Source organism: Ostrinia furnacalis, unplaced genomic scaffold (assembly GCF_004193835.3).
Source record: "Ostrinia furnacalis isolate ACB-3 unplaced genomic scaffold, ASM419383v2 OfSCF2039, whole genome shotgun sequence".
In the NCBI taxonomy this organism is placed as follows: Eukaryota; Metazoa; Arthropoda; class Insecta; order Lepidoptera; family Crambidae; genus Ostrinia; species Ostrinia furnacalis.
Window position 1 is genome coordinate 635,360 of NW_021132278.1, and position 288,358 is coordinate 923,717.

The 288,358-nt window shown below is 38.9% G+C and overlaps 20 protein-coding genes and 1 long non-coding RNA gene across 33 annotated transcripts in view; 11 read left to right on the forward strand and 10 right to left on the reverse strand.

The window, feature by feature from the left end:
• LOC114354289 (multidrug resistance-associated protein 4) overlaps window positions 1–926 on the reverse strand; it is a 39,884-nt gene extending 38,958 nt beyond the window's left edge. The window contains exon 1 of the mRNA XM_028306588.1: window positions 517–926. Coding sequence (XP_028162389.1) covers window positions 517–737 — 221 coding nt within the window. The 5' untranslated portion in view covers window positions 738–926. The remainder of the gene's footprint in view (window positions 1–516) is intronic.
• A 5,570-nt stretch (window positions 927–6,496) lies between these two features.
• On the forward strand, window positions 6,497–21,940 carry LOC114354309 (uncharacterized). Its single transcript, XM_028306621.1, has 11 exons — window positions 6,497–6,605; window positions 7,587–7,709; window positions 10,115–10,257; window positions 11,250–11,532; window positions 12,198–12,410; window positions 13,468–13,704; window positions 14,632–14,826; window positions 19,838–20,080; window positions 20,427–20,681; window positions 20,976–21,195; window positions 21,786–21,940. Exons 1-11 carry the CDS (start codon window positions 6,597–6,599, stop codon window positions 21,938–21,940), a joined length of 2,076 nt encoding a protein of 691 aa, XP_028162422.1. The 5' UTR covers window positions 6,497–6,596.
• A 13,797-nt stretch (window positions 21,941–35,737) lies between these two features.
• Window positions 35,738–42,723, forward strand: eIF2alpha (eukaryotic translation initiation factor 2 subunit alpha). The gene is made up of 7 exons (XM_028306642.1): window positions 35,738–35,869; window positions 35,959–36,196; window positions 36,596–36,824; window positions 37,124–37,356; window positions 37,857–37,972; window positions 38,942–39,053; window positions 42,590–42,723. The coding sequence occupies exons 2-7, from the start codon at window positions 35,959–35,961 to the stop codon at window positions 42,655–42,657; spliced, it is 996 nt and encodes a 331-aa protein (XP_028162443.1). The 5' UTR covers window positions 35,738–35,869; the 3' UTR covers window positions 42,658–42,723.
• A 583-nt stretch (window positions 42,724–43,306) lies between these two features.
• Window positions 43,307–48,780, reverse strand: EndoG (endonuclease G, mitochondrial). The gene is made up of 6 exons (XM_028306626.1): window positions 48,222–48,780; window positions 47,415–47,617; window positions 46,304–46,427; window positions 45,708–45,820; window positions 44,450–44,630; window positions 43,307–43,740 (listed from the first exon to the last, which is right to left on the reverse strand). Exons 1-6 carry the CDS (start codon window positions 48,426–48,428, stop codon window positions 43,645–43,647), a joined length of 924 nt encoding a protein of 307 aa, XP_028162427.1. The 5' UTR covers window positions 48,429–48,780; the 3' UTR covers window positions 43,307–43,644.
• LOC114354315 (uncharacterized) lies at window positions 46,467–47,408 on the forward strand. Its single transcript, XM_028306627.1, has one exon. The coding sequence runs from the start codon at window positions 46,738–46,740 to the stop codon at window positions 47,374–47,376; it is 639 nt and encodes a 212-aa protein (XP_028162428.1). The 5' UTR covers window positions 46,467–46,737; the 3' UTR covers window positions 47,377–47,408.
• A 90-nt stretch (window positions 48,781–48,870) lies between the features above and the next one.
• Window positions 48,871–50,729, forward strand: PheRS-m (Phenylalanyl-tRNA synthetase, mitochondrial). The gene is made up of 3 exons (XM_028306625.1): window positions 48,871–49,538; window positions 49,632–50,276; window positions 50,530–50,729. The coding sequence occupies exons 1-3, from the start codon at window positions 49,026–49,028 to the stop codon at window positions 50,695–50,697; spliced, it is 1,326 nt and encodes a 441-aa protein (XP_028162426.1). The 5' UTR covers window positions 48,871–49,025; the 3' UTR covers window positions 50,698–50,729.
• Window positions 50,730–52,784: 2,055 nt separating this feature from the next.
• On the forward strand, window positions 52,785–53,631 carry LOC114354297 (uncharacterized). The gene is made up of 2 exons (XR_003656013.1): window positions 52,785–53,177; window positions 53,454–53,631. It is a non-coding gene; the product is annotated as an uncharacterized LOC114354297 (long non-coding RNA).
• Window positions 53,365–69,396, reverse strand: LOC114354296 (uncharacterized). 2 transcript variants are annotated; one of them, XM_028306600.1, is made up of 9 exons: window positions 69,253–69,396; window positions 63,747–63,892; window positions 63,095–63,251; window positions 62,453–62,580; window positions 61,748–61,915; window positions 60,624–60,705; window positions 60,245–60,290; window positions 58,505–59,626; window positions 53,365–58,386 (listed from the first exon to the last, which is right to left on the reverse strand). In XM_028306600.1, the coding sequence occupies exons 2-9, from the start codon at window positions 63,878–63,880 to the stop codon at window positions 53,831–53,833; spliced, it is 6,393 nt and encodes a 2,130-aa protein (XP_028162401.1). In that variant the 5' UTR covers window positions 63,881–63,892; window positions 69,253–69,396; the 3' UTR covers window positions 53,365–53,830. The 2 variants fall into 2 exon arrangements, with proteins under 2 accessions (XP_028162401.1, XP_028162400.1); XM_028306599.1 differs by having other exon boundaries at window positions 53,365–58,389.
• Window positions 69,397–71,310: 1,914 nt separating this feature from the next.
• LOC114354299 (uncharacterized) lies at window positions 71,311–79,043 on the reverse strand. The gene is made up of 3 exons (XM_028306601.1): window positions 78,704–79,043; window positions 76,443–76,575; window positions 71,311–76,185 (listed from the first exon to the last, which is right to left on the reverse strand). The coding sequence occupies exons 2-3, from the start codon at window positions 76,564–76,566 to the stop codon at window positions 72,398–72,400; spliced, it is 3,912 nt and encodes a 1,303-aa protein (XP_028162402.1). The 5' UTR covers window positions 76,567–76,575; window positions 78,704–79,043; the 3' UTR covers window positions 71,311–72,397.
• Window positions 79,044–79,498: 455 nt separating this feature from the next.
• On the forward strand, window positions 79,499–104,007 carry iav (transient receptor potential cation channel subfamily V iav). Its single transcript, XM_028306649.1, has 26 exons — window positions 79,499–80,339; window positions 82,251–82,387; window positions 82,988–83,142; window positions 83,564–83,704; window positions 83,996–84,077; window positions 84,152–84,247; window positions 84,337–84,554; window positions 84,808–85,033; window positions 85,133–85,248; window positions 85,320–85,568; window positions 86,876–87,027; window positions 88,525–88,655; window positions 88,952–89,037; window positions 89,162–89,167; window positions 89,643–89,804; window positions 90,360–90,548; window positions 92,594–92,709; window positions 93,124–93,275; window positions 93,342–93,836; window positions 94,433–94,578; window positions 95,465–95,600; window positions 99,477–99,573; window positions 99,730–99,813; window positions 100,072–100,181; window positions 100,350–100,449; window positions 100,807–104,007. The coding sequence occupies exons 1-26, from the start codon at window positions 80,329–80,331 to the stop codon at window positions 100,952–100,954; spliced, it is 3,741 nt and encodes a 1,246-aa protein (XP_028162450.1). The 5' UTR covers window positions 79,499–80,328; the 3' UTR covers window positions 100,955–104,007.
• On the reverse strand, window positions 103,849–124,905 carry Psi (P-element somatic inhibitor). 8 transcript variants are annotated; one of them, XM_028306655.1, is made up of 17 exons: window positions 124,510–124,765; window positions 124,098–124,216; window positions 123,042–123,196; window positions 121,817–121,955; window positions 121,296–121,443; window positions 120,047–120,178; window positions 119,557–119,724; window positions 119,017–119,147; window positions 117,706–117,781; window positions 116,859–117,018; window positions 115,957–116,117; window positions 114,949–115,104; window positions 113,712–113,844; window positions 111,922–112,088; window positions 109,620–109,694; window positions 106,924–107,099; window positions 103,849–104,948 (listed from the first exon to the last, which is right to left on the reverse strand). In XM_028306655.1, coding segments are annotated over exons 1-17 (2,181 nt in total). In that variant the 5' UTR covers window positions 124,594–124,765; the 3' UTR covers window positions 103,849–104,947. The 8 variants fall into 8 exon arrangements, with proteins under 8 accessions (XP_028162456.1, XP_028162458.1, XP_028162459.1 ...); XM_028306658.1 differs by lacking the exons at window positions 103,849–104,948; window positions 106,924–107,099; window positions 124,510–124,765 and adding exons at window positions 108,523–108,648; window positions 109,070–109,159; window positions 124,811–124,905; XM_028306653.1 differs by lacking the exons at window positions 103,849–104,948; window positions 106,924–107,099 and adding exons at window positions 108,523–108,648; window positions 109,070–109,159 and having other exon boundaries at window positions 119,557–119,721; window positions 124,510–124,770.
• A 3,933-nt stretch (window positions 124,906–128,838) lies between these two features.
• On the forward strand, window positions 128,839–155,534 carry LOC114354301 (protein Dek). Of its 4 annotated transcripts, none has more exons than XM_028306603.1 (18): window positions 128,839–128,966; window positions 130,379–130,532; window positions 137,076–137,173; window positions 137,894–137,995; window positions 139,150–139,241; window positions 140,984–141,119; window positions 143,267–143,395; window positions 144,406–144,568; window positions 145,064–145,225; window positions 146,756–146,841; window positions 146,981–146,995; window positions 147,841–148,005; window positions 148,415–148,525; window positions 149,372–149,492; window positions 149,907–150,088; window positions 151,251–151,403; window positions 152,562–152,728; window positions 152,970–155,534. In XM_028306603.1, the coding sequence occupies exons 1-17, from the start codon at window positions 128,925–128,927 to the stop codon at window positions 152,568–152,570; spliced, it is 1,920 nt and encodes a 639-aa protein (XP_028162404.1). In that variant the 5' UTR covers window positions 128,839–128,924; the 3' UTR covers window positions 152,571–152,728; window positions 152,970–155,534. The 4 variants fall into 4 exon arrangements, with proteins under 4 accessions (XP_028162404.1, XP_028162406.1, XP_028162407.1 ...); XM_028306606.1 differs by lacking the exon at window positions 146,981–146,995 and adding an exon at window positions 150,152–150,229 and having other exon boundaries at window positions 128,840–128,966; window positions 149,907–150,010; XM_028306605.1 differs by lacking the exon at window positions 146,981–146,995 and having other exon boundaries at window positions 146,756–146,847.
• A 2,061-nt stretch (window positions 155,535–157,595) lies between these two features.
• On the reverse strand, window positions 157,596–175,464 carry LOC114354300 (uncharacterized). The gene is made up of 15 exons (XM_028306602.1): window positions 175,240–175,464; window positions 172,589–172,838; window positions 171,915–172,089; window positions 168,471–168,614; window positions 167,838–167,983; window positions 166,860–166,950; window positions 164,481–164,644; window positions 162,155–162,303; window positions 161,540–161,628; window positions 161,377–161,452; window positions 161,185–161,293; window positions 159,751–160,724; window positions 159,191–159,293; window positions 158,738–158,840; window positions 157,596–158,293 (listed from the first exon to the last, which is right to left on the reverse strand). The coding sequence occupies exons 2-15, from the start codon at window positions 172,760–172,762 to the stop codon at window positions 158,121–158,123; spliced, it is 2,670 nt and encodes an 889-aa protein (XP_028162403.1). The 5' UTR covers window positions 172,763–172,838; window positions 175,240–175,464; the 3' UTR covers window positions 157,596–158,120.
• LOC114354303 (protein SREK1IP1) lies at window positions 173,091–174,627 on the forward strand. The gene is made up of 3 exons (XM_028306609.1): window positions 173,091–173,313; window positions 173,482–173,648; window positions 173,915–174,627. Exons 1-3 carry the CDS (start codon window positions 173,200–173,202, stop codon window positions 174,081–174,083), a joined length of 450 nt encoding a protein of 149 aa, XP_028162410.1. The 5' UTR covers window positions 173,091–173,199; the 3' UTR covers window positions 174,084–174,627.
• LOC114354302 (uncharacterized) lies at window positions 175,344–180,552 on the reverse strand. Its single transcript, XM_028306608.1, has 6 exons — window positions 180,335–180,552; window positions 177,761–177,975; window positions 176,996–177,199; window positions 176,560–176,721; window positions 175,883–176,022; window positions 175,344–175,727 (listed from the first exon to the last, which is right to left on the reverse strand). Exons 2-6 carry the CDS (start codon window positions 177,788–177,790, stop codon window positions 175,607–175,609), a joined length of 657 nt encoding a protein of 218 aa, XP_028162409.1. The 5' UTR covers window positions 177,791–177,975; window positions 180,335–180,552; the 3' UTR covers window positions 175,344–175,606.
• Window positions 175,959–180,052, forward strand: LOC114354304 (coiled-coil domain-containing protein 103). Its single transcript, XM_028306610.1, has 3 exons — window positions 175,959–176,024; window positions 179,415–179,587; window positions 179,876–180,052. Exons 2-3 carry the CDS (start codon window positions 179,445–179,447, stop codon window positions 179,985–179,987), a joined length of 255 nt encoding a protein of 84 aa, XP_028162411.1. The 5' UTR covers window positions 175,959–176,024; window positions 179,415–179,444; the 3' UTR covers window positions 179,988–180,052.
• Window positions 180,553–180,666: 114 nt separating the features above from the next.
• LOC114354324 (protein FAM183A-like) lies at window positions 180,667–186,370 on the reverse strand. The gene is made up of 4 exons (XM_028306643.1): window positions 186,296–186,370; window positions 182,359–182,496; window positions 181,606–181,765; window positions 180,667–180,980 (listed from the first exon to the last, which is right to left on the reverse strand). Exons 2-4 carry the CDS (start codon window positions 182,483–182,485, stop codon window positions 180,848–180,850), a joined length of 420 nt encoding a protein of 139 aa, XP_028162444.1. The 5' UTR covers window positions 182,486–182,496; window positions 186,296–186,370; the 3' UTR covers window positions 180,667–180,847.
• A 28,000-nt stretch (window positions 186,371–214,370) lies between these two features.
• LOC114354310 (sodium-dependent noradrenaline transporter) lies at window positions 214,371–235,195 on the forward strand. The gene is made up of 20 exons (XM_028306622.1): window positions 214,371–214,450; window positions 218,097–218,158; window positions 218,763–218,861; window positions 219,869–220,031; window positions 224,052–224,099; window positions 224,187–224,270; window positions 226,721–226,843; window positions 227,703–227,834; window positions 228,112–228,174; window positions 229,101–229,278; window positions 229,846–229,979; window positions 230,654–230,793; window positions 231,013–231,116; window positions 231,220–231,344; window positions 231,435–231,547; window positions 231,816–231,953; window positions 232,317–232,416; window positions 232,567–232,667; window positions 233,022–233,189; window positions 233,677–235,195. Exons 1-20 carry the CDS (start codon window positions 214,387–214,389, stop codon window positions 233,773–233,775), a joined length of 2,238 nt encoding a protein of 745 aa, XP_028162423.1. The 5' UTR covers window positions 214,371–214,386; the 3' UTR covers window positions 233,776–235,195.
• Window positions 235,196–237,627: 2,432 nt separating this feature from the next.
• Window positions 237,628–278,054, forward strand: LOC114354316 (dystrobrevin alpha). 2 transcript variants are annotated; one of them, XM_028306628.1, is made up of 20 exons: window positions 237,628–237,914; window positions 239,838–240,020; window positions 240,568–240,784; window positions 241,414–241,499; window positions 241,573–241,724; window positions 242,397–242,505; window positions 243,558–243,724; window positions 244,405–244,532; window positions 248,546–248,741; window positions 249,319–249,357; window positions 249,434–249,546; window positions 250,092–250,275; window positions 265,590–265,690; window positions 266,866–266,954; window positions 267,922–267,981; window positions 268,363–268,458; window positions 269,900–269,950; window positions 273,365–273,447; window positions 274,877–274,932; window positions 277,966–278,054. In XM_028306628.1, exons 2-19 carry the CDS (start codon window positions 239,846–239,848, stop codon window positions 274,907–274,909), a joined length of 2,079 nt encoding a protein of 692 aa, XP_028162429.1. In that variant the 5' UTR covers window positions 237,628–237,914; window positions 239,838–239,845; the 3' UTR covers window positions 274,910–274,932; window positions 277,966–278,054. The 2 variants fall into 2 exon arrangements, with proteins under 2 accessions (XP_028162429.1, XP_028162431.1); XM_028306630.1 differs by lacking the exons at window positions 265,590–265,690; window positions 266,866–266,954; window positions 267,922–267,981; ... (3 more) ...; window positions 274,877–274,932; window positions 277,966–278,054 and adding an exon at window positions 250,302–250,986 and having other exon boundaries at window positions 250,092–250,188.
• On the reverse strand, window positions 261,817–263,812 carry LOC114354317 (uncharacterized). Its single transcript, XM_028306631.1, has 3 exons — window positions 263,743–263,812; window positions 263,144–263,358; window positions 261,817–262,084 (listed from the first exon to the last, which is right to left on the reverse strand). The coding sequence occupies exons 2-3, from the start codon at window positions 263,349–263,351 to the stop codon at window positions 261,885–261,887; spliced, it is 408 nt and encodes a 135-aa protein (XP_028162432.1). The 5' UTR covers window positions 263,352–263,358; window positions 263,743–263,812; the 3' UTR covers window positions 261,817–261,884.
• A 6,336-nt stretch (window positions 278,055–284,390) lies between the features above and the next one.
• LOC114354325 (facilitated trehalose transporter Tret1) overlaps window positions 284,391–288,358 on the reverse strand; it is an 18,335-nt gene continuing 14,367 nt past the window's right edge. The window contains exons 5-7 of the mRNA XM_028306644.1: window positions 286,516–286,742; window positions 285,800–285,985; window positions 284,391–285,408 (exon numbers count right to left, since the gene is read on the reverse strand). Of these exons, the coding sequence (XP_028162445.1) occupies window positions 285,139–285,408; window positions 285,800–285,985; window positions 286,516–286,742 (683 nt within the window). The 3' untranslated portion in view covers window positions 284,391–285,138. The remainder of the gene's footprint in view (window positions 285,409–285,799; window positions 285,986–286,515; window positions 286,743–288,358) is intronic.

Below are 288,358 nucleotides of genomic sequence, written 5' to 3' on the forward strand. Positions count from 1 at the left end.
TTAACGTGACTCACACTGTATATTGGCGGATATTATACCTAATTGTATGCTGGAAATTAACTGCTGGTTGCATTTAACCGGTTCTGCAAGTTTTAAAATTATACGACTGATTACCCACCCTCGAAAATATTTATCTTTATTGTAGAAGGATTCTTTCAGTGAAGGGATATGCGAAATTGTTTGGAAAATTCTAAGATAGTTGTGTGAGAATATTATGCCTTCAGGCAGTGTCTCAGGTATTCTACATCCATAATAAGCAAACTTACTGTTCAAGTTGTCATTTTATTTGCGCATACTGCCTTGAAAAGTTAAAGGTCAGTCAAAATGATGTAGTATCTTCCCAATTAAATTCTTGTATTTAGTAAAATTAATTTTAAAATATGCGAAAACGTATTACAGTTATTTTAAAATTATTTAATTTTACATTAAAATTATTATTCAATTTCAGAGAAGATTCTTTCAAAAATGTCTCTATCATGAACATTTATTGCGTTATTTACAAAAAGCTTCACTTACTTTTCCAGGCGATCTCCTAGTTTGTCAGAGAGGTGGTTGTCTTTAGGCTTGGTGAGGTCAGCATCGTACAGGTCTCGCTTGAACCCTCTCCAGAACGTCGGCATCATCCACACGAACCATGACCGCGACAGAAAATTCGCGCGCATGTAGTTGTTGGTTTTCTTTTCCCGCTCCTTCGGCGGAATCTTTTTCAGGTCGCTGGGATCCTTTCCACTAACCATTTTGTCAGTTTTTTTTTAATTACAAACAATAAACTATTAACAAAACTGTAACTGTCTATTTTAAACACTCAAATTAATTTAACAGATCAACATTTTTATTGTAATACTGTAACCACTGTCGAGGCGCAGTCGCCGTGCGGTGTTCGCGCGTGCGCTCACGAGCTATGTGCGAAGCAAACGCAAACTGTCGTCCTACTGAGTGCCGCGTGCTGCTGTTAGTTTATATGAAGCGACTAACAACACTGTGATGGTACTGTGGTCTTCTTCTCCGCTGCGTCTCATACCCCTTACAGCCTTGTTAATTAGACCATCTCTGCTAGTTCGGGTATTCACTAGTAGTAAATACCTATTACTAATCAATACTTCATATGCTATTGGCGTTAGTCATTTTGATAATGTTTTCGGCAGAGTACTAATTGACAAGTGACATGGAAGATTATCTAATTAAAAATCGATTACCACGATCGATTTTAGGTAGGTGGATTTAGATGGAGCGAAAGTTGAGTAGTTAAAGAAAAAATCAGAGAAAGAAATGGGTTAGTAATAAAAAGTAAACAATGAAATATTGATTCCTGTAAGATCCAATGAAATGCATTTAATCTTCATTAATAACTTTATCTCATTAAATAAATTAAAATGTATTTCTATTGTGTATCTACACTGGTGAACAATTGAAGGAAGCTCTCAGCTGTTACAATACCTTTACCTTTTTTGCTGAACAGGTTTGTTTGTTTTATTTTGGTTGATTTGTATCTAGGTATTTCTGTGTTATCTGACAAATTTAAAAACCTCTTCGCCATTATCGCATGTTTTTTCCTGTAGGTATATTAAAGCATATTAAATTGTTGTTAATTTCATGATTTTATGCAACTTTGGCCGCAACTTTAATTTTTTTCATGAACGGATCTACATTATGGAGGGTTAATTCGTCCAAGTTATGGAGGGATTACGCTCCCGGGAAATGCTCAGGTTAAAGTCTACTATAGGAATCCTAGTTATAAAGGCATTTTAGTTCCTTGTAACATAGATATTGCCCTAGAACTTGCCAACCTACACATTTTTACAGACCAAAGAGGGGAGCAAGCGGCCTTGTGGGTTACCTGGTGGTTAGCAATGTAGTAACCATCGCTTATTGACATCTAAAACACCAGAAGAATCGCCCATCCGTTTCTGTCCTTTCTTAGAAAGTTTGCAAAGAAATCACTTTGAACAATTGAATCAACCGAATTGTCCAAAAATAATTATGATTTTCGTCTTTAGAAAGCACGTTGGTCCATTTATACTAAGTCGTCAGATGCCAATGGCGCCAAAGTTGACATCAGGACTTATCAGGCGCCTAAAGAAGCAGTCAGAACATCAGAACTTATAAGTTACAACAACCCATACGATTGATGAAAAGGTAACCTGGCTCAGTCCGAGATAAGAAAGATACTGTCAAAGACCACTAATTTTTAGTCGTTATACAATTTAATTGGGCAGTACAAAGTTTAATATTATGTTCAACGCCGTATTTTTGAAGAATTTGGTTGTACAGTTGTTTTCCTTGAACTCTTTTGCAGTGAACGCGATCACGTGACCGCAAATATAACGAATAAAGTAAATAAAATCTTGAAGTGTCAATGTAGCTCAGCTAAAAACTTGTGTCAAGACTGGCCAGGACTGACAAAAACTTAAAATGGTCATTTACTTGAGAAATTGAGAATACTTAACTATAAACTTACTTTTTTATGAAACATCATAAGAATATTTTAAAATTATTGCAGGGACAACAATTGACCATTATTTGTGGTTAACATTTAGTTACCTACTTTACCACGAGTGTAATAAGTAGGATGAAGTCCTGATAATGTATTTTCAAGACGTTTCCAGATCCATATGAAGATGTAGCCCGCTACATTGTATGTCGGAGGATGATTGACGATGTAATAGGACGGTAGTACTTGCATTTTCCGGTGGCGTGTGATCTTGTGTGGTCATTGTAGTGTGCGGCGGGCGGAGGGGCCATCAGTCTGGTGCCACAATGCCGCACAATACCAACCAATACCAATTCTATATGTCTATTGACAGCCGCATGATGTCCGATCGTTTTGTAACGCGTCCCTCACTTCCTTCGACAGCTACCAACTTGTACTACAGTCTACGGCGTATCGGGGCACATATTTTTGCTGCAAAATGGATTCTATTAAAACCGTATGAGATGTCACAGTGCTTAGCTAGAAGTACGTCGTCACTATTTACTAAAATGTTTAATTTTTGCCTTTACACAATTTGGTTGGTGATTCAGATATTCACGATTGTAAATTGTTCTAAATTATGGCGATATCTCGTAACGGCTAAGATTGATAGAGTCATAATGATACAAATGGATTTAAAGGATAACTGGTAAATAATTATTGATGCAATTAGTTAACTCCTTCATCCAGACTAATTTAAAAGGTAAAATAAGTACGAGTAAAATACGATACGACCACAGCAGGGCAGGCACCTCACCCTCAATGAGTAATGACGCTTCTAAAAATAAATAAACCGGTTAAAAAGAAAAAAGTTGCAACAAAAGAGCCGATAACTGCAAAACATGTTAACCACCTAAACGATGTAATAAAAATGTTAATGATTCATAAATCATGTTAGTTCAGCCAAATGTGTGGTTGGTCATAACTCGCACTTAGAGGTAAACAAGATCGTCCGCGGGCCTTCGCGAATTGTTTGTTTGAGCAAGTGGGCGCTTTCTGTGCCCCCACGAGTGCTCTCGCGCGCTCCTCGGCCGCATTGACACAATCAATCCAACTGGAAAAAACCAGAGGCATCGTATACCTACTATCCTCAAATAACGGATCTTTGATTAACATCGCCCTCGATATACCTACTATCTGAATTATATTTGCAATTCAGTTGTTTTTGTTTTGTTTGTTACAGATTGATTGACACAAACTTCGCCCTCTGCGGGACATCAGCGCGAAACAAGTCTGGAAAGTTCGAGAAGGTCTGTGTTTATGATATTCATCAATATCCATGAACTCGGTCTTTGATAGGTAGGTATTTGTAGAATTAAATTGAGCAATGTACTACTTATTACGTTTTATAAATAACTTCGTTGACGTCAGCGTTAGCTTAAGTGGATTCCTAGAAATAAGAATCGTAAAGCTTTAGTTAGGGCTCAATAATAACTATTAAAGTTTCCATTTTATATTCATAATGTATTGCCATCTATGGAAATATTTCATACATCACCATATTATCTGTCGAATTTTTATCAAAATCTTCCTTTTTTGCTCTTCTAATCTGTTCTTAATGTGTTTGTGTTATTTCAATAATAACGTAAAAAAGAGAGGTTGGCGCCATTATAATTATCATTGCTATGGTAAGTAGCTATGGAGTAATTGGTTCAAGTGTTACTGCATCCTTCATGAGCTTTAATGTGATGTTTGCCAAGGTTGGCGTCGCAGATAAGGCACATTTTAATTTTAGCACGTTGGCATGGTGATTAGGAGAACTCAAATACTCGTACTACCTAAAGGGGCAAAGGTTATAATTATGATTAATATTTCTTTATTTTTCTCAAAATAACCAATCCTCCAGTAGAAATAGAAATTGGTCAAAATAATAATTATGGTTTTCCATCACAAAAAGGTATCACATACCCCAAGCACATACCTTATAAAAATTGGAATAAGTAACTTCTTTCTTCGAGTTCAAATCGTTCTCTACCTATCATAATAAACGCAGTAAGTTTATTTTCTAGGAAAATATTTTTCATATTTTGGACTATCAGAGTTAAAGGTCACCTTTTCCTGAGAAAATTGGTAACAGATTTAAATATATATTTCATGATTAACGACTAATTATTGCACACAGCTAGTGTACAGAACAGTTTAAAACGATATATCAAAGGCTTATTTCTGTTAAAGGTTCAAGCCACGATCTACAATAGCAGCAAAAAAGAAACGGACGCATGAATAGCTAGCTATTCCTCATTTCTATAAAAATAACCACAAGTAAGTAGTAGAGTCTACTCGTATGCCCATATAGTGCTAATCTACGGGGAGAGTAGTTTAAAATAGACCCTAGAGGTAAAATTATACTTATAAGCTCCAGAAAAGCTTGATATTAAAAGCTCTCGGTATCCTTAAGTATTTTAATCAGTACCTATTAACTGAATTCAAAGAACGAGAAGATGAGGCTACTTTTTAGGTCATGATTATTTTTAAATTATTTGACCTTAGTAAAGACTTCCACCTTTTTTCGAAGTTGGTGATAAAGCCACAAATGAAATGCGAAGATCAGTGGTCGAAAAACTATAAAATATTTAGGAAGAGATAGTAATTACTTTTATTTATAATATATACTATGTATCATAATATAGTGTGATAGATAAAATTTAAAATCCTTCAACTCTTAACGGGGATCGTTTTGCGCGCGGTTCCCCTAGCTAGTGTAGAGTAGATATTAATAGGTTGCTTTTTATCCCATGCCAGCGCGTTTTATGCGTGGATGCCATAAAAGTTCTTAGACTGGCTCCTCGGAGCCTGATTTAATAATAGCATCGTCTCCTACAATGGCTAAACTTGTAAGGTCCGGACCGTTAGCGGCGGCGGGCACCGGCGCCGGCGCAGCGCCCGCGGCTGTTATCTCTTTCACTTTTTATCTTCAGTTCATTGCATCTAGGTGCGTTTGCATTGCGACGGACCTCACTCGATGTACGCAGGTACTCGTGTGTACGCAGTTGATGTGTGCGTGAAGCGCGTGACCGGTGACATACATGTTTTTAGACCAATCAATTTGTTTGTGTGGGATTTGTTTTTGTACTAGCTGCTAAAACCTACTATCGCATTCGTTAAAAAATAGTTTAATATTAAGGTTAAATAATAATATAAGAAAGTTTTTGAGAACATGTTTTAAACAAAGAGCGGAGTTTCAGAGTGGATGGTTGCAACACCGTTTTTAAACGACTTAAAAAATGAGGAGGTTCTCATTTCGTTTGTATGTTTTTGTGTGATGAAAATGCAAGCGGAGCCGCGGCTTAAGATTAACTTTTCTCCGGATATTTTTGGATCTAGATAGAGAATGTAAGCTGTACCTATATAGCGTATCAAGTTTCCAATCTGGTGTGATGATGATTATTGAACACAGGTTTTACATGCGGATTGCAAAAATAAATGTCTAGCCAAACGATGTTGAAATTTGGCACGATTGCTGCGATTAAAATTGCAATCATTACTCAGCTAGTTACTCGTATCTCAGGAAACACTGGGCATGTACACTATTATATAAATTACCCAAACATAAAGATATACCCGTAGAAGTGGTGGTATAACTTTATAAATAGCTTTACCTCTAGCTAACCGGTGGAACGAGCTTGGCTCATGATGTGATATTCTTCGGTCTAGTTGTGCAACTTTCTTTAAATTCTGGAATGAACCCTAATTACAGCTCTACCGCGTTTTTCGAAATACTCGAGTCTAGAACTTATCCTTATTATTTTACATTTAATCCCTACTTTGCGCTTTGTCATTTCCAATTTTGGAGCTCTATATAAATTAAAAATTAGGAGACTGAAGTTTGGTATGTCGAAGAATTTAATACCGACTCCTTTTCACCTACAGTCTCCACTCTTCGTATTGTTTATGAAATAATGAATGGCAGTTCTACAAATTCTTGCAAGCCTGCAAGATCATTTTAAAAAGTCTTTTACGTCATTGTCAAAAAAATTGGAAAAAAATGCTTGTAAAATTTCAATGATTTGTATGTTCAATATTTTACACGATATTAAATTATTGTAATTTACAAGATTATGTTCTACTTTACTCTTTCGGGGAAAATTATATAAAAAGTGGTTCCGTGGGCACTTGAGCACTTATTATGGATCAGGTAAAATAATGTTATGTATTATTAAAATAATGTTGATCTAGCCCATAATCTCTTTATCCTACTGCACAATGACTAAGGGTTCGGTTATGTAACGGTTTTATCGTTCTAGGGTCGATGCCTAGATAGATGTATAGTAAAATAATATTCTGCATAAATAATGGGTTGTGTAGTAATAAACATTGAAGGCTTGAATTGTTTGAAAACAATACGATTCTTTGCTTCAGAAGGCTGAAGTCCAATAGAGTTTCGGCTTTAGGCCGTAACCGTTAATAAAGTAACTCAGCTCAATTTGTCATTTATCTATTGGTATTGGGTGCCTGGTAGTAACTCACACGAGGAAGAAGGCAAGAATGCTTATACGAATATACCACTGAGAAAGCAGAGGAAAATAAACCTTCAGGGCTTAGCCTGCTTCCAGCTGAGGTGGATAGGTTATACGTTACCATATTATATATTCATTCTGGATTAATTGACTGGTGGCAGTTAACTAAACGCCAATTTGACCGTATTTGAACCCTATTGTAAAAAAAGGCTCCTAAGCTAATGAATTCAGAAATGCCGCTTTAAACTGCACATAAATGAGAGTAGATACTTGCTAGTAAATCAAATCAAAACCTATTGGGTAGATACTTCCCGTTAACCTAGAAGCTTGAAATTTGGCAAGTCACAAGATCTCGCAGCAAAGACAAAGGAATTTTTTGGATGTAGTAGAGATAGAGTGAGGATACAGAACCATGAGCTGGCGAATCCGACTAGCTTACTTTATTGATTGATAATATTTAATCTATGTCCATATTATTATTTTCGTGTTCAATACTCATTTATTTCTTTTCTTTTTGCTTTAAATATTGTCAACTTTACTACACTATCAATAGTGGCTAGTTTTGCTTAACTTCACCGCTTGCATAACTGGTCTATAATCCCGCCTGGAGGTTAGATTTTATTGTATGACTGTGATTAATTTATGCCATTGTTTTATAGATTCATAAACAAACTCTGAACGATGCTACTTCGTCTGGGGTCAGACAGCAGACGTCTATGGGCACTCTTATAATGTGGAATATAACGAAAGCTGTCGAAGCGAATCCTAACATTGATTTAAAGGTTGGTGTATGATATCATTTTTATTCGTACAGAAGATTTTATAGAGTCATGATGATAGATAAATAAATTAGGTCTCATGACCATGACCATAACATTAATAAATAGTCTAAGGAAAGTTTATAAGATAGGCCATACGTACATACTCGTAGTAATTCTGATAAACGCTGCAAAATTGATTTAAAACAAGCAAATATGACGTCAATGAACGTCATTTTTGAATTATATTAATAAACCTACATATTTTTCCAATAATGCACGACAGTTAACCGCAATTGCTGCATTTATAGAGTTCCTATATCAAACGATGGATCTTAAATAATGAAATGACGGGGTTATTTATCGCTGTAACGATTCATTTGTGCGGCATAGTTTTACAATACCTAGGTATTATCGATGTATATCTGCACGCGAGTAGCGCTTGCAATCAGGACTTATTGTTTTATATTGATTTTAATAGTTGTACAACGATGGTTTTTCATTTTATTTGTTACAATCGAGTTTAATGGTCGAACAAAAATACCTATGTGTGTCATTGTCGTTTTAGCACGAGAACCGTTTACTTTTAACAGCTGTATTTCAGAGGTATTCTTCAAAACGTTTTTAATATTGGTTTTTGCCGTTTCTTTCTCAAAACGATAACCAGATGGCTTGCTTTATCAGGTACTAGCTGACCCGGCGAACTTTGTTCCGCCTTAATGGCAATAAATAAGCACACTTTTTTTAATTTCGAACGGGATAAAAAGTATCCTATGTCCTTCTCCTGGCTCTAAACTACCTCCCGGACAATTTTCAGCTAAATCGGTTCAGCCGTTCTTGAGTTATAAGCGAAGTAACTAACACGACTTTCTTTTATATACAGGGTGTTACTTTGCATTCTTGCCATATTTACAGAGGTTACTATATTACTGATACTGAACACAAATCCGTAAAAAAATAATGACCGAAAAAATTTTTTTTTAATCTTGAGTATTTTATTTTATCGACAATCTGTTAAACACACCACTAATTATCGTAACGCATGCACATCACTTGTTGGCGATGGCGATGGAGACTTTTTTACTTTTTATTGTATTTTTAAATATCTATTGCAATTATTGTCTTTAAAATGTCTTGTAAAAAACTGAGAAATCCATCAAACACAAATCACGTTATAAATAATACAAAAATGACTGAAGTCTATTCAAACAACGAATAATTTAATCAAAATGGTGCTTGGAGTGTCTGCAAGACGTCTTAGACGAAATGCTTGATGACGTACCCTTAGCGTTACACCAAATGCTCTACTACCAGCAGGATGGTGCTCCCCCACAATAAGGACGTCAAGTGCGCGAATAATACGTTTGGTGAACAGTGGATTGGACGAGGGGTCCAGTAGCTTGGCCACCACGATCCTCGGACCTGACACCAATGGATTTTTGGAGTGACTTGAAACGACTGGTATGCGCAGAAGAGATAAACAGTGTAAACGCGTTACATGAAAGGATTGTTTTAGTGAAACTGTGATACAAAACGTTTATGTGTTGCGAAAACTAAAGCGAAAAACCTACGCTTCGCCGTGCTAGACTGTGCCTTCATCAGAACGGAGGACACTTTGAACACTTGCTTCGCAGTACGTAAACTTTGTAAGTAGGAACTTATGAATAAATAATTAATTGTGAATAAGGTGATTTCATTTCATACTTAATTTATTAATTTGTAAAAATAGGGTACAATGTTGTAAATTAATTGAAACCCTATTAATTATTACGTATTTTTGACGGTCCTAAGCCCGTAAAGTAGAAAGGAAAATCTGAAATCAACTGAAGAGTATTTTAAAATAGTTATTATGACTGGATAAAAAGGCTGGTACCCAAAGCCATAAAATTAAGAACTAGGCCACGCCCACTAGGTTTATTCCACTTGCACCTGTAGAACGTGCGAGACAAAATTGGTTTATTCCAATTTGTACTGAAAAACCAAATTTACTAAAATCTTAGTGTACTTTCTTTATGGGAGTCTCTTGTTTATCTTAAATAATAGGTATTGTTACCTACTTTTATCTCTGTGAATATGGCAAGAATGCAAAGTAACACGGTGTATATAGATGGTGTGAAATAGACGATTTGGACAGTGGGCTTCCTATACTGATCCCCCGGAAACCAAATAGAGTCATGACATAGTCTTACACAAATATTAATCAAGTTTTGAGAATATTATTGGAGGAAACTTTTAAACTAAGAACCCTGAAAATAGCTTTTATATTTTTCACGTCACAAAATTACGACAGTGATTTTCTGTAGGAAAATTCCACCACTTTCTTACTAATAAAACTTGAAATTAACTGTGGGAATATTCACTACTTTACATTCTGTAAATCCTGTAACTCTATGTCTTATTCCTGTGTGTATCATCCCTAATAAACGCAGACGGCGATAAAAGCAACGCAGGAGCGTCTGGCCCACGACGCGGGGAACGCACTTTCGGCCCAGAGCTCGGAGCAGCAGTACCTGGCGTGCGCGCTGCTGGCATGGCAACAGCTCGGCCACAGCGACGTCGACAGCTTGTATCAGTACGTCCATCTTTGGAACACTTTTTATGAGCAATCCTGTCTGTACTCAGCATAATCTATGTATCATTAGCTCTAGGGTCAATTAAGTAGGTACATGTATAGTTTAAATATATTCAATGGTATGGTATTATACTAATAACAATAATAGATTAGCAACATAGATTAAATCTTTTGAGGATCTTCGTAATAATTAGTATTGTGATTTGAAAAACTCGTAGAAGTAAAGTCCGAAAAATCCATAGAAGTAAAGTCCGTAAAATTTTTAAAGGCTCCGTGCTAAATTTTTTTTTTAAATTATAAAGCTATCTTGTTTCCGATTACCTACCTGTATCTAGTTTATTGCCAATTTTCGACGACCCTTATTTATGTTTTTTTTCAACCTTTTAAGGCATTCTCCAAAAATTTCCACTTCGATACTAGATCGAGGCTTTTGGCCAAAGGAATTCCTTTACTATGATTATTTCTATTTGAATACATATAGCAATAATGAAAGTTTGAAACGGTACATCTTTTAATATTTTTATACTTATTTACTTATAGATGACGATAACTTTGTGAAATCACGTGTTTGTACGATGCGGTAAATTACAGCTCATCTCTGGTATGAATTAAATATTGTTTTAACAAGTAATTGTTTTTTTTTCTCTCTCGTGGTTTATATTGCGCCTGTGACAAGTTTGTAGCGAGGCTATAAAACGGTAATAATTGCCTATTAAACGGACTTGATAAACTGAATCACTTGTGTACGACCTGCGCACTGAATGGCGATGTAATCGGAAGTATGTTGAATACTCGATTCTAATAATTTCATTTGCGGTAATGCAGGTCTAATGCTATAATTACATGCAAATATCCTCAACACTCGTATATGCGGGTCCAGTGTTCAAAGTTTCTAATTAACTTGAAAAGTGAGGACAGGAATTATTAGACTTTTCTAATTATACCTAGCATTCATATTAATGATGATTGATGTGTGTCAATGTCATTTTCAGGTTCGTGGAATCGAAGCGCAAGGAATCTCCTGAAAAGATGTGCGTGGAGAAAATGAATCAGACACGAAAGCCAGAGCTCTGTCCGGGGAGTTTTATTAGTTATGAGGATTCTAAGTTCTCGAAGGGAGTTGGTTCGAGTAGTTTCGAGTCGGCATCGCTCATGGGACCCGTGGTGAAGCTGCCGGTGGAAACGAAGATCGTGATGCGCCTGGACAACAATGCTTGCTCGCGTCCCGCGCGTAGGAAACCACCTGACAAGGATTTAAAGAACAAAATCGATGCTGTGAGTACCTAGAGTTATGTTCATATTAAGGGTTTTAGAGAAAATATTTTCCATTGTTGTGAGCCTTACCTAATTCATATGTATAAAGTTCTAAACTTAAGAGCAACAATTCTGGTATCGCTACCGAAAGGGTACTAACGTATTATTATCATTTATCTTACCTAAGGGATTCTGGAAAACTAATTATCTCCATCATAGTAATGGAAAATTTCTCAGATCGATATTCATTGTTTTACAATAGAAATGTGTGTATTACCTAATTATGCCCACTGTGTGCGGGAAACTGTCTGTATAAATTAATCTCAAAGGTCATTCATTCACTCCCTGTCTAAACTCGAAATCTCGAAAAGTACTTGACCTATGAAGTTTGGCAGTGAGGTACTTACTTAGTTAATAGTTAAGAATCAAAAGACGTAGGTAATCAAAATAAGAACGGGTTTTGCGACAGGACAGAGAGGAGGATCTAAAGGCTATCATCAGTTTGTACGAAAGTTGAGATCTAGAGATTGTGATTAAAACATACTTGTTTGTCTCCTATAGTTTAGAAATCATATCTGTTGCTGAGAGCAGAATGATCGAAACGAAGCCTACAAAAACGAAGTGGCCATTTTCCTAACTCTTTGATACAACCCACATTTAACTATTTCAATCCCCATTGTCTCCAGGCTTGCTGCATGGAATCAGCGTGCATGGAGAAGCTAACTCAGCTCGACAAAGCGACGACGGAGCTGCGTCTACGTGCCGAACGCCTGGCCAGGCGGGAAGCCGAGAGGGTCGAGCTGCTGGAGCGAGCAGAGGCTGCCTGGAAGGACCTGGAGCTTGGCTACCAGCGGCGGCTGGCCCTCGCTGAGGAGAAGGAGGAGGACATGACTAAACATGTTAGCGTTTGATTTCCTATTAATAACTAACCTGGCCCAGCGGGAAGTCGAGAGGGTTGAGTTGCTGGAGCGTGCAGAAGCGGCTTAGAAGGACCTGGAGGTTAGCTACCAGCGTCGGCTGGGCCTCACTGAAGAGAAGGAAGAGGACATAACCAAACATGTAAGCGTTTGATTTCCTATTAATAACTAACCTGGTCTGGAGGGAAGCCGAGAGGGTCGAGTTACTGGAGCGAGCGGAGGCGGCTTGGAAGGCTTTTATCAATTTACTATGGATGGACTAATCCGATCCAAAACAACCGAAAATAAAATAAAAAGTGCACGAAGTGTTCACGAAGGCATAGAGACCCATGCGACACCAAGAGGAAAATGTCATAGTCGGGTGACTATGACATTTTCCTCTTGGTGTCGCATGCTTGGACAGTGTAAGCCCAAAAACTTACATAATTTTTCATTTCATAATGAAGCGAAACTCATCGATGCACAAAATGTATTTAGATTAGATACCTACATTGTTGGGAGATTAATTCATGAACATAAATGAACGACAAGTTATTTTTACTGACGCATAATTTAGTAGTTAATTTCGAGAATGTGGTTATGTTTGTGTGTAAAGCCTGGTCCGTGAGCACGTAGAATTTTGTCCAATGACCCCAAGCTACCCATCCTTATCGCTTGCGCGTAATTATATTGCTGTCGCGACTGTGCGACGCGCGCCCGCAGTGAGTGTGCGAGCGCGACAGCAACATAATTATGCGCGAGCGATAAGGTTGGGTAGCTTGGGGTCATTGGACAAAATTCTACGTGCTCACGGACCAGGCTTTAGTTTTTTTATTTAACCGTGACATTGCAACTCAATAGTTTGACCCTATTCAATTCATTGTTTAAGCGATTGTTTAAAGAGTAATAATAATCACGTTAAAACTGGTAATACCTAAAATTCAATAATGGTTATGCATATTGTCAGGAATGTATGAACTATTATTTTCACGCATTAAAAAAATATAATTATAGATTTCAGCCAATAAACTAGCAATCGAATAGTTTTAAAATTTTACAGATGAAGAAGCTAATTGAAGAACGAAACGGATACAAGAACGCTTGCACATCACTAGCGCAACAGTTGCGTGAGCGCGGCGAGATCGCAGAGAAAGAGCGCGCGCGGCTCACAGAAGTTGAGAAGGAGCTGTGCGAGAACGCCTGCATGCGGCTGCGCGTCAGCGAGGAGGCTGCCAGGCTGGACGCGGCGCTAGCTGAGCAACAGTGCAAGGCGGCGCAGGTGGATAGGGATTATCAGGTGGGTAGATGTACATTACTAGCGCAACAGTTGCGCGAGCGCGGCGAGATCGCCGAGAAGGAGTGCGCGCGGCTCACAGAAGTTGAGAAGGAGTTGTGCGAGAACGCCTGCATGCGGCTGCGCGTCAGCGAGGAGGCTGCCAGCCTGGATGCGGCGCTAGCTGAGCAACAGTGCAAGGCGGCGCAAGTGGATAGGGATTATCAGGTGGGTAGATGCATATCACTAGCACAACAGTTGCTCAAGCAGTACGAGATCACTGAAAAGGAGCGCGCGCGGCTCACAGAAGTTGAGAAGGAGTTGTGCGAGAACGCCTGCATGCGGCTGCGCGTCAGCGAGGAGGCTGCCAGGCTGGACGCGGCGCTAGCTGAGCAACAGTGCAAGGCGGCGCAGGTGGATAGGGATTATCAGGTGGGTAGATGTACATCATTAACGCAACAGTTGCGCGAGCGAGGCGAGATCGCTGAGAACGAGATGTCTACAAGGCTTGATGCGGATCGAGGGATTATCAGGTGAGGAAAATGATATTTGGATAGTGAGAACCTTTTTTTACTGCTATTTGCATTCCCGTGCGGAATAATATCGTGCCACGGAGACATAGATAGTTCTAATCAGATTTACGGCCACTGAATTTGTTAAAGAAAGATCCAGACTAGGAGCAATAAAGAAGGCTTCATAGATGTGTAGGGACTATCAGATTAGGCAAATATTATTTGGGTCGGCGAACCTTTATTGACTGGAAGACGTGCCCAAACATTTATGAGCAAGACAGTTACATGTGATTAACTGAACCGTTTGTTTGCTTTAACCAACATCACGAAATTTTGACTCAAAGCTTATCTTTAAAAGCTCGACGCTATAAAAACAAAATTAACTGGTTGAAGTAATAGCAAGAGTAATGAAATTTTTAAATGAATAACTTCACTTTAGTTCAAAGAAGAGCAAACTCGCCGCAAAGTGCAGGCGATGGAAAGCGAGCTGGAGTCAGTTCGCGCGCTCACGTGCGAAGCCGAGCGCGCGATGCACGCGGAGCTCAGTGCCCTACGGCAACAGGTCACAAAGGTCTCCCACCAGCTTCTGGAAGAAGACGCCGAAATTGGGCAGATCAAAGAAGAAGTGAGTAAAGTTCCATTTTTATTTTTACATATCCGTTATGTTTTTTTTTTATTTTTTTTTATGCATAACAAGGCAGGTATTTGGCCACAATCGCACCTGTTGTTAAGTGGGATGCAGTCTAGGATGGTACATATCTGCCCTGTAAGTGCTTATTCACTCTCGCCTTCACACTCTCCGAAGTGTAGCCTGTAGAAAACCGATAGGGATGCTACCTTACGGCGATGGTCAAGTTCCTGGAGCGCCGCTTCAACAAGGGTAGGGCTGTCGATAAGTCTTCTGGCTCGCCTTTCCACCGAATCCAAAGCAGCCAAATGTTTCTTGGCAGAGCCGTCCCAGAGGTGGCAGCAGTATTCCATGCAAGGTCGGATCTGTTCTTTATAAAGCTGCAGCCTTTGCTTCTTGGAGAAGTTATTGTTGTTAAATATCCGTTTTAAAATGACGATGAATGTTCTACATCTTTAGATAAAATAATTCGTGCTACTAAGTACATAAATGCTATAATTAAATTACAGTACATAATATAAGAAGTAGTCTGGCCGTAATTTTGAATTTCCTTGTCAGGAACAAAGATAATTCAAATTCAAATTTTTAACTAGTGTTACCAAGCGCGGATCTCCGTATGACCGACCACAGTATAATAATGTACCACTTAATTGAAGGCCGAAACACACGCAGCTGGTTTTGCTACTAAAAATCACACAGGGTTTTTGTGTTACTTTTTTTACGAGAGTTATAAATAAATAATTTTACAATATTTGCGCAGTAATTTTAACGGAGTCAGTAGGTATGTATTCTGTAATTTTGTGTCGGTTTTTTGTCTCTTAATCATTATTTGGATTACAAAATCATGTTTTATTTATCATACACTTTACTATAACGTTCCTACTAAGCATTACTTGTATTAAAGTAGTGAATAGTTGTAAAACGTTACATCATCCTAGCGTACCTATAATTATCCTTATTTTGTTTTCATTTAGTATGTAAAATCTTCCTGAAAAATAAAAAATGTAGCGCCTTAAATTGTTTACTGTTGCATACCCAGATCCTAGGCGTTAAAAAATTTTAAGTTGTCTTCTTTTCACAAATAAGGGCTCTTTTTATGCGTTTTCACATCTCTGTGTACAGATGAAATAATAATATTTATTAAACGACAATTCAAGACGAATCGTATTATGCGTTAAAATATGCATAAAGAAAACGTGCTTCTTTTTGTTAGGATTGACGTAAAATGGCAAGGGATGACGAATCGTATTTTTCATCAAAATATGTATGTTAACATGCCTCACGTTGGGCACGGATTTAAAATAGCACAGGATGACCAATCGTATTAAGCTTTAAAATATGTATATGGAAAATGCCTTAAATTAGAAAAGTATGAAGCAGTTCTTACAGGCTTATGTGTGCAATCGCACCAGGCTCAGCTTTAATTGTGTAAATAACAGCAGTATTGTAAGCAATAATCAAGTCAATCAAGATGTTAATCATTGTTTCATTACAATATTATATTTTAATTAGTTATTTATTTCAACCTTTATTATGGCGTAGTAGCACGGTTATTAGTATGAGCATTACATGCCCACAAAACAATATTTTTAAAATTCTTTTCTGTCCGAATGTTCTGGTGGTCACCCTATTTTGTCACTCTATATTATCTATATCTACTAATACTAGCTGACCCGGCGCACTCTGTTCCGCCTTAAAGGCAATAAATAAGCCATCGCAATTTTTCCTTATTTGCTCACCGTTTACCTACCCTGGACTACAACAAACATTTTATAACCAAAATCAGCTCAATCGGTCCAGCCGTTCTCGAGTTTTAATCAGACTAACGAACAGCAATTCATTTTATTTTTATCTATACAGGGTGTTACTTTGCATTCTTGCCATATTTACAGATGTAACTATATTACTGATACTGAACACAAATCCGTTAAAAAATAATGCCCGAAAATTTAGATTTTTAATTTTGAATATTTTATTTTATCGACAATCTGTTAAACACATCACTAACTATCGTAACGCATGCACATCACTTGTTAGCGACGGCGATGGAGACTTTTTTACTTTTTATTGTATTTTTAAATAGGTCTATTGCAATTTATTTGTCTTTAAAATGTCTTTTTGACACTTTTGTAAAAAACTGAGAAATCTATCAATCACAAATCACGTTATAAATAATACAAAAATGACTGAAGTGTATTCAAACAACGAATAATTTAATCAAAATGGTGCTTGGAGTGTCTGCAAGACGTCTTAAACGAAATGCTTGATGACGTACCCTTAGCGTTACACTCAGAATACAGAACAAACCAGAAGGAGTGTTCGATAACATTTCTACGCGGCAACTTGTGTCCAAAATACTTCCCCTCCCACGCCCCTCTACCCCCTTTAGTGTTACTAGCGCCCTGTGACACCCCCATTTTTGGGGTAAAATTATGTAATTTTTTAAAGAGATGTTAAACAAGTAAAAAATAAGTAAGTTAAATAAGTACACACGGCCAGTGTTAACTATCCATTTCCGTTTTTGCTCTCGATCTTATCAAATGGTGATTCTTTGCGATAGAACGAGACGACATGACTGGCCTATGGCTATATAGATAGTACCTACCTATGAATTTAATTTTTACTCCGAAGTAACTAAGTGTAGATGATTATTTATTTCTATTAAATAGTGTAATATACTACATGTAGGTATAATAATATGTTATTTAAAAGTCAATTACAAAAGACGAATATAAATTTTAGAATGCCAAGTAAAACAAAAAGGAAACTTAAGGTTCTTTATTATGTAAACATATCGACAACAAAACATTTGTTTACGGCGCAGTAGTGCTTTTAGTTTAACTTTTCTTGGAGTCAAAAACAGAATCCAAATCAAAAAAATCACCAATACTTGCGTTTGAATTTGATTGCGAGGCAACTCTGGCTGTGTATCCTGAAAGATAATCAAAGTATGTAAGCAATAATTAATTACTTAAAATTATTATTAAATATACAAATATTGCTGCTGCTGATCTGTTGATACCAATGCCTTACTTTTAAATAAATGGGAAAGTATGAAATTCACGATAGTAGTTTATTATCTCCTCATTATTAGGGAGTAATATTATAAATTAATTCAATATATTGAAATCAAATCAAAATCAAAAATATTTACTCAGTTTAGACCACAAGTGGCACTTATAATTTAAATAATCAGGTTGTCATGTCATGGATGAAATTACACAAAACTAATTAAAACAAAAAGGATGGGGAAAATATTCCATTATTCTGTGGTAACGCTAACAAAATTAACGCGTGAATTTTTTTATAGACAAATGTAATTCAATATAAAAAAGTAGGGTAAAATATTCCGTTGACCTGCGGCAACACTTACAAAATACAACCATGATTTTTTTTGAAAATTATTATTTTATTAAAATGAATAGGAAATGTGCTACTTACGGATAAAACATGATCCCATGCACTTTCTTCGTAATTCCAGTAGCATTCTTACATGTTGGAACGGCACAAGACGGCATAATTTAATTATAAAGTGTCAATCTGACGGATATGTAAAAAAGAGCTTCCTCGTTGTGGATAAAAAAAAAAAAAAATGCGCGCGCCGGCCATTGACTAATTGCTCGAAAGGCAAATTAGTGCGATTTGGAGTAATTTATATGAATACACATTTACGGTTTCTGGTTTGTTCCGTATTCTGAGGCGTTACACCAAATGCTCTACTACCAGCAGGATGGTGCTCCCCCACAATAAGGACGTCAAGTGCGCAAATAATACGTTTGGTGAACAGTGGATTGGACGAGGGGGTCCAGTAGCTTGGCCACCACGATCCTCGGACCTAACACCAATGGACTATTATTTTTGGAGTGACTTGAAACGACCTGGTATGCGCAGAAGAGATAAAAAGTGTTAACGTGTTACGTGAACGGATTGTTTCAGCGAAACTGTGAGACAAAACGTTTATGTGTTGCGAAAACTAAAGCGATATACCTACGCTTCGCCGTGCTAGACTTTGCCTTCATCAGAACGGAGGACACTTCGAACACTTGCTTCGCAGTACGTAAACTTTGTAAGTAGGAACTCATAAATAAATAATTAATTGTGAATAAGGTGATTTCATTTCATAAGTATGAAATTTATTAATTTGTAAAAATAGGGAACAATGTTATAAATTAATTAAAAGCCTAATAACTATTACGTATTTTTGACGGTCCTAAGCCCGTAAAGTAGAAACTGAGAGTAGAAAGGAAAATCTAAAATCAACTGAAGAGTATTTTAAAATAATTATTATGACTGGATAAAAAGGCTGGTACCCAGAGCCATAAAACGTCACAGATTAATAAGAACTAGGCCACGCCCACTAGGTTTATTCCACTTGCACCTGTAGAAAGTGCGAGACAAAATTGGTTTATTCCAATTTGTACTGCAAAATCAAATTTACTAAAAACTCAGTGTACTTTCTTTATGGGAGTCTCTTGTTTATCTTAAATAATAGGTATTGTTCCCTACTTTTATCTCTGTGAATATGGCAAGAATGCAAAGTAACACGGTGTAAAAGTGTAACATATATAAAAGAAAGTCGTGTTAGTTACTCCACTTATAACTCAAGAACGGCTGAACCGATTTAGCTGAAAATTGTCAGGGAGGTAGTTTAGAGCCAGGAGAAGGACATAGGATACTTTTTATCCCGTTCGAAATTAAAAAAAAATCTGCTTATTGCCATTAAGGCGGAACAAAGTTCGCCGGGTCAGCTAGTAGATTATAAATGCGAAAGTAACTATGTCTGTTTGTCTGTCTGTCTCGCTTTCACGCCTAAACCACTGAACCGATTTTGATGAAAGTTGGCATAGATGTAGTTTGAGTTCCGAGAAAGGACATAGGATAGTCTTTATCCCGGTTTTTGAAACAGGGACGCCGCGATAAAGTTTTTCTGTGACAGACAAAATTCCACGCGGGCGAAGCCGCGGGCGGAAAGCTAGTAATTAATATAGTATACGTATAATTAATACTTAATCTATAGATGGATCTACTACGGCAAGAAAAGCTAGAAATGGTGGAAGACCTAGACGGCTGCAAAGTCCTGTGCGATGGCAAAATCCAGGGGAAAATGGACGACCTGAAGAAGAAGAGAGACCAGCTGAATGAACTTAAGGACCAAGTGATGGAGTGCCAGTGCAAAATGCCAGTAGACGCCTCAGTGGAGGCAAAGAGAACCCCCTCCCTGGCGGCATTGTGCAAATGCAGTCCTGAAGATAAGTTCTTGGTATGTTGTTGGATTTGGAAAATGAATTTAGTAAATTCGTTTAAAAATTCTCTAATAATGTAAGCGTTGAATAGTTGTTGAACTGCATAACCCCGTTTAAAACGGACCGCTTAAATGTACCATTAAACTAAAATATAGTTAGTGGTCTTCGTGACTACAATACGAACTGTCTGAAAGTCTATGCAGGTCCTTAATCCATACGGGACATTCCATCTCTCTTTCTTACCACTGCAACTTCTACTTGTATAGTCAGGAAATCTATAGTTTGGCTGCCAATGAAATTCCCCTTCAATTTTAGGAAGACTTCGAAGTATGTATTATCAAATTCTCTACCCTTCATTTTCAGGATTCATGTTCATGCACGTCCCTGCGCACCACTCTCCTGTCGAACTTGTTGGCGGACTTGTTCGGCGGCCTGCAGTCCGAACTAGGAGGCTGCACGTCGGAGATGCCGTGCCAGCTGCTAAAGTGTCTGGAAGACAGGCACAACTGGGACAAATCTTCAATCATCAAGACTAACCTCCGGAATTATTTCTCTCAGCTGCTGATCGGAGAGTTGGATATTGCTATTGCTACGTCTATCGAGAAATACCACGCAAGGGTAAGTGGCAAGAAGGAAAAAGTAGAGAAAAGATAGTGGAAGCAAGGTCTAGTTTTGCATCGTTTATAGCAAAAAGAGTTAATAGTACTATAAAAAAAGTAGATACATATCTTTTGACTCTGCATCTTTTTTACCCGATTACGCCAGAATGAGGTTTATACCTATCTGAAAAGTTTATTGCCTTTTTTGTTGTTATTTATTGGGAGGGAAGTTACAAGACATGGTAAATAGAATATGTCTAGTAATAAACATTTTCTTCGTTCGTTTTCTACATTGGTGTCTTTTAAACCGCAGTGGGTAGGAGCATCTTGTGCGGACGCAGCACGAATCATACCAGACCGAGGTGGTCCAGAAACTGAAGGCTGGCAAGAGCGAGCTCTCGAACGGCGAGCTCAAAAGCTCGCGTGCAAGCTCGCCGAGCAACTGTTCCAGGAGCGAGCAGAGCAACTCACGGCTAAAGCAAAGGAGATTGTTCGGACCGGTCCACCGCCCTGCGAATGTAGACCACGACCAGGTAAATTTGATTTTAGCCTGGAATATATTTGCAAACTAATGGAGTAACTTTCTATGGTGTGTTTTGTATTGTACCAACTTTTAAAAAAACGCTTGGGTGGTCTCCCACGAGATCTTAAAATAACGTTTATTTAGCGAGTTGAATAATATATTCCTTCATTTTAATATTCCTTAGTTGCTATTTTGTTTAAGACAAAGAGTGCTTGAAAGTATTAAACCTAAGAATGAATAAAGAAGTAGAATAAGACAGGTACCAAACATCTATTTTTATAAATACTCAATCTGATAAACAACATGCAATTATTCTGTAAATATACCGGAAGTCGGAACTGTCACTGAAAAGATAATTATTTTCTGGTGTGCACACGCAAATATTGTTGAGCTAATTGTACTGGAAAATAAAGTTGGTTTATAAAAAATAGAGTAGGAAATGTTACAGGAATTACTTAAACCTTGTGTATTGTCTTATGCGGCGTGCTGAAGTGGTAAAAATTCCTTGGTTTTCTACAGTATCTTCTGATTCCGACTATGAAGTTCAAATCGGGGTCTATCTAACCACAAAGTTTAAAGTAACGCATCTTTTCTCCGTAGCTGCGGTGTACCCTTGTCTGGTGAAGTCTCCAACTATCAATCCTGCGCCGACTGCGAACAGTGGGGCTGCGTCACCCGGGTACTGGCGCCGCACGCATCAGGACGTCACACAGCTCAAGATCCAGCTCGAAGATCTTAAAAAGGTTACAAAATAATTCCTAGAGTAAGGCGCACTGCACACTGGTAATGGAATAGAACGCATAAATCCTCACATGTATTTTAGACTAAGAGCTAGTGAACGCCAGACCTACGTCATTTTATAAAAGCTGAAAGTTTGTCAGCGTATGCTCCCAATATCCCAACTAATATTATAAATGCGAAAGTAACTCTGTCTGTCTGTCTGTCTGTTACGCTTTCCCGCTTAAACCTCGCAACCGATTTTGATGAAATTTGGCATAGAGATAGTTTGAGTCCCGGGAAAGAACATAGGATAGTTTTTATCCCGGTTTTTGAAACAGGGACGCGCGCGATAAAGTTTTTCTGTGACAGACAAAATTCCACGCGGGCGAAGCCGCGGGCGGAAAGCTAGTAGGATATAATGTTGGTGAATTATGAAGTTTGGGTCGTGGTGGCTTTGGGAGCTACCCTAAAAAAACTGTCTGGCAAGGAGTTGGAACTGTCAAAACTGTCTGGCTGTTGGGGAAAATACTTCTAATTATTGTCCAAATATTATACATAAAAATCAGATTTAATGGTATAACGTTAGTAGAATTACAGTCTATTGAATATACAGAAAAATCCACCGTAAAAGTTACACTTACGTNAGCTCGATAAATAAACTATCCAACACAAAAGGTTTTTTTTTAATCGGACCATTAGTTCCTGAGATTAATGCGTATATTCAGTAGGTCTGAGAATAGGACGTTAACAATTTCCACCCCTGCAAAAAAACATTTGCTGGGTCAGCTAGTAATTCTAATAAATTGGTAAGAGATAAGGATGCTGTCATCATAATAGTAGGCCAAATAAGGGGTTATATCCCTGTCACTCTGTGCCGGACAATAGAATTATGCCCGCGGCATCTCCCAACTGACCTAAGTCAAATAAGTGAAGATCGCTTTCAGAATGAACTCAACCCGAAATTTAGCCCGTCAAAAATAATTGAATGCTGGGTTGCACCATCTTACTTTAACTTTGACAAACGTCAAAAATCTGACTAACTCCGTACAAAATGCACCGGTTATCGTCATAGTTACCGTTAAAGTTAGATGTTGCAACTCAGCCTAAGCTATTAAATTACAGATCAAGCCTTTAAGTGTGTTATTTTGATGTAAGTACTCGTATAAATAGTAATACTGTAAGGTTTCCGTTCAGTAGTTTTTGCATTCACATCCATACATCCTTACACGCAATATAATGTTAGTAGGATTCCCTCAAGGAACGGGCTAGCAAAGAGTTAATACACATGCTTAAAAATGACATGCTTATTAGCATGCTTAAAACAGGCGTGCTCGAACAAGTCGAAATGTGCATGCTTCGTTTCAGCCAAATGACGTCCACTGCTGGACAAAGGCCTCCCCCAAGGTTTTCCACAATGAACGGTCCTGCGCTGCCCGCATCCAGGCTCTTCCCGCGACCTTTACCAGATCGTCGGTCCACCTAGTAGGAGGCCTGCCCACGCTACGTTTTCCAGCCCGTGGTCGCCACTCGAGAACTTTCCTGCCCCAACGGCCATCGTCTCTACGAGCTATGTGCCCCGCCCACTGCCACTTGATTTTAGCAATTCTGCGAGCTATGTCGGTTACTTTGGTTCTCCTACGGATCTCCTCATTTCTGATTCGATCACGCAGGGAAACTCCGAGCATAGCCCGCTCCATCGCCCTTTGGGTGACCTTGAGCCTTCTTATGAGGCCCATAGTAAGCGACCACGTTTCGGATCCATATGTCAACACTGGCAACACACACTGCTCGAAGACTTTCGTCTTGAGACACTGCGGTATTTCGGACATGAGTATATGGCGAAGCTTCCCGAACGCTGCCCATCCGAGTTGGATTCGACGATTGACCTCTTTCTCGAAGTTGGACCTACCTAACTGGACTGTTTGTCCCAGGTATACATAATTGTCGACAACTTCGAGTGTAGAGTCTCCAACCTTCAGAGGAGTGGGTGCAACACGGACATTAGACATGATTTTTGTCTTGTCCATGTTCATTCTGAGGCCCACTTGTTGAGAGGCTCTACTGAGGCCATCGAGCATTGTGCCTAGATCCTCCAAGGTCTCAGCCATGACTACGATATCGTCCGCGAATCGAAGGTGGGTGATGTACTCGCCGTTGATATTTATGCCAAATCCGTTCCAGTCCAGAAGCTTGAAGACATCTTCCAGGGCGGTGGTAAACAGTTTTGGAGATATGACGTCTCCCTGTCTTACCCCTCGCTGCAACTGGATAGGTTTCGAATCCCGATCCTGGAGGCGGACCGACATTGTGGCGTTTTTGTACAAATCCCTCAACACTTCGATATATCGATAGTCAATTTGGCACCTTTGGAGAGACTGTAGCACTGCCCAGGTCTCGACCGAATCGAAGGCTTTCTCATAATCCACAAACGCCAGGCAAAGTGGTTGATTATACTCCTCGGTCTTCTGTATAATCTGCCTTAGCGTATGTATGTGGTCTATGGTACTAAAGCCTTTTCGGAAACCGGCTTGTTCGGGAGGCTGGAAGTCGTCGAGCCTGCGAGCGAGACGATTCGTAATGACTCTTGAAAACAGCTTGTAGACATGGCTCAGAAGTGAGATGGGTCTATAATTCTTCAATAAGGTTTTGTCACCTTTTTTGAAGAAGAGTACCACCACACTTCTGTGCCATGTCGTAGGCGTTTTCCCTTCGAGGATGACGGAATTGAACAGCTTCTGAAGAGCCCTCAGTACCGGCGTTCCGCCTGCCTTCAAAAGCTCAGCCGTGATTCCATCATCACCCGGTGCCTTGTTGTTCTTCAGCTGTTTGAGAGCCATTCTAATCTCGTACAGACTGACGTCCGGGATATCTTCGGTATAGTGTCGGGTCAGTCTAGCTCTTGGGTCTTCGGCTAGATTTGTGACAGGTGCACGTACACTCGTGTATAATTGTCCGTAGAACTTCTCGACCTCTTCCAATATCTCCGGCCCCGACGAAATGGCTCTGCCATCCTCTGTCTTCAGCTTGGTCAGTTGACTTTGGCCAACAGACAGATCTCTTGCGAACACTTTAGAGCCCTTGTTTCGCTCAATCGCCTCTTTAATACGGTCTGTATTAAATTGGCGTAGGTCGCGAGTCAAAGACTTGGAGATCTGTCTGTTAAGGCGCCGATACTGAGCAGCATCTTCAGAGGACTGCAGAACCAAGTTCCGTCTCTCTTCCATGAGTTGATTGGTGAGGTCAGAGATCTTTTTGGTTCCTTTTGAACGACGGGTTTTAAAGAACTTAGACCCAGTCGTTTGGACAATTTCCACGAACCTGTCATTGTATTTGTCCACATTTTCGCAGTCTCCTAGGCATTCGAAACGATTTTGCAACTCGAGCTGAAAGCTTTCGGGGTTTTGCATGCTTATTTATTAGCAATGTTTCGACATACATGCTACTAAGTAGCAATTGCTCAATAGTGACATGCTTTCGTGCTAGTAGTAATGAGCATGTGTATCTGTGCTTTTTAAACATTTGAACGCTGTCGGGTCAGATAATAGGTATAGTAAGTAAATACAAAATATGTTGATTGTAACCAACGTATTAGGGCTATATTTCAACGGGACACCATGGCGGCGCAACCAGTCGCCGGCTACCAATAAAATGTATGCAGCTTTGCGCAACTAAACGGACACCAGGTGAGTAGGTATTTCTCTATAGAGCTGTATACGTTTTGTTGGTAGCCGGCGACTGGTTGCGCCGCCATGGTGTCCCGGTGAAATATAGCCCTTAATGTGAAGGTTAAATACTACCAAAACTGTGTTTTACCACAACTGTAATAACCAGTTTAAACGTGTATAATATCGAAGGCTGTTGCATTGATTATGGATAAATAAATAAAACCGTTTCTCAAAGAAAAGAGAATAATGTGGAAAACTGAGGACAGCAATGCGGTGCAACGGCCTATTTTTATACTCAGCCGATTTTATACGAACATCGTGAAAAACGTATTCTATTGTGATTTTTTTAATATCTTAAGTAAACTATGTGTGATTTCATTTCACCAATCCAATTATTAATTCAAAAATGCGTGCTAGTAGTTAAAATTTACAGAACCTATTACACTTTAATGTAACCAAAACAAAAAGCAAACGGATAGTGTCATCATTAAACAATACGAACCATATATTGTTGTCGGCTTTGATTGTATCTCTGACATATAGAAGTATGTAAAATCGATCAAAAAGTAAATGGCCACAGTGGCCAAGCCACATAGAAAGCCGGTTATAAATGAAAATCATTATTTTAATTTATAGCCGGATTTCACCTTCGAATTGATTAGGTCTGCAGTAAAAACTGGAATAGTTAACAATCACATAAAAGCCAAGAAAGGAATTTAACAAACATACCTAATTAAAAAGTTTTTCCAGCTTAGCATTATGTGCGCCAGTAAAAGATTAAAGGAAAGCAATAACGTAAAACTATGGCGATTTAGTGGAACTAGTTCGCATCTTTTCATTCATTATGCCCAAAAGGGACATAAAAGATATCATGCGTGTAAGTAATTTTGACAAAAATGGAGACAAAGACGCTAACATTAAGAGTCATGGAGCTATAAAGAGCGAGGTCGCGTGATAAGAGTTCTGATTAATGTTGGCAGTACACATTAAAAGTAATCTTTAGTTCCATTTTGTGACTTTGTAAAGTCGCCCGTAAAATATTTGGGTAATGGTTATTGCCTTGACTTATTTTATTATTTACCTGGGAGCGCTTTAATTTCGAGCACGTTACGCGACGGCGGTAAAATTTGAAACTTTTAAATGCCGTTCGCTGTTGTCGAAAAATTCGCACTGAGTCTTGTAGAACTTTTTGGTGGTTAAAACACTTTGTTTGTGTGGCACTTGATCCCTTTGCACTGAGTTTTGATTTAAAAAAAATGTGTTTACATGTCGTTCGGTGCGTGTTGCGCGAAGCCGCGATGGAGCGCAGCGCGCGTGGATTCCGTACGCGGACTGGAGTGGTACTTAGCCGGGCGCTCATGGCGCGGCGGCGTACATGCGCACTTACCATCTTTCCTTTGAAGCCATTGTGAACGCGCCCGTAAATGCTGCTCTCCCGCATTAGTCGAAGATAAACCTTTTCGGGACAGTGTGTAGATGCTTTTATTGTTTTCGTTACTCGAGGAGAGAAATGTCTTAGCTTTAAGTGTGCACAGTAAATCTCAGCTTCTTTAATTGAAAAGTTTTATTTTCAAGAAATACTCTATTTTTTTAAATTGTTAACAGGACTGAGGACAGTGAGCATACAAATTAAATAAACATAACTCGTTTAAATATTAAAAAAAATCGTTAAATTATTTGTCTTTATAGTATTAGTACGATACCAGTTCATAAAAAAAGCATTTATTAATATTTGTCAATATGGTTAAAAGATTTTTTTTCACTTCCCATTGATATTTATTATATTATCAGTCATTGAATTATTTTTCCCAGTCAAATTACACAAAGGAAAATACGGTGACATGAAAGGTATACTTTTTTCCAAGAATTTTTCGTAACCTACATTGTCAGTTTGTCGCATACAACTCGTGGCTAACGACAGCGATGAATTGTTTATTTTAAAAGAGGCTAACCGTTTGTAAATCAATAAACAAGATTTTTTTCTCTGGCAACTTTTTCACGAAAACTCAATCATAATTGCCAACCCTCGTTCAAAACACCGTTTTTCTATTGTCCCGCGGCATTCCGCCGTGATAACTTGTTCCCGCTCTTTCCATTGGAACGAGATTAGCTGTTTGTTCCCCAACGTGACTGACACTGCCAGTAATACCGGTACATTTGCGGCGAATCGCTCTTTCCCATTTTTGTTGCTACCCGCTGCCCCGACGGGTAACCTCGCAAAAAGGAACAAAAGTGTTCACGCTCCTGTTTTTCTTGCGGTAATAGCAATAAAACAATCGACTGTCATTCTTTTCCCGGGGCTTCGTAGGTATTTGTGGAGTTTTGAGAATGCATAGAAGAATTCGATTCAAACTTGAGCATGGATTCAAGCAATGCTCCATTATCATCATCATTTCAGTTCACCCAATATTTGAGCAATCATTTCAAAATTTTTTATCGCAAACTCATATAAGTAGGTATTCTAGACTAAAAATTCTTTATTGTAGCATTTAATATGCAATAAAGAATTTTTGTTATATGCCATCTACAATTTCAGATCTCACAGTTTTACATTCAACATTATGTTACCTCATTAATGTTTGGTACGTATTTTGAGACGAGTTATAAATTAATTTTGGCAGGTTACAATTGGCATAAACAGGTAGCTTTTAGTCCATTGTCTGACAGGTTAAGGTAATAAAATAAACAAAACAAAAGAAGCCTGTTGAAGTTAAAAAAGTTTTTATTCCAGTAGCCTTTGAGTATAGTGCCAATAAAGGTAGCCTGTAAAAGCATTCCCGAAATAACTTTACACGTGCTCTTTTTATGACGAACTTAACCGAAATTGACCGTGAAACTTAATAACCCAACCAAATTATATAAAGTCAAGTTTTAAAATGTTTGGTACAATATCTCAATTATCGTTAGCCCGTCTTTTTCTTTTCCAGTAAAATAATATTTGGTTTCTTCAAAAATAATAGAGTGTTATTTTATCAATAACTACGTTGCTGGTTGGCGTAATTTTACATAAATAATTGTACATAACGAGCTATAAATATTTAGGCTGAGTTGAACCACCTAACTTTGACCGTAACTATAACGATAACCGGTGTATTTTGTATGGATTTTGACAGATTTTTGACGTTTGTCAAAGTTAAACTAAAATGGTGCAACCCAGCCTTAAAGTATTAAATTTCTATCAGATTACAAGGATTCGATGTTGAGAAACAGGGTAATTCTACTATTTTTACAACATTTATCTTTACTGCTCCGCCCCTATTGGTTGTTATATAACCTAAAACCATCCTTGATAATGGGCTATCCATAACAAAAAAAAAATTCAAATCGGACCAGTAGTTCCTGAGATTAGCGCGTAAACTACTAAAATTTTTTAAACAGTTATAACTTTTTACTGACAGCTTATTTTTTTTTTCGTCCCATACTGAAAGTTAATCTCTATTTGATGGACTATAAGCCAATATAGGTCTCATTAGTGGTGGACATTTGGACCACTTTTGGTCATTGTCCTTTAATGAATGGTGCCCAAATTGTAATAACTACAGTGACTCTTGACAGCCTCTTGACCAAATCCAATAACGCCGTTCCATTGATAGCGTAATCAAATGCTTCCTGAGGCAAAACTGTAATTATTTAATTAATATCTGGTATATTGAGTTCGAGGAGCGTACTTGTAATAACCCGACGTAATACCAGGTAGGCTGGTTACGTAACGTGATATCCCGTAAACAGATTAATGCCTCCCTCGCAGGTTGACTTAATGCCTTAATGAAAATAGCAACCGCCCCGCTCGTTTACTGTCGCTACAATTTTATTGCTTGATAACGCATTATTAAGGAGCTTAGGAAAAATTTAGTTCCAATTTCGAGGACAAACTTATAAAATATTTAACGTTTTGATAAAAAAATATTTTATTCCATTTCAAAGTTAAAATCCTTAATCTAATTCATAAATTGTTAATGCAACCAAAAGTGAAATTACATGTAACTAAATCTAAGCTGTTTTCCAACATAATTCAAAGTACGTCTTAAACTCTACCTCCACACATCTGCGTAGACTTTAAGGCATTTATGCCTAGTTCTAAAACTTGTATGGTGTTAATTTAGTAAGCAATAAAAACTTCGAACCAGATTTTAAGGTAATCTAGTTCTTAACTCGTACTAAATTAGAGCACCACTGATTAAGCAAAGGAACTTCAACACTGCTTTGGCATTCAATTTGCTCTAGCTACATACTCCTTTTAAAATTAAATGCATTGTTGAGCTGCTACAAAGTGCTACGTACGCACGTAGTAAGTTCTCTCGTAGCTACGAGTACAATTGCATACTACGTGCCGCTACGAAGACGTACTCGTAGCACTTAGTTTGTAAAGCGTTCTGTAGCTTCATTTGTAGGCCAGTAGAATTAAACACAAAAATTGATTAAATCGGAAATAATTCCTACAAAAGATTTTTTTGCTTTAATGGCTTCATTGGTTGCCCATTAAGACTCTCCTAAGTTTTCGACTTCGACGGAGTTGTGCTTAAGTGGTGGGGGCCCCCGAAAGGGGCGTTTTTTCGGTTTTCCGGTTATACCGCGTAAAGGACTTACCCTATCGAAAAGTGGTCTTCATGACGGTTAAAGGGCACTTAATCCTGCATTGAATAAGACCAAATTCATATGTTTTGGACAAACCGTTCTCGCGCTAAAGTTCGGCAAAGTAGAAAATATCCGTATAATTAATTGGAAGCCTGTGGGTAACAAACCATTGGACGTGGAGAGGGTCATTAATTATACGTATATTTTCTACTTTGCCGAACTTTAGCGCGAGAACGGTTTGTCCAAAACATATGAATTTGGTCTTATTCAATGCAAGATTAAGTGCCCTTCAACCGTCATGAAGACCACTTTTTGATAGGTTAAGTCCTTTACGCGGTATAACCGGAAAACCGAAAAAATGCCTCTTTCGGGGGCCCCCACCACTTAAGCACAACTCCGTCGAAGTCGAAAACTTAGGAGAGTCTTAATGGGCAACCAAAGAAGCCATTAAAACAATAAAATCTTTTGTAGGAATTATTTCCGATTTAAAAGCTAATTCTACTGGACTATTGGTAATCTGTTTAATGTGTATGTAATCTTGAAGCGAAATTACAATTTTATAACGATGGACACCAAAGTTTGTAAGCTTAAATCGTATGTAAGATAATTATGTATTTCATCATCAACATCATTTCAGCCATAGGATGTCCACTGCTGAACATAGGCCTCCCCCAATGAGTTACATGATGAACTGTTGGCAGCGGCCTACATCCAGCGCCTTCCTGCTACCTTTCCGCCGGTCAACCTTATGGGTGGACGTCTTATGCTGCGGTAAGTGGTCTCCACTCCAGAACCTAGCTATCCCATTGGCCGTTAGTTCTGCGTACTGTTTATTTGTTTGTTTTTATTGGTAAATGACTTTTTTAAGCTGTGTGGTTTTGTAATAAAGTTTCTAGTCTTGTGTTTTTGTTTAACGTTATTCGCCGCTTATATTTTGCAATACTCGTTAAATACAAGCGATAGACGTTCTCTCGCTCGCCGCCTCCTCAGAGCACTATAACTTTAATATTATTATGTTGCCGCTTAATATTGGAGATGAAAAGATAGCAGCGAAATGATACTTTTTTTTGTATCACTTATGAGACCGTTACGCACATGTGATATTAAAGTTGCTTGTTTATGATGGATTTGCTCGCGACTATAAGTTATTTTAGTTTCAAACCGAAACTTAAATGCGAAAATGGGAGTTATTTTCAATATTTCCAATATGTTAGGTTGTTGCCTTCGCCGAAAGAAATGAAGAAAGTAAGTATAAATTGAGAAATTGAAACAATACGAGAGCTCTATAAATCAGCACAAAAAATAGATTATTGATTTTCATGAAACATAAAAGTTCCGCGAAGATACGCCACAAGCTCATTTTGATTTTGATTCAGATGTCGAATGTCAAGAACTCATAAATCAAACGCACATCTTCCTCGAAAAGACAAAATTACGTATCAAAGAGCGACTTCGCTTTAAACCATCAATTACTTACGCATTTTTGGCAAAAAATACATTGACTTGAACGTTCTTTTGTGCTACATATAAAATCTAATTTCAATAGTGGGTAATCAGTATTGTTTATTTATTTTTTATTGTTAAAGTTTTACCAATCATCGTTACATTATTAGAAAGCTAGAATCTAAAAGATTGTTCATTAACATTATCTTATATTTATTAAACTACTTAACTACTAGCACACTATTTCTATTATTTCTGTGTCGTAAATTCCATATATGTTACAGAAGTCTACACTCTACGCTATTATGTCACACCATCTCTCTCGTCCACCATGACCGAAAGGAAGAAGATTGACGCATTGGAGATGTGGTGCTGGAGACGGATGCTGGGAATATCGTGGACCGAGTTTCGTACCAATGACTCCATATTAAAAGAACTCGGCATCAGACAGCGCCTATCAACCACGGTTCAGTCACGCATTTTAACCTTCTTCGGCCATGTATCTCGGCGCAGTAATGACTCCATAGAGCGTCTCGTAGTGCAGGGAAAAGTTGAGGGCACCAGACCACGTGGTAGATCACCAATGAGATGGACGGACCAGATCAAGGCCGCAACTAAGTGCTCGGTTAGCGAAAGTACCCGGAAAGCTGCAGTCCACGAGGAATGGCGCCGTATTACGAGGAACATCACTCTGAATCGTGATTCAAAATGATGACCACGACCACTCTGACAAGAGTGTACCGACTGAGAAGAAGAAGAATCTCTCTCGTCACGGGTTTCGTTGCCTAAACATGTGACGTCATTCGTATGCAAGGCTGCATCTATGCTGATGCCGAGTGACTCAAGAAGTGCCAGACTTGATATGGCAATACATCCAAGAGCGGATTAAACTTAGCCTCCTCGTATGCTAATTATAATGCACTTAACTCGCTCAGAATAACGTTTCGACAATAACATACTGAATATTTAATATCAGAGCAGTAATATTAACTATGTTAGCAGCTGACATCGCCGGAAGCCTAAAGTCCATGCTGTGAATAAATACGCGTATTTACAGCGGAGAACTATATTTAAGCTACTTTTACTGATATGTTTATGTTTGGATGTGTGGTGTGCATTTAGATTATTTTAAAAAACAAGCGCAGGCGTACATTATACCAAAATTATTATTATGTTTATAGTGCTTGACTATAAAAATAAAGGTAGCAGGAAGGCGCTGGATGCAGGGCGCTACCAACCGGGCGATATGGAAATCATTGAGAGAGGCCTATGTTCAGCAGTGGACGTCATGTGGCTGAAATGATGATGATGAACTAAAAACATACAATAGATTTTCATCTGAAATTATATTGCCGATTGTTTTTATAGCTGTCAAATATTTACTGGTTATAATATTCTATTTCACCTTTTATTTTATACCGGTTTATTATTTTCCTGATTCATTCAAACATTTACTTAACAAATACATTCATGGACTCAAATTAAATTGTACGATAAACATCTTTTTAATGACCCCCAACTTCAAACCCTGTGATTCATAACGTTTTTTTAATCAACTAGAGAACACATTTGGAACAATAAAAGCTTTTAATTATATTAAATCCTATCCATTAATATAAACGGGGCCTTGACACGATCGACCATGGTGGAATTATTTTAATTAGTAACAGGGGTACTGACATCGGTCAAAACGGGTTAAGCTGGCGCCTAATTGATAAATACAAAATTAAGGAGTGTTCAGTCCTTGTAAAAATATTGGCGGGTATTCTCACATTTGCTTCGCCAACTTTATTTTCCTACCATCGTCCAATGGTCGGAGCAAGCCCCACTTGCCCGGCGACGCTCATCGCGCACACCCGTGTGTCGCGCACGCTTAGCGAGTCTACGAGTGACGTTCACTCCCTGAAAAGACCGTGTCTTTTGCTATAATTCGCGTGTAGCCGTGCTCCGCGTACCATCATCATCATCAGCATCAGCTCCGAGCATACTCTGGCAGTGCTCCACCGCCCAGAACGCCGTGCGTCTGCAGGTTGGCTTCCGTCCGTGGCGAGGGTCGATTTTAAGGTTGGTGAAGCTCAGATTACCTGTCTCTGTGTTGCGAGGACTGATCTACCTTTCATCAATTTTCTATTATAAAAAACCTATACAGTCCACTTTCAAATCAAATTCCCTGAACCAGCGTAATAAACGCAATTTTCAGTGCGACATACGCACAATCGAACCCAAGTTCGATGCGATTCCGCCGTTTCGTTTAAGAGTTCCTATGGTCACCTCTTGACTCCATCATCAACCCAGCTAAATGGTCGGCGGTATAGCCAACAACCTGTTTAGAACTATTTTAAGGATTTCTCCACAATTACCCCCATTCTCATACAATGAAATCGGATCCGCTGGGTGAACTTGATGGGCGAGTTTGAAGATGTTGCGCCCTACCCAGTTTCAGTTGGGAGCTCAATTCTCGAGATTGTTGACAAGTATGTCTACCTTGGACAAACGATTCAGGTGGGTAGGTCCAATTTCGAGAAAGAGGTCAATCGTCGAATCCAACTCGGCTGGGCAGCGTTTGGGAAACGACGCAACATCTTTTCGTCCAAAATACCTCAGTGCCTGAAGACTAAGGTCTACAACCAATGTGTGTTACCAGTGATGACTTATGGTTCGGAAACGTGGCCTCTCACTGTAGGCCTTATACAGAAGCTCATGGAGAGGGCTATGCTCGGTGTTTCTTTACGAGATCGAACCAGAAATGAGGAGATCCGTAAACGAACTAAAGTCGCTGACATACTAGCCCGACGGATACAAGCTGAAGTGGCAATGGGCAGGGCACATAGTACGCAGAACTGACGGCCGATGGGGCAGCAAGGTTCTGGAGTGACATGCAATAAATAATTTGAATTTGGAGTGGAGGCCGGGTACCGGAAAACGCAGCGTGGGACGTCCACCCACAAGGTGGACCAACCAGGCAACATGGAAAGCATTGGGGGGGCCTATGTTCAGCAGTGGACGTCCTATGGCTGAGATGATGATGATGATGATGACTTACACTTGCAAGGGATATTTGCCGATTTAGCTGCTCTTTAAAACTCAGCGATATGGTGTTTCAGAATCAGCGTCTCTTTGCCGAACTTTAGCGCGAGAACGGTTTGTCCAAAACATATGAATTTGGTCTTATTCAATGCAGGATTAAGTGCCCTTTAACCGTCATGAAGACCACTTTTCGATAGGGTAAGTCCTTTACGCGGTATAACCGGAAAACCGAAAAAACGCCCCTTTCGGGGGCCCCCACCACTTAAGCACAACTCCGTCGAAGTCGAAAACTTAGGAGAGTCTTAATGGGCAACCAATGAAGCCATTAAAGCAAAAAAATCTTTTGTAGGAATTATTTCCGATTTAATCAATTTTTGTGTTTAATTCTACTGGCCTAAACATCTCTTTGATGATCGTCGTTGTGTTGTCAACTTTTTAGCCACTTTGGGTGTCACGAGCTATTTGAAGCTGACTGTATTTCTCATGCGCCACTTCGCATTGTCAAGGGCGCCCTATCTGGGCCGAGTTCCCCGAACCTCCTCACTATTCATGTCGGGAATGCGATGCAAATGGTCGGCAAGTGCATGATGGTCATCGCTAATGATATTAATTATTAGTTCAAGCGCCGCTTGTGATCTGAAGTGGCTACTCAGAAATGTGTTACCTATTAGCAGTTTATAGAGTTGAATACCTACTTACTCTACTCTCCGAAGATATTATGTAGGTAGCCTAGCTAATGCACTCTTACTAAAGTACTTAAAGTGCGACAATGGAATTAAAAACAAAGCGTTTTTACACATTTTTTTGCAATATGAATAGAGTAGGATAAGTCGATAGATTTTTTAAATATTTTTTTCACATTTCCGAAGTATATTAGATGAGTACCTTACCTATTATCATATCTGCTAAATAAAAACGTAAAACCCATACTCCAGAGGACCCCGTGTAGGCCTTGACTCTATTTTTAAAAGGTTTCTTCATTTTTGTTGAAAACCGAAAATCGCAACGCAATCTGCGTGTAAAGAGACATTTTTTTATAATGGCAGCACTGAGAACGTTCCGTTCTACGCGAGCTACTGTGAAATCTCTGTATTTGACATTTTAAGCGGTATTTTTTCTGCAAATTCTGTTGTCAAATTGAAACGGAACGTAATAGTTGTCGTCGGTGGTCAACGTGAACAAAATCCCGATTTCATCATTTTTTTAGGCGTTACTGTGTTTATTTAACTAAAAAGACACGTTAAATCAGTCAAGGTATTTTATTGATCTATTGCTCTCGTTTTTAATCGTTAATTTGGTTGAATTCCAAAAAGTATAGGTTATGATGGTGATTTTTCTTGCAGATGCCTTTATCCTGTCGATTTTACCAAGAAAAATATCCAGAAGTGGAGGATGTAGTGATGGTTAACGTGCGGTCAATAGCAGAGATGGGTGCATACGTGCACCTGCTCGAATATAACAACATTGAGGGCATGATCTTGCTTTCCGAATTGTCGAGGAGACGTATCAGGTCTATCAACAAATTGATTAGGGTGGGCAAAACTGAGCCCGTGGTGGTTATAAGAGTGGACAAAGAAAAAGGTTAGCTATAAAACCATGTATTTTACACAGTAGTTGAGTAATTATTTTTAAATTTTTGTGAAAAAAAGGTTGATGCAACAATTTTGGGGGTATTGTAAACAAAACCGTGATCAATTAAGCAGTATTCATTCAAATAATTTAACATCAACAAATTAAGAGACTAGATTTTACTAAATAGGGTGTCATTTCATTCATTAGTGGTTCAATGTACCACCATGTATTCATGTGGGAAGTGGGAGTTCTGGTTTTTGAATAAAACTGGATGAATTTTCCAACTGTGTATATTTATCGTCTAATAATATACAAGTTTATACAGCTTTACTACAACCTTATAACAACTCGACCATCTTACGACTATAGTCTTACACAACACTAATTAATCCTACATTCATGTTACAGGTTACATTGATTTGTCAAAACGTAGAGTCTCAGCAGAGGACATAGAAAAATGTACAGAACGGTATGCAAAAGCCAAGGCGGTCAACTCAATCCTGCGTCACGTAGCCGAGCTGCTCCACTATGAAAGCTCCGAACAGCTAGAGGAGTTATACAAGAAGACAGCTTGGCACTTTGAAGAGAAATATAAGAAAAAGGCGTCTGCTTACGACTTCTTCAAACAAGCTGCTGTGTAAGTTAATTTAATATTTTTAATTAGAGTACTTGCTCCAAGAAACTTCATACTTATTGTACAGATGACAGCATATCAACCTAAGCACGCTAGAATCTTATCTCATTGTAATACAGAATACTTTACAATAAAAACATATAGTCTAAGGCCTGTACAATCTGTGTTTATTTTTTGACAATGTTGATATTTGATTTAAATATTGGCTTTTGCCTAGATTAGATGCCATGTAATACTAATAACTAAAAGGCTTTATTTTTGCATAATGATATTTATTAATGTGTAAAAATATGTATTTACAGAGATCCCTCTGTTTTAAACGAATGCGGTCTCGATGAGAAAACAAAAGACGTTCTTCTTGCCAACATTAAGAGGAAGCTGACATCACAAGCGGTGAAGATCCGTGCGGATATCGAGTGTGCATGCTACGGATACGAAGGCATTGACGCTGTCAGGGCTGCGTTGAAGGCTGGCCTTACGCTGTCCACTGCGGATATGCCAATCAAAATCAACTTAATTGCCCCACCTTTATATGGTAAATAGCCTGTATATTATTTAAATTATCATAGCTTAAATACCCGAGTAACTTATGAAATATTGTCCAAAATTATCCATCAGCCCATAGCTTCTCACGTTACTTGAAATAATTAAAAAAGTAACTGGTGAAAAAGACTTCTCCAATGTTTTACTTCTTAATAATATTGTGAAAATATTTAGCAATTTATTGTGTATTTATTATTAACTAGCTTTCCGCCCGCGGCTTCGCCCGCGTGGAAAACATATTTTTTTCCAAAATAAAATGTAGCCTATGTTACTCGTGGATAATATAGCTTTCGAATGGTGAAAGAATTTTTAAAAACGGTCCAGTAGTTTTTGAGCCTATTCATTACAACCAAACAAAGTTTTCCTCTTTATAATAATATTAGTGTAGAAGTGTAGATAATTTAGTGTAGATTTATCTTTACTTTATACAAGATGCTTTTTGTAGAGTTAAGTGTAATATATTTATAAACAGGTGTATCTTTTTGATTTCAGTAATGACTACATCAACGCCCGAAAAAGCGGACGGTCTCAAAATCCTGCAGGACGCAATCGACAAAATCAAAGAGAACATCATGGGCGCCGGCGGAGTTTTCAATGTACAGATGGCGGTAAGTAGACATTTCCATCAACATAATATGAAAAGTATGAAGAAACTATGGAAGAAATATCGTGGGTCGAATCGCTGAAAGGCGTAACTAATAAAATGGCGATATTGAGTTAAACACACCATGTTATTTAAAATCATTCATTTTATAACCTCACAAAAGATCGTAGCTGAATTCTTTGTCAGAAAGCCAGTATTAACAGTTAAATAGGGCAGAAATGCACATTTTGTACACTTCAATTTTTCTTTAAATGTCGCTCCTGTACAAATAGATAAAAATCAGTTACGTATTTTCGAAATTCGACCCACGATAATGCAAACGTCTGGCCTCCTCAAACTGTTTGGTCTGAGTGAAGGCCAAATTCTCCATTTATTTCTGGTAAATTAAGAGTTATGTTCCTGCAATGGAAACTTAATGACCTGAAAATGAGGCTAACAAAAGTGATTTCATAGCACTGGTCCACATTATTGTCCGAGAGCCGTGATAGTTCAACAAACTGGCTGATCCCTTCACTATTGTCGTGGAATGTGGAGCCAAATTGTTAAAATAGTAATAATAAATCTTTATTGAATAACTTAGGACTGATTTTTCAATCGTCAGATATCTTTTAACTGAAGAATAAGCTTATCATTTTGACATATTTCCCATACTGAAACTGTCAAAGTGCACAAAGTTATAGACTAAGAGCTGGTTAACGCCAGACCTACGTCATTTTATAAAGGCTGAAAGTTCAGCGTATGCTCCCAATATAGGATATAATGTTGGTGAATCATGAAGTTTGGGTCATCGTGGCTTTGGCAGCTATCCTAAAAAACTGCAAGGAGTTGGAACTGTAAAAACTGTCTGACTGAAGAGGAAACTACTTCTAATTATTCTTCAATAAGAGTTATCCAACGATTAAAAAATCAGCCCTTATTAGTGTTTGATCGAAAGAAATGACTTTTATGACTGACCATGATGATAATATTCTAGCCTAAAGTGGTGACCGCGACGGACGAAGCAGAACTGGCCAGGCAGATGGAGCGCGCGGAGGCCGAGAACGCGGAAGTGGCCGGCGACTCCGCCGAGGAGGACGAGGACCAAGGTAACCATGGCTATCATTTACTGACCCCATAGACAAGTTGCTAAATGTGACACTTTCAAAGGCCTTTTTTTACAATGAGGGCTATCGTTTTTATTCTTAACAGTTGGCACCCCTGGCGATTGACAGGACCTTACTCTACAGTGGCGCCATCTTGATAAGTGCAAATGCGATAGTCCTCCTACCACTTTAGCGCTCACCAGTTGGTGCCACTGTCTTCGCTACTAGCAAGTGACAGGACCTTACTCTACAGTGGCGCTAACTGGCGAGCGCTAAAACGGTAGCCCTCATTACAACGGATTCGATCAAAAAGTACCACTTGTCTAGACCCACTGGGCAGCCGGGCTACGATGCACGCCGTGATATAATATTAACGATGATTTTAGACGACAAATGTATAGATTTGTCGTTCGAAATCGATAAAATTTTATCGATTTTCACATTAAGGCTGGGTTGCACCAAACTTTTAACAAACGTCAAAAATTGTCAAACTCCATACAAAAAGCACCGGTTATCATTATAGTTACCGTTAAAATTAGGTGGTGCAACTCAGCCTAAATTATTTTAGTTTATTAGTTTATCGTTGCGCGTATGGCCTATAACTGAGCCCCGATTACGGTAACTTTTAACGTCTACAATCCAGACGCGTTTCTGATTCTGCGATACGATTGGTCAAAACAGCTGACGTACGCTGTTGAACGACCAATCGTATCGCAGAATCGAGAAGCGTGTCTGGATTGTTGACGTTAAAAATTACCGTAATCGGGGCTCTGGTCTCACAAATTAATTTCAAATTATACACAAAATAATAATTGTTGTGGACCTTAACATCTCTTTCTATTATTGTTGATAAGTTTTAATAAGACTATTATTAGTATAAAAGTTTGTTTACTGCTTGCTTTGTGTTTTTACTGTTCTACCATCTACGAAATTGTTAATTTGCTTAATCCTCGTGTCGTCAAATTCCTTTTTACCTTTGGATTTTTATAACAATTCCTAAAACATCTATAATATTTTGAATGAATCTAATATAATGTTCCCTTGGTACATTTACACTTACGTCAATACGTACGTAATAATAACAAAACGTGCCAATACTGGGATTTGAAGATTTTTCTATCCGATGAGCATGCATAATAATGCTCAAATAATAAATAAATAAAAAATAAAAACTTAAAAAATCCATACATCGTACGTTGTTTCACCTTCTGCATGTAGAACTCTATAAACGTTCTTGTAGCTTAAATTGCACTTCACTAAAATTTCTTAAAATCTGCGCTCAAAAATTGCTTAGCTTGGCACTTAATTAATTATCAGTTGAAACTTCATTTCATCAGTGATCATCACCTAGCCTTTTGGTAAGCATGTATTCATTGTACACTAATGCCTAATTTAAAAAAAAATACCGCACATTATACCACTATTCGCGCCGCCTCTAACATTTTCATACGAAAACTTTGCATGTGACCGATCTTCTATCCAATTTATTGAATGTTTTAACCCCTCGAGATCAGAGCCCCGATTACGGTAACTTTTAACGTTTCCAATCCAGACACGCTTCTCGATTCTGCGATACGACTGGTCGTTCAACAGCGTACGTCAGCTGTTTTGACCAATCGTATTGCAGAATCAGAAACGCGTCTGGATTGTAGACGTTAAAAATTACCGTAATCGGGGCTCTGATTTTGCGGAATCTCAATACGCTTTTGTGGCGACGGGCGACTAGTGATCTGAAGTGCGACGGCACTTTTTAGTTGTAGACCGTTAGCAGTCCATCCACTGGTAAAACTTATTGGCATTTTTAGTTATTAGACACATTTTACGTTGTTTTATTCGCTTTGTCTGCCTTCTTTGCATGTATTTTTCATTTTACTGTTACCTAATGACGATGTAAAGTACGGCCAACTAGCAGCGATACAAAAGGTCGATACGACTGTCAAGTTGACAATATATTCTGTCTCTTCCCATCTTGTGTATTTGTCGTAATGTCTCGTTCTCCCGCCAAAATATGTCAAAGTCAGACGGGTTCACCCATGACATTGGGTTTGTTTACATTTGGTATCGCTTTTCGTTGGCCGTACTTTAATAGAATTTTATTATTCATCTATCTCATAATTTAAGCCGGAACAGAAACTGTTATCACGAAATCTAACCATGGTCGAAATGTTAATAAGCTTTATCTACTTCAATTTAATAGTGGATGGGCTGCTAGGTTTTTTGCATAGTCTAGAATTGCTAGATCTGAAAATAGATTGAATCCCTGCTCCCAAACCACCTGCAAGGTTAAGGGATAATTCAGTCCTGCCATGACTTACATAATTCTTTGCCATAAAAAAAAAGCTTTAAAAACAGTAGGGTCAGGGAGGCAACAGTGACTCACTTTTTTTTCGAAGCTTAATAAAAATAGATATCGCTTTAATATTGGCCTAAAATTTGCTCACATTTTAGATACACTATTGAACTGTAACTGAGCACTCATGATTCTACATTATTTACTACTTATGTCAAAGTAGGAACCTAAAACAAAAAAATGATAATTGAGCCACTGTGGACTACTAGGTGTACACACTGACTCACTACCGTGGTACACAGTATTAACGTGGTAAGGCAGTATTTATATGAAAAGAAAATGCCCATTCCGCGTAGTTTTTTATTAGAAATAATAACAAAACTGCACAAGCTATTCTTATTATAATCAACAATTCAACACGACTCTTAGTACTTTTATTGCAACCTATAAGATCTTAAGTCATCTCAATCTCTTCGTTATTTATTTCTTCCCTATTTTTCTGTCAGTTTTTTTCCGTGGCATTCTGTAAAAAAAAAAACAAAATTCGATTTACAGTTATAAAATATTGAATTCGTATAAAGTATTAAAATTGAGTCACTGTGTACTTCTACGCCATTTTGTAAATATTTGATCAAAAAAACCAAGATGTAAAACAAATTAGTCAAAATTCGGATTAAAGACAATTGATACAAGACCTACTATCCGATAAATATAACGGCTATTACCTATAGCAACAAACAAAGATATGAAAACAATCGAAACTCACCTTAGAATGTAATTTAGAGGGCGCGAAAACAAAAAACATTCCCTCACCCTTCCGCACGGCACTTGACCGGCGAGCAAACTGGTTTAAACGTGTTCGGGTACAAAGACCTTTGAATCGGTAAAAGAGACAAATATATATTCCTATGCCTTCAGGTCGAAACATGACTGAGCCACTGTAGCCGACCGAGTCACTGTTGCCTCCTTGACCCTACTAGATTTCCGCCCGCGGCTTCGTCCGCGTGGAATTTAGTCTGTGAAAGAAAAACTTTATCGCGCGCTTTTTCAAAAACCGGGGTAAAAACTATTCTATGTCCTTTTCAAACTATTTCTATCAAAATCGGTTCATTGGTTTAGTTGTGAAAGCGACACAGACAGAGTTACTTTCGCATTTATAATTTGTAGTAGATTACTATAATCCTAGACTATGCAAGCGAAGTTTTAAAACCTTTCCCGCCAATTTTACTAATTTATCTTCAATTTGTAGGCATGGGCGACGCAGGAGTCGACGAACCGCAGCAGAACGGCGCCTCCGACGAAGACGACGACAACTGAACTGTATCATACTGTCATGATAGCCTCATGTTAATAATACTATAATATACACACGTTTTATACAAACGACGCGTTTTATTTCACGAAAATTCGTAAACGATTGTTTTGGGGTTAGGCCCTTTTACACTGCGTGCGACTTTTTGCAGAAATATTCAGGTGGATAAAAAAAGCTTCAACCACACCAACGCGTGCAGATCGCTAGGCCAATAAAGCTAAGCGTCCACATGTCGGTATCGTACGCATCGGACGTATCGCACGCAACGGATCGTAGTATTATTTATATGCAAACTCATATAAGTGCGCCTACCTGTCCGCATCGTACGCATCGCACATCCGATACGATGTGTTTCGTACGATGCGTCCGTTGGGTACGATACCGACAAGTGGACGCTTAGCTTTACAGGTCGCGCAGGCTATGGCGATCAGCACGCGTTGGTGTAGTTGAAGCAAAAGGGACAACGTATTATCACAGATAATACCAGGTATTATTATATCTTACTACAATCTTATTAATAGACAATAGTAAACTGAAGACTTACAATATTATTTACCGCTACATTTTGTTGTGTTTTGACCAGCTAGGGATGTAATTAAAAACCAAAGTTACGTATACGATTTCATTTATTTACAACACATAATTTCTATAACAATAACAATTCACAGCACACAGCAAGTCGCCATTTAATATTGCATTAAATTAAAATCTAAACTATTCAGTTCACCATCAAAATAAGGTGCAGATCCTCAACATAATTTTATTCAACTACCCGTATTTAAATCGTTCTCTAGTCAACCAAGACCTCTGATTTGTATGGGAACACATCTAATAAAGGTCTTTTTATATAACAAACAATGTATAATTGAAATAAAAATCAGTTTTGTAGAAAAAAAATACAATATTGGGCTTCACAGGTCCAAAATCCGATTCTTCCTTTTCTTTGTCAATTCAGATAAAATAAAAAAACAATTCTAATCATTAACTATACTTTAAACTTTTTTACCGTTGATAGTGTGTAGTTTACTTCTATGTATTTTGTCAAAGAAGAGCAGACCCGCTGCCCGCTCTATCGTTTCAGGAGGTACCTGAAATAAATAATACATATTAATTAGAATTGCGAAGTAATCAGAGAAATTTGTCAGTCTTAAATATTACATTTCTCGACATATTCGTAAAAAAAACAACGTCTTCAAAATCAAAATTATCTTTATTTGTTTAGACTAATTAAATTAATTAGTACTTGCAAATCGTCAAATGCTCTTAAGGAGCCTATACATGTCTCATTATTTTTTTGCCCTACCAGCGCTTCGAGACAAACATTTGGCAAGTGCTGCTCTTCCTATACAAGGTGGAAATGATACGTGATCTCACTCGATTATTTCTAAACTATACAAGATGTCGAAAAACTGATTACTGATCCTGAAAGTGCTTCACAAGCTCTTTCAAACGATATCAATAATAGGTTACAGAATAAACTGGTTCTATCCGAAAATGCAATGTTTCCAGCTTCTAAAGTTGGACGCCGAGCATGTAGGATTTCGTCCAATGACCCCAAGCTACCCATCTTATCGCTCGCGCGTAATTATATTGTTGTCGCGTCTGTGCAACGGGCGGCCGCAGTGAGTGTGCGAGCGCGACAGCAATATAATTACGCGCAAGCGATCAGGATGGGTAGCTTGGGGTCATTGGACGAAATTCGACGTGCTCGGCGACCGGACTTTAGCTAGGGGAGGGCGTCAAAAACTAGCGAAAATAGTCTTACGTAACAAATGAATGGCCCCTAGTCGGACTTACCATAAACGCAGACACGGGCGTCTCGTCCGGTATCCGCTGGTTGGGCATGACGTAGGCCTCCATGTCTAGGGCTCCGCTGGGCGCCTCGCACACCACCACCTTGTAGAAGTGCGTCGGCACAGCTACCGTGTTGGCGCCAATTACTTGGTATCTGACGTACGATTTGCCGTCGGCTTCACGCCTGGAAATAAGATATTTTTTTTCTAAAAACTTATAGTACTAAAGTCCGGTCGCCGAGCACGTAGAATTTCGTCCAATGACCCCGAGCTACCCATCCTTATCGCTCGCGCGTAATTATATTGCTGTCGCGACTGTGTGACGTGCGGCCGCAGTGAGTGTGCGATAGTTGATTTGATGTTATAGGTTAGCGGTCTAACGCATAATTCAGTCAATGCCCCTGAGGTATGGAAGAGGTACGAGGTTTTTGTAACGTCAAATGTCAGCGGAACTTCAGATCTTCAGATTTCTTGTTCTGTCATATCACAAATAATGTCAATGTCACCCCTCCCGTTCCGCTCCCATATCTCAGGCCCTGAGTTAAGCACTAGACCTTTGATGCTATTGATGTATGCGTTATGAAGTTATGGCAAATGCATTATCAGTTTATAGCGAAAAACTTTTTTCGTTTCATTAAGTATTATAACATGAGCAGTCATCCCCAATATCTACGCCATTCTCCCATGGATATCTGACCTTGTGCCCAACGTCTGCACAAAGGGACACTAGGCAGGGGCGATTGAGGTGTCACAGTTTCCTTCAGTGTCAATATAGTGCCTTAAATCGTTGACTGCCCAGACACTATAGTCTGGTCCGTGAGCACGTAGAATTTTGTCCAATGACCCCTAGCTACCCATCCTTATTGCTCGCGCGTAATTATGTTGCTGTCGCGCTCGCACACCCACTGCGGGTGCCAGTCGCACAGTCGCGACAGCAATATAATTACGCGCGAGCGATAAGGATGGGTAGCTAGGGGTCATTGGACAAAATTCTACGTGCTCACGGACCAGGCTTTACTTAGTATGATTTTTTTTAAGAATTATTTAAAACTTGTATCAAATATGTAGGACTTTCACGGAGGAATAGATACGAATACGACACTCGAGTATTTTACATTAAATTATTATTTTTAATTGGTTAGCGTTTAGCTCTCCAAAGGTAAAAATCTCGCTCACGGACCGGGCTTTAGACACAATACAAATTTTTCGAGGCTCACCGGTGAGTCGCGTGGCGTCCACGTATTATGCGAAAAATGGATTACCTTGGAAGGTACAACGGGCCTGTGCAGCAGTACACATTATCGTACACCTTCGTCAGCTTCCGAACATGTTTCTCCAGCTTATTCCACGCGTGTCTGTTGAAACCTTCGCCTACCTAATAGAGAAAAGAAAATTGATTAACATTCTCATTGTATGAAAGAAGTGCAGAAAAATAAAAAATGCTAGTTGTTCTTTTTAAGGACATTCTGTCCACGCCGCGGCTTTTCTGGAGGATTTGACATTTAGTACAGACGAAAGCACATCAGATTACACATTTTCGATGCACAATAACACCTTATTACAACTACATAAGAACTACAGTGCTTAGCTTGACGTGCTGCCGTCTTATCACAACATCGCGCGGTCCCCAATCTAAAACACTATAAATGCTTCAACCACACCAAACGCGTGCAGAGCGCCCATCGCCGGCGCGATTATGCCAATGACAGGTCGCGCGGACTGTCATGGGTCGCGCGGACTGTCATGAGTCGCGCGGACTGTCATGGGTCGCGCGACCTGTCATTGACCTGCCATTGTCATGATCGCGACGGCGATGGCGATCTGTACGCGTTGTTGTGGTTGAGGCTTTATTTGTTACCTGTGGCGCCATATTGGTGAGGTAGAAAGTTTGTTCGACATGTCTCTGTGCGATGCGGTGGTTACCCGCAGCGGCCATGTGGCCTCTATCGAAACCGGAGCCCTTGTAGTCGCTGTTCTGTGATCTGTAATTTAATTAAAACAACTTTTAGCCATTTTTGCCATTAAAATGAGACATAAGAGTAAGACCTTCTGTCCGTCTGTTTAAACTGACGAATAAACGACGATAAAGCCAGTATAGGCCTTACCGTGACGACTAGTTTTCTTAAATGCTCCATATTCTCTTGACGTCATTTTAAGCATTGCCAGTTAGTTGTGTTATTTCTTAATATTGTTGCAGTGGAGGAAGGTCTCTCTCTTGAAGAATATAAACAGCAGAGAAGAGAAAGGCTAGCGGCGACCAGTGCCAGGGTTCACGACCCGAGCGAGCTAAAGATGGTAATCATGCCCGAATCTGGCGCAAACCTCGAACGAGACCAGTTCAAATCGGCAATGTATACCCTTCATCATCTTTTGATTGATCAAATTCTCAAACCAGTTGATAAATTCGTTCCGAAGTTTAAAGGCAAACCACTTCATATTAGGGGATCAATCCGCCTATGGTGTGAGAATGAAGAAACGGTCACGTGGCTTGAACGCACAGTTGGCCAAATGCGAGAGACTTGGCCAGGTCCCACTCTGAAGGTGGTCAGAGAATGTGACATGCCAAATCTGATCAGATGCAGTCTTGTTATCCCTCATAAAGTCACCACACTTGACAATATTCGGAATATGCTGGCCAAACAAAACCAATGGGCCGAATGCCATTCGTGGAAACACTATCATACAAGAATCTTTAGAAACCAAACTGATATAATGTTTGGCATTCCAGAGCCTATTGTGAGGAAGATATTGGAGAAAGAACGAAGACTCTCTTATATGTTTGGGTCTGTGTACATAAAGTTTTTTAATTCTGACAACACACTATCCGACTATCCCCCTGATCATAATAAGCCTGCAAACTCTAACTCTACTACCACATCGAAGACTGAAGAAGCATCAAGGGACAAAGCAGAAATAAACAATAATTCCTAAAATGTGTTACGTCAAAATATTATATTGTAAGTACATACCTGAAGAATGGATGTATACTTTCATCAGGAGTGAAATCACATTTACTTCTGTCCACTTGGTCGTTTCTAGCGACATGAGCCTTCGTTAGATGCTCAAAAACCCAATTAGGCACTCTGTTCCGCCTGTCATAAGACAATACAAAGTCGTCATAGGACCGCACATTGTCCAAGCTTGGAAAACCATATTTCATTATTTGTGATACCTAAAAAAAAATAGTTAAAAAATTAAGTATAATTTACTTAAAAACAAATAAATAAAATCAATATAAAAATGTTTGGTGTTTTCTTCACAATAAATATGATAATATTTGATAAAGCAAGGCCAAAATACTTGGAACTGAGACAAAGAGTAAATGGTTGCCACTTCTAGGGGGCCTATCACAGATTAGGATAGGGCTAATCCAAATCTGTAGGGCCTAGAGAACAGGCGCGGATCCACCGTTGTGGGCACTATGGGCATGCCCACAACCCTAATTTGCTTGTTTTAATTATGATCTATTGATAAGATCGATAGGCGGATGATAAAAACGGCTGACTGGTGAGCCTTTAAAAAATCGAGCGTGAGTGAGTTCGTAGGTAATCCAATCCAACTCTCACTTTGATAATTTTTGGTGGCTGCTGTGCCCACAACCTTTTTTGAGGGCTGGATCCGCGCCTGCTAGAGAAAAAGTTCTTTGCAGGATTCTTATTAAAAAAACCTTAAGTACCTATACTAGCACGACGGAAATGACACGGATTTTGCTTTCATACAAGAGACAACCTAGCTTGGTACTTAGGGAACTTATTACTACAAACTTTGAAACTTACCCGATCTTTAGTAGACCCACTATCAGTGTACGGAGTGGCTGCCGAGACCGTCCCGAAAATGGGCAGCCCTGGCATGTTCCTGACTGCCTTACCATCGATAAGTATTGTGTCGTTCTTGTCACTTTTAGCTCTAAATTGCCCCGCATAGTACCCGGCTAATCCGACCGAACTTAACTGAGCGAATTGAAAAAGTTTTTTGCGGAACATTGGCGTTTGTTGTTGTGAATTGATTGAAAGTTTAATTTAAAAGTTAATTTGTCCGCTTCAAAAATTAAACAACGATTCACTGAATTTTATGTTACGAAATTTTAAAATATTTTTAGGTTAAGTTCACTGCTCTTCCTGTCACTTTCTATACATCGCGCATGTCAAAAACAGCTGATTGTCAAATACATAAAATTCCGATAATGTGGTATTATTGTATGATTTATAAAACGGCAAGAAATGGGTCAATTTTGAACATCCTATCCTAATATAATTTACTTCTTATTACAAATTAATATTAATCTTTAGTAAAAAACAATTTACTTACGTATTAAATACAATTTTACAAGAGTAAAAACATTACGAGTAAAAACATTCCAACCCACTTTCAGACACTGATTGATTCGGACAAGTGTCATCTTTACAATTTTCGATAAAAATTTTTTGGCAGTATGAAGATGACAGAAGATGAGATGAAGAAAAAATAGAATTTCTTCAATCAGTTCCTGAAATGTAATGTATTTTATTTATTGAATTAAGAAATCCCGTTTGTTAAATTAAAGTGTAAACAAAAGATCATCTACATTTACTAGTTCCACTATGACCATAATATTTAGACGACAGTATTCATTTTCTGCTATTCTTCACCGGTGCAAATACAGCACAGCCCCAAAATCTGTGTCTACAGTACGTATAAACGAAAAGGAATTTGTGTCTGATGACTACACCAATGTTACTCCTAAAATCATATCATATTTGGGACGCAACTTGCACTTGCAGAAAAATAACCCTCTATCAATAGTCCGGCAACGGATAGTGAACTATTTCTACAAATCATTTACACAGAGAGGTAACCCAACGTTCAGTGTGTACGATAACCTGTCACCAATAGTTACAACGAAGCAGAACTTTGATGATCTCCTGATACCGTTGGACCATCCGAGCAGAGCCAAATCTGATTGCTATTATGTGAATAAAAATGTTCTATTCCGTGCTCACATGACTGCGCACCAGAGCGAGCTGCTGAGATCCGGTTTGGATAACTTTTTGATGATAGGCGATGTGTACAGACGAGATGAGATTGATTCTACACATTTTCCTGTATTTCATCAAGTAAGTAATTACATTTTATGAAATAATGTGACTAAGTTAACATAGTTATGTCATTTTTTGATCTATAATAACAAAACAATTTCTTCATTTCAGGTGGACGCAGTAAGATCTCAACGTAAAGAAGAACTGTTCAGGGAGCACCCAGATTTGGAAATATTTGAACCAGCTTTTGATCCAGAGAATCCTCATAATTTCACAAACACTATCACAGACCCAAACAAGCAAAGTTGCCATACACTAGAAGCTACAAAGCTAATGGAGGCCCAGTTGAAGAATCACCTTATTGGACTAGTTCATGCTTTATTTGGAAAAGACGTGAAACACCGATGGGTCGAAGCTTATTTCCCATTCACACACCCCTCTTGGGAACTGGAAATATTCTATGAAAACAAATGGATGGAAGTTCTGGGCTGTGGTATAGTTCGGAATGAAATACTAATTTCTGCTGGACCCAATAACAGTATCGCTTATGCTTTTGGGCTAGGTTTAGAACGACTTGCGATGGCATTGTACAAGATACCGGACATCAGGCTAATGTGGAGTACTGACTCTGGATTCTTGAGCCAGTTTCAGGATAAAGATATTGATGCGAAGATTACGTATAAGCCTGTATCGTCATACCCACAGTGTACGAATGATATATCGTTCTGGCTGCCCCCAACTTTGACAATTGATTCTTTTATGAGCAATGATTTCTACGATCTTGTGAGAGATATTGGTGGTGATATCATAGAACAGGTTAGTAGACATGATTCCATAGCAAAAGACAATACCATACCATCTGCATAGATTGAGGCTTAAAAGCATAAAATCTCAATATACAGACCAGTAGTATCAGGACATAATCTGACTTGAGATTGAATCGATTTTTAAGCATTATTTAGAAATCCATAGAATTTAACTCTTATAATTTACAATTTTTATTTTTATCGTAAGAAATGCATACTTATCATGATATGCATATTGAAATATTTTCTTTTTCACATTCCAGGTGACGCTGAAAGACAAATTTGTGCATCCAAAGTCAAAGAAACATAGCCTCTGCTATAGCATCGTGTACAGGCACCTTGAACGGACCCTTACCCAGGCAGAAGTCAATGAAGTGCATAAGGCCATAGAACTCGCAGCAGTAGAAGCATTTAATGTTGTTATTAGATAGGCTGCTTTGTTAATACAATCTATTATTGTTAATACTGTGTATTTTCTTAGTCAGTGGGTGTAAAATTAGATACTAGTGGGTGTAAAATGGTGACATTGTGTTTTTAAACTGGCTCATAATATTATTTATTTATTAGATAGGTACGTTTATTTTTATAAACTGTTTATTTAATAGTGTCTTAAATCCTAAATTCAATCGGATCGGATTGTAGATAAAGTGTAGTATACTAACACTAGTTATACTGTGTTTTTACCGACCTAAAATAAATAATACCAAAATAAACTTATGAACCAGATAAGAACACCAAATCGTCATTTCGACCCACAACGCCATCTACAGGGTGTTAGGTAAATGGGTATATGAGCCGACAATAGCCCATGTTACCATGCGCATATAAATGGTATGGTGAAGTCAGAAATTTGATATCATTTTAATTTTTTTAATTTTCATAAAAAATAAATTTTATAAAATCCGATTTGTATAAAAATTAAAATAATTAAAATGAAGATATCAATTTTCTGACTTCACCATACCATTTATATGCCCATGTTAACATGGGCTAGTGTCAGCTCATATACCCATTTGCCTAACACCCTGTATAGACGACTCATAAACCTGTTGATTTTTATTTAATTAATTTAAGTACGTATGTGGTTTAAACCCAAAATATAGTTAAATTTTACATTATTTTAAACATGATTGATGAGTTTGACGATCCCATGGCGTAGTAGCGCAATCGCAATGGGTTACAACAGGTTCAAAATAAAAAAACATTTTATTTTTAAACTGTTGACTTACCTACTTTATTATAGATTGTTACGATATGGTAAGAGAATATATAAAATGAATAAAAGAGAAGTGAATAGGCGAATAAAAGTTTTATTCATTATCACAACAACTAAAAACAGTCATAATTTCTACTCAATATTCATAAAACTTAAATGTTTTACGGTCACATAAATACACAGTGTTTTTAAAATGCAAATACCTAAATACACTCCGTACATATCCACATTCCTGTAGCACAAAATCACAAGATATAAGCGACAGCAATGCCTTTGAGCTCTTTATTAATTTGTAAATAAAGTATATTAGATCAATTTTAGTATAGATATTGAGCTTGATTGAATTGAGTGACTGTAAGTTTCCTTATATCAATCTTACAGTTTGTGACTTCGTGCTGCATTCACAGATTAAGAATTCACCAAACCGTCGTCGTTTACAAAATACAAGTCATTAAATTAAGAATCAAACGAAATCTTCACAATAAAGTACATGTTTACCGTCCAGCAGCTTTCAAAATTAAGGTACTACCTACTTATCTTATACTCAACAATTTTAATAAACCCTATGATCGAAAGATGTTCTTTCATATCCGCTTTGTTACATTTAAATAAAACAGAAATGCATGATTAATAAATGAAAATCAATATTAACTAAGCATCATTTACACTTGTGATGTAGGTAGGTATTAAATCTCTAGTCAACTTATAATCGCAAACTCGGGAATAGTAGCATTCTAGAGGATTCTCTCGAATAACTCATCTTTTAGTATTTTTTACATTACAATTCTTCTGTGTTAAATACTCTTTATTAATTAACAAATAGTTTAATTATAGGTAACTAGCGGCCGCCCGCGACTTCGTACGCGTGGATCCCGTTTTACCCCCTTTTCCCGAATTTTCTTTGCTATAAACCTCACGGAGCCCGAGACCTTTCCAACGAATGCAAAACCGTGGAAATCGGTTCGTGCGTTCTGGAGTTATAGCGTCAGGGAGGAAAACCCGACTTATTTTTATATAGTAGATTTGTTGTTACCCGTAATCCTTCATTCATTCTTTACAACTATCTATTTGTCTTTTTATGTTAATTAATTAATATACAGGGTGTTAAGTAAATCGGTATATGAGCCGACACTAGCCCATGTTAACATGAGCATTTAATGGTATGGTGAAGTCAGAAATTTGATATCATCATTATTATTTTTTTAATTTTCATACAAAATAAATTTTATAAAATCCGATTTGTATGAAAATTTAAATAGTTAAAATGAAGATATCAATTTTCTGACTTCAAAATACCATTTATATGCCCAATGTTAACATGGGCTAGTGTCGGCTCATATACCCATTTACCTAACACCATGTACCTACCTATAACATAACTTTTGACTTGCAATTTTTTCATAATACACTGTTGTAATATACTTAGACAGAAACTATACAACATACAACGACACTGAGATTAATGCACTTATTGGAAAATGTTTTTGAATATTATTTCTAATTGCTAATAGGTAACTTATTACAAACACTTTAAAGTGGACAATTAAATATATCACAGTCCCATCATTTAGGGATAATTTAGCAAGTTATGAACAAATAAAGTAAATTAAAAGAAACTACGAATAGGTCTGTACATAAGTTATAAATATAGGCATAAACATAAATGGACAATAGTGACTGTATACAGGGTGTTAGGTAAATGGGTATATGAGCCGACACTAGCCCATGTTAACATGGTCATATAAATGGTATGGTGAAGTCAGAAAATTGATATCTTCATTTTAATTATTTTATTTTTCATACAAATCGGATATTATAAAATTAATTTTGTATGAAAATTAAAAAAATTAAAATGATGATATCAAATTTCTGATTTCACCATACCATTTATATGACCATGTTAACATGGGCTAGTGTCGGCTCATATACCCATTTACCTAACACCCTGTATAGGATTTACAATAGTGTCAGTTTCTTATGTTAATAAAATAAGAATGAGACTAAAAAAAGGGTAAGTAAGTACATACCTGCTATAAAATATCTTGGCTTGGCCATAAGAAGTTAAAAAAATAATACATATCCATAATAGACAGATGTATTAACACCTTGTTTACGTTTGAATATGTATATTTTGGGCATTCTAATACAAGACTTACATTAAGACATATTTACATAACACTACACATTTATTTATTTACAAAGTTTCTCTTCCTTCTGTCCAATATCAAATTGTAATATGATGCTATAAACGTGTTTTGTACGTCCCATTTCTTCATTTGAAGCAAATATAGTTTCAATAATTTCAAAAATCATCTGTTCGCTGTTCATCAAATTACGAGTGATGGGAATTAAACTCCAAGAATGCAGTTATCGTCGTCCTCGCCTTCGTCCATTCGCTCCATCATTTCTGACTGCATGCCTCCCGCAATAGGCACCTCTTCGACTCCCGCAATATCTGCATCTTCAGGGACCTCTTCATCTTCCTCCAATCTTTCCTCCACCATTTTCTCGTCCTCCATTTGATCATTAACAACCTCCATTTCAACCTCGTTCTGTGCATTCGTATCTTTCGAAACTTCTACCTCTTTAGGCCTTTCAATCGCAGGGTTTTGATCTTGATCCATTTGTGCCTCCCCAACGTTACTCTCTTCCTGATCCTCGTCACACCTCATTCGCTTAGCCTTCTTAGCCAATGGTTCATCATCGGACGAATCGCTCTCACTGCCTGATGAGTCTTTCCATATGTATTGATTGAGTTCTTCTGAATCGAGACTGCTTTCGTCCAATTCTCGAGATGTTAATCCGTCGTCTACCGACTCTTGGCCCGTTTCCTGATTATTTTCACTTTGTGATTCATGCCTTAAGCTAGATTCGTTCAATTCCTGCTTCCTGGTTTGTTTTGTTTGAACATTATTAGTTGCGTTACTTGATGAAGGTTTACTTATGAGTGGTTTGAGATGAGATTCTTGTTTATTCTTTTTTAAGATACGAATAGCTCTGAAAAGTTTTAACGGTGTGACGGCTTCCGGCTGCCCGGAAGTCGGTCGGTCCTTAGGGTCCTTCAATAGAGACTTGTTAGTTCGTATCACGGTCTTTGGCAGCGTATCTTCGTCAACTGACTCCAGTGGCACCTCCTGCACGTCTTCTGGGTCGTCCGTCAGATCGATCACAGATTTCGGCAGTATTTTCAAGGGCTGTTTCCGAGGAGGATTTTTCTTTAAACATACCGATATCCTCGAGAGCGTTCCAAGTTTCAAGTCCAATTTGAAGAATGTGCCGTTACGTTCGCATGCGTACTTTAGTTGGCTAAATGACATGATCGGAGACAGCTCGGCGCAGTTTGGCGTAAGGGGCGGAGGAACTGGGCCGTCGATTACAACGTCTGGATCCACCGGCGCTGGCAGCAAAGCCTCCGGCTGGGCGGGAGCTGTCATCATAACGTCTGCCTCCGCAGGAGCTGTAAGCATAACTGGCTGCGTCTGAACAACCTGATTCACCACGGGAACACTTGTTTGAATGTCTTCCTCAGATATCCCCGACATTTCCATTAGATCAGATAATAGCGTTTTTCTGTTGGAATTGCTCGACGTCGTAGCTTCTGGCTTTTCGGAACTATTTTCCAGTACATCTGAGGGTTCAGCAGGCCCTGCTGAATCACCAGTTCCTTGATCAACTTTATTATCATCGGACATTTCTATTGGAGTGGTAGTTTCATTGTCAGGCACTGTGATTTTATCATTGGTTTCCGTTAATGAATTTTCTTGCTCAGTCTGGTTTGATGGCACTTCACTAATATTTTCAGTACTAGCAGCATTATTATTATCCCGTTCAGCTTCTGAAGTATCTGTCATTTGAATGTTTTCTGGGCTAGTATTCATAACGTTCACTATTTTAGCGGAATCATTATCTGTTTTGTTTTCGATTTGGTTTTGGTTTTCACTGTCGTTCTCCGTTGAATCTGTTTTATTTTCGGTATTACTCGAAACTGCAGCAGATTCTTGTGTTTCGGGTTCGAGTGGCACACTCGCCTCGGGATTAGTCGTCACATCTGAACATGCAGGAGCATCATCAGTGTTTTCATCGGTAAGGTCAACAGGCTCCTGGGAATTTGCGTCAGCAACTACACCAGGAGTGTCCGGTTGACCAGTAGTGCTCGCTGCACCAGCAGAGCTTGCTACACCGGCGATTGCTGCGTTAATAACATCCAGTTGGCCAGCCGCATTCAGTCCAGCGTTATTTGTGCTGTTGAGCTGTTTTCGCACGGCTTCTATTATGATCGGAATCGCTACGAGGTCCTGCTCGGTAAGTTCGACGCCTGACTCGACGGAGTAGGTCAGCTGTCCATCGGGCAGCAGGACAATGTGCACGCCGGCAGGCAGCTGCGGCGGCGGCGCTTCCGCGGTGGTGGGTATCGTCACCGGCACTGTGTTGACGGGAGGTAACATGCTCTGTACGGTCCCGACAGAATCATTACGCGGAAATCGGATGTCAGTCAACAAAATTTTATTCTGACCCAGAAATATTGGTGAGGCTCCTTCGGCCTGCTTTTTACTGTTGAGGTATAGGATCTTCTCCATCATGCCCGGTGCGTCGCGGTAGGTCGCTGTCTGGCTGTGGATTTTCAATTCCTTTCGGCTGGCGTCTATGGTGATGTGGCCCTGATGCTTGACGCGCGGTCGATACGGCGTCGGGAATACAAAGGTGTCTTTCCGGATAAGCTGTGACATGCCGGCGTAAGGGTACATTCTTTTATTAGGGGGTTTTATTTTCGGAAGTGGAGGAGTAACGTCGTCACTGTCATTTATAGTTATTACTTCCGACTGGTTAAGTTTTTTGGGAGCAATTGTGGATGGAGGCGGCTGGATTACCGGAGTCGGGATGGCCGTAGCGGGGACGACCGGAGCAGGATCGACCGGGTCGGGAATGACTGGACTAACACCCGGTTCGTCAATGACGGAAGTGGTAACGGGCGAAGCGGACACGTCTGCAGTGGGGACCGAACTAAGCGAACCGCTCACGGCAGGAGTTGAGACAGCCATCGCGGGGTCTGTAGAATCGAGGTCGGTTGATGTGGAAACAGTAGAAGTGGAGACGGTTCTAGCGTCCATCGCAGCCGGTACATGAACTATATGCCTCCTGGGCTTCTTTTTAGACAGCACTAGTGGTGGCGGTAGTAATTCTTCAGCTGGCTTGACTGTCAACCTTGGAGCCGATTGCACGACAGTTTCTATACTTTCACTCACTTTTTTTAATTTTGGAGTTTCGTCTTCGTCAGAAATGTCTATTGTTGGAGGTTTTTTGTGTCTCTCAACGAATTGTTGCGCCAACTGATCTCGGCAGCAGCAGCGGCACACCCGCGGGCATCGATGAGCTCGCAGCGCCTTGCCGCCGCCGGTCACGATTTTGTTGCGAGCCCAACAACAGTACGGAGCGTATGGTTCTTGTCCTTCGACGACGTTTATTTTCGGCGTGATAACTACCAAGGGCGGCGGCACATCCATAGCTTTTTCTTTACGCTTCTTTTCTTTTTCTTTCGCGGCTTCCTTGGCCTTATCCTCCTCGGTGATGTCGAAGGATTCGCGGGTTTCGTCTTCGACGTTATTTTCATATTGATAGAGTCGCTTCATTAATTCCATTTTTTGTCTGAAAAGCGGCTTGTGGCCTTTAATTTTCAACACCGTTTCGTTCTCGTTGAACAGATGTAACATTTTGCTGAGAGCGTCCAGAGTCAACAGGAACTCGTCTTCGGCGCACGGTTTGCTCGGCTTTTTGTACACGTTCCAGCTGACGAACGCTCTCGGTTGTTTCGTATGTTGTTTCCTGGTTTTCTCCCCGGGGGCGGCCGTCGACGGGCCCGAAACCGCTTCCGGGGCTGCGGTTTCGGGGTCGGGTTCGGGAGCGTTCGTTACATTCTCGGGGCGCGTTTCGACCCGCTTAGGGTTTTCGGGGACGAACGGGGTTGCTTTCGGCGGCGAGACTATATGGACGGGGGGGTCGTATTTGTTGGCGTCGCCGGCCTGGATCCGCATGGGGGTGACCTCCGCCGTGAGGAGGTTCTGGTTGATGCGGCGGATGTTGTTGATGTCGGGGAGGGTGACGGTCTTCTGTCGCTCCGGGAGAGGGGTGGGGTGGTTCCGCGAGGGCGGGGGCAGCAGGTCGCGCAGCGCGGCCGTGCAGGTGGAATCGATGAGCATCTGCGCGGGCATAGCCGACGGAAGCACGGCGCTGCTGGCCTGGGAGCTCGTCTCCTCCTCCTTCTCGCGTTTGATCCTGGGCCCGTCCGAGTCCGGCTTCAGATATATCGTCCCGTCTATCAGCTTGCTCTCGAACGCTTTACTCAGATCGACGGTCATCGGCTTCAGGTATTTCAGCAGCAGCCTGTTCCTGTTCGAGCTCAGGAAGCCCACTGTGAGCCTCTTCAGTCGCGTGTTGAAGTCGGGGTTCTTGCACAGCTGGATCGGGTTGTAGCTTCGGCTCTTCGGCTTTTGGAGCATGTAGCTGGTTAGTTTCACCCTTCTGTTCTCGGGCACCTCGTCTTCGTCGCTGGAATTCTCGTCGCTGCTGTGTTTTGTGTCCTCTTCCGGCTCCTGTTTTATTATTTCGTTCGGGTCCTCGTTTATCATGTTCTCCGGCTCTTCTTTTATTATTATCTCCGGTTTCTCTTTTATTATGTCCTCCAAGTCCTCTTTTATTATGTCCTGCAGTTCCTCTTTTAAATCATTGATCGATTCCTTTTTGATATGCATTTTACTCTCGATTAGAGCAGCTTCTATTGTGAGCACGTCTTTCACTTCGTGTATGTCTTTATTTTTGAAAACGTACATGTCTTCTAATTTTATTGTGTACACGCAAGGATGCATCAATAGTTTCAGATCGAATTTTGCGGGTTCATTATCTTCTGATGCTTCTGAAATAGAAAATAATAAATAAGTAATTGGCAACTAATGAAAGAAGATTAGAACCAATAATGACCATCTTACTTCGAAGGAGTTTGCTTTTAATTATTATTTTATTATACTTACCAGGTTCAACCGATTCTGCCCCATAATCATCGTCATCTTCAATTGCTATTCCATCGTCTACCAACTCGATTCCATCGTCTTCAAATGTCACTTCTGTTGAAATATCCATCATAGAATCATCAGTCGGTTTTTCACCTCCATGTATACTTGATATCAATGGAACTGTCATATTTTCTTCTACACTTTTTGGAGATTTTCCAACACTTTTAATATCTACTAGTTTAACTTCATCATCTTCGTCTGATTCAGCATTAACTTCACGCTTTACGCAGTCGTCTATTGAATTGACTTTATCAACATCATCAATCTCTTCTCCAGTATCTTGTTCGACGTCATCTGCAGTAATATCTATTGCTGAGCATTCTTTTATAAGTTCTTTCGCAGTTTCATCTACTTCCATTAATTTGGAATGAGTAGCTGGCGTATCAATTTTAGATTTATGCGATTGCACTTTCCCTTGTATTGCAGATTCAAGAATATTGTCAATTTCAGTCATAACCTCACTTTGGTTGCCTTCTACGTTATCTTTTACCGATTCGTCGATAACCATTAACTCATCTGTGTCCTCTTCTATCGTTTCTGTCACTAATTTGGCACTTTGTGGTTTATCAGGGCTAATAACTACTACAGTGCTGGTTTCATCTGGTATTGGTGACTTTGGTTCACTTTTTACGTTTGGTTTGGTTGCTGCTGACGTCAGTATGCTATTTATTTCATCCATCACTTCATTGGCGGTTTCTTTCGAGGAATTCGTGACAGAGTCTTCGCTGAAATTTCCTGCTACGCTGCATATCATTGGCATTGTATTTGTGTCGTCATCAGTAGTCATCGTAGAGTCACCTACGTCATCGGTAATCGCTCCAACAGCTGTCAATGTTTCATCGTCTATGTGGCTGGTTTCTTCAGCATTCTCGTTCACATCATCTACGTCTATTTCGAAGTCGTCAACCGGTTCTTTTTTAAGTAAAGCCGCGATGGTCGGAAATTGAGCCATCGTGTTTGGTTCAGGCGTGTTCCTGTTTGAATTGGATTCATTCTTGTCTTCCTTGTCTCCTTCTGGGTCAGATTCAACATCGATGGTTTCAATTTGAGGCTCCACAAGAACGATGTCCGGTTCATTTGCTAAAACAAAGGATAAAATAATATCAATTCAAATCAAAACTTTTTTTGTACTTCCAACTTAAAACTATGTATAAACTCATGCTGTTTGTTTCCTTAATAAAGAAAAATAAAAAATAAAACTTACTCGGGTTGGTCGGTACCTGAAGCCTGGTCCGTCAGCACGTAGAATTTTGTCCAATGAACCCAAGCTACCCATCCTTATCGCTCGCGCGTAATTATGTTGCTGTCGCGCTCGCACACTCACTGCGGGCGCCCGTCGCACAGTCGCGACAGCAATATAATTACGCGCGAGCGAAAAGGATGGGTAGCTTGGGGTCATTGGACAAAATTCTACGTGCTCACGGACCAGGCTTTACTTAGTATGATTTTTTTAAAGAATTATTTAAAACTTGTATCAAATATAGGGCTTTCACGGAGGAATAGATACGAATACGACACTCGAGTATTTTACATTAAATTATTATTTTTAATTGGTTAGCGATTAGCTCTCAAAAGGTAAAAAATCTGACAGCTTTTTTTAGATATTCATAAAGTGTACCTTATACCACCTAAATACAAAATTAGCCCTAACAGACTCTACTTAATGTTCCTTATGATGATAAGTAAGTTTTAACTTACCTGCTGGCTTAGATTTCTTGGTATATTTCTTTTTTATTTTTGCCTCCTGAAATTAGAAAAATATAAAGTTCAAGTTAGTACTAATATTATTGGTGTAGCTAGTTGTAAGTAAGATCAATCCAAAAAGATACTGATAGATATAATCTAATTATTTTCTATGTTAAGCGGTAGTGAAGTGGTGCCAAAATATTGGTCTAAACTGAATAAAATATTTTTGATTTTTTGGTGCGGGTGTGACGTGTGACGTAACAGAGCTATCACGTTGGTAGCGGCCTGCATCCAGCGCCTTCCTGCTACCTTTATGAGGTCGTCGGTCCACCGTGTGCATGGACGTCCTACGGCAAATGTGTTATAAATTATAGTAATCGTATATACTCACAAATTCTTCGGGTAGTATGACGTATTTCTCCTTGATCATCTGGTCCCACTCCATGAAGGGCTTCGTCACGATGTGCGGGAATCTGAAATGACACAACAGACCAGCTATTATTATAAAAAATACTTATTCTGATTTCAGTTACTAATGACTAATTTCATGATTAGGGGCATAAGCTTCTCCTGCTTTTTAACCGACATCAAAATCCCCTATTTCATGTTTTCTTAGCTGTCATTGGACCCGCACCGAAATTAATCAGAATAACGTATGACGAGTTCGAAATTAAAGATCGACTTCTCTCCAGTACAAAGCGAAAGACAGTAAGTAAGTTGGTTGGTCGCGCATTTTTGTCCTTTGAATATTTTTTTAAAGATTATTAGTAATTTGTTATTACACAAATTACCAATAGTCCCGTTAACCCCTCGTACTAAGCTAAATATGCTTGTGTCACGAGTGAGCTCACCACAATAGTCCAGCGGCAACGAGGACCGAACCCGCGTTCCCCGAATCACGAGTCAGCCAGTCCGACCCCTTCACCATTCGGCTATCGTAGCTTTTTTTAATTAAATTGCAATTTAGTTTCTTACAGTTTTAGCTAGGAAATAACGGAATTTATGCAAGTAGTAAGTATGAGGTTTTTTGAAGCCTGTTTTATCTTACTTACTTACCGTTTGGTGTAGTGGTTCGAAACGGACTACTATTCCGGTAGTTGCGGGTTCGATTCCCGCACAGTACAAATATTTGTGTGCATGTACATATTTGTTTGTATTGGACTTGGTGTTTTCTATGTATAATATGTATGTATTTACAAAAAGAAGTATTTAAGTATGTTTATATCCGTTGTCTAGTACCCATAGTACAAAAAGCTAGCTTTGCTTAGTTTGGGACTAGAAGCGCAGTGTAAAATGTCCAAGGATATTTTTTTTTTATGCACCTGGTGTTTTAAGTGAGATGCAGTCTAGGATGGTACATATCTGCCCTGTAAGTGCCTATTCACTCTCGCCTTGAAAACGCCCGGATTATAGTGTTCAGGAAATACAGCAGCAGGCAGCGAATTCCAGTCCCTAGCTGTTCGCATTATAAAGGAGTCGTCGAAACGCTTAGTGCGAGCTGGTGGTATTTATTACCTTTGAGCAACCGCGGACTGGAGAGGTGTTGGTTGGAATGCCTTAGCGGCGCTCACAAGCCGCGCATTCCCGCGGTACTCGAACCAGAACTTGTAGAAATTCTTCCTGGTGTTCTTCTTTATCTGGTACCACCGCCGCTGCAGCAGCATTGGCGAGCATTGGCGCCCGCTGAAATAAATACAAAGGTTTTTAAACAATTACTCTTAGAAAGACTTTTTCTGTAAATTCAAAATGATCCTCCCTCTCCCTATTTGTCCCATCGCTTTTTCGTTCGTTCGTTTCAGCCGAAAGACGTCCACAGCTGGACAAAGGCCTCCCCCATGGATTTCAACAAGGACCGGTCCTACGCTGCCCGCATTCAGGCACCTTCCGCGACCTTCACCTTACTATGGGCCTCATAAGAAGGCTCAAGGTCACCCAAAGGGCGATGGAGCGTTGTATGCTCGGAGTTTCAGTGCGTGATCGCACCAGAAATGAAGAGATCCGCAGGAGATCCAAAGTGAGTGACATAGCCCGTAGAATCGCTAAAATCAAGTGACAGGCGGGGCACATAGCTCGCAGAGCTGATGGCCGCTGGGGCAGAAAAGTTTTCGAGTGGCGACCACGATCCGAGAGACGTAGTAGCCCCCCACTAGGTGGACCGACGATCTGGTGAAATGATTGAGTATTTAGTAAATAAATGAGTAAGTACAGTTTTATGCTTACAAGCTGTTGTAGTAAAACGTGGCAGCGGTCCAGGCGGTGGTTAGGGCTTCGCCCTGCTTGCCCTCGATCTGGAATCGCTTCACGACGTTGAACAGGTCCATCAAGATGCCCGGCTCTGTTTTTAAGTCCTGCAAATAAAGTATTGTAACTAACAGGTTTGTAGAAGAAAATTATAACGTATATTAAGTAAGTGCAAAAAAGTCAAGAAATCGCTACTCAGATACAGGCCTGCACAAAATATTTGTAAAACCCTAAATAAAATATCTCTACGTTATTGAATTGACACCGTTAGCGAATGGTAACAAGAGTTAAACTGAGCAGTGCCACCCATTCACCAACAAGATGCCCACTGCAACGGGACCCCACTCAGCATATGCCGTGGCCCACGGTGACGAAGGCCACGGCGATTCTTGAATCGGTGCTTTTAATCGAGTTTAGAGCACAGTTTCACCAAATTCACTAGCCTAAAATAGAATCAGGCGCGCTTTTTACTACAACGAAGAGAGGAGTATTTGATTTCGTTATTTTCTCTACCTTTTCTCCGTTCAGCTCCGGTTCGGAAATCTGTTGTTTTTTCAGTTTCCTGTTGACCTGTTGTTTCAGTCAAAAAGATAAGACAGCTGGAAATAGTGATGTACTTACCTGTCCAATAACATCGATCTCTTCATGCACGAGTACCAAGTCGAATAGCAGCCAGTCTGTGAGCGTCATTTGAGCCACCGCCGCTATGTTGTTGAGGCGGTCTTCAGCCAGCACCAGTCGCTTCATCTTCTTCAGAGTGAGGGCTCGCATCCGCTGCCTGCGTGTAAATTGGGAGCCGGTTGTAGACCAAGTCGTGGTCAAAGTAATAAATATATATTTTAAAATAAGCAGTAAACTAACTCATCATCATCATTATCTATCTACAGGTAACTCGGCAAATAAAGGTTTTGGACTAGGTACTAGGTACACTCCCCACGCTGACCTCAACCTCATCACATCAACCGGGTCACAAAAAAGCTGGGCTTAATTTTTGAGCCCCTAAAATTAACCTAAGCCCAAGATATGTCAAATAATATCGGTTTGTATGAGGCATAAGTAAGTATCCACGTCGTATTTGAGCTCTACGTGGCTCTACTTACTTAGTCGGTTTTCTTGTACCTACCTACCTACATCTTTTTAAATCATGGATTAGAGTCGCTTGTAGGTACGCAAATGTCGAAATCCTGCCTAACCTACAGCTGTCTATGAATTACCCAGTTTTTTTTATTTAATCACTAAATAGTAGGTATTTTGATGATGAGTAGGTACTTACCACAGCAGCTTGCAGTCACACCCGGCCTCGTTCCTCAGAGCCTTCCACATGGCCTCTCCAGGCGTCTTGTCCTGGCGAAGATGGCGGGCCACGGCCCTGATCACCCGCCTCTTGAACTTGTCCACTTCGGCCATCTCCACGCCTCACTGAACGAAAATTGAACTCTATGACGAGGAAGAACTATGTATGTTCTTCTGTCTGATTAATTTCGTTGCAGGTCCAATGACAGTTTAACTTTCCCTCGGGACAAACTTGACCTGTTCCTCAAAGTAGATTACAAAGTAGATCCTGGTTACACAGAAGTTGCAGCGGTGGGAATAGTCCCGTGCCAGGGAAAATTGAACTCTATGACGAGGAAGAAGTTGCGCATTTGGTACAGACAAAACTACAGATGGAAACAAGTCACTGTTTATTAAAATTTTCTAGCGTAGAGTCGCATTTCAAACTAAATTTTAAATAACCAAAAAAAGCGGAAGGCCGTGGGTTCGATTCCCACCTTAGGAAATTCGGCCATTTTCACGCCTCACTGCCAGGGAAAATTGAACTCTATGACGAGGAAGAAGTTGCGCATTTGGTGCAGATGAAGGCAAGTCTCTGATTAATATATGAGAATTGAATCGCATTTAAAACTATTTTTTGCTTGAAAAATAAAAAAATATAAAACAAGGACTACTCCCACTCCCACCTCTCGTTCCCAACGCTGCAACTCCTGTGTAGCCAAGATCTACAGCTTGACCGCCAATAATAACCCAACCAGTGAAGGTAAAGTTTGTTCCGGGGGAAAGTTAACTGCAGGGCCGGATCTACCTATGGGCTGATTGGGCTCCCGCTATAAAGTAGGCCATAATTTGAAAAAAAAAAAAATTGTTGTCGTGACAACGTCATAAGAAGTTTCAGCCCAGGGCCCCACAAATTCACGATCCGGCCCTGGTTAACTGTCATTGGACCAGCAACGAAATTAATCAGAGGAACAGGATGACTTCGAAGTTAAAAATAAAGCCGAAAGTCGTGGATACGATTCCCACCTTAGGCAATTACCTAGTATTCTAAAATCTTAAAATTGTTGATAAATGTCTATCGTGGACCTAGGCGTACCTACGAAAGGTTATTTTTGAGTCTTAGTAGTAATCTACTGCAGAATGAGGATCCTCTAATTTGCCACGGGTAAAAGGCAGGATTTGGCTAAATTAAAATATTGACCTAACAAAATAGTGACATCTTAAAAGCGCTTGCAAAGAAAGTTGGGTGACGAGTGTAAACTTTTGAGAATCACTGGCTAGTGCCAACTAGGGTTGCCAACTGTTAGTAACTTACTAATATCCGAACTTCTTTGTTAGTCAAATACTAAGAATAAGAATAAGAAATTTATTCATAATGTTCATTACATGAGTAAGAGAACAAGATTTTTTTCACCATGCGACGTTCACACAGCTCGCTCGTTTGTGTTCATTTTAGTTTAAGTTTTTTGTAAACAAGAGTAAAAAGTACCTATAATTTTAAGAAGTTTATTTGTCTGTAATAAAATATGGCAGCCCTGATTGCAATGCAAGTTGTTCGCGATGTTCTTCGATTATTTAGTAGACGTAGCCTGATTTTATTACGCCGATATTGCGCAACTTGCGCAAGCAAGTTTAACCCTTAAAGCTCAAGAAACTAGGTCAATTATTATTTTAAACATTCATTAGATCTCAGCGTTTGTACAAAACTCCTATATTTTTTGGCCAAAGCAAAACGAACCTTATTTCTCAAAAGTAACGCGAATGTTTGCAAATGCTCCATCTACTATACTAATATTATTAATGCGAAAGTAACTCTGTGTCTGTCTGTCTCTCTTTCACGCCTAAACCCCTGAACCGATTTTGATGAAATTTGGCATAGAGATAGTTTGAGTCCCGGGAAAGGACCTAGGATAGTTTTTATCCCGGTTTTTGAAACAGGGACGCGCGTGATAAAGTTTTTCTGTGACAGACAAAATTCCACGCGGGCGAAGCCGCGGGCGCGCCGGGCGGAAAGCTAGTAGGTATTACCATAAATTTTAGATCAATAATGTAGAGCTAATAATTATTTTTTATTCCTTTTGAATCATGTTGCTATTTTGTTTCTTAGTTAGTGACCCGCGGGCCGCGTGGTACTTTTTAGATTGATTAAAATTTTCTTATCAAGAGTACCGACAGTAGCGAGAATAAAATCAACTGTGCTACTGTACAGACTGACTTTACTCCCACCCAGCATTGCAAGACGTCCCGATTTTGGCGGAATGTCCCGATTTTTAAAATCAAAATCAAAATTAATGTTCCGCGCGGGCTGGACAGGCCCAGTCCTGCTTTTCGGGAATAACTCGACCGAATCTTTTTTATTTCTTTTTTTTTCGGAAGACGAACAAGACAACTATTGGGTCAATCTGATTCAAAATATATTTTTGTAAAAAAAATCTATGGAGGCTATTTTTGCTGTCTATTGTCACGTAAACGTACCTAATTCGAATTAAAATAAAAAGAACTACACACAACTTCTGATTATATTCTTTTTGACGAAAGAATCCCGCTTTTATTCACACAAAAAGTTCTAAAATCCCGACTTGCCAAAAAAAAACTCTGGCATAGCTGCTCCCACCCTTTACCTTTATCTTTTTGTCTGTAGTACAGACAGTACAGCAGCTGTAAATCAGCTTTAATTAAGAGAGCCGTTTTCAGTGTCCATCATGCCTACAACTCGATGTTTTTCTCTGTTTATAACGTAAATACCTACCTAACTATCATTGGTCATTCGAACCGAATTACGAAGTAGGTCAAATTAAACTTTCCTACCTGTTACATTACCTACGCAAACATTATGAATAACTAAATTACGATACACGACCCTCGCTTCATTAACATTCGAGTAGGTAGGTACTAATCTGTCAAAATAATGTCATGCATAATACACTTTTTTATCGAATCGTCACGACAATAACACCAATATAATCAATCAACATAGGGTAAACCAGAGAGTGATTGCCCACTGGTAGTGATTGCCCGCTTTAAGAATAATATTGTCAGGTGCTGACTTTTAATCACTCAAGTTAGATTTGAATTTACTAAGTAGATGGCTCCGAGATTAATGTACAGTAGATTTAAAATTTACAATAGGAAACACTAAAAAAAAAACAGTTATGGCGGATTTTGTCAAGACGGGTGAAAATGTTACTCAAACAGGTAAAGACTTTAACAATTTTACTAAGGAATTACTTGCTTAGAGGTTAATTTTTTTTTGCAAGTTATTTAATATTCAACTAATGGTGTATAGTCATGATGAAATTATAAGTGTTTTCTCCATTATCAATGAAAATAACTGATAAAATTTGATTTCTAACGGTCATTTTAATGGTGGGTAATCACTGCACGTAAATCTGTATATTTTTAGTTATTGCCCACCGTCATTTCAGTTATTGCCATATGTTAATGTATAGTTATTGCCCAGGGCAATTATTATTAGAGTGTTGCCACCATGTAGAAGCAGTGTTTAAGTTGCTCATTGCTAGACTTGTTTTGCAATTTACAGGCATAAATATTGAAATGGCTTTTAATGTTTCATTTTCAGTATGCCAAAGACTCCAAAGTTCAATATAGCATAGAAAATTTGCAAAAAGCGATCGAAGCTGTACAAGATGTATCCAACAATTTATCTACTAGATTTAAATTGCTAAAAAATATGGTTTGGCTTGAAAAAATTGATAAAAATTCAAACGAAAATACAAAAAATGAAAATCCTACGTTAAATCTACTAGTGAAGATGTTAATTGTAAGGAAATAGATACAATTTTAGGGAAGAATAACCAACAGCTAATTGAACATTCTGAGCAACCACTTGAACTGATATCAAAGAAAATAAAAAAATAAATACATATAAAATTCAAATTTTTGCGTCATCTATGTTTTGAAGTAGATGATTCTGTCTCTACCGATTCTGACTCATCAATATCAGCTCAAGAAATATTTGANATACTGGGCAATTACTGTGCTTTGATGTGGGCAATTAGTGTAAGTAATGGGCAATGACTGTGCTTTTTGGAGGATTTTAAATTTATTTCAATATTTTCTAAGTTACGTAAGTTTTAACTAAAAACTGTTAATATTCTGTTTAACAGTTTATTGAGTTATAAGAAAAAAGTCATAAATGGTCGATAATTAAAATACTTTCTTTAATTTTTCATCTCAATGAGTTTGAAATCTTTAAGTGGGCAATAGCTATACGGTTTACCCTACTTTTTTTCAGTCAAAGCACGATTCTCCCTATTTCTTTATGGCAAGGGAAGTAAGTATGGCTAAAGTTCGGGATGAGTTCCCGACTATTTTTTTTACTAACAATAAGTACCTACCTATAATTTTATTACAAGACAATTAACTCGGTTTTCAGAGCCAGTACAATGTGTTTATTTTAAATGTTGCGTCTTATTAACTAAAGTTAATGGTGTCAGTCCACTACCTACCCAATCTGCCTGTTCGTAAGGTTCTGAATCGGCTGACAAGACGACTGAGCGAGGATTAGCGGATATTTTTTTTTACAAAAAAGATGATCGTCCAAATCGCGTCCAACGCAATTTTATTGAATTTTCAATTTATTCAATATGATAGGTACTATCCAATAGCATGCCATACCTACTTTAAAAAGTTCATTGATTCAATTTTAAAATCGGTCAAAAATAGGACTTTTTCTCAATCGGGTTCGGGTGCTTATCATGTCAAAAAAAACCTTGTAACTCGTAAAAAGTTGACTAAAAACTTTTAAAATTACTTACTTCCTAAAATTAATTAGGTACCTACCTACCTACTTTACTTTTTTAAATTAATTACTTAATTCCGGGATAAAAAAAATCCCGCGCGCTCTTCGCATAGTCTTCACTAGTCAAGTCCTAATTCGTAAATGAGACCGAAAGATATTTGTTTCCCCCCTACTAACTTTGACCTACAATAAAATTGTTAAAGAAAAAATATTTTTCGTTTTCAGTTTCAGTTCGTTTCATAAAATTATTTCAAGCACATTAATTTGTATTAAATAAGTATAAATTTATTTTGTTCTTTCATCTGCCTACCTACCTATAATCCAAGTGCCATTAATTTACGAAATCGAAAATGATAAAAGTTTGAGAATCTTTGCCTTGTTTATCAGAAAAGTCTATTTTTAATTTCAAACAATTACAAGATGGCAACTCCGACAGTCGCGCTACGCACCCACCCATCCCATTTCCCACCTACTTCTTCACAAATGATCCGACAGCGTTTGCGAGCGCACGTCCCTATGCGAAAACAAATTCAAGGCGGAACGCAAAGTACCGCCACTAGTTCGTTGCATTATTATTAGTTTGCAATACCACGTGGAGCGGACGTGTAAAATAACACGCTGCGATTAGGCTCAAAAGTACAAATCTACGCGTGGAAATAAAATAGTTAACAGCTGGCGACTTTCGAACGCGTCAAGCGCAGACGTTGCGCCAACTTGAAATGAATAAATCACGTTTTCTCATTACCTTTCGACGCAGCGATAATCCAAACCAGTCTTTTAGTTCTCTATCATCACAAGCAATATTATTTTAACACCCGAATCACTATTCAACTAGTGTACACTGTCACAGAAAGCATTTTTTACCGTAGCGGTTACCACGTTGACGTATCACAACAAAATGGCGAAAAGCGGCATTGCTGGGCGCGAAGAATCGACATCGCTCGGCTGTGAGCGCGTTCTATAAGTGCGAGAGGGACAGCAGATCATGCTCTGTTTCACGGGTGGGGATCGTTGCTTGTATCCAGGGAAATCGTTGCGTGAACGAGACAAAAAATATTTTGTCGGACTCCGCTGCATCGATTCATTTGAGCAACAGACGTTGACGCGGGTGGGTGTCTGCTCCGCAAGTAAACATATCGAATGAATTTGATTACTACTGTTACAGACATGGTATGGACGTGCTACAATTTGGTAGTGTTTTTAAGAATATTCTTTACTGCTTGTTAAAATAATGTGATAAAAATATTCTACACAATGTAATGTCAGGGCTCTCATGGACGTGTATAAAAATAAGTCATAGTAAATATCGATTATTTTCGTTTCTTTTCTATATCGGCTAGTGTAACAATTTACCTTCGAACTTAGATTAATAAAACTAATCTAAGCCTTCGAATGATATTTTACAAAAGTGTGACCTAATCAGTCGTTGTATGTGTATGTAGGCTTAAAACCCCTACTAGGTACGATGATTGAGAAATAGCAAAATTAGCTCAATGTCTTCTTCATTACTTACCTACATATTTAACTCACTTCAATAAACTCGCATTTAACTCATAAATAAATGAATATTCTTAATATAACAGAAAATGGTAGGAAATATTTTTCGTTCACATTTCATAGAAAACATTTCGTTCCAGAAGGTAAAATTACTTAAGTAAATTGAATTTACTTACTTACGTACAACTTTCTTCGGTTTACTCTACCACCTACATTTGAGCATAAAAAGTTGCAGTCTTGTAGTGATCGTTATTCTCGATAATAAAGCGAGCGAGTGAGTTCCATTCGAGTAACATTAGATTGGGGACTCGAGGTAGGGGCATTGTGGCCGTGACGTCACTCGACACCGCGTCGTTTCGAGGTCGTGTGCCCCTTGTTGTTGTGTATGTGTTCGAAATCAACGACGGGTTTTACATGTCTGCGCGGGAGAGGAATTTACACAATAATTATTTAAAATATTAAAAAAAAAACAAAATTCATTTATTTCCAAAAATACTTGTAGGTAACTAGGTATACAGAGTTATTACCGAGTCCTCCCGGTAAGTAGTCAGAGACACTTGTATTGGGAACAACTCGCTATATTATAGTAATAATGTATTTTACTTGCATAAAAGGTATTCCGATAATTATTTTTGAGTAATTAAGGTACATACCTACCTACATGGTAGCAATTCCGTAAATAATACTTAATAATTATTATTTTGAGATTTGCTACCTACCTATGTAGCGTGTATTTAAATGCTACTTTGTTGACCATGATTCTGCTGTCACTAAAACTAGCTTTGGTCACAATCAGGTACCTACCTAACTAGGTAAGAAAGTAAAACAAAGCATTTTTGGGTTAGTCCCAACGACCCCGGTGGATCTGCCCCGTCAACGGGGTGGATGGGAAAAGGTGTTTCAACGACCCCGGTAGTCATAGCTATAGAGTATAGCTAAGACTATGACTACCGGGGTCGTTGAAACACTTTTTCCCATCCACCCCGTTGACGGGGCAGATCCACCGGGGCCGTTGGGACTAACCCGCATTTTTGGGGTAGGTAAATAAAGTAGACACAAATAAATGAAACATTTCTTATTTATTTGTTCTTAATATTAATAATCACATGAATGTTTCCAGATACATAGGTATGTAGGTACCTATAAAAAATCAACTCTTAATATTTTAATAACAGTAGAAATTAGATATTATTTGACAAAGTAAGCAAGCTATAAGTAATGGTCCATATTATGAAAAAACTACTTTTTGACTTGGACTTTAAAGAATCAAATAATTTAGTAGTGAAGTTTATAAATTTGATAAATCAAATGTAGGATGGAACATGAACCCATAAAAAAACTTTTTTTTTATAGATCCATGGATGGAATGGAAGGCAGATTTTAACTATAAAACCTATGATAACAATTTAATTTAATCTTACATAGGCATAGGGCCATTTTTTTATTAAATATGTGGATTATTCAAATTTAAATTTTACAATTACATTTGACAAATAATTCAATCATGGGCGTACCCAGCACACTTTGGCTCAAAGGGCAACCTTGTGTCATGTCAACTGTTTCTAAAATCCCAAATCCCAACGTTGGGGTTTAGGGTTTTAACTAAGAGAGAAGTCAGACAGATTTTTTAAACCATAAAAATAATTATAAAAAACTATCTCTTTATCTTCGAATTAAGGCGCTGCATTTGTGATAGGTAACTTAGACTATAATAAAATTGCAGCATCTAAATTTAAAAGTCATGGAAAACAAATAACTTATTAATTAAATACTATAATAATCATTTTCTCATTTTACATAGGTAATCTTAAACTTAACACAATTAAAAACATAAGACTTGAAATAATATAATTTATTTTCTAAACAATTTTGGTATATTGATCACCAATTTAAAATTATTTTACTTTTATAATCGGTAGGTACTTTGGCTGACACAGTAAAGGGCATTTTCCTACGCGACAAAAAAAACTCCACATTACATATTAAGCAAACATTGTTATTTTTTACACCAAATATTCGAAAAGGTGGCGATGGTGATTGGTAGGTCCCTAATTTGTAAGTTGCACACAAAACAATACGGGACGTTTAGCGGAAGGTTAGACAAACTTCGTGGGTGTACCTATAGTTTTGGTCATTTACCTTACTGTTACACCCACGAAGTTTGTCTAACCTTCCGCCAAACACCCTCTATAATGAATGAGCAATAATAATTTAATCACATTTAATTCAATTCCAACTCTCACTATAAATCACTTTCATTCCAGCAAATCACATTAGAACAAAATAGATAAAATAAATTACACAGATATTTCTTTTACATTTCGCGGATTGAAAGCAATTTGGTTAAGACAAAGTTCAGTCTGGGTAGTGACAAGTGACTGGCAAGTGACTAATTAAAATCCTAGAATACAATCGTCGTCAGCAATCGTAGTATCGGTAGCCGTAATCGGATCGTTCTGGACATCCGGTATCAGTTCTACATCTGTAGCATCTATTGGGACATCTGGTACACTGGGTATTGGTATGGTGGACATTGACATCCCGGGCATTGGCATTCTGGGAATTGGCATCCCGGGCATTGGCATTCTGGGAATTGGCATCCCGGGCATTGGCATTCTGGGAATTGGCATCCCGGGCACTGGCATACTTGGTACCACGACAGGTACAGGTGCATACATCAGATTTGGATGTGTGTTAGGTGCTCCAGGGGGTACTTCAGGTTTACTGAGCAAATTCGATAATATTGGCGCCTTTCGACCTGGTGGTACGATTTCGCACGGAGGCGGTAAGACTACCGCGGTATTCAACGGATCATCATCATCTAAATCTATTGTAAGAACATGATCTGAACTTACATGATCTGAAACAGTAGGTTTCAAAATATTGATTTTTCTGGAAATTTTACGCCTTTTAGTTGGAGGTCCAGAAATATTTTTATTAGACTTAACGTTTTCTTTAGCATTTTTTCTTTTGACTTGCCCTTCAGTACTCGATGTATTAGCTTCCGCAACTTTAGATGTTTTACTGGGTCTTGCATTATTATTTTTCGATCGTTTATTTGTCGTATTAATAATAGTTTTAGCTTCTGCAACTGTAGATTTTTTACTAAGCTTTGCATTATTAGTTTTCGATTGTTCATTTGACGTATTAATTATAGGGTGATTGACATTCGTTTTAGCTTTATCATTATTCACTTTTGTTTGATCACAAGGATTTTTTGAAAACACATGCTTGATTTTGGGCATTTGATTTAAATTACCCAGTAAAGATTTGCAAGATGCTAAGTATTCCTTCATTTTTAAAGCACTTATATTGGTATAGCACTGAAAAGCATCTTGTCGTGTTTGGCGGTCAGGCACTATGGGTCTTTTATAATATGTCTTTTTATTCAAGCTAGGGGCAGCTACTTTTGTTCTTGATACATTATTTGTTTTTGTTGTATGTTCTGTCACACTTGCTTTTGACTTAGTTTTGTCTGGAGTTGTTGCTGGTGCTGTGTTATCGCTAAGATTTGCAAGATTCATCGGCCCGATGGGATTTATTTGAGTGTTCGCTTCGGGATTCCAATGTCCTTTTGCTTTTAGTTGTGCTACTTGTTGTTTGGCGCGATTAAGTATACTAGACAGAATTTGTAGTTCCATTGTTGATAACGTGTGAACTGGTGTATTTAGTTCCGCAGTAACATTACCATCAGGGGTAATAGTTAAGCGGACATCACTGAACCTTTGTAAAATGCTGTTCACCAATAAGTTAACTGTTGAGTCAGATGTGTTATTATCTAGAGACACACTTGGGTTATTAGTTGGATCTAATCTTTTATTCATTTTGGGCATATTCGGCTTAGTTGTTGCAACCGTATAAGTAATTTGAGGCAGATTCGTAGTAATTGTTGCACCCGTATTGTTGATTTGAGGCAGATTCTGATTAATTGTTGCACCCGTATTGTTGATTTGAGGCAGATTCGGATAAATAGTTGCAGCCGTATTATTGATTTGAGGCAGGTTCGGATAAATTGTTGCAGCCGTATTATTGATTTGAGGCAGATTCGGATAAATAGTTGCAGCCGTATTATTGTTTCGAGGCATATTGAGAGCAGATTGAGTAGGTTCCTTTGATTGTAAAGGAGTTTTTGGACTTGATAGTGTTTGCTTTGGTCTGTGCTGTGATACCAGTTGTGGTAATATTATGCTCTCGTAATCGTATAGATTATTTTCTTGTAATTTTTGGTTCGGCTTCGATTCTTCACGTTTGGCAAGAAATTTGCAACGTTTCTTAATCATACTCGTGTAGTTAGTAGCATGATTTGAAGCAGGTTTTAAGGGTTCCTCTTTGTGGACGGGCTGAGGTAAATTCGGCTTACAACAGCAGATGCAATTATCTGGAGGACAAGGATGGCGTGTCCTGACAAATTGCCTTACTGTAGGTATGCGCTTTAAATCAAAAGACCGAATCAACTCATCACACTTGTGCCAGCAACATAAAACTATATCGCTTCGAGTACATTCTTTAATATCATTTCTAAAGCTATTATTTTTTACATTTCGTACAAGTGAATCCATTTGAATATATTTGACATTTTTGCCATTTAATGTAAATTTATAAAACTCGACCATTTCACTGTAGTCCTTGAGAACTTTAATTCCTAAACGGTCGTCTACGTCCGGTAAGTCTGTTATTTCTTTATCATTCGAAGAGTCATTGTAACTTTTGGGAGTGTAACTTAAAGCTTTATGGATATAGTCAAAGTCTTTCGGTAATATTGCTTCCAAGTCATTTTTTTCTGGCTGGTTCATAGTATTATTAGGTTTATTAGCATTCAGGTGACCAGTTCCATTTTTTCTTTTCGTCTCAACAAACTTATACAATGTCAGCCCAAAACCACCTGAAGAACTTGAAGATGTTGGTGTAATTTTTTCTGGATAATTGGCTATAGGTTTGCAACAACACTTGCATCGATCCTTTGGACAACGATGCGGGATTCGCAAGAGATCTGGTGTCATGTTACTAGGACAAATCAAACTTTTAATAACGTTTTCCCTATTATTATAACAACATTCATCTACATTCAACCCAAGAGCTACTATATGATCATATTCTCTATGAACCAATGCTTTTTTTTCGAATTTGTACACTTGTGATTTATTCTTTTTGAAATTTCTGAATGATATGTATGTAAAATCAACGCCCGCGGTGTATCTTAATCCTTTTATGAATGCCTTCTTGGTGCAACCGTATATAAGAAAGGGCTTTCCATTAATATAACTAACGTTACGATTTGCTAACAACGGTACGCAGCATGTTTTACATAATTTGAAAAGCTCATTTGTATCTTTTTTAACATGTTTATCTATCACTGTCAGGTCAACATATTCCGTCTTTATTGAAGACAGTACCTTTAAAGGCATGTCCTCTTCTGAATCATCAGAATGCACAGACTTTACAACATTTACAGAATCCACATCATCAACTAAATCTATAGTATTTTCAGACGGGGCTATATTTAATGTAACCAAATTATTTGACTTTAAGCTTTTGTCTTTTAATTTGAAACACTGAAGTTCATTGAGGGTAGGTTTACGATCAGGCACAGACTCTACAACATTTAGAGAATCCACATCATCAACTAAATCTAGTACAGTATTTTCAGACGGGGCTATATTTAATGTAGCCAATTTATTTGACTTTAAGCTTTTGTCTTCTAATTTAAAACACTGAAGTTCATTGAGGGTAGGTTTACGTTCAGTCACAGACTCTACAACATTTACAGAATCTACATCATCAACTAAATCTAGTACAGTATTTTCAGACGGGGCTACATTTAATATAGCCAGTTCATTTAATTTTAATATTTTGTTTTCTAATTTAGAAAACTGACGTTCATTGATCGTAGGTTTTCGTTCAGGTAGAAAATTAAATGTCTTTTTAAGATTTGGTTTACTTTCACGTATCACTTTTTGCACAATATTACTAAAAGATTCATTTTTAATTTTTTTCTTGAAAATTGTCATATCATCCAGTCTTTTTGTATAGACGATCGGGATCCCGGGATCGAGGCATTCTAAGCTATGACTCAAACTGTTTGTATTCATAATACCCTCTTCTCCAATTTCAAATTCTTCTTTAATAATTACATCTTCAGTTTCATATTCTTCATCTTCAGCAATGATTGAATTACCACCATCTGCAAAAAAGTAAAGTTTATCTTAATCAATACAGCTTTCCACATGAATAGTCTAATAGATATAAAAAAACACACGATTGAATAAACTATACAAATAAAATGTTTCTCAAATAATAAGCCTGAGGTGAAAGTATAGTAACTTTTTTTTTATTTTTATTCAATTTTATACAATTTATTTAATCTTATTATACCTACCTACTTACTGCAAAAATATTAAGTAGAGCGGAATCTCAAAAAACAATGGTACGATATCTTACCTTCATAGTTGTTACTAAGGTTATTGTTATCAGTAAGCTGCTGTGTAAGAGAAATTTCCATGTCACAATCTGCATAGCATAGAGCCATCTCATGGTCCAATGTGTCCATATTCGAGTCCGCCATTGATAAAACCTGTAAAAATCACAAGTTAGTAAAAATTGATATGGCCAATATTTAGAGGAACATAAAATAGAATAACCACGAATAACTATAGCATTTGAACAGAAGCAGAGGACCTAGTGTGAGTTAAAAAAGAGCGCGTTTAAAAAAATGAAAATTTTAGTTCTTGTAATTTTCCGCTAGGGGCGCTGTACAATCCGTCATACATTTAATGTAATTTTTTACGCGCTCACTAGTGATGTAACCTCACACTCAGCCTTCAGAGCACAGCTGCATTCGATTTTTAAAATAAATTGTTCCTATCAGAATTGACCCCGTATCTTCCAATATTTTTTTATTTGTCTTTAATTTAAAATTCAAAGATTTTTCATATTATGTCACACACAAGATTTGTCAAAAGAGAGACATCCTACTAATCCTAATAATATTAAAAATTTGGATGTCTGGATGTTTGTTACTCTTTCACGTAAAAACTACTGTACGGATTTTGTTGAAACTTTACAGTATTGTTGTTTATAACCCAGAATAACATATAGGCTATAATTTATGACGATATGTGACAAACTAAATTTCACGTGGGTGAAGCCGCGGGCAAAAGCTAGTTATTTAATAAATATTTCTTCACCAATCAAATTGATTTTGTTGGGGAGATCGACAATATTGATTGAATATAAAAAAATAATTCAATAACTAATTATAATTGACTATATTATAACCTTATTATCTACTTCTGTCGTCGGCCGATCGTTGAAATGGCCACTTCATGATGTGCCCGGGCAAATCGTGAATCGACGACATTTCATGATTTGGCCGGCCAAATCGCGATGTGCCCAGTATAAAGTCGGACGGATCGACAAGGTAAATCGTGAATCGCCGACATTTCATGATTTGGCCGGCCAAATCGCAATGTGCCCAATACATATAAAGTCGGACGGATCGTCGAGAACAACGCAACTAATCAATGGGCGGATCATGAAGATCGCGAACAAAGATGGCGGCGTCACAAATAGCTGATTATTGTGTTGAAAATAACAGTGAAAGATAATCAAGACAGAGAAAAAAATAATGTTGCAAATGCTAAAAAAGCTATAGAAATAATATAATTTTCCATAAGTGATGAATGTAAAATGAAAGTTTTATTTACTAAAACCTTTTTGGAAACCCGTAAGAAACTATATGTCCAAATATCGCTGGCCAAATGGTCGGCGGCTTAGTAGTCGATTCGCACGAAACTCGCATGAATGTGCGAAACGTCCCCTCTCAATAATAATATTGTTTTAGTAGTTGTTTCGCCCGGATGTATGAGATTACTAGTTCTCGAAGGAGTCGATAGCACGCGATTTTAATACATCCGTCATTCGTGCGAACGAGTTTCGTGCGAATCGACTACTACTTGAATGACATGGCTGGTGTAAGATAGATCATGAAGTGTCGGCGTATTACGATATGCCCGGGCGGGCACATCACGACGTGGCCAATCAAATGATCGGCCCACGACATAATAATTATCAATTAACGATTAATCGGTAGCATCAAATTAAAAGTATTTGGTTCAAACGTGCAGTTGCATTCGATATTACAAATGAATTGTTCCTATCAGAATCGACCCCATAAGAAAAAGCAACGTAATACGTAGCCTAAATTTTTAATTTGCCAGTCAAATACCAATCAAATCTATTTTTACAAACTTCGCATTATCACATAGAAGTATAATAATAATGTATAATGCATAATCATCAGTTTATCATCATACATAACTCTCCGCCTCGAGGAAAAAAATAGATGTTACAACTTTAAATATGAAATAATGAATTGACCATTTATTTATGTTAGAAAGAATGATATTTTTGTAAAATCACGGTAGACAAAAACCGAATCGAGTTACGTTCGAGAAATCAGTGAGAAGGTTTCACACGGTACCGCATCGTAGGTGCGTTGACAGTCGACAGATTTTGTAGAAAACGTAAAGAAACAGAGGTTAGGCTTAGATTAAAAACACTTTATCCTTTTTATGTGTTTTCTTTTAACATCTAATTGTTGCCTGCATTGTTTTTAAACAAATAATTACCTCTACTTGAACCTACTACATGTCGGATGTGCTAAGCTCGAGAGTAAAATAAAATGGATATGCAATGTTTACCTTTTCTGTTCCACCAGGTTACCACAGGTACATTCACTCACAAAATTTTTCACCCAAGTTCATTATTTTGTAATTAAAGCCAATCACTAAAATAATAATTGACACATTGTTGTTTTAAGTACACATGATGACATGAGTCACTATCACTAAACACAAGAGTGCCGCTCAGTATGCGGGGTCTGCCTGCGGGGCGAGGGGATCTCGCCAGTTGCCTTGCCCGCCGCGCCTTGCTTGTCGCTTTCCGTTAGCCGCGCGCGCTTGCAAAGCGGTTGTACAGCTGCCGCGGAATGAAGCGCGGGGAGAGTCGATCGTTCGTTCGTGTTCCACTTCGGCCCCCCCTACTCTCACCCCCGCTTACCGCGCGGCCGCGTGATGTCCCCTCCCGCTCCTTCTTGTACCCCCGCAAACACCCGGAGTGTAGGCGCGCGGCAAAAATGTCTGTCGGCAAACGTAATGGCGGCGTTCAACGATTTTTACCTACTTCTTCGTTATACATTTCGTTTTATTACAGCACAGACATGTACATTTTTGTAGCAAAATAGCACTTATGACAGCTACGTAATAAGCGGTAGCGGTAGGTCTACCTATTACCACAACTATTACTGTTTGGCAAGAATCAGAATACAGGGTGCTATCGTCCGACATTTATGCTAAACGATGAGTCATCTAATGTAAAATAGGCTAATGCCCGCGGCTTCGCTCGCTTTGTTTGTCACAGAAAAACTTCAGCGAGCGTCCGTTTCAAAAAACAAATAAGAAATTTCATCAAAATCGGTTCAGTGGTTTAAGCGTGAAAGCGTAGCAGACAGACAGAGTTACATTCGCATTTTGATAACAGAAGCCATTCTCCCCCTCCCCCCCTCCGCAGTCAACCTCTAGGTCACCTTCAAATTATGGTACTGACAGATTATCTGCACATCTGTGATTTGAAATCACCATGAAAGGTAGGCTAAACTGGGATAGTTATGTAACGGTCAATGAACTTACGGTCAATAACCTTGACAGACGCGAACCACAATAACGCGAACTGTGCGCGAAATGTGTTCTGTGACTGTACCCGAAGCACAATATACGATTCCGAGAGTTTAGTGCTCAGGGTACTGTACTTATTATTATCGAAAGATCTCGTTGCCATGGCGAAGACAGTTGTTTATCTACCGCGTAGAGTTAACAGTTTGTTTTGCAGTTAATCTTTTGTTTTTATCAAACAATAAGCGAATACAACAGTGATTTCAGTTAATTAGTAAAATTAGAGAGTTCAAGCCTTATTTGTGATAGTTAAAATTATGTTATTCCTTAAAACAATTAGTGTTACAGTTGCTGGGACTTTTACTTTTACCATCAGTTAATTACAGACTAATTTAATTAGTGAAATGAATGGTGTCATCTTCGGTATCACTGACCTACCTAAGTAATTCACTTAAGCTGGAACAATCTTTTTTGATGCGTCATTGATAAAAAAAAGACCTAAATTAGTTTTACATCATGTAAGACGTACCTATTGACCTAGTTTTGGTAACCTTTAGTGGTTTTTTGTACCGTGATGAATTTCCGGACAGAGCGTGAAGTGTGGAAGAGAAGTTTAATCATCACACAGACAGAGTTCTGGTAAATCAGACTCTGATATGAAGCTTCCGTAAGTATAAATAATTATAGAGATTTACCTAAGTATCTGATTAGACTATTAACTGGTTTTATTATAGTCAGAGCCGTGCGTAATGAAATTAAACCAACCAAAGCTTAAAAACAAGTATTGTACTGAAATAATATAGTCCAGTCAATAAAGCATTATAGATGGAAAACTGTAGAACACAGTTTCTGACTTCAGGACTTTATTTAGACTAGTTAGGAGGTGAACATAGCAAAAGTCCCCGTCCTTAGCCCTTGAGCCGGCGGGGAGAGGGGGGTTTAAAGGTGCCACTTTTCGGTTTTTCGCTTAATCCTCGGAAACTATGCGTCCTAGTGACATGACTACTATGAACCAAAAAAAGTTTATTCAATTTGCTACAGGCGAGACCGTCAAGTTTTTCTATATCTAGTATAGTTTTTGCGGCATTTACTCTAGAAGGTCTGTAAAATTGGAAATTTAATTTTTGTCTTACATGTTCCCATCAGGAGAAAATCGACTAAATCAACATTGAGCAAACACTATAGACATGCGGGAGCATGTTAAGCCTAGTTCCATGGAGGGGACTGCACCGTGCGTATATTTAGACGAACCAATTAGAGCCACTTTTGACTCCTCATCATTCAAAAACTACTGTGCATTAACACTTCAAATTTGGCTCATGTGTTGAGACTTGCAAGATATACATCAGCTTCAAATTTCATAAATATGCCTCAAACGGTTCTTTAGGTATTGACGTCCAAAAATCTACATGTCTGACCTATAGACCAAATTCTAACCACTTCCAGATGACCTCGAAGGTTCAAATTTGGCATCCAGAAATGTAGTTATGTAAATACAAAGGAACAAATAAAAAACCAGAAAATTTTAACATTTCACAGGTGATAGATAGATTTTAGTGTTCTAAATGTCGATTTTTGAACGTCAATACCTAAATAACCGTTTGAGGTATATTTATGAAATTTAAAGCTGATGTATATCTTGCAAGTCTCAATACATGAGCCAAATTTGAAGAGTTAATGCACAGTAGTTTTTGAATGATGAGGAGTCAAAAGTGGCTCCAATTGGTTCGTCTAAATATACGCACGGTGCAGTCTCCTCCCTGGAACTAGGCTTAACATGCTCCCGCATGTCTATAGTTTTTGCTTAATGTTGATTTAGTCGATTTTCTCTTGATAGGAACATGTAAGACAAAAATTAAATTTCCAATTTTACAGACCTTCTAGAGTAAATGCCGCAAAAACTATACTAGATATAGAAAAACTTGACGGTCTCGCCTGTAGCAAATTGAATAAACTTTTTTTGGTTCATAGTAGTCATGTCACTAGGACGCATAGTTTCCGAGGATTAAGCGAAAAACCGAAAAGTGGTACCTTTAAACCCCCCTCTCCCTGCCGGCTCAAGGGCTAAGGGCGGGGACTTTTGCTATGTTCACCACCTAACTAGGCTAAATAAAGTCCCGAGGTCAGAAATTGTGTTCCACGGATTTCTCTCTACACCGTCGTTAAGGCATTCATTGACTGGACTAATACAGTAAAATTGTGGATATGACCCAGAGATGGAAGCACATCGCTAGGAGAGCTACCTTCGGAAATGACATCGTCGAACACCCCCACCGTGTAGGTATCCTCGTCAGCGCAACCATAACCAAGTGCCCGACTAAGAAGAGAAGAGAAGGTTGTGGATTGGGCGATGTGGCAGTAGTTAGGTAGATAGGTAGGGTGGCCATATGAGTAAAAAAACCCGGAATTCTTTAATCACGTGCTGTGATGACGCTGCACTATTGCTGTTTCATTACGGCAATATTATCGTCTGGTGATTTTTCTAATGGGTGGCTGTTGCATTAAATTCCTGAATCCTGAACAAACAATCACCTCAAAATTCGATTATCGAGCATCAGCTGGCGACGTGTTTTTTCAGAAAAATGGGCGGCGTCCTTAGCAAATTGTTCTCTGCGGGAGACGTGCAGGCCGCGGGTTCGGTGCTCGATCGGGTCATATCACAACCGAATACAGAGGAACACACTGTATTGTATAAACTTGCGGATTATAAAAAGGGTGAGTTTGGCACGTTTTTACATTCCAGGCTAAAGTTCCCAATCTTTTTTGCTGGTGAACTTAATTTTTCATAGGAGGTTTACTTAATTACTCTAATGTTTTCTGACTTTCCCTTATCAGCAACAGCTGGTTTGTTATTGTTATTATGGAATTAATTATGCCGCAATGTTTAGTAGACAAACAATCAAATATGACGACATCTTGTCTTTTCGGTTTTGTCCCACCCATACAGTTAAAATTAAAGATGCCTAAGTAGCCAAGGAAGCTACTGGAGATTTGTGGATTTGGAGAGTAGAGACTGTAGGATGACCATGAAGCGTGCAGATGAAGTTTCCGCGTTTATTTATTTAGGTTTGGAAATAAGAACATTATGATTGAACTCCATGTTCATCAGTTGGGCTTATTGATCGAAACGTACGCTCATGGCGGTTAGCGGCAGAGGAGTAGTTTACCCATGAATTGGTCACTTAATTCGCTGCATAATGTTAGTCACAGTCACAGAGCACGGTGATTGATTCAATGCTCTGTGATATTATAGTACCTATACGCAGGCGAAAGTCATTGCTAGAGGAATATATGACTTAACTCCTTGTGATTCAGGTGGGTTATTGCTCGAAACGTACGCTCGCGGCGGCATGGTGGCAGCGGAGAAGCTGATTCGTGAGGAGTTCGCCGCGTACATGTATGCGGGAGGACGCGGCCGCGTCATCAACCGCGCCGAGTACCTTCGCTGGAAGTTCCGAGACCAGGAGCAGGTAAAGATTGCAGATGGATGGAGCTGGGAGTGACGTATTTTTTAAAAACCACCTTTTAATGACCATGCGAACTCGTATTAAACTCCACCTACCTATAATAAGCTATAGTGAGGCAGGGCTAGGGCACCGACGAGATGGTCAGATGCGGTGAGGAGGATGGTGGGCGGAAATCTGCATCGAGCAGTCCACACAGCTCATGACCTCAGTCTGTGGAGGAATACTATACATACGTGGTCGCGATCCTCAGCAGTGAGGGGCCGAGAAAGAAGATACGAGTAATGTGCTCGCGTTTTAAAGCTCCTTTTCTTTGAAACAGATAGGTAGTAAGCAATTAACATTTTATTAAATAACCCATTAGTTAAATAAACGAGACACCTGGACACAAAAAGTCTTATTTCTGTAAACTGATGATATTTTACAGGTGGTCCTACCAATAGAAGCGTCTCTCTCCCCCCACGATCCCCTGGCCAAATGGGAAGACCACATGGCCTGCTGGCAGATGTGCTACCGCGGAGCTCTAGGGGAGTCTCTGTTGCACGTACTCATCATTTGCGATACCAAGGTATGGCAAGAGTATGAAGTAGGTATGGCTTCGACGAGATATAGGAGAATCCATCATGAAGGTCCATTCAATTAAATATCATCATACCATGTCGGTGTCCACAGCTAGATCAGCTAGGTAGACTATGTCTGTGGTAATCATATGAACTAGTTTCTTATTCTTCGTTTCTATTGTTATTAAATCTTATTTTCGATTGTAACCTGATCTCAGTCGTGGTATATTGTTGGTCAGTTCAGTAGCCAGATATTACGTATGTACCGTAATTTTTTTTTATATAAATTGTTATTTCAGATTCACACCAGACTTGCCAGGACTCTGGTGAAATGTTTTCCAAAACTGTCTTCAGATGTTGTGGAAGGAGAGGAATATCTAGGTAAACAACTATCTGGTAAATTAATCATGTTTTACGTCTAAGAATTGCTATAATTTTCCTTAACATCGGAACAGGTGCTAGCTCCCTACACCTGGCAATAGCGTACAGCAACAACGAATTGGCCCAAGACTTGGTGGAGGCTGGAGCAGATGTGATGCAGAGAGCCATCGGTAATTACTTTTTGGCAACTTTGGTCTCGGTTATTTATTAGAATTGAACATTCTGGAAAAGACCCTGAAGATTTTGTGTATGGTTTTAGGTAGTTTTTTCCTTCCACGCGATCAGCAACGAGTACCTCCTACTAGACAAACGAACTACGAAGGTTTGGCGTACCTTGGGGAATATCCACTTGCATGGGCAGCTTGCTGCGCCAACGAAGCAGTGTATAATCTGCTGCTGGACTCTGGGGCAGATCCTGACGCCCAAGACTCTTTTGGGAACATGATTTTACACATGGTCGTAGTTTGCGACAAACTGGTAAGATAGAAAGAAGAAAGTTCACGATCTATAACTTGTGAGTTAACACAAATCAAAGTCAAAGGCTTCACCCAAAACTTAAAAGTTATATTTTTAGTGACTCTAACTTAAACCGTGCTTAAACACTGTCCTGTCCAGTATGAAAGGACTATAATATTATTATTATGATACCAAATAATAGCTGATACCTAGATTGTTTTGTGTGGTGTGGAGGAGTTACGAGTACCTTATTTTGAACTTCCTTGCAATCCAGGATATGTTCGGATATGCTCTACGTCACCCGAAGGTGCCTGCAAGTAATGGGCGTATGAACAAAGCCGGGTTCACACCCCTCACCCTGGCTTGCCAGCTTGGCCGTGCTTCTGTATTCAGGGAGATGCTGGAGCTATCAGCCAGGGAGTTTTGGCGGTATTCTAACATCACCTGCTCTGCTTATCCTTTAAATGCTTTAGACACCTTACTGCCAGATGGGAAAACCAGTAAGTAACTAAGTACTTTAAAGACTTTATCAATTATATGGCCTGGCCTGGTTATCTAATCATCAGGAAAGTCCACATGTTTTTTGTTTCTGGTTTCAGACTGGAATTCAGCTTTGTTCATCATTCTCAACGGTACAAAACAAGAGCATCTAAACATGTTAGATGGAGGCATCATCCAAAGACTGCTTGAAGAAAAGTGGAAGACGTTTGCAAGGGTATGTATCACTTTTACCATTCGCTTTTAAATTCCATGACCAGGTGATTTAATGTGCTCCCTTTCCAACAGAAAAAGTTCCTCAAGCGTCTCATGATCCTGATGCTGCACCTGCTTCTCCTCTCCGTCTCCGTGTACCTTCGACACAGCAGCGGGGAAGCAGACGCCCACCCCAACTGGGGTCTGGAGGTGACGGATGCCAGGAGTGGGATCCGCCTGGCTTGCGAACTGGGCACCATTTGCAGCACCCTGTGTTACATTATACTGCAGCAAGGAGACGAGATCAAGAACCAGGGGATGGTTGCTTACTTTAAGACATTGGTAAGGCCTTTTATAATAATAATTATGTAGAATTGGAGTTCAGCTTAACTAGAAAGTTACTAAGTGGTTAGGTAGGTAGAGGTATCAGTTATTGCCGACTAATGATGTCAAGGTAGCAGGAAGGCGCTGGACGCAGGCCGCTACCAACCGGACAACATGGAGACCTAAGTTCAGCAGTGGATGTCCTGTACGTTAATTTTATATACCCGATGTACGTAATTATATTGATATACGTTATGTTCAGGTATATTACTGTTAAGTCCACAAAACGTACGTCAGAAGGTTGGAACAGTAAAACATGTGATTTCTTTAAAGGTGTATTTGCGACTAAAATAAAACTGGCGGGCTCAGCCGCCGACACATACAAGGAACAGTATAACTATTATGCGTATTATTAATTAGCTATTAGTTTATTAATTTAATATTGTATTTTTATGTACTTACTTTATACATGGTTTCATGATTTTTTACTTTACTCTTTATTAAAATTGATTTATTGTATTTTGTTTGGCAAAACATTTTTGTTATTTTGTTTCTGAGATGTTTATTGATGTTTAGTAATTTGTATTTGACATTTTTATATTATATAATAAAACACATACAACTTTCTTATGTTTTTACTGTTTACTTAAACTTGTGCATTGCTTGTAATTTCGCAATGGACCAAGTGCACAATTTGATTGAGCGTATTGTCTCTAGATATTTTTAATTGACATAGAATTTTGTTTTATAATGTTGTTTCAAATATTCATTATTTTGTTATTTACTCAATCAAGTGTTATTGTGTTTTATTTTTTGTATAAGGAGGGGGATGATGTAGGTACACATTAATCAGAGTAATAAATTAACTCCATGAATGAACAGAGCGTATGAGCCCGCCAGTTTTATTTTAGTCGCAAATACACCTTTAAAGAAATCACATGTTTTACTGTTCCAACCTTCTGACGTACGTTTTGTGGACTTAACAGTAATATACCTGAACATAACGTATATCAATATAATTACGTACATCGGGTATATAAAATTAACGTACATTGGTGACCCCGACGTGATCATTACGTATACAGTGTATGAATACGCCCGACGTGATCATTAGGTATACAGTGTATAAATACGTACATCGGGTATATAAAAATAACGTACATGTCCTATGGCTGAGATGATGATGATGATAAATGAAGTCATTAAAGTATTTTAGTACCTTCTTCCAGCTCCTCACAACTTTCTTTCATGTCTGCCTACTCGCAAAAGATACATAAGTACTTCTCTTCTAAATGTGGTTAGGCAGGTATATTTCTTGTCCTCAGATCCACGAGCCAGCACAGTTCATTTTCCTGGCCTCGAACCTGCTTCTCCTGGCCTGCATCCCGGCGAGGCTCTCCCAGCAAACCAACACTGAAGAGGCCATCCTCATCTTCCTACTGCCAGGCTCATGGTTCCTTCTTATGTTCTTTGCTGGGTAAATAATTTCAGCTTGTCATTAAGGTTTTGTTTGATATATGGGTCAGTAGCGTAACTATAGGATGGCAGGGCTGGCTAATTGCAACGGGCCCAAAGACCCTAATCGTGGTTTCGGGCCCCCTGAAAAATACCTAGATAAAAAAACCCTTGTTATGCGCCAAGGGCCCCGAGCACAGAATTTTCCACGGGCCTCGGTATGTACCTACGCCACTAATAAATGGGTGTTTCTTATTCTGTACTAAAAGATAAGATAAACACTATATAAACACTTTGCATATTATGACGTAACTTGATAATTTGATATTGTGACACTCAGTGATTAAATTTTTAGCGTTTAGAGTCGCATCTCAAACTAATTTGAAAATTATAAATAACTTGAACGAACGCTGGCTGTAACAGCGTATTACACTTGAAAATTTCGACGCGTTCATCCAGTGTCTAAGTAGCTCAGTTGGAAGAGCAGTCGCCCGGCAAGCGGAAGGTGGTGGGTTCAATTCCCGCCTTAGGCAGTTCGATTTTTTCAAGTTATTTATAATTTTCAAATTGTGACACTCGTCACTCACCTTTGCATGCATAATAAATAACAACTGGAGACGTGACTGACGTGTTGGTGACGTCATCACTGGTAATAAAAAGTAGCGCTCATAATCGTACCTGCTACACTTTACGACAAACATTTATGAAATAAAAGTGACTTAACAGTTTAAAACTCCACGTAAAATGGAAATGAAAAACATAACCCTCTTTCTGGCACAGTCTGGTAAAAATAATAATTTTACATAATAATTATGACTCAAGATCAAGAAGAACAAGTGTTGAACAGTGAATGGGTTGACTAGGATGACCATGCACAATAGAGACTAAAATACCATAATATTTTTGAAAGAAAACTTGTTTTTCAATATGAGAGAGTCACACTTCTTGGAGTTTCACTTACCTACTTGTATAAAGGTCAACAATACACTCTTAGTTCCTATTCATCATGATAATTTAAAGAATGAAATGTAGGTCAGGTAAGTAGCTGTTTTCTCTTCCAGTTATTTATGTTATCTAATCTAGCGTCTATCTACTTATGTTAATATCAGTGGCTTAGTAACTACTTTAGTCTATAGGTAGGTACCATCAGAGACCCGTGGCAAATTCATTGAGGGGAGAGGGGGGGCCGTGGCCTGCTGACTTGCCATGATTGATACGGAGCGATAGCTCATGAATGGAGTAGGTAAATGAGTACTACCAATTATCATAAATCCAGCTAAGCCTTTAAAAGGCAGTGGAAATATTAAACTCAACCATATTTTGAGCCTTATTCGGTTGTTTTAAAGTTCAAAAACAATGAAAAATTTGATTATGTTATGATTGTTAAAAGGTTAAACCCTCGGCTCGGGGGCCCGTGGCATTTTGCCAGTTCTGCCATGCCATGGGGCACCCTGTAGCTAGTTAGGTACGCAACCGCACGCCACTGGTTAATAATATCTTACTTTTAATTTTCCATTAGTGCCGTGCGCCTGACCGGGCCCTTCGTGACGATGATCTATAGCATGATCACCGGAGACATGTTCACCTTCGGCATCATCTACTGCATCGTGCTCTTCGGCTTCTCACAGTCGTTCTACTTCTTGTACAAAGGTTTCTAAATCTCTTACTACTAATACCAAAGTTGTTCGTTTCAGCCAAATGACGTCTACCTACTTACTTTATACTGCTGGACTTTTCCACAACAACCGGTCCTGTCACTTGAACAATATTTACATAGGTAGGGGTAGGTGATTGTCGTGCAAGATGAAATTCATTCTTCGTCTCTTCTTGCATGTATTTTTTTAATTATTACAAACCAGATAAAACTGTGTCGTTTCGTACCTACTAAAAAAATAAATACTAAAATCTTGTAAATGATATTAGGTAAAATGTATTGTTTTCTACAGGCTTCCCTAATGTGCAGTCGACGTTATACTCAAGCTACCCCAGCACTTGGATGGCTCTCTTTCAAATTACCTTAGGAGATTACAGTGTAAGTCTATTGCTAAAACTTCAAATCTTAATTTAGACTCTAATCTTAAATCCGGTTTATTTTAACCTACTTTATATTATTTATTTTTATTTCAGTTCAGTTCAATTATCCATTAATTTTGCAGGGAATGGTAGGTTCAAAATTGTACTTTCGAGAGCGACTCATGTAGAGTCAAGTCTACAGGATCTAGAGGTGATACCTACCTATGGTGTCGGGTTATGTGTGGCTTTCGCTCTATGTGATGTTTTAAAATTGTTTCTCTGTCCCAGTACTCCCAGTGTTTTGTCATTAGTTTACTAAGTACTTTTGCGTGGTGATTTTGTGAACTGTATTCATGCCGTTAACCGTACCTACAATATGGTGGAAGATATTCTGAAATAAAAAGTTGTGGATGTTTCGTGTTGTTTGTGCTCAAAGTCGCTTCTTTTGTTTTTCTATGTCAAAAACGTAAACTATCCTCTTACCTTTTTTAATTTATGCTGTCTGCGACTTTCTTTGTGTTGTCGGTGAAGGGGGTCGACTCTACATCGACAGCTCTACTATTGTGGTAATCCCATGTAACACAAGCATTTCGGGACTATTCTTTAAAATAAACTCTCCTACAGTACACGGAGCTGGGCCAGACCACATACCCGAACCTGACGAAGACGGTGTTCGCGGTGTTCATGGTGTTCGTGCCCATCCTACTGCTCAACATGTTGATCGCCATGATGGGCAACACGTACGCGCACGTCATAGAGCAGTCGGAGAAGGAGTGGGTGAAGCAGGTAGATATTTGGAGAAAATTGGATACCTTTTGTATTTTACTGTTTGGCCCAATAATTGGCTGTTTGTATGTATGTAAAGTACGGCATTATGTTCGCCACTTGTAGTACAGTTAGCGTCAAATACTTCGTGACACCCAAAGTAGCCACCACTTCCCTGGAGTAAATTGGAGTTAAAGAGTCTGAAGGACTTTCAGTGTTGGTTTTCCACACGCGTTCAGAAGCTCCGAGGTTATTTTTGGGTGCTCAGATCATATCAATGATCTGAGTTTGGGTGGCACGAACTATTTGACGCTAACTGTACCTACTGTTGAACGTAGATCTATCCCGAAGTAGGTACAGTACTTACGGCATGCGTCTTCCCGGGAACTGTTATTTTGTCATTGTTCCCCACGTCCCACTGAAAGTGTCAACTGTCGTCCTCGGTCCTCAGCTATAAATGTTTGATATTACTTAAGTGTTTGATTGTAAGTTACAGTCAATCACAACACCTCAAGCTTCGACACCGCCTCGTGGTTGCACCTCCTTTCAAGAAGTAATTTATTCCCAATTTTCCAGTGGGCGAAAATAGTGGTCTCCCTAGAACGGTCCGTGGGCCAAGAGGACGCGCACCGCTTCCTGCAAGAGTATTCCATCGGGCTTGGGCCTTCTGATGACCCCCGCTATGAGCAGCGCGCCGTCATGGTCATCAAGTCCAAGGCCAAAACCCGGGCCAAGCAGCGGAAAGGCGCGCTTACTAATTGGAAGGTAGATTTCTCATCATTTCAGCCACAGGACTTCACTGCTGCACATAGGGCAACGGTTCGTGGGCCAAAAGGACGCACACCGTTTCCTGCAGGAGTAACTCCAACGGGCTCCGAGATACGAGCTAAGATGTTTTTATGTCATTGGATACGAGTTTCCTCCAGGAGAACTTATCTCTATCAGGCTCCGAGATACGAGTTTCCTCCAGGAGTACATCTCTATCAGGCTCCGAGATACGAGTTTCCTCCAGGAGTACATCTCTATCGGGCTCCGAATTTCGAGTTTCCTCCAGGAGTACTTATCTCCATCGGGCTCGAAGTTGCGAGCAGCGCGCCGTCATGGTCATCAAGTCCAAGGCCAAGACCCGGGCCAAGCAGCGGAAAGGAAAGTAGATCATCATCATTTCAGCCGCATGACGTCCACTGATGAACATAGGCGTCCCCCAAAGATTTCCAGATTTGCCGATTGATAGCGCTATCCGTAGCAAGGTTTTTGCTATAGCTGAGTTGTTATTTTCTAAATTAATATTTAACCTTTAACCGACGACGTGTGGTCTCACAGACCGCTCCGGTTTTTGAAATTTCTGGATTGCAATGTTCTACTTACTCCCGTGTCCCGAGCATCTCAGTACCTTCGAGTTTAGTTGCCCAAACGCCATTACAGGTAGTGGTTACATTGATGAGGGCAGTTTTAATAAGATAATTCGATTTAAAGTTCAACAGCGGTCTGTGGGACCGCACGTCGCAGACTACGTGACTTTTTTGTACCATACTAAGACTTGCGTTTTTGTTTTAGACGACTCATTTTTCGTAAAAATGATGGATCCTGGGCCACCAAAACCTAGGAAAAGACATTTCCTAATGTTATATTGATATTAGGACATATAATTTTGTAAAAGATGGTATTCTGTAAAAAAATACCACGAAACGGGTGGTAAAGCAAACAGTGACCTGTATTCTAGGCTCTGATATGCCAAATCAGCCTGATTTCATTGCACCAGCTGCAAAAAAGACGCACATTTTAGTCCACCTAAATTGAAAACGAAATTATCTTACAGGTGTTACCTATGCATACCGAAAATGCTTGACATGCGGTAAAAAAAATGTCCTGATTTTGCCTAATGTTTACCCTACGTCAAAATTTTTTTTGTGCATGTAATGTACGTGTCATTTATTTTTATTTTATTCATTACGTTCACTAAATTTAGGAAGGAGTATAGTTTTTCTTCTTTTGATTAAAATTTACAAGTTATATAGGTATTATTGAACTCTAGTGTAATTTCAATGAAAATAAGGGTCAAAAAAGTTTTAGCCATATTTAAATAAATAATATACATTGATTCTTCACAAATTATACGTATCTTTATTTGTAATATAATGTTCTCAAAAAATATAAAATAAACGAGTAAACGGTATAGCGGTCCCACAGAACGCACGTCGCAGACGGCGTGACAAAAAAATCACGTCGTCGGTTAAAGGTTAAGTAATTTGTTGTAATTAAGTAGGAAATAGTATACTGATTTTAGTCATGATCATTCTACAAATATAATGTAAGCGCGGCTGTCTTTTGACTCCGTTTCTAAATAATTTATTGTCAAACAAACGCCGAGCCGCTAGCCGGCGGATACGCGCGGTTCCTTTGACTAAACTTGACAGAGGCCGACAAGCGACCGGCGTCGCACGGCTTACAAAAGCGCTCGGGCGGCGCGTGCCAAAAGAGCCTGCTATGTCTCGGATACCGGCTCGCGGTGCCTTTGAAGCTAAGGGCCCATGCACATAGCGTTTTTTCCTATAAAGCCCGGTTTCCACTAAAGCGGAGAGAAGATGGTGTTTGAAAAACTGCTTCGGTTCGGAAATTTGATTGGTTAGGTATTCTATTTAAACACATCTCTCTTCTCCACTTTGGTGAAAACCGGGCCGAGCCTAACTCGCATTAACCTATGTAAAAGGGGCACTCAATTTTTCAAGTAAGTAAAGGGGCGACAGTCCACATACGGTAGGAACTTCTGGTCTAAACAAAAATAGTAGTTAATGAGGAATGTTTTCCAGCGCGTTGGCAAAGTGACGATAGCGGAGTTACGGAGACGCGGCATTAGCGGAGAGGAGCTGCGGCGGCTGATGTGGGGCCGCGTGTCCATCTCCACGCCCACTAAGGCGCCCCTGAAGTAAGCTCTATTTTGAAGCTATTTAAGCAAGAGTCCTCCAAAAAATTACATAAATGTTCAGTATGACCCATTAGCTGCCACAGTTTAATAAGAGTTAACTAAGTAAAAAAAAGTAAAAAAGTATTTACTTAGTTACTACCTAAGTAGGTATTTCAAAGATGTCACATTGTACAATTTATTCTGGCGGTCTCTGCACTAAGCAAGAAGCTTGCATCGCAGCGGCAGCGGCCTTACCTTGGTTATGGGATCCGCCACCAAGGATGCTGTTCTAACTTCTATGGATGTACCTATACCAGTTTTTGAGTTTTCAGAGCACTCACGGCAAATCTCTAAAGACTAGATTAGTCTACGAGTACCTACATCATCTAGGTAGGATTAACTTATAATACTGTTTCATCATTCTTTTCCACCTAGTCGTCGCGGTGCCGCGCCGCCGCCTGACTGTGTGGTGTCGGGAGACGTAGGCCTGGCCACTGAGGTCGGTACGGGAGTCGCACCCGCCTTGTCATCGGCCCTGAACGTCATGGCCTTTACGGAGCTGGAACTTAGCACTACTGGAACAATAGGTATGATTCCAACAACAAAAAGAAGTCAGAAATCGCTTGGAACTCACAGATAACCAACAATTTCAGTTTCAGACCCAAATCAGAAGCAGCCAACGCCAGATCTTCTCGTCAACGGCAAAGGTTCCAAGCCTTTAACCGTTCCTGGTCAGCCACAAGTGACGTCATCGTCCAATCTACTCGGCGTTCACACACCCACAGTGAAGACGTCAGGAATTTCAACACCTACTGCTCCTAAGACTCCAATAGTAACAAGTCCCCAACCTGGTCAAACTCCTGGGTTCGTGCCAGCCAAAACTCCAGGAGCACCAGGCTTAGCGACACCTCAACCTGGTCAAACTGGTTTCGTGCCAGTCAAAACTCCTGTAGCACCAGGCGTAGCGATACCTCAACCTGGTCAAACTGGTTTTGTGCCAGCCAAAACTCCTGGAGCGCCCGGTGAAATGTTGGGCGTGTCAGGATTGACTATGCACAAGACTCCATCGACACCAGCTGCCCAAATGCAAGGGATCAACCAAGGATTGGCTCAGAACGTGCAACCGATTCCTATAGTGCAGCCCCCACGTGAGTTTCACGAATGGTTTCACGGTTGTTTTTGCACAACTGTGTAGATAGGTTCCAGAGGGGCTACTCCGAAACACTGTTTCCGTAGTTTCGGGTCTATCTGTTACCGTCGCTCATGCTGGCATCTCGCTATGCGTGAGAGGGGTGGCAGCATTCGAAACTTCGGATCACTTTTTTCGGAGTAGCCCCCCTGAGGTGGTGAAGCGGTGTGTTTTTGTTACGTTATGTCACATCTCTCGAGCAGCTCCTACTGCCGCAGAAACCTGTTCATTTATGCACTAATTGCGCTTGCTATGCCTGCTAGTTAAGTATGTAGTACTTGTACGGTTAGGGTTACCAAACACTTCACACACTCACAAAACGTTTTGTGTGTGTGAAATGTTTGGTCGTTTTGATCTAGAAGTGTTTGGTAACCCTTAGCTGCATCTTGTTTTGCCTTTCATCATGTTTTGTGTTGTTCTTCCCTACATTCCCCGGTCTTTTTGTTTCTTAGAATCTTAATTCGTTATTGAGCTACATAAGTATTTTTAAGTAGAGACCAAAGTGACAAAGCTAAGACCATTCCTATTTTACATTAGTTTTACTTACCTTTGTAGCGCCGCCAGTGGAAGTGTTCAGGGACTACCTGTTCGAGCTGGTCACGATGGCCGCTATCACAGAGCCGACTGATCCAGCGTTGAGGAGCCTCGCCGAGAAGGCTGCGGACCTTGGGCATGTGCCTGAGATTGACATCAGCATCACTGTAAGTAGCAGTAGCGAGTTAGCAACCTACTGTTAGAAAGTTGATTTCTAACGGTATGTCACCAGGGGGTGTAGTGTGAGTTTACGTCAAGTGCATTCGATGTCGACTGCGTAAAAAAGTCACATTAAATGTATGACGGATTATACAGCGCCACTAGCGGAAACTTTCAAGAACTAAAATCTTCATATTATATTTTTAACGCGCTCGCTAGTGACGACGTTTGATGTAAACTCACACTAAGCCCTCTGAAATGTACAGACGCGACGACATCACGCACGGTCACGGTCAAGGTAAACGTTCGTTCGTTTCAACCGAAAGACGTCCACTGCTGGACAAATGCCTCCCCCAAGGATTTCCACAAAGACCGGTCTTGCCGCGCCGCTCGCATCCAGGCAAGGTAAACACCGTAATGTAGTTTTTCACGGGTGAATTTACTACAAAAAAAAAGGTACGAGTATAAGTGTGATGTGCTATAGTCTGTAGATGGTCTTTTATTTTATCATCTTTTTCAAGTTCCTCAATATCAATAGTGTTTCTTGTAGTGTAGACCCTAACTGCAAGTAGGTACCCAGTTAACCTGTTCGATGACTAAAATAAGATAAATACTCATAAGTAAACCCCAGCATCAGGGATTTCAATGAAATTGCGGACAAGTCGAGTCGGGCGGGGAAGACCAGTTAAGTATTTTGAAATAAAATAACTTACCTACGCCCGTATTGACAAACATTACTATGAGGTCTCACGGTGCGCGCGCGTGGAAATACAGGGTGATACACGAACCAATCACAGAGCTCTATTCAACGCTGTGCGTTCAATTTGCAAGCATCGTTTGTGAATACGAGCGTTAGTCCTAGTAGCTACCTAAGACGTTCTTTTGTTTTCCCAGACCGCAGCGAAGTCAGCCCGCAAAATGGTGGCGGGCGCAGTGTCGGGTCTCTTCGGAGTGGCCGCCGACGCGCCCACCGCCGACTCGGGCTGGCGCCGGGAGCGGCAAGACCTCAGCGACAGCGACCCCATATCAGGTAGAAAAAGTCTTTCGCCCAAAAATAAGTGGACTACCAAAGAATACTTCAATATGAAGCTACGATAGCCGAACGGTGAAGGGGTCGAACAGTGCCCCGATTACGCTAATGCTGACGCTGTTTTGACCAATCCGTATCGCAGAATCGAAAAAAGAAGCGCGTCTGTATTGGAGACGTTAAAAATTAGCGTAATCAGGGCTCTGGCCGACTCGTGGGTTCGCCGCCGCCGCCGCTGACTATTGTGGTGAGTGAGGTTACTCGTGCGTCGTGACACAAGCATATTTAAGTAGCTTATTACGAAGGCCTAACGGGAGGGAGTAAAAAAAATAGATCCTTGCTGGCTGTTCTCTACTTACTTAGTAGTTAAATAGATACAATACCTACTGGCACCGGGAGCGGCTGCTGGCGACAGCGGCTGCTGGCGACAGCGACCCCATATCAGGTAGAAAGGTCGTTCATCCGCTAGGACTTGTAAACTGTGGGCCTGTGGGTAAATAAGCGATCCTATAAAAGGCTTTTCTGTACCTACCTACATAGTTATTAGTAGTTAACCCTAGGTACAAGTATACCTACTGGCACGGAACCTGAAGCGACAGGACCTCAGACCTCATTCATTCGCTGGGACCGGACGTGTAAACTGCCGAAGAATACTTAAGTAGGCCCTTTCTGTTAACGACCTTTGACGACTATACTGTTCCCTTGCCTTAATACTTACTTAGTAGTTATTGTGGTGGTATTTTATCTATCAAGTATCAATGAACCTAATAATATCAGGTTAGGTATTAAGGTCGTTCGAAAAATTGCCCAACTGATCCAGTTAGATAAAATTATACAGGTTGTGGTTTTGTAAAACAACACTCATCTCAGTTGTGTACCTACGTCACTGATGATGCCAAAAAAGCCTTAAATTTTCATGGAATAAAATTTTATAAAAAAAAATAAAACCGACTCCAAAAAACCTACACTAAAACGTAGAAAAATAATTACTAATTACCTACTTATTTATTAGGACGAATTATTAATATTTATGTAGGTATACCATGATTGATACTTCTGGAGTCGATGCCAAGATTATGAAACATGTAAAGTTTGCCTGCACTGTCGGTTTTATTTTTTTTTATAAAATTTTACTTATTTCTTGCTTTTTAGTTAACTAATTATAACTAATTATTACCTTGATGTTACCACTGAAGGTAGGCAGTACACTGAGACCAAAAAAAATTGGTTCATAATCGGCGGAGATATTGCGTATAAAAAAGTTCATCCCCAATTTTCCACCCTTGGGGGTGAAATATTTTCTTCAAATTCGCATGAAACCACCCTTTTGATAATACCTATTCAACAAAAAAATAATCGTTCAAATTGGTTTATAATCGGCGGAGATATTGCGTATAAAAAAGTTCATCCCCAATTTTCCACCCTTGGGGGTTGTTTTTTTTATTATTAAATTTAAATGGGACCACCCTTGAGGTATTACCTATACGCCGAAAAAAGATTTGTTCAAATCGGTTCATAATTGGCGGAGTTATCGCGTAACAAACAAAGAAAAAAAAAAAAAACATACGGGTCGAATTGAGAACCTCCTCCTTTTTTGAAGTCGGTTGAAAATGGTATTATACGCGGGCGAGCTATCGGTCATTCCCCCCGCTCTCTCGGGCGCCCGGGCGGGGCGGCCGGCGCGGCGGCGGCTGCATGTACTCAGTCACATTGTGACCTTAGTAGTGTAGCGGGGTATGCGGGGGTGGGGGGGGCGCTAACAGGCGCGCCGCGTCTCGAAAGTTTTAGGATATGTTTGAACAAGGCTTTATAGGTACTAATGAGGATCAGTACTGTTGTAGAAAATTCAATAAAACTAGTATCTACGTTAATCTTTAAGACATAAGAAAGATATATCTTTTTGAATTATCCAAATCGGACCATTACTTACGAAGATATTAAGTAATAAACATAGGCCGTTTTTGCCGCTAAAAGTCAACGTACGCAAGGCCGCGTGACGTCATTATATCCGAATCGAGCGCAGCCGGCGTACTAATGGGATGGAATTTTTTTTTTTCCGGCTAAACTATCAGTTTAAGAAAAAAACTTTTAATAACATTTATTCTTCAAAATAAAGTAACCTATCGACCAGTAATTTTTAAAAATAAAAATTGTGAAAAATAAGTATTGCTATGTCCAAAAACCACATTTTCATAGGATTCGATGCAATGCGGAGACGCGGTTGGGGTGAGTGTAATTAATGATTGTTTGTATTGAACATAATAATACTTAATATGATGCTAATACCCAGTTTCTGGCCTGGGGGGGGGGATAAGTCATACCCAGCTTATAGCCTGGTGGGAGGGGCAAGCCTTACCCAGCTTCCGGCCGAGGGGGAGTCATACCTAGCTTATGCTTATGGACTGGGGGAAGGGGCTAGCCTTACCCAGCTTCTGGCTTGGGGAGAGGGGGGGGGTCAAGTCATACCCAGCTTCTAGGCTAAGATTAAATAGATTTCCAGCACGGAGCGGCTGTCCTTCCTGCAGCAGCTGGCCCGCCCATGCGAACGGCGAATAGATAGGTAGGTGCGTAGGTTTAACTCAGAAAAACTAAATAACAGGTAGGTATTATTAAGTGTACATCGAAATGATTTTCATAGCAATGTCATATTGTTAGAAGTTATACCTTTAGTCCAGTCAATGAATGCCTTAACGACGGTGTAGAGAGAAATCCGTGGAACACAATTTCTGACCTCGGGACTTTATTTAGCCTAGTTAGGTGGTGAACATAGCAAAAGTCCCCGCCCTTAGCCCTTGAGTCGGCGGAGAGAGGGGGGTTTAAAGGTACCACTTTTCGGTTTTTCGCTTCCTCTGAAACTATTCGTCCTAGTGACATGACTACTATGAACCAAAAAAAGCTTATTCAATTTGCTACAGGTGAGACCGTCAAGTTTTTCTATATCTTGTATAGTTTTTGAGGCATCTGCTCTAGAAGGTCTGTAAAATTGGAAATTTTATTTTTGTCTTACATGTTCTTTTCAGGAGAAAATCGACTATATCAACATTGAGCAAACACTATAGATATGCTGGAGCATGTTAAGCCTAGTTCCAGGGAGGGGACTGCACCGTGCGTATATTTAGACGAACCAATTAGAGCCACTTTTGACTCCTCATCATTCAAAAACTACTGTGCATTAACACTTCAAATTTGGCTCATAAAAATTACCTATCGATAGCTTACTTTATTCTGATGAATAAATGTCATTACAAGTTTTTCTCTAAAACTGATAATTTGGCTAGAAAAAAATATTTTCTATCCACGCAGTACGCCGGCAGCGTTCGGATCGGATATAATGACGTCATCGTCCCCGCGCCGGGCGGTCAGTGAACTTTTTTAGTAATTTGGCCATAACTTCGTCAATTTTTGTCGTAGAACAAAAATTTTTGCACTGTATATTAAGGATTTCTTAGCCCTATAAATCTGCATTCACAGCTAAAAATCGAAATGATCCTCATTATGTAAGCTTCCCGGCCTTTTGGCTAAGATCAAAATGTAGTTAAATAATTATTTTAATTTTTCTTGTAATTTCCTACCTACTTATGGTTAGCTGTTCAAAAGTACACCTGTATTATGTATTTGCAAACAATAGTAGTTAGACTTAAAGACAGATTAGCTCTAGGTTAAGCTCAAACTGTAGCTGGGCTGGGCGCCTTGGTTGGCGAAAGAATGTCAAGGCCCTCTAGCCCGGTCAAAAACTCGTAAGTGTTCCATCTCAATAGACTTGAAGGACACCGTCATCAGGTTTTAGTTAGTAGGCCGCTCGTCTGGCGGCAAGAAGATCCCTTCAAAACCCTTTACGTACCTGAATGACGTTTCTTAAAGATTTTTTTTTCGATTCAGAATCAGTGCTCCTGGGGCGCGCGTCCCGCGCCCGCCGCGCTCGGTCCGCGTCTCGTCGCGCCCCGCCCCCTCCGCCTCACCTCTACGTGCCAGCAAGGTAAAGACTGACTACACAGTATTGTTGGAAAATAGCACCTGTTACAACGTAATAAGTTGCTACCGTTTACCATGTGTTGTGTAATCCATTGATTACTTACACAATAGAAACATAATTCAGTAGGTTTCATTAAATGTTTGACACTATGTTGTGCAGGTCCATGTATTTGGTGGCATCAGAAAGCAGCGCGATGGAAAGCGACGCCCCTATTGAGGATCAGCCAAGTTCGGGAAATAGCTCGTAAGTGTACCTACCTACTCTACCTAATACGTAACCTACCATTACTCATGATGACTCGAGTCGAGAGCACATAGTAGCATGCAGACTTTGAAATAGAATTAGGGTTCAATTCTCAGAATAATTTTTTTATCGACCTGCTGGACAATGCCTTCTTAGAAGTATTTTTTTAATTTTCTGGAGTTAGCAGACTTTTAAAGGACGTTTCTAATTAATATCATCTAGCTACTCAACATAAATAACCCATATTTTTCTGTACAGAGCGATAGGTGGTCGGCGAGACGATGCAGCGAGGATCAGGGCAGCGCGGCCACTCTGCATCCAGCACGCCACAGGCGGACCCCAAGTGGAGCACTCAATGTTTATAGCAGGTTAATTTCCCCTAAGATTTTTCCAAAATAAAACTAGTTTTTATCCCAATGGATAAATAGTAAGGTAAATGAAGAATGTCACCATGCCGCTGCGGTAACGCATAGGTACTACTACTCGTCTAACTTATGATCTATGTTAGGTAGCAGAACTAACATTTTGAATTCTAGGCCCTGGGAATGGAGCTGAAGCAGAAAGCGGAGCCCCTGCGCCTCCGCCGAAGCATTCGAGGAAGACGCGACCGAAGACTGCAAGAACGAGACGAAACCGGTATGTAGCTATCCTCACCGTTCCCTTGATGGTACAGTGGAAAATAAATTTTAAGGGTACCTACAGCTTCCCTTGGCCGTAAAACCCTAACCAAATTAAATTATAGGTACGCGTGACCAAGAGGACTGACATTTCTTGAATTTGGCCAAAAAATAAAAACCAAATAGTTATGAACTTCGGTAAAACAAATGAACTACGATCATACTCTATGGCGGTGTCTATGGTTGCTGCGGATTTAAAATATCTGTATGCACACTGCTGCACTGGAACCTTTAGCATAGTTGCAAATCTCCCCGCTCCTTCTGACCAGATGGTCTATTGTGTATACTTACTTCAATACAAACCAACTGCCAACAGAGTGTCTCCAGTTCCTGAAGCCACGAGTCCTTTGGAGCCCTGGGCGACCGCGCCGTTGTCCAGGCTCTCTAGGCTAATACGGTCTTCGAGCGCCTCCACTGCGTCCCTCGCCTCCCGCTCCTCCAATGAGTCTCCACAGAGGTATTAGGTAACCAGGATTTTATACTAAGCACCCAATGATGAAGACTTCAATGAGCATAAAGTCTAGATTCGAAACTCCAAAATAAAGTTCTAACTTCGAGTTAGACAAAGCTACGTAAATGAAGGGCAATTAACCAATCATTTAAATCTACATTGAATTAGTACTTATTCTGTCTTGCTGTTCAATTAAACTTATTGGGATCAAAGGCGGTTAGGTTAGGACAGAATTTCAAATTGACTTGATTGATGTAAAATGAGCGCGAATTGTTAACCATTCAAAGAAGTTGTAAATGTTGTAGGTAATCGAGAAGAGTAAATAAGTTATGGATGATAAATCATCATTAGGATAAGAAAGTTTTGTAATCTAAGTAAATAAATTAAATTGGGACCCTATTTACCTACAAACATTCTAAACTCTTGGCTGTAATAACGATATTCTGATGTGTGTCTTCTACCAACTGTGAATGTGAACTGTACCTATTAAAATTGAGCTGTTTCGTGTTTTTCTTACAATTTCTAGAAGTAAGTAAGGACGGAAAGTATAAAATATCAAAATATTAAATTCTATCAACATGCTAAGTACCAAAATCTAAAGTTATTCCTGCCACAGCATCAAGTAAAATATAAAATAAACTGTCTTCGTTTTAGCTAATGATTTGTTTTCTAACTTTGTTTATTAAACTGTTTAATCTTTTTAGAAATAAATTACGTAACTTATCTACCTACGTCCTCTTATGTAGGTTTAATTTACGAGTTTATGAAAGACGTTGATTACAATTAAAATTTTGCGATTGTTTTAATTTAAATATTTATTTAGCATTAAAATAAGCGTATATGTAATTAAGTGTAAGTTGTACGTTTAACAATTTTTGTATCCGTGCATTTGAGGTCTAGTCGTAAGTATTGAGTTACAAGTAAAATGTAAGTTATATTAAAAAGTAGGATCTACAATGAAATAAAACAAGCCCATTACATGCAAATAGTTTATTTCGTCCGGCGATACGTCCAACTGTGAAAATGAAGTGACGGTAATAGTGCAAGAAATAAATATCATAGACAATTATTACATCATCAACATCACACAGTAAGTAATAAATAAGTAATTTATCAATTTGGGCAAATATATCAGTAAATAATAATAAAAAAAACATAAAAAATTAATATTGAAAACTATTAAAAAGTTATGCAAGTAAATGGTAACACACACATTGTAAAAAATAAAACAGTGATGCGCCGAATAACTTTTCAATTTTCGATTTCAATTCAAGTTTTTCAAATGCCAATGTGGACTTTCTAAGACGAAAAATTTAAATAAATCCAGCGTTTGCTCTTGAAAATCTCGAATCAGAATTGGGCGAAATCTTAAAATAGTCATACGGTGCATCAAATCAATAAAAAACAAAAATAAAACAGAAAAATAGTAAAAATCGGACTACGAAACACGTAAAATGTAATCAAATTGCTAGATTATTTTAAATAAATATATTTGCCTCTATAGATTCATTCTATGACGACGGGTATTTGACACCACCAAAAACCGATATTATATTTTTTTTATCATATTTTATTTGCAGACTTTAAATTTAAATGCAATAGGTTCTCGAAGTCAAGGTAAGTGTTGCCATTTATGTAAATAATTAGTTTCCTTTTGATGATATCTTTTCAAGTATAATAAAATTATGGTATTTGTGGACGGTGTCAAGTACCAAATTATCTAAATGACTAAGCGACGTAGATAATGATATTACTAATTAATTTATTTAAAGTTTCACTAGCACGTCTATGTAACATAATTATTTATTTGATGTATTCATGTGTTTTGAGAGTTTGTTGTACGAAATTTGGGAATAAATATTTTTTATGATAGACGAGTTTTAGTGTTACCCTACGAATGAAAGTTTTATTACATAATATTTTGTTTTTTTTTTTAATAATTTCCATGATCAATGATGACCTCAAAAACCATCAGTATAAACTAGCATCAAACTCGATTTTGATAAATAATGTTAGTGAAGTATACTGCAATGATCCTAACATAAAAATATGAAAAAGTGTTCACAAGTAACTTATTTTTATTGTGTTTTGTTAGATCACTGATATAAAAGTGTGTTAGTTATTCGTATTCACCCTGATAAAACAGCATAGACCTCAAATTTCCCCATTTTATGATCTCTTGTTAGCAGATTTGTGTAAAAAAAAAACATTTCATTTTATTAACCATTGAAAATTCTACTATATTCTTTCAGAACTTACCCAAATGCAGTCGTTATACGTTTACCATTCGCCACAGAGGGTCCCGTTCTCCTCCAAAGGCATTCCAAGCGTTAACTCTCTTACTTTTCGATTACTATTACGTATTTTGGTCTCCCACCTTTAACAGACCGACAACAAACAGGGCAGAGATGAATCACAACATGATATACGAAGACATTGCAATGCAATACAGTTCATATCAAAATCAAAACAGAAATACATAGCCATAGAGACAAGAATGTGGTAGAAAATTGGTCATACAGTAACGGTCCGGGCGAGGGCATTGCAGTGGCGGTGTCCGCTCGGGCTGTGGGATTCAGACCGAGCGCTCTTGCCCGCTAACTAGTAGCTGTGAAAGGCACATGATAAAAATGCAAATATCACACAAAGCCACATAAATTCAGTTCACGATTGAAATCTCTACCCAAATTCAGATCATAAAAAAGTCAAGTATGAATCGGAACATTCGTTCAAATGTAAAAACAGTATACACAACACGGTTGTGTGTACACAAAGTATGATGTGTAGTGGTTCAACACTAAATAAATCAACATGACAGCACAGGAGAGTGTATACGACAGTTATCATAGGATTACTCACCTTCGGGGACTGTGGAGAGAAAGCATTATTATAAATAAAATGAACACAGTCAATTAACATACACTTTATATCTTAAAAATTAGTACAAGACCAGCGCACACCGCGGCGCTGTCGGGCGACAGCAGACAATGCTCTAGGAATGAAGATCCACTTACATTACCTTGGTTTAGCGATTATTTTACATTTAATATCAATTATGAATTCTAGTCTGAATGAAAAATACATATACTATGTAAACTGACGCTTACTACCTAGTGAGCTGACCCCAGCGGCGAAAGTTTCATCGATTTACACCCTACCTTAGTATCCTACGCGTTATTAATATTAAGAAAATCCAAATTGGAATATATCGTTTTTAATCTTAAGCCAAATTACTACTACACTAATACTTATCAAGATGTATCGAAAGAGTAAAAGTAAAAACCAGATATTCCTATGTGTTTAGGAGATTACATATTATGTGAAGTGTGAGTGTCACTCGTTACCTCGGCTCCTCGGGGCGAAGGTTGTCAGTGGTTCACAATGCTTTCATTGTCTACAGCTCCGTGGTACGCCGAATTCGTTACATCTTTAAAGGCAGTGTGGCTTTTACTTTACACCTGGACAGACTGGCATTTCAACATCAGTATTGGCACAATCAAATAGCATAATAATAAAGTCAAATTACTCGCACGAATCACATAAAATATAAAGGCAATTATAATCTAAAATACACCACAGAGCCGTGAAATTTTGCGTAATGTCCGTTCGAGATATAATCTCATATATAAATAACTAGTGTCAGCGACCCACAAGAAATAAGCTTCTATGTGTATCTGTACATTAAGGTTAATTATATTAATTGCTAAAAAAGTAACTGGTGCCATGATTAAAATTCATTAACAGCAGATTACTCGCGTTTAAAACTGGTGACTGGCGACGTATATAGCCACATGTGGATCTCACTTTCTTAGAAGTTCAACCTAGAGTTGCACCTATAAAATTGTGATACCATAATGTAGGTCTATACGTCACCAATCGTCAGTGAAAACACGCTAACTAGTGCAACTTTTTAGGTTATTTATTGTGGGTGTGTGAAAGGGCCGCCATGTTGTTATGCGACGCTACAATCGTCCTCGGGCCTCGCTGGGGGCTCGTCCTCCGGGTTTCTGCAATCAGAACAAACGGACATGGCAACATTGCGAATATATACGTGGTATTGTATGTGTCGATAGCAGGCAACCCCGGCACGGCCTACATCTGCAACACTACACACACTAAACAATGGTAAAACATGTGTGACATAGCAGTGTCAATATTATACATAATAAAACATATAATTACACGCTGTAGATGTGACGTACTAATGTATAACCAAAAATAAAAGGTAATCATGAATGCATTTTGTAAGTATAACGAAATAAGTAACCAAGAGCAAGAAATAAAGAGCAGCTTATAAATAATCGTGATACAAAGTTAATAATTATCCACAAAGGGATATGTTAACTCTGATACCTTAAAATAATATCGAGTCACAATCTACACATGTAAAAGTCAATCAAAGAATATCTACTACACATATTACAAAACTACAGCATAGATTATTACTACAGTTGGGCATATTTATATGTTCAAATAATATTCGAACATGCAAACTGAAAGAGAACTCCGTATTAACACATGCACCAAAATAGACATTAAATACATTATAAGCGCCTGAAATAAAAACACAGGATCTAAATACAATGTTATGACAATGTATTACACCGTATTCCCAAGATATAATAATAAGGGTTGGAAGCACACATGCATATTTTACTAAACATAGAATCAAGCCATAGATTTCATTTTGTAACAATTGGAGACCAAGAAATATTTAACGTCACTGAAAATGTTATTGTTATTTTCTTTTGTTTTAATTTTAGGTCGAATCACTCTAAACGGATTCAGCATACATAATATTAATGGTTAGTCTATGGTTAGTTTAATCAAAATTGGAGTAAACAAATACACCACATTGACACAGATTGGCTATAAAATGCTACTCCGACAAATGTTACTTCGACATTACGTTACACCGACACTAATGAATATCGAAATGAATATACTTCGACACTACACTACTTAGACCATTGTTTCCCGAAGTGGGGGCGCAAAGACCTTTCAAGGGGAGCGCGGGCCATCTATAAGAAACCTGCGACCGCTGAGAATGCATTCTAGACTGCTCGATACAACCAATAAATAATCTTGACTGGAGGAGGGGTGCAGCGGAATTTTTTGTATGGTCGAAAGGGGGCGCGTCTCAAATAAGTTTGGGAACCAATGACTTAGACAAAGGCAAATGTTGTTTGTCTGAGTAGTGTAGTGTCGAAGTCATGTCGATATTCAGTAGTGTCGGAGTCACGTAATGTCGAAGTAACGTTTGTCTGGGTAGCATTTTATAGCCGCTTATTTAATACAAAAGTAATGTTATACAACGGAACTGTTTAATATTATAAGCATTTTTATAAAAAAGTACCAGTTTAAATGGAAGGATATAAAATTAAATGACGTCAAATGCTTCAGGTCGGCATAAATAGCTGAATAATAAATACTTGCAGTGGCTAAAATGATAGTATTTAATGTAGTATTGCATGTAAACTGGCTTTAGTTGCCTACTTCATCCGTTCTAAGAACCTAACTCATCCCATAACTAGTTTCGTGGAAGCTGAACTTTGGATTACAGAATTTAAAGATTTAAGTAATGTTATGTATGATTTTTGAGTACTTTTTGTAATTTTCGGTTACGGAATAATTATATTCCTTTCAAGAAATATACACAAATTGATTCTTAGGCTGAGTTGCAGCACCTAACTTTAACGGTAATTTAACGGTAGTATTATGGTTTGACAGATTTTTGACGTTTGTCAAAGTAAGATGGTACAACACAGCTTTAGGCTGCGTTTCCACCAGAGACGTGCGAGGATGCGTAGCGAGGGATGTGTTATAAAGAACCAATAGAATCGCAAGAAAAGTAAACGCAGCCTTAGGCTACACATTGGACGCTATGGGCCTCAAAGAAAACTTCTATTGTATCTATTGTGTCTCAGCAGTCAAAGATTTGAGCCAAAGTTCAGCTTCCACCTTATCAAACACGCCACTCACCATTGCTGGTGGTCCTGGCCTTGGGCGACTCCGCCTGCATATGGATAGTTGTACCCCGGGTACACGCCGCCCGCATACATCGGGTACTGCTGGTACTGTCCCGACATCATGGCCGCCGCGCTGGTTGACGCCGTCGCAGGCGGCGCGGGCGGCGCTGGACTCGCTTGCTGACTTTGCTAGAGGAGCAGGTGTATATGTGAATATTGGGGATTAAGGTGGTTTGTTTAGGCCTGGTTCAGAAGTGATAACTGCGGATTGTTGGCGAGCTATTGAGGTAAAGCCTAGTCCATGAGCACGTAGAATCCCGTCCAGTGACCCCAAGCTACCCATCCCTATCGCTCGCGCGTAATTATGTTGCTGTCGCGACTGTGCGACGGGCGCCCGCAGTGAGTGTGCGAGCGCACAAAGTTTATTTGTATAGACTAATACAGTACTTACAAATCGTCAAATATTTTGCTCTTAAGGAGCCTCTACATGTCTTAATCTTTTTACCCTACCAGCGCTTCGAGACCAACATTTGGCAAGTGCTGAGAAGAATCGCTAATCTGGCGGTTAGAGCTTGCCCAGATGACGCGTTTCTAATCGCGCGATCTTGAGAAACTAGAGGTTCATATATTCTGTCCACGTGCAGTCGCGCGTTTTGCCTATGAAAAAGCTTTCATTGGAAAATCATTGGTAAAACGCAATTTAATAATAATACTACTACTGCAATTTGGACAGAATGTATGAACCGCTAGTATCTCAATACCGCGCGATTTGATACACGCGATCCTGAGAAACTATAGGTTCATTCATACACTCTGTCTATATGCAGTCGCACGTTTGCCATTGAATCTCTAGTTACCCCACGATCGCGCGAGTAAAAAACCGTGATCCAGACAAGTTCTTACGATGTGATTCAAATGTACGAGAAAGTCCAGCAACCGCGTGATTATCACTATCTGAACCAGCCCTTAATCCTTGTAGGGTTGGTTGTCAGATCAGACTAGACCCTTAATCCCGAGCACAGGTTAAGGTATCTAGTAGACATATTCGTGTAACATCACATCAATGCAATCAAAAGATACGGCCATTTTAAAATCAAACTAAAAACAATAAGGTAATAAGCGAACACAAAATTCGCGCAGCACAGTAAAAAAAATTAAATAACCAAAAACAGTGTTCAGCAAAATAATAGTAATCTTTTCTTTCTGAAAAAAAAAAGAAAAAACATTTAAACAATCAACAGAGCACTTTAAAGACGTGTTAGCCAGTTACATAGTTTAACACTAAACTTCCCACCTGTGGGGACCTTTAATTTTGTTTGGCTCTACAGCCGTGAACGGTGGAAGGTCTAAATCACTTACTTTTTGGGAATTTATGCATACCATACATTATCTTTAAAGGAGATGGAATTAATGATGACGTTGTAAAATGATGAATAATTTCGATACCCATACCTGAATTTTACATTTTAACAGATAAACAATTTTGAACCCAGGATCGCCAATTCGGATGCACATAACGGCATTATCTAACAGAATCGTACTCTATTTTGAAAGCCTACATACGGACATTGAAAAAAGGACTTTTCTACCCTCAACATAAAGTGTTTTCGTTCAATTTGCACATCGTCTATGCCCTTCGACTGACCTTCATCCTCATTTGCGCCTCAACCGCCTCGGCCTCCTTGAACTTGCCGATGGTGCGGTAGTAGTCGACCCACTGCGCGCTGTAGTCTGCGTCCTGTGTATCATGACCTCCTAAAGCAGCGGTATTCTAACCAATTCCAAGTGTACCTACGACCTAAGCTGATTTCTCTCCCCCCGTATGAATTGGCCAATGTAAATTGATCTCTGACTCACCGCGGTGAAGCAAAATTTAGATACCGCGCCTCTTTTTTTATTCAAATGCAACTCGATTTCGATTGGATTTTATTCAACATAGACGTGAAAAAAACGAGTCACATTCAACCTTCTTGTCATTGGATGTAATTATAAAATAGCTTGAGCTCGACTCACCGCGGTGGAAAAAAATTTGGATGCCGCGACTCTCATTTAAATGCAACTCTGACTTTATTTCATTAAAAACGCGAGCCAATTTCGACCTTATTGGTCTGATATTACCCACGAAAATAGCTTATCACGAAGAAGTCTCAATGACTGACCTTCGTCTTCATCTTCTGCTCTATGGCGTCAGCCTCACTGAACATGCCGAGGGTTCGGAACAGCTGCGCCCACTGCGTGTAGTCGGTGCCCTGTGTGTTATAGCTTCTAAAGCAGCTTTCTAACCTTCTCAATCTTGTATGAACAATCAGGGAAACTTTTGCCCTTGACCTTGACCCACCCATCAATTTTCATTGTAACTTCTCTTGCGATTTCGTTTGTCTAAACACTCATAAAATCTCGTTTTATTTTCGTAACTTTTGTCATTCGATTAACAAATTGAAGCGCGCAGCCATGATGAGTTCAACTGCAATTTCTCTCACTCGCACTAAAATTCTCGTATTTTTTTATTCGAAGTATAAACGAAACGCGAAAGAACAAGCGAGTTAAATTCGATCTATTTCATATCTATCAGCTTCGTGCAATAGCTATGGATACATGTGTGAAACGTAAATGGAACGCGAATGAGCAAACGGGTAAGAAACGCTTTGTACAATCGCTATTGACCCTCTTAGGGGTGCCCTAATACAGAACCCTGGTCCTAAGACTGACCTTCGTCTTCATCTGCTCGTCGCCGGCCTCGCCGCCGCCGGCGCCGTCGTCGTCCCACGCGTAGTCCACCAAGCCCTGTGGAGCATTTAGCTCCTAAAGCAGCGGTATCTGACCTTCAATCTTACACCCTTATGGCCTATCAGGGATACTGATTACACTCTAATAGCAGTAGACGGCACAATGTAACGGTATAGGCAGCATTTGGCTCCTAAACCAGCGGTATCTGACCTTCAATCTTACACCCTTATGGCCTATCAGGGATATTGATTATATTAACAGCGGTAGACGGCATATGAACAAAAGGCGGCACAAGGTGAAGCCCTGTGGAGCATTTATCTCCTAAAGCAGCGGTATCTGACCTTCATCTTACACCCTTATGGCCTATCAGGGATACTGATTATATTAACAGCGGTAGACGGCACAATGTAACGCTATGGGGAGCATTTAGCTCCTAATCAGCGGTATCACCGTATCTGACCTTCAATCTTACACCCTTATGGCTTATCAGGGATACTGATTACACTCTAATAGCAGTAGACGGCACAATGTAACGCTATGAGCAATTTAGCTCCTAAAACAGCGGTATCTGACCTTCAATCTTACACCCTTATGGCCTATCAGGGATATTGATTATATTAACAGCGGTAGACGGCATATGAACAAAAGGCGGCACAAGGTGAAGCCCTGTAGAGCATTTATCTCCTAAAGCAGCGGTATCTGACCTTCAATTTTACACCCTTATGGAATTTACAGGGATACTGATTATAATATTAACAGCGGTAGACGGCATATGAACAAAAGGCGGCACAAGTTGAAGCCCTGTGGAGCATTGAGCTCCTAAAGCAGCGGTATCTGTCCTTTATCTTACCCCTATCTATTCAATTATAATAATCATATGACTTATCAACAGATTACACCCTAACAGCAGTAGACGACACATCCCAACTAATATTATAAATGCGAAAGTAACTCTGTCTGTCTGTCTGTCTGTCTGTCTGTCTGTCTGTCTGTTACGCTTTCCCGCTTAAACCTCGCAACCGATTTTGATGAAATTTGGCATAGAGATAGTTTGAGTCCCGGGAAAGAACATAGGATAGTTTTTATCCCGGTTTTTGAAACAGGGACGCGCGCGATAAAGTTTTTCTGTGACAGACAAAATTCCACGCGGGCGAAGCCGCGGGCGGAAAGCTAGTAAACTAATAAAAGGCAGCACAGTCATGCCCTGTGGAGAATTATAGCTCCTAAAGCAGTGGTACTTGACCTTTACAATAACCTATTTAGCCTATCAGGGACTCTCGATTACACCCTAACAGCGGTAGACGACACAACATGTACTAAAGGCGGCATATTATTAAGGTCAGTCGGGCTTTTGACCTTCTCGGCGTATATTTCACACACTTTCTTCGGTTACTATACCAATATTTATGTAGGCTTCGACACAGCAATAATCATACACGCTTTCTTTGGGTATTACACATTACACTAAAATTCTCATTTCATTTTTGGCATCTGAGAAATTGGATTTCGATGACACCTATAGTGATTCATCTTATATGTATATTTGACTATAACCAGCATTATATCTCCTGAAATGGCGAAAAATGGTTATATTGGCAGAAAAATCCTAGGTTCAGAACTCAGGTTAAGTGTTTGGTCTTCGTGTTGATGCAAATACCTAATATCTAAAGTTGAGAGATAGATTTACTAAAATCTGCTTTATAGCTCCTGAAAAATGATTAGTGGCAGTATCACCCTAGGTTCAAAACTCAGGTTAAGTGTCTGATCTTAGTGACAGATACAAAAATCGTATTAGTTTCACACAATAATAGCTACTAAAAATTGTTAGTGATCTCAAAACCTGTCGATGGTGATATCTACAGATAGATCGTATTAGTTACACTATAAATAAATTATAAATAGCTTTTAAAGATCCTGAAAAATGGTTAGTGGTAGTAAAAAACTAGGTTCGGTTAAGTGACTAACCTTTGTATCTTCAAATCCAGCGCGCTGCTTTGGTCAAAAGCTGTCCTATTTAAAAGCCGTAGGACGCTGTTTTGTCTCTTGTAGGACAGCTGATCGTCACGGCATCTGTTGCACTTATGGGTGGGTCACCCAGGGCAACATATGTAGGTGGGTAACCCAGGGCAACATCTGTGGATGGGTAACCCAGGGCACCATCTATTGCTGGGTAACCCAGGGCAACTTCTGTGGATGGATAACCCAGGGCAACATGTGTGGGTGTGTAACCCAGGGCTACATCTGTAGCAACCTGTGAACGGGGTGACCTGTTTTGTGTACCAACCTTCATCTTCATCTGCGCCTCGATAGCCTCGGCCTCCTTGAGCTTGCCGATGCTGCGGTAGTACTCGGCCCACTGCGCGCTGTAGTCAGCCCCGCTCGGCGTGGGCGTGACGCTGCCGCCGCTGCCGCCGCCGCCGCCGGAGCCGGGGCCGCCGCTGCTGCCCATGTCTGCGAGGAGACATCGATGTTAGGCCGGCAATTTTGTATACCCATTCTTATAAGATACACCATACAAGAATGCGTGGTAAATTCAGTGAACTGCTCCTGAATCAAATGTACCTACTACTGCTTTTTCTATTTATTTATATTAACCGGCAGACAGTGGTGAGGGTGACTGAGTTTGTTGCGGCGCTTCTTCTCAGCACTTGCCAAATGTTGGTCTCGAAGCGCTGGTAGGGTAAAAAGATTATGAGACATGTAGGCTCCTTAAGAGCAAAATGACGATTTGTAAGAACTATTTATTAGTCTAAACAAATAAAGAAATTTTGACTTTGACTTTGACTTTGAATACATGGACAGCACGAGCAGTTAGTCAGTGATCAACATACACGGACCGCTCTTGTAGTCAAGAGTCAACAACTTGAAGCTGCCAGTGATAACTGCTCGAGCAGTTGGCATTAACTGCTCAACAAATTTCAAGCGCGCGCGCCGTGGAATGAAGAAAGTGGGCGGAGGTAACTGCGCGAGAGCTGTCGACAGCTCGAGCAGTCAGTGTATGGCTGGCGACTGCTTGACCGCACGATGAAAATTCACCGTGCTGTCGACCGCCCGAATCAGTTGCAACTGCTCGACCGGTTCGTGTATGTGCGTCCATAGAACTCTGCAGTTCACTGTGCAGTCGCAGCTTGAAGCTGTCGACCCTGACTGCTTCAAGCGGTCCGTGTATTGTCGGCCTTCGATGGAAGACAATACACAGTTGTCAACCCAGGGGACAGGGCTAGAGGAGACTACACGACATTAAGATAATAAAGTATAATAAAGTAAAGCTATCGGATTATCCGAACGTCAATCAACCGAACTATCTTACTCTTACTAATAATATAAATGCGAAAGTTTGTATGGATGTCTGGATGTCAGGATGTCTGGATGTTTGTTACTCTTTCACGCAAAAACTGCTGAACGGATTTTGATGAAACTTTACAGTATTATTGTTTATAACCCAGAATAACAAGGCTATAATTTATGACGATCTGTGACAAACTAAATTTCACGCGGGTGAAGCCGCGGGCAAAAGCTAGTCTCACCATATAACTCTGTTATGCGAAAAACCGGTTTTCCAAACACCCATGTTTATTTTTTATTTTATAATCTGCTGGAAGGCTCACAGAAAGTTCAACGCGCCAACAAGTCCAATGTTCCCCAATTAGTTGGGGTATTCGACGTGCTTTTCTTTTTTACAGGGCTCAGTCGCCATAATTTGAACCTTATATTTACTTATTAGGTACAAAACTGTAGCAATTGACTACAGTAAGTTATAGTATAATCATATAAAATATGTATTTCCACTACTGTGTGTATAACCTACCTCCTGTCATATCACACTGTGCAAGACCTGCTAAGGAAGTGACGAATACAATATTAGACCATTTTTGTGTAATAACAGTATAATTAAACTTATGGAAAACTCAGTGCAGGTATCACAGTTTCTGTTACTTCAGTTAGATATTAATGATCTACAAATGACATATCAGATACTGCGAAATTATTTGGATTAGGAAGATGATTGTGACCTTAATAAAGACAAAAACTATAAATAAACAAGTAAATAATTATAATAATTTCGATAGCTACCTTGCTGCTGCTGCCTCTTGGCTTGCTGTTCAATAGCCTCCGCTTCGTTGTTGAGTCCTAACGAGCGGTAGTAGTCAATCCACTGCTGCGAGTAGTCCGGCTGCCCGGTCGCTGGGTTGATTTGCACTTGCTGCTGTGAATATACGGTCTTTGTTAGTTTTGTCGAGTTCAAACTGTTTATTAATAGTGGGCCCTCGTCGCTTCAGACACATTTAGAATGAAAAAAAAAAATGTACAGTCACTCATTAGAAACATACAAGAGTACCGCACATACCGTATCCATTTTCACACCGAACAAAATGTGCAGTGTTTCAACTAGCAACTAGAAATTAATTACTGAGTAGAAATGTCTAGTAGTTCAATAAATATTTACATTATTGTTATCAGAATAAGGGGTCATAAGGTCTTAGTTATCACGCCAAAATAGAGGTAATAGCCAACCTGGCCGGCTTTAAAATGTTGTAAAAACGGGAAATATTATTCAAACTATTTTCACGCATACGTCTGCGGTCGTTAACTGTGTGGCCTCGCCCACATAAACACGATTCAGTCGTGATGCAAACGCGACACTGTCGCGATGCAAACGCGATTCAGTAACCCTCCCCCCGTTCTCTCCCCGATGTCATCCGACACGGTCGCGCGTTTGCATCGATACAATCGCGCTGCTGTAGCGCGTTGGCATCACTTCTGTAGCGCAATATAAACGCGACTAACGCGCGTTAGTAGCGATGCTGTCATTCGTTTACGAAACGCACGACAGCATCACTACAAAAAGTCGCCGTGGTCGCGGGCGAGGTGCGTTAGCAGGGCCGTCTTTAACTTACTAGGGGCCCTGGGCATTTAAGGATGGCCCTTATCATCAAAGGTCTTTCAACTTGGGAATTAGCGCGAGGCAGCGACGCCGCCAAAATTGCTACAAAGATCCAATCTTAATCGTACCATATATCAACGTCAGCGCTCGCCTATTTGTACAGAGCAATACCGCGAGCGCCGGGGAGTCATTTATCATTATTCTTTGTAGTTACCATACATGCGACTCTGTCACGAGTGACCGCACTCGGCGAGACAGCGATCCTGTGCAAATGACTGGAACACATGGCTCTTGCTTCTCTTTTTTGAGCGACAGTGGGTCATCTATAAATCTATGTGGGATTTCCAACAACGGGAGCACTAAGGGCCCTGGGCACGTGCCCAAAGTGCCCGGTGGGAAAGAGGGGCCTGGGCGTTAGTGGCTTACCTGTGACTGCGACTGAGCGCTCGGCTGGTGCCAGTGCGGGTTGTACCCCCAGGCCGCCGGGCCGCCGCCGCCGCCGCCGCCGCCGTAGTAGTCGCCGCCGCCGCCGCCGTTCCCGCCGCCGCCGTTGTTGGCGCCGTCTTGGATGAAGTTTATGGGCTGTTGACGAACACGTGGTTTAGGGTGATGGTCAACTTGGAATTATAATTAACCTTTGGCGTGCTATTGAGCCGCGCAAAACTGCACCCCCAACTGCTACGGTTTTCAAATGATGTTTCAAAATGACAAAGTAGTCTTGTCTTAGATCTGAGACATAGCAGTTGACAGAGGTTGCACAAATCTGAGACAAAGCATAGGAGAGTTGGTGACGAATGCACAAAATGCGTATCAATTGTATTCCAGAAACTGCTGAATAGACTGCAATGATTTCCAAATCCAAATTAGTTGGTAGCATTCAGCAGTTTCCTTTCTAAGGTCAACTGTCCATCTTGTGAGTGGACGTTCCAGCCAGACTGCGATTGTATGAGTGGCTTTCATTCCAGAATCTTTCTGCCACGCACCCGTCGGTTTTGCGTGCTATAATGTACCCTTCCCATGCGTTGATATGCTTTACTAGCTCAGGAGCCATGCTTCATTAGCTCGCGCGTCATGACTTATTAACTCACGAGATATATTTCTTTAGCTCGCGAGCTAGGTTCTTTAGTTCGCGAACTAACTTCATTAGCTCACGAACTAGCTCATTTAGTTCGCGAGCTAGCTACTAACTCACCATGCCGACTTTTTCCATGATGATACGCTTGCAGTGCTCCACCGCGTCGGGGTGCCCGCGGATGAAGAAAGTGCGGTTGTTAAGGTCGCGCGATATATCTTATTAGCTCACGCGTCATGACTTATTAGCTTGCGCGTCGTGACTTATTAGCTCGCGAAATTATTTCATTAGCTCACGAGCTATCTTCTTTAGTTCGCGAGCTAGCTCCTACAGCTCGATGAGCTACAGGTTGTCCAACTTACCATGCCGACTTTCTCCATGATGATACGCTTGCAGTGTTCTACCGCATCAGGGTGTCCGCGGATGAAGAAAGTGCGGTTGTTGCGATCCGCGCCCGTCGCGCGCCGGTCCACTTCGCAATGCGCGCCGGATTGCGCGTTGATCTGCTTTATTACTTCGCCGCCTGCGCACAATATAAATTCGATTAGTATGATGTATCGTAAGCCTTTTTTTATTATTTAGTTAACTTCTGATTGAAATCATTTGAAAAAATGACTATAGGCCTCTTTTACGATATCAGAGTAATTTTTTAAGTATTTACTTAGTAAAGTTTAAGTTACTGGATGTATATTAGCGCCAAAGTCTTGCCAGTGACATAGTTTTGTTGCTACTCGTGACTTTGAGCAACAACTACTTGACACTTGAATCAGAGATGGTAAACGAGGTCCTATGAGTGACAGACGACAGTAGAAGTCAAATGCATTTTAGCGGCACTCAGTTCTGCCCTGATGCGACAGCGATTCACATCTATATTCTATACTAATCTATAATATCTATAATAATCTATACTAATATTATAAATGCGAAACTAACTCTGTCTGTGCACGGCTAAACCAATGAACCGATTTTGATGAAATTTGGCATAGAGATAGTTTGAGTCCCGGTTTTTGAAACAGGGACGCGGCGATAAAAAAATTCTGTGACAGACAAAATAGGCGGAAAGATAGTTCACCATAAAAGTTATAAGAATATTTTCACGTTCAAGAAATTAAGGACACCAAATAACCAAATGACATTTACCCAGGCCAATGATGAGTCCGCACTTGTTCCCACAGATAGTGAACGTGACCCGGATCTCCGGATTCTCCTGCCACTGCTGGTAAATGCCGCGACCAACTATGACCGGATGGCACAGGCAACTTACCCCGGCCAATGATGAGTCCGCACTTGTTCCCACAGATAGTGAACGTGACCCGGATCTCCGGATTCTCCTGCCACTGTTGGTAGTCGCCGCGGTCGCCGTTCCTTTGACCGCCGCGACCACCGCCGCGGCCGCCGCTTTGTCTCACTTCTTGTTCTCGCCTCTGTGTTATAATAAATATTGTTTACTCTGTTTTACAAATAGTGCACAGCTGTTAACATGGTCTTAAGATTCCCCGCAGATTACAGACTTTTTAGACGGTTTTTTTTAAGATTAGTATAGTTGTTGCAATTCACGAAGGCGAGTGAGCTTCACATGTGTGGTGGCTCGCTAGCTCGCTACTGTTCGTTTCTCAAAAGTTTTGATAGACATTACTTATCGTTTTGTACATGTACTGTACACGTACACACACAAGCAAAGCTCACTCGCCTTCATGAGTTGCAAGAACTATAGTCATTTGTTTTTGCATAAATTACTACTAGTCCCGTTAGCCCCTCGTACTAAGCTAAATGCTTGTGTCACGAGTGGGCTCACCACAATAGTCGAGCGTGAGCGGGATTCGAACTCGCGTTCCTCGGATGACAAGTCGGCCAGTCAGACCCCTTCACCATTCGGCTATCGTGGCTTCATATGAATGAAAGTGCACACATTACAACGATTAAGTATCGACCGATTTCTCATTCAAATTAGCTGTCATAGATATCCGACAGTTTGGGTTGTTAACTATTATAGTTAACTAGTCCGACAGTTTGGGTTGTTAACTATTATAGTTAACAACCCAAACTGTCGGATATTATAGTTCGATGAGTCTGTAGTCTGCGGAAACTTAAGATTTTAAAAAAATACTCACATTTACACTAGATATCAAATCTTCGATCATCTGTCTCGCTTGTTCAACTTGGTGGGGCTTGCCTTGTAGGTAACATCTAAAAACATACATGATACATAATGGTCTACTCTAAATTGTCTCTTGAAGTGCATTAAAGCACTAAGACCTGCTTCTTGATGTTAAACAGTCGAGAGCACATCGAACTACCACGAAATGCTAAACTGCAATTGATTTTAAGCCTTATACAAAGGTATAAAGATCAAAATTAATTGGCAAATACTCTAGTAATTATTTTTGTGGTAGCAATCTGCTGTCGACTATACATCTAAACAGTACCTCTAGCATGAACAACTTTCGTCTTCGAATCGTTTGCGTATTCGATAAAATTCGATACTCAATCTTCGAATTAAACGATAACGTGACAATTTTAATTCTCAAAATAAGTTTTTGCAAACACATCTCATACTAAGTTCACTTTACGACACGTTCACGAGGGCGCTGTTGTAGTTTTCTTACTAAATTTTTTGATGGCGATTCGAGTACGCAAACGATTTGAACTCGGAAAGTTTTTTGTGCTAGCCGTACTGGTTACGGTGAATATAGACTCGAACATTTCTATGCAATGTAACGTTCTTACGAATGGTAAAGTGAAAAGGAAGAACATTTCATAGAGCGGCTCGTTGTTTTGTTATAGTTATTGCTATTCACGAATGCGAGTGAGCTTTACACGTGTGGTGGCTCGCTACTGTTCGGTTTTCAAGTTTAGATAGACATTACACTATCGTTATGTACATGTGTCGCATGTACATGTATACGCAAGTAAAGCTCGCTTGCCTTCGTGAGTTACAAGAACTATACAAGTAAATGCTAGTCCAGGGGTACCCAAACTTATTTGAGATGCGCCACCTTTCGATCATATAAAAAAATCCACGCCCTCCTCCCCCAGTCAACATTATTTACTGGTCGTACCGAGCAGTCTGGAATGCATTCTCTAAGGCTGGTTTTAGTGTCACGCGGACTGTCAGTACGGATCGCACCGCACAGCCGATCTGTATGAACTGCTAGGGAGCGAACGGTTCCTCCGGACCGCATTACTCTAAAACGCTCCCTAGATGTTCATACAGATTGGCCGTGCGGAACGGGTCAGCACCGGACAGTCCGCGTGACACTAAAACCAGCCTAAGCGGTCGCAGGTTTTTTTATATTTAAGTACACAGATGGCCCGCGCCCCCCTTTAAAGGTCTTTGCGCCTCCCCTTGAGGGGTGCGCCCCCCACTTTGGGAACCAATGCTCTAGTCTATACTCATCTTCATATGTACAAGGCAGCCTTACCTTTTGTCGCCGGGTCCGTCGTCCCTCTCTTGGTGGAACTGGACTCTGCAGCCCGTCTCCGCTTGGATCTTCTTGATCATGTCTCCGCCGCGTCCAATGACCACGCCCACCGCTATTTTGGGAACCAGTACCTGTTGAAGGACGTAAAATATAATGGTCCTTTATTCATGATGATGTTCAAGCCTTGAAAGCCTTAAAAACAAAAAAAAACATTCCACATTCACACCTATGGGAGAATTCTGATAGCTGGGCAATTTTATGATTCTCATACTCTGCCTCGTGAAATAAGGCACACACTTATACAATCGCCACTATGGGATTATTTTCATCTCTCGCTCCCACCACTGCTACTCCAGCCTGTGTAGCCAGGATCTACAGCTTGACCGCCAATAAAAACCCAACCAGTGAAGGTTTGGTTGACTAGGCTAGGAGAAATGCTTCCAGGCATTATGTAGTTTAGTCTGAACACATTTTTGGTGCAATGAAGAACACATAAATACAAAATATGTCTACCAAGAGCCCTGTTTTTTCGTAACTCACCTCAGTGGAGTTAGTAGCGAGCCCGTTGCCTGGATCGGAGCCGTAGTCGTCGTATTGAGACCGCGGCCCGCCGCCCGGCTGCATGTCTTTGTCCGCCAATAGTTCGTGTACCAGTTGCTTTGCGTGCTCCACTTTGGCCGGGTCACCGGATATGCGGAGAGGCTTCTCCTGTGGGAAAGGACCACTATCAACTACTGTCATAGACAAAGTCTGTTGCAAGAGAAATTGTCTATTTAAAAAATAAAAGCCGAGTAACTGTACGAGCAATTAAGTTGTTTAGTAATTGTGCTGACATGGCGCCTGCGCGTTCTATATTTTGGTCCTTCGAGCCGGATACTGACCAGCGATCTATGGATTAATAAATTTTTGGACATTTTACACTGCGCCATTTAGTACCAGACTAAGGAAAGCTTGTACTATGGGTACTAGACAACAGACATTTCCTGTAAATTCTTGAGTTAAAAGAAAAAAAGAAGATAAGAAAACTTACATATTCAGTGTTGGGTCCATCTTGTATAACCACCATCTTGGCTCCAGACTGCTCCTGTAGTTGCTTGATGGTTTTCCCGTTCTTGCCGATGATGAGACCCACTTTAGGTCCCGGAAGCATGATTTCCTCCTGCTATAGTGAATGACAATATAGTTCTTGACAGAAATAAAAAAAGCCGATTTATCATGTCACCTACACTACACTCGCCAACTTCACTTCTCCACGTTGGTCGTTTTTTCTATGACAATAGAAACTTGCTGACCTTTATATTGGTCATTATTCTTTAGACTTGTTAATTCCAAAATAAGTGTACTACTAGTCGTGTGGTTCCACCAGACCAAGTCAAGTAAATTAAGACCACCACATTTTATTATTGTGCAAAATATTTGCACTCCTGTAGTGGAGACTAAATTACATGTTGACGTTGAGGTAGGAGGCGGCGGAGCGGGAACGCGAGGACGACCCCTCTGCACCCCCGCTTCGCAGACGGAGGAGGGGAGTTAGAAGGCGGTTGTATGACCGTTCGCTTCTTCCTCCCCTTGGTGGTGGCCAGCAGGCTGGAGACGCGGGGGCGCCTCCTCCTGCATTGCACAGGCTACCACCGCCGTCGGACGGGATTGGCCTCGTGGTCCCGGCTAATCCTGTCGGCCCCCCACTAGGTGGGGGCGTGTTGGGTCCCGCCGTGTAGGGCGGGACGTCCGCGGAAGGCGCCTTGGTCGTTTCTAGTACCCAAGGCGCCGACCACTATGCGGCAGAGGGAACACCCCAGGTTTTTAGTGGGTTCGAGCCCCACATAACCTGCCGTCCCCCGGCGGTAGGTATGGATAGGCCATTTTCCTGGGTAAAAAAAAAAAAAGGTTACGAGGGACGATATAATCTTATCGATGATTTTAGACCAGTGGTTCTTAACCTTTAAGTCACGAGGGACCATTTTACCAAATTTCTCTCTTGTCAGGGACCACTTTTTTTTCAAAATCCTATGAAAGGGGAGGTCGATTTCTCGCCCACTGTGCGCCGTTTACATTGTGTTGACTCGACTCATCACGTCACGTCACTTGTTTATTACGATTTCTTCGTGGACCACTTGGAATGCCTCCAGGGACCACCAGTGGTCCGCGGACCACCGGTTAAGAACTACTGTTTTAGACAATAGATGTGATAAAATCGATAAAATGTCTAGATAAGATTATGACCCTCTCTAATTTACGATTAAAATGGTCGATTTGGTGTTAATGATGACGATACTCACAGTGGTTCCAAGACCGCCGCCGCCCCTCGGTGGAGGCGCCATGCCGCCGCCGCCGTTGCCGAAGCCGCCGCCGCCGCCGCCCGGGCTATCCTGGTGTTGAGGAGCGTTCTCCCGCCCCCGGTGATTCACTATTTGGTTCACTAACTCCCTGGATGATAGGCTGTGAGTTAGTTGGGCGTCCAGACTAGACAATGCAAACGCTTCGGCCATCTCCCAACGCTTGTCCCAAAGTTGGTGTCAATATGACTAAATCCTCACGTTGGACGAGTGGGGTTGGGACCAACGTGTGCAGCCGGCATAAGTAGTGTGCTGATATCTTATATGTCTTACAATTTAAAACATGCAACCCTACTTTACAAATGTATGTTCTGGTGTTTTACAACCAACATTTTAGAATAATATCACAATAGAATGTAATGCTTTCGCCTTTTTGCTTTGCTATGATATGAATATAAGACATAGCAAATAAGACACTTGAAATATTTTAAATAATATAAAGACTTATGGATAGATACACTTACTTGGCGCGCTGTATAGCTTCCCTTGAACCGGTGAGTGTGCAAACTCTGTCAGGCTGGCCACCGGAGTCCGGTGCCATCTGTATCTTGCAACCCGAATCAGCTTGCAACCGTGTAATTTGTTCACCTCCACGTCCAATGACTACAAAGAATCACTCCGGAAGTTATTAAACATTCTTTTGCATAAAAATAGACATACATGTCCGATTAAATATATCAAAGCTCTACTCACAATAAATGAAATTAACAAAATAAAATTACAGGAATAGCCAAAGTAATCAACGCTGAATAACTTATCATAATGATACAAAACATAACATTTTAATGTAATAATGGTTACGTAACATAATATGGCTGATAATGTGGGACGAAAATTATACATTAAACACTGACTAAACAGTAATGGTAAATACTTACCATCATTCATTCAGCGAGTGTGAATGGAAAAAGATTATGTGGCATAAGAAACTATTTTACAATGAACAGCTGATCGGTTAACGGGAGCTCTGGCATAAATCAAAATGATTATAAGTAATGTCATCAACTGTATTTTGGTTGAAGTATGTCTTGTACTTGTTAAGTGAAATTCGCAATATACTGTAAGCAAACTAGATGTATGGCTCTAAAATTGCATTTGGCAATAATTTATCTATGTGAATATTAGCGTTAACCTTGTGCCAAGAACTAGTGAAAATTCTACTCTCTATTCTAATTCCGTCTATACTAATATAAATGCTAAATATTATGCAGATAGATGGATGGATATTTGTAACCTATTCCTAACGTAAAAACTACTGGGTATCATGAAATTTTACAATGTTATAGCTTATACATAACTATAGCAGATAATGCTATAAAAATCTTCGTGGGCGAAGCCATGGCCATCAGCAAAGCCAAGCCCTACTACCTCTATTTAATAATTGAGAACTTGAGACACTTTATTACGCAATTTTAACAAAACCATCATAAAGCCTGGTCTGTGAGCAAGTAGAATCGCATCCAATGACCCCAAGCTGCCCATCCTTGTCGCTCGCACGTAATTATGTTGCTGTCGCGCTCGCACACTCACTGCGGGCGCGGGTCGCACAGTCGCGACAACAATATAATTACGCGCGAGCGATAAGGATGGGTAGCTTGGGGTCATTGGACGGGATTCTACGTGCTCACGGACCAGGCTTTAGTTAACGTAATTTAAAATTCTAGCTCGATAGATTAAGAAGCCACTTACTTAGGCCAACCATTTTGTCCGGAACCCTGATGTATTCGTTGAGCGCTTGATCGGGGGCCATGGGGGGTGGTGGGGGCGCCGGCGCGTTGCCGCCGCTCGACGCCGCGATACGCGCCGCTGCCGCCGCCGCCGCCGCTGCCGCTGCCGCTGTAGCACTGGGAGTAGGCGTGGCTATTACTTTTATGTAGAGGTGCCATCCGTCTAAGCTTTGTCTTAGTTTAGGTCCGGTTTAAACCAAGGCAGAGAGTTTTGAACACCCAATCAGATATTATTAGTCAGGAAACCAGGAAATCTGATTGGTTATTCAAATATGTACTTTCCTGCTCCGCTTAACCAGGCCTATACGAGCATGTGGCCAGGGTTTAATTTGTAGTCTGAATCCAACGATACTACTTCAGCAAGGCACGCCACAAACAACCAACTTTTTATTGTTATAAGCTTAAAAAACTTATTGACATGTAAGTTCTGGGCTCCAAAATCCGGGGTTTCCATGCAGCTTGTTCTAGTTGCCAAATTTTAGAGATGGCCCTACTTTTAGGCTAAGTTCAGATGGTCGCGCATCTGGGCACATAAATTCTTATGCACAGGAGATTCAAGGATTCATTAGGCTTGTGCATTGTGCCTCTGTTCCGAACTAGCTATGACATACTTATAATACAAAACAAGCTCAGGTCAAGTGTCTATGTTATGAAAGTATAAAATGATGAATGTACATGAATGTTGATGAACAATTCTTATTATAAATGTTATACAAATATCTTATTAGGTCTTCCTATGAAACATTTCAACAATAATTCACTATCAAATTATCGTGTAACAATATTGTGACACATCAAAAAATTTTTAATGACTATTAATTAAAGTGCATAGTCCTATTATTAAAAGCTTTTTTTTATACTTTTACAGCTGATGCTACAAAAATACCACAACACACACTGTGGTGTTTTACATAGCAGTTTATGTGGTATTTTCTAAGTAAAATGTAGTGTCATGTTCTGTTTAATGTACATGAAATGTATTGTTGTATCAAAAATACCATGATTATTATGGTCTTACCTCATTGCTGGTTGTTGTTGTTGTTGTGGTTGTTGAAAAGAATCTGAGGCTGATTTCTTTGCACTTGGTTCTGATCCTTCCTCTAGAGGCCGTTTAGTACTGCTGATTTTTGCTGCAACCTACAACAAAAACACATTACTAATACTACGCAAACATTTCATCAAAAATTCACGCGCCAATCAAGCAAAACAGGTTCAGAATCAATTTCCATGGAAATGGCCCGCTTTTACTAACCCGTGTAGGTTATACCAAAAAAACGTCGTAAATTAACGAAATATCAACTTTACTAACCAATGACAGCGAGTTCACTATCAACATTAATAAATTTATGAAAACGGGTGTCTCTAAAATAGCAATAACGGTAAAATAAAGACGGTGGTGGCAAGCAAACGATTATGCATACAAAGCTTACCAATTTCGCACGCTGAAGAGCATCCACATATCCCGCCGTTTGACTATTATTTTGAAGCGTAGCCATAGAAGGATAGTCACTCATTTTTGAATTAAAGCAGACATCAATGTTTAAATACGACAGCCATGAAAACGGATCAAAAGATCCAAAAAATTCACGGTTTGCCTCGCAACTTTGATGGCGAAAAGACGCTGTCCATAGACAATAGTTTTGTAGTTTTTTTTGCAAAATACTATGTTCTTTCACTTTTACAAAAATTAATTAAATTCACCGTATACATAAATATATAAAAGTTACAAACCAGGTATTAAATCAATAATTCCATACATTTTGAAACCTCACGACACTTGAAAATATCGAAATTATCCATTTATTTTAAAATTTCTAGAGAAAAGTGGATTTTGACAGTTGTCTATTACTATTGCGTTTTGTTTCTTCTTCACCTTTCCATTCCACAGCTAGTAAAAAGTATTTTAGCGCTAGGTGGCGTAACTAGCGCTCAATTATTTTTTCTTTACGTTTTCAAAAACTTTTGTAGGTAACTTAACATCCTATGTTTTATTGTATAGCCTGACCAGGAACATAAAAACCCTCGCCATGTTGCGGAAAACTAATGGTACTAATTTCTTTTAATGGCAACAGTAACTGAAAACTTCATTGACATGTCACCTTGCATGTCAGTCTATTGCTGTCAAAGTGTAAACAAACTTTATTTTAAATGTGCGCAATTGATTTTGTGAATTAAATTGCTAAAATCTTTTTATAGTCGTGAAAGAAAAGTGGTTCACAATGTGTTAAAGTATTTGTCGAAGAGAAATACTAAGGGTTCGGACAATATTTTCATTAAATAATGTTTCCGACAAAGGTTGTCAAATTGACTGTCATGTTTATCGTATAGTACAGTCCACTATGAAAATTAGCTGTGGTTTGTTTCAACTACCTATTTTAAAATTTTCTGTCACTTTAAAATTTTCTAAGTGTTGAATTTTATGGAATTGGGAAAGAAGTACCGAGTTTGAAGCGTTCATGACCAAACATTGCAGTTGAATATTCAAGTTATGAATTTGATTATTGATGAATAATAAAATAAATCCTACTAGCTCGATTGATGGTTTCATTTAATTTATTTAAACCAGGTTACCTATAATAATATTTTTTGGTTAATTTATGAAAATATCAAATTAGCCCGTAATCCTGAATCCTGATACATAAAGTTAGCCTATTAATTTTACACAGGTACGACTGTACTCAGTGTTGCACTATCAAATGCGATTGACGCGCCTCTATGCCAGGGTTTTTATGTTCCTGGTCAGGCTATACCTGAGGTTTCAATACTATCTTTAATATCAAACAAGGATTTGCCCGCGACTTCACCAGTCCGCGTGAATTACGTTTTGTGGGTATTTCGCCAAAAATGGTCAATTTTGCCTAATTTCCTTGGCACGAATTTTATTTTTGTTTTTAACTATTTTTTGTTTCCCAATGCATTAAGTAGTAAAAACTAAGCTAATATATCTAGAAGGGGTGTCATAATTCGTTTTAGAAACAAAGTTATGAGGTCATAAATTTTTGGTAGCCAAGGAAATTATTATAAATATTTTTTTCTCTAAGTTTTCTTCTGTGGTTTGCTTTTTTTTTTGTTCGCCTCATTTTTGTGTACTTTCGCAAGCAAACATGCCAATGAATATTATATCATTACGACCTTTTTACACAACTAAGGAAGATAAATGCAGTAGATTGAGTTAAGAGTTAAAAACAAGTTTTTCTTTATCTATTCTGATACCTATTTCTTAAAATGTAAATTTTAAACTTATTCCAATAAAGAAATACTCAAAATTTGACTTAACGCCGAATTATTAAAGGTCTTTTATAATTTCCTAGGTCATTTTATGCCAGGGAAAACAAGGAAATTAGGACCAAAGAAATTAGATTTATGCCTAAAAGACACCACAGACAAAAACCTATTTCCGTGACACGAGCGAACCATCGTTGCCTGTATACACATTCCAATCCTTACCGAGTGCATGCTTTACTCAATCCCGACCTGCGGTAGCAATCCCGCTGCCACCCTTCCTGGATTCCTCCCCACTCGCCACGTAGGTCCTAAACCTTTTTACCTTTGGTACTCGAACCCCCACTTCGTTGACCTCGGTTACCGATTTGGTGAGCGGACCGTCCTACCCCCCTAGTTTATAAGTATCCAGACTAACACTTGCTAAACCTCGCACAGGGCGCCGCCCCTCTCGCGGATTACGTAAACTAGTCTCGGGACGCGAACCGGGCGCGTCGCTATCCCTCTTGTCATAGTAGATTTGCAATTGTGGAATAACTTACTCATCGTTTAAATAAGAGTAATTTAGAGTCAGTGAAACTAGAATAAGTAAACTATTGTGGAACCTGAATTATAAGTGCCATTGTGTTATTGATTGTGTGTTTCCTTGGTCGAATATCCCTGTAGGCATCCTGGATAGGTACACATCCCTCATCGCAGAAGGCGAACTGGGACTTAGTACTAAACAGCGGGGTGTCGGACTGAGCTAGCTTAGACGCCCCGTTGCAACCCTATGCATTTACTATTTAAATCATGGGTTTACCCCTACAGACACTACATTTGTGTAAATAAACAATAAAATTAATCCATTGTTTAGCTGCAAAAAACCGGCCAAAGAAATTGACTTTTTAGTAAACAAAAACCCAAGGAGGGACCTGTTTATGCGATTTGTCGCGAAACTGATCAACGACGTACTGTCCTGCCGCAATGGCCTCTTGGGATGAAATGGCCGAGTGTAGTGGTGCAGTACGTTACATTCTAAGTTTTTTCGTTTCGTTACAACAATGGTCGAAACGAAGACCCAGGGAAATTATACTTTTGACCTGGACAAGAACTTAACTTCACTTTATTTTCTTCCTATAAGTATTTGACATTTAAAGTTTTTATTTTCCGATTGCCAAACGTTTCTCAAATGTAAAGAGAGTGCTATTAGAATTAAATTACGCTTCAATTTTTTATAATGAGCCTTCATTTTGGCAAACAACAGTAATGGACATAACAAGGAAATTAGAAAAACTACTTTTGATTAAGTTTTTCTACGGTATTATTTGTAGTGTCTGCTATTGTAATAGCAAAAACAAATAAAACTTTTGATGAACTTTCCCATAAAAATAGTTTTATACAGATAGATATAAAAAAACATGTGTTCGCCTGCCTGGACACAGAAAATTTACTGTTTCGGCGAAATACCCTTGTCATAAAAAGTTCATTTTTCGGGTTTATGTGCCTATGAAAACAACTCACAAATACTTAATGTGGCTTTACAATAGTAAAATTTTCACAATCGGTTCACTAGATGTTAGATCCAGAGATTACCCTCTACAACCTTACAAACTTTACCTCTTCACAACATTTTTTATATTACTTAATTAAAGATTTCATCATAATTGGTTCAATGTTTTGCTTGCTGATGATAGAAAGTGAAGGCGAGTTTCACGAGATTTATGCTCAACTCAACCACAGAGGATCTTGCTTTTGGAACACAACAATGCTGATAACTGTGCTATAGACAGACACACACACAGTGTTGCTTTCTCATTATTTTTATACATATCACTAACCAATGACAACGACTTCACTAATAATTACCTATTATTATTAAATTGTATTGCAGTTTTGCAGTGTGGATTTATAGTATCAGCCCCCTAGACAAAATGCAAATTGTGTCAGTTTTTAAGTAGAAAGATGGTAGAAAAAATGGTAGAAAAGCCTTTTTTTGTAAGGAGTTTCAACGTATTCGATTTTCGATCCGATCAAAAGTGCTACTTGTCTAGCTAGCTAGACCCACAGGGGCCCATAGGACACTCACTTGTGCCAAAAACACTTGCGCGAAAGATATTTGCGTGAAAGACACTTGCGTGATTTCACATGCGTGATGGGAACATTGGGAACGACTTGTAATTTTAAGCGAACCCGAAACGTTTTCGGTTTAAATTATTCTTATTAGTTTGCGGCTCATCAGCCATGTAATATGGGACCACTAAGTTTGTGTATGTGCGAAAAATATTATTTTTTTATTTCGGGCACCTGTTTTTCGCGCGAACGTTCTTTCGCGCTACTTTTCGCGCAAGTGTCCATCGTTCTCCGTTCACGCAAGTGTCCGCTAAATGGCTTCGCGCAAGTGGCTTTATTCATCTAGTAATTTATTCTTATTAAAATAACCTGGAAATAAAGATAAATCTAGTCTAAACAGACGAAAAAGATATTGAATGAATTTATGGACTGCGCACATTCTTAATTTTCTCGAGATCCGCAAAGAAACGAAACGCATACTTTTTTTTTTCAATGTTATGTGTGCGTGCATTTGTGTTGTCCGGTGTTTGAAGACGCTTTGGAATTCGCTTTCAATTTCTTCGTAGGAAAAATGTCGGGTGATACCGATAAAGCGAAAATCAGTGACAATCAGGTATAGTTGTGAAATATGTATTTGTATAAATTTTCTTCATGATTGTGCGCGTGTAATAAGAACATTTTGAGCAGTGAAGTGGTGTTATTTCCGTGTTATATCACTAATGTTTGCCTGCGTCTCAACATGGCTGACAGAACGTTTGCTTCCCGCTAAACGCGGGAACTACGCCACGGAGGGTTGTGATATTAGTCAATATTTCGCATTAAAAACGGTGAATGCCAGTCTGATCAGTTATCGAAACTGATTCTAATGGGGTATATTTCGGAAAATCGCATATTTTTGCACCCCCGCCCCTTTGCATTCGGCTGCAGGGCCTTTGTTAAATGTGCACGATATGCTATGACATTGATAGGAAATCCGCATGACCTTGATATTTGGTTTCTTGCGATTATTCAATTTTTAAAGCAGCGTGATACGATTTGTCGACCCATTGCCGCGGCTCCGCATCTCATTGCCTCCGCTCGGAACACAGCGGGCGATGTAAATAAAACGCGGAATCCTATTGGGGCCTAATGCTGACCTTATTTTTTGCATAATGTTTTTTGATTTGCAAGCGACGTCATTCGCCTAAACTAAAGATACAATGTAAGATTTGTAATGCATTCGAAGATGGATGTTCATAAATTGATTTGTCTGTCTGTAGTTGTACATAGACAATTTGCCGATAATGTTCGTATAGGTAGGTGCCTAGTTGCTATGTACACAGCTGTATATTTCACTGTAGATTTGTCAATGCGTATTGAAATATGTGCTCTATCTGATACGCATAAGGTTGATAATGGCGTGCGATAGATCGCCTACTGACGCTTACAGCAAGATGCAAAATCGCCAATACTAACTGAATTGTGAATAGTGTAACATATTTTTATTTCAATTTGATGAAAATTTACTTTAAAATTGACTTAGTATAATTTTCCCTCCAAATTTGTTCCTACCAACAAGATCATTGAAATGGTCTCAAAGTAAGTTTTACATCACTGTCTTGCACATTGGAAATTCCAAATGTGTGAGGGAGACAAGAATACTTTCTTTTCTCTTTAAAGTTGAGTAAAAGGAAAGACGACTGTGACAAAATTCTTATTTATGTAAAGCTCTACCTACATAATGGCAAAGCATTATTTTCAATTATTTGACTTATGGTTGCATATATTTATCTGAATTTTTTTAGTACTTGTCACATATTTTTGGTCTAAGCTCTTACCAGCACTTGCTAGCTAAGCATATTGTAAGAAGTAGGTAAATAAATGTCCCAGTTGGTTCACATAATAAAGTACAAATTAAATTAATACATTATACTTACTTAATCCCTGCTTGACAGAGTCCATCCATACTGATTCCTTACCGTAAACTGTTACATACATTTGTAATATTGCCAAGAAAAACATGTTAAACTGATTAATATCACGCAGGATGAGGATAAGAAGTCTGGCGCTGGTGACGGGCAGACAACAGAAGACGAGTCATCACAGGACTCGAAGGGTGAGTCTGTGCCTCCAGAGGCACCGGCCCAAGGTAACACCGATGTAGATCAACCGAGTAACGTCGAACCACCCAATTTAGAAGGTCAGAATCGCTGTGGATCAAAATTTCAACGTGTTACTCACAATCTGTGTTCATCTACATCGCATTTACTAACTACGGGGCTTCCAAATTGTTATAATCATTAACATGCTATGCCATTGTACTTTACATAATTTTCTAAAACATTAATTTAACCACAAAAGCTGTGGTTATATTTTTTTGTATTATTGAGTTAATGTTTTTCTTGATTTACAATTTGTTTGTATTATGATAAACATTGGAAAGGTCAACTTTGAATTTTTATTTACTTACGACTAAAAGTACAGTCAGTCATAGAGTAATCATACACGTTATTTACCTAGCATAGTACCTGTATTGTATAGTTTTTAAAATTATTATTTCTATGAGGTTTTTAAAATTATTATGTCTACAAAAACACCAATTTGTATAGTAGATCATAAAAGTAAATAGTACTAATGGCATAGTATCATTGTCCATTTTATCATCAATTCGCTTATGTGGTGTTTATAAGGTAAGGTTTTTAAATGTTTTATTATTTGTTAAGGTTTTTTTCCAACATTCATCATTTTTTAATTTTTTTCTAACATTCTAAAATTCACACACTCACTCATTTATAATCACAACTTCACAAGCATATCAATTTTATAAATATGAAATGGATGTATTCTACATACTTTACGTGCATACACCTACATCATAAGACACAACTATAATTCGCGCCAATAAACTAATAATTTTGTTAAAAAAATATTAAAACAGATGGTTACTCTCTCATCATACCAAAATTATACATTTTGTTGTCAAATAAACACATAAAAAAATCTTTCACACTAAGGTCCGTATTACTATGTAGTCTACTTTTGAAATAAAGCTGCTGACACCAAGCCGGGTTGTACGCGGTGTAAGTCCTTTACAAAACAACGCACAGAATTCGTATTATAGTCTATCCAATATAGCTTGATTAGAATGACGGCTGTCAAACGAATGTGACTAGTGATGGGTATGTTTCGTACGATTCACATAGATGTATCGATAAGTTTTCGAAAAAATGATATGAAAAAATGCACCCAATTTTTCTTCATATATCTTTATTCATAAAAATGACAATTATGATTTAAATTTAAAGACAGTAAAATTTAAAATTCATGTCAAGGGTGTACAACCTAAGTCGTAGTCATTATCATCAGTGTTCTTCAGTGGTTTTTTCCTCTCGCTAGAGGGCGGCGGGCATCTCTTCTAGAGCAACGGTGCTATGAATACCCAAAAAATTACCGGTGATTGATTTCCGATGTTTGATTATTTAAGAATTAAATATTTTTTGGTTTTTAATAGTGAACATTTAGAAAAACGCATAACTTGACTTAAATGTGTTAAAAAATAAGTTAGAAAAAAAAATTGTTAAATATGTTAAAAAAATAGTATTAATTTAATATGACATTTGTCGATATGTCCCAACACTAACATTTTTGTAACTCGAGATAACCTTGTAGAGACGTCGTTAATACTCTAGCTTGATTTTTATAATTTCGAATTAGTACTTATTGGTGTAATTTAACGCTGCATTTACACGAAATTATCATTTTTATTGGAAGCACTGTCGTCGAAAATATTGTTTGTAGGTCAGACGTGAATTATTTCTTGTCCGCCAATATTTAGCTCTCATTGATCGCTACTACAAAGTTATGTCGTTACTTTTGATGACAGCTGTCATTCTAATCAAGCTATATTGGATAGACTATAGTCATAGATTCTGTCATGTACTATGATTGGTCTAAAATATTGAAATTCGATCAACCAAAAGCCTCAATTTGCTTGTATTTAATGAGGGCTATCGTTTTAGCGCTCACCAGTTAGCGCCACTGTAGAGTAAGGTCCTGTCACTTGCTAGGTGTACCAGAATCTCATGGCAAACAAAAATATTGGAAAAGTGTGTTTTTCATATGGCCATTGTCTATGGCTTTATTGTCACCTGTCAAAGTAAATCAAGAGATCTGTCAGCCGCTGCAGAAATTTTGTAATCTCTTCATGCCTATTTGTTATTTTTGTGAAAAAGACGAAAAAACTCAAGCAAGTCATATTGTTTTCAAAGTGTATTGTAAAATAAGGCATAATTCAAAGTCAATCTTTGATTTTAAAGCGCGTAATTGAGTTGACAGTAAGTTGGAGTGAAATGTTTTGATACTTACCTACATTTAGTTTATTACCTAACTGCGTCAGAAGGAGGGTTATGTTTGGTTTTATATTATTCTTACCTAATAGCTGCTTTATCGGGGTTTTCAGGTGTATTTCATGCATTGGTGCAGAGGAATGGTGAAAATGTTATGACCATGTAATAAAAATTGAAAAAGTATTCATCAAGCAAGTTTGAGTAATTGAAATGCTGAAAAAGCGATTTATATTATACAAGGTGTCTCAAAAGAAAGTTTATATTTAGTGGATCGATAAAAAAAAAAGTAAGCCGTGTATCGAAAAAATGTTTAGTAACTATTAAAGTACACATTTTGGGAATTTATTTCTTAAAAATAATATTGTCCAAATGTAGACCCTCGCGTTCGTAGCACTCATTTAATCGAACAGTAAAATCACTTATGACGGCTCAGGCAGGTAAACTCAGTGATGGCTGCCATTTCATGACGGGTATTTTCTTTCAAATATGCCAGGGAAGTTGGTTTAGTGGCTTAAACTTTAGATTTAAGTTAATTCCATAGGAAAAAGCCCATAGTGGTTAAATTAGGACTGTGTGGATGCCAATTGATGACTTCTCTCCTGGAGTTCAATTTTCCAAAGAAAATTTCACATGACCAGCCTCTGTTTGGCTTCTTGGAGCTTTAACTCTTGTATCAATTGATTTTTGTAGGAGTGTAGCGTTAGGTCTTTGTGAAAAATGTGGTGTAATGATGATCTATGCACATTTAAAGCACTAATGTGCTGCCGAATTTAAAGGTTCGGGTCGTCACGAGCGGACTGATTAACACTCTCCACGTTCTCTACCGTTTTTGATGACCATAGTTTCCCGGATTTTTACTATTCCAGCGTTGTACGGGTCTCTTAAAACTTTTTGGCCCATTTCCTAATAAGAAGAATGCTTGGAGTATCATTTAAGTGGCGAAATCTACGCGCTACAGTCACAGAATAACCATTTTTGTAAAATTCTCGCAAAGACAACGCGCGGTCTGCTCCCGAGAAATACTCCATAGCACCTAAATTCCCAAAAGCCAGGCTATTGATTGACATAACCCCCGCACACCTCGGATTTGTTGCGTTCACGCAGTATGCTAATCAAATGTAAACTTTCTTTTGAGACACCTTGTATTAATACCTCTTTAACTTGATCATCTATTTGAAGAACAAGAAATGCAAGTGGAGTTCTTAGAATCGTTTTCTAGTTCTGAATGAAGTGATAAGTTATAAGTATGATACTTAATAAAATTATTTACAGTAATATACGGTTTACTTATTTTTCAAGACATGTTCCTATGTTAAAAACCCGATGTATAACAACATTCTTCATACACATACCTAAAATGTATAGGTAGGCATTCGTACTTCATGTTCATTAATATTAGTCATAAATAAAAATTAAACAGTATCAAGATCGTTTAATCCAATTTCCCCAGTATTGCACTCAACAAAGTTTATTTTCCCCATTTGCCATGAGATTCTGGTACACCTATAGCGAAGACAGTGGCACCAACTTGTGAGCGCTAAAGTGGTTTGATAGGACCATAGACAGTTTGGCGTCAATGTTATAGTCGGCGATGTTTTACGTGGGCTATAAATTACATACTGTGAACTACTTTGAGTTACTTTTTTGTCAGGGACCATCATTTGTCTCTTAATAAAATAGGTAGTCGAGCGATTTACCTAATCGTCTAATCCACAAGGTGAACCGATGACCTCATAAAGGTAGCAGGAAGGCGTTGGATGCAGGCCGCTACCAACCGGCTATTGTGGAAATCATTGGGAGAGGGAGGCCTATGTTCAGCAGTGAACATACTATGGCTGAAATGATGATGATGATGATGATCATTCATTTTCAACTTGCAATAAGTGTGATTTTACAACAAATAATAAACTACATAATGCTGATACAAATGTAATCTTAACATTCTTAACCCATTAAACGGCAGTGGGAATATAGTTCCCACCATATTACATTTTATTCCCTTGTCTTAAGATCCAAAAACAATGAAAAATTTGGACTTGTTCTGCCCGGAAAGGAATAACATTACATTGGCATGCAAATATTTGCTCCGCTGTATATTTGGAGAATTCAAATCCGCAATATTTAAAATAAATTGTCAAATTTTGCATAAACTGATTCATTAATAACGAATACGGAAACGTGTTTCAAGATCGCATTAACGCTTAGTAGCGGACTCCATTAACTTATAACACTGACCTAAAGTCAACGGAGTAAAGTTTAATTTTAAACGTAGGACGATGATCTCTGGTTTTGTTGTACGATTTCGCGCCAACTTTTTGCTTGACGCAGCAGCACGTGGCGTTGATTGAGGCTTTACGCGTGAATTTACGCAATCGGCAGCTTATTGTGTCAGCCCAAAATCGTATTTGGAGCCTTAACACTGGTAATTACAGTTTAAAATCATTGACCGGGTCAGGGGTGACTGGTGTGGTATGTTCATTGTTCATGCATTTTTCAGTAAAAAATAGTGTGAAATTAATCTGGTTGAGACTAGAAACAGACAGTAAAAAAAAAATCATAAAACTCATTTATTTATGCAAGTAGGCTTTTAAAAAGCACTTTTACACGCCCCTATATTACCCCACGACTGCTTCAGGACAATAAATGGGCCAGTAACCTCTTTCAGTTTATTTTTTATTTATAAATTGTATTGAAGCTCAAACGAACCTGAAATATCTTAAAAACAAAATGTGGATTACGATCTACAAGACTTATTTGATTTATGACGTCATCGATGTTCATTTATGACCGGCTCGTCGAATTTGCAAATTGAAATGACCTCACTTTTATTAAAAATGCAGCCGGATTACCTATCAATCAAACCTAACTATACTTCTAACTGCCAGCTTGTTTTTAAGTTATTATTAAACTACATTCTGATACTCTTGTAATAACGTAACAGCCGTTTTGTTGGAACACTTAAAAAAGCTTAATAAAAAAAAGTTAAAAAGAAAGAAAAAAAAACAAAATAATAATGGAAGGCCTCATTGGATAAACATATTAAGTAGTACTTTTATATTAAAGTTAATAAATATCCATTAGTTTTATTTTAGAGCTTTATTATGAGTAGTATAATTATACGATAATTTAGTAAAGACATGCGTTGTAGTAGTACAAACTGCAATAAAGACAAAACTTCTTGTTTTTATTTACTTCAGATTAATACATTTAAAAGACCGCGCATAATTACAAACACGACATTCGATGCAAGAGATAAAAATGCTAATGTAATGTTATTTTAATAATTTTACCTCAAATCATTCGGTAAATTCCATAAAAGTACATAATACGGATAACTTTCCGAGATGAAGTAGGTACCTATGTTCGTTCACGCTCTTAAATCCAAACTGGAAATATGATTCTTATTTGTAATTATAACATTTAATTAACAATATTCGTTGCACGTGAACTTGTTTATATTGTTTTCTTGTACGAGAACATTTTGGATCAACAACCAAAGTTATTGACAAATTAAAATCGATAACGATACAAAATCGTGTTTATGCTACGAACATTAAAGTACGAATAACAACTTTTATGGCGCAGTTACACTATTCGGGAAAATTATCGAGACATAGTGTGAACGCCCACTTCAATTAGTTTCGCCGTGGATCGCCCATACTTCAGTGTACGTGTTCGCACTTCTATTCGATCAATTTCCCGCACAGTGTAACTGAGCCATTATGCTAAAAATATACATTAGTATCCCTATGTACTCATAGTAAGGTCAATTATTTAACTCTAGTGGACTTCATTATTGACCTATATACCTATGTTCCTGAATTCATGCCTTCAGCCTGGTGTTTTTTTCGACTCTAAAATAACTGATCAGATTTTATTCTTATTGACACATGCAAATTACATTACTTGCTATTTAGTCACAATTTTAAAGATCCTGACATGTAGCTTGACCTCCATTCTGTAAGAAGTCCCATATAAATGAGAGATCTCGGTTAATTGGATGACTTTCACGCGTACTAAGCTTTAGGCATCGCTAGTACTTATAAATAACACATGAGAAATTTGACACATCACTATGCACATCTGAGTAGGAAAACAGATCAAGAAATTATTTATTTATTCGGAGTAAAGTCGTCACATTTCACATTGACTTCCAAAGTGCATTGTATCATCCAATTGTCATTCATTGTGAAAATATATTTGGTTTCGGGACTATTCCCACCTCTCGTTCCCCCCGCTGCAACTCCTGTGTAGCCAGGACTTACAGCTTGACCGCCAATAAAAACCCAACCAGTGAGGGTCAAGTTTGTCCCGTTGTCAAATATATTTGGTTTTTAAGGTTTAAAAGTTTTGGATTAAAATATTCAAATGATACATGGATATTTCGATTTGTGCAGGTGACGCGAAATCCACCACGGCCAACGGTAAGGATGACGTAGCTGATGACGCCAAGGATGAGAAGAGGGATGCAAAAGCAGACAGTGACTCCAAAAAGGTTTGTGATACTCTAACAATCATATTTAAAGTCTAATTAATGTCTTAGGGCAGGAATGGCGAACCTTTATGGAATCAACGTGCCACTTTTATAAAAAAAATGTACGTACCTACCTAGTCATAAACGGGCTATCAAATAGCACTTAATGATATCAATGACTATCGTACAAGAGAGAGAGAGAGAGAGAGAGACATGACCTTACTCTACAGAGGCGCCACTCTAGTTTTTCTACCCTTTCAGCGCCACCAGTTGACGCCATCGTCTTAGCCACCCCTCATTCAAAACACTATTTACTATTTTATTTCATAATGAATATTGTGATGTGTGCCCCATAAGGGATACCTTTTTCTTTATTTACTATATTTTGACGTTCATAAGTGCCACCAGTGGTCTAAATTGAATAAAATATTTTTGTCATTTAACGTTGCGTACCCTAAATATTGTGGCACGCGTGACATTGGTTCGCCATCCCTGTCTTAGGGCATGCACACCAAGTTTTTTAGACACGTCGACGCGCGTCTTACGATCGCGCATAACTTAAAAAGGCCTAGGCATTGGCAGAACTAATTTGTGGTGTCTTACTTAAATTAAAATATAAATTAACGAATCTAATATTGGGTCATTAGCCTAATTTGCAAGAATACAGCATGCAAATTGTGCGGTTTGGTTTTTACCTTTGAAATTAAAGTCAATCGTAATTAATTATCTGTTTGGAAATAGGAAGAGAACGGCGAGACACACGATGAAGACGAAAAGGATGACGTAAAAGCAAATGACAAAGGCGCCAAGAAGCCCGCTCCCAAGAAAAAACCTAAGAAAGAGGTAATGTATTAGTATTTCTTTTCATTTTGTAGTTGCGTTCTATGAAACAACACAATACTTATTTACAATGTAGAGTTTTTGTTTTTTCAATAATTTACGGTTATGCTTGACCATATTCTTGAAATATGGCTATCAATTAACAGTAATCTATCATCTCTATTCGTACCGGATCTATCAGCGTACCGGAAAACGCAGCGTGAGATGTCCACCTACAAGGTGGACCGACGACATCATAAAGGTAGCAGGGAAGCGCTGGACGCAGGCCGCTACCAATCGATCACCATGGAAAACATTGGGGGAGGCCTATGTTCAACAGTGGACGTCCTATGGCTGAAATGATGATGATTATGATGATGATCATCTCTGTTGGCTCGCTTTCCAGTAAAGTTAAAGCTACATGCTTAATAATAACCTGTTATTTAGCAAAATTCGCATTCAAAAAAAGGAGTTTTTGAAATGCAAGAACTATACTTTAGCAATCTTATTTAATATGTAACCTATTGGCTCTTGCAATGCACTTAACCTTTCGTCTAGCAAGCGTTTCCGCTACAGCGCATTCAATGTTTTTGCGTAGTAACTTAGTAGTAAGTGACATCGCGCGGGGCGAATTACGCGACCGAAAGTCAATAAATTAGTTAGCGGCACAGTAGCTTAAGTCACGCTTAAGTCGTTTACTGCCGAAACACTAGACACAGTAGAAATATTATTCGAGGCTCACCGGTGAGCCGCGTGGCGTCCAACGTGTAAAGTGACCAGACGAGATTATTGAGAACGGGGAATCTCGTGTCGTGGATCGCATTCGAATGTGTTAAATGAAAGTTCAAAATCGTTCTAACAGTGCGTAAGTCAAAAATTGCACATTTAACAGAAGATTGGTCGGAAAAAAGCACGCGGTCTTTCTTCATCCTATGGCATCAAAATGTTGAAACCGGCAAAAAATGACTTATGTTAGGCACTTACAGGGAAGATATGTACCATTCTAGACTGCATCTCACTTAACACCAGGTGCGATGGCGGTCAAATACCTGGCTTGTCACGCATAAAAAAACTTCAATGACGATAATGTAAATTTCACCCATAGCACTTGGAAGATAGAGGTCAAAATACCGTAAACTAAATCTTATTATGATTATTATAAGGTTTCTTTTAAATAGGACACTGAAGAAGAAGATGAGGAGGAGGAGGATGAAGAGGAAGAGGAGGAGGAGGGAGACGAAGGCGAAGATGAAGTGAAGCCCAAAGAGAAGTGAGTACAAAAAATGCAAATAATTTTGAACTTTACGCTGTTGAAATAAGGTTAAATATTGTACAGCAATAGACAATCAAGTTAAACCTGCTGAGTCAGTGCCTGTGGTATAGGAGCCAGGGCCGGATCTACCATATGGCTGTTTGGGCTTCAGCCAAGGGCGCCGTTTATTCAAGGGCCCAGCTAAGTCAAGTGAAAGTCAAAGATAGACGATAATGCGAAAGAGTATAGTAGATGGGCACCTAAGAGCCCCCTAAACTCACGGTACGGCCCTGATAGAAGCGGCAAGGGATTGTGTTTTCGTGACGTCAAATGTCAGCGAGTCTTCAAATGTGCTTCAGATTTGTATGCTCTGTCACGTCATAATTTGTCAATGTCACCTCTCCCGTGCCGTTCCCATATCTTAGGTACTGACTCAGTTAACCGCTTTACCTATAGTTGTAATAAGAACAATCTTGCAACTTGCAACTGTTAAGTCGACATAAAAAAAGTAAATAAATACTATACACCGGCGGCGGCGTTTTGTGGCTGTGACGTGAAGCCGGTGTGCGGCGATCCTTTGATTTGTGCTGTGAAATTGGCACATTTATTAGCAAATGATGCTGTCGAGTGTACTAAGAGGATGGCAACAGGACATTCAATTTCATACTTGCTCCGAGGAAATGCTTGTTATCGAATTAACTTCGTATCTTTATAGAAAGTTATTTGTGTTGCACTTTATGTCTTGCGATGATGCCATCTAAGAATCATCTCTTAAAAGATGCGCTATTTAAGATATTTTTGAATTTTGCATATTTCAAAACAAGTTGTACAAGCCAAAAAAAAAAGCAAAGGAAAAGAAATTAAAATAGATATGGCACAATTTAGGCGGTCTTAACGGTGTAAAGCGGTCTCTTCCAGACATATTGAGTTTTCTCATTATTATTTGATACATTCGAAAAAGTTGTCTTTTTATTGAAGAGCCTATAATCTTTATAAATACGCTTATACGTGCATGCCTTGTCCAACAGTGGACAGCGGTACTTTGAAACGAACTCTTTCTTGACGCATACAAAACAATCGTTACCTACTAGAGATGGGTTATACTAGGTAAATTTGATACTAGGTGCACCTATTCCTAGTATTTATTAATACTCGATCCAAATACCTATTCCACCTAGTACGTAGTAATTTAGCATACTTGACGCGACTAGTGCTGACTAATCCACGTAATATGACTTTAAAATACAATTTTCTTTGAAAAGATACAACCGTAGTATGAATAATGCAATTTGAAATTGAATAATAATTTCTCCCTTCATACTTCAACAGGCTTAGGACTGGCAACTTAAAAGTTGGCGTATTTAAAAGATATCAATTTCGTAAAAATATTTACATTTTTTTTTCTTTTTTACATGAATTTACATGAATATGGTTTGACTACGTTTGTGTGCGTTTGCTTCGTCGCGCTCAAATTTGTTTGGTCAGACAGAGACGGAGTGAATCTCTACGTTCGCACATAAGCTTAGCGAGAAATACTAGGTGCGCGTAATACACGACTACGGATTACGCAATAATAACCTCTATTACTTTGATGGTAGGGTCGTAAATCGTGTAATTTATAAAATACTAGATGGATCAAGTATTTAAAAAATTGGAATAGGTGCCGCCTAGTACTTTAAAATACCTAGTGTAGGGATCTGTTCTAGTAAATACGTCTCATCTCTATTACCTACATAAAATATCCCAAATATTTCTCATAGAGCCAAGAAGCCAGCCAAGAAGGCTAAGGATGACGACGAGGAGGGCGACGAAGAGGAAGGAGACGAGGAGGGCGAGGAAGAGGAGGAGGAGGAAGAAGAAGAGGAGGAGGCTCCCAAGCCCAAGCCCAAGAAGGAGGTAAGTTCCACTACACATAACACGTTATATAGCCTAATTTATTTAAATCAGGTTACCTATAATAATATTTTTTCGTTAATTTATGAAAATATCAAATTAGCCCGTAATCCTGAATCCTGATACATAAAGTTAGCCTATTAATTTAACACAGGTACGACTGTACTCAGTGTTGCACTATCAAATGCAATTGACGCGCCTCTATGCCAGGGTTTTTATGTTCCTGGTCAGGCTATAATGTCGTTACGTGCCACCGACATATGTGAGTAGAGGTAAAAGATCAGCCAAGAAGGCTAAAGCCGGGTCTCCAGCGAGTGTTTTGCCCTACACAATCAACCAAAACATTTCAACAATCAAAAAAATTGTCTGTTGAATGTTGACATGTTTTTGTTGATTGTGTACTGGAGATCCGGCTTAAGGATGACGACGAGGAGGGAGACGAGGAGGGCGAGGAGGAGGAAGAAGAGGAGGAGGAGGCTCCCAAGCCCAAGAAGGAGGTAAGTTCCACTACACATAACACGTTATAATAAATATCTTTGGACAATAAATATCTTTGGACAATCTCACACAGCGCCATCTAGCCCCAAAGTAAGCAATTAATATGCTTGTGTTATGGGTGCTCTTCTTCTTCTCAGTCGGTACACTCTTGTCAGAGTGGTCGTGGTCATCATTTTGAATCACGATTCAGAGTGATGTTCCTCATAATACGGCGCCATTCCTCGCGGACTGCAGCTTTCCGGGTACTTTATGGGTTTTATGGGTGCTAGCTTAACGGATATACTACTTATATACTTTTTTTTTTATTAAATACATACATATTATACATATTTACACCCAGACCCGTCACAGAAATTAAAATTCATCATTTCAATTTCTGCCCGGCCGGGAATCGAACCCGGGACCTCTCGGCATAGTAGTCCGTTCTGAACCACTACACCAAACGGCCGACTAATGTCGACTAAAAACCGAATAATGTCGTTACGTGCCACCGCCATGTGTGAGTAGAGGTAAAAGATCAGCCAAGAAGGCTAAAGCCGGGTCTCCAGCGAGTGTTTTGCCCTACACAATCAACCAAAACATTTCAACATTCAAAAAAATTGCCTGCAGAAAATGTTGAATGTTGACATGTTTTTGTTGATTGTGTACTGGAGATCCGGCTAAGGATGACGACGAGGAGGGCGACGAAGAGGAGGGAGACGAGGAGGGCGAGGAAGAAGAGGACGGGGCTCCTAAGCCCAAGCCCAAGAAGGAGGTAAGTTCCACTACACATAACACGTTATAATGTCGTTACGTGCCACCGCCATATGTGAGTAGAGGTAAAAGATCAGCCAAGAAGGCTAAAGCCGGGTCTCCAGCGAGTGTTTTGCGCTACACAATCAACCAAAACATTTCAACGTTCAAAGAAAGCAGAAAATGTTGAATGTTGACATGTTTTTGTTGATTGTGTACTGGAGATCCGGCTTAAGGATGACGACGAGGAGGGCGACGAAGAGGAGGGAGACGAGGAGGGCGAGGAGGAGGAGGAGGAGGAAGAAGAAGAGGAAGAGGCTCCCAAGCCCAAGCCCAAGAAGGAGGTAAGGTCCTTAATTAAGGTTATGTTTCTACGTTAATAATCCGGCTCGAAGGACTATTCTTGTACCGTGATCTACCATTAAATAATTTGATAATGATAGGTGATATGAACGCGCACGTAGGTGCTTTATGCAGTAACCTACTGATCTGCCGATATGAGTCGTCGACTTTTTTCTCAACGATCTAGCCGGCGACTTCAAATCTCGTTCAAATGGAAATACTTTGTTGGCGGCACGACGTCACGAACTATTTTGGCAGTTGATATCATCTCTCAACGTGACAATCACCATAGCATCCGCGTTTAGAAACAGTTGTTAGTGTCGGCGGGCAAATGAGCAAAATCGGAGACATTTCGCTGACATAGCCACAATCCGCGCGGCTAATACGAGTCGTCGACATGATGTCGGTGGGCAAGTGAGGACAATCGCTGATATTTAGCCGACATGGCCACAACACGCGCGGACAAGTCGTCGACATGATTTTTTTGCCGCTGCCGCCGACACCAAGCCGCCCTGTTGTCTGCGGGTTAGTTGAATAGACTTTTTTATCTCCTACTAAAGTACACATTAATCCCGCAGCCAACAGAGCCTCCGGTGCCGCTGCCAGCCGGCAAGGGCATCCCGCTCGGCCACATTAGCAACGTCGAGGTGTCCCTGTCGCGCTTCAAGACCCAGGACCAGAAGATACTGCACCAGTATCTATACGGCGTAAGTTAACTTGTTTATTTATTAATTTATTCACTAGCTTTCCGCCCGCGGCGTGGAATTTCGTTTGTTAAATTTTCCTGAATTTTCTTTGCTATAAACCTCACGGAACCCAAGACCTTTCTAACGAATGCAAAAACGTGGAATTCGGTTCGTGCGTTCTGGCGTTCGTTTATAGCGTCAGGAAGGAAAACCCGACTTATTTTTATAAAGTAGATGAATAGAACGGTAGTACCAAATACACTATCCAAACAAGACGTAGCAAAGTTCAGAATAACATTTAGGTATAACTTGTGTTGCCAGGCCCAAAAACCGGACTCGGTGCTTCATTTTAATTATTTAAACCTAAAAGCCGGACACACCTTTTTGAAGCATCTCACGGGTCTCAAATTCTCAATTAGTATGCCCATGTGTGGTCGATATTATTCTGTGGCTAAAGCCGGACACCTGGCAACCCTACTAAGGGCGCCTTCAAATTAGAGGCGTGTGGAAGCGCCCCTGTAGCGCTTGCCACACCACTACCAGTTTGTGTTTGTCACGGTTCCTCATAATATGCCACTAATTTGAAGGCGTCCTTTAGATGCTGCACAAACGTAGACCCTTTTGTGTCTTGTGTCACTTGTTGTCACCAGTGAATATTTTAAATTAACGAAGGAAATATCCATGGGTTCGACACTAAATGGCCAACCAAACAGATTTAACAAGAAGTTATGTAACTGCCCCTGCTAACTTTTAGAATTCATTGTAGCGATTATATGGAGTAAGTTGCCTTGTGTCCGCATCCTTTGGGGTAGAATTCAAATGACAGAATCGGCATGGTTAAGTTGATATGACATGGGATATCCAAGGTGTCTTGCGCCTTATTTATACCAATTTTATTCATCAATCTCCCCAAATTCCCACAGCAACTGTCTGGACAGCAAAGTTCTTATGTTTTAGGGTATGTTCCAAGGTATTTGGGCCTTATTTATATTATACCGAATTTATTCGTCAATCTCCCCAAATTCCCACAGCAACTGTGCCTGGATCGCAACGTCAAGCGGAACATCAAGAAGTTTAAGGGCTACGAGTGGGCGATCGGCTCCAGCGACTATAAGGCCAAGCTGGAGGAGACGGCCAAGATGGAGATGAAGCAGCTGAGGACTATGTGCGAGATGCTGGATCTGGATAAGAGAGGTCAGTGGGATTATTTATGGTTGAAGGTTTATTTCAATCAGTGAAACATTGGATTTTGGCTGATAGTTATCACTACAATAGTTGTAATCAGATTGTTTTTGTTATGTAATTAACCTTTTTTTTTACTTTTCTGTCACAAAGACTCAAATAAAAATTGGTCGTACTAATAACTATTTGTTTTGTTGGTGACAGGCAATATGTGGCAAGATGTGTACAAGTTTTACTCTTTCCGGCTAAGACTTGCCACAAAAATTCGCAAATATTTTTAGAATAGTTTTCGCAAAGAAATCAGACATAATGAATGACAGATGACAGTTTCTTTGATGATTACAATGTATCGCAACAGAGCTCTTGAACACCTTTACACTAAAGTTTTTATGCATTTTTATAAAGTCATGATTGTGACCGTCAATTTGCACTTGCAAAACACTACTTTCCTTCTATAAACTTAAATAAAAATAGTAATTCTAACTCTCGTGTCGTTCCTACATCCAGGTGGCGCGTCAGAACTAGCGGCGCGTCTCGTAGGCTTCCTGCAGCAGCCGGCGGCGAACTCGCCGCACGCCCGCGGCCAGGCCCGCGCCGCGCCCGCCGCCGCCGCCGCCACCGCCGGCGGCCGCCCGCGCCGCTCCGCCGCCGTCAAGGTGCACAACCGCGGTGAGTGCACAACACTATCGTTAGTTAGGGACTAGGCAGAATGGTATTAAAAAAAAATATAAAAACGTTTATTTGAACCAAAAGTTACATCATGCATGTATTACTATGCAAAAGTTACAAAAAGTGGCATGATAATCGGGGGTCCCATGACTACTAAACTAGGTTACAACCTGTATCTTAGTAGCCAGTGATTCCTCAACTAAGATTTAAATACAATGACTTGGTCCGATTGGTTAGTCTTTTAAAACAAAACCAAAACTTTTAAAACAAGAAAAAGAAGACTTAAATTTAGTTTAAAACAGTGTTACATAACAATTAGAGTACAAACGAATGAACGTGTTATTGTGTGAGAGTGAGTGAGTGAGTGAGAGTGAGTGAGTGAAATTATCAGTGTGTAAGTGAGTGAGGTGTGCAAGTCTGTGCTGAGTGGTAAGGTGGCAACTGATCTATGTAACCTGATCCTATGTAAGAAGCGATTCGGTTTCATTATAGTCTAACGAAAGAAGAAATAATTTAACTGCTCTCCTGAATTCATATCTGGTAAGTGGGTAAATACTTAAACTTTTATTGTAACTTGTATTTAGCAACAATGGGCAACAAACTCGCACGCTCGCTTTCAAGTTCCTGTCGCACTCGTCGCTTCGTCAAAGTGCACAACCGCGGTGAGTGCACAACACTATCGTTAGTGTTAACCATATGACGTCCAACTAATGACTAGACAGCATAGTCTTTGACCAACAATCGGAGGTAAATCCCTGCACGCCACCGCCACCGACACCGTTCTGCTACCGTCAAGGTGAACACACAAGGACACAACACTATCGTTTGTTTCAACCAAAGGACGTCCAACTTATGATAGCCTGGTCTTTGAACAACAATGGGCAACAAACTCGCACGCTCGCTTTCAAGTTCCTGTCGCACTCGCCGCTCCGCTCCGCCGCCGTCAAAGTGCACAACCGCGGTGAGTGCACATCACTATAGTTCGTTTGTTTGAAACAAACGATTTCTCAAAAATCAAAATCACCACATGTATTCAGTACTTAGGCCCTTTCAGGGCACTTTTACACGTACCACCACTTCGGGACAACATAATATGGTGCTGAGAAGAAAGATTTCCTCCGATCGCGTTCAAAGAGATTTTATTCAAAGATTTTCTTACCTTCTTCTAAGAAGCTCTTGAGAGGTAGTTAGGTAGATAGTGGTGGACAAAGAAAAGACTGTATCACCAATCAAACAGAAATTATGATTAAAACTGACTTGGCCGTGTGATTCCGCCAGAGCAGAAAAGGTACACCTACTCTTTATGTGGATGTCTTAAGCAACCAAGTGATAAATGTGCAAACATCGGCCGGGATGCGTGCCGTGATAAATCGATGATTTTAGAAGACAAATGTATGGGCTTATCACGTATAATCGACAAAATGGTACGATAAAGCTTATCGCGGCGCGGATCCTAGCCAAGTGTGGGCCTAATCCTCGCATGTGCCTATACAATTCTTTATTTAGTTTGATTAGATTTTTCTTTCGCAGGCTACTCCGATGAAGAGTACGAATCGGACCCAGAGACTAAAGTGAAAGGACCAAAGCCACCCAAGGACGGCTCAGAGGATTCCGATGTGAGTGTTAGTTATTCATTCAATACTACAATTTATTCTCTTCCCTATCACGTTACATTTCGCATGATTTCATTCGATGAACACGTGTTATTGTTACCATATAATAAAACAATGTTGCTTTTCATGTATCTCCTAATAGAGTGAATTGCGCGATGTAAGTTATCATTTTATATTTTGAAGGGATATGCGAAATTATATGGAGTTATGTTTTTGATTTGATTTGTTTATGAAAATGATTATTTTTGATTGATCTGTCATTGTATAAAGACACGATTATTTTGCATGTGTTTTAATTTGTTTTACTTTCTAAAGCAATGTGGAATGGCTTAATTGCTACAAACGTAAAGGATTTGTGTAATTCGTTTCAATCTAATAATCCAAATAAAATATGATGTAGCAAGTTTCAACTAAATGCATGGAGTGATGTAATTAACTCCACAATATTGCTATCAATGTAATATTTATGCATACATTGGTTTCATATGCTGCTTAGAATGTGTCAAAGTTTAACAGTAAAGTCCTCAATAAAAAAAAAACGGACGTTGTGTAGATTATGTCTTGTCTTAGGTCGCGCACTGAAAGTTGTGGCGAGCATGTACTCACACTGATGTAAATGTAATATTTAAATTCAGAACAAATCAGTGAGAAGACTTCAACGCGAGAAGAGCGTATACAGATAAAGCCCGGTCTTTGAGCACGTAGAATTTTGGCCAATGACCCCAAGCTACCCATCCTCGCTACAATACCATCGTTCGCGCGTAATTATGTTGCTGTTGCGCTCGCACACTCACTGCGGGCGCCCGTCGCACAGTCGCGACAGCAATATAAATACGCGGGAGCGATAAGGGTGGGTAGCTTGGGGTCATTGGACAAAATTCTACGTGCTCGGTGACCAGACTATACAAATCTTTGCTTGTGTAAATCGCCTCAACTCTCGCTGCGCGATCTATAACAGTTAAAATTCAAAGAAATGATACTTATATTTAACTTCCGGCACAGGGTTCGTTCAACCCGAGCGGGTCTGAAGAGGCCGATTCTGACTTTGACCCGGAGGCGGGCGAGGGTCCGGCGGCCGGCGGGCGCAAGCGCAAGTCCGGCGGCCGGCGTCGCTCCGGCGGCAAGCCCGGCAAGAGAGGCCGCAAGCCTAAGGGCAAGAAGGGCAAGGTGAGTTGTTTTTTCATCTTGTGTGGGTTTTAGCTCTTTGACTGCTGATGGAAGTTGTCACCGTATTTTGAACTTAATGTTTAGACAAGCTAGGGTTCAAAACCAATGAACATTGTTTTTCTCTAGACCAATTAAAGGCTGACGGCACGCGGGTCAGATCTGCGGCTATAAGCGTCAGATTGACACTCGAGTTGGGTGTAACTCTGAACTTCTGAAGAACGAAATCAAGAGACTAAATGACCACTTAAAAATATTAACTACCAAACAAAGTTGGATCAGGAAACGAGGCATGATCATGACGTCACCTTTATTTTGTATCAATACTCTTTTTCACACTTTTTAAGTATGTATATTAGACAAAATTTCAGGCTATGCTAAGCATAAACCTTATTGTCTGTATTTTCTGTAGGCGGGCAAACCCGGCCGCGGCAGGCGAGCCAAATCAGACAGCGAAGAGGAAAGTGAGAAGTCCGAGAGTGAGAGCGAGAACGAGTCTTGCAGCGAAGGCGAAGAGTCCGACGTGAGTACTTTATGCTTTTTCTTTGTGGTATACAGGGTTATTTGTAAAACACCAGCAATATCGCAGGACTCAATAACTAACATCATAAGCAACAACATGGAGAGAATAATATAATACTGTTTTTTTTTATTCTTGAAATAAGAGGTACACAGAAATTTAATTAACTATTAACTAGTCTGGCAGCGAAGGCGAGGAGTCCGACGTAAGTACTTTATGCTTCTTCTTTGTGGTATACAGGGTTATTTGTAGAACACCAGCAATATCGCAGGACTCAATAACTAACATCATAAGCAACAACATGGAGAGAATAATATAATACTGTTTTTTTATTCTTGAAATAAGACGTACACAGAAATTTAATTAACTTCTCTTCTTCTCTATGGCTAGTGTTTCCACGTCACTTGAGCAAAGTCATTTATTGGCTATGGCCGTGTTACATGGTAAAGCCCGGTCCGTGAGCACGTAGAATTTTGTCCAATTACCCCTAGCTACCCATCCTTATCGCTCGCGCGTAATTATATTGCTGTCGCGACTGTGCGACGGGCGCCCGCAGTGAGTGTGCGAGCGCGATAGCAACATAATTATGCGCGAGCGATAAGGATGGGTAGCTTGGGGTCATTGGACAAAATTCTACGTGCTCACGGACCAGACTATAGATGAAAACTATAAACTTTGGGTTAGAGTAGTAGTTAGGTATAGTCTAACGTGCATATTATTATCTAAGACAAAGAAACACAAACAGTCTTGATCCTTCCTTGAGTTCCATAGCCGCTCGTTGTTACGCCGAGTATACGTCATCACATGATGACACATAGTGACAGTTAGTGACGATTGTTCTTTTTACAGGAGCCCAAGTCCAAGCGCGGACGGCCGCCGGCGGTGGCGTCTAAAGGCCGCAAGGGGCCCGTGGCTAAGGCTGGCAACGCCAAATCGACGCCGGTCAAGAGAAAACCACCCACGCCACCTGGTGAGTATTGAGAACACAAACCTAAAGTACTAAATTAGTTAAACTTACTTGCTTCATAGAATAGAATAGTCATGACTTGTATCCGAATCGAGCAGAATTGGTTCTTTTAATTCCATTATTTAGATTCTTCCGTGATTTAGTTATCGCTAGCAGATTCTGCCCCCCTAGATAAATGGAAAAACTAGAGTTTTGAGTTCGAAATTCCTTCAGAGAGCGACGTAACTACGCAACAAATGCTGGGGAGCAGGGATTTCGAAATTACAACTGTCACTTTTTGCCACTTGTCTAAGGAAGCTGAAGTTGTCATTGAGTTAAGTAGATTCACGTATTGTGTTCCAGATTTTTTGCTAACTACGACATCGAACCCTAATGTAGGCATTCACAGACTAATATTATATCCTTCTTTCTTCCTAGGCAAAAAGAAGGCAGCAGGCAAGCCGGCGGGCCGGCCGGCCAAGAAGGGCAAGAAGGCGTCCTCAGACGAAGAGTCCGGCGAAGGCAGCGAGGACGAAGACGATGAGGAGGGCAGCGAGGAGGACGACGGCAGCGACGAGTCCGACGCGCCCGCCGACAAGAAGCCCAAGCGGCCGCCCACTGTGAGTACACCAGGAGGGCGAGGTGGCCTCAGGCGAGTCCGGCGACGGCAGCGAGGAGACGAGGAGGAGGGCAGCGAGGAGGACGACGGCAGCGACGAGTCCGACGCGCCCGCCGACAAGAAGCCCAAGCGGCCGCCCACTGTGAGTACCCAGTCTATTTTCTTCATTCATAACAAGGAAGCATTAGCAGGCCTGTTCATCTCCGCGAGTTTACATCGAAAACAAAAAACGCACGATGGCCCACCTACAGGATACTATTCGACAAGGCCTCACATACGAGCGAACATTGACTCACGCACGCGTCTTGTGTATGATGGAAAAAAATACTAAATACTGTGTAGTATTTAACTGCCTAAATAATAATAAAAACACAGAATGTACTTTTTAAGTTGCCTCAAGACACTGAGAGGTAAATAAGTAGTTAATATTATTCATCATAATTCATGCTAAATCATGTATTTCCTCCGCCATTTTCCGCAGTTTGGCACCTCACGTCACATCATTTTACCGAAGTCAGCCCTATAGCTTCGGCGCAGTGCCGATCACTGACGTTTGTCAACAAAATGGTGCTTGACTCTTGAGACAGGCTAAATTACACCATATTATTAATGACATTGAGCATACATTTTTTTAAATACCTTTGCGAAGTAAAACTTCTGTACGTAGTACTTATTATTATTCTGTGGCATTAGTCCTGTGAATGAAAAAAAAGTGATTATCAGGCCGAAGGTCGAAGCGAACTTCACTCGGAATTTTCAATCATCGAAGAATGAGGCTATCTCAACTGCTGGAATACAGCAATGCTGTTGTATTTGTTGTTATGGCGACAGCTATAACATCTCGTCAACACACGCCCGGGTGATTTTTGTCGCCTTGACTGTTTCGTCACTCATACCAAGTTCATGAAGATTTATGGGGTGCGCGAAGGTGACGTGACAGTGACGGAAACTTTTTTGTCACCAAACGTCAACCGTGTGTGCGCTCCCTTAGGTAAGATGATGGTAGTTAACCAGCAACTTAGAACAAGCCCTACCTCCAACTAAATCAAGAAACAAAATTCACTACCACTGGGAATCGAACCTAATGATAATCTTGTTGGACTTGAGGACCTCTATTGTACAAGTAGATTCCGAACACAACCCTAACGAACCGTTTGTTCCAGGACGATGAGATCAAGAAGTACGTGAAGCAGATCCTGGAGGGCGCAAACCTGGAGCAGATCACCATGAAGACGGTGTGCAAGCAGGTCTACAGCCACTACCCGGACTTCGACCTCGCGCACAAGAAGGACTTCATCAAGGCCACAGTCAAGTCGGTGAGTGCTAAGGCTTACCACTTACACATCTAATACACTCGCGAGCAAAAGTATGGAATCACCCCATTCGTTTTGAGTAATCTTTGTAGCTAAACGAATATGAAGATTAAATAAAAAATGGTACCAGTTTAAAGGTAATGTAATTACCAACTTTAACTTGATACCATAGATAGTCATTGAGTTCTTCAGACCGTTGGAAACAAAACACAAGTGAGTGATTCCATACTTTTGCTCGTAAGTATATAACGTCTCTGTCATAGTTCGCGCAGCGAAAGTTGAGGCGAATACGGTACTCAAACGATTTTGAAACGTCAAGTGACAATAATCAAAAACTAACATCACAGTATTGATAGTAGCGCTCTCCTGTAAATGTCATCATTATGATTGTTCAACGTGGCAATAATCGGAACTAATTTATTTTATTTTTATTTTATTTGTTTAACAATGTTTCAACAGCATTAAATTGTACATAAATGTGCAGGAAGATACAACTTGAACATAAGCCAATTAAAGAAACACATTCTATTACTAAAACATTTTTAAATAAGTAATCCAATATTGATAGTAGCGCCCTCCTGCAAATGTCATTGCTGGAACGAATCAGTGTAGGTCATATAAAAAACATCAAGTTTAAAATATCGAATAAACTAGATACTTCGCTCTTTCTAAATAAAACGAATATGTGCAAGCGGGATAGAAATCGCTTGTCACTCTGACTTCAGCGTGTGCGAGTGTATGCAGAGATATAACACACAAATCTTGGCTAATGTTGCCTCAACTCTCTGTGCGCGACCTATACAAATAAGTTCAAGTTTTCTTTTTGTTTGTTTTTTTCGTATGTAGTCTCTGGTTAACGTTTAAATTGAAAGAAATATTATTATGTTTCATTTCAATTTTCAGTATTAATAATACAGCCTAACAAAATATTCCTATATTATCACAGAATACATTGATACATTTTACTAGTAAATATTTTCAGAGATTTTTATACTCGAACGAATTAATAATTTACTATTATTTCGCCTCGTTATATCTTTTGAACTACTACAGCTACTTGTTATATCTTTTGAATCAGTATTCTGCATGTGTATTTGTATAAGTGCATGATAGATTTCAATTTTCTTTATTTTGATTTGTTTTTTATTTTGTTTGTTGCAGTGTATTTAAGATGTTAAGTGTTAAGGGCGGAGTGTAGATGTCTACATAGTATACCTATAGTTTATAAAAAGGACATAGTTATATATTATTACAATAATAATATATTATGAAAATAAAATAAAACTGCAATGAAGTGGATTGGATAGACGCCCGCTTTTCTTTACAAGGTAGACAATTTTTTTGCTTTTCATTGTTTTTGCATGCTCATTTATGTTTAAGATATTTGCAAATACTCTTCAATTGTTATTTTTTAATTAGAAAGCTTTTAATGTCGTAGATTGTTTATTATTATAAACTTTAATTCAACAATGTTATAATGATTTTGCAGTGATATGATAATGCATTTTTTTACATAAAGCTCACAGTTTATTGACATGGTAAGTTTCTAATCTGTAATTTTTTTTCCAGCTTATATCATCGTGAGCAGTGACCACTCGGCCGCAAAACATATAATAGTAAAGTAAGCCACATCACTTAAAACCTAGAATATTTCCCGCGCGCGCAGTACAATGCAAACTTATTTAATCACTCTGTTCGGCGCGGTTGGACATGGCCTCTATGTCTATGGACGGAAGAGCTATATTTCTACGGTTTTGATGGTCAAAAAGTTCACATTTTGCAGTTATTATTATAATATAAGTAATCTTGGATGTCAATAAGTGTCTATATCGTAATATTAATGTGTAAATCGATTTGTAAAAGTAGATTATCACAAACCATTTTACTAGATGTCTCACACTTTTCACTGATTGATCATCAAAACTTCCCCTTTTTCCTTGTATTTAAGGACTATGATGGTAATTATTGTGGCGCAACGCGAAACACCATGAAATGTTCCTTGACAAATACCACAGTAGTCAGTGGTGTTGTCAGTATTTTTCCGTGGTGACGCTAAGTTTTATACATTATGTTTAGACTCCGGTCAAAATTGCATCAGTAAAATTACTTAGTGCAGCTATGATGAAAACACTGCATTTGACACTTCACTTTTGACTCGAGTCGTAACTTTCAAATTTAATTTTAGTAAAAATCATACATGAAAGTTTTACTGAGTCTAAAGAAAGTAAGTCTAAATATAGTCTATAAATATTAGCGTATTTCGTGTTGCGGACAACTTATGTTAATATTACCTGTTATTTTATTGTTTACGGACGATTCATTCGCCGGTGAGTGGCATAAGAATTGCAGAAAAAAGAGCTTTCATTGAAGTTCTATAAAATGACGTGTAGCTATAAGAGTGCTATAATATATTTTGGGTATATGAAGCTAAGGAAAATAAGGCATGTAGTTTTATAGAGAACTAGAATCTATTTTTTATATTTAACCGCGTCTAACTGCGTCGAACATTGGCCCGAGTCCTCACATTTATATTACAGGACAGCCGCGGCGCGGGACTATGTAATTTTATGTTGTAGAAATAATTCCCACTAGCGTAAGGATAATAAACAGTAAACAGTCTAGTGTGTGTAAGGAAGTTTTGTTTTCAGTGCCTATTGGACTATTGAGTGACGAATCACTATTATTTTATAACTTTGACATTCGTTTTGTGACGTGGCTCGCGCGCGTGTTCGCATACAGATCATAAAATTGATTTTATTTTTAATATCGACGAAATGGAATAACGTGTCGGGACCATGTTTAGTTGATAACGCGCGAGCCCTGCTAGTGCCGCCATGATGCGGGCGCGAACTTTGTAATACAATTACTGCAGTGCGAGCAAACGAATCGTATAGAGACGTACCAATAAATCTCAGCGATTTTTATAGACAGGTATTGAACATAGTGTATGTATAAAAATATGCTCTCTATATCGATGCGTGAGCTCAGCATTTATTTTATTCTACGTGTACTGATCAGTCATAATATTGTTGATTTTTAAGACATTGTACAAATTCCAGGAAAATAAATTTCTCATTAACGGAATCGGCTATTTCACTTTGTTTTGGTATTGTTGTTGAATTATTTAAAAAAGGGGGCATTTGAAGTTATTTTTATTGGGCTAAGTTGTCTGTCTCGCAGTCTGGCACTATCGCAAAAACTATTCAATTAAGAATCGGTTAAGTGTATTTTTTAAGATGTGTAAATAATACACAGGATTCGCAATGTTGTTCTTCGGAAATATAAAATTGTGCTTTATATTTTTTTTATAACTAAAGTAAGGAATATGTATTAACGTCTAGGCGCAGTTGGATTTCTCTGTTTTTCTATTTTTTGAGACGATTTTTAATATGTATTTGTTTTACATAAGTACAGCATAGTAGGTGATCGCACTGATGGAAGCAAGTCATTTTTGTTAGTCGTGTGTGGGGGTGGACAATATCGTTTGCAGCGGCATGCACTGCTCAACCAAGTAGTCATGCCATGTGTTCTAATAATGATAAGTCCAAATTGTAAATTTTAACTCCATTCGTAGTATACTTTCCGACCTTAGACTATATTCAAACAGCGTAGGATCGTTTAGATTATTTCTTTCCGTAGACATGTACACCGACCGGTCGCTAGCGACGCAAAGTATTCTATGTCAGTGCAATAAGAATCATTTTTGTAATCCACGTGTCCTCGAACCATATCAATATTTTCGTCGTCTAGCTTACTCATTGAAAGAAAGAATGATTTATCATTGGTTTTGTTACAATAGCCTGGTAGGTGTCGTATCAGTCGCTTCTAATTTAGGTGCTTCACAGCATTTGGTTTCTTGTGGCCGACGAGTCGCGAAGTCCGTGGGCGAACAGTTAGGCTAGGGGCGGGGGCGCGAGGCGACGTCGGCACGGCAACATCAACCCTCCTGTGCTAGCCACAGAGCGGTTGTTCGTTGAGCTTGTTCATTTCCCTTTCCCCGCGACCTCTCATCGCGCCCCAACCGGTAATTGTAAGCTAGATTTAATCAATATTAAATGTGTATTTGTGAATTTTTAACCTTATTTCGGTTGATGTTTCTTTATATGTGTAAATGGCTGAAGATCAGTAGTGGCGTAGATACACGGAGTGATAGCGAGTGACTGGTTCCCCCTTTTACAATTGGAATATAGATAATAAAGTAAATAAAAGTTTGAAATGTCTATTTTATTTATTCACTCCCGTTCCTCACTATGTTAGTGTATAATATACAGTATTATACAAAATTACACATTATTATACAGTTCGCTTAAATATAAAAATACTCGTAGGTATTACAATACATTTGAGAGTTTATAAAAAAATATTCGAGATCCAATTACTTATAAATGGACGGATTAATATAAATTTATTATATTTACACAATATTGGTAATATGCAAAAAGAATCGGATTATTATTATCTAAGATATCTGCTGTCATGGTATTTTCTCTAATTCTAAATTTTAATTTGTTTAGTAACAAGTGAAATATTTTATAAAATAGGAATATCATTATGTTAGGAAATAATTATTTGAGCAAGTCTTTGAATAGGATACAATCGATGGGAGAAGATGCAGACATGGTTTAGTCAGGCGTTACAAAAGTAAGGCTAGGCGCTGCGAGCACAGAGAAACCTAGCGTTCGGTCTAGGCCAGCTAAATAAGGCGGATCTGTAAGGTTCTTATATGATTTTGTAAGCTTTGGACTGGAACAGCTGAAGTCCTGGTACACTATCCAGCTACAGCTTAGTCCACGGCGAGAGTCTCGGATTGTCTTCAAGATTCCTAGGACGTTGGGTTGTTGACCTAGCCCATTGGTCCTGGTCAGCCCAAAACACATGACGCTGGATGCAGCGGATGTGACGGACGCTTAATTTCGGTACGGGTTCAGATCTTAAATTACTGGGGCGCTGTTGTATGCAGCTGATGGCCTGGCCTATCCCAGTCAGACCAGAAGTCGAGCTGCCCCGTGGGCTTATAGTTTAGCTTTTAGCCTAGAGCACATGACAATGGGTGCAGAGGTGTCAAGCGCTAGATTTGGGCGTTCCAGATTCTGTCCTAGATTTCTGGGATGCTGCTGGGTGCAGCTGATGGTCTGGCCTACCCTGGTCAGACCAGAAGTCTAGCTGCCCCGTGGGCTTATAGTTTAGCTTTTAGCCTAGAGCATATGACGCTGGGTGCAGAGGAGGTGTCAAGCGCTAGATCTTGGGCGTGCGTTCCAGATTGTTTCCTAGATTTCTGGAATGCTGCTGGGTGCAGCTGATGACTCGTCCTAGTCAGTCCAGAAGCAACGACCAGGGGTGCTCCAGCTACAGTTTGGTCAGGCTGGCTTATAGTTTTGTCTCGGAGCACATGACATTGGGTGCAGAGGTGTCGGGCGCTAGATTTGGGCGTTCCAGATTTTGTTCTAGATTTCTGGAATGCTGCTGGGTGAAGCTGATGACTCGTCCTAGTCAGTCCAGAACTACCAGGGGTGCTCCAGCTACAGTTTGGTCAGGCTGACTAATAGTTGCTTATAGCTTGGTCTCGGGCTTGGTTACTAGATTCTGTCCTAAATTACTGGCTGCTGGATGCAGCTGAAGGCCTGGCCTCTGCTGTTTGGTCTATCCCAATGAGCCCAGGACCCTGGGTGGTCCAGCTACAGCTTGGTCTCGGGCGGGCAGCATGTAGGGCGCGTAGGGGCAGGCGTCGTAGGGCGCGCTCTGCAGCTGCGACGACGAGTAGTTGGAGCTGGAGAGATAGGCCCTGGACGCAGATGAAGCTTCCCAATCAGACTAGAACCTAAGACGCTGGATGCAGCCGGTGTGGGACGCTTGGGCTCCAGATTCTATTAGACTGCTGAGATCTGTCCCAGATTCTCTTCAAGATTCCCAGGACGCTGGGTTGTTGACCTAGCCCATTGGTCCTGGTTAGCCCTGAGCACATGACGCTGGGTGCAGAGGTATCTGGCACTAGATCTTGGGCGTGCGTTCCAGATTCTGTTCTAGATTGCTGAAATGGGTACAGTTGGAGGCTTGGCTTGTCCTAGTCAGTCAAGAGTCCCGATTACGGTAACTTTTAACGTCAACAATCCAGACACGCTTCTCGATTCTGCGATACGATTGGTCAAAACAGCTGACGTACGCTGTTGAACGACTAATGTAATCGGGGCTCAGGGGTGTTCCAGCTACAGTTTGGTCAGGTTGCCTTATAACTTGGTCTCGGGCTTGGGCCCGGGGCGGCGCGCGCGGCGGCGGCGCTCGGCGGCGGGCAGCATGTCGGGCGCGTAGGGGCAGGCGTCGTAGGCCGCGCTTTGTAACTGTGACGACGAGTAGTTGGAGCAGGAGAGATCGGCCCTGGAAGCAGATGACGCTTCCCAATCAGCCTAGAACCTATGACGCTGGATGCAGCCGGTGTGGGACGCTTGGGCTCCAGATTCTATCAGACTGCTGAGATCTGTCCCAGATTCTCTTCAAGATTCCAAGGACGCTGGGTTGTTGACCTAGCCCATTGGTCCTGGTTAGCCCAGAGCACATGACGCTGGGTGCAGAGGTATCTGGCACTAGATCTTGGGCGTGCGTTCCAGATTCTGTCCTAGATTTCTGGAATGCTGCTGGGTGCAGCTAATGACTCGTCCTAGTCAGTCCAGAAGCAACGACCAGGGGTGCTCCAGCTGCAGTTTGGTCAGGCTGCCTTATAGTTGCTTATAGTTTGGTCTCGGGCTTGGGCCCGGGGCGGCGCGCGCGGCGGCGGCGCTCGGCGGCGGGCAGCATGTCGGGCGCGTAGGGGCAGGCGTCGTAGGCCGCGCTTTGTAACTGCGACGACGCCGAGCAGTTGGAGCGGTGGTCGCTGTCGTTGTCTGCGCTGTCTACGTCACCTAGAAAGGTGAATGGAAGAATTTACACAGAGGTATGGCAATAGAGCAAGGCGAGAATATTCCAAATTATGGTGGACACTAGAAAACCCTAAGAGCTCTTTTAAATTAGATGTTATTATGAGCTGGACGTTTGTCGTGCGTTTGCAGGTATGACAACTCAACTGCGTCGGAATAAAATGGATAATTATCAATAGTCAATGTGCAGTCTTGCAAACGCACGACAGACATCCTGCTGAAAACGTCTAATTTGAAAGAACCTTAATGGTTGCTGTAAGGGAGTCGGATTCGTGTCGATCGTGGAAACGCAGTTGCGATCGACCGGTTTGGTCCAGACGTTCAAAACCTTAGTGCATCTGGTAACTAAGCACTGCCTTGGCACCTGGTACTACATTTTATTGGTGAAAACGTCACAGTTCACAACCACAGTAGAATACTCAAACTTACCATCGCTACTGTTGTTGCTAGGAACGTGAGCGTCTCGCAGGCGCGGCCTCCGTCGCCAGTAGCGGAATTCTCTTGGCAGCGTGTACGATCGCGGCAAGGAGATCTGTGAGGACAAAAATAGATAAGGAAATGTTAATAACAAAAATACTTGTACCAAATCTTAACATCACGTGCGATTGTGGTCAAATACCTGCCTTGTTATGCATAAAAAAAAAATGGTTTCCCAAGGTCTCCCAATGTTGGGTCACTTAGCATATCACTCCTTGAAGGTTGCCATCTTTCATAGTATCCCCCAGAGACAGAAGGAGACTAAGTTTTAGGCTTTTACCAGCATTGATCGTGTGTGAAACAAACGAACGAGTAGGTACATAACAATTAATTCATAAGGATATTCAGTGGTTTTTCGGTCCCTTTACTTGAGGGTAGTTGCTGTATAAGTTAATAGTTACGTACCTGGCTGTCAATATCGCTGGGCGGTCGCGGCGTGTCACGCGTGGGCCCGTCAGGGCTGGATTCTTCGCCGCTGCTGGCCGCACCTTCTTCCTTCTTGCGGGTTCTGTATACAACAGTTAAATGGTATAAGTTGAGGGTAAAAACAAGAGCCCAGGTACAGGAATAGAGGGAAGCTGTTTTCGCGTTCTCTTCTTCCTTCTTGCGGTCTTGAACACAGTGCAATGGTGTTAGTGGAGGATAGTCTCAATCTAAACGTCATGTGAAAGTAAATAAAAGCTTGTAAAATAGCGGGAAGGTGTTTTTTAGTCACGCTCTCTAACTTTTTGGAGGGTATTGTTGGCACATTTGAAAAGTGAATAAAAATTATTGAGTCATACAAGTCGCTGCTGCTCACGCGTATTACGAGTGTACGTTCATACTTTGGAGGCGGAGTTTTAGGGACACCTTTGTGTCAAGATATAAGTTCGAGGGATAACTTCGCCTGAGAAGAGCAACTTGCACAATTAACTAATATTCTTCTTAAAAAGCTACAAAAACATTAAAGCATGGATGGTACTCACGTGTAAGGCGGCCCCCAATGACAGCAGACTTGCCGGTTGCAGCCTTCCAAGTAATGAGGAGCCAGCAATATCTCCGGTGTCCTACACCGTTGCAGTTTCCTCATCTGTTCCATCTTCTTCCCAGCTAAACCCGGGTAAGGAAACATCCTCTCGCAATTCTGCCCGTACTGGTTACACGCACCCTCGTTATACGTACTCCTAATATTGTCGATGCTTTGGACGTTAGCTAAAGCGGTATGCAACGCCGAAACGTACTCCTCTTTCGACTCGTATTTCGGGTACTGACTGCTCTCGCAGTACCCAGAATACTCCCCTATTTGGTTCTCCCCGTAAATGTTATTCTGTATCCGAGGCTTATCTAACGGTGTGCTTTCATAGTTATTGTTCGATACATCGGGTATATACGTTCGTGGACTACTGTTTAGGACATTACGAGGGCTTCCGCAGCCGTTCGTATCGTAAGTCCTAGTTTCACCTAACGCTAAGTAATTTGGAGATCGTAAAGGCGTCCTGTTGACGTCAGTTCTTATATTTGCTGGGTTTTCGTAAAACGTTCTGGTGTTGTCGTATCTATTTGGCATTCGACGCAATTTTAGCGGATCGTTGAGATCGTTTGTGTTATTTTCTGCAGTGGGGAAGTTCTGGACCGTGTATTCTGGTTTTATTTCTGTGTAAGTGGGGTAAATGTTGCAGGTATGTGGTAGAACGGGGTAGTTTTGATACGAGTGGGTAATTTCTATGGTGGGCCAGGCGGGGGGTTCGGCATGGGTTTTGGCTCGAGGTATGGGCTGCCGCTGTAAGCTGCTGTATATTTCTTCGGCAGCAACTGGTGTGGTTTTGGCCAGTTTCCCTTGCTTGATCTCCTCCTCTATAACTCGTAACTCGGCGAGTTGCTTCTGTTTCTTCTCTTGCAGTTTTTGTTGGATGTTTACGCGGGAACCTACGCTTGAGCCTTCGTTTTCGGAGGACCCACCCTGTAAAGAAATAATAAATTATTTTTCTTCTACTTAAACTTTACTGGTTTTCAGAGAGAGCAGATGATCCAGTCTTTCCCAAAGTGGGCGATAACGCCCCCTTGTGGGCGCTGCAGGCTTGAAGGGGGGCGGTAAGAGACCCAGAAAAAATCGGGACGTTGTGTAGAGGCTTGGGAGGCGTCATCTACTAGGAGGACTCTTAGACATCGACTGAGCTCGACTCTTGACTACAAAAATGGGGGGCGCTAAAAATAATTTATTCTCAAAGTGGGCAGTAGACTAAATAAGTTTGGGAACCACTGGGTTAAAGGTTCAAGTCTATTAATGAGAAGAGATCTTCAAGTGCGTACGCGCACGCGATTTTTTTTGACATTTCAGCAGTTGTATTTGCAACTGCTGAAATGCAATTGCAATAAATTGTTTGTTATTCCAAATAAAATAAAACAATTTCTTTGCTTACGTGATGATTGTGTGCGGCCGGCAGAGGGCGCCTCCAGAAAGCGGCCGCAGGTGCGGCGGGGGGAGGGACAAATGACGTCGGCTTTTTCTTCTTTCTTCCATTGGCAGCACTGTTAAAAAGTAATAAATATACTTGTTAAAGCAATAAAGTATTAACGTAGAAGATATCTAAATTATGGGAATGGTTTCTTACCTATTGCTGACTGGATTGGAGAACCTACAATTGAATACGCCTGGTATTGCCGCGTTATCTGCTTGTGACGACTTACCTGTAAATATTTTATTATGCATTAGTAAAAAACATGATGGCAGACTTTAATTACTTCATATTTTATGGGTGAAACGAATAGACTTACCATTTTTATTTTGGGATGAAGCATTTGTACTATTTGTGCCTTGTTTATTTTCACCTAGCATATAACCTAATCTTCTTACGTGGAAATATCTGAAAAAGAAAGATGAGGTTCGTACCGGAATTTATCACCGAATCAAGTTTTGAACAACGTTACAAGAATTTGAGCCCCTCTGTATGCATATTCCCTACAAGACTGCCCTAATGCGCCACATCATACCATGCAAAATGTATAAAATAAATAAGGAGGTAGAAGGAACTCAACCTTTAAATACCGTTTAACGGCTGCATATATCCACATGACCCAGCATAAACGCGGGCGGCGCATAATAGAGCAGCAAGAATACGACATAAAAATATCACGGAAAGAGTGGACACTGGTCAGATATCATCGTAGCAGGCGTTCAATCCAAATGCCAATAAGTGACACTGTGAGTAACCCAAGTAACTTTATGGCTTAAACAAACAAATAACTTTAGCGGCGGCGCATAATTTTTAGCAGCATGAATGCGACCTCTTAAAATATCACGGGAAGAGTGTGTTCAATCCTTAAATACCGGCACTTTATTGCTTTTATTCGTATGATCCTGTATAGGTGGTATAACTGTTCTCAGCGTACCTATAATACAGCAGCATGAACGCCAGCCCCGCCGCGAAGGCAGCGGCGGCGGCGGCGGCCAGCGGCGCGGGCCGGCGCGCGCGGCCCGACCACCACCAAGCCGTTAACAACAGCCAGTTCTCAACGCACATTACGCAGTAGAACGTCACCTGGGGGAATAGAGGAAAAGTGAAATAGATGAAAGCGTGCAAACTACTTGACGCCATAGTGAAAAAAAAAAACGCAACTTGGCGGGAAAGTAGAGCGTCATGTTTGAAAATAGAACGTCACTTGCGCGAAAAAACCAAAGAAATAAACAAAAACGCCACGTGGCGGGAAAGTGGAGTGTTATGTTTGATCGAAAAATGTCCCCTGAGCCAGGCCTGTTCATCTCCGCGTGTTTACATCTAAAACAAAACACGCACGACGGCCCACCTACAGGATACTATTCGACAAGGCCATGCGTGAGTCAATGTTTCAACATTCTTTCGCACGCGTATTCTTGTGTATGATGGAAGAAAATAAAGAAATTGGTGTACTAAATACTAGAGATGGGTTATACTAGGTAAATTTGATACTAGGTGCACCTATTCCAAGTATATATTAATACTTGATCCAAATACCTATTCCACCTAGTACGTAGTAACTTACCACACTTGACGCGACTAGTGCGGACTAATCCACGTATTATGACTTTAAAATACAATTTTCTTTGAAAAGATACAACCGTAGTATTAATAATGCAATTTGAAATTGAATAATAATGTTTTTGCTGGCTGTTGATTTATTGATATCCTCCCTTCATACTTCAACAGGCTATTCCTATCTCACACCTGCCTGCGCTCAAATTTGTTTGTCAGACAGAGACGGAGTGAATCTCTACGTTCGCACATAAGCTTAGCGAGAAATACGCGGTGCGCGTAATACACGACTACGGATTATACAATAATAACCTCTATTACTTTGATGGTAGGGTCGGAAATCGTGTAATTTAAAAAATACTAGGTGGATTAAGTATTTTAAAAATTGGAATAGGTGCCACTTAGTACTGTAAAATACCTAGTGTGTGGATCTGTTCTAGTAAATACGTCTCATCTCTACTAAATACTGTGCAGTATTTACTTGCCTAAATAATAATATTTTTAAGTTGCCTCAAGACACTGAGAGGTAATTAAGTAGTTAATATTCATGATAATTCATGCTAAATCATGTATTTCCTCCGCCATTTTCCGCAGTTTGGCACCTTACGTCACATCATTTTACCGAAGTCAGTCCTAGAGCTTCGGCGCAGTGCCGATCACTGACGTTTGTCAACAAAATGGTGCTTGACTCTTGAGGCAGGCTAAATTATACCATATTGTCAATGACATTGAACAGATTTGAGCATACATTTTTTTAAACACCTTCGCGAAGTAAACGTAGTAACTTATTATTATTCTGTGGTAGTACTTATTATTATTCTGTGCCTGCGCTAACAATCAAAAGTAGTGAGAAAAATATTTCACGCCAAAGCGATCGATCACGCACATTGCAAAAGTTGGCTTGCCACAGCTATATACAATACAACAGCTTGCGGAAGTCAGCTTCTGCAAGTTGTATCCTACAGTTGAACCATAGTTTAATATTGTGGTAGAACGTCACGTGAGAATTGGTTCTCACTTTGAGAAAATTTATTGGCGATGAAAATAGTGTTTTTTTTTTCCAAATTAATTTTTAACAAAATAGGTATTTTAGTGGATTTATTTAGCATCTTTTTTTTGCCTCAACATACCATCTTCTGGCGGTGTTTGAGTTCCTGTATGTAGGCCTTGCACTGCTGGCTGACACTCGCCGTGGATATTGTGAAGAAATTGCAATAACGCCCCTATTACCAGCAGCATAAGGTGCAACGTACCATCTTCTGCCAGTGTTTGAGCTCCTGTATGTAGGCCTTGCGCGGCCGGCTGATGCTCGCCGTGGATATTGAGAAGAAGTTGCAATAAATGTTAATGCTGAATAAAGGTATTCTATTCTATTCTATTCAATAACGCATCTATTACCAGCCGCATAAGGTGCAACGTACCATCTTCTGCCAGTGTTTGAGCTCCTGTATGTAGGCCGGAATCCTCAATCATGGAGGAAATGACTATCTTACCTATAACTGCCGGAACACAACAATGCTGTTAACATTGTTGTTATGGCGACAGACTTAGGTAAGATGGTGGTAGCTAGCCAGGCGGACTTAGAACAAGCCCTACCACCAACCAAACCGAACAGTAAAATCTGCCCCCACTGTCCGTCTGAAGCAGGTTAACTTACCACTAGACCACAGAGGCGGTTATATTACTAGTCACATAAGGTAACGTACCATCTTCTGCCTATGGTTGAGCTCCTGCAGGTTGACGTAGGCGAACACGTAGACGAAGGCGATGAGCGCGGACAGGTAGGCCTTGCGCGGCCGGCTGATGCGCTCGCCGTGAAACGCGTTCTTGGGCGATATCAGCCATAAGAACATGGACACCCAGTGCAGACCTGAGAGTAACGAATTGTTATTTATCATCCCAACTTAATATTATAAATGCGAAAGTAACTCTGTCTGTCTGTCTGTCTGTTACGCTTTCCCGCTTAAACCTCGCAACCGATTTTGATGAAATTTGGCATAGAGATAGTTTGAGTCCCGGGAAAGAACATAGGATAGTTTTTATCCCGGTTTTTGAAACAGGGACGCGCGCGATAAAGTTTTTCTGTGACAGACAAAATTCCACGCGGGCGAAGCCGCGGGCGGAAAGCTAGTATTCTATAATATAAAAATGAATCGCAAAATGTGTTGGTAAGCGCATAACTCAACAACGCCTGGACCAATTTTATTAATTCTTTTTTTTAAATGTTTGTTGAAGTCCAAGGATGGTTTCTACAGCGAGAAAAGTTTGAAAATTTTCCGGGTAAACCCTAAAAAACTCAAAACTTCACCCCTAAGGGTAAAACGGGGTCCACGCGTACGAAGGCCGCTAGTTAGGAATAAAAACAACAAATAAAAATAACAAATTGAGGTCACGGAAATGTCATGGGTTGTGGTCACATCACTAACAGGGTAATAACACAAAATAGAAATGTGACAATTTGAGGGTAGTCGAAGATCTTCAAGCCCGCCCGATCGGATGACGCTGCGAGCCACCAGTCTGCTTTTGATTACGGTTGTAGCAACACAGTCGAAACGTCAAGCTGTCGAGTTTACTACTTATGAATATAACATAACAAGAACTATCTAATGAATTAACACCTACCTAGTTACTAATAAATATGACGAATTGATTGATATCCGACTTGACGTATGGGATGGCATAAATTAAACTATGTTGCTACACATAATATAATACACACAACACTCCACTCACAACACAACACAACACACTAATTCACTCAATACACCACAAAGTCCACAAACACACTAACTAAGAATGTATGTTAATACTTTTGGAAGAGCGGTAACCTCCTACTACAGGTATTCCTATACTTAAAAGGATGGTTACCAAAATATCTTGCTAATCCACTTTATTTATCAAACTAGCTTTCCGCCCGCGGCTTCGCCCGCGTGGAATTTTGTCTGTCACAGAAAAACTTTATCGCGCGCGTCCCTGTTTCAAAAACCGGGATAAAAATATCCTATGTTCTTTCCCGGGACTCAAACTATCTCTATGCCAAATTTCATCAAAATCGGTTGCGAGGTTTAAGCGGGAAAGCGTAACAGACAGACAGACAGACAGAAAAAACAACAAATAAAAATAACAAATTGAGGTCACGGAAATGTCATGGGTTGTGGTCACATCACTAACAGGGTAATAACACAAAATAGAAATGTGACAATTTGAGGGTAGTCGAAGATCTTCAAGCCCGCCCGATCGGATGACGCTGCGAGCCACCAGTCTGCTTTTGATTACGGTTGTAGCAACACAGTCGAAACGTCAAGCTGTCGAGTTTACTACTTATGAATATAACATAACAAGAACTATCTAATGAATTAACACCTACCTAGTTACTAATAAATATGACGAATTGATTGATATCCGACTTGACGTATGGGATGGCATAAATTAAACTATGTTGCTACACATAATATAATACACACAACACTCCACTCACAACACAACACAACACACTAATTCACTCAATACACCACAAAGTCCACAAACACACTAACTAAGAATGTATGTTAATACTTTTGGAAGAGCGGTAACCTCCTACTACAGGTATTCCTATACTTAAAAGGATGGTTACCAAAATATCTTGCTAATCCACTTTATTTATCAAACTAGCTTTCCGCCCGCGGCTTCGCCCGCGTGGAATTTTGTCTGTCACAGAAAAACTTTATCGCGCGCGTCCCTGTTTCAAAAACCGGGACAAAACTATCCTATGTTCTTTCCCGGGACTCAAACTATCTCTATGCCAAATTTCATCAAAATCGGTTGCGAGGTTTAAGCGGGAAAGCGTAACAGACAGACAGACAGACAGACAGACAGAGTTACTTTCGCATTTATAATATTAGTTGGGATAAAACATTTTCATATTTTTTTCATTACTGCGCACCTGACAGCCGTGACGTCACATTGACACTCGTCGGGTCACAGGGACGGGAGAGTCGCATTCCAGCGAGGTGCGTAGTTAGTTCGATCGGGTTGTACTAATGTTCTTCATTATAAATGACGATTTAAGACTCGTGATTCTCCATTATAATGGTATCATTTCTTACCTATAACTAAGAACACCCAATATTCATAGACTAGAGCGTAGACGGTGAGCGCGCACACCCTCGCTGATATTGTGCCCAGCCGCCACAGGAACTGCGAAAGATCACAAAATATGAGCAAAACAAAACCTTTTAGTAAAAGCCAAAAATATAAGATCGGTATCCATTACAGAAAGAAGTCTTCACTAAGTACTTATTTATAAAACAAAGTCGCTTTCTTGTCTGTCTGTCCCTATGTGCTTATGTTTAGATCTTTAAAACTACGGATTTTGATGCGGTTTTTTAATAGATAGTGATTTAAGAGAAAGGTTTATAACTTATAAACAAAACTTACTTATAAATTATAAGTATAAAACAAACATGCATATTTATACAAGAGAAAAGCCGAGAAATTACCTTGCAACCGTGCGAAGCCGGGGCGGGCCGCTAGTTTTCGGTAAGAAAGTTGGAAACGAACACGTTTCAGCCAAATGACGTCCACTGCTGAACAAAGGTCTCCCGCAAAGATTTTCCCAACTTATGTTTCGTTCTTAAGTATCTCCCCTGACCAAAAGCTGAGTACGTCCATGGTGACGGAGAATCCTCGAGCATAAGTACCTGAAGGACTTCTTAGCGGGAATCTGAAGCGTCATGTTAGCGGTTTTGTTTTATTTCCTCAAATTCGTGTTTGGGCGGCTATTAATGTGTAATAATGGTGGATTATTAACCATTAACTGTTCGTGAACGTGCATGAGTGTGGGCAAGTGAAGCAAAACAGTGCATCGTGATTCTTCTGGTTCTCTCAAGTTGTCCATAGGAGGTCTCAGCACCACAACTTTACTGAGACTCAAAGGGTGGGAAGGGGTATCATCTATCATCCTTCATTATATCATTACTTGATCTCATTTTGTAACTCGTATCACTTAGGTATATACTCGAAAATGGCACAAATCAAGTCGACCTCGACGTGTATTGCCAACATCATCAAAAAAGAAGAAGTACCTGAAAGATGACTCCCAGCCACGTGAGGACGAGCCGGTGCACATTCTGCAGCCGCACATTCTTGCTGAAGCTGGCCAGCGCCCAGCACACCGAGAACAGCGACAATGACGCCGAGATCACGTTCAGCTCTGCGAACGCTTTGTTGGCTGCAACGAAGGGGAAGTCAGGAATATTGTGGCAAATAAACCCATGTCAAAAAGGCTTTTGTTAAAAACCAATATTATTGATTGCTGGACTAGGTATTTAGTCTACAATTATGTAATTGCATGCAAAATTCATTAAGGATTTTTTCGATAGTGGTAGTGGTGATAGGTTATTGACCTGCTGATTCGGTAAATATACTGAGGCTGCCGCCAGCTCATATGTACTCAGTACCTTACGTATGTTAAAAGCGACTTAATGCCTGGTGTCATTTTCTTTCAGTGTGTTTACTTTATATGTTACTGGTTTATGCCATTTTGCAATAAAAATGTTTAAAAGAGCGCCAGAACAAAAATATTCAAAAAGGTTAACACATAGCAGGGATTTTGTTTACAGGGGTCACTTAAAAATTAGGGGTTGATGGTGAAAACGGGAATAATTCTCTCATCTCGCGCGCGAATAAGCAAAAGCAACAAAGTGAGGGATACTGACCTAACAGAACCTCTCCTGAAGGCTCGTCACCAGGGTCAGGGTCAGCAGGTTCGGGCGGGGGCTCCGCATCCCTGAACAAGACATGGAGCTGAAGCAGCAGCATCGGCGCCGCCTCGCAGAATGCGTGCACCAGCCGGAGCATGCCTGGGGATCATCATTATCATCAGGTCATTTAGTATCCACAAGCATTCCAGGAAACTCTCTATTGCTGGAAAGACGGGGAGTGCGCGGCATATTCTTCAAGTGGCTGTGTTGGACAAATCTCAATTAAGACAAATAGATAAATGTCTACTGAGTTCGCGGAACAGGACATGGAGTAGCAGCAGAAGCATCGGCGCCGCCTCGCAGAACGCGTGCACGAGCCGGAGCATGCCTGAGGATTATCATCATGTCATTTAGATTCCACAAGCACCTTAGGAAACTCTCCATTGCTGTAAAGACGGCGCATTCTTCAAGTGGCTGTCTTGGACAAATCTTAAGAAATTAAGACATAGATAAATGTCTTGCGAAACAGGACATGCAGTAGCATCAGCGCCGCCTCGCAGAACGCGTGCACCAGTCGCAGCATGCCTGGGGATCATCATCATGTCATTTAGATTCCACAAGCACCTCAGGAAACTCTCCATTGCTGGAAAGACGACGTATTCTTCAAGTGGCTGTGTTGGACAATCTTAAGAAATTAAGACATAGATAAATGTCTTGCGAAACAGGACATGCAGCTGCAGCAGCAGCATCGGCGCCGCCTCGCAGAACGCGTGCACCAGCCGCAGCATGCTTGGGGATCATCATCATGTCATTTAGATTCCACAAGCACCTTAGGAAACTCCATTGGTGTAAAGACGGCGCATTCTTCAAGTGGCTGTGTTGGACAAATCTTAAGAAATTAAGACAGATAAATGTCTTGCGAAAAAGGACATGCAGCTGCAGCAGCAGCATCATCGGCGCCGTCTCGCAGAACGCGTGCACCAGCCGGAGCATGCCTGGGGATTATCATCATGTCATTTAGATTCCACAAGCACCTTAGGAAACTCCATTGGTGTAAAGACGGCGTATTCTTCAAGTGGCTGTGTTGGACAAATCTTAATTAAGACAAATAGATAAATGTCTACTGAGTTCGCGGAACAGGACATGCAGCTGCAGCAGCAGCATCGGCGCCGCCTCGCAGAACCCGTGCACCAGCCGCAGCATGCCTGGGGATTATCATCATGTCATTTAGATTCCACAAGCACCTTAGGAAACTCCATTGGTGTAAAGACGGCGTATTCTTCAAGTGGCTGTGTTGGACAAATCTTAATTAAGACAAATAGATAAATGTCTACTGAGTTCGCGGATCAGGACATGGAGTAGCAGCAGAAGCATCGGCGCCGCCTCGCAGAACGCGTGCACCAGCCGGAGCATGCCTGGGGATTATCATCATGTCATTTAGATTCCACAAGCACCTTAGGAAACTCCATTGGTGTAAAGACGGCGTATTCTTCAAGTGGCTGTGTTGGACAAATCTTAATTAAGACAAATAGATAAATGTCTACTGAGTTCGCGGAACAGGACATGGAGTAGCAGCAGAAGCATCGGCGCCGCCTCGCAGAACGCGTGCACCAGCCGCAACATGCCTGGGGAGTCATCATCAGCTTATTTAGTACAAGTACCTCAGGGAACTCGATTGGCGGAAAGACTGCGTATTTTTCAAGTGGCTGTGTTGGACAAATTAAGAAATTAAGACATAGATAAATGTCTTGCGAAACAGGACATGCAGTAGCATCAGCGCCGCCTCGCAGAACCCGTGCACCAGCCGCAGCATGCCTGGGGATTATCATCATGTCATTTAGATTCCACAAGCACCTTAGGAAACTCCATTGGTGTAAAGACGGCGCATTCTTCAAGTGGCTGTGTTGGACAAATCTTAAAAAATTAAGACAAATAGATGTCTAGCAAGTTCGCGGAACAGGACATGCAGCTGCAGCAGCAGCATCGGCGCCGCCTCGCAGAACGCGTGCACCAGCCGGAGCATGCCTGGGGGGTCATCATCATCATCAGGTCATTTATTTACCATAAGAACATCAGGTGCAAAAGCATCTCCATTGCTGGACAAACGTGGATTACGCGGGAACATTTTTCAAGTGGATGTATTAGGGAGGCAATACAGTGACTGTTTCCGTAAGAAATAACTGGATGACGCCTCTGTTCAGTAGTGGTACCAATGATCTTGATGAATTTTTGATGCAGACCGATAGTTCCCTGCTGGAAGTCGATGTTCTGTGTTTAGCAGTGCTCGTATGTTACTTACTTACAGTTGGTGCTTGACGCGCCGCAGCTCCACTAGCACTCTTAGTGAACTTGGACGAGAACGCCTCAAAGTGACCCTCGACCGTTCTTCCAAAAGCGAAATGACTGAAAAGAAGTTACTTACACAGGTCCCGCACTTGGTGCTTAACCCGTCGCAGTTCCACTGGCACCAGTAGCCGCGCGTACCGCCACAGCACGCCGAGCTGGAGGCAGTGTAGTACCACAGGCAGCCAGGGCGCGCGCCCCTTGGTAAATGAGGTAAAAAGCATAAAAGCTGGCTCTCTATTCAATGCAGTCATCAAAAGACAGTCTCCGCTAGAAAAAGGAGTGACGTTTTCAGCTGACGACTGATCTAAGATGACCAATCACCTGGTTGAAACTCATTAAATTGGTTGATGCCGCCCGAAGTTCCCTGGAAGTAAAACCCTTTCTTTAACAGTGCTAAGTTACTTACACAGGTCCCGCACTTGATGCTTCACCTGCCGTAGCTCCACTGGCACCAGTAGCCGCGCGTACCGCCACAGGACGCCGAGCTGGAGGCAGTGCAGCACCACAGGCAGCCAGGGCGCGCGCCCCTTGGTTAATGAGGTAGAGAGCATACAAGCTGGCTCTCCATTCAACGCAGTCATCAAAAGACAGTCTCCGCTAGAAAAAGGAGTGACGTCTTCAGCTGTGACGATTGATGGAAGATGACCAATCACCTTAATGAAACTCATTAAATTGGTTGATGCCGCCCGGTTGCCCCTTGCTGGAAGTGAAAAACCCTGTTTTAGCAGTGCTAAGTTACTCACACAAGTCCCGGACTTGGTGCTTCACGCGCCGGAGCTCCACTGGCACCAGTAGCCGCGCGTACCGCCACAGCACGCCGAGCTGGAGGCAGTGTAGTACCACAGGTAGCCAGGGCGCGCGCCCCTTGGTTAATGACACAGATATAGGTATATCTATATCTGTGGTTAATGAGGTAGAGAGCATACAAGCTGGCTCTCCATTCAATGCTGTCATCAAAAGACAGTCTCCGCTAGAAAAAGGAGTGACGTTTTCAGCTGACGACTGATGGAAGATGACCAATCACCTTAATGAAACTCATTAAATTGGTTGACGCCGCCCGATTGTTCCTTGCTGGAAGTGAAACCCTGTCTTTAACAGTGCTAAGTTACTCACACAGGTCCCGCACTTGATGCTTGACACGGCGTAGCTCCACTGGCACCAGTAGCCGCGCGTACCGCCACAGCACGCCGAGCTGGAGGCAGTGCAGCACCACAGGCAGCCAGGGCGCGCGCCCCTTTCGGCCCTCGCCCGCCCACCACACGTGTAGGTACCAGCGGAGAGAGAGCACCTGGATTCAAGATATTAAACCTTATGTTAGTAAAGAATAAGGTAGGTTTTCGGGTTCTAGTAGGAGAGGAACTGGGTTGTTTTTATTGGTGTTCAAGCTGATTCTAGCATTCCTCGCCATGTGCGTGTCCAGGGTTGGGCAGCGGTTCCCCTTTGAAGGAACCAACTCAAACTACCTGACCTAAAACATCTGGTCAGAAGCTGGGTATGACCTGCCCCCCTTCTAGGTCAGAAGCTGAGTAGGTACGCCCATGTTCCATACAGGAATTGCAAAATCAACTCAAAATCAAAAATATTTATTCAATTTAGACCACAAGTGGCACTTATGCTGCAGAGGGAACAATAATACATAGTTCCAGTTCGATGGTCTCATGTTGAAAACAAAGTTGATGAGGCTTAAGAATTTCTCTCCCAGTCAACCTTTGGGCTAAACAGTTTTATTTTTAACTTAATGCTATGTGTTCAAAAATCATGTTTTCGTGTTCAAATAGACGACAAACCTGCGAAATAAGCAGCGACGTGATGACAATCGATATAGCGGCTGCGAAGGTGCCCTTATACCCGCGTTCCAGCAGCGCGTACCCCATGACCACGTCGAACACCACGTCGCAGAAGTAGCCCGCCAGCGAGATCACGTTGAAGAGCACGTCGCACAGGGGGAGGAACTCCGCCATTTCGGTACATCGCAATTTCAGTGCTAGCTCAACTTGAAACTGTGGTGATCTCGCATTATTTTCGAATTTTCGCTACCTGGAGGAAGATGAAAGATTTATTTCTGCAATCGCAAGATGCGTGATAGGAAACGCGAAACGTTCCATTCTTCAATCAAACATTAACCATTTTTTGGACTCGCTAATTACTACCAATTTTTATATTGTTTAGTTATTTAATCAAATTAATACACTACGAAATCGTATTTTAATGGCCGTGCACGTCGATAGGCAAAACTTTTTTTTTTAATTAGAAACTCCGTGGAACGGAACGCATTTTTGACGCGGCTGACGTTTATGACAGTTCTCGTTCGAGTTTCACGTCACTTTTGTTGCTAATTTTATTTTCCTTCCGTTTCTCTTCTAGATATTTCTGTATTAAATTCGTAACTCAACTGATAATGTCTAATTATACTGATTTAGTTAGTAAATTCGGCAAGGAGACTTCAAGAGCTGCTTGCAAAAAGTGTGGTTATGCTGGCCACCTCACATTCCAATGTAGAAACTTTATCAAAGTAAGTTTTTATTTATAGTTTTCAATACTCTCAACTAGTTAAATAAACTAATTATATATTTTTTAGATTATAAGACAGCTAAGAAAACAATCACAGAAATGTACTTTTTTTTTCTGTTCAACACAACATGGCATTGCAATACTAATTAAACAATTTTGTTGTCATTAGGTAGACCCAAACAAAGAGATAGTGTTAGATGTGAGTAGCACAAGCAGTGACAGTGAGCAGGAATATGCAACTCCGCTGCAGACTCTGCGGGAGGCTGAACTACGGCAGAAGCTGCAGGAAAAACTACAGAAGGCTAAAGAAAAGAAAAAGAGTAAAAAGCGCAAGAGGTAAACAACTAGTAATTAGACATTACAGAAATTATTATTTAATCATATTCATTCTGATAAATTCCAAAGCCATTGTTGAGCAGTTTTTCTGTCAATACTAGTTCCACTTACTTTATGAATGGCCGAATATATATAATTAATTACTGAGACAAATTCTTTTTATTATTTTAATTAATACCATAAATTAGATGCTCATTTACTTTGCTCAAAGCCATTTTTGTCATAACTTATGACTGGTTTTTAAAACAGAAATTTTGTTTCAACAGATCATCAAGTACTTCAAGCACCACTTCATCGTCATCATCATCATCATCTTCCACTTCATCAGACAGCAGTGACTCAGATAGAAAGAAGAGAAGGAAACACAAAAAGAAAGAATCAAAGAAGTCGAAAAAATCTAAGAAATCTCGTAAAGATAAGAAAAGTAGAAAATGACATTTAAGAAATAAGATTTAGGTCTAATTTAACTGTGTGTGACCCATGTGGCAGGGAACTTATTAGCAATAATCAAGGCTGACTATTAAAAAAGTTGTGTTGGTTTTTAGACAAATATTTGTGTGTAGGCCATAAATAATTGACTGATTTTACAATAAGTGTATTGAATAATGTTAAGTTTCCATTATACTACCACATTAATATCAATGAGTTGTACACAATCTGTGTTATTATCTCTGTTATGAATCTTTTTTCTGTGTTTTATTATTTTGTTATGGCACTAACGATTAGATAGTATTGCAGTCTTGAGATGAGAAGAATCATTACAGTTTGTACATTTTTATATTTTGTATGTAGCATACAATGAAGAATCAATAGTCTATTTTAAATTTTACAAACAGTACATTTACTGGTAATATGGAATACCTATGTATTACTAATTGAACATGCCTAAATGAATTTTATTATAGTAAACAAATTTGAACCCTATTTTAAGCAATAAATAAATACCTCAGCATGTAAAATATGTGATGTTAACCAGCAACGAATAAACATAAATCAGAAAACATTTTGTTATTAATTCATATTAATAAATACCACAATATTTTTTTTTACATATAGCATCTAATAGAGATGTATGATTTGCCTTTGTTTATATAAATGAATGTGGCTCTTAAGTTAATATTTATTTGGATTAGATAAATAGAAAGGATTCTTTAGCCAGATAAATAAGTAAATAAAAGCTATTTTAGCTATATTCTGTTAAAAATATTAAACAGTTGATTACAGCTAATTAAAGTCTTGATTTTACTTGTTATGTACATAGAAAGAGTTATTTCAAATTAGTTGGTCAATTGAAGAGGAAAACTGATTAATTTTCTATTAGTTTAATAAAGAAATGAATCGTAATTTGTATGTAGGTTTAAAATATATTAAATTACAAAGCAGCACTTGAAATGCAGGTTTTGCCTACACTTTCTTTGGACCAAAACACCCCATAGCTACTGATAGAAAGTAGGGTACACACTTCACTTTCCCCATTATTAAAAATGTTTGTTTTCCCACGCACTACAACTTATTTTCAATACAAATAGGTTGAGACATAAGTTTTTCTGATAAATCGAGGCATTCTCATAGAAAAAGTAACATTACTCACCATAGATCCTGTGGAATTTCAGCGTTTTCTCCCAAATTAAGCCCCAAGATATATTGTTGCGGGGGTTTAAAACAAACTAAAGCATTTCTCACGTATTGTATTTTAATTAAATTACAGTTTGTTATCAGTTCCCACGGCTATCACTATTCACATCACACAAAAAGCTTAGATATTTTGGTTAAGTTATTCAAGTTCCAATCAAGTTCACGTCAAAAGTTCATTGATGGTGTCGCCATCTAGCGGCCGGTATGCGGAACGCGTGAAAGCTCGATCGATCAACAGGTGCGTTCACGAGATTGCTAATTCACTTCATACTTGACTGCGTTCACACAAAAAATAATAAGTATTTTTTAACAAAAACAAAATGTTATGTTAAGTGTTCTTTTAACAGTTGAGCATAGTTTTTACGGGTTAAGAAGTGCTTGATAACGAGATCTTGATCAGTCATGTGTCGTTTCGGTTTCTTCCAATGTGCCGTGATCGGTGTCCTGAAAACAAGCATTAAAATAAAAGTATACTTTACCTACTTGGGTTTGATTTGAAGTTGCTCTATCAAGCAAGAAGCACTATAATGCACGCTACTTTGCTGGTTTTGTTATGTGGGTAGTTAGATAATATCACAGATAATATATAATATGTTCACCTTTGACAGTACACTGAGCAGGCGCCGAGTAGCCTCAAGAACCCTGGCAGCGCGAACTCAAGAGACGCATCCTCCATGGCGATGGTTTTGATCAGCTGGACGGGGTCAGCTTTCATGGAAGACATGTTGCAGATCGAAGCCTGTGAGTTTGAATTTGAATTTGAATTTGAAAAAATTTGAATTTTCAAATTATTTTATTCTGACTACCCAGTATCTAGACTAGATCCGTTGTTTCGGGGGGTCACCTGTGAGCATGGCATTGTCCACACCGCGACGCCGCGCCGAGCATTTTATAAAGTTCATGATCATCGTGGTGAAATTTAAAGCGAAAAATTTGATCCTTGGCGTAGAAATGTTAAAATTTGGTTTGTTTCACTTGATATTGAGTAGGTAAGTGCTCTAACGGAAGGTTTGCCACGCATATTACAAGAGCGAGCATGCGACAAAAAATGCCACGTAACGTAACTTAGTAATAAGGAGACAAATCAAATCAAATAATTTATGTGTAAAACAATGGGAATCTTAAAGGGGTTTAAGTAGCTAGTTGTTGTTGTACTCCACCTTGGTCTCTCCTACATTTCTGAAATTTGTGTGATTTTTGGTCCTACTTTGAGTACTACCCGATTCTTCGCTATCCCAGCAGTTTCAAGATTCCCGAAGGTACCTCACGAACGTACCTCAGTAAAGGCAGACACGTCGTGCCTCTGCCTCTCTAGCGACGTGACGAAGCTCTTGGTGATGACCTGGCACTGGTTGCTGACGTGCCTCACGCACAGCTTGTACGTGTTCCTGCTTTTGATGGGACAGCTCCTTTCAATCTGCGAAGTTGCTCTTGTTGCCTAAAATTGATAAAAAATAAGTTGCAACGACAGTTTTCTCATTGATGGCATGTGCCACAGATAAAATCGCAAGTTAACTGGTAGAGGATGCCTTTTCGCATTATGTTCACCTTTATTACCATGGCCGAAAGCCAAATCAGAATCAAATCAATGATCAGTCAAGGTCAGGACCCGACTGGAAGGCTTTGAGGCCAAACTGGGTACCCTGCAGAACTCCACAGAGGTCTTAGGCGCTGATGAGATTAATCATCTGATTGCCAATACTGAGTCTTACCTTCATTACGTCGTTTAAAAAGAACAGTGCCTTCTTATGGTAGCTCTTGAACATCTTCATCAAGATCTTCTTCATGTGGACCACGAGGTCCTTTTGCGTCGGCACTTCGTAAGGGCCGATGCTCAGAGGTACCTCCTCTTCGGGGCAAACGTAGGGCTTGTAGGGCGCGTTGTTGAGCAGGGGCTCTTGAGTAGTGGTAGTTGTCTAAAATGGAAGGTTCCTTTGAAATAAATTAAGATACGTCATAGGTAAGAAACCACAAATTTGCAAAAAATTGCGATATTCCCAAAAGCGTCACAGTACCTAAAGAAAAGTTTGGGAAGCCCTAACTTAGAGAATATAATTTATGATATCTTCATCTTCTTCTTCCCAGTCGTTACGCTTTGTTGTTGTGGGTGGATGTTACTGGCGTTAAGATGTCTCGCCCAGTAGCGGCGTAAGGGGGGGGCGGGGGCGGTGGGGGCGGTCCGCCCCGGGTGCCAAGCATCAGGGGGTGACACAAGTCGCGCAGATTAGTACTCACTGGCACATCTGCATGGCAAATCTGGTCTATGTCCAATCTTTGAATCGGTAGGTAACCCCAAAATCCTAGGGGGGTACCAGGGGGTGTCATAGGACTTGTGACGGATGGGCGATCGCCCCGGGTGCCGACCCATGCTACGCCGCCACTGGTCTCGCCATCTTTGCCTGTTGGTGGTTATCTTGGTGTATTCATGCATTATGAATATCTGGTTCAACAGCCATTTAAAGCATTAACAAACTTACCTTTGTCATAGTAGTTTCAGTACTAGCCATGGTACTTATTTCAGGGAGTTGGATTTCTTCCCAACTGGTCGAGGTCTTCGCCGTGGTATGTAACGTCGTAGTTGATGGTGATGACGTCACTGTGTTGGGGTATATGGCTTTCAGGTCGAAGCCAGGGAATATCTCATATTCAGCCGAGCTGCGGCAGAAGCTCAACTTGAAGATAACTATAGTGTCTGTAAAAATAAACGTAGGTAATAAATAAAACTTTAGGCTTTACTTAGGCGTTTTGTTGTACCGAAATACTGGCGACGTAGCGAGACAGAGTGGCTACAACAGGCTACGCTTACTTATTAAGTAAACTACGGACTGCTTAAGGTGACGTTAGAACGTAAGTTTAATCTTAAAACATTTAATAGTTAGTCAAATTAAAATTTTAGGAGACACGAAAGTTCAGGTCAATTACCAGACATGCATTAAATTTTAATTAAGTATGTAACCAACTGATAGTAAGTAGATCGTTAAGTACATAATATTTTCTCCAGAATGGCGGCGTCGGTTACCCTTAAGTTTGTTTAAAAACGTTGTGTGATAAAAAAACAAGCAAAGCAATAATAGTATAATGGCTAGTTAAAACTAAAATGAAACCACTTACACAATCCCAAACACCGCAGCAAGCCCATAATAACAGCTGTTTAGGTTAAACCAGCTAAGTCCTGTAATCCGGCGGTGGAGCTGGTGGTCACGCACGACTATAACTCTACAACTTTATTTATTATGAAGCTCCTAAAGTTTCAAGTTGAAGGTATTTTACTTCGAGGTAGACATTAATTTATAAATAAATGTTAACTACTGATTTTCATCAATAAAACACCCCGTTACTTAATTCACTTTGCTTATTTCTTTTACACCTTTACCTGTTGTAATTTGTACACATTAATTTACTTTATTTTTACAAGTCACATCACAAACAAGTACTTAATAAGAAGCTCTATTTTTTTCAGTCATAGAATGGTCATAGATAAGTAAAGAAAGATTTCACATTTACGAGATAATGGGAAAATATTTCCATCGCCTTTCCCTAAAAAAAATCAAGTAAATTGCTAGCAAGAGCAACCGATAGTGGTATAACGTTCGATCGGTCTACTAATACCAATGAAATGTTTGGAGCGTAATAATGTTTGTTCAACAACGCTCAGTAAGAGGTGCTACAATACTACTTCGTCATGTTTTCAAGTAAAGTAGGCAATATCAACAATTTCAGATGGTCTTTACCATTATTGGTCTAAAATAACTCAATTGTTTTAATTTACTACTTTGTTTTGGTCTATAAAAATAAATGACTGACTAAGTATGACACTAGTATTATATTATCTGTGGTATGACCTATCTGGCATGGAGGAATTATTTCATTATCTAAATAAGCGGTCTGGTAAGACTTTAATTAAAAAAAATATTTAAAATAGATGCCGGTATAGTAAGGAGGTCTTACATAACTGATAATTATTATCATGCTACTGTCCACTAAACTAGGAAAAAATAATCATGTTGACGTAAAGCCTTTATTGAATAAACGAATAAGTTGTTGGCATGGTTACGTAAGACTGTCGCTATGGCAACGTATTTATTTACCAAATATTGTCAATTTCAATAATCCATTGTTGTTCTGTTGTAGGAGGGTGTAATTTGTGATTATCAAATTAAAATGAATAAGCCATTGAGCGCAGATGATATTGCGGCCATGGAGAGCCAGTTGCGGGACTGTGTGGCGGAAGACAGAAAGCACTGGCAGATCAACGATGTGAAATGTGATGCCATTCACACTGCCAAGTCTTATGAGGAGTTTGCGTGAGTATCTATCTGAATAGTTTTAACACTGTTATTTACTATTTACTTAAACGGTTTACGGTGACTGGTATACAAAACTACCCTACCAATTGTACAGGGAGGGAGTGGTTTTACCTATGAAGATTTTGTGCAGTAGGGTTAGCTAACAGAAATAGCTAACTACAAGTTAGTTGTGTGGACTGTAGTGGTGGCTCAGCCATAATAGAAAGAGAATTACCCCCACTTTTCCCGTGGATGTCGTAAGAGGCGATCAAGGGAGATGAAATTTAAATTACATTTTTATTTCAGGGACCGCGTAGCAGCAGCGCACTTGCGACCTTTGGAGAAAAGTGACTTTAAGAACAAAGCCAAAAGAAGCTGGAACCAGTATGCAGCGAAAGAAAAGGAAGACCAAGAATAGTGGCATATTGTGTTAATTATAACGTGTGGTTCAGTATTTATTTAGAATTAGAATGCACCATTTAAATACAGAGGTGTTATGATCTTGAACACTTTTTGTTTTAATTTTATAAAAGTTAAGATCACTGGAGTTAACTTTTCAGCATCAGAGAAGAAAAGAAAGATCGTTGTTTATGATTTTATTTTTTTACATTCGGTATAATGATCAAAATATATTTTTACAAAGTTAGGCAAAATTTAATTAACAATTATTGATTTAATAACTAGTGTGAATCATAAAAATTATCAAAAATCGAATTTAAGTTACTATAAAATTGAACTCTACATAGCTGTTACGATGTTACATACCTAGTTCCTAATAGTTGCGGACTCAGTGGTGGCATGCATGCATGGAATATGAATGTTACTCGCTTGTTCCTAACGAGTCACACCAAAACGAGTAACCTGTTACTCTTTGGGAAAAAAAAAACCCATCCAGTCACGTCCAGTCACACCCCTACCTACTCGTTAACCTGTATTTTCTTACTGTAAGCTTTAGATTACTTCATTATTTAGATATTTTATGTATTTTGTACATTGTTTCTTAAAAAAAAAAAGTATAAAGTAGTATATCCGTTAAGCTAGCACCCATAACACAAGCATTAAGTTGCTTACTTACTTTGGGGCTAGCTGGCGCTGTGTGAAATTGTCCAAAGATTTATTATATTTATTTATTTATTATTTATTATTCTTATGATCAGTAGGTACCAGTGCGATTCGTTGCGATTTTATTCCCAACGAGTCGCACGTCTGGTACCTACTCGTAACAGGGTTACTCTTTGGGAACAAACAAGCGATGTTACTAAGCAACTGTTAGGAAGCTTATGCTTTGCTCTTGGGGTTGGACATGAGGATGATGATCTCGATCTTGGTGTGCGTGCTCTCCTTCTTGGGGTTGTAGAAGCGGCGGTCGTTGCGGTCCATGGCCACCAGCGGCTTGGAGAACCAGCCGTATCTGTCAATAAATATTATCCAAGCTTTTATTTGACTAGTTCAATCGGTTCAAATATGATGCACCATAATCGTTTGCCAACCTGGTAGTTATTTATTATGTTCTTAAGCATCATCTGTAAGGGAGTCCGAAGTAAGACAAGTTGTAAGACAGATACATCACACTGGGAAATATGCACTAGCATTAGGGCTCGTGCACTCTACGTTTTTTAAACGCGCCAACGCCAACGACGCGCGACAAGTGCGCGCTTTTTTCCTACAAACGTCCATTAGTTTGGTCTGACTTTCGTTAGTAATCGTCAAAAACGCGCGTCGACGGCGCGCTTAAAAACGTTTGGGTGCATAGGGTTAAGCCCAGTGTCTAAGTAGCTCAGTTGGAAGAGCAGTCGCCCGGCAAGCGGAAGGTCGTGGGTTCAATTCCCGCCTTAGGCAGTTCGATTTTTTCAAGTTATTTATAATTTTCAAATTAGTTTGAGATGCGACTCTTAACGCTAAAAATTAAATAACTATGTAAGCCCATATATTTCCCAAAAGGATAATAGTTGGTTAGCTTCTCTATTTCTGCGAGACTGCTTTCATCGAGCAATTGATTAGGATTACTCTCATCAAATTTTGTGTCAAACGTTTACACCATGTTCTCCGTAGCCGGCGTGGGGTACTTGCTCTTGGGTCCTTTAGCCCTGGTCTGCGCCACGTTGCGGTGGTAATCGTCTACCTTCTGCGTCTGCTCCCTGGACTCTGCCTTCAGCTGGTCGTGCGCCGCGTAGAATTTCCCGGTCACCGGGATAGCTGGGAGATGAAACTATAGTTGAGCATGTAGCCCAGTTGAGATTAGGCCCACAAAGTAAAGGCAACTGGGTAACAAGGATTATAAAACTGTGTCTCTATCTTATCTTCTTGGATCTAATCTTGAATGGGTTTTTATTGGCGGTCAAGCTGTAGATCCTGGCACACAGGAGTAGCAGTGATGGGAACGAGAGGTGGGAATAGTCTCGTATCATTGTAATCGAAATATTAAATCACACACGGCTTACCTAAATTGTTAATCGATTCTGATATTATATTTTCTCAGTTTTTTACCTATGAGAACTTGCCCGAAGAAACCGAAATTAAAACTACTTACCTCAGGTTGATTTTGCTAATTCACTATTTATTACGAGGTTTTAAATTAGGATCATCCTTTGAATTTAAATAATTATGGTAGAGCTTATTTTCTCAGTTTTTTATCTATGAGAACTTGCCCGAAGAAACCGAAATTAAAACTACTTACCTCAGGTTGATTTTGCTAATTCACTATTTATTACGAGGTTTTAAATTAGGATCATCCTTTGAATTTGATTATGGTAGAGCTTCTGAAGTTAACTAAAGATAGATGTACTAACATCCAAAGTTGGGGCGGTATATCTTGTAGTTCCTGAAGTGCTTCACCTCCCGGTAGATAATCTCATTCAGCATGTGGATTTCGATCGGCATCCGAGTGCCGAACGTGCACTTGCCTGCGTCCGGCATGGTGGCTCACTCTAGAAGAGTGGATGAGTGAGATTGAATTATTTAAGGAAGTTTATAACTGCTTTATCTGCGTTCAAAAAACACCCTCTATAACCGATACGCGATACTAAATCGGTACACTTAATGTGCGCACATGTCTTTGTTGATTAACGGGCTAACAGCCCGAATGCTTTTCTATCTTTCGCTTTATATCATAAAATAATGAAGTAACTCGAATCATAGTCATCGTAGTCCTGCTACGACTTGGCTACGACTAGATACCACAACCCTCAGAATACGGAACAAACCAGAAACCGTCAACGGGCGTAAATGTGTATTCATATAGAGTACTCCAAATCGCACTAATTTGACTTTAGAGCAATCAGTCAATGGCCGGCGCGCGCATTGTTTACATATCCGTCAGATTGACACTTAATAATTAAATTATGCCGTCTTGTGCCGTTCCAACATGTAAGAATGCTACTGGAATTACGAAGAAAGTGCATGGGATCATGTTTTATCCGTAAGTAGCACATTTCCAATTCATTTTAATTAAATAATAATTTTCAAAAAAAATCACGGTTGTATTTTGTAAGTGTTGCCACAGGTCAACGGAATATTTTACCCTACTTTTTTATATTGAATTACATTTGTCTACTTATAAAAAATTCACGCGTTAATTTTGTTAGCGTTACCACAGAATAATGGAATATTTTCCCCATCCTTTTTGTTTTAATTAGTTTTTAGTGTAATTTCATCCATGACATGACAACCTGATTAATTAAATTATAAGTGCCACTTGTGGTCTAAACTGAATAAATATTTTTGATTTTGATTTGATTTCAATATATTGAATTAATTTATAATATTACTCCCTAATAATGAGGAGATAATAAATTACTATCGTGAATTTCATACTTTCCCATTTATTCAAAAGTAAGGCATTGGTATCAACAGATCAGCAGCAGCAATATTTGTATATTTAATAATAATTTTAAGTAATTAATTATTGCTTACATACTTACTCTGATTTTTCATTCAAAAACTACTGTGCATTAACACTTCAAATTTGGCTCATGTGTTGAGACTTGTAAGATAAACATCAGCTTCAAATTTCATAAATATAACTCAAACGGTTATTTAGGTATTGACGTTCAAAAATCGACATTTAGAACACTAACATCTATCTATAACATGTGAAATGTTAAAATTTACTGGTTTTTTATTTGTTCCTTTGTATTTACATAACTACCTTTCTGGATGCCAAATTTAAACCTTCGATGTCATCTGGAAGTGGTTAGAATTTGGTCTATAGGTCAAACATGTAGATTTTTGGACGTCAATACCTAAAGAACCGTTTGAGGGATATTTGTGAAATTTGAAGCTGATGTTTATCTTACAAGTCTCAACACATGAGCCAAATTTGAAGTGTTAATGCACAGTAGTTTTTGAGTGATGAGGAGTCAAAAGTGGCTCAAAGTGGATCGTCTAAATATACGCACGGTGCAGTCCCCTCCTTGGAACTAGGCTTAACATGCTCCCGCATGTCTAGAATGATTGCTCAATGTTTATTTAGTCGATTTTCTCCTGATGGGAACATGTAAGACATAAATAAAATTTCCAATATTACAGACCTTCTAGAGCAGATGCCGCGAAAACTATACAATTTATAGAAAAACTTGATTATCTCACCTGTAGCAAATTGAATATGCTTTTTTTGGTTCAAAGTAGTCATGTCACTAGGACGCATAGTTTCCGAGGATTAAGCGAAAAACCGAAAAGTGGCACCTTTAAACCCCCCTCTCCCCGCCGGCTCAAGGGCTAAGGGTGGGGACTTTTACTATGTTCACCTCCTAACTAGTCTAAATAAAGTCCTGAAGTCAGAAATTGTGTTCTACAGTTTTCCATCTATAATGCTTTATTGACTGGACTACTTATTGTTAGAAGTAAATAAATTAATACTTATACATTTTTATATTTTACTTGGAAGAAGATATGACTCCAACAACACTTATGTACACTTTATTTGAATAAATCGCCAAATACACCACCGCGGAGACCCCAATCGCGTCTCTGCGTGCCATTGAATCGTATGAGCGTACGGATTTTTTGAGTTATTTTTCACAATTTCCATTTTTAANAATTACATAATTTTACCCCAAAAATGGGGGTGTCACACGGCGCTAGTAACACTAAAGGGGGTAGAGGGGCGCGGGAGGGGAAGTATTTTGGACACAAGTTGGGGGGCGTCCATAAATTACGTGAGGCTTTTAGGGGGGGGAGGGGGTCAACAAAAACCTCACCAAATCTCACGTGGGGGAGCGGGGGGGTCTCGGGAAATATCACGTATTTTTTTCCCCAAGAAATAGAGAAATAGAGTTTACCAGAAAACTGGGTTAAATCTTAAGTAAAAAAATTGGCCAAGTGCGTGTCGTGCCACGCGCAGTGTAGGGTTCCGTAGTTGTCCGTCGTTATCACAATATATTTCAGAAGTAAGCAATTACTTCATCTAAAGTCACTTTTAATATTTTCTAAGGAATTTTTATTAGGTATGAAATTTTATAATACATGAGTAAAACGACTATTACTCTTGAACTAACTGATCTATCTTAACCGCTATAGTTTTCCTTGAAAGTTCATAAAAAGCATTATAATCTTGAATTTTTCCAGATTTATCAAGCCAACAGTTTCGTTTTTAGTGGGGGAAACGCCCTACTCGGACAAAAATTGGCACTTTAAACTTTAACATATTGCAAACGAATCCCTAAATCGAAAAATGGTCTTAGAAACCCCCAAGCCATTTTAAAAGACCTATCCAACGATACCCCACACGATGGGGTAGAAGACGAAAAAAAAAACATCCCCACTTTACATGTAGGGGAGCTACCCTAAAAAATTTTTTTATGTCGGCGTGATTAATAAACATACCTCTACAAAATTACAGCTCCCTAGTGCCAATAGTTTCCAAGCAAAACCTCGGACAGACAGACAGCCAGACATATCGAAACTATATTAAGGGTTCCTTGTCAGGACTAAAAAATGATATTTGTATGATGATAATGTCATTTTATTCTATACAGTCTAAACAAATAAAACTAAAAATGCTTCCGTCTGCATGTGTGAATACTAAAATGCAGAATAAATGACGAAATTAAGAAAATTATAAAACAAGTTCTTTTTTTATCAAAATCGATTTTGCTAGATTAGTGATTTTGTAGAAAGGAACAATTAGACTAGGTACTTCTGTAAAAAAACAATGTGACCCTAGTACTAACCGCTGTCACTACACGTTTTTTTCTGGATCTATTTGTAATAAGTGGGCTTAGTGCGACTTTACACAATCGTCATCCGCTAGCGACTGCGTAAAAAATGACATACATTAAATGTATGATGATTGTACAGCGTCCCTAGCAGATACTTTCAAGAACTAAAATCTTTAACTTTATAGATCTTTTTGATGCACTCGTTAGCGACAACGTTACAGCACACAAAAAAAATGTTTCTCAGTTATATTACTCCAAAACTATTAAATTTCGGATTTTTTTTAATATCACGTGAGATTTGGGGGTGGGGGAGGGGGTCAGGCAAAATCTCACCAAATCTCACCAAGGGGGGCGGGGGGGTTGAAAAATAGCCAAAATTGTCTCACGTAATTTATGGACGCCCCCTTGCCGCGTAGAAATGTTATCGAACACTCCTTCTGGTTTGTTCTGTATTCTGAGCCACAACCTCACACCACAACAGTAGTTTGGAGGGAAACTTAACACAGGTCGGAGAGTACCTAAGAAAGTGGGTAATTACTTAGGTATTAGTTTCATAGCATAGTTTTACCTGTTTTTAAGCCTTACAAAATATGAACAATACAATTTTAAATAATTTTGTATAAAAAATATTGACGAAAACGTCTTGTAAGTCAAGGTGACTGATTTTACTGTCAAATTGACAAATCTAAATAAACATTTGGCATATTTGTAAAAAGGACGTAATATTTTTATGTGGTTGTTAATGTTTTTGTAACAGTATACAGTGTGTCCGGGCATGTAGTGATCAAACTTTAAGGGCGTAATCTATGGACAATTTTATCGATGAAAATACTTCAAATTTGGGGCCTGACCCATTTCTCGAAAAATTACATCGATTTAAGTTTTTAATTTTTAGTTTACACCTCTTCTTTAAAAAACAAGTGAAAGCGTGGGTAGCTTAACATAAAGAGGCAAATGTTTTATATTATGCGATAGCCAATAAAATTATCTATTAGTAGAAGAAGAAAACAGACACAAGTTTCATACATTTTATGGGAGTAAGAATGGATTTAATTAGAAAAATACATTACTTTTTTCACATTCGTTTTGTAGAATAGCTCAAATACTAATAATACAATGCAAATAAAACATACCTTAACGACCTGGTTTTTCTTGTGTTGGAAAATAACTGAAAAAGAAGTGAAAAAAGTAATGTATTTTTCTAATTAAATCCATTCTTACTCCCATAAAATGTATGAAACTTGTATCTGTTTTCTTCTTCTACTAATAGATAATTTTATTGGCTATCGCATGATATAAAATATTTGCTTAATAATGTTAAGCTATTCACGCTTTCACTTGTTTTTAAGGGAAGAGGTGAAAACTAGAAATTAAAAACTTAAATCGATGTAATTTTTCGAGAAATGGGTCAGGCCCCAAATTTGAAGTATTTTCATCGATAAAATTGTCCATAGATTACGCCTTTAAAGTTTGATCACTACATGCCCGGACACACTGTATAATCATCATCATCATCATCATAAGCCATAGGACGTCCACTGCTGAACATAGGCCTCCCCCAATGCGAATGTGATCATAGTGTAAATAAAAAAGCTCCTTATCATTTGTTAACCTTACAATAATTCCCGATTTCACATTGAACTTTATGCTTTTCCAAGTGTTTATTTAGCATTTTCGAACGACATTGTCTACCCTATGTTTCTTCTACATAGTTCTCCAAAATCTTGGCTTTCCATTTAGCCTGCCGGGTCCTCAGGCCGCAATCAACAAGTAGGGTTAATTTTAATGGCCGGTTAACCGGATTAACCCGGCCTAGCCGGCCAGATTGCACTGAGATGGCAGATTACCGGCCACACCTAGGTACCGGCTTACGGCAGGTATATTGTAGGAGGTAGGCCTTTCAGTTCAATAATGAAGGTAGTCCTTTTGGATAAGTACTAACACTGAAATTGCTTGTATTGATTTAATTTCGTGTACAGTAAATCCAACCAAATTAAACCAAACTAGTTCTAAAACATACAATTAAGTTTCATTCTAAAATATTCTTACTAAAAAGTATTGCTATTGGCGCAAAAATCACTCTTTATTTATCCCTCCAGCTTAGTACCTTACTCAATATGTTACTAATAAGTATACTTTGTGATAGGAGTGAATTAACTACAATAATCGAGCGGTCGTTGGACATCGGACTAGCGACTCTATCCAATGCCGACATCGTTGGGCGAACTTTACAATAAATGCAGGTATTTATATCGGTAATCGGCACAATACTTGAAACGGCAACCAGGAATGAGGTCATAATGAAAAATCTAATAAATGAATCGTCCTTCGGCTGGAGCTGTACTGAATTTAAAACCTTGATCGTTGCGCGCTATATCTGCCATTCTTCGTGGTAACGCGGCGCGCGTGAGGCGCCTTACGCAGGGATCACGGTGACAGGCGGAGAGGGCGCGGAAGCGATTGAATACCGCCTTACTTTATAAGTAATTTAATTTTACATTCTTAATCTTTCAACTTACTACTAAAATTAGGGACTTGAATAAGACAACCTAGGTACGAGACTACGAGGCTACGAGTAAGATATGATACTTACCAATGTTTAAAAGTTGTTTATACCCACCTCTCGTTTCCACCGCTGATACTCCTGTGTAGCCATAATTTATTGACCTCTAATCAACAGCCAAAAACTCAACCAGCAAAGGTCAAGTTTCGGAAAGCTAAACTGCCATTGGAGAGGCAACAATATTAATCAGCAGAACATAGGAAGAGTGGGAAGTTAAGGATCGACTTCCCTCCAGTGCCAAACGGATGAAAGATTATAAACAAAAGTAATAGTAAACTTTACAGAACACGTAGCTAAGCATTACTATGGGAACCTATCACGCACTTTGAATAATTTCATGTCCAGTACTTTCGATTTCAGTATTTTTTACCCGATGCGCCAGAAGGAAAGTTTTTCAGATCGTCTAGGATTTAAGACAAAATTAAATGTTTTTCTCATAAAATAATTAATTTTAAAAACAAACATCCTTATTACATTACATTACTTTCTCTTGCACCATGTGCGCTTCCTAACAAAAATTCCGATCGCCTATCGCATCGCGCGATATTGCGGGTGCGAAACGACGACGCTGACAACTATTTCATAAGACGTATAATTGGAATAGCCGCAAAATACCCCCTCTCCGCACCTTTTGTGGTAGGGGGGCCGCACTCGCGGCGGTTGAGACGCTGGAGCAATTGAGATTTTAGGAAACAGGTAAAAAGAACTTGCGCCTCCTCCTACTCCTACCTCTAAAGTTTGCACCTTGGGTGGTAGGGGGGCCGCACACGCGGCGGTTGAGACGCTGGAGCAATAGGCTAAATGACAAAATTATTATCTGTCTGACGGACTAAATAAATAGAATTTCGATTTCATTACCCAGTCATCATCCCTATTTAGATTTCAAGAAATAGGTGAAAAGAACTACCTCTAAAGTTTCAGGATGTTGATGTGTTCAGAATAGGTAGGAACTACTAACAAATACTAACAATACCATAACGTTTAAAAAAAATTAAACACTAGGTATGCTGCGCGCTATATTGCCTCTGAAAGTGGCTGTTCAAAGTATGATTATCAATATAGTCAAACATAAGAGTCCAGTTACTTTGAAATTCAAAAGAACTGCAGCTCCTATTTTGTGCTGCAGCGTAGTTTTTCGAAGTTAGATTACATATTAGGCATGTAAAAGTCTCAAAAAAGCACTGAAAATCACTTTTGTTACAAAAAATCACACACAACTAAGTAATACGTTTTACCTATAAGGTACAACGAATAAATAGGTCTCCGAGTTCTCTGTAGGCACAAACATTCGATCAGTGTGCCAATACCTCGTCGATGCACCCCTCGACCGAATGAGAGCCCTCGAGCCACGCGGGTGCTGCGAACATTTGCCTACTTACCTACCTACATCTTGCTCTCTTTATGCACTACTGTATTGGATTCATGAAAAGTAGTAAATCTCGCATAATATTGGCTGGCGATTTGAATATAAATACGCTTGTGCTATCACNGTCACTTTACTGTAGTACCTTAGGTGTCATTATTTTGTATGCACAAATCACACAAATACTACACTTTACAATGATTTTAATTGATTTCCTAGAAATTTTGACTAACGCCCTTTGTCAAAACCACTTTTGAGTTTTGACTGTTACAATAATAAATTATACCTACATAATATGAAAGACTATTGTAATGACAATTTAAACAAATTTAAAACACACTTGCGTTCTTTATCCTTCTCCGAAATATTAAATGAATCCGATGTTGATAAAGCTATGCATTCATTTCATAGTCTTTTTACAACAGTATATGACTTATGCTTTCCCAACAAAAAAATAAAACTATCAAATCAATATAAAAACGCACCTTGGATTACAAAAGGGCTAGCTAAAAGTTGTAAAACTAAAAGAAGGCTTAGATATGAATATTATTTAACAAAAACCACTCGGAAAAAGCATCAATATAGATCATACTCCAAGCTACTACGCCAGTGTTGTAAGCTATCACAAAAAATACAAAATTCAAAATTAATTGCTAAGGCTAAAAATAAGTGTCTAACTACGTGGAAAATAATAAAAAACGAAACACAAAACATAGATAACAATAGGTTTATAGATGAATTGAACGTAAATGGCAAAATAATTACGGATCCAATAAATATCGCAAATGAATTTAATAACTATCTTATAAATTTAACAAATATAACGGACAATAATAAACCGAAAACAAATACCAATAAAATTTGTTTACCAAATAGCATTTTTCTGGAACCATTTTGTCCAGATGAAATGAAAACTATTATTAGATCATTAAATAACACGAATGCAACAGGATATGATGGTATCTGTACAAAAGTAATAAAATCTTGTGCCGAAGAGCTAATCATACCTCTTACACATTTGGTAAATTTGTCGTTTAGTAAGGGTGTCTTTCCTGAGTTGCTAAAACTTTCAATAGTCAAGCCCCTTTACAAGAAAGGCAAAAAATCATCAGTTGAGAACTATCGCCCTATTACCCTAGTACCTGTATTATCCAAAGTTTTCGAAAAGGCCATGAAAAAAAGATTATTAAGCTTCATCATGCGTTTTGAATTATTCAAAAGAGAACAGTTTGGGTTTCAACATAATAAATCCACAACGTTAGCAATGTACCACCTTATAAATGAAATAAGTGAAAATATAAACTCTGGAATACCTGCTACTGTTGTATTTTTTGATATGACTCGTGCCTTCGATTTCGTTTCTCATGAGATACTGCTTGTAAAACTAGAAAATCTAGGAATAAGAGGATTAGCTCATGACTGGTTAGCATCTTACTTGAGAAATAGGAAACAAGCAGTTGAAATAACAAGTTTAGACAATAAAAAATGTATGACTTTGAATAAATCTAAATTTTTAACGAATGCATGTGGGGTTCCTCAAGGAAGTGTTTTAGGGCCAATATTATTTCTACTTTATATAAATGACCTTCCAGAGGTAACTACTCACAAATGTGTATTATTTGCCGATGACATATCCGTAATTATTCCCAGTAGTAAAAATATAAGAAAAAATGAAGAGGACATAAACAATACAATAAACAAAATAATAAATTGGTTAAAGAATAATAATTTGACAGTTAATTTAAATAAAACAAAATTCATTCAATTTGGCACACATCGACAAAGAAAATATAAACTTGACATTAATTATGAAGGGACTATTATTGAACAAACCAATAATACAAAATTCCTAGGAATAGAGTTAGATGAAAACTGTACCTGGAAAATTCAGATAGAAAATCTACGGGACAAACTGAATCGTTACGTATTTGTGCTGAATAGACTGAGTCAAATTTCTGCAATAGAAACATCCCTGGCGGCATATCACGCGTATGTAGCATCTCTGCTTAAATATGGACTTCTGATTTGGGGAAATTCAACTTCACAATCTGACCTTTCATATAATATGAAGCATCCCATGCTGCTTCCTAAGAAGTGTCATACCACTTCCTTAATAATAAAATATTATCATCACATGTATTTACATGTAGGTCCGCGCACGTTGCACGGAATCCTATGTAAAAAATATTGGATTATAAATGCTCGTAGCATCATCAGATCCGTGCTGTCTCAATGTATTCAGTGCTTTAAATGCAGGCCTTCTGCCTTACAACCTATTATGGGCACGTTGCCCGCGTCTAGATTATTGCCTAATAAAGTGTTCAACCACGTTGGTTGTGATATCGGTGGACCTTTCTTCGTAAAAGAAAGTCTGCGTCGTAATGCAAAGGTTCACAAGGCATATCTTTGTTTATTCATTTGCTTTTCTACAAAGGCAGTTCACTTAGAGGTTCTCACTGACCTCTCATGTGAATGTTTTTTAGCTGCCTTTGATCGGTTCGTTTCGCGCCGTGGTTTATGTAGCTGCTTGTACTCCGACTGCGGTACAAATTTCATTGCTGCCGCGAAACACCTTAAGGAGGTTCATAATTATTTTTCAAAAAAGGAATGGCAAGAAAAAATTCTAAATGGCTTGACATCTAGATCTGTAGAATGGCGCAACAATCCGCCAAATGCCGCTTCTATGGGCGGCCTCTGGGAAGCTGGCATAAAGTCAGCAAAATATCACTTGTGTCGCGCAGTAGGCGACCGTTCTCTCACATTTGAGTCCTTGTAAAAATATTGGCGGGTATTCTCACATTTGCTTCGCCAACTTTATTTTCCTACCATCGTCCAATGGTCGGAGCAAGCCCCACTTGCCCGGCGACGCTCATCGCGCACACCCGTGTGTCGCGCACGCTTAGCGAGTCTACGAGTGACGTTCACTCCCTGAAAAGACCGTGTCTTTTGCTATAATTCGCGTGTAGCCGTGCTCCGCGTACCATCATCATCATCAGCATCAGCTCCGAGCATACTCTGGCAGTGCTCCACCGCCCAGAACGCCGTGCGTCTGCAGGTTGGCTTCCGTCCGTGGCGAGGGTCGATTTTAAGGTTGGTGAAGCTCAGATTACCTGTCTCTGTGTTGCGAGGACTGATCTACCTTTCATCAATTTTCTATTATAAAAAACCTATACAGTCCACTTTCAAATCAAATTCCCTGAACCAGCGTAATAAACGCAATTTTCAGTGCGACATACGCACAAATTGTAACACCTATGTCAACCACATTTTAAGCAAATAAATTTTATTATTATTTATTATTATTATTATTATTCATTGGTACGATTAAAGATGTATTTCATTTAATAAGAATAACGTAGTAACATAGCAAATATCATAAATATTATGCTACCTACTTCAAAGAAATAAATGTTAAAACAGTTTCCAAAAGTTGCATTCCCATGTCATGTGTATTGCAAGTCCTATTGATTTTCTTAACTCCACCAGCTAAAATGAAGTCTCTTTGTGACTTGCCTATTTTTTAATTTGTGTCTCCAATTAGTTACTTTGGAAATATGATTCTAAAGATCTTCATCTTATCTATTCACAGTTTAAATTTTATTTGTTAGTACCCACTGTAAAATCTTTTCTTATTAGGTTACATATTTCTAGACTCTTTCAACTAAGGTTTGAGAGCATAGATAGATATATAAGCAGAGAACACATCAAACTAATAACTGTGTAATATTGTGACACAGGCGATTCGGGCACAAAAATGTAATGTCTGAAAAAGTTTTTTTTAACACTTACTTTAGGCGCGAGGCGCGGATTCCTGCGGCGATATGATTTAATGATGTATCAGAATCATCAGATTCATAGTAGAATGTAGGATTTAAAAGTACCTACTACATAAAAATGCCTAACTAAAAATACCTGGATCTTAATCGCAGCGTCCGAACCGCAGCACTCCTGCCCACTTAAGGCCCGAGGCACGGATTCCTGCGGCGACGCTTAATGACTTTCCCAAGGGCAGGTGCTGCAGGCTGCAAGGGATTCACTTAGTATCGAGTGATTGCGAACGGATTGGATCGGGATTGGGATTGTTGTTTGATAAAAATAAGAACATTAATTGGACAAAAATTAATCGATTTAGCTGCACTGTTTGGCTAGTTTTACTCACTTTACCTTACGACTATGTCACAATGCTGAAGTGATCTTAAACGAATGAAAGAACAAAATTACCTATCCTTTGACATACAATTTCTACACAGTGCCGTCTATTCCCAAAGTAAGCAAACGGATATAAAAATGATGTACCGTACTCGTACTAAACTTCATACTCGTATACTTAATTTTAACTTATACGAGTATAAAAGAAAACACCCAGCTCAATACTAAATTACTAATAGATTTGTTCATGCACAAAAATGTAGGTATTGAGCGGGGATCGTACCCGCGACTTCTAGTTAGGCCGAAACGCGAACCGCTCCTACATAAAAAAAACTATTCCGTAGTAAGTAAAGGGCACCTATAAAATAAAAATCTTTTAATTGACGACTCCTCACCCTCAGCCCCTATAAGCAACTATTGTTTCAGCCCGATTATCGTCCTCAGCAAAGCGTCCCGCGGGCATCTGTCTTGTCCCAGCGATTGCTCAGATTGTCCATTGTTCTCCATAATGGCCACCGGGATATAAAATTAACGTTATTAGACGAAATCTGCGAACCCAGAGACAATGGATTCTGTTTGTTTAAGACGAATTTTTGTGGAGGAATTTGGTAATTGCTAATCAGATTTAATATGACCTTCAAGTTTTAATAGAGAATTGAAAGAATTGCGATGGGATTTTCATCTCAGTCTTAGGTATAATATTATGGAGCTTGTTGACCACAATAATCAATATTTCAGTTTTACTTGAAGAAAATGTAGCGATAGACATCAAACTACCAAAAAATAACGAACACTTGCAATGGGTTTTGAATTTTAGAGTTATTTCTTCGTTGTGGTATTTACATGATGTGTCACGGACTGTATTTGTTTTTTAGACTCTTGGTCTACCGAACTTAGATGCAAAGGTTATAATAAGTTTGAAGTATTTACCTAATTTAAACTATTTTACCCAAAATTGTAGTTACTTAGCAAAACTATCCCTAGCCTACGAGTCAATATTTTCACCTACATCCATTGAGTTATAATGTACTACATACCTACCTACATCAATGAACGTAAGTGCTCATCCATCAATAACAAAAAACATTCATGTAAGTGCTCACTTCTCTATAACATAGCAACACATAATAATATGGATAGAGATGCAGTGCAGCTCATCGAAGAAAGCCACCAGGACCAAAGAGACAAAGATGCCTGTCTGTTACTTGATGGATTCCCTGCCAGAGATCGGGGCGTGTGCTCGAGTGTAGCGGAAGCGAATTGAGACCTTTAATTTTTTTTTATTTGCACGAAGATAATTTTACCATCCTACTCTGCATCTCACTTAACATCGGGTGCCAAAAAAAAAGATATAAGGTAGGTAGGATGGTAGAGAAAGGAGATCAAGTAGAGACCACGATGATGCAGAATTTCGCATTTTTTTTAGAAAATTATGGGGTTACGAAATTACATATTTGATTAAAATCGAAGAGTTATTGCAAAAGAAGTATTGGAAGCATCTATTTTACATTTAATTTATTAATTATACTTAGCCCCTTATTCTCAAATGCTTTGTCATATTATGTATTTATTTGATTTCACTTTCATATGGACAAGTCGTGTTTCAAAAAACCGTTTTTATTTTATAGATACATTGATAGATTTTTAAGTGCTAGGTAATCGCGCCGACAACAAACCACATTATTTCAGCCCAAAACTGCTACAAGAGTAATATTCTTGCGTACAGTTGTTTGGGCACTTTGGACACGCGGGGCATGACTACTTGTATTTATGTAATGTTTCCTTGAAAGTTTATTTCTTTATTGCAAAAAATATCTATTTTAAGGAGATGTAAATAGGTATTGAAGTCCGCTGGTTTCCAAGACGCGCACTTATGGAACTGACTTCTGCACTTTAGCGGCAAAACAGATTCGATGTCTTTGATAATGCTGTTACTTAGCGAGCGAACCTGCTTTGGCCCTTAGGTTTGTCTGTAAAATACAAAAATGTAGGTACCTAGGTATCAAGTTGTTTTGAAATAGATTTATAGTATGTACTCAGCAAAAGTTTATATTGTCACATAAACCCTGCGCCGACATCAATTACCAATTTATTTATGTAAATAGAAAAAAAAATAGCTTCTTTACATCAACTTTTCGGCATACATAGTTCTTTCAAGTTTTTGGCATAGGTATGTGCTTAAGGTAATAATTATCAACACAGGTTTGGTATTTAACTGTCACAACTTACTCAGGTCCTGTCATTGTAAGCTTGCTTCAAATGGACCCAATTGCTTAATAATTAAGGGGCTTGATCTTAGCTTCAGGTACCTCTGAGGGCACGTTTTATATCTGTCTGAAGGAACCAAGCTACATAGATTTATCTAAAAGGGTAAGTAGTTGTAGGTAGTTTCTTCTGTTTGTTTAAAAAAGTAAACTATAAGAACGACACAAAATTTTTGAATTATTTTAAGTTAGTAAAAACCATGATTGTACTATTCTGTAACAAAGAGTGTAACCGTGATTTTGATTGCAGGTCACATGTTAAAACAATGGTTCAAAATAAACCATAAGTTAGTTGCGATAAAGTTATAATATACTTAATATTACTCAGACGTTCGTAGAGTCTGTTGTCGAGAGTTTTTGAATACCTAAAACTTTAACATTTAGCAAAAGTAAGTATTAAAAATTACACTTCAATTGAATGTTTTTTCAATAATTGCGACTTATCAACGAACAGCAATTAATTTGTTGCGTAATATTCTATCTCTTGAGCGATGCTCATCACTTAAGGCTATTGTTTTGCTCTCGCGAATAATTGTGTACAAGACTTAGCAGGAGTGTATTGGCAAGCATTGTTGTTCCAAATAAAAATAAGAGTTTATAAAGCAACACTTCCTTATAAAATTGTTTAATATTGTTCATGTAAAACACACACGAGTTTAGTTTATAAATTGTGGGTGTGTTGTGTGTTTACATTAAATTGAATTGAAGAGATATCAATTGATTTAAATATCGGCATCTTGAATTAATTCAAGATGTCGATAATTATTTTGTTGGTGCATAATCTACCTAATTACTATTAAACTCTATAGGTATTTAGCCATTTTTGACGAACATTAGGCTAAAGATCTATACTACTTACTTTAGAATGTACATTGTTACAAACATATTTTCACATACTTAAATATTACATTACCATGAAAAGTTTTTAATAATGTAACCTACTTTAATAATAAAAATAGCAAAAATAGTTTAAGGTAAATAGTAGAACGTGCAGGTATTGGCAAGGTAAAATATTAATATTTGCGATGTTTTAATATTTCTAACGCGCACAAGGGAACCAATGAACTGTGTACCTACTAAAAGGCTTCATATTTCATATTAGTTTTATCCGATATGAAAATTTTAAATATCTTTTACGTTTTACGTAGCTTAGTGGGTAGATCTTATACGTTCTTACGGTATTTGTTAATATTGAAACGTGAAAAATAAGAAAACTAAAGTAATAAATTCAGAAATTGTGAATTTTCAGTTATTATAATAAAGAAATTACTGGTAAGAACACAATAAGCACGTAAAGCTGTAATGAGATTAGAAATCAGCGTAAATTAGGCCACACCTGCATCATTATTGAGAGTGTCCCAATTCCCAAAGGTAAGCGTCCAAGTAATTTAAACAATATTGATTTTGTTCTTAAAAACCTTATGCCAGCCGTGAAGGAAAAAGAACAAGTAACGTGTCGACATTTTGGATTAAAAATACTAGTGTAGTAGGCTGTTATTATTTATTAAAAGAGAAATAGAGCACGACCTCCTACTGTTTTATTTAGCCGACCAGCTGCCTTCTTCGTCAAATAGCTAAGGCAATTTTTCTCTGATACTTCTGTCTGCAGGAAAACCATAGTGATCAACATAGACGCTTATGGCCTTTGGGAAAGAAAAGTTTTCGAGAGGCCACCACGAGCCGAAAGACGTAATGTGAGTTAGCCACTCGTTGGACCGACGATCTGGTGAAGGTCGCGGGAAGTACCCGGATGCGGGCAGCGCAAGACCGGTCATTGTGGAAATCCTTAGGGGAGGCCTTTGTCCAGCAGTGGACACATTTTTTTTTTTTTTTTATCCACAACGAGGAAGCTCTTGGCCTGTATCTCACCTGATGGTAAGTTATGATCAGGCAATCATTTGACGTTTGACTGGACGTCATTTGACTAGAACGAACGACAAAATTATCTAATGGTTTCGCCCTTTGCTCTATAGCACAGATTTAATAGTTTCCATTGGCATCAGCGAAAGCCTAGCCCATCAAAAGTTAGGCAATTATTTTAATAGCTCCAACCATGCTTGATTAGACAGGCTAGATTCGCAAACTGAGTTACGCGATTAGTTGTAGTTACATATCACATTTTAGATTTAATACATTGTTGTATGAAGTATGAGATTTGTAAAATAATCTAAAACGTAATCTAAAAACATTAATTTTATTTATTAGAATTACAAGCAATATGTACACAATTTATTATTTCTCATCTGAGAATCGAACCCTGGACCTATAGGTAAGTTCAAAATGAGAAGGTACGAGTAAGTACGAATTTCTTTGAAAGAACAACTACCTACTTATTTGAGTCTGACCAATATGTATTTTTGCAACATACTCCTCGATTATTTCTTGACATTGAGAGGTCAGTTCTACAATATAAAAGTATATTTTTTAAATAAAGGCATTTCGACGCCATCAGGTGTTTTATTTGTCATAAAAGATAATAACAGATTCGATTTGCCGGTGCGCGCGCACTTGCTACGGCGCTACGAGCTACGAAGCTACGAGCTACGGCGTAGTGGCTCGTAGCGGGCTCGTAACGGTTTTGTTGTGGTTTTATATTGTCTTTATGTGAAGTAAATAATAAGATAGTACGAAATTTCGTTTGTTACTGTCAGTATTATACTGTTACTAGTTTCTTTCAGTTAACTGCCTGCTGCATACCTCCTACAAGAAAATCTGTATAAAACACACTTTCTACAGATTTATTTCCTAAATATTATACATCATCATCATCATTTCAGCCACAGGACTGCTGAATATAGGCCTCCCCCAGATATTATTACTATGTATTTATCTAAAAAAATACAGTAAAATTGTTACTAGGTTCCGTTTAAAGAAAATGAATGAGTATTTGCAAATCATCTGTATCGAACCACTATCCAGCAATACTCCATGGTATAAAAATATCTACAGTCGACCGCATATACGAGTATAATATAAAAAAACAAAATGATAATCTACAACATCCCTAAAAATTATTAACTACCTACTACCCGTTCGCGCTAACGGTCCGTGGAAAGCGCGTCTCCTCCCCCAACCGCGATTAAACGCAATTAATGTGTCTTATTTTGCGCAAATACACAATTTTTATCAATAAATATTAATAAAAAATATTTTAATTAAAGTTTGCTATAGTTATAGACGCTTTCCTTCGAGTGACGTAATATCGCCAGCGAACGGATAGTATCAATAAATCGTCTTACTACTATTTGACGTTTACCCGTTTCTATCGAACTCGAACAGGGAATCGAACCTAGTCCTCCTTTTCCACCGGTACCCGGAAGCGACCTTGAGCTCAACGAAGCCGAGCTCGCTGCCTCCGTATAACACTGAAAGCCTCAGTCTCTCTCTGGCCGCAGAGAGGGCCGCACGCAGCGCCCTCCGGCGAACTTTTACGAACTTACGTAGTGGAGAAAGTTGTGCTGGTTTAAAGGACATTTGGTGATAGCTGATAACTGAATGATTGGTAAGCGGGTTTTATATATTTCTTTTTTTATAGTGTGGTTAGTATTTAAATGATTTGTTCTTCCGTTTCTTCTCAGTACTTATAATAGTTTGTCTTGAAGCTTTAGTAGAGAACATGTGAAGAGCGTTATTAACTAAATTTAAGATTTTTTAGTGTCAGATATTGGTCAAAATTAATAAATACATTACATTTCCTTCAAACTGAGATCATAATGTAGTAGATTCATGGTGTTTGACTTGGAGGTCTAACATAGATGTTATCCCAATGGGTTAACATAGATGTTATCCCAAGCATTTTTTTAAATTATAAATTGAGATGATGACTGCTTTAATGCATTAACTTATATATTAGTCCATGTTTAATGCAAAGAATTACAAGAAATAGATTAGAAAAATATTTTTTTGACAGTGGGGGGGAAATTGCTTACCTGTTAAATAATAACGGGATTTACTTATACCTACTTACGTTAATTTTTTGGGTGAAAGATACGAGGCATATAATTATTTTGAAGCAGTTAAATATAACAGCTTTACACTAAGTTTTAGAAACATTTATTAATTTCCAATATTTTTTTGACACAAATGTTAAAAATACTCATTTATTTAGTTAGCTGGATTTAAATTAATAGGTATCTAAGTATCACTTAAATACCCACATAAAATTAATTAATAAGCTGTTGATAATTACTTCAAGACTAAAACAACGTGCAAAAAGATAAGGGAGTGAAATTAAAAAACTTGGTAGGCGGTTAACTTTTCTTTTTATCTTCATAAAGACCCATCGGAATGCTACCCGTTTCCGAACTTTGCAGCCAAGTTTGTTAAACCTAGATTTCTTTGCTTTTTCTTTCCCATTACTTAAGTTTAAGTCAGTTTAATTTGTTTTTTTGTTATGTATTTAATGAAAAAAAAAATACAAATTGTTTTTTTGTTACGTATTTAATGAAAAAAAAAAAACAAAATACCAAAAGTCGCTTTATTATTTTAAATAGTCGTATTTGATTGGGTTTCCTTAATTTAATATTGTTTCAATATTGCTGTATTAGATAGGTATTTTATAATATATTTTTTTCAAATACTAAAAAATTAAAATAATTGATTATACTATGACATTTCTTTTGCGCAATTTCGTTACTCTATTTAAGTGAGTATACTATAATAGAGACCTTTTCTTACCTAAATAAAGCCTAACATTTAATTGAGAATTTTAAAGGATCCACTATACTTAAAAGGTTTAGCCCAAGGCACGAACAGCATCAGATTCAATAACACTGGAGGCCAGCAGTTGTTTATAAACTAACTAATTGCGATCCTAGAAAACACTGTTTGATGAGGTCTAGAGTTTAATTAAATAAATCTCTGTTTATACGACGAGAAACTGCTTTTAAATACTGAAATGTTTTAAATTTGTAGAGCTTGAAAAATAAGACTCTTTGACATTTCAAAGATCTTCGCGTAGTTTTTTATTCATAGAAAATAGAGCTTGAAAAATAAGGGTTTTCTTTATTATAAAGATCTTGCTGAAGTTTTGTTATTAAATCTAATACAAATTACTTTTTTTTAAACATAACTTGTGAAGACCCATTATTTCATTATAGGTAACTAGCTTTTGCCAGCGGTTTCACCCCGTGAAATTTACGTTGTCACAGATCGCCTAAGTATATGTTATTCTGGGTTATAAACAATAATACTGTAAAGTTTCATCAAAATCCTTTCAGTAGTTTTTGCGTGAAAGAGTAACAAACATCCAGACATCCAAACTTTCGCATTTACGAGTAGGTATAATATTAGTAGGATTAGTCTTCACTGAATTCGGCCTCTAAATTACCTTACAATTTGAGGAAAACGAAGGATTTGGTCTACCACGCTGGCCAGATAGGTTGTGGAGGTCTGATATATTACCTGATTCCTGATTTGTGCGGTAATCGCGTCTTTTTACGACATCCACGGAAAGAGTGGGATAAGTTTATTCTACTCTGCCGGACACAGCTACAAAAACAACTAAGTGACAAATAAATGAACCAATCAATAAAGATGGATCCAAAGAGCATATCGGAATCGGTTTACGGAGTTGACAATTTGAGTAGAGAGGCCAGTCTTAGCTACCGCGTAATAAGGGTAGTGCTGTGATTTATAGATAAAGTTTGACTGTCGATAGTTTTTATCGAAAAACTAACCATCATTATAAACCATCGGTTGCATTCTACAATAAAAATACATTCAAAAAAAGTAAATCTCCCTGCGTTGGTCACGTCTTACCATGGCTTCGTAGCTTCCAGATTGAGGTACGCCATAATCTTTTGGGGAAATGCTACTAACTGGGATAGAGTATTTAGGTGTCAAAAAAAGTGTATACGTGCTATGTGTGGCTTGAAGAGAACTGACAGTTGCAAACCTCATTTTCAAAATTTAAAAATATTGACTATGCCATGCCTTTATATATTTGAGCTGGCTCTATTTATTAGACATAACCCTTCCCTGTTTAAAATAATACCGAGATCGCGTAATCGCAATATAGTCCAGTCATTATAGTAAGTTCACCTCGGAATTCGAGATACCCAGCTGTAAGTCTGTAAATACGTGTATATTGACACCCTAAAAGTTGTCTCAAAACCTACATATGGTAGGGTGTAAGCAACTACTAAATTTCAAGGTCAACGGTCACAAAAATCGGTATTTTGCGCTTTTTTTAGAAATATCTCATTTCCTGTGGGTTTTTTGCTATTTGTATTTATTATCAACATTGTAGAATACTAAATTCTCTACAAATTTTGTTTAAAAACTTTTTTTATACGGTGAACCGTTTTCGAGATAGAGGGCGGAGAGCGCGCGGTCACTGCATCACTTCAGGTCTACTTAAGCGGTTTAGATTTTTCATACAAAAGGATTTTCCCGCTAATTCCTGTGGGAATTTCGGGAATTCCTTGTTGTAACTAAGCTTTGAGTTTACTAAGGTACCTACATGCCAAATTTCAAGCGTCTAACTTCCGTTAAGCGTTTAGATTTTTCATACAAAAGGATTTTCCCGCTAATTCCTGTTCCCNTAGCGGGAAAATACTTTTGTATGAAAAACCTAAACCGCTTAAGTTGACCTGAAGTGATGCAGTGACCGCGCGCTCTCCGCCCTCCATCTCGAAAACGGTTCACCGTATAAAAAAAAATTTTAAACAAAATTTGTAGAGAATTTAGTATTCTACAATATTGATAATAAATACAAATAGCAAAAAACCCATAGGAAATGAGATATTTCCAAAAAAAGCGCAAAAAACCGATTTTTGTGACCTTTGACCTTAAAATTTAATAGTTGCTTACACCCTACCATATGTAGGTTTTGAGACAACTTTTAGGGTGTCAATATACAAGTATTTACAGACTTACAGCTGGGTATCTCTAATTCCGAGATTCTTACCTAATTTAAGCTTAAATGACTGGACTAATATTCTTATAGCCGTTGATGGATGTGTGTCATATAAGACAGCCCTCTACGACATGGGTGTTTTTGCTATGGCTCCGAAAATTTATAATAAAATACCTAATCATATTAAAGAGTGCACTGATATCTCAATCTTTAAACAAAAGCTATTTATATTTTTGGTCAGTAACAGTTTTTATTCAGTACATGAGTTCCTACAATTTAAATAAAGTTTTTCTACAATTTCTTCCTTGACAACATTGACTCTAATATCCGATTGACTGCCCTGCATTAATTTATTTTAATCTTGCAATTTATTTAACTGACATTTATGATTTTGACATTTAATTTGCTCATTATTACTTTTCTTTAACATAATATTATACTTTTAAAATCACGCTTTAACATTTGTATGCCGACAAGGCTGATCACGGCTTGAACACATATCTTGTTTGTACATCATACTGCTTACCTGTGTTTCACAAATAAATTATTTGAATTTGAATTTGAATTTGAATCTACGTCAAACACGTCAATACTACGATATTGCATTATAGTCTTGTGACTATGAGAAATATTGTTTTTCAGATCTTCTTTATTACCTGCTAAAGCCTGAAAACCAAGCCAATTCACGCACTATTGATTTTCCATCTGATTCATTAAATCGAAAATATTAACTTTTCAGAAAATTTCACAGATTTATCGATACAATCGATTTATAATCGTCACCTTCTAAGCTATCGATAGCCCTTGACCCTATAACGTCAATAGGTACTAAAAAAACTTACCTTTTATCGATAAATCGATGTTCGACTATCGATCGTCACTCAATAAGGGTAAGTCCACACTGACAGAGCGGGACGCCATTAGTGGGCGGGCTAAGTGGCTAGAGATTGTGTTACCTGTTGCCTTAAGGACGGGATAGGCATTTTGGGCCTGTAATGTTTACATTGCTAACGTTTAATAAGGTATAGAAAAAATTAAGAACTAAAATGTGTCGCGTTAATATTTCGTAAGCCTTTTTAAATGGTACACTTCAGTTTCATTATTTATCTACCTATAAAATTATTTTTTACGTCATTCATCATACTTGTAATGAAAGAATAAAATTTTGCGATTTGAATGTTGCTTTAGTAAAAATGTCAAAAATGTACACATTCACAACACTATCGTTTCTTAAAAATGCCTTCATAAAGACATACAGCGACCGAACAATCTTGACCCGTAACCCAAACATCCGAACGAAATTGTTAACACGTCAGCCGCCAAAGCCTCTCGCAATCAAAGACCGCGCCGCTACTCGGCACGACACCTATCAGGGTGAGGTGGGATAATTTGACAGTTGGCTCATTATCTGCGAGTACACTTCATGGCAAAAAACCAGGCCACAGCTGAAAAATAAGGTCCAAAAATCAGATATGATGCAGTAATATTACTTTTTACGCACGTTTAGAGGTATCCAGTAATAGTATTGTAGAATTAACTAATGTAAAATTAATTACGAAAACGTACATTCTATGTGTAAACGAATATTAGGTTTGTTCCAAAACTACTAGTATACCTACAAGTAGATCTCAATAAATTATGCCTCTTTACCTTTTTTTGAATTTGCTACCGGAGTATATACTTTACGCATTTCTAACGAGTACCTAACATTTGCCTAAAATGTAATTACATATTTAAGTCAGGCACTGTAAACATAATTAGCAACACAGCCCTTTTTCACCTCTACATATTCGTAAGATAACCCATGCCCTAAAATAAAGACCTAACAAGACCTATCTAACACTTAATTACAAGGTCTCCCTACATCAGCACCCTGCTTAATGTACCATGTCACAGATTTGAGGTGATCCGCAGACCGCTGGTATCACTTATCACGAATGATAACAGCGTCCGCGTGGTTAATGCACTGTGAACCGACGAGCTGACGAAGGGTTAAGCCTTTGTGGACGCCATTGTAACAGTGTAAACCAGGGATGGGCAATTGGACAGAAAGAAAAATGAAATTCCAAGACAACTTAAAGATCTAAGGCTAGAATTTTGTGTCCTCTTAGAGTTAGAGCTTAAATCTTATTATTTAACTCAATTGAAGGCAAGATTTTAGTAGCAGATACCTACCAATAAATAAGTTGAGTTAGAAAATTAAGTTGGCGAAAAGGTGCTTCTTAAATTCATTGCCCTTGACCTAAAAATCTATGGGAAAATTGTGTTTTGTCGTTTCACTCTTGTCGTATAAAGTTTGACATTTATTTTAATGAACTCTACGATGGACAAGGGTATTAAAACTTTTAGTTTCCAGTTGTAACTACTTTAATATTAGAGTTGCCTTGTTGTCTTGGTGCAAAGGCCTACGATTTAATTGTATTCACCTTAGTTCTTTTGTCCACAACGAGGAAGCTTGGCATTTTACCTTAATGCAAAGTGATAAATTAAGCTGAAGGTGGACACGAGCTTCACCAGGAATCCTAATTCACAGAGTAACTGGCTATCTACTTCCTTTTCTGAATAATTGTATCTATTATGTAAAAAGTTTGCCATCCCTGGTGCAAGCAGTTGACTAGGTTTATGACTGAAATGTGGTTAATAAGAGAACCCCCTATTTTGGAGGTTACTTTTTTTTATTAAAGTAAGTGAAAAAACTAACAGTTTTAATATTAATACTTTGTCTTCACATTGCAGTACCTTATGCAAATATTGTAAATTCAGTAACACTTAAGAACTATAAGCACCTTCACACGTACAGCAAGAGCAATCAGACTCTTCATTTTCATTGCAAAGTAGTACCTACTACAACGACATAAGAAGCCACATGTTCGGCTTGATATGCTGTCGCCTGTACAATGGTGGCTTGTCAGTGGTGTGGTGGCTCATACATCACACCGCCTTGACCTTGCTCATGCATAATTAACTGCAGCCTTCGGGTTGCATGGACTGCATTTACTTATTTACATAGATTACTGATAGTTGTCATTTGGAGTATTTTTGTTATCAACGTGATCAAGAGCACCATTATGAGACATGGCTCTAAATATTCTCGTTGAGAGTTCCCCATTTGGTCGAACGAATTGAATGTTTTCAAATACTAGTTACTTTTATTGGTTTATTTTTGAGCTATAACACATTTACCATACAGAGTAATATTAATACATTATATACACACACACACATAACAATTTATATAGCATTAAATTCACAAAATGACGGTGCCAAATCTTATTTGAAAAGACAAAATGTTTCCTATCTACATATTATTATTATGTACCTAATACTGAACATTATGCATTTCTAAAGCTGAGTCATATGCTATTTAAAATCTACTCGTATAAATTCTAAAAGTTTCAGATAATAATTGTAAGTTCTGGAGTGGATGCATTACTAAATTAAATTGCTTTTGAGTCATAGTCTCGTAGACGATATTTACTCAATTCATTTTCAAATTAATTATTTTCATAGAGTAGAGCTCACCGCATTATAGCAAATGTTATCTACGTTTTAATAAATTAGTGTTCACTCTCACGATACGTAGACGTTACAAGTTAATAGCCACTCTTTTATAGTAAATGAATTTCGCGTTAATTTTACTAAGGACAATACTACTGAAAATGCATAAGTAAATATTCTAAAGCTGTTAATTATTAAGCATTCTATGGACAATAAGTTAACGAATGCAGTCTAAAAGTTGATTGTTTTGAATAATTAGGTAGACACTTCAGCCTAGGTAAGTAGGTACTTCTATTACGATTATAACTAACTAACACCTAGGTACATAGAAGTACGAGTAACGTTAAGCTCAGACAGCTCAAAAGCTTTCATTTTCTTATCTACGATTCGATCACTAGCTGAGTACATTCCTGGATTAGTAAAATAAAACAGTAAATAAATCACACCACTTTTTCCTATTGATTCTTCCTAAGAAGAGTAATTATGCGAACTAGAATGACTTTTTATACTCTTATTTTATACTAACTTAAACTCTCCGGTTTCTTCCCAAGCCCTTCCTTATAAACTATCTGCCCGAAGATTTATTAATTGGAATCTGTCGTACAGAATGCGTTCATTTGCATAATAATGCCTGCTAATCTCACTTATGGTTATCTAAGGCGTGGAGCTTGACACGTCTACAAAGGGCGCAGGGTCGATGTCAGGGAGGGACTGTTACGATAAGTTTTGTAAAGACACTTTAATTGATAGTACTTTATTTTCTATTCTGCAATGCCTTCATTATCATCATAGTTTCAGCCAAAGGCTATCTACTGCTGAATAAAGGCCTTCACAACAACAGGTTCTACGTTGCTCGCCTTTATAATATACTCACCTATTGATATTGATTAAGCTTTTTTTACCTCTTGCAGGGATTTATAGTTAGATCCACTTAAATAGTTTCTTACTATATCTAATCACTGTAGACATTTTTTCATGATGACGGTTAGCTAACATCATGAAATAATAAAATCATTACCTTACTTTTCACGTGCGAAATAGCGAAAAGTTAGTTTTACACTACTATCACTACTTAATTAAGTAATTGTCTTATAATTACCCACTTTCTTTGATAGATACAAATATTTTGAAATCTTGCAAGTCTTCATTCTACAAGGTCTATTTGATGAAAACTAAATAAATCATAACTAAACATAGCTTTCTACGATGCAAGTCAAAGAATACAGCCAGCACAGTAAATAAAAACTCGAAACTGGATGTTTTTAGATAGGTACTTAATGAAATGATGCAAATTAATAAAGCATTTATCATTTTGTATTGGCACACTCTCTGTTCAGCTCTCTCTGCCTGTCTTTTAAGTAGGTACTTTTATACCGATTTAAGGGACTTAAGAGCTAGGATGTAGACCTTGATCGTGAGTAAAACTCTTAGGCTAGGTACATTAAAGTTTGCAGTGCAGCCAGCGCTCGTCATAGCAGTTATTACGGGTATAAAGGAAGCCGAAACAAGGCGCTTATTGCAGCTGGTAATTAACATGAGACCTTAGCATTCGAGATTATATGTTGTGGAAAACTTATTAATGCACTCGTCATTTAAACTGATCGAGTAACGTTGCTAATATGATATAACTATAGCAGGTATAGGTTTTATTGCTTTAGTATTTATTACCTGTTTATGTGACTTAGAAAGCTTTAGGTGTATGAAACAGGCTAGCCAGGTGATATGGTGAAAAACATGATGTTTCAGAATTCTACACGTGCGGGCGTTTTTTTTTGTTACTGTTGTCTTCAGTACGTAATGAATATGGTAAATGGAATATCCGCTAATATCGACAACTATGCAAATATAAATAAACTAGCTTTCCGCCCGCGGCTTCGCCCGCGTGGAATTTTGTCTGACACAGAAAAACTTTATCGCGCGCGTCCCTGTTTCAAAAACCGGGATAAAAACTATCCTATGTTCTGTCCCGGGACTCAAACTATCTCTATGCCAAATTTCATCAAAATCGGTTGCGAGGTTTAAGCGGGAAAGCGTAACAGACAGACAGACAGACAGACAGACAGAGTTACTTTCGCATTTATAATATTAGTTGGGATTGTTTTTACTTTATAGAAATAAGCAGAATACTGAAATATATCTGCCACTTAATGAAGTAAAGTGATTTTCATTTCTTAAATGTGTAAAAAAGTACAAGTCAAAAAAGGATTAAACACGTTAAAAATCCTGTGCAGGCGCGGCTTCCGACTCGCGCAGTTAATTTCCGGTCGGCTGCATTTACTTTTGAGATATCCGATACTAAGTAAACGCGGTAATGGTGCCGATAAACCGTGTGAAATGTTTTGTCGTTGATGTTTCTGTGAAGGGAGAAATATTTGTTTATTTGTGCCCTGATAGGTTCTTCTAACATCCTACATTCCTGTAAGGTATACACAATGTATCAAGCTGCATGGGGAAAATGTTAATGTCTTGAAGGAGCATAAGACATACATTTATTTATTTATTTAGATCACCAACTAGGTTACATTGGTCAGCATCGTGCATCAAAACGGCACCCAAGCTAATCACTATGGCATCTTACGGAGTCGCAATAAGAGCGATTGCAGCATAACAGTATTTTTTAGTAATGTCATCAACATCATCAATACAACATTTCAGACACAGGACGTCTACTGCTGAACATAGGCCTCCCCCAATGATTTCCATATTGCCCGGTTGGTAGCGGCCTGCATCCAGCGACTTTCTGCTACCTTAATGAGTTCATCGGTTCACCTTGTGGGTGGACGTCTCACGCTGGCTGTAGTGTAATTAAATCTATTTTATTTCAAAGCAAATTCTCGTAACTACGAGTACGTACACAGTATTATAAGTACGCCATAAAATATTGTCTGCAGGGGCACTAAATTGTATCTAGGGGGTATTAAATATGAGGTGCTCGCCGTTAAATTATGTTTATGCGTTTTCACAGACAAGTTCAGCAAACTATGAATGCCATAAAACTACAGCGTAAATTCAAGAAATATAAATTAATATTTTGAACTTTCATGGTCACTATTAATCCTTCAAGGCCCGCGAATCTAGACACAATAGATAATCAATTGTTATGACATTAATGAATGCCGTCTGGGACTCAAGCGAGACTTCGTATGTACCTACTTCGCACGAGTGAAAATAGTTCTCGTTTGTGAAACATTTTTTTACTGCTCCGCCTATAAACATGTAAAAATAATTTCAATCACCATCAGTACCTAATTTAAGTTTACTTAAATACGAGTAAACCTTGTACAACTGCACAGTAATATCTAGAGATTTGCAACCGTGAAATCTCCGAAAATTAAAATTTTACGAGCTTTTAATAGTCTATGCGTGCTAAGTGACAAACGTGTGTGTATTCGAAGTGTCTGACCTTTCGTGGAAGCAGCCATTAGCGGTGGCCGTGAGTGTACATAGATAATAAACATATACCTACACTCCACTAGGTGTAAGGGACAGTTTGGCAAAAACTTAAACTGTAAGCTCGGATTACTAGCCTGAGGGTGGATTCGACCAAACAAGAGTAAAATATTAATCACAGAATAAATCGTCAGTTGTTCGACATTTTGACATTTCCCATACTGGAACTGTCAACGTGCCAGTTATACCAGGAGTTATTCTCGGATAAAAGTTTGGTCGAATCGGGCCTTAGTCCAAATAACTTTTGATCCATTGTATTTGGCTGAAAAAACATTACGTTCATCATTAATATATTTATCTACACAATAAAGAGCAAAGGCTGCGAAACTACCGGGCCTATTTAAAAATTCCTTAGATCATTAGAATCCTACATTATTCCTATTCCTAAGTACGTGTATAGACGGTACGAAGTTCGCTGGATCAGCTAGTTGTATTGTACATATATTGAGGTCATTTATCGCCCTGTTACCGATGAACTACCCCTCAGATGCTGAAATGTTGTACTACTATAGTCATTTGGACCTGATTGTTACGATCATTATAGAATATATCCAAAAATACAATTACTACTGTGTACCAGACAAGCAAAATACTTAAATAGGGCGTAACAGATATATGACGCAAATCAAGTGATAAAAATTTACGCCAATATTTGATTCAACTGCATGGTAAGTTGGTTTAATAATATCCTCTTTCTTAGAACGCCACATAAACCTCTCAAAATTCAGTTTCCTAAAAGAAACGTTTAAAATGCTAATGAAGAGAGAAGAGAAACATGATGAAATAACTAAATAGCATTAACAATAAAATTGGGGAATGGATTTTCCAGGGAAATAAGTATTCTTCCGGACAAAGGTAAGTGACTACGGCATTAAGGTAACAGCGAGAACGTTTGTCTCTTTCTCTCTCACTCCAACACTTCAAATTCATTAATATCGGTATCTGATCTATAACAAACCAATAGAGTTAATTATGCGTATAACAATGTATTAAATGTAATTACTTACCTACCTTCCTATTACAATTAGACTTCAGTAACTAATATAAGTATTTCTTGGGAATGTTCGATTGATTGTAGTTACTTGGCAAGAGATCCTCCTAGATTTGAGTCCAAGATAGGACCCAAATATACATATAAACATATCAATGTGATTGTTTGAAAGGCTTTGAATCAATGGTTTCATGTTTCGGAGTAAACATTTTCAAACTTCTGTCCGTTTATTGACTTTTAAATTAAAACCCATGGATTGTTATTAGTGTGTTCGACGAAGACTGACATATTGAAGTAAGTAGATCTATTTTTTGCAAGAGAATGTTCTAATCTGTTACCTACCACTTTTAAAACTCAAAAGGCAAATGTATTACTAACCATAGTGATTGTCATTGTAGAATGACCGTGTAGCGAAACAATCGCTAATTTACTAATCGAGTGTAATAGCCTTCCAAGGTAACTTTCATTTTTAATTGACTCCCTTAGCCCTCAACATTAGTCAACTCACCAGGCGTTACCGTGATCCTTTTTAGATGCATTCATAACATGTTTTTATAAGTGGAGTTTATTTAATGATTGAGCAAATATAGGCGATAAGGATGTCGGTGTCCCGACACCGACAACTGTATGCTGAATCGAGTTTCGGTAGTTTTAACTTGTCGTGCGTTGGACTAATATGGGGAACTAAATAATAACACAAGTATACTATACTGTTCTTAACTGGAGGTGTTAACTAGATTATTAGTAAACAAAATAGAAACATTTACAATTAAATGAAAAAAGAAACGTAACTTAACGTAAGGCTGAGTTGCATCACCTAACTTTGACCGTAAAGCTATAACGATTTGTATGGAGTTTTATAGATTTTAGACGTTTGAAGTTATAGTAAGATGGTGCAACCCAACCTGAGGCTGAGTTGCACCATCTTATTTTAACTTTAAGAAACTGTCAACTTCCATACAAAAAACACTGGTAATTGTCATAGTTACGGTTAAAGTAAGTTGGTGCAACTCAGTCTTAGTAAAGTATTAAAAAAATCATTTATTGCCTTCGAACCTTAAATGGATAATATTTGTACATAGGTGTACTTAAATAATGGCATCCTTAAGGCAGCGTAGAGTGTGAACATAATTGATTACTCGCTAAGAGTGGAGTGGAGGGTTTGTCACGCATCCATTACTGTCCCTCACGAACAATTATCCGCCGTTACAGATTAAGCGTTTTTAAAGCGCGTGAATCGCGCGTTTTTGCATGGTATTCCTCAATACTTTTTGGCTTTTTGGTATTATATTGGAATAAGTTCCACCAAATTGGACAGATGGGTGAAGAGTGTTATTTTCACGTAAAGAGTATTTATTTATAGTACGCTTTCATATTAGAGCTAGATATAGTGTTTCCAAATCAGAAAATGTTGAAAGAAGCGCCGGATAGCATATGTAGCACTTAAGTGTTTTTGCGTAACGTGCGTTTTTGAATAAAGCAAATCTGCAGCCAACCGCCCATTCTACTTTGTGAACGCGTAAGTTAACGTGTCCTTCATACAACTAATTTTATAATGTTGGCACAGCCTTCATAACGTCAGTAAGGATGCCCTTGCATGGTGAAATTTGTAATTTTTCAGCTTTAAAAAGTTCTGCATCAAATTGGTAATGTTTTTGCCTTCGAACCTTAAACCGTTCTGCATCAAATTTCTTCTGCGCAGATTCACGGGATGTAAATAAACACAATATTTTGACATGAACTACCTGAAGTTATTACATTTAAAAGGTCGGAAATCCCTTGTTAAGGAGTGTCGATCTGTATCTACTCGTATCAACATACAAAGTCGTACAAAGAGGACACACGGGTTCATTATTGATCGATTGTGTTTACATTTGTACCTATAAGTAGTATGTAAAAAAAATGTTTTACATAAAATATTCGTACGGACGTAAAAAAATGTGATGTGAAAACTTTGAATTTCGCAAAACCTAAAAACCTTCAAAATTTAAATAACAGCATTTAATTAAGAAATGAATCGACACCGAAGACGTCCGAAGCAGATGCACTTGTCCAACTTTCAATATTTGTCGTAGCGCTACGAACTACGAGTTCGTAGCTGCTTGACTACGAGTCTACGACGTAGCGCTCAATAGGTCTACGAGTTTTTGTAGGCAAATTAGGATGCTATTAAAGATTTTTCACTTATGGTATTAATTAATTAATTAAATTATTTTTATAGAAACCAACAACGATACATAAACAAAATTAGTTAAATAAGACTTAGACTGAATGTTTTTTTAGACTGAATTATGTTTACAATAATTAGCACATTCTACGTACAGCGTAGAATAGAACTCTCCTTCGCCCGATGGACCGACGACCACAAGAAAATAGTAGGAGAAAATGGCTGCAGGAAATCGTGCTTTGTGATGTTTACGTCGTCGTTACAAAATGATGACTTTTTCACACTTTAAATCTTGATAACTATTAAATTATGATGATGATAATAATGTAAGACGAGATGCGGCTGGAAATACACTTTTCAGTGGCCCAACTGTAATTAATGAGGCGTGAAGGGTTTATAATAGAAGAAACGTGTAGAAGCTAAGAATCTTTTGAATTCTTATCAAGCGCCATAAAAATAGGCGCCATTTTGAGGAGAAATACGGACATAATAATGTTATACGTTTTTATACTGTTTTGTGGGGTACAAAGAGTTTTCATTATTTTGCTAAAAGGTTTCCAAATTATGTTACCGAGATAGCTGGCAATTTACAGGCTCGTGTTACAAAAGAAATATTGGGCTATTGGTGATAAATTACGAATAGTTCTTAGGTTTTAGAAAAAGACATACCTACCTATAGCAAGAGCTTGTTTAGTAATAATATTTATTTCGAATATGTATAGGTTAGGCTTGTTGCAATAAATAAATATTGTGAAATAATAATAATTTAACCGCCTCTGTGGTCTAGTGGTAATACCACCTGCTTCAGACGCAGAGGTCCCGGGTTCGATTCCCAGTGGGTGCAGATTTTTCTGCTCGGTTTGGTTGGTGGTAGGGCTTGTTCTAAGTCCGCCTGGCTAGCTACCACCATCTTACCTAAGTCTGTCGCCATAACAACAATGTTAACGGCATTGTTGTGTTCCGGCAGTTAGAGGTAAGATAGCCAGTTCCTCCGTGGTTGAGGATTCCGGGTGAAGCTCGCTTCCACCTTTGGCCTGATCATCACTTACCATCAGGTGAGATACAGGCCAAGAGCTTCCTCGTTGTGTATAAAAAAAAAATATGTCTCTACTGGGCTGTGTGAATAGTGTAGGTCAAATCATCCATTTGCCTCTGGTAAATTAGATAGGGTCGTGCTTCTGCAGGGGGCGTAGTGTGAGTTTACTTCAAACGCATTCGATATCGACTGCGATAAAAAAAAATATGAAGATTTTAGTTTGCATGGAATGCATGAAGTGGAGACTATGACCTACGATGATGACGTTTCTTGTTTGTCGCAGGTGTACCATGAAGGGGGAGGGAGAGTAGCCGCCGGCATGGCGGGCATGCCCGTACTGGGCAACAGCGTCGGGCCCGGCGAGCTGCGGGACAACAGTCGTGGTGAGCTTCTGAGCTATGATAGAGTAAAATAGAATTTTTACAGAAGAATTTTCACAAAGACAGGTCTCGGAGCTAGGGAAGGGAATTCGAGATTTCGCTTTTTTTATGCAAGACAAGGCAAGTATTTGACCGCAAACGCACCTGGTGTTAAGTGAGATGCAGTCTAGGATGATACATGTCTGCCCTAAAAAGGCCCGGATTATAGTGTTTAGGAAAGACAGCAGCAGGCAGCAAATTCCAGTCCCTAGCTGTTCGCATTATAAAAGAGTTATCTAAACGCTTAGTTTAGTTATTGAAACTCTATGGGCCGGGACTACCGACTGGCTCGCATGGTGGCGCAACAATACTACCTGATGTACAGTCACGGAATGAAAAGGTTCGTCAGTTTTCAAATTGATTCCTTCAACGAATCGCGAGCACATGTGACCTTTTGAAACTATGTTACAGAATAATCTCGAGTTAGAGAAAATAATCTTTAGCTGTTCGTCATTAAAGTTCAAAATTATTCCGATCAAAGTTGTTTGACGATTTATCTTGTCAAGAAGATTATTATGATTGTAAACTAAAACCTTCTTGTTGGTTCAACCTGCCATTATTATTTCTATTAAATAAAAAAAACTATTGTCAATTGGTCAATGTCATCATTGCATTGCACTGATGGGATAGAAAAATAAACAAGCAAAACCTTATTCGTTAGCAAACGTCATATTTATTTTAATGTTAGCAGCACTGTTTCTTGCACTGTTATGTTGGCAGGTTTGATTCTTACAGTACCTAGTGCAAGCGAAAACCGACACTAAGGTGACGAACCTTTTCATTCCGCGACTGTACAAGCTCATTCCTACTGCGCATCAACACATTACCTGGACGCCAAATTAGGTTATTAATTTTGCTTTATATTTACATATTCTCGATTAAAATTAAATTTTTCAATTTTTATAAACACCCGGCCGAAGTCTTTTTGGACTCGCCTTATTTTATGAAATACCATATTTCGTGTAAGCATTATTATAAACCTCTTTCTCTTATTTTGCGTCTATAGACTTTTAAAGTTCTTTTAACCACGATCACTTATTGCTTAAGGCACATAAGAGCTTTTCATACGAAATGAACTTAAAAAGCTCGTGCAAACCCTTGAAAGTATTGTGTGAAACTGCACGAGTATAACTGATTTGAAGAGTTGGCTTGCTTATTAAAAGTTTTTACATGAGCTGTTTTGCTCGGTTGAAAACTTTATCGAGTGTTTTCTTTTCATTTAAAAGACTTTTGCAGCAACAATAATAAACAGTAGTGTGTATTTTTAATTGGAAAGTTAGTACAGTCAGCGTCAAATTGTTCGTGGCACCCAAAGTGGCCAAAAAGTTGACAACCCAACCTTATTCCAATTGTAACAAAGCGTGTTGCGAGCTTTTTAGCTACTTTAGGTGTCACGAATTATATGACGCTGACTGTACCGTAGCTGTGCAGTTTCTTTTCAGTTATGCATTGCTATAAATATATAATATACGTTTTGGAACTTATTCTCTCTCTTTTTAAATTTGCTAATAAGCATGTCATTTTACTAGCATCATGTGTGTTTGTATCTTTATTCATTTAGGTAAATATGTTTACGCTTTTGATTGAATAACAAACATTCTAAATTACCAAGTTGCAACTGATTAGAGGAATTATTACTTCGCGAAGCGTAATGAACGCGACTACGAAGTCAGAGAACCACACAACTGGTAGCCGATCGAAAGGCAAGTTTCCCACCACAAAACTCAATGTAGGATACCTTCAGTTCCGTCTTAGAAACTTAGAGAGAGATAGATTTGAAACAGAAAATGTTTAGGTCTAATGATTGATTTTTTTATGTCTTCGAAGATGTTAATAAAACAGGCAGAACGCATAAAAATGATCTAAATAATTGTTTTCCAAGTTTTTAATAGTTTTATACAACTGGCATGAATAAGGCGTAATGTGACCGCAACGCGACCACGGGGTAACCGCAGCGTTTTTTTGAAACGAAGCTTAGTGACAGCTTGGACCTTGTGCATTTGTACTACTATACAACCACGTAAAAACATTGTTATTTTGTTATTGTCTATTACTACAATGGACTCAAGTTGACTGTTTGCTAAAGTATTTAATGACATAGAGCTTTATCATTAAATCAATATTTACTCTACTTACTCTAGGAAATTACAGGCTTTGTACATATCTACAACTTTTTTGTGTATTTAGAAATAGATTTTATATTTTAAAGCTTACAGTAATGTTTTATTAGTATTGTTTATAAGTAGCTAGGTACAGTCGCGGAATGAAAAGGTTCGTCACCTTAGTGTCGGTTTTCGCTTGCACTAGGTACTGTAAGAGTCAAACCTGCCAACATAACAATGCAAGAAACAGTGCTGCTAACATTTAAATAAATATGTCGTTTGCTAACGAATAAGGTTTTGCTCGTTTATTTTTCTATCCCATCAGTGCAATGCAATGATGACATTGACCAATTGACAATAGGTTTTTTTATTTAAGAAAAATAATAATGGCAGGTTGAACCAATAAGAAGGTTTTAGTTTATCAATCTTATTAATCTTCTTGACAAGATAAATCGTCAAACAACTTTGATCTGAATGATTTTGAACTTTACTGACGAACAGTTAAAGATTATTTTCTCTAACTCGAGATTATTTTGTAACATAGTTTCAAAAGGTAATATGTGCTCGCGATTCGTTGAAGGAATCAATTTGAAAACTGACGAACCTTTTCATTCCGTGACTGTACATAGAATGAAAATCAGCTGGGTTAAATTATTTTATTTTGTTTAATATCCACTTCACCGATCAATAAATTTACAATCTACAAAATACGTTTTGGTATAGTTTTAATTTCTTTTCTGTGTTAGTTAAGTACATGTCACGATCGTAATATGATGAAACCACAACTAGGAACATACCTAATAACAAACACAGAAACAAGTCTTTCACCGTGTAGACTCAAATCGCAATATTTCACGTGCATCGAACAATCGCCGGCAGCCGTCACATGCAGCGGCACGTGGCATTGAGGGTGCAAGTAGTAATTAACCTGGGCCTAATTAATGGGATTCATTACATAAGCATTAACGTATGTTTTGTAGATGTAGTCCAGGAACTTTTTTTAAACTTTTTATATGTCTCAACTGCAACTATAATTAACTTTTTTTAAAAATAAAACCGATTTCAAATGCGTGAACACAAAAAAAAACTAAAAATTGAAAATATTGGGTATAAAAAGTTCATCCCCAATTTTCGACCCTTGGGGGTGAAATATTTTCTTTAAATTCGCATGAAACCACCCTTTTGATAATACCTATTCAACAAAAAAATAATCGTTCAAATTGATTTATAATCGGCGGAGATATTGCGTATAAAAAAGTTCATCCCCAATTTTCCACCCTTGGGGGTTGGTTTTTATGTTATTAAATTTAAATGGGACCACCCTTGAGGTATTACCTATACGCAGAAAAAAGATTTGTTAAAATCGGTTTATAATTGGCGGAGTTATCGCGTAACAAACATAGAAAAAAAAAAACATACGGGTCGAATTGAGAACCTCCTCCTTTTTTGAAGTCGGTTGAAAACACGATATTATGTTCTACCAAAAAGAGTTGTTTGTTTTGTTTCAGAGGCGAGCAACAGGTCCCCCAGTAGCGGGTCTCGACGTGGCTCCTCGCCTCACAGGGCTCAGGTGGGTTTCAGTTTTCACATTTTTGTTTCAGCGAAAGGACGTCCACTGGACAAAGGCCCCCCACAGATTTCCACACAGACCGGTTGTACGCTGCGCTTCCTAATATTGACAGATAAATTAAGATCTATTTTATCTACCTTACTATGATTTACCTTCACATTTTATCTATTGTAACTGCACTTTATCTACGGGTTTTTACATAGCTTCTTAACAAAGAAAAACTTGATAACATCATTATTTTAATTAAATAAATACCGCGCTTTAAAATTCTTCTAAACACTTTAAAGGATTCGCAAAAGTATTTTCACTTTCAACTTCGTAACTTTAAGCCGAAGATGGTCTACCTGAAAATACACTTGTAATCCTAATGTTTTAATTACTGAAGATATTTACTAAATTGAACCTACCTATTATTCTATTTTCTAGTAGCTTTGCTTCTGAAAAGGAATCATCATTTCATATAATTCAATAGGAATTGGTCAAAAGCCTGTTAACTTTTTGAGCTTTTAGCACAAAGTGGGTACTACTCGTAGTGTGACATCTCAATGCAGAAGAAAATGTGTGTGATCGATATTTTTAAAATGTTAAAAAATTATTTGTACAGGATTCCGATGAGGGCCATAAACCGGACCTGACGAATGCGCTGCCGGCCCGGAGGCACCACTGCGACAAGGATGGCTACCCTGAGAAGGTGCCTACTATGGTAAGAATCGAAAGATGGCTAATTTACAATCTTAAAGACGAATAGTAGGGCAAGAACCAATACGGAATTATCTACGTAAAATTGGTAGGAGATTTTGACGGAAATTAGTTGATGAGGTACCTTTGCTTTAATTGATCAATTTTGTTACATACTTTTTGTATTATTTCCGGATATTTTATTTTTTCACTTTTAATGACGCGAGCTTTATTAACAGCGAAAAAATTGACTTTGTTCATACATCATAACATTCGAAGAAGTTTATAATTGTGTCGTTCAAGTACTTAGGTATCGATTTCTTACTTAAGTCCTAGTTGGTTTGGAATTCAAGGAAATAAGTAACTAACTACCTAATTGGATTACAAAGCTATATGATTATCGAGACTTCATATCGACGTAATTCGATTAAGTTTGTTATCATGAATAAAAGTTAGCTATTGACTAAACTACTTAATGTTTTCGTTTCGTTACACGTGCATTGGAAATCCTACTCCACATACGGAATATCAATCATTTGTTTCGAGTCCAGATAAAACAATAATCATTGCCTCGGAACCTGTCAATTCAAACAATAAGGCTTCATGAAATGCCGCCTATTTTGTTACGGTTTACACGTGCATCGAAACAATGCTTGTTCGACTGATAAATTCTTTGAATCTGGTTTTTATCCAGTTTATCCAGATATCTATTGAAATTTTACAAGGTTAAAGGTCAAGGTTGTTTCATATACGAGTAGGAACTTTACGTAGGTTATAATTATGAAATGGCTTGTTGCTCAATCAGGACAGTTTTTTCTAAATAAATTAATGCGATAGGTATCTTTCGAGTTCGGATGTCTATTATAGCCATTTAAATTATACAAGAATTTTCGTGCCTTTTTTTAAGGATTATTAGTCCTGAGCAATATACCATGACTTTGACTATTACCTAATTATTGTTAAGGCTAATTTTGCTTCTTAATAGGAAACATTTAAATGAATTAATTTAATTGAAATTACTAATTTACCCAGGCCTCCCTCTCCGGCAGCGGAGTGGTCACCCACACGGCCCCGTCTTACGAGGAGCAGCGCGCTAGTCCCGCGCTACTGAGCCGCGGCGCTAGTGGCACGCCCGGCGGCCGCAGCGTGCGCGACGATGGCTATTGCTCAGCGAGTAGCACCCCACGTGCTTTTGGTGAGTGTGTTTTTCTTTACTTCTTCTATCGTGTGAGTTGGAGGTTAGAGTCCGGTGTCATCATACGAGGAGTAGCGCGCTAGTCCCGCGCTAATGAGCCGCGGCGCTAGTGGCACGCCCGGTGGCCGCAGCGTGCGCGACGATGGCTATTGCTCAGCGAGTAGTACCCCACGTGCTTTTGGTGAGTCAGGTTTTCTTTACTTCTCCTATCGTGTGAGTTGAGGTCAGAGTCAGAGTCCGGTGTCATCTTAGGAGGATGAGCGCGCTAGTCCCGCGCTACTGAGTCGCGGCGCTAGTGGCACGCCCGGCGGCCGCAGTGTACGCGACGATGGATATTGCTCAGCGAGTAGCACCCCGCGTGCTTTTGGTGAGTGTGCGACCTCCTTGCATTGCGCTAGTCCTGCGCTACTGAGCCGCAGCGCTGACGGCTTTTGGTAAGTGAGCTCAACATCTTGTATTATGTGGGTTGGAGCAATAAATGAGGTCACAACCCTGGCGTCATCTTACGAGAAACAGCGCGCTTGCCCCGCACCACTGACTCGGCGCTAGCTACTCAGGGGCGTGCAGACTGTTAACAGATATAGCGCGGTCATCCAAACTAGGGGTAGCTTAAAATAGTGCAATAATGCAGAAGAATGTCAAGACAACCCTATAAGAGACCACTGTGTAACTCGAAAATTATTGGGCAGCTTAGAAGTCAAGAATTGATATTTGAAACGGTCTTATTGCTCTTCCCAATTTAACGATCCAGCCACGAAGTCATTATTGACCAAGGCATTGAAGCATCGCAGGAATTTTCAATTGTATCGGATAATTAACTCTCACTTCACGACCAATAACATCGACGGCGCTTATAGGAAAACAATAAAGTTGTTTGGCCTAGTCAACGAGACGGAGGTGAAGAGGCAATAAGCTGTGCTCTCGGGTTCCGTTGCTTTGTTTTTTGCAGCTTCACGGCATTGAGATTCCAATTTTTGCCAATATTGTCAGGTTACCCGCTGAAAAGATTTAAAATAAGATGCAATATAAAGTTGAAGTGTCTCAAAACTTGATAAACGCGAAAATTTTAGATGAGGAATGGATGATGAATATAACTGGTGCATGAAAAACGAAAAACATAATAAAACAACACTTATGATATCGTGCAGTCCTCATAAATTATGCCATAACTTTAGAGGTAGGTATTTACCAAGTAGGTAGATACATTAAGTACCTGTAATTGAGTCTGCTTTTGATTTCCATTGGGATAAAAGCTTACGAGGCAGTGAACTTTACATAGAGTATTCTTGTAAAATACATACTATTCCATTAAAGAAAGACGCTGTAAGAAAATGGTATTCACAATTTCACATAGTAACGTAGCTATAATAATATTATGTAGAGTTGTAAGTATTTATTTACAAATAAAACTCACGTGTTTTCAAAATATTTGATCAAGTTTGTTAACCCTGCTTCAAAGGAAAGGATAATATTCCAAAAATTGATGCTGCGTAATAAAAATTGGACTCGGAAATCATCAAGGGAACGTCGGGGAGATTGTTAATTTTTGATGAGCCAATATTTAACGGTTTAGGCGGTCGATTATTACTGGCCAGTCATCTGTGGTATCACCTAATGGTACGAAATGAGAAATTTCTAATAATCAATTTTGTTTTGTTGTGAAAGTTTAGTAAACTATAAGGGTGGGTTGCACCATCTTACTTTGACTTCAACGACACAACGTAAAAAATCTGTCAAACACCTTACAAAATCGTCATAGTTACCGTTAAAGTTAGTTGGTGCAACTCAGTCTAAGACTTTTTATTGAATGTAGGTAACTTAATTCCGGTTTTTAGATTTTGTAGATACGTCTATGCTCTCTGGACATTTAAATAAATACAGTGTGAGTCACGTTAAAGTGTACATATGAAAATAGATGAAACTAGACCTATGTTTATCGACAAAAAAGTGGTCAAAAATTTTTTGAGATTTTTTTTAAATTTTTTATAGATTTTTTTTCCTTTCAAGTACTTATTGTAAAGAAAACGTAATAACTTTTAAACTAAGAGGTATATCCTGATAAAATAAAAACAGTAATAATGCTAAATAACAGACGATACTAAAAAAATACATAAAATACTCAGAAAATGCCAACAAATAATAAAAAACGATACTTTTTGAAAAAAATCTGCTTAAAAATTCGTGTTTTTTTGGTTATTTGATAAATTTCTCCAAAAAATGCCCTTATAAAAGGTGGTTTTTATTACTTTTAATTATTCTCTATCGTATTACCTTTGTAAAACCAAAAATCGCATGTCTCTATCCCTATCACAACATTTGCTATGATCGTTTGAACTAAGCCTCTCCGGGCGCGCCATTCAACGCTTCGCTAACAACGAAACTGAAAATGGCTCTAGATTTGTAATTTTGATAAAGACAAGTTAGATTTCAAGTAAAAACAAAAGATTTCGAAGTAAAATAAGCATTTTAGTTAAAATTAAAATTGTCCCTACGAATAATGTTGTGGTAGGCCTTTGTTCAAACTATCATAGCAAATGTTGTGATAGGGATAGAGACATGCAATTTTTGGTTTTACAAAGGTAATACGATAGAGAATAATACAAAACAATAAAAACCACCTGTTATAGGGGCATTTTTTGGAGAAATTTATCAAATAACCAAAAAAACACGAATTTTTAAGCAGATTTTTTTCAAAACTTATCATTTTTTATTATTTGTTGGCAATTTTTGTGTATTTTATGTATTTTTTTAGTATCGCCTGTTATTTAGCATTATCACTGTTTTTATTTTATCAGGATATACCGCTTAGTTTAAAAGTTATTACGTTTTCTTTACAATACGTAATTGGAAGAAAAAAAATTCTATAAAAAATTAAAAAAAAATCTCAAAAAAATTTTGACCTCTTTTTTGTCGATTAAAATAGGTCTAGTTTCATCTATTTTCATATGTACACTTTAACGTGACTCACACTGTATACGTCCTATTTTCGGGATTACTAAAAATGCATTTATTTCCAACTACGTAGGTAGGTACCTATGTAAAATTTCGGCTAAATCGGAATCGGGGTCAATTGAGTTTGTAAGATTAGATTTACAAACAGACAGCTTCCGGGACAGGTGAAACAGACAACATAGCAGAAAAAGTAGTGTAGTAGATATTTTACAATTACGATATGAATAACATTGTATTTAGGCAGATATTCGCGATTGGAAAGCGGGCAAACACATTTACAAACATAATTATGAATGTCAAATGACGGTAGCTCCAGATTTAATGCTCGTGTTAATTTGTATCCACTGGGAATCGACCAGCTTGAACAGACCGCGTCATCTCAGTCTCAATTGCGTTTTACCCACGTATTATAAGCATATAATGCCATTTGCAAACCCATTAAAATATGCTAATTGATCAACCGATTAAAAAATATAGCAATCAAACTGGGGCGTTTAATAAAGTCGTTACCGGATGCCGGCGCGCACGCCTCACATTCCAGTTCCATTTTTGAATTCCGATAGATCCGCACCTCGGGATTATTGCGGAATTTTTCCACATCGGCATCCCATTATGCGGCGCGAATGCCGGCGGTATTAAGTCGGCGGGCATTGAGATACGGCGGATGCCAGGAAATAGGGACAGGTGCGTGGACGAATTCGGTTAGGGTCACTTGGTAAAGGATTTTGTGACTAGGCTAGTTTATGAATACGTAATATACGCAGAGAAAGGTAGTATAGTTATTTTTCAGGCGACAAGTTCAAGGTATGAAGGAATTCACCATAATGGACGGTCTCAGCAGCGGACTCCCAACTCGATTAAGTCGCATTCATCGATATTGTTCGAAGGAGCAACATGTAAAAATAGACAATAGAGTGAAATTGTTGTATTTATAATGTTAGTAGGTAGCTATAAATGTTCAGATAAGAGACACAGTGTGTAGGTAAAGGAGAGCTCAGAAACGTAGCTAACTAATACCATGCTGATACTTGGGTTATAATAAAAGTTAACGAACTTCTTTTGTTACAGATCACAAATCAACGAAGGGCTCCGTTGTGACGTTGTCGTGTTACAAAAGTAAGCGATCTATAAATAATATTTAAAATTAATTTACATGTACCTATTGCTATTAAACATTTGAATATTTTGTGTTTTTGTCTGCAGAGGAGCCTAAAATACAAATAGAAGAAGAATGTATCTATAGTGACAGTTCAAAACGAGTTAGAACGAGTAGTCTTAAACCAGGAGGTAAGCATATTTTCTAAGCAACTTAAGGACCATGAAAATGTATTTAAGAATTCACCAAAAGTAAGAGTTACACGTAGTTACAGAATAATACTATCGTAGCAAATGCTACTACGAAACTACTAAGTAAATATAAATAAGCTACGAGGCTACGACAGTGCTACGACTCATGGCCTCGTAGCGAATGCGTGTTACTACTTCGTAGCATGTCCACGAAGCATTGTAGTCATTCGGTATATCATTGAATGAAAACTTTTTGTTTTTCCGCAGTAAATGGTCCCTTAGGTACTTATTTATTTACAAAGCTATGTGACGTTGTTTCATACTATTGCATGTTTTAAAATAAAAACATTCATTTCAGCACTTAAAATATTTTGAAAAAATTGAATTGCCTAAGGTGAGAATCGATCTCTCGACCCTTCGCTAACCGAGCGACTGCTCTTCAAAGTAGATGGTCGTAGGTTCGATTCTCACCTTAGTCAATTCGACTTATAAGTTACTAGCTGTGCCCGCGACTTCGTCCGCGTGGAATAATGACTTTGGGTAGGCACTTTTATTAATTTAGTCTAATTATTTTACAAATAGCTTTTGCCCGCGACTTCGTCCGTGGAGAAGTCGAAAACGTTCTCATACGATTATTTTTAAATGTTTTAACGTTATTATCTAAATGTTTGAATACTTTTAAAATATAAAAATCAGGTTAAATAAACATGAAAATATTTTTTTCTTATATTTTATGAATATGCAGCTCGGCCTTTGATCCGGTGAACGAAATCGAAAACTACACCTACCGCAGTATTATTGGTAAACTTTTTTTTATATTTTCCTACGGGTGCTAGAATCACCAAGCTTCCAGCATGCCACTGGCCGTGGGAGAAGGAGCTTTTCCTCAAGACTACTCCCACTACCTCAAGCGCCTCCGCCAAAACTCTCGCGCGAAAATGAGTTTATGTATACAGCGCAAGCAGGTGCCCGCGGCATGACTTTCATGCATTACTATGCATTGTTGGGCGAGCGCACGCAGCGGGCACCCACTCCGAGGTTAAGTGGAGGCCCCTAGAGTATGGTAGTCGTTAACATGACGTCATGATTGTAAAAAAATGCACTAATGAGTAATTAATATCAACTTTGAAGCAAATCACCACTAAAATAACTTTCTACCCCTTTTTAACATAGTTAGGGGGTGCATTTCACTAAAATACGAAACACGTCTTCCATTAATTCTGTTATAGAATGCTTATGCAAAATTTTAAGTAGATTGGACGAAGGAATCTCGTTATTTCATACAAACTTTGCCCCTCCTTTTTACCTCCTTAGGGGTAGAATTTTGGAAAATCCTTTCTTATCAGATGCTTACGTCATACAAAGAACATACCGTCCAAGTTTCAAATCTTTACGATCAGCGGTTTAGGCTGTGCATTGATCCATCAGTAGCGCGCGTAGTACTTGATCATTATTTTGCTGCGATGTGATTTTAAAACTGCGATATCTCCTAAGATATTTATTGAAATCGAATGGTGTAAAGGGCAAGAATGTTTAAAATTAAATACTTGTGGTGAATAATTTATTTATTTGGATAAGGATTAATATCATGTTTATAAAAACACCTTCGCAAATAATGCATTATTTTAAAACAGATTTTTTTTTGCATAAAAATGGTTACTATGAGCCAACCTTAAAAGATAGACATATGCTACCGCGGACTTTTTTAAAGAACTTTTAAAGGGGAACAATCCTGTCATACATGATTTTTGCGAAACTTTAACCGTTTACGCAGCGTCAGCTCTCAAAAGGAAAAAAATCACCGATTTGAAATATTATTGATTGGTGCTCCGCTCCTATTGGTCTAAGCGTGATAATAATTAGCCTAAAGCCTTTAGGAACTAACGGGCTATCCAACACAAAAAGAATTTTTCAAATCGGTCCAGTAGTTCCTGAGATTAGCGCGTTCAACCAAACAAACAAACAAACAAACTCTTCAGCTTTATAATATTAGTATAGATTTAAAATTTAGTTTGAGATGCGCCTGTTTACGACAATAAAAAGTTCCTTCCCGAAATATTATTCATCTCTAGACAAAAGCCATATTTTTTAACTTTTTATTAGCGTAAACGGTCGCATCTCAAACTAAATTTTAAATAACATGAAAAAATTGAATCGCTTAAGGTGAGAATCTATCCCTCGACCTTTCTCCAACCGGGCGACTGCTCTTCAAAGTAGGTAGATGGTCGTGGGTTCAATTCCCACCTTAGTCAATTCGACTTATAAGTTATTTAAAATTTAGTTTGAGATACGACTGTTTACTACGCTAATAAAAAGTTCCTTCCCAAATTATTATTCATCTCAATTTATTAACCACCAAAAATTGAAAATTCATAAAAGGTTGTATTCTTTACCGCACATGTTCTTTAAAAGTGAGTTCTTTGTGTCCCTATCACTTTTTTCACCTCCAGACCCAGACGACGGTCGCGAGACATGGGGCACGGGAGCAGACTTCCTGCTCTCAATCATCGGGTTCGCGGTGGACCTGGCCAATGTCTGGCGCTTCCCTTACCTCTGCTACAGGAATGGCGGCGGTGAGTGCTGCGGCTGGCTAGGGATGTACCGCGTGCAGATATCGAAAGATTGTGGAGAGTGGTACCTACCGGTATTGGTTTCTTGCCAAAAACCAAGAACGTGTAGGGGTTGTTGTGAGAGGAGGTATAAGTACAATGTATTTGTAATTTCAAGGTAACCATAATATGCACGCAAATAATGACAACGTTAACCATAATATGTGTGGGCCTCGCAGAACATCGATTCCAAAGGCTTACTTGCTTGTAATGTTAACCAATAATTTGTTTGATTGATTTTTCGGGCCGTAGGTAGAAGTAAAACAGTAGGAAAATGTACTTTCATATTAAATTACAAATTTTAGATATTATTAATAGATCGATAATTTATCGATAAATTAGTCACGCATTAAATAGGTATCGACATTACACCCGGACAACACAGGCACACCACTATTTAGCACCTTATTCAGAGATGTCATAATGCACTTACGAAGAACGTTTTGGGTGCAGCAATGCTATTATGATTAAAAGCATTGTAATGGGAGTGGTGAGAATAACCAGATGCTAAGTGTATGCTTTTGTTTCCATTTGGTAACGATATTAAATATTTCAGAAAATTGTAGTACTTTAAAGTCTTTGTACGACTGTAATGAACCATAATGACTGCTGATAATATTATTTAATACTACCGGTATTCTTGATGTGAAAAATGTAAATGTGTAGGATACTATTACATGGACATCCTACGTCATTAAGATACTATCGCTGATAAAGTGTTTTTCATCTTTGTTCTAGTGGATTTAAATTTGTTTTTTATTATGGTACTATAATTAATTACAAGTAGGTATATCATGAAATTTTTAATTATTTCCATTTTCAGGGGCTTTCCTCATTCCGTACACATTGATGCTTATATTCGGGGCGGTGCCGCTGTTCTACATGGAACTCATTCTAGGACAGTACAACCGACAAGGGCCCATAACTATATGGAAGATCTGCCCTTTGTTCAAAGGTATGTATGTAGTTTCAAGATGTAGGTAATTACTTTTGTGGTGTGTTATGCTCGATGGATCGACGATATCACTGGATTGGATGAAAAATACGGGATACTTATCGTACTTTGTGGCGTGGCAGTGGACGTCCTGTGGCTGAAGTCATGGTGATGATAATGAATGAATTGGCTGAAATTATGATGATGATGATTTGCCGAAAATACTAATGAAATGACTTACATAACCAATTTAAGTTGTAGTTTGATATGTCATTTGAAAATCTGTGTTTTTTTTCAGGTGTTGGATTTTGTGCGGTGATGGTCGCATTTTACGTATCATTTTACTATAATGTTATTATTGGTGAGTAAGTTACATCTTAGCGTGTTTTGTTTGTAATAGTTTATGTAGTCGATAACAGGGCTATTCCCGCCGCTGCAACTCCTGTGTAGCCAGGATCTTCAGCTTGACCGCCAATAAAAACCCAACCAGTTAATGTCAAGTTTGTCCTGAGCCAAGGTCCTGAGGGAAAGTTTTAAACTGTCATTGGACCTTTGAGTTGATAGTGATACAATGCAGTCGGAAATATAATATGTATTTTAAACTATTATGTTGCATTTTTTACTATAAAATTATCACTTCACGGGATTTATTGCATCAATAAATTAATAATAATTGTTGCAATAAATCCCGTGAAGTGATAATTTTATAGTCGGAAATATATTTAAGGGTAGACACTGTCTTCCTGAGCCAGCACAATGTTAATAGTAGACTTAAATCGAACAAATCAAGCACAGTTTACCGTTATCAGATTGGCATGTTATTTAGTGGTGCATTTGGAGTATTTCCAAGCGAATACTGGAGCCAAGTGGTTACATCGGCCGTTAATCCATTGGCAATTGGAGGGCGATCGTAAAATTTCGTTTTACACTGTAATAAGTTAACTAAGTATTTGAATAACGCACCTTGTGCTAGAAGTGCGTCTCGAGAGGACTTGCTACGATATAGAGCTTAATCTTAAACTTTGATGAATTTCATCTCAGATTCCTAATCAGAGTAACCTAGTTTCTTCTGATTAATTTCCTTCCGAGTCCATAGCATTAGTCAGTTTGACGATACCCTGAAACACACTTGACCATAACTGGCTGAGTTTTTATTACTGTGATCCTAAGTAGGTACACAATAGTTGCAACGGTGGCAAGAATTAATAGTCACATGAATGATGTGAAGCAAATTATATCAAGCAAACAAGTTTTAAAATACGATGAGTACCTTACTTTTTCTTCCAGGTTGGGCTTTCTACTTCCTGGTATCGTCAGCTCGCTCAGAGCTCCCGTGGGTGCACTGCGACAACGCCTGGAACACCGACCAGTGCTGGGATGCCGCAAGGCTCAACAACACCAACCGGACCGAAATACCTTATCAAGGACCTTTGTCGCACTTCACACCGGCTTCGGAGTTCTTTCAGTATGTTGAATACCTCATACATTGATTTTGTAAGCCTCAAAAGTCCTCGAACGAATTACTTAATAGAATCGTTAATTTAATGGACTCATGTAAACGTATACTAACTATCGTTTTTACGGGGCTCATGAACAAACAATATTACTTAATTTCCATCGATTTGAAAATGCTGACCAAAAATTGAACTAAAACGAATGTAGGCAGTAATGGCTTCACGTGACATCCCGGTACGGATTACCAGTTAGAGATGGTTTTTTTTCGGCAGTAATCTTAAACTAGTGTTGGGAAGTGCATAGCACCAGTCAAGTTGGTTTTTTTTTAAGATTATTATTTTTAAGATTTGTATTGCCCAAAATACTAATAGTCCCGTTAGCCCCTCGTGTTAAGCTAAATAAGCTTGTGTTACGAGTGTGCTCACCACAATAGTCGAGCGGCGGTGGGATTAGAACCGGCGTTCCTATCGGATCTCGCGAGTCGGCCACTCCGACCCCTTCACCGTTCGGCTATCGTGGCTATTGATCGTGTTTGAAAGATCATGATGATGTTATTGGGTACTTATTTAACTTGCAGCCGGGCAGTGCTCGAGATGCAACACTCGGAAGGCCTCAATGACCTGGGCTTCCCCAAATGGCAGCTCACAGTTTGCCTCGGGCTCGTCTACGTCACGCTGTACCTCTCACTCTTCAAAGGAGTCAAAAGTTCTGGTAAGCAACAACTTCACCAAAGCTAAAATATGTACAGGAGAATAAGTTCATTCATTAGGGTTTTACGCCAATTGATGTGTTCGTTTCGTTAATCGAGTATTTTCGGGCAAGTGGGTGATTAACCTGCTGTACCCTAGTCCAGTGGTGGGGCTGCCACCTCAGAGCTTCTGGACTCGCTCGGTTTTTTCCGGGTATCCTCCCTAGTGATGGGATTCTGTTTTCAGGCGCAGAATACTCGCCTTTCGCCCTGCATCCTCAGCTCAGCTGCAAGTCTAGGTAGTGGGCACGCAAAGCGTGGCTGCAGCAGGTCCCAGGGTGGACGACGAGAACGTGGATGACGCGGAATGGCCGGGGTTCTGCTACATCGGTGTTTCACTACTTAACACAGCAGATGGTTTCTTGGCATTTTGTAGGTAATGCTGACCTCACTACGTCAGCAATTACCACCAAGACCATGCCCCGGCTTCCCCCAATTGAGTCAAGTTTAAAGGGAGCTTAATCGCTCGTTCTCATTGCATGTGACTTCATGATAGATTTAACTATCATATTTACTTATAAATAAATTAATTAACTAACTAATTTGATGCAAGCCGTTCTCAACAAGTGACAACTAAATAGGTCTTCAAATGAAAAAAAAAAAAATATTTTTGCATCATCGTAAATCAATTTTCCAGGTAAAGTGGTGTGGATGACAGCTACCATGCCTTACGTGGTGCTGTCGATACTCCTGGCCCGAGGCCTCCTGCTGCCCGGAGCGACGAGGGGCATCGCGTATTATCTGCAGCCTGAGCTGACTAGACTGAAGGATACGCAGGTAAAGTGGTATGGTAGATAACGACCATAGCTTGATACTTGTACTCCGGAATTCTTTGCTCCAGCTTCGATCTCCTGTAATTACTGGCCTCTTCTCGTGAAGAGTTGGCATGTGAAACTATTATGGCTGCGCTTGTTCTGCTTAAAATTATAATGTCATAAAAATATACGTACCTTCTAGGCTCCTATGTATGGTTAAGATCCTGTCTCCATTTCACAGGTGTGGGTAGACGCTGCTGTCCAGATATTCTACTCGGTGGGCGCTGGTTTCGGAGTTCACCTGTCATATGCAAGCTACAATACCTTCCACAATAATTGCTATCGGTAATTATTACAATTTATTTATAACAATTGAGCTATGGATACCTAAGACCTATTGCCAGATAACGTGATCGAAAGAGTTTCTACATTTTCTTTTTTTTTTCAGAGACTGCCTTGTGACAACCCTAGTAAACTGCTTCACATCTTTCTTCTCCGGATTCGTCATTTTCACGTACTTGGGCTTCATGTCGTACAAACAGGGTGTGCCCATATCCTCGGTGGCTACTGAAGGTATGTGAAAAGATGTATGGTCCAATGCAGTACCTAGTTCTTTGCTAGGGGATACTTAAGTAGGTATTTATGTATTGGTTTTACTTTTAGGACCGGGTCTGGTGTTCCAAGTGTACCCTGAAGCAGTTGCTACGCTACCTGGTGCCAGTCTATGGGCAATGCTGTTTTTCTTCATGTTGATAATGCTTGGATTAGATTCTGGAGTAAGTGGTTATAAATATTGCAAAGTTGCACTTCCTGTTTCTTTTTGAAATGTTTGAATTTACAATGCGTGGTCTTAATTTCCTTGAGCAAAACGAGAATCAGATTATTAGGTATCAACATTTTCGACCACCTATATTTTTCTAAGAGCCAGTAAGTGGAACATTTTAGTTTAAAGTTTTTCTCGTGATGTCTGGTTGATTACCTACCCACTTCTGTAAAGAACTACACTTTCCTGAATGACCTGACGGTAATTAATGATATTTTTAGATGGGTGGCCTGGAGTGCGTGATCACCGGCCTTCTAGATGCAGCTCGCGCGAGCGGCGCTAAGCACCTGCGTCGTGAGCACTTCACCTTCGTCGTGGTCTGCGTGTCTTTCTGCGTGGCTTGCATCAATGTCACTCCTGTAAGTTAGAACAGCTTAATATTTGAAGTAGCTACAGGATTTTGAGCACAGAACTTACAGTTCTTACAGAACTTCTTATGTCGTGGAGACCCATAAATCCAGAACATGTTATACAGGCCTAAGATGCGCGCCACGATAAACTTTTATCGAGGCATTTTATCGAATTTGCACGACAAGCCCGTGTCGTCTAAATCATCGATAAGATTTTATCATGGCGTGCATTCTAGGCCAGCTGTAGGACTTCGAACAAATCAAAAGTAGCCAATCATGGTGATAAAAATGGTATAGTAAGTATAAGGTGAAAGGTGAAATAAGCAAAGCTTGAAGGTGCAGACTCTACATTTGTTTTCTTGGTATTTTCAGGGCGGGATCTACATGTTCCATCTACTGGACACCTACGCTGCTGGCATATCCCTGCTGTGTTCTGCTCTCTTCGAAGCTGTCGCGGTATCTTGGTTTTATGGTATGTTTGCAATTCATCGGTCTTTAATTAATTTGTTCCTGGCATGGCCAGTTTCAAAATTACTATTCTTCTTTACGCTCCGTTTTCTGTAAGGTATATCAGATACACAAATATTTCATACACAACTTATGCAAGTATGAATGATTTCAGGACTGAAAAAGTTTTCGGATGACGTTGAGGAAATGCTGGGCTTCAGACCTGGGCTGTACTGGCGGATATGTTGGAAGTTTGTTAGCCCGACTTTTATTATTGTAAGTAATATTTGATGAAGATTTAACCACCTTAGTGACTTATAATAGTCTTCTACTTACCGCTACACTTTAGTGAGTGCAATAACGATCCTCTTACCTCTGCAGCGGTCATCAGTTGGTGCCACTGTCTTAGCACTAGGGATGTTATGGATATGTAGTTTCGGTTATGGATACGGTTACGGATATAGGAATAACATTATACCGGTTTCGGTTACGGTTACGAATATCCATAACATCCCAGCTTAGCACTAGCGAGTGATAGGACCATTAGGACCTTTCTCTACAGTGGCGTCAACTGGTGAGAACAAAAATGATATCCCTCAGTCTGAGTCCTACAATAATCTCTCGTTCCAGGGCGTGGTGGTATTCGGGCTCCTATACCAGCAGCCGTTGGTGTACCAGACGTACACTTACCCCCAGTGGGCCGTGGTGCTTGGCTGGGGGCTGGCCTGCTCCTCCATACTCATGATCCCCCTGGTCGCTATCTACAAGTTCGTTATGACTCCTGGCACTTGTCGACAAGTGAGTATCTTACTGAAGAATACCTAAAATATGACTCAAAAACATTTTTATTCATTAACTGACCCTAGTTGGGCCCGATTTTAATTTGTATGAAGACTCGGCCGGTTACATTCATACATCTCCATACTGATTAACATGCCCGACCCAACTAACGGCCAACTAAAAGTTGGTGGTCTGCGCCTAGGCTAAAAGTAAACTTGTAGATCAATGAACTTCTACCACACAAAACATTGACAATAAGAAATTGGAAACTGTACAGTCTAGGCGGTCTTATCGCTAGGAAGCGATCTCTAATGACTTACGAACTTACTGTATTCAAACTTGAGAATACATACGTATTTCAGTTCATTTTCACGTTAAATAACCAAGGTGTACTTATCTTTCTTTTTCTGAACGAAATTCAACAATATAAAGTGAAAAGGTAATAGACAGGCTGACTTATTTTCTTATTTTTTCTAACTAATTAATCACCTGCCTTCTTCTACAGCGCGTAGCCTGCTGCATTTCACCAGAATCCGAACACGAGGCGATACGTGGAGGCGCCCCGGTTACCAGATTCACATGGAAGCACTGGCTCTACGTCTAAACTGACAATCATGGGGCAGTTGACAGAACTGCCGGTAGAGAAGCTTCTTCTTGCAATCATCTGATGATGACATGGGCGGGACGTAAGAACTTTGAAGATGACACGGCGGGCAAGGTGACGAAATATCTTGAAGATGTTTCATCGTAATCTACTTTTTGAGAATATTCATTGTAAAAATGAAAAAGATCTTCCTTTGTGAAAATGTTTCGTTTTTATTGCTTCCATTTACATTCTTGTAGTGTAACTTATTAAAATAAAATTTATAAGGCCCTATTCACAATATTGAAAGTCAAATATAGAAATGAACGTGTGGGATATTTCAGAGTGAATTTTATTTAATAAAAAGTAAGGAAGTAAAAAACTCCATGGACTACGTTAGCTTTTGTAACATCGATAAATACTTATGCGTCTTTTAGGTTTTAAAAAACTTAGATGTGCTCATCCAATGTGAATGGGTCCTTTAAAAAAGATCCTTGTATTTTAGGCAATGCCTTAGGTATTGATGTAATTTAAGAGTTTAATAAAATGTACTCTTACCGTATTGTTGCGAATGGTTATATGAATCGTATGTTTATTAAGCGACGATGGTAGATTTTATCTAATAGAATAATTAATTATTGATATTTATAATATCTGGCCTATTATTACCAAATTGTAGAGAGCGTAGTGGTAAAAATAAATGTAGAAATCGTAAATTGTTATCATATTTATCTAAATGATTTTATGATGTTGTTTGGATGGTAAATAATACTAAGGAAACTATTGAACATCTCAGAAGAAATCGTCCTTTATAGACCAAACTCGCAAACAAATCTGTGACAAACACAATAATTTTGTATATAAAATATCTTTGTATCTATTGTATGCCTGAATAATGTACACACGTCTTAATATAAGTACTTATTTAAACATAATCGAATACGAGAAACAATGTAGAGTTTGAAGATATTTTGAGCTTCTTCCTATTTTTGTACACACATTGTAGTTACTTATGTACTACCTACTTACTAGCAATAAAAACAGACGTACTTATTCTACTGTATTTTCCGATATGTATTTGCTTAAACAAAATGAACACAAAAATCTTTATTAAAAATTATAGCTAACACCGAGATACTATCGACATTTCGTCATCATTCTTTCAAATAAGTAGGTAACTACTAACTCATAGTTTCCTCATTAAGTATCTGTCTCATCTCTCATGCTGGCATCTTGATGAAAATGAGATAGAAGAGTATCAGAATAATGAATTGTTTTTCAATTTTATTAATTGCTTTGTTACCACCAAAACTGGTGCAATGAGAATACCTGGCCTTCACATTTTATGTTTTTTTTTTCCTATAGGTGCAAGTTTTAGCAATCTAGTGTAAATCTGCGCGAGTTTATAAAACTTTTTATTAAGTTTTTGCCCTTTTAAGTATGTACAGTAGAACGCCGATTATCCGAATTAATTGGGACCGGGGTCGATTCGGATAATCGAAAATTCGGATAATCGGACATAGCCTGGTAATAGGGAAAAACCAACTGTCACACATAGAATAAACTTTAATTAGTTTAACAAACAGATATATTTCCTACTTGGCGTTATTGTAGAACTGCTACAACAACGCTCAGTTGAAATATATCCGAATTCTAACAAAAAAATCAAAAATTACTTGGTTTTAATTTTTTATATTACGCTTAGGACCAATTCGGATAATTGGCGATTCGGTTAATCGGCGTTCGGATAATCGGCGTTCTACTGTACATGTATTTTACTGCATGCTCCACGCGAGTTAAAACTTAATGATGTTGGAAAACTGTAATTTAACGTAAAAATTAGTGTTGTGCAAGTTTTATTAAATTTTATTGTAAATACTTAGTGTTGTCCGAAATCAACATTAGATTGTCTGCTGCAAGAATCAATGTAAACTGTGTTCATTTATTTATAAAATAAATGTATTAGGTAAATAAATGAAGTGTTTCATTATCCTTTTACTTATTTACAAAGCATGGGAATACAGTTCCTACCATACTTATTTATATGCTTGTCTTAAAGGACTAAAAAAACATACAAAAATTAAGTAGAACCTGCGTACAACAACAACTCTACCTCCAATACGTAACTATTACTTGAGTGTCATTACGACGAATGCCTGCCTTTGGTAAATTATTAGCCTAGGCTCTTTCTGGCTCTTTTTTTCAAGCAATCAGACAAAGTTCTATTGATTCAAAATATCACGTAGTAGGTAGCTGTTAAGGTTAAACTCAGTTCGTAGGTTATTTACTTTACTTACCTCTAAAATTAACTAGATTTTTTTCTTTCTTGCTTCGTGAGTTCACAGTAAGTATGGTTTATAATTTAGATTTATTTCGCACAAGTGAATCTAATGATGTTGCACTTTTAGTAAAGCCTTGCCTGCACCTCAAGCCTACACTCATGAATTTTTACAAACATTAACCTACCTATGAATAAGTAGGTAAGTACCTACACAATTAATTCACATTAAACACGGACAAAATGTAAAAAAAAACTTGTGGGATATGATGCTCAACCACAATAAGGAAGCTAGATGTTAGTGCTTCCTTCCGAGCGGGTGTTATGCTCGGGGACCAAGGTCCAATTTACACCATCTTGGTTTGTCTATATATACTTGGCAGGATCTAAAACTCCGTCACCGCGATGCAGGTTTGTATGAGCGGCGGAGTGTGCCATAGTGTAGGAGTGACAGCGCCAGTTATAGGGGCATTTTTTGGAGAAATTTATCAAATAACAAAAAAAACACGAATTTTTAAGCAGATTTTTTTCAAAAAGTATCATTTTTTATTATTTGTTGGCCTTTTTTGTGTATTTTATGTATTTTTTTAGTATCGCCTGTTATTTAGCATTATTACTGTTTTTATTTTATCAGGATATACCGCTTAGTTTAAAAGTTATTACGTTTTCTTTACAATAAGTAATCTGAAGAAAAAAAAATCTATAAAAAATTAAAAAAAAATCTCAAAAAATTTTTGACCTCTTTTTTGTCGATAAAAATAGGTCTAGTTTCATCTATTTTCATATGTACACTTTAACGTGACTCACACTGTATATACTTGGCAGGATCTAAAACTCCGTCACCGCGATGCAGGTTTGTATGAGCGGCGGAGTGTGCCATAGTGTAGGAGTGACAGCGCCATCTGTTGGTCACTAGTTTGTAGTGGCGTCGCCACAAACTGAATGTGTAAAAGATCTATAAAATCTGTGGCTTCACTTTCCCGCCAAAAAGTAAGAAGAAAAGGAAAAAGGTCTCACCTGGGAGCAGTACCTCCATGCTTGGGGACACCCTGGCTTTGATAAAATCACTCGAATTATTAATCAAACTGAAAGGTAGACCGTAAAACGAAATGAGCTGAAATAGCCATGAAAATGATCATTGCAGTGGCAGTGGTCTGGTCACTGCACTGATTCTATAGGCCTTTCGACCACTTTTCGGTATAAAGTGTTATTTAACTTTATGGTAGGTAGATAACCTTATAAATAAATAAATAAACCTTAGTTCTAATCTTAATTATAGTCCTTTTTGTATAAATATATGTTTTATTTATTTTGTATGAGAAGCTGTATAATAAGCAACACCTTTGCTAATACTGAGAAAAAAGTTAAAAATACGTTTCAATACACGTAATGTGCAAATAAACCATCATGAATTAAAAAAATATTTAAATATTTATAATAGTAAATAAAACCAAAAATGTGTTCTTAAAATAATATGGGTAAATAAAACTTAAAACTGGCTAAGTTATAACAATACTAAATCATATGAAAATTAATAAATAAAATATAAGTGAGAAGCTATAAACAGAACACTGTAAAATGAATCGTAGCTTCAATGGCAGACTTACTTGTCAATGTTGATTTCTGTAAATTTTATTGAAATAGCGATTATTTTATTTTATTCAGCTTTAAAAGTAGTGGAAACTGTCGTAGAAATTTGGGTTAAATAAAATTGGTGTTTGGTGTGGTGATCAATTGTGATATTAGTGTACATTCGGCCAATGAGTATCATAGACGATCGGTAACATTATCTTGAATCGATTTAGCTACGAAAATACTTGAAGTTTACCGTGAATACATTATCGCTATGTCAACAAACTCATGAGCGTGTAATTATCTAAAGGTGAGGACTTCTGATGGTAGCCATTAATTTTGAACAGGTGCATAAGTGCACAAGTTCGAAAACCATTTCTGTGGTGTCCCTTGAGCTAGGAAATTAAATTATTTTATAAACAGCTATAGATGCACTTGACCGTATCAATTATTATTTCATATTATATTCCAGCCTGAGTTGGTAAGTTTTATATTTATGTTTATGCTTGGCATATCAGATTTGCCTCTATTCAACAGTTAGTAGTGCATTAATTGATTAGACTGCTTATATTTTTTACTGTACAATTAGCGCTAATGGGCACTGTCCAATTTGCCAATTTTTTTATAGTCTACTTTTTTAGAATTCTCTTAATTACTTCTATTACAGTTAATTAATCTCATGGCATATTATTATTTACACCGCTCACTGCATTCTCTGCCATGGATCTGTGAACACATTTATTTGACTGAGAAATAGTTAAATGTTTTTATTTCCTTGAAGTTATTTTACGTCACACAGATATTTGATTGTGCCCATTATACTGTGAGTTGTTTGAATATTGATGACACTATGCAGCTATTCAAATGACGTGTGAATCATAGTAAACATGTTACTCTGGGTGTAGTCAATACTCTAATTAACCTAGTTTGGATGTACATAATTAACATATTGTTGTTCTGCAAGGGAACAGTGTCACTAAGTTATTCTCTGAAATAGCATTCTATGTAAATTACTTGTGCAAATTGTTGAGAAATTTAAAATCAGTATTCATATTTTGTGACACATATTTTTTGTTTTCTTGGAGGTACAAAATTATTCAAGGTGGGTTCTAGTTTATTTGTTTCAAAGATATCGCTTAGCATTTAAGTCTATCTGAGTTGTGCTGTACCAACTTTTTGTTTCCTGTAATGTTCATTTTGTGTGATTTAAAATAAAATGTACATATTGAGTAGATGGCATGAACCCTGTTCAGGTAATGCAATATGTATTTGAATACCACTGTTCTTTTGTGGATCTCCAACATTTGCTGCATATTATCAACAAAATGGTAACAAATCTTTTGTAATCCAGTATAATCAATGTAGCTCGCTTCAATAGTAATATTCATAAACATAATGCCACAATACGGTCTACATTTCCTAAGCCACAGCCGTAAGAAGTTTCCTCTGTAAACGTTACATTATTCAATTTATGTTAATGATTAGATGCTGTAGTAATGTTTGTATCACAAAATTCATACAGCATATTGAGTATCTCTGACCTTGTAGCCTATTAGCATTCATATTTCACACAACAGATGTGACGAGATAAAGTAGTGTGTCACATAACAGTTGTTTGGTTGTTAGTGTAATAGCCAATAATTGTTCGTAATTGAAATCTTTATTGAGGTAGGTTGTTTGTTCATCAATATTCCATTCCAATCAATGTTTTTTCCGTAGTAAAGTTCATGTGAATATTTATTGATTATTATTTTGGTACCCAATTATTTAGCTTTTAGTTAGTTGTCTCTGTACTTTAAACTATGCAATAGAATAATTTTACACAATAGCGACATCATGTATTTGTCAGCTTCAGAGAAACTACAATATTGAAAATCCTACTTTCTCAGACCTAATTTGTAGTGTGTTTTTAAAGTATGACTTGATATTATTGGATAAGGGCTACTGGCACTAAGCGCTAGGCTAAACTAGAATAACTCAGTGTAAGTAAGTCCAGTGGCCTAATTCACGTATTTTGACTGTCAAGATCTCGCTGACGTTCAGAAGTCGTCCCATTGAAAAACAGTTCTAAATCCGTATTCACAAGGGTCATTTTTATAGAACGATTACTCGATAGGATCGCAGCGATTTGTTGTCATTGACATTTTGTTACGTCGTCCCATTGAAAAACAATTCTAAATCCGTATTCATAAGGGTCATTTTTAAAATGTAAATATTCCTCTCAATCATCCAGGAGCAACGATGTCTCTGGAGCGCGAGGGCGCAGCGCCCATGCCGCTGCCGCTGCCGGCGGGCGGCTCCAGCGACCCGCGCTCGCAGCTGCTGCAGGAGATGCGAGAGCAGAACTTCGACCTCATCCGCTTCGCCTCGTACCGGACCGCCTGCAAGCTCCGATACGTGCAGAAGAAGTGCAACTGTGAGTGGTTTGAACTTCTTACATCGTTCGAACGTCGAGTTAGTGGCCACCATAGGCGTATCCAGGTTCTGATCTTGGGAGGGGCAAGTTATACCCAGCTTCTAGCCTGTGGGAGGGCAAGTCATATCCAGTTTCTGGTCTAAGAGGGGGCAAGTTATACCCAGCTTCTGGCCTAGAGGGGGCAAGTATTACCCAGCTTCTGGCCTAGGGGGGGCAAGTCATACCCAGTTTCTGGCCTAGAGGGGGCATGTCATACTCAGCTTCTGGCTTAGGGGGGACGTTTGACTTAGCTTTAGCTCCTATAAAGTAGGGGGGCAGAGTTATAAAGTGACTTACAGGGGAGGGGGGGGGGGGGGGCTGCCCTCCCTTCTCCCATCTACAAAGTCAAAGTCAAAGTCCCTTCTCCCATCTACAAAGTCACAAAGTGACTTCCAGAGGGGGGAGCAGCTGCCTTCCCCTATCCTCCTCTAGTTAAACCCTTTGCCAGCATTTAAAAAGTATGTCAATTGACTAATGATGTCAACTAACCCTACCTTATTTGTTTCAGTGCACGTGATAGACATATGGAACGTGATAGAGGCGTTTCGCGAGAACGCTCTCAACACATTGGAGCCTACAGCTTGTGTCAACGTCACGCGACTAGAGACGCTTGTATCGTCACTATACCACAATTTGAACAAGCGCCTGCCGCCGGCGCACCAGGTGTCCGTCGAAGCCTGCTCCGCGCTACTTCTCAACTGGCTATTATCCGCCTACAGCACCGGGTGAGTGACACAGATGTGACGTCACGCGGGAGACGCCACAACTTGAACAAGCGCCTCTCGCCGGCGCACCAGGTGTCCGTCGAAGCCTGCTCCGCTCTGCTCCTCAACTGGCTTCTATCCGCCTACAGCACCGGGTGAGTGACATAGATGTGACGCGTGACGTCACGCGGGAGACGCTAGCTTGTGGCCACCACGACCTGGACAAGCGCCTGCCGCCGGCGCACCAGGTGTCCGTCGAGGCCTGCTCCGCTCTGCTCCTCAACTGGTTACTATCCGCCTACAGCACCGGGTGAGTGACACAGATGTGACGCGTGACGTCACGCGGGAGACGCCACAACTTGAACAAGCGCCTGCCGCCGGCGCACCAGGTGTCTGTCGAGGCGTGTTCCGCGCTACTTCTCAACTGGCTACTATCCGCCTACAGCACCGGGTGAGTGACACACTGGCGGGACGCGTGACGTCACGCGGGAGACTCTAGCTCGTCGCCACCACAACTTGAACAAGCGCTACTATCGCTACCTCAATGCTTTTACCGGCGCGATCATAGGCTAATGATAGGTCGCGCGGTCTGTCATAGGTCGCTGCATACAACAGACCCGTCTAATATTTCTTTGTTTATATTGTTACAGGGAAAATGTGGGCAAAATAAGGGTGTTCTCAATCAAAGTTGCTCTAGCAACTATGTGCGCTGGCAAACTAATGGACAAGTTGAGGTGTATGTATTCCTTGCAATTTGAACTTTAACTTCAAACAATAAGAACTTTATTCATTCGCGTTTTCTCTTGCAGATATATTCTCTCAGCTCTCGGATGGCAATGGACACCTACTTATGAAGAGGCTATCGGATTACCTAAGAGAAGTGTTGGCGTTACCAGCCGCTGTGTATGAATCGCCTTCGTTCAGTTATAACGACTCGCTAGCCTTGTCTATATTCAATCAGGTGAGTTTCTTTGTTTTATTCTTAACTTAACAGTTATAATATTATCGTTTTTAAACCGTAAACTATATTTTTAAACGGTAAAATACCAGTTGGTTACGGCTTGAAATCCTGAGGATGATATTTTTTTTTGTGATGAGAAAAGCGAGCGCGAAAATGACTATTTATTTTATTTTATTTATTTAATGAGCAACATAATAAGCTTACAGAAAACCCAAAGCGCTTACATGTTTAGACTAAAGGACAAATCTTTGAACATGAGGCCTCCTCAACCAGACTGGCTAAGTTGGGTAGTGTTTCCCAAATCTTTCATTTGCTTCTAGTAAATTAGATAAAATTCGTACTTCTTTAGAAGATACTAAATAACCTGATGATGATGATTGAGATAAAAATGGATCTTCCTAAAAACTGTATTATCAAATCCTCCATTTGCCTCTAGTGAATAAGAAAAGGTCGTGCATTGGAACCAAATGAGGGTTTTCGCGATTGAAAAATCTGACAAATGCTGCATGATTGGTGGATTTTGACATTTATCTGTCAATGTCATGTCAAAAATAACCAATCATGCAGCATTTGGACCTCGCGTCTACGTATTGCCATCTGGTGGATTTTTCAATCGCGAAAACCCTCATTGACCTGAATCAATTGAAAAATAACCTGTTATTATTGTTACAGAACGTGAAAATAACTGTGAATGATTTCCTGGACACCCTTATGTCAGACCCTGGGCCTCCGTGCCTGGTCTGGCTTCCGTTGCTGCACCGACTCGCCAGTGTCGAAAATGGTAATGGTATTGTGCATTTCTTATCTATTTTACTAGTCAAAGAGCTATTTAAAATTGACTTGGACGCCATTTCTCAACACTTATGAATCACCCTAAAAAACTGGATTTAGAAACGAGTGTAAATTCAAGCCAATCACAATTTTGAAGGTTAACCAACTACACTGTGCTACGTCCCGCGTCGCGTAGCGTGGGAAATCTTATTTCAATATTATAATGCAAGTACCTCAAACTGTCGTGTAACGCGTTACTGTGCACTTGCGCAGTGTCAGTGTGATATTCCAGGCGTATTTTCAATGTAAGAATGAAGTTTAGACCAAATTATTTTTGCAAGTTTGAAATAGGCTTTTAAAAAGGACTTTTACACGTTCCAGTATTAACCCTACCGCTGCTTCGGGACAATAAATAGGCCAGTGCTGAGAAGAAGCATCGCAAGAAACTCAGTCTGTAGTATGAAATTATTGGCAGTGCGTCTGTCGTGCGTTGCTAAAGTCGCCTAAATGTGAAAGTGCTCTTAATCTGCGGCCTACCGTTACGTGACGGAGCTCATTGCAGTGCGTCAACGGCTGTCAAACCATTTTCCGATACCGGTACCGATATATTATCGATACTTTCCTCCCCCAGTGGTTCACCCGCTAGCCTGCAGCGCGTGCCCACGCTCTAATACTGATACCGATACTTGTTATTTTTTTCTCTAGTGGTACACCCGCTAGCCTGTGGCTTTCGCCGGCAGGTTAAAGTCGCCTAAATCTGATAGCGCTCTTAATCTGTGGCATACCATTAGTACCGACGTGACGGAGCTCGTTCTACGTCAGCTGTAATCAGACCATTTCTGATACCGATATGTTATCGATACCAATATGTTACTTTTCTCCTCTAGTGTTAGCCTGTAGCGCTCGCCGGCAGGTTAAAGTCGCCTAAATCTGATAGCGCTCTTAATCTGTGGCATACCATTAGTACCGTTACGTGACGGAGCTCGTTCTACGTCAGCTGTAATCAGACCATTTCTGATACCGATATGTTATCGATACCAATATGTTACTTTTCTCCTCTAGTGGTTCACCCGCTAGCCTGCAGCGCGTGCCGCCGCTCCTCGCTGACCGGCTTCCGGTACCGATGCACGCGCTGCGCCAACTACACGCTCTGCCAGGACTGCTTCTGGCGCGGCCGCGTGTCCGGCACACACACCAACGAGCACGAGGTCAAGGAGTACGCCGCTTACGTAAGTCTGTCGCCATAACAACAATGTTAACAGCAATATTGTGTTCCGGTAGTTAGAGGTAAGATAGCCAGTTCCTCCGTGGTTGAGGATTCCGGGTAAAGCTCGCTTCCACCTTCGGCCTGATCGTCACTTACCATTAGGTGAGATACAGGCCAAGAGTTTTCTCGTTGTGGATAAAAAAAAATTGTCTCTTTCGCTCAAGACGGCATCTCGCTTTGTTTGAGAGGGATGGATAGATAACTCTTGTTACATAGGCAAGGTCTTAGGCCTATTAAACTTTTACCTCTCAGGCAGATTACAAAACTAAACATTCATAGAACTAACTCTTCGGGCGTTTCTCTAAGAATTAGAGTGCCCCAGGGCTCAATACTGGAACCATAGCTCTTCCAATGTGCTTAGTGCGAGTTTTCATAGATCGTTTTTGCTAGCGAGGGCGTCAAAAAATCTATGAAGATTTTAGTTCTCTAAAGTATCTACAAGGGGTGCTGTACAATCTTTCATACATTTCATAACATTTTTTACGCAGTCGCTAGCGATGACGTTTCGTGTAAACTCGCACTGAGCACTCTGATTAATTATGTTCCCAAGGACATGTTAAGGGTCACCCTTTTTTTGTTATGAAGTTTTTAAGTGCCAAAATATTAATCAAACAAAGCTGAATAAATATTTTTAATTTTCAGAAGTCCCCGTCGAAGCAGATAGGCGCGACTCTCCGCAAGTCGTTCCGCTGCGTGCCGGAGCGCGCGCGGCCGCAGCTGCCGCGCTACCCCGACCAGCCGGAGCGGACGCTCAACCTCAGCCACATAGTGTGAGTGCGGCTTTAGTGTTGTTCCTTTGATAGCCAGTATAGTCTGGTCCGTGAGCACGTAGAATTTTGTCCAATGACCCCAAGCTACCCATCTTTATCGCTCGCGCGTAACTATGTTGCTATCGCGCTCGCACACTCACTGCGGGTGCCAGTCGCACAGTCGCGACAGCAATATAATTACGCGCGAGCGATAAGGATGGGTAGCTATGGGTCATTGGACAAAATTCTACGTGCTCACGGACCGGGCTTTAGCAGTTTACACCGGCACGTCCACATTGGAGTGTGAGTTGAAGCCTTGTTCACACTACATTATTCTGACGTTATTACACCAAGTACGCAAGTGTGCGATTTAGTATTTTAGTCGAATTGGTACCTTGACCAGCCGGAGCGGACACTCAACCTCAGCTACATAGTGTGAGTGCGGCTTTAGTGTTGTTCCTTTAAACAACCAGTACTATACCAGTGCGTTCGTATTGGACCGTGAGTCTAAAGCCTTGTTCGCACTACATTAGTATTTTAGTGGATGCCGAAGCGGACGCTCAACCTCAGCCACATAGCGTGAGTGCGGCTTTAGTGTTGTTCCTTTGATAGCCAATAGCAGCCGGGACGTCCGCATTGGATCATATGTCTACAGCCTTATTCACACTACATTATTCTGACGTTATTACACCAAGCGTGCGATTTAGTATTTTAGTCGATTTGGTACCCTGACCAGCCGGAGCGGACGCTCAACCTCAGCCACATAGTGTGAGTGCGGCTTTAGTGTTGTTCCTTTGATAACCAATAGTAAACTACACCGGCACGTTAACTTTGGATCGCTCGTCTACACACACTACATTAGTATTTAAGTCGAGTCGGTACCCTGACCAGCCGGAGCGGACGCTCAACCTCAGCCACATAGTGTGAGTGCGGCTTTAGTGTTGTTCCTTTGATAGCCAGTATAGTCCGGTCCGTGAGCACGTAGAATTTTGTCTAATGACCCCAAGCTACCCATCCTTATCGCTCGCGCGTAATTATGTTGCTATCGCGCTCGCACACTCACTGCGGGTGCCAGTCGCGACAGCAATATAATTACGCGCGAGCGATAAGTTTTAAAATCAAAAGTAGCCATGGTGCTCTGTGTCGCAGTATTTTCAGTATTTACGACAGTGCACTCAGCTTGGGCACAAAAATGTTCTATTTGTTCATAAATCTCTTTAAATAAATCGCAATATGATTGTACTTCTTCGAGAACTTTACCTTTTATGTTACTTAGCTTAATTTCATCTAAAATTACTAACATACATTCGTCAAAATCATTGCGTAATTGACTGGCCTCATTTAATTTTCGTTGTAAATTATCTTTAGTTCTTTTAGCATAACTTAATTTTAACAAATCTAGAGCCATTTTCAGTTTCGTTGTTAACGAAGCGTTGAATGGCGCGCCCGGAGAGGCTTAGTTCAAACGATCATTGCAAACATTGTGATAGGGATAGAGACATGCGATTTTTGGTTTTACAAAGATAGTACGATAGAGAATAATACAAAGTAATAAAAACCACCGGATATAGGGGCATTTTTTGGAGAAATTTATCAAATAACCAAAAAAACACGAATTTAAAAGCAATTTTTTTTCAAAAAGTATCATTTTTTATTATTTGTTGGCCTTTTTTGTGTATTTTATGTGTTTTTTTAGTATCGCCTGTTATTTAGCATTATTACTGTTTTTATTTTATCAGGATATACCGCTTAGTTTAAAAGTTATTACGTTTTCTTTACAAAAAGAAATTTTTTCTTGATTACTTTTGTTATAGACCGAAATTAAAAAAGTGGTTTGAAAAATGTATAATATGTATCGAAGCTATTTTTTAAAATATTTTGTTTGAATTCATTAGATATTTGCAGCAAGTTACAGATTTAATTACTGCTAAAAGTTCCCATTTTAGCTAATTTTGAATTTCGAACTTGCAGAATATAATAAATACACGGTTTTAAAAGTAGCTTAGATATGGCTTTAACTATTTACAAACCACTTTTTTATTTCGGTTTGTAACAAGAGAAATCACGAAAGATTATCTGTGGCGCAAGTTTTAGAGGGGTAAGTAAGCTCCTTAAATATTTTTGTTACTATTACTTAAAAAAATAGATTAAAAATGTACTCTTCGTGCTTTTTTCAAAGCAAAATCTTTTACACAATCGTTGATATCAATTTGTATCTCATTTTCAATTGCCAGTATAGCTAGATTTGTTAGTCTCAACGTAGACATAGTCGACCTTTTTTTTTTCTTGTTCATGCAATGTTTTTTTTCTTATCCGCCGCCCCCTTTCATATGCCGCCCGGGGCCATGGCCCCCCCTGCCCCCCCCAAGCTACGCCACTGGGGAGAGTGTCGTTTTGACAGTTTTAAAAAGTACGTCAATTGATTGGTGGTGTCAAATACCCTATTACGCGCGAGCGATAAGGATGGGTAGCTAGGGGTCATTGGACAAAATTCTACGTGCTCACGGACCGGGCTTTAGCAGTATACACCGGCACGTCCACATTGGAGCGTGAGTTGAAGCTTTTCACACTACATTATTCTGACGTTATTACACCAAGTGTGTGATTTAGTATTTTAGTCGAATTGGTATTCTGACCAGCCGGAGCGGACGCTCAACCTCAGCCACATAGTGTGAGTGCGGCTTTAGTGTTGGCTCCTAAACAATGTAGGCTAGCGGCGTGGACCCGTCGTAAGTCCCCGTCGAAGCAGATAGGCGCGATGCTCCGCAAGTCGTTCCGCTGCGTGCCGGAGCGCGCGCGGCCGCAGCTGCCGCGCTACCCCGACCAGCCGGAGCGGACGCTCAACCTCAGCCACATAGTGTGAGTGCGGCTTTAGTGTTGTTCCTTTGATAGCCAGTATAGTCTGGTCCGTGAGCACGTAGAATTTTGTCCAATGACCCCAAGCTAACCATCCTTATCGCTCGCGCGTAATTATGTTGCTATCGCGCTCGCTCACTCACTGCGGGTGCCAGTCGCACAGTCGCGACAGCAATATAATTACGCGCGAGCGATAAGGATGGGTAGCTTGGGGTCATTGGACAAAATTCTACGTGCTCACGGAACGGGCTTTAGCAGTTTACACCGGCACGTCCACATTGGAGCGTGAGTTGAAGCCTTTCACACTACATTATTCTGACGTTATTACACCAAGTGTGTGATTTAGTATTTTAGTCGAATTGGTACCCTGACCAGCCGGAGCGGACGCTCAACCTCAGCCACATAGTGTGAGTGCGGCTTTAGTGTTGGCTCCTAAGTAATGTAGGCTAGCGTAAGTCCCCGTCGGAGCAGCTATAGGCGCGACGCTCCGCAAGTCGTTCCGCTGACACATAGTGTGAGTTCACTAATGCCATCGCCATGACAGTCCGCGTGACCTGTCATTGGCCTATGATCGCGCCGGCAATGGCGATCTGCACGCGTTGGTGTGGCTGAAGCTTAAGAAAGACCTACGTGAAACTCGAGCGGAAGTCTGCATACTTCATCATCATTTCAGACACAAGACTGCTAAACATAGGTCCATTGTTGTCCAGTGATTTCCACATCGTCCGGGTGTTAGCGGCCTGTATCCAGCGCCTTCCTGCTACCTTTATGAGGTCGACGGTCCACCTTGTGGGCGGACGTCTCACGCTGCATTTTCCGGTACGTGGCAACGAGTTTGCGTTAGTAGATCAGCGTCGCTAAGGAAAAGTCGCGTTTGAAAGCTCACTAAAAAGTCAACTGATTTGCGTGTTCAATACCTTATTTTTTCGTATAACTTTTGTATCCATGTGATTCAGTCAAAGTAGATGTCGTATAAGGCACTTAAGGCAGAGATAAGCGAGCTGGTTAGAATGAGGAGTTAAGGTCAAAAGAGAAGGTTCATTTTCTACGGACGAAAAACCCAGAATCGATTTGTTTTTTTGGACCATCTCTTTTTCCCTTTTGCCTATGGTAAACTAGAGGGGGTCATCCTCCTAAAACTAAATGACCTAATAATAATGATGATTTATATTCTACAGCCCGCCATCCCCGGTGCCAGCACACAACGGGTTCCCAGAATATGCACCGGGATACGTCAACACAGGCTCCTTAGACTCCCGGTCTTCCCGCTCCACTCACCGCAGCATCGCGGAACATCTGTCCCGGGGAGGAGACGACGAGCACCGGCTCATAGCGAGATACGCTGCGAGATTGGCCCATGAGAATAGGACTATGGTGAGTGACAGATTCCCAGAGAACAGAACTAAGAAGTCAGGTTCCCAGAGTGCAGAAATGTCTCGCATCTTTCCAAACGGTAAGAACTATGGTAAGTGTTAGGCTCCCATAGTACAGAACTATACAGAGTGTCAAGCCCCCAGAACGCAGAACTATGGTATCAGGTTCCCAGAATGCAGAACTATGGTGAGTGTCAGGCTCCCAGAATGCAGAACTATGGTTAGTTTCAGGTACCTAGAGTACAGTGGGCTGAGTGTGAGTTTACATCAAACGCGCTCACTATTTACCACGTTTATAAAATGTATGAAAATTTTAGTTTTTGAACGTTTCCCGCTAGGGGCGCTGTACAATCCGCCATACATTTAATGTCATTTTTTGACGCGCTCACTAGTGAGCCCTCAGAACGTGTTGGTCGCAAATTTAATGGATCTGGAGATTTTGGTGAAAAAGCAAGCAAGCAAACCTTATTATACGAAACTGATGATCTGAGCTAATTTGCAACCCTTATTCTGGAAAAAAATCACGAGCAACTTTTGATCAGGGACATTATTTAATAACCGTTTTTTTACTTTCACAGCCCAGAGCAGGAAGGTCCGCGTCCTTGACACCTGAACTGGTAAATATCACTCCCAAATCTCTTAAACTTATCGTTCTACATTTAGCTATAATTTAACTAAACATCAATGTGTCAGGGCCGTTCGTCGTCCGAGGGTTCCGAAGTGGACGCGGCGAGGCAGCAGCGCGAACTGATATCCCAGCTCGAAGCCAAGAATAGGGAGATCATGAGGGAGATCGCCAGGCTCAGGTGCGAGACGTTTTATTGTTTTTATTTTGGTATCGATTTCTATTGAATTCAGTAATCTGGATCAACTTGGTAGTAGAAATGATGTCATAAAAAGGTCAATCTACCATTTATATGGATTATATTCACTGTTGTATTAATCCGCTTTTGAGATGTGCGAGATTTTTGTTACTCATGCCATAGTGCCCACATTCGCATTTTATTACTGAACTGTAAATGTCATCATCATAATAATAATTATTGAAATTGAAAAAAAATATTGTCAGACCAGGGTCCATAATCGTGTTAGTAACAATTTTCACTTAGCCTATGTTAGTAACTTAGTAAGATACAAATAATAAATACGAAGCCGCTTACATAGCACTGGAGACGTGCAAGCTAAGCCAGCGCCCCAGCAGCGGCGTTCAACGTGGTAAATATTGGAACTAATAGAATCCAGTATTGATACTACGAGTAGCTCCCTCTTGACAACGTCATAGCTGGGACGGTCCAGTGGCGGGTGAAATCTGTTGTTTGACAGTTAATAAATACAGACTATGTATACACAGGCGACAACAGGAGGCCGAGGCCAGCGCAGGCGCGTCAGGCACGCCGGGCTCCGCCCCCCCGCTAGTGTCAGAACTGCGAGCGCTGCGCCAGCGCAAGGACGAGCTGGAGGGCCACCTGTCCTCGCTGCAGGAGTCGCGCAAGCACCTCATGCAGCAGCTCGAGGGGCTCATGAGGATGCTCAAGGTCAGTGTCGGAGCTGCGAGCGCAAGGACGAGCTGGAGGGCCACCTGTCCTCGCTGCAGGAGTCGCGCAAGCACCTCATGCAGCAGCTCGAGGGGCTCATGAGGATGCTCAAGGTCAGTGTCGGAGCTGCGAGCGCAAGGACGAGCTGGAGGGCCACCTGTCCTCGCTGCAGGAGTCGCGCAAGCACCTCATGCAGCAGCTCGAGGGGCTCATGAGGATGCTCAAGGTCAGTGTCGGAGCTGCGAGCGCAAGGACGAGCTGGAGGGCCACCTGTCCTCGCTGCAGGAGTCGCGCAAGCACCTCATGCAGCAGCTCGAGGGGCTCATGAGGATGCTCAAGGTCAGTGTCGGAGCTGCGAGCGCAAGGACGAGCTGGAGGGCCACCTGTCCTCGCTGCAGGAGTCGCGCAAGCACCTCATGCAGCAGCTCGAGGGGCTCATGAGGATGCTCAAGGTCAGTGTCGGAGCTGCGAGCGCAAGGACGAGCTGGAGGGCCACCTGTCCTCGCTGCAGGAGTCGCGCAAGCACCTCATGCAGCAGCTCGAGGGGCTCATGAGGATGCTCAAGGTCAGTGTCGGAGCTGCGAGCGCAAGGACGAGCTGGAGGGCCACCTGTCCTCGCTGCAGGAGTCGCGCAAGCACCTCATGCAGCAGCTCGAGGGGCTCATGAGGATGCTCAAGGTCAGTGTCGGAGCTGCGAGCGCAAGGACGAGCTGGAGGGCCACCTGTCCTCGCTGCAGGAGTCGCGCAAGCACCTCATGCAGCAGCTCGAGGGGCTCATGAGGATGCTCAAGGTCAGTGTCGAAGCTGCGAGCGCAAGGACGAGCTGGAGGGGCTCATAAGGACGCTCAAGGTCAGTGTCGGAGCTGCGAGCGCAAGGACGAGCTGGAAGGACTCATGAGGACGCTCAAGGTCAGTGTCATAAGCGGGGTTATGCACAGACAAGTTGTCTGTTATCTGAGACTTGTGGGAGTGTGATCTTTGGAAACATGATCGTGACATAATGCTTAACTCAATCCCAACTAATATTATAAATGCGAAAGTAACTCTGTCTGTCTGTCTGTCTGTTACGCTTTCCCGCTTAAACCTCGCAACCGATTTTGATGAAATTTGGCATAGAGATAGTTTGAGTCCCGGGAAAGAACATAGGATAGTTTTTATCCCGGTTTTTGAAACAGGGACGCGCGCGATAAAGTTTTTCTGTGACAGACAAAATTCCACGCGGGCGAAGCCGCGGGCGGAAAGCTAGTACAACATACATCTATTTCTGCAATTTATTACACCGATCTTGTCGCGACAAGGATAAATTCCGATAAAATTCCGTTCTTTTAAGCGAATTCAAATTGTGTGACAGATATCACACAATTTGATGTTGTTTCGTTTCGCCGCTCTAGCAATGCATACCTATGCCACGTTAGCGGTGTCATGTACATACAACACATCAGCCGAATCATTTTCTTTGCAAAATATCTCTAATCCCAACTACTTAAGATCCAACAACAAATTCACACAGGTAGTTATAGTATAACCTCGTAAGACCGAAGAGCAAATTTTGTCGACTTCTAAGTATCGCCGAATGTGCTTTCAGAAGAACGAACAATTTGAAGTCCTAAACGCCGAGCACTTCGAGTAAAAAATTTTCTATGTTAGAGATTTTCTTTTGCACCCATATTTTCAGGGACCCTATATAATAGTGCATAGAGCTTATTTTAGGTAAAAAATAATAAAAAAATGTTTTCTCTTAAAAGAACATTCGGTATTACAGACTTTAAAAAGAAAAAGTAAATAAATTGTATTTTATACTTTAAAGTAAAACATAAATGTAACCTCCTTAATAAATTAACACTACATAAAGATACAATAATGATATAAATAAATGTAACTGAAAAGGCACAAGTATTTTAATTTTATTTAATGTTTCATTATTAGTACTTTTAAAAGTACTATCGGTTTTATAACATACAATAATGATAGGTTTGTATGTATAAGAAGTAAAGTGAATATTCATGTTAATTATAATATTTCTTAAACTAAAAATCAGAACGTTCTCATGGTAAATTTTCTCAATCATATCATAATTTTAAAAGTCCAATATTCAATCCATCTTAATAGAAAAAATATACAAAAATAAAACTTTCACCATCAAGACCGAATGTTCCTTGCAAAGAACTATTATTTTCAAACGAAAAAAGATCTTACAAAACTTCTTCGAATTGGTAAAAATTTTTTTTTGCTTGTTTAGCAGTATTTTAACTTAAATTATACTGGTTAGTTTTTCAATTAAACTACGTTTACGTGAAGAAAAAAAATTAATCGTACATCACGTCCTCTCGAAAGAACCACCTTGTCAGAGAAAAATGATAATTTGACAGTGACATTTTGTTTTTTTTACATTAATAAGTTCGGATACCTGATTTTGAATACTTTAAGCCATAGACTATTACTCTTTTTATTCAATAGGCGCGAATTTTTAAACTTAAAATTATCGCTAAAGTTTTAGTTCTTCTGAGGGCACATCCGGCGATACTTACAATTCACCTCCGAAAATGTCTCGGCGTTACTGACTACAAAGTTTCAGTTCCTTCTGAGGCACATCCGGGCTTACGAGGATAATAAGAAATAAATTCCCAATTTTTTATAGAATATTTTTATTTAAGTCAAGAAATAAACAAAAAGTCACCATTTATTCAGTCTCGCTTTAAAATTCAATTTGCGACATGTAGTTTTAACCCTGCCACTGCTTCAGCAAGAAAAGAATTTTAGTTTAAAAAAATATCCCACTGCTGAAGAAAAGCAGCACAAAAAACTCAGTTACTATCAGTCTACATTTCTAAGATTTTAAATTTTTATGTTCATGAATAATCTTCATAGAAACACGATGAATTAAACTCAATCATTAAATAACGTTATTTCTGACCGCAATTTTGAAAAAAATATGCTTTCATTTATTCTTGCTTCGTGAACGTGGCTACTTGCCTGGAAATTAAGATTTGATCATTAAATAACATCTTTAATGCAACTAAAAATCTAGCAGACTATTTAAATGTGTTCATGTAAAAATGTGTTGTTTTTGCATTCATTCATTTTGTCTCATGGAAAAACTTCATCGCGCGCGTGCTTGTCCCTTTTTGAAAAACCGGGATATAAACTATCCTATAGGGCTCAAACTATCTTTATATCTTTTATATATCAAAATCGGTTCAGTATTTTAAGCTTGAAATTGTAACAATTAAAGAGCCAGAAAGTAAAGAAGTATTATTGAAAGTAGTCAATTAGGTATGGTATAAAAATATGACTGTATTGCCCCTTCAAAGTCAAACAGGATTGACTTACCAGCATCGCCATCACATTGCATTTTATTGGTGTTTGAGAGAGGTCTTTCTTGACCGAAGCCCCCATGACGACGGCCAAGGCGATGAACGCCATAAGTATGAATGTAGTGAATTTCATTTTGAATGAATTGTCAAATAAGTCTGTTATTCGCCGAATGTATTGAAGCATTTTATACTCGATAGTTTGATAGAAATATGAACATTAATACAGGTTGTTGCAAAATTGGTGGTACCTACATCGTCACTTATGGTATCTGGATATCTAAAAAAATGAATGTATTTCATTGATAAAATGGCGCGATAAACTTTTATCGCGCCATTTTATCGATTTTACGCGATACGCCCATACATTTGACGTCTAAAATCACCGATAATATTTTATTACGACGCGCATCTTAGCCCGGCTGGAGGTCCATAGCATTTATCGTCGTCTCTTTAACTCACTAAAGAGTGTGGTGCTATTTGTAATAGAGAAAATATTCTGTGTTTTCCTATAATAGCACAATCCCATTCTTTTTTTAGACCTGAATTATTGAGATTAATATTATTTTTCTACGACACACTATTCGTCTGTTTATTTGATTTAGGGCTGATTTTTCAATCGTCAGATAACTTTTAACTGAAGAATAACCTTGTCATTTTGACATATTTCCCATACTAAAACTGTCATTGTGCCAAAATTATTATTCAATTATAAGTTATCCGAGGATTGAAAAATCAGCCCTTAGAACCCGATGTAGAAGATACAAACAAAGGCAAGTTTTAAAACCCCCTTAATTTAGTTTTTATGTCGTCTTCAATATGAAACGCATTTAAAAAATATAATTTTAATATGTTCTGAATTTCTGAGTCGTTTTAAAATTATTTTTTATTGAATACATAACTGGATTTCATGCGTGAAATTGTTTCATTATTTGCTTTAAAATCCAAAATGGAAAACAATCTTTTTTTTAAATTATGAGTAAGATACAAGAAAATATAATTCACTTTTTATAAGGCATTGCTTATATGTACACATCGATAGTAGTTATGTATCGATATAAATAATAAATAATAGCAATTTGGACAATTTTACACAGGCAGCGCCATCTAGCCCCAAAGTGTTATGGGTGCCAGCTTTGGTTATAAAATGTATCAATACATTGCTCCGCGCCAGACGTCTTAAACCTTGCATCTCACCATGAAGTTCACAATTTTCTTGATGGTGACCTTAACCCTTTACATGGGCATCGTTTCGGAGGATTCAGAATCAGAAATAGTTATAAAACCCAACTGTGTCACCACCTGCCACTGCCGTCCTTTCGATGTGACAGAAGAACCACGTGTGGAGTTTCCAAAGCCCAACTGCGTTCCTACATGTTACTGTCGTCCTCTTAAAGGGACAACGGCGTACTTCCCGGAGCCAAATTGTGTGCCGACCTGCTACTGTCGTCCTTTGAGAAGAACAACTGTGGAGTTCCCCAAGCCAAATTGCACGCCCACTTGTTTTTGCCGTCCTTTTGATACACCCCCAGCATAAATGTATAAATGGTAGATGGTTTATTTATCATTTTTTGTTTTGCGTCCTACCTATAATGAAACGTATAATTAGTTCGTAATCTCGTATTATTTAAAGTAAAGTTAAGCACGTACCTACCTAGTCTATCTGGCACTTAGTACTACATGGTTAGCCAGCTTTACGCCCTAAGCTTATTAAAAAAATGAGTAATATGGATAAGAGTCCATAAAAATAAAAATGTAAGTAGGTACTAGTCTTATTTGAACACTGATCGATATTTAGATTAAAAGACAGCAGGTTCTTACATATAATATTTTAATTTAATTATACATACGATTTTCTGCCAAAATATAATATCAATAGCTGGATGAATTAATGTTGTAAATATGTATTACAAACAGCGGTCGTAGTAACGCTATTATTTGCCGAGACACGCAGAGATGCTGTCGATAGCATCAAGGACGCATTTTGCGCTGGGTTCTGAAACAGCAAAAATACAGGATTTATACGAGTAGCAATATGCCGGACATCAAACTATAAGGCTGGTTTCAGAGTAGCCAGTGCGTCACAAAAGCGCGCGCATGGCCGGAGGACCCTGTGAAACGAGTCTTACACCCGTATTCACAAACGATAATTGCTTAAGTGATGCAGAAAATCTAACACAGCGTTGTATTCAATGCTCTGTGATTGGTTCGTGTGTGGCCCTGTGCGTCCGTGCGCACTGTGAGACCTTATAGTAATGTTTGTGAATACGGGCGTTAATATCGCGCGTATTTTTTTGTATGGTCGAAAGGACGCGTCTCAAATAAGTTTGGGAACCAATGACCTAGTGTAATTTTAAGCGCGCGCGTGTGGTCAAACGCTTGACTCTAAAATCAGCCTAAGGGATTATTCCACTTTGTTCACCTGGGTGAAGAAAGTGCAATTTTTATTGTCCTCATTTTACCTCGGAACCATTTTCATCTAGCTTCATTTTCCAGGTGAATTGAGCCGACTAAAGCGGTGTTCACCTATGAATTAATTCACCTAGGTTAACAGATGCGATGACTTGGTGAATCAATTCCTAGGTGAGCAAAAACTGCTTTAATCGAATCAATTCGAGGGAAAACTTGGCTTGAAATTAAACGAATTGGTCGCATAACAGCCACAAACAAACAGACAAAATATGTATTTGATTGATACTTTCACGTAATCTCTGGCAACTAACGTCATGAATGACTTTAGCTGTTAAATTGTAAGGAATCGTTGCAATAAATATGAATTCAATAATTACTGTCTTGGAAACATTGCACCGCCTCTTTAACGGCTCCCACGATGCAATCGAGGACGTTTGTGTATTCCCCCGAAGAATAAGACGCCCCCATGGCGACCGCCAGAGAGAAGACGAAAACGACACACGTAGCGAACTTCATGTCGACGACGAAGATTTCTTGATACTTGACGAACTCTGTCAAATGACTGATACTACCACCCAACCGACTTGAGCCTTTATACTAATTGAAAATCCAAAATATGCGCTAAATATTCAACTTTCATTGATAAGGTTTATTGTAATTTGCTTTTTATTACTATGAATGTATAACGTTATAGTTACTAATTCCTTGCAATGTGGTATTTCTAATAAACAATAATGTATTGCATTCAGGAGATTCCTATTTCCTATTCCTACGTTATATTGTTTTACTTGATGAGTGTCTTGGCTCGTGTAAGGACTAGAATACCAATTGCGATACCGGTTTCGCATTGCTTAAAATATACAGGGTGTCCCGTAATGTAACGTCAAGCCGGAACTGGGTGTTAAGGCAAGTTGTGCTGGTTATCAGAAAAATATAAAAAAAAATCTATGTGGCATATTTTAAAAATAATAGGCATTTAAAAAAAATCAAAAATTTCTACTCCAGGTGACGGTCCTTTTACTCGTGTTGCCACAAATCTTCACTTTTTCCAAATTTTTTTTTTGTTATGTAACCCTGAATAATGCTTCTCTAAATTGTTATCAAAATTACAAAACCAGCTGCTCCAACTTGGATGAAAAAAATACATTATTCCCAAAAAAAATATCAAATTAAAAATTTTGCCAAGTTTAAACTGACTGTACTGAAAAAAAAATTGTACTACGTGAGTGTGGCAAGTGACGTCATAATTTGGCGCATTTAGTAAGGATTCCAAAATGGTATAACACTTGGTAAATTTTTGCTGTAATTGTCGACAATTTTTGTTTATTGGAAATAATCCCGTTTTTAACTTTATCTACCTTGGTTAAAAATGTTATTCTAATGTGCCCAAAATTCAAGTTTCTGGCTTAAGTGAGGTGGAGAAGCCATTTTAAAAGGTATGAGCGGGACGGAGAGGGCCATCTTACCAAGCAGGGATGTTATGGATATCCGTAACCGTAACCGAAACTATCGGATATCCGAAATAAAAAAATATCCATTACCGTAACCGAAACTGATTCAAAAGTTACGGATAGTTTCGGATAAAAGCCAAACTGCAAAACTCTATGAAATCTGCAGTATACACGCCGCAGCTGCAATGCCGCGCTGCCGATTTCATAGTTTTGCAGTTTGCGGTCTGCGGCCCGTCTTGGAATTGTACCTTAAATCTTAATATTTGTTACCAATTTGTCTGGCATTCGCTGGCACCATCTAATATGCCAGCCTGTTTTACCTGTATCNTATAACCTCAGTATGAAAGTATATTATGTATTCAATACTTTAAAACGAGACGATGGCCGTTGGGGCAGAAAAGTTCTCGAGTGGCGACCACGGGCTGGAAGACGAAGCGTGGGCAGGCCGGGCAGGCCTCCTACTAGGTGGACCGACGATCTGGTAAAGGTCGCGGGAAGAGCCTGGATGCGGGCAGCGCAGGACCGTGCATTGTGGAAAACCTTGGAGGAGGCCTTTGTCCGGCAGTGGACGTCATTTGGCTGAAACGAACTAACTTTAAAAATCATTATCTAAGTTATACTCTTACTTAAGTCACTCTCAAAAAGGCTTATGCCCGTTTTTACCATCAATCCCAAAATTTTAAGTGACCCATATGAAAACAAAATTCCTGTTATGTGTTACCATAGGGGTCACTTAAATTTGGGATTGATGGTGAAAATGGACATTAGTCCAGTTAACCTGTGATAGAGCTAAATATTTTTTTATTTCTTAAGGAGATAAGCAACAAACGATCAAAAGTCTATGATAGGAATCCAACCCATCGTAGACTTCAATTCTTGAATGGAAATGACTTGAGTGTCGCGTCGTTTTATGATAAGGATGTTTGTTCAAAAACCAACCGACGCCCGTTTTCACCATCAATCCCTAATTTTTAAGCGACGCGACGCCTATGGTAACACCACAGTAGCTCATATATTTACTGTGGTAACACATAAATTATTTTTTTTGTATGAGTTTTGCCAATGTAATTAGGCTTTAGGCCCCGTAACATAATATAATTTAGATTTCATTTAGATATTTTATTAAATAAAACAGAGTTTAGACAACAAGTAACTTATTTAAATAGTGAGTAAGGGTGTGGTTACGAGCAAACAATTGTATGTATCGCACAAGATTCATCACCAGCGGTAGTATATGCAAACCACTGTCCTCGTTAGCATTGGTGATGATGTAGGTTGGTTCTTCGGGGTGGTAATCCCTCAGAGACGTCAATGCGTCGGACGGTTAGTAATATGTTTCGTACAAATTAAAAATTAATATTAGTCCTGTTTACCCCTCCTGTTATACAGGGTGGAACTTTGTAATGCCACCTAGAGGGAAAGTACTCTTAATATTATAGATAGATCAATTTACTCAAAGAAAACATTCCTTTATTTTTGGAAAGAAAGAGAACTGCATTCAAAGATTTCCGATTTTTTTTTTCGAGAATTCACCACCATACCATAAACTTTTCTGTAAATAATTAAAATAATTTAAGATTTCATGGTTTTCTTTTCATTTCATTTATTAAGTTTGTTAAAGAGATTTCATCCTTATAATTAACCCTTACTTAAAGATCGATGCAATAAAAATACAGGATGTAATATTTAACAGATAATAATAATATGCTCCAGGGGTGGAAGTGTTAAAGGGCATAACGCCGCGAGTAACTTCGGAGAAAGCGCAGCACACCTCTCTACACCCCTGAGCTGGCAGACGCCAATGTTGCCCCTCAGTCCGGTCCATACGACCCATGACGCCAGGGAGGGCCCATTTAGTCGCTGGCTAGTCACCGCCTGCCATTTTTTCAGTCAGAGACTATGAACCAGGCAGGTGTCCCGTAGTCTCCATCCATAGCCCAGTAACCAGTCCCACCATCCTTCATCCATAACCCTAGTCCATTCTTCAATAACTGCAATAGCTCCTGTGCACAGGCTGGGGATGGTCTCTGGCTACATGCCATGATATAGTCAGAGACTAGATCCAGCATGTGCACCACTTTCACTTTTGTCGATTATTTTGCGCTTTGAACGGCCTCTACGTGTTGGATCTGTATCCCCACGCAAGCCTTATAAAGGACCGGGCCACTTTTGACCCGTGAGCTCCAAAGCGTACAAACATAATAATAATAAATAAATCTTTGGACAATTTCACACAGCGCCAGTTAGCCCCAAAGTAAGCAACTTAATGCTTGTGTTATGGGTGGTAGCTTAGATTTTAGTTGGTTCGATTTTCGGGTGTGGCAAGCAAATTTTTGGAACTCTTTGAATGCAGTTCTATTTCTTTTCAAAAATAAAGGAATGTTTTATTTGAGTAAAATTTTCTATCTACAATATTAAGGGTACTTTCCCTCCAGGTGGCATATCAAAATTCCACCCTGTATTATGCTTGTGTTAGGAGTGGGTTCACCACTACAGTCCAGCGGACGGGGTTCGAACTATCGACTCGAATAGGCAGTGCGACACCGCACTGACACCGTCCTGCATTTCCTCGCCTAGTTCTTGCAACTCACGAAGGCGAGTGAGGTTTACTTGTGTGTGTACGTATACATGCACCAGTGGCGGATTTACAGTTTTGCCGCCCGTAGGCTAGGTTGGGGTTGGATCTTTATTTAACTTTTATCTTCTGAAATCGAGTAAGCGTCATCTGAAATCTGCCGCCCCTAGGACGCTGCCGCCCCTAGGCCGCGGCCTATACGGCCTATTGACAGATCCAGGACTGACATGCACGATAGTTAGTGTAATGTCTACCAAAACTTGAAAAACGAACAGTAGCGAGCCACCACTCATGTAAAGCTCTCTCGCCTTCGCGAATCGCAACAACTATACTTGCCTATGACCATTGTGGATTAACATGTTTGATGATATTTCCGTTGCCTCAAGTGATTTCCCACTGGACGTTTTGACTCGCATTGGTTTTTTTATTACCTATTGCATTTGAGGTATGTAAAATTTCATTCAAACTAAAGCGTAGACATAGCTGCTGTAAATAGTGTAAGCCTGCGTAGACCACCGACTTTTAGTTGGTGGATAGTTGGGTCGGGCTGTTAATCATGTCCTGTATAATTTGCACCCCCAATTTAGAAATTCTATACAATCCCTAGTCAATGTGTAGAATGCCTGGGGCGCGTAGGCAATGTATGTAAAGTTATAAATATTATTTTTCAATAAATACTTTACCTAGGCAGTGTATGTAATTCCTAGGCATTGTATAGAATACCAGCTGGTCCACCGGCAATGTGTAAAGTAAACAGATTTTGGCCTGTTTTGATCGTATTTATGTAAGTAGGTACGGTTAGGGTGGTAGCAAATGGGATGCAGGAGTTATGCCCGTTTTCACCATCAATCCCTACTTTTTAAGTGACCCCTATCACAACACATAACAGGAATTTTGGTTTTCATAACGGTCACTTAAAAATTAGGGATTGATAGTGAAAACGGGCACATTACCGGCTGCGCATTTGGTATTGTGTAGAATACCTAGTCAGAGCATAAATGAATATTCGATACAATAACTGAAAATGTTTGGCATTCTATACATTGACCCGGGATTGTATAGAATGCCGGATTATACACACTGCCCGTAACATAGACATGTAGGTATAAAAGTGCGCACATTACACCGATTTGGTATCTGCTGATTTTTCATACAAATTAGAATCAGGCCCAGTCTAAATACTAAAACTTATATTACCACAGAATTATACTTGAACCTCGGTTGTTTTTTGTCCGCATTTGGATCATTCCAATAGGGTAGTTGGAAGGAGGAGGTATTTTTTTTTCTATAATATAAAAATTAATCGCAAAATGTGTTGATAAGCGCATAACTCAACAACGCCTGGACAAATTTTACCAATTCTTTTTTTTTAATATTCGTTCAAGTCCAATGATGGTTTTTACGGCGAGAAAAATTCGAATAATATCCGGGAAAATCCTAAAAACAGCTCTTTTCTTTTTCCCATCAAACGTGAAGCCGCGGGCAAAAACTATTATATTATAGGTACATAGATTTCATATCAATTTTAATACAGCCAGTCATTTTCATATCAATCTTCTTTGGCGATATCTTTATTTAAATTAAACTACTGTGATGTGCATGCAACACCAAAACCATTGTTGAAAGGCCTTTTGATTGGATACTTCGAGGAATAATAAAATTAATAAGTATTTGTGTAATTTTTAACACTAAAATATAAGTTAATGCTGTTTTCGACTGTCCTTTTCTATGAAAAAGTACCTAGTTTCAAATAATCTAAGATTGAAATAAAATTCAATAACTTATTGACCAATCATTTTATTTAAGTACAAACACCCGTTAAGTTTTCATTGATGATAAACTACTGGATGATTAATTAAATTATGGCGATTTGCTGTATGATCGAGGAATATCGTCCCGAGCCCACAGGTCCTCGAGGTAGTACGGCCACTGCGACTCGTAAGACGCAGCCCAAGACCACAAATCGTCATAATAATCCAAGGCTATTCTTGCATTTGAGAAACACTTCACTATTGCAGGTACCGTTTCGATCACGCACTTTACAGTACTTATGCTTATACCTGAAATGCATCAAAATTATTATTATATTGTAATGTTAGAGTTCAATCATCAGGTAAATAGAGGACTTTGCCTACACTCGCCAACCTCTGGTCAAACTGGTTTGACATAAATTAAATAATCAATTGAATAATGTTAGATGACCAATCTTGAGACTTTCACTTCTAGGGGCGACAGGAATTATTAAAATATACTAATCCATAGGGGAGACCGCGGTATTATTGTAATAGAGGAGAGCTGTGCCATTGTCGATTTTTTCGAACTTAAATGACTATCGAGCTCGTAACAGTGCGCGTTTTTAGCTCAAGTCTCGAGCTAACAAATGCGCGCTGTCACGAGTTCACTAATCTATACTAAGTTAATATTATAAATGCGAAAGTAACTCTGTCTGTCTGTCCGTCTGTCTGTCTATCACGCTTTCACGCCTAAACCACTGAAGCGATTTTGATTAAATTTGGCATAGAGATAGTTTGAGTCCCGGGAAAGGACATAGGATAGTTTTTATCTCGGTTTTTAAAACAGGGACGCGCGCGATAAGGCTTTTCTGTGACAGAAAAAATTACACGCGAGCGAAGCCACGGGCCGAAAGCTAGTAGTTAATAGGTTTTCAAAACTTGACAATGTCACAACTCTCCTTTGTTACTACTCACCTTTCGGTCTCCCACTAGAAAATATGTACCTACAGGGTGATTTTGTTATATCAGTACCTATCCATTTTTTTTAATAAGCTCTATAGAACAAAAAAATACAACTTTGTCTTAATTATTCCTAACCGCTAATTTCCCCCACTATTATGTCTATTGTGCTTTGTATTAAACTGTGTGTCCATAGTTTTAACCGACTTCAAAAAAGGAGGAGGTTATTCTATGAACGAAGCAAATTATCCACACGAGCCAATGTTGAAACCGCGCGTAGCGGATAAAAATAATTAAATATGAAAAAAAAATGTTGTCTTTACGTACTAAGTAGTTTAAGTTACTGATTCTGAGGCGCTTCTAAAAATTTGCATATTGATAACAAAATCACCCTGTATACTCGTACTATATTAAATGAAGCCTTACCATTCTTGAAACAGCCGATCAAATTAGTGATTTCTTTTAACAGGCACAAATGATCGACCTTCTCCAGGCTCGCACTCTGGTCACTTTCCGCCCACAGACCCTCGTCACTTTCAAATGAATACTCCCAGCTGCTGTCACTCTCACTCGACTCCGCCCAAGTCACCGCCAATGTCACGCCCACCAGCAATAGAGTCATTGCGAACCTCATTTTGAGTCTGTAATTAAGAAAAAATATGAAAAACGATATAACGTGCCTATAAAATTTTAGGGTTGCCATCGATTTCCTTAGGATCCCATCGTCAGACCCTGACGTGGTGACAAATGGGACCACCTCGAGAGTATACCCTATCGAACAAAAAAAAATTAAAATCGGTTCATGAATGACGGAGTTCTGGGGTAACATATATACAAAAAAAAAACATAGGTACACTTGAATTGACAACCTCCTCCTTTTTTATGGTCGGTTAAAAAATGAAGTTTTTTGAAACTCTTTCCAACGAAGTTTTCACAGAATACGAGCACTTATATCCTGAAGGAATATGATGGCAACAACAAACGTGGCTTGTAAATAGTGTAGAACTTATGAATATGCCCACCACCTTCGAATGTGCCGTCTATATTATACTAAAAGTATCCCAAGAACACTTCTACATTATAATGTAGAATAAGAACCGTGTAAAAACATTCCTGACTTGTGTTTAACTGAATACAATATTCAGCTTTTACATCAAGTCATAGAGTACGTATTTGAATGTCAGAAAAACCATGCGTTTCTTGCCACTGTTAGGGGAATTCCGTACTATTGTTTTCAAAACAAGCCTATATTTTACATGGGCTTCTGTTACAGGTTGTTCTTCCCAGTACTTACCCTTTTCGTACCTTTTGAGAATTTAACTTAGCGCAGCAATCAAGATAAGAAATCTATAATAACAGATTCTAGAATGTTAAGGCCCGTTTTCCAGTTTCCACCAAGGCGGAGCCGAGTGGAGAAACGTTTTTGAAATGAATTCATGAAATTGACTGAATGAAATCTGATTGGTTATTCAAAACATTTGGGTCTAAATAATTTTATGATTTACAACATACATACTTTAAAACTGTATGAAAGTAGGTACAATTAATTTCAAATTAATTGAAAAAAAAAACTTTCTGTTAATTACACCACAACAGAGACAGTTTGAAGTTATTAAAATTTTATTCTATTTAAAACTTACATGATATGATAAATGCTTCCTGAATATGCTTCTACAAAAGCCAAAGGACTGAAGTGCTTTATACCTATAGGATAAGTTTATAAGTATTTATAGTAATTTACATATTCTTAAATATGCCACTTATGTACTTGACTAGTAATAATGTCATTTATGACCATATTTTGGACCATCAAAATATTTTTGTAGTGCATTTTATGTACTGATATTGCACGTAAATTGTTTAGGGACACGTGTGGCACGTGTTTATAAAATATGTATGTCACTAAGGCCTATAACGATCTTCATTTAAATTTGTCGCTAGTACTTATGTATAAAAATATGTTAAGGGAATGAAAGTTTCTACGGAAAATCTTATCACAACTTAAGGATATGCCAAAACGTAACATATGTATGACCACGGGCCGGAAGACGTAGTGTGAGCGGTCCTCTCACTAGGTGGACTGACGATCTGGTGAAGGTCGCGGGAAGAATGTGGATGCGGGCAGATTCCGATATATGATAGATTCCGAATGAAAGAACCAATATGCTAAAAGAGGCGCCAATTATCAGAACGTTGCGTACACTTAATGTACTTAGTAGCTAGAACCGTTGACATATTCAGCTGTTCTTTGGCTGAATTTACAAAAGTTACATTATTTATTTTATGTTATAGCCATAGCGGCAATTTTAATTGTTTAATTATGTACTAATTAATCTACTCTATCGCATTGGGGTAACCTGTAATGTTAGAGCTAAGATTGTTGTTAAATAAATCAAATCAAATCAAATCAAAAAGTTTCTGTGTTTTGTTACTTATAGTGTAGGTATTTTTGCTTGAAAGACACACCAATCATGAACTAGGTCGAAGCCCAAGCCATAGTCTAGTGTGATTGGTTCCCAAACTTATTTCAGACGCGCCCCCTTTCAACCATACAAAAAAATCCGAGTCCCCCCTCCTACAGTCAAGATGATTTATTGGTCGTATCGAGCAGCCTGGAATGCGTTCTCTCAGCGGTCGCAGGTTTCTTACAGATGGCCCGCGCCCCCCTTTAAAGGTCTTTGCGCCCCCCACTTTGGGAACCAATGGTCTAGTTAGTCCTTCAATTTTGAATGTTTCTGTGTATTAAATAGGGTCTTTTTTGCTTGACAGACACAGCAATCATACACTAGGTCGATACCCAAGCCGTACTCTAGTTAGTCCTTAAATTTTGAATGTTTCTGTGTATTAAATAGGGTGTATTTTTGCTTGACAGACGCAGCAGTCGTCGCCGCGGTCGACGCCCAACTCGTCCCCGCGCTCGACCAAAAGCCCGCCGTTGCCGGGTGCGCAGGCGCAACCCAGTGCGCCAGAAAGGTAGTATTAGCCCTTTAGTATTATTCTTATATGTGTAACTAGCGGCCGCCCGCGACTTCGTACGCGTGGATCCCGTTTTACCCCCTTAGGGGTTGAATTTTGCAAAATCCTGTCTTAGTGAGCACCTACGTTCTAAAAGGAACCCCCATGCAAAATTTGAGACTCCTAGCACTTGTAGTTTCTGAGATTTCGTGATGAGTGACTCACAAAGTCAATCAGTAAAATATTGTTACGCACAAAGCCAGAAATGAGCGATGATAGCTCTTAACGTTTTGTGGTCTCTGTAAAACGTCCACAACGCGAAATGCTTAGAAAAGCTACAATGGAATTTGTGGCAATGGAAAAAAGCCAGTTCCCTGAGAAATTGGAGTTATTCTGCTACTCAAATACAATACAACTACTGTTTGTAAACACTTTTCTTCGTTGGTTTTCATCCTTCACGCTACAAAGTACAATTAGTATAGAGAAGGTGTTTTTTATGTTTTATGGTGCCATATTCCTCATTCGGATCGCACAGGTTCGTCGTATTTTACATGTTGTTTGTATGTCTTAAGACAGTAATTAAGTAAATTATACAAGCCAAGTTAATCCAGTTTTGATAATAAATAAATAAATAAATAAATCTTTGGACAATTTCACACAGCGCCAGCTAGCCCCAAAGTAAGCAACTTAATGCTTGTGTTATGGGTGCTAGCTTAACGGATATACTTATATACTTTTTTTTTTTTTAAATACATAAATATTATACATAGTCACACCCAGACCCGTCACAGAAATTAAAATTCATCATTTCAATTTCTGCCCGCCAGGGAATCGAACCCGGGACCTCTCGGCATAGTAGTCCGTTCTGAACCACTACACCAAACGGCCGACAAAGAATAACGTATACATTTGCCAACAGAGAGTCGAGTACCCGAGGGACAGTCNCCCCAAAGTAAGCAACTTAATGCTTGTGTTATGGGTGCTAGCTTAACGGATATACTTATATACTTTTTTTTTTTTTAAATACATAAATATTATACATAGTCACACCCAACCCCGTCACAAAAATTAAAATTCATCATTTCAATTTCTGCCCGCCAGGGAATCGAACCCGGGACCTCTCGGCATAGTAGTCCGTTCTGAACCACTACACCAAACGGCCGACAAAGAATAACGTATACATTTGCCAACAGAGAGTCGAGTACCCGAGGGACAGTCCGCAGCGCGCCTCAAACTCCTTCGCTAGGGGAAAGAGAGCGGATCGACATGACGCACAGCCTTGGTAAGACATGTACCCTACCTTTCATTGTAATAGGCTAGATGACAATAGGCAATGATGATAGTTAGAAAATATTAGACTCAATTTTTTATTTTCTTTCATAATTAAATAATAACAGTGCTACATCGAATTGAAATGGCGCGATACGTCACGCTTGAGTATAATTTTTACTCTAAAGTGACGTCACGCGACATTTCAACTCAATATAATACTGTAATTATTCGATTATGAAAAAAAATATGTCTCCAAAATTTTTTATTATCTGTCTGACGGACTAAATAGAATTTCGATTTCATTACCCTATCGCTAAATTTTAGAGCAATGAGGGTTTTCGCGATTCAAAAAACCGCCAGATGGCGGGACGTGAATGTAGGGTCTGACTGCTGCGTGATTGGTGGATTTTGACATATTCATGTCAAAAATAACCAATCATGCAGCATTTGGACCTCGCGTCTTCGTATTGCCATCTGCCGGATTTTTCAATCGCGAAACCCCTCATTGTTAGGCTTCATTACCCGGAATTCTCAACCATGGAACTATCTTACCTCTAACTGCCAGTGGTAGCTAGCCAGGCGGCAACTAAACCGAACAGAAAAATCTGCCCCCATTGGGAATCTAATCCTGGACCTCTGGATCAGGTGGTCTTACTAGACTAGACTTACACTAGACCACAGAGGCGGTTGAAATGGTATGGTCAATGTAACCCTTTCACCAGCTGTTAATGAGTCTTAGAGCGTTTTTGGATTTTTGGAGTTCGTGAATTTTGGATTAAGACAAGGCAAATAAGGCAATAAAAGATGAGGTGGAGGATGAGGAGGCCGGCCGTTATTGTGAATCTTATTACTTTGTCTTAAGATCCAAAATGATGAACAATTTTAGTAATTAATAAACGTTAGAATTATGGGACCCTTGGACGCCGATCTGTATATTTTTATATTGGTTTTTAATAATAAAAAAAATCTATTTCTAGGTGTGGAGAGTATGGGAGGTGAAAGTAGAAGTTTTCATCAAAACCAAAGACCGACAACAAGTAAGTAATTACATATTAATTCATAAGTTTTCTTTTATTAATTAATTAGGTCTTTACTTCATAAAACTTTAAAAAATCACATCATTGTAACTTCTCCTCATCATTAATATTTCATCTTTTGAAACCCTAAGGGCTATATTTCACTGGGACACCATGGCGGCGCAACCATTTGCCGCTACCAACAAAATGTATACAGCTCTATAGAGATTTACTCACCTGGTGTCCGTTTGTACATTTTGTTGGTAGCGGCGACTGGTTGCGCCGCCATGGTGTCCCGGTGAAATATAGCCCTAATAGTATACATGAAAATAGTAGAAGATAGTAATCTATGTTTGTCCAAAACGTAAACGAACTCTATAATAATGAAACGTCATCTTCCAGTGGGCATAGACAACCGAAGCCTGCGCAGCGACCTGCTTTACGCCGCGGACTCCGTCACCAATGCCATGTCCACGCTAGTTAGAGAGCTCAATTCAGGTTAGTACAACAATATAAGCAAGATACGAGTACAACGCTAAGTAGGTATACGTCGCGCAACGAAAGTTGAGGGAAACGTATTGGATGCATTTGGCGGAAAATAGCACTTGGAAGCGCTTATAAGCCACCGTCAAGCGGTAAGAAGCGCTGTCTCTGCTAAAAAAATGAATGAAACATGCCACTAATTCACTATTGAAGTTAGCAAACGTGTCCTCGCCGTAGAGATCGCCATTTTGCTTATAAGCGGTTTTTTCAACGCATCCACTGGTGTAATATTTGAATACAGAACACAAATCAGCCAGAATACGCCAGACGTCCGCGTCAGCGCGACAAGCGTATACAGATATATCGACGATGTATGTATATTAAACATCATGCTTGTGTTGACGCCTCAACTCTTGCTGTGCGACCTATACATTAAACGATTTTTAAAAAGCTTCATAAATAACTGATAAAAAGAACTAATTTTAAACGCCAGTATTTTCCACTCAACGATGACAGCTGTCAAATAGTGTCCATAGACAAATATAGAAAGCATAAATAGAAAAAAGTTTGCCAAATAATAATGGTATAGTTTACAGAATATTTGAAGAACTAGGTATTAATTGCATAGCAACTAAGCATGATTCCCACTATAGAAAAATATAAGCACTAACAACAGTGAAAATTTTAGATATTTAACAATAATAATAATAATAATAATAAATAAATATCCTTGGACTTTTTACACTGCGCTTCTAGTCCCAAACTAAGCAAAGCTTGTACTATGGGTACTAGACAACGGATATAAACATACTTATATACTTTTTTTTTTGTAAATACATACTTATTATACATAGAAATATAAATAACTTAGTCTAAAAAGTTTCCAACTGTATTGTAAGTTAATTACGTTGGCTAATTTACATCTTAAAATATGAAAAATCATAAAATGTACACAACGTAATTAAAAATATTATCACGAATATATTTTCCCCAACGAATTTCGATCATTTTTCAAATACTTCAGCATGGCACGTTTATTGTATTGCGCATGACAATTTCAACCTTAATGTGTATTGTTTATGTCACTTTACTGATTGTACACACATTGTTTACACCTTACTTTGTTTATTTTTAAATTATCTACATTTGACACGTTACTGAAACGTTTTTATTACATATCTTGTCACATAACCCACGTAAAAAGATTACACAACATGTAAAATAACAATACCTATCACGAAGAAAGACCCTAACTTTATAATTTCTTATTTATTTTTCCAATTATTTTTAGATCAAACACTGCACTACTGTTTTGCGTTATTATTATTTCTATAACTATTATTTCGTCGAAATTTCTACTTGGTTTTCGTTGAATTCGTGAAAAAACAGTTTATGTTCAAAATTGACGTTCGATGCACATTTTCGTAGATGTTTTAAGTAAATAAATGTTTTCCAGAAGGGTCCGACACAGAAGACACGGTGAAGGGTGAACCTAGGAAACAGAGAGGTAAGTTTGCCACAGCATTATAGACCCTAAAGCATTCACACTAACATATAAAGTATCAAAACTAAAATTCAGTTTGTCACAGCAATAGAGCCACTAAAGTATTCACACTAACATATAAAGTATCAAAAATAAATTTTATAAGTTTGCCACCGCATTATAGTCCCTAAAGATACACACTAACATTTATAAATAGTCGAAAATCATAGATCATGATTTTAACAGCAAGCAAGTTCTGGTGGAAAGTCTACCTATATTTTGTTTTTGTCTTTTTGCTCAAACTGAGTGACTGATCGTTGTGGTGAAACCACTCCCTAACACGCAGAGTTAACGGAAATGTTAGTAATTTGTACAATTCAAGAGGCCTTAGAAAAAAAGGCGCGTGCAACATTTAGTAAAACTCTACTATAAAACTATTTTCTAACTAAATCAATCGGTCTGAAAACGACAGAACAGCCACACAGAAGTCCGTATACCACGTATACAGGGTGGAAACGTTAAGTGATCTCACTCGATTATTTCTAAACTATACAAGATATTGAAAAACTGGTTACTGATCCTGAAAGTGCTTCATGAGCTCTTTCAAACGGTACCAATAATAGGTTACAGAATAAACTGGATCTATCTGAAAATTTAATGTTTCCAGCTTCCATACTAAATGTATGCCAGACACACAATATTAGAAGTGTAATTTTTTTATTTAATAATAAACTCTTAAAATAAACTCGTAAATTGTATTCTTATTTAAAATTATTCATAGAAAATATTGGTTTTAGGTTTTACTTGCAATAATATTGTCAAGAGATGAGTATTATGACTGTGGTAGTACTAAATGTATGGAAGAAGGAAACATTGAATTTTTTGATAGATCCAGTTTATTCTGTAACCTATTATTGATGCCATTGAATAGAGCTTGTGAAGCACTTTTAGAATCAGTAATCAGTTTTACGATATCATGTGTAGTTTTTAAAATAATGTGACTTTACTAAATGTATGGTAGCTGGAAACATTGAATTTTCGGTTAGATACAGTTTATTCTGTAACCTATTATTAAAACCGTTTGATAGAGCTCATGAAGCACTTTCAGAATCAGTAACTAGTTTATTGATATCTTGTATAGTTTATAAATAATCGAGTGAGATCACTTATCGTTTCCACCCTGTATTTAGTAAAGAAACTTCGTAATGTTAATCAATACTCATGCCAATCAGCATCAATGACAAAATACTTCTTGTCAGCATGAAAAAGCTCTTCAAATTAATAAATTACAATCATTATTAATTTGCAGGGATCATTAATGTTTTTATTCCTTCATTATTATCAGCATGATACTGTGGTCGCATAGCATGTTTACTATTTGCTGTTTTTCTACCATTACATCATAAAGACATGGAAATTATATTTACCGTGGCATTGCATAACGTTATAGAAAGGGGAAGTGCATGTATTTAGTTAAAATAAATAGATGTTTTAGAATATTAACCAAAGTAGGTTGTTTTTAGAGAAACTATACCTACGTAACAACTAGTTAACTTAAAAACTTACTCGTAGGTATATATGTTACGGTCAAAGTGATAAATGTGAAAATTATGAATAATCGCCGGTTATTATGAATAATTACCGCATGATTTGGTAAATGTGATTAATATGAGGTCATTTATGTGTGTATAAAACTAAATAGGCGGCTTAGGGGTGGCCCAAGGGCCACCCCCGCCGCACCTTAACCTATTTTTCACTTTAAATCAAAACATTATTATATGTTATAGGCATCATGGAAAAGTAATATTATGCAAGAAACATTCCAAACTCATTATGTCAAATTATATTAATATATGATATCAAAACGTTCAAAAGTTTGGCTGTACACGAGCACGTACACAAGATGTTGTTCTCTTTTATGAAATTTGTTAGTACTAAGGCTGAATTATTAAATAATCACTGTTAAATGTGATTAATTTATCACTTTTACCGCGACTGTCGGGAATTATTCATAATAACCGGTTATTATTAATAATTTTCAATTTATCACATTAACCGTAACATATACACTCGGCATCAAATAAATCGCACCTCCCGCGACAAGAACTTATCAAACGTATGCATCCCCACTTTCCACCAACATTGATACCATTTGAAAAAAATCTAGTTCATAACTTCATTTCATTAAAGGAAAGGTTTTTACCCCAAAAATGTGTCTTTAGAAGGATCCAGAGTCACTTTTTCAAAAAATAGGTAGTTACGTTTGGGCCAACTTTTATGACTATAAAACTGTTAAGTTGGGATTAATTGCTATCCATCTGTTAAAAAGGACACGTAAGATCATTATTTGGTTTTATAACCACAAAAATTGGTCTACTTGGGCCCATAGATGAGCCCCAAGTGAGGCCTTTTTTCAAGTCACATTTATGGTACCTGTTAATTGTTTATAAAAAAATTAAATGTGTTTTTCTTTAAGTTTGTTTATTGGGCTTTCAAATAACACCAATATTGTTGGGGCACCATGATTGTGTCAGAAGAAAATCTTTAAAGTTCGCGTCGCGGAAGGTGCGGTTTATTTGATGTTGAGTGTAAATGAAATAGCCTTTGGTATAGTGTAATGTAACAAATATTTGCCACGACTGTGATGATATAAGCGACTTGTAGAACGCCATCGCCAAGCTATCAGAAGCTGGATGTGACAAGCCGAAGGCAGGGTGAAATGACGCGTTTCTACAGCACTATTCCCACCACTCGTTCCCACCGCTGCAACTCCTGTGTAGCCAGGATCTATAGCTTGGTTGCCAATAAAAAACAATTAAAGGTCTAGCCGCATAACTGAGTCAGTGCCTGAGGTAAGGGAGTGGTACTGGAAGGGTGATATAACTGACATATGACGTGACAGAGCATACAAGTCTGTAAGAGTAGGCGCACACCGTTGATTTTTAGTTGGCCGATAGTTGTGCCGGATTTTAATTTGTATGAAGAATCGGCCAAATCGAATCGGCGTAGTGTGCGCACTCCCATACATGCCCATACTGATCAACTGCCCGACTAAACTATCGGCCGACGAAAAATCAACGGTGTGCGCCTACTCTAACACATCTGAAGGCTCACTGACCTTTGACGTCACAAAAACATCCTCCTGTGCCGCTCCCACACCTCAGTTATGCGACCTGTCTGACAAAGAACTGTAGTGCAAAGGCATCTTAAGAAGCTTACATCTTTAGGTAGGTACGGGACTAGTCCCACCTCTCATTCCCACCGCTTCAACTCCTGTGTAGCCAGGATCTATAGCTAGACCGCCAATCAAAACCCATCCAGTGAAGGTCAAGTTTGTCCCGGGGGAAAGTTAAACTTTCATTGGACCACAAGGAAATCAATCAGAGGAACATAGGAGTTCCTTCATATAAGGTCGTCTGACAACAGTAACTCCCACAGATTTCGAAGAGGACGACGACAGCGACGAGCCGATGCCGCGGCCGCAGCCGCCGCGACACTACCTACACGACAACAATGTTCAGGTACAACACATTTTGAGCTTTAGGGGAGACTGGGTACGGTTGAAACAAAGGACGGTTGAAACAGAGCAAATATCTCGTAAACGGTTCCACGGAGAGTAAGGGGTCCTAGGGGAAAAAGAAGCGGACGACAGGTCCGAACACGAATTTAGTGCCTAATAACTTCCTAACGTGTTGACGTTGTGTATAAAACACCATTTTGTTTTTTACTACTCAAAGTAAGTATTTTTCTTCAGACATTAACGCTTATACTACCTGTTCTTTTTATGTGAATGTATGGAGTGTGCGTTTGCGATTATAATGAAGCTTGTAGAATAAGGGACAGTAACTATTTTTAATGTGTGATTATTAGTGTCGAAACTATAAAGCATATATTACCAAAAGTGGGGTTGGGGACGGTTGAAACATTTTTTTTGGGTACGGTTGAAACAGAAAATGTATTAATGTTTATTTTTTGTAGATGCCGAGAGTTTGGGCAAGGAAGATTTCCAGGGAGGAAATTGACTTGGTAAAGCATAAGAGGTGGTAAAAGCTGGAGATTGACTGCGGAAAGCGGCGGAAAAGTATGGTTTGAAAAAAAAAAAAGATTTTCGTTAACTTTATTCTGAATGTTAATATTATTTTATTATTAATGTTTCTTAGATTTGGAAATATCATTTATTTTATCATATTTCTGTTATTTTTTAAATATTTACTACTTGTCAAAGGCTAATTAATGTTTTAGAAATATTAAATACTTAATACTGATTAATGTCGTCAGGTGGTACCATAATTTTAACATTCGTAGTATTAATGATAAATAAAACACGTTTTATTAGTAATTATTGTATTATTTGTATGTATTTCAACAGATCCCAATCGCTGTTTCAACCGCCCCTGGCATGGGGACGGTTGAAACAAAATTTCTTTTTTTTTAAATTTCGTATATTTCTAAAACTAGTAACCCGGGAACTATAATGATACAGCCATATCATAGCTAAAACTTCAAATTTCAATTTCATGTATCGTAATCGTCACTTGGTTATTAAATAACAAAATTATAGACAATAAAAGCAAAATTGTTTCAACCGTACCCAGTCTCCCCTACCGTCTTTTGCTTATGAGTGTAATTTGCAAACATGAGTTGGATATACAGGCTGTCTCAAAATTAGCACGTCACACTCACACTGGAGGTAGCTGAACCTATCACGCATCGAACAAGCCTAATATGTCCATAGAAAAGTTTCATACGTTTTGAAATATGATCAATTTTAGTTATTAATGTCCATAAAAAGTTTGTTGAATTTAAAAATAATGTATGAATGACTAAAGTCCATTGAAAAAAATAAATATTCATATTTTTGTATGTATTTTTTTTATTAAGGTTATGAAAATATTTAGCCAATGTTTTTGTCCCTCGCACTTTTAAGTTTTGTTTTCAATTTTATTTCAGAGCATGGCACCGAGTGTTAAAACACTATCATAAGTTTTTTTGCAAGTATGCTAGAGGTTGGTTTGATTTTTGATTGGCTTTCTTTATTATTTTATTATTATTATTTTATTCTTTGTTTATTATTTCTCTTTACATATTCTTTAATTTAGGACAACCTAATGATAGATTCTTGATTAAAGTATGTGCTAGAAAATTTATAATGCGAGACTTTATTTTGTTTTTCTATCTTTATTACTTTTCATGTTACAATGTTATACACTCGCGAGCAAAACTATGGAATCACTTACATGAAGTTGTTTCCACGCGATCTTGTGTACTAACGAATTTGTTAGTAACAAAAAAAGTAGCACCATTTTAAAGATTAAACTTGTACCTTTAAATTGATACCAAATTCATTTAAATCACATCAGTATTTAAAAAGATATCGCGGCTGATGTGAAGAAGTAAGGAAAAAGACATGTATCAACTGTTTGATACGTCGCGAGTTGCGGCCCATTTACCCCCTATAAAAGCACGTGTTTTCGGATTTTTGTTTTCACACGTTGATCCATACACATCTCAGCTTCTTTTGACACTTTACCTGGGATTCTACACCTTCAGAAGCAGCACAAATCCTTGCACTATTGCAAGCAGGGCTCAGCCAGCGGGCTGTCGCATGTCAGCTCCACATAAGCCAGTCCTGGGCTTCGAAAGTTTTAAGACGCTTTCGGGAGACTAGTGGCTTTATCCCGAGATCAAGTTCTGAACAGCGCCAGTGCACATCGTAGAAAGATGACCGTTTTTTCATGTCAACCTCTCTATGAAATCGTCATTTGGCTGGTATCGACGTCCAGCAAGAGCTCAGAAATGTTCGTAGGATAGCTGTTAGCGTGTGGACAGTTCGTCTAAGATATAAGCAATAGAATTTGACTCCAAAAAGGCCTGCCGCAGGCTCGAAACTGACGGCAGGTCACCGATAAGCACGCTTTCAATTTACTCGTACACATCTCGATAGGAAGTCGAGCAAGCCACCCCCATTAGCCACTGTTTCAGCGAACCAGCACTGCACAAATCGCTCCCCAGGCTGCCTATAGACCCGACCTCTTCAACTGCTGCACTGCAAACACAGTCTGCATTCATCGGAGAACAAAACTCGCCTCCATTACTCGCCTACCCATCAAAATAAGTGCGAGTTAATTGAAAGCGTGCTTGTCGGTGACCTGCCGTCAGTTTCGAGCCTGTAGCAGGCCTTTTTGGAGTCAAATTCTATTGCTTGTATCTTAGACGATCTGTCCACACGCTAACAGCTATCCTACGAACATTTCTGAGCTCTTGCTGGACGTCGATACCACTCAAATGATAATTTCATAGAGAGTTTGACATGAAAAAACGGTCATCCCTCTGCGATATGCACCGGCGCTGTTCAGAACTTGGTCTCGGGATAAAGCCACCAGTCTCCCGAAAGCATCTTAAAACTTTCGAAACCCAGGACTGGTTACGTGGAGCTGACGTGCGACAGCGTGCTGGCTGAGCCCTTCTTGCAATAGTGCAACGATTTGAGCTGCTTCTGTAGGTGTAGAATCCCAGGTAAAGTGTCAAAAAAAGCGGAGATGTGTATGGATCAACGTGTGAAAGCAAAAACCGAAAACACGTGTTTTTATAGGGGGTAAGTAGGCCGCAACTCGCGACGTATCAAACAGTTGATACATGTCTTTTTCCTTACTTCTTCACATCAGCCGGGATATCTTTTTAAATACCGGTGTGATTTAAATGAATTTGGTATCAGTTAAAAGGTAAAAGTTTAATCTTTAAAATGGTGCCACTTTTTTTGTTACTAACAAATTCGTTAGTACACAAGATTGCGTGGAAACAACTTCATGTAAGTGATTCCATAGTTTTGCTCGCGAGTGTAGTTGTTGCAATTCACGAAGGCGAGTGAGCTTTACAAGTGTGGTGGCTCGCTACTGTTCGTTTTTCAAAAGTTTTGACAGACATTACACTATCGTTATGCGCATGTACACCAGCGTTGCCAGTTTTTTTTTTCGCCAAGTCGGGACTTTGGTACTTTTTGAGTGAAAATAGCGGGATTCTTCCGTCAGAAGCGGGACATAGTAAAAAAACGTATATAATCAAAGGTTTTCAAATATTTATCTATTTATTTGACTTATAATTAGGTTTACGTGACAATAGATTGCAAAAGTAGCTATAGAAAATGTATTTTAACAAAAAAATAATATTTTAACGCAGATTTACTCTATCGTTAAATTCGTCTTTAGAATAAAAAAAGAAAAATAAAACAATCGAAATAAAAAAAAATGTATTCTCTAATAATATGGCGTTTAAAACAATAGTCTGGTGAAGTGAGTGTCTCTCTCCGAAAAGCGGGACCGAGCCTGTCCCGCGCGGGACATTTAAATTTGATTTAAAAATCGGGACGTCCCGCCAAAATCGGGACGTCTGGCAACGCTGATGTACACATACACACACAAGTAAAGCTCACTCGCCTTCGTGTGTTGCAAGAACTAATACTGGTTATCACAAAAATCGGCCCTCCTACGTTTTACAGGAAAACTCGTTTCTACTGACACAATCATGGTGCCCCAACAATATTGGTGTTATTTGAAAGCCCAATAAATATCCATAAAGAAAAACACATTTAATTTCATAATAAACGATGTAAACGATTAACATATACAATAAATGTGACTTGAAAAAAGACCTCACTTTGGGCTCACCTCTGGGATCAATTAGACCAATTTTTATGGTTATAAAACCAAATAATGATCTCACGTGTCCTCTTTAACAGATTGATAGCGATTAATCCCAACTTAACAGTTTTATAGCCATAAAAGTTGGCTCAAGCGTAACTACCTATATTTTGAAGAAGTGACTGGATTCTTCTACAGACACATTTTTGGGGTAAAAACCTATCCTTTAATGAAATGAAGTTTAGAACTAGGCTTTTAAATGGTGCCAATATTAGTGGGAAGTGGGGATGCATACGTTTGAAAGTGCTTGTCGCGGGAGGGTCGATTTTTGTGATGACCAGTGTATATGTAGACTGAAGAATATCGTAATGAATATTGAATAATAATATTATTGTTTTCCAGGATACACCGCCGCCCCTACCGGCTCGCACAGGTCACTATTTCCCGCGCACATAGCTCACGACACCACATAAGTATACCTAATACATGTTATATAACGTCACTCCTATACACATGCCGTATAAAGACACTGGATATGTAACCTCCTGCTCTCTCGTCCTGTGTGCGAGCGAGACACAAATAATGACACCATAGAGCTATGTGATGAGTCTTATTGTTAGAACGTGATGCTAGGTGGAGTTAAATGATTTTTTGTTTAATATTTTTTATTATTATAAAACCGAATACAGGGGTCACCCAATAGCAATAGATAGCAACACTAAATTAAATTTTTAAAATAATCGATTAAAGTTTTAGTATCGAATCACGAATATCGATATCCTTAATAATGATGTACTTACTTTTTTTTTTTTTTTAAAATCATTCTGCCTTTTGTGTGACATCCTGTATAGCAATCACAATTTTGTTTCAAATTTTAATTACCAATTATAGTTTTACATAGGTAATGGTTACATGTCACATACACCTAATATCGCCACACATTTTGTACACATGAAAAGACAAATATTTATGACATACTACATACTTTTTTAAACTGCCTCATTCAAAAGACAAAATAGAAAAGTCTAAACCTCATTTTACGTAAATTGGAACGTTGGTTGTAAGATTGTTTGAAATGTTTATGCGAACTTGTATACGTTCGTATGTAAATAGAAAGAATTAGGCTATTTTTTATATTCGCTTATTGTGTCTAGTCCCCAGCTGTAACGATTTTGAGTGGCCACAAACTATAAATTTATTAGTTTAGTGAACGCACCGAAACTATTGCACGAATAAAAGGCAAAGATATAACCAACTTGCCTGTATAACATAATAATACACGTTATAATCTATGACATGTCCATTTTATGGCAACTTAATATAAATTAAGTATTGTTAGACTGCGGATGGCAACACTGAACTGTCAGATGTTTCGAGCATAAGAAGGTAACATAATAAAAAGAAATTCGTCTAGTGTGTTACATTTTTAGTCGAATAACATAGTTATTGTATAGTTTGTAATTTATTAATCCTGTGGCTATGGTTTTGCATAATAACCCTAATTATTGACTCTTTAAAACGGTATTTTTTGCAAATAACAATTATTTTATAAGCTTGCTTGCCTCTTTTGTATTTCGCGCTCGAAAGAAATGCTTGCTTTTTATTGTTTTAAAAACTTATGATATTTATTGTTCCATCATAGGCTATTTGACTGGTTTCTAGCAAATATTTTAGGTTATTTTGTGATCTTTAGTCCAAAAATATTAGACTTTTTTGTTGCTGTTTAAAATTTTTCAAATAAAAAATCTCTATCTTGAGCAATATGGCGTCGTACTGGTAGTAGATGTGACAGATGCTGAAATGTGACGTCATTACTCAATCCGAACCATTTTCAATGACAGCCAGCTAAAAGAACATCGTGTATTCAAAAGTTACCTACATTTATTTCATAAAAGCTTCATGCTAATCGGATGTCATTAATTTTATTATCATAAACGTTGTCAAATAGCCTATCATTATGTATTTATACATATTATTCCTTTTTTGTCTTCCATTAGTCAATTCCTTCCATTGTGTACAAAAATGTCAATTTATACTTCCCTATCATGTTTTAAACTGATATTATTAGGCGATCTCGCACTAAACGCTGATTATGTCTATATGCATATACATATTATATCATTCTGTGCAACAGTATGTATTGCTATATGTGTTAATTAACAATGCAAGCAATCCAGTCTATATTAAAAACTTCTCTATTAATGTCGAATATACATATCCAGAGAAAATTATCGTATGGCCGAAAGTTAAAGCAGGGGCGCCAAAATGGCGCATACTGTCAAAACCTTAAAGAATGTAATATGAAAATTTAAACCGAAGGGGCGCCGATAGACAATCTACACCAAGTCTTAGATCTGGCGCTCGTCACACCTGTTTTTATTGTTTAAAACATGGCATACTTAACTCAAAAAAATATTTAATTGAAATGAGACAAGAAATATTTTTCTATCTAAAAACTGTATTGTATAAAATATAAAAAAAAGGTTATTTCCATCGCATAATGTATAGTAAAGACGTTTTAACTTATAATTTCAACACTAATAAGTAAAGCTTGTCTATTACCTTACAGGGGTAGACAATGTGACATTCAATATCGATTTCGTTTCGACAGACTCGCCTACATCTCACGCACTTGACTTAATATGTGGCTAGATGGCGCTGTGTAAAATGTTCAGAGATATTATTATCTATTATTGCTACACAAGTTTTTACCCTAGCGAAGCGTTACAATAACGAATGTCACTTTGTCTACAACCCCTATCCAATTCTTTTGCTCACATTTTATTTAAGACTGAGTGACTATGACGTATTGTCAACCACCGACACGTAGTGACAATGCCAAATTGATGCAAACCAAATCTTTATTTAGTATTTTTATTATTTATGGCAGCTACTTCCAAATCGTAAAACAATTTAGTGTAATTAAAAAACATTTTGCCTTCGAAAAGATGCAAAAAATAGGAAGTCTGTTTATGACATAAAAAAGCATGAACTAATTGGTTCATAAACAGAAAATGAAATAAAACATTTATTAAATGATGGCCTTTGAACCGCACTTTTGTGGCGGCTGCTAATGAGTTAAATAATACATTTATGGAAAATCTTTCCTATTTAGTTGCACACTTTAATATTCAAAATATTATCCGTACATTGCAAGTCTTAATACAAACAAAACTATCTGTATATTATGCGTTATAATATTAATTTGTAAGTTACTTAAGTTTGTACCCTTTTAGGGTTGCGTATTCAAATATTTTTGCTAGTGGAGGTTCGCTTTAATTTTTCACAGCATAGATTAAGAATCTGCATATCATTTATGTTTTAGTGAAACTAGTGCAATATTTTTGATTGGGAATGCGGTCTTGCCGAACGTAATCGACGTAGGTTTTTGTTTTCCGATGTTTTTGTAGGTGTCAGCGTTGGCCCTGGGGTAGAACAAGAGTTGGCGCCAAGTGACAAGGGGCGCCAATTAGAGCATTAAATTAACTTGATGTGAAAAGTTGACCGAAGGGGCGCCATTTAAGGCGCTAAATAGCATGGGGCGCCGAACCATTGGTATGTACTTAATAGATCCCTAAGTTGGGTGATGTGAAAGTTTTGATCAAAGAGGCCCTAAACATAATCTCGTTCTATCCTCATCTATAGCAAGGGCCAGCGTTGATGACAAATAAAGCATACGGCAAGTTTTGTTAGTTTTAAAGTACCTATATGAAGTACTTAATATGTTCTGTTATTGATGTTCTTGTTCAGTTCATAATCTGTTGTTGTTTCTGAGATTCTGAACTACTAAAATGTTTGACATAAACTCGAATAATGTTTAAAATAATATGAATGAACTCCACCATTTTATACAGAAATTATAATCACTAAACGAATAGCAGCAATACCTCCTAGCTCACTCAAATTGAATTTTATCATAAATTAATAAAATAAAAATTCCTATGTTACCTTTATGTAAGTTCGGTGGTATTGCTACTAAATCAGTGAAATAAACTATGACTTATTAAACAGTGATATCTAAGTAGAAAAGAAACGTACTAAAAATATAAAATTTTACAGTTTTATTTAACTGTTCGATTATGTACCAGAGCATGTAAACTATTGAATATGAAGTTATAAAAATGTATACAGAATAATAATATGAACCATATGTTTTCGTATATCGTTTACTCCGGTCAGAAAAATATACATAATACTGTAAATATGGTGCTTCCAAATTAAGTTCGATTTCTTATCCGATTTGGTTTATCACATAATATTATGTAATTTAATGCATATTATCGCAAAACATATTCAATAAAACTTTTTCTTATCGTAATATGTTTTGATATTGTTGACATCAATTCACGGTGTACCATGCTAAAAATCAGCTGACTTTGTATTTAATTTGGAAGCACCTTATACACAATAGTATAGATTTGTTACAAAATCAACAAAAGTTACTTAAAAAAACTACATAGTTAAACTTTTATACCATTTGAATGAATAGATTTTGTAATAGAGTAGTTAATTTAGGTATATGTCTATCTATGTCATAAGATATATTATTATAATATGAAATATATTATTGTAATAGGAGGAAAAGCACAAATTTCTAAATAAAAACACTCAGTTTCTTATATATTTATCGTGACGTCGTTTTTATATAAACTTCCATTTTTTATTCGTGTCGTATACGTTTAGATCTGATACGTCAACATATTATCCTAGTTGTATGTACTGTATGTAATGTATATGATAATATAATCGATGAAGTGTTTTGTATATGTATAAATGAATGCTTCGGACTGATAAACGGGTGGTCTCCTTTTGTGGTATAGTGACACGCCCATGTTAAAAATACTTGGTTTTTCGAATAGTAGCAACTTAATATAGTTTCATTTCTAATTAATTGTTTATTGTTGTATGGCAGTAGTTTATTATCTACAACTGACACCTGCACTTTAACTAATTTCTACAAATACATCAATTTATTTACTGTTCGAAAAACCAAATTGTCCCCCAAGCATTGAATGGTCAAAGTAATGAGAAATAATGGTGAAGATGCAAAATATATTTTCAGCTATTGTATTGTCTACAACACCAGTGTTAAAATTGTTAATACCAGTGTATAAAGTCAATTATTTAGTTTTTTTTGGCATTGTTCGGTACTTGGCAAGAAATATCACACTTTGAAAACTTATTTCTTATAGAAAACTATCTTCTCTTCGAGTCTTGTATAAAGTCAGCAGTTTTGTTAATTATTGACACAAATTTGTGTAATGTACTAAGAAAAGTTTTCAGTTAACGCGTTTTACTAATGCTGAGAATCTGTAATGCAGTGTGTATTTCTTACCAGTTACTCTGCTAGTATTTGAGGCCTATGTTGACCCGTATAGAATATAATAATGCGATTGATTTGAGTGGTTGAATAGGCGAGCTATCACATTTTTTGCAAACAACTAACCGTGTTTGTTGTTGATACTTGCCCAATTTGAGAGTGTTGAGATTTTTTTATTGTTTATGATAGATAGCTCGCCTATGAGATAGAGATTAGAACTGTCAATTTTCAGAACGTCTATTAATAGATTTGACATTATTCTATACATTTTTAGGGTTCCGTAGCCAAAATGGCAAAAACGGAACCCTTATAGTTTCGTCATGTCCGTCTGTCCGTCTGTCCGTCTGTCCGTCTGTCACAGCCGATTTACTCGGAAACTATAAGTACTACAGTGATGAAATTTGATGGGAATATGTGTTGTATGAACCGCTACAAAATTATGACACTAAATAGTAAAAAAAAGAATTGGGGGTGGGGCCCCCCATACATGTAACTGAGGGATGAAAATTTTTTTTCGATGTACATACCCGTGTGGGGTATCAATGGAAAGGTCTTTTAAAATGATATAAAGTTTTCTAAAAAACATTTTTCTTAAAGTGAACGGTTTTTGAGATATCAGCTCTCAAAGTCGTAAAAAGTATGTCCCCCCCCCTCTATTTTTATAACTACGGGGTATAAAATTCTAAAAAAAATAGAGGTGATGCATGCTAATTAACTCTTTCAACGATTTTTGGTTTGATCAAAGTATCTCTTATAGTTTTTGAGATAGGTTGATTTAACTGTAATTTTGGTTATATTTGCTGCTACGGAACCCTTTGTGCGCGAGCCCGACTCGCACTTGGCCGGTTTTTTAAAATTGAAATATTCGTGATGAAACATTTCAGATTAAAAAACTTGAAACACAAAAATGGAATTAATTTTCATTTGTAGATTGACAGTTCTTGTTTTCACCACAGGTTGTAAGGTTGTGATTTCAACGAATGGCAAAGCCCTAGTTTACCCCAGAAATATAATTGTATACAATGTTCGAACCATATCAAAATATATACAGTCTGTGACAAAGAGAGACCGCCCCATGGATGAGGCTTGTACTTATATACGTTGTAAGGAGTTTATCATTGCAATTGTAAACATTCCATTGCTTGTGAAACTGTGTTTTATTTCAACGAAACCTTTCAAAGATGTAGCACTTAACCATTGCTAAAAATGGTGACTCTTATGTAGTTGGGATACGTGTTATTTTGAAACTAAAATATTGAGTTATTTTATAATTTATATGTTGTCAAATATTCACAGATTGAAAGAAATTCTGATAAAATTTTGTGTCAAACACTTTAGAACACTTAATACAGTAGGATGTACAGCTGACAACACAATAGATTACACAGTTTTGCTGCAAAATAACCTGTACTACAACTAAATAAAACTCCACCATGTTAAGTTTGATGTGATGTCGTACGTACATATAAGTTTCCAGGTTAAATAACAGAAACCATCACTTTATAATAATAAAAAATACTTTATTACACGTAACAAAAACTTAAAATTAAATATATACAGATTTCGTCTATTTTAGGAAATAATAACCTAAAAGCGAATGGCACTAAGTTACATTCAATAAATATTCCGAAATTACTGCTAATCTTAAAATAAATTGGTAAAATATAATTAATCATTGTTTGTCTATTAAACACTACGTTCCATGTGTTTACAATCTATCCAAAGAAAGTGCCGCTATATTTTGTCTATATCACATTCAAATGCGCTGTAGCCTGTAACATTTTGTAATACTATTAATGAAAGTGGAAAAAACCTACCTAAATACGTATACGCCAATCAATGGGCTTATTGTAATATAAATAACTACTCGCACATTGAAGAGACTGGGACCTAGTACTCTACCTTGTGGTACACCAATCTGTTAACTGAGGCTTTCTTTCTTCAGACTTCATAAAACTTCCTAATTCAAGAGGATACATAAATCCTATTTTTCTCTACGTAAAGCTTTTCATCAATGCCCCAACAATCAATCGATTTTTAAATTTTAATACCTACATAATTAAAATTTTGCTCATCAAGGCAGAAGTTCAATCCTTTTCCCATTGTAGAAGAATAAAAAGATTACCTATAAGTACCTACTTTAGTTCGAGGCTGGAACAGAAAATTGTTTATTATCCTACGTCTTTTAAATAATATTGGTTTAATTAGCTAACTCTTCCTAAAAATCTCATATGTTACTAATATTGAAATAAATTCTAAAGCCTCGTGACTGCGGCTTCACAGTCCTTTTCCTTCGCCTCGTCGCCACTTCCAGCGAGTTCAGCGTATATTTCGTCTATGGAGCGCATCCTTGTCTCTGGCACTGCTATAGCGATGTATACCGTGCTGACGAGGCACACTCCTGCGAATAGCCAAAAGACCAGGTATAGGCCTGCTGACTGTGCCAAAGGCTGGAAGACCCGGAGTTCCACTGATACAAGTGCGCAAGCGAAGGAAATCACGATGGGTGTCACCGTTCCTCGCAACTGAAACAGACAGTGGGATGTGTTAGAAACTCTGGACTACACCGACTTGAAGATCTGGTAAGTTTAATTTTTCCTAGTTCTGTTTATGATATTGCATGCAGGCTTTGTGTAACCAGATTTTTCGTAGGTGAATCCGTGTCGGTCCGAGCTGTCAAACCGTATTGGCGTATTCTCATACCCTCACGATTGAAGAGGACAATGAAGGATACCTTGATTTGATGACTTGACTCTGTTAAGAGTTCGCTTCTAGTAAAATTATGAATATGGCGCCTGTATTCTAATTATTGTGCCCATCGCTCATCTTATTTGATTTCTGTTCAAGAACTGAGATATTCATGACGTACTCTTATGAGACGATGGTCAGGTACACCTCTAAGAACATCAGTCTTACCTGGAAGGAGAACATCTCTGTCATGATCACAAAAGGCACTGGCTGCAATCCAGCTGCGTCGCAGTAGATGCAGAGACACAGCGCAGCCACCGGCAGCCAGGATGCGCTGCCTGTGCTCGTGTAGAACCACGCGCCCAGAGCGCACATCGCGATGCCGGAGACGAAGCAGGTTGCTCCTAGGAGCATCTGGAAGGAAAAAATACCGTTATGAAACAGGTTGCGCTTAGGAGTACTTAGCAGGAAGGAGAAAGTTTATTATGAAGCTGACCAACTTTTGAAGAAGAATTATCTACAGTGTTTTTTATGGAATGTAGTGCCACATTATGAACCAGGTACACATCACTCAGTGAGAAAGGAAGAGCCAAAGAACCTAATGTAATGCTCAATTGCATAAAATTATCTGTCGCAGAGCCTATAAAGGTGAGTAAATAATGGGTTCTCAAGCAGAACTACGTTTTGGAAACTTATACTCAAGTAAAAAGGCCTTCTCGTCGGTGAACCGACAATATCAATAAGATACCTAGCCTGTAATGACTACTAAAATTTAAGACCGTTCCGGCTTTTTCGCCCTCCATGGAAACCATTAACGTGAACTGCATGCAATTGCATGATAATCCATACGGAAAAGGACAAAATACCAGTCCATGACAGCTGAAGCACAAGGTAGCAAAAACTGAAATATAAATGAAAAAAAAAACAGTCGGGTAATGACAAACCTTCCTCCCAGCTCTTTCCACCAGCCCTGACGCTGTGCACGATCCGACCAGCTGCACTGCCCCCAAGATGGCGGCTTGCTGGTTAGGCGTCAGCACCCAGCTACCCGCACTGGCTTCACTGAAGATGAGCGAGGCGTAGTGTAGCACGGCGACGCAGCCGCACAGCTCTCGGGCGAGCGTGATGATGAGGGTGATGCGGAAGGCACGGAAGGTGGCGCGGTCGGTCACTGGAAGGGATATAACAAATATTAGCGAATGAAAAAAAAGGATAGACATCTTTGATCGCAAAAAAAACATACAGTTCCTCCTATGCTGCAATTAATAACCTACCTACACATTGAAATGGTTTTTTTTTTGAAGTGAAACTACCTACTTATTTAGGTAATGAATGATTAAGGTAATTCAGCATACGTTATTCGGGTAAGTACTAACCCGAATTGTCAAAGCCTTAACCGATAGTCTTAGTAGCAAAACACTGTTTTTCTGGTTAGCTGGATGAGATCTGTTTTAAGATGAGATGAGAATTCAGAAGTAAGTAATATGGATGAACGTTAAGAATAGTTAGGTAAAGTATTCTATTTATCTACCTATTGGACGCATGGATGTCCTATTAATAATTATCCTATTAATAATCAACCGCCTCTGTGGTCTAGTGGTAAGACCACCTGCTTCAGACGCAGAGGTCCCGGGTTCGATTCCCAGTGGGGGCAGATTTTTCTGTTCGGTTTGGTTGGTGGTAGGGCTTGTTCTAAGTCCGCCTGGCTAGCTACCACCATCTTACCAAAGTCTGTCGCCATAACAACAATGTTAACAGCATTATTGTGTTCCGGCAGTTAGAGGTAAGGTAGCCAGTTCCTCTGTGGTTGAGGATTCCGGGTGAAGCTCGCTTCCACCTTCGGCCNAAAAAAAAAAAAAAAAAAAAAAAAAAAAAAAAAAAAAAAATCATGTATTTGGTTAGGTAATCAATGAAATCTCATGTCAGGGTTTTCCGACGTAACGTAATACATTTCAAAGTTCACATACATTACGGCGCTGGACGCGTATTCCAATAGAGCATTATTGTGCGCGTACGCATGCGGTCAACAACCAGGGCCGCGATCAAAGATCTGATTGATAAAGCTTATTAGTCGCATGAATCAATAACACTATCGCCAATCATTGGGATGTTTTCGAGAACTTTACCAATCAATGTCTGCAGTTCTTAGTACACCCTACATACATTCATTACTATAGATTGAGATGCGCATGACAATATGCGTTGGTCGTGACTTTTCATGAAAATAAATTTAGCTCCTATTAAAGACAAATTTTCCAATGTATCCTTAATTCCGGGTCAACCAAACGCTTCTTGTGATAAACTGTAAATGAAACCTGTTTGAGACAAATAAATACTTTCTATTATATTCTATTCTTGGTTGGTAGGTTGGAATCCCTATTATAATTTCCAGTGTACCCAGTCTTCAAAAAAAAGCTCGGGCACATCTTACTAACTTTGGATTACCAAATTCAAACCTCTGTGTTGCCTCATAAATAACACTGGTAAGTGTAGGTAAATCCCAAATCTTCTCAACGTCAAAACTCAAATTACATCCCAAATCTTCAACGTCAAAACTATTGCCACGAACTAAATTAGGTAGATATTAGTAATCATTAGTCTTCTGCTAATTAAGTAGCTATATCGTGGCATGTTTTGTTTTCAACAAAAGTAGACACCGAATCGATAGCCAAACCTTCTCATCCCACAGTGAGTGTACAAACTCTTTCATTTTTGCGGAAAACTTTCGTCGCCACGAAGTAAACAGTTAAACACGATCGTTACCCGACACGCTGGGAACCCGGCATG

Excerpts from the sequence above, each read along its gene's own strand:
- PheRS-m (XM_028306625.1), top strand. The coding sequence starts at position 49,026 with ATGACCATAATATTTAGACGACAGTATTCATTTTCTGCTATTCTTCAC. Across the intron at positions 49,539-49,631 it reads ATTTTCCTGTATTTCATCAA|GTGGACGCAGTAAGATCTCA; the intron begins GTAAGTAATTAC and ends TCTTCATTTCAG. Across the intron at positions 50,277-50,529 it reads GTGGTGATATCATAGAACAG|GTGACGCTGAAAGACAAATT; the intron begins GTTAGTAGACAT and ends TTCACATTCCAG.
- LOC114354316 (XM_028306628.1), top strand. The coding sequence starts at position 239,846 with ATGTCTCTGGAGCGCGAGGGCGCAGCGCCCATGCCGCTGCCGCTGCCG. Across the intron at positions 266,955-267,921 it reads CGACATGACGCACAGCCTTG|GTGTGGAGAGTATGGGAGGT; the intron begins GTAAGACATGTA and ends ATCTATTTCTAG. Across the intron at positions 267,982-268,362 it reads AAACCAAAGACCGACAACAA|TGGGCATAGACAACCGAAGC; the intron begins GTAAGTAATTAC and ends GTCATCTTCCAG.
- LOC114354300 (XM_028306602.1), bottom strand. The coding sequence starts at position 172,762 with ATGGCGGAGTTCCTCCCCCTGTGCGACGTGCTCTTCAACGTGATCTCG. Across the intron at positions 168,615-171,914 it reads GCATCAAGTGCGGGACCTGT|GCATGCTCCGGCTGGTGCAC; the intron begins GTGAGTAACTTA and ends GATGATCCCCAG. Across the intron at positions 161,294-161,376 it reads TCCAATCCAGTCAGCAATAG|TGCTGCCAATGGAAGAAAGA; the intron begins GTAAGAAACCAT and ends ACTTTTTAACAG.
- LOC114354296 (XM_028306599.1), bottom strand. The coding sequence starts at position 63,880 with ATGGCCGAAGTGGACAAGTTCAAGAGGCGGGTGATCAGGGCCGTGGCC. Across the intron at positions 60,291-60,623 it reads TCATACTACCCGAAGAATTT|GAGGCAAAAATAAAAAAGAA; the intron begins GTGAGTATATAC and ends TTCTAATTTCAG. Across the intron at positions 59,627-60,244 it reads CAAGAAATCTAAGCCAGCAG|CAAATGAACCGGACATCGTT; the intron begins GTAAGTTAAAAC and ends CCTTTGTTTTAG.
- LOC114354317 (XM_028306631.1), bottom strand. The coding sequence starts at position 263,351 with ATGAGGTTCGCAATGACTCTATTGCTGGTGGGCGTGACATTGGCGGTG. Across the intron at positions 262,085-263,143 it reads GATCGGCTGTTTCAAGAATG|GTATAAGCATAAGTACTGTA; the intron begins GTAAGGCTTCAT and ends GATGCATTTCAG.
- LOC114354303 (XM_028306609.1), top strand. The coding sequence starts at position 173,200 with ATGTCTAATTATACTGATTTAGTTAGTAAATTCGGCAAGGAGACTTCA. Across the intron at positions 173,314-173,481 it reads AATGTAGAAACTTTATCAAA|GTAGACCCAAACAAAGAGAT; the intron begins GTAAGTTTTTAT and ends TGTTGTCATTAG. Across the intron at positions 173,649-173,914 it reads AAGAGTAAAAAGCGCAAGAG|ATCATCAAGTACTTCAAGCA; the intron begins GTAAACAACTAG and ends TTGTTTCAACAG.
- LOC114354310 (XM_028306622.1), top strand. The coding sequence starts at position 214,387 with ATGGCGGGCATGCCCGTACTGGGCAACAGCGTCGGGCCCGGCGAGCTG. Across the intron at positions 230,794-231,012 it reads CTAGACTGAAGGATACGCAG|GTGTGGGTAGACGCTGCTGT; the intron begins GTAAAGTGGTAT and ends TCCATTTCACAG. Across the intron at positions 231,345-231,434 it reads ATCCTCGGTGGCTACTGAAG|GACCGGGTCTGGTGTTCCAA; the intron begins GTATGTGAAAAG and ends TTTTACTTTTAG.
- EndoG (XM_028306626.1), bottom strand. The coding sequence starts at position 48,428 with ATGTTCCGCAAAAAACTTTTTCAATTCGCTCAGTTAAGTTCGGTCGGA. Across the intron at positions 47,618-48,221 it reads GTGGGTCTACTAAAGATCGG|GTATCACAAATAATGAAATA; the intron begins GTAAGTTTCAAA and ends ATTTTTTTTTAG. Across the intron at positions 45,821-46,303 it reads TCACCAATATGGCGCCACAG|GTAGGCGAAGGTTTCAACAG; the intron begins GTAACAAATAAA and ends TTTCTCTATTAG.
- Psi (XM_028306650.1), bottom strand. The coding sequence starts at position 124,593 with ATGAGTGACTATCCTTCTATGGCTACGCTTCAAAATAATAGTCAAACG. Across the intron at positions 115,105-115,956 it reads TCATGGAGAAAGTCGGCATG|CCCATAAACTTCATCCAAGA; the intron begins GTAAGTTGGACA and ends GTTCGTCAACAG. Across the intron at positions 112,089-113,711 it reads CAAGAGGCAGCAGCAGCAAG|ACATGGGCAGCAGCGGCGGC; the intron begins GTAGCTATCGAA and ends GTCTCCTCGCAG.
- LOC114354324 (XM_028306643.1), bottom strand. The coding sequence starts at position 182,485 with ATGCCGGACGCAGGCAAGTGCACGTTCGGCACTCGGATGCCGATCGAA. Across the intron at positions 181,766-182,358 it reads ATACCGCCCCAACTTTGGAT|CTATCCCGGTGACCGGGAAA; the intron begins GTTAGTACATCT and ends TTCATCTCCCAG. Across the intron at positions 180,981-181,605 it reads CCGGCTACGGAGAACATGGT|ATACGGCTGGTTCTCCAAGC; the intron begins GTAAACGTTTGA and ends ATTTATTGACAG.
- LOC114354301 (XM_028306603.1), top strand. The coding sequence starts at position 128,925 with ATGTCGGGTGATACCGATAAAGCGAAAATCAGTGACAATCAG. Across the intron at positions 143,396-144,405 it reads TGCACCAGTATCTATACGGC|CAACTGTGCCTGGATCGCAA; the intron begins GTAAGTTAACTT and ends AAATTCCCACAG. Across the intron at positions 148,006-148,414 it reads CTAAGGGCAAGAAGGGCAAG|GCGGGCAAACCCGGCCGCGG; the intron begins GTGAGTTGTTTT and ends TATTTTCTGTAG.
- LOC114354315 (XM_028306627.1), top strand. The coding sequence starts at position 46,738 with ATGGTAATCATGCCCGAATCTGGCGCAAACCTCGAACGAGACCAGTTC.
- eIF2alpha (XM_028306642.1), top strand. The coding sequence starts at position 35,959 with ATGCCTTTATCCTGTCGATTTTACCAAGAAAAATATCCAGAAGTGGAG. Across the intron at positions 37,357-37,856 it reads AATTGCCCCACCTTTATATG|TAATGACTACATCAACGCCC; the intron begins GTAAATAGCCTG and ends TTTTGATTTCAG. Across the intron at positions 39,054-42,589 it reads CGAGGAGGACGAGGACCAAG|GCATGGGCGACGCAGGAGTC; the intron begins GTAACCATGGCT and ends TTCAATTTGTAG.
- iav (XM_028306649.1), top strand. Across the intron at positions 83,143-83,563 it reads AGTTCCGAGACCAGGAGCAG|GTGGTCCTACCAATAGAAGC; the intron begins GTAAAGATTGCA and ends GATATTTTACAG. Across the intron at positions 84,248-84,336 it reads TGTGATGCAGAGAGCCATCG|GTAGTTTTTTCCTTCCACGC; the intron begins GTAATTACTTTT and ends GTATGGTTTTAG.
- LOC114354299 (XM_028306601.1), bottom strand. The coding sequence starts at position 76,566 with ATGGCGGACTCGAATATGGACACATTGGACCATGAGATGGCTCTATGC. Across the intron at positions 76,186-76,442 it reads CCTTAGTAACAACTATGAAG|ATGGTGGTAATTCAATCATT; the intron begins GTAAGATATCGT and ends ACTTTTTTGCAG.
- LOC114354302 (XM_028306608.1), bottom strand. The coding sequence starts at position 177,790 with ATGGCTAGTACTGAAACTACTATGACAAAG. Across the intron at positions 176,722-176,995 it reads TTTTAAACGACGTAATGAAG|GCAACAAGAGCAACTTCGCA; the intron begins GTAAGACTCAGT and ends TATCAATTTTAG. Across the intron at positions 176,023-176,559 it reads ACGTGTCTGCCTTTACTGAG|GCTTCGATCTGCAACATGTC; the intron begins GTACGTTCGTGA and ends TCAAACTCACAG.
- LOC114354309 (XM_028306621.1), top strand. Across the intron at positions 10,258-11,249 it reads GACGTCGACAGCTTGTATCA|GTTCGTGGAATCGAAGCGCA; the intron begins GTACGTCCATCT and ends TGTCATTTTCAG. Across the intron at positions 12,411-13,467 it reads AGGAGGACATGACTAAACAT|ATGAAGAAGCTAATTGAAGA; the intron begins GTTAGCGTTTGA and ends AAAATTTTACAG.
- LOC114354304 (XM_028306610.1), top strand. The coding sequence starts at position 179,445 with ATGAATAAGCCATTGAGCGCAGATGATATTGCGGCCATGGAGAGCCAG. Across the intron at positions 179,588-179,875 it reads AAGTCTTATGAGGAGTTTGC|GGACCGCGTAGCAGCAGCGC; the intron begins GTGAGTATCTAT and ends TTTTTATTTCAG.